Source organism: Arvicanthis niloticus, chromosome 24 (genome assembly GCF_011762505.2).
Source record: "Arvicanthis niloticus isolate mArvNil1 chromosome 24, mArvNil1.pat.X, whole genome shotgun sequence".
Lineage (NCBI taxonomy): Eukaryota > Metazoa > Chordata > Mammalia > Rodentia > Muridae > Arvicanthis > Arvicanthis niloticus.
This window is the reverse complement of record NC_133432.1, coordinates 39,547,352-39,835,709: the sequence shown is the minus strand read 5'-3', so window position 1 is coordinate 39,835,709 and position 288,358 is coordinate 39,547,352. Positions and strand designations below refer to the sequence as shown.

The following is a 288,358-nucleotide window of genomic DNA, read 5'->3' as shown; positions in this document are numbered from 1 at the left end:
ACAGTTTCCTTGTAGTAAGTCATCAGAAACGCTGCACGCAAAGTTTTAAGAGGAATTTGGCAAGCTGACAGCAGTCCAAAGTGTGGCCGCAAACCATGGAGACCATGTCAGAGGACCACAGGTCATCCAAACGGGCAGGTTTATGACAAAGACACTAAAAAACGGTTCATGGTAGTTCTCACATACAGAAAGTCTGTGTATGGAAGTGGGGGTGGGGGTGGGTGGATGGGGGTACCGCTCGGGAGTCACAGTTTGCGCTGAGTCAGCCCAAGAGTTCTGGTCTTGCCTGGTGTCCTTCACACACAGAGAGTGTAGAGTCTGGGCAAGCCTCCTGTGAGCTTCTGATGGGCTGCCTGAGTCTCCAGGCCCCTGGGCAGGAGGGCAGGAGTGGACACCATATTGTGTCAGGGAAAGCGAATCAATCTGCTCTCCTGCATTGGCCGGGTAGAAATCAGTTTCAAGTTTTTGAAGGAATTGGGAACACGGGAAACTTGGCAACGCTCAGTCACCCACGGCGTAGACAGTGATGGAGATGGGAGAAGTTACCAGGGGGCAGAGGAACAAAGGTTCAGTCTTCACAGAGACCATTCACTGAGCTTGCCGACCCAGCTGAAAAGGTGAAACCCGTACCCAAGCCCTGACCTCTAAGGCAAACGGTGACAGAGACCCTGTAGAGTGAGGGGTAGTGCAGGAAGCCACTTCACAGATGGGCATTTTAAATTTTGCCGAGTGACACAGATATTGGTCAATACACTCAAGTTTCAGGTTATTTCATAAATATGACTTGTTTTTAATAAAATCTCCCATTCAACTGGAAGTCATTTCTCCTGTGTGTATCTCTCCTGTGTGCTAAGTGACTGTTGAAACCAAGGCTTATTTTCTTCTGGACCTCCCCCCGCTCCCAACTACTGTCCCTTCTAAACTGGGTCTCACCTGTCTTCTGTCACTGAACCTTTTCAGAGATGAGTTTTCTTTCCATGTGTAATCCTTATGGACTCCTGTTCTTTGCCTCTTGGTGGCTTACACTATGGGCAGAATTTTAAGTCTCTAAGGTTTTTCTAGGTGAACTTAAAGACATGCCGGTTGCTGCACACTTTACTTGCTTCTTAGTCCCTTCTAGACAACACACAAAACACAACACTGCTGGCCTTTCTGACTGCCATGGTTCACTCAGAGTGAAACTGCTCAGGCCCACTACCAGGCATCATGGGTTCTCCATTCCTAAGACTCATGTGACCATGGGTTCCCCTGTCCTCCCAGCAAACTAGCAGAGTGTGCATCACCAGTGTGGTGTCGGTCTGCTTTCCCCTTTGGTCTGTTCCTTTAAATTTTTTTTTTTTTTAAACTTCTATCTAAATGTCAAATTAGCACCAGCACCATAGCAACACCTTGAAAATTCAAGCCAGTAGCAACACTAGCAAAGCAGAGGTGATTAAGTGACAGCATTTCGACTGTAAAACTTAAGTGTGAGCAATGAACACCACTGCACCAGCTTCAGAGATGAGGGGCGTGTGCCTCAGAGCTAACCTTCTCCATGGCGGTCAGGAGCCACACATTAGGGCAACTGAATGAGTAAAAAACAGAAGAACGGGGAGAAAAATAGACAATCACTTCCCTGTGGTTTCCCCTCCTCCACTGCCCCTCTCCCAATTCACTAAAATTACAAGAGAAACTCTGGTTCTAATCTGTATTTCATAGCTTACTCTTCCATGATTATTTAGCCATCAAGAACTACGGCGTGATGGGTATCTATCAGCTGGGAAGGCCCAACGTTACATAGGTCTCCCTGGTACCTCTCTGACTTTACATTTTCAGACGTGTTGGTAGACAGATCCCTATTCATGACCCAGCTTGGGCCATTACCCCTGGTAGTTCTGTGCATTGAACAGCCTCTCAGTAAGCTCTCCCTAGAACTGAATTGTTTGGGTCAGGAGCTGAAAAGATCCACACATCCTCTCTGGTCACCATGTCCCTTAAATTTCATTTCCTCTGCCTTTTTCTTCTTTTAGTCTGCACCTGGACTTTTTTTTTTTTCTGCCCACACCTTCTAATTAGAAAATGTTCAAAATTATATACAAATGGGGGAAACACAGAACAATGAACACTGCTTACCCTCTGTCTACAGTCACCAGATTGTCATATTTGGTCTCAATTATTCTGTTTCCTCTATTCAAGGTTCTTTACTCCTGGGTTCCTTCTCTGCCAACATTCTTCTAGGTAAGCACAATGCCTGAATATGAATTCATAAAGATTTCAAAATTTGGGCTGGAGAGATGGCTCAGCGGTTAAGAGCACTGACTGCTCTTCCAGAGGTCCTGAGTTCAAATCGCAGCAACCACATGGTGGCTCACAACTATCTGTAATGAGATCCGATGCCCTCTTATGGGGTGTCTTAAGACTGTACTTACATACAATAAGTAAATAAATAAATAAATAAATAAACCTTTGGGCCAGAACGAGCAGGAGAAGGGAGGGGGAAAAAAGATTTCAAAATTTCCTCTCACAGTCTCATAATTGAAAATTACTTTAATTCATTTTATATTTAAATATTTAAAATTTTCTCTTACGATTCCCCAAACGATCTTCATTCATTCCAAGTGCTATCTTTGGTAATTATGTGTCTTTCATCTAAAACTGTCCCCATGTCTTTCTCTCTTTCCGGAAGAGTCCAGATGAGTCTCTGGTTGTTTGCTCGGGATTGGGTCTGGACTAAACCTTTTTGGAAGGGTGGTAAGGAGGAGAGTTGTTTTTCCTGATCTCATGTGACACCCACCTACTCGGCTAAACATCCAGGTCAGTGAGTCTTCTTCTGTCCAATAAGCTCATTGGCTGGCTTAGTGACAATACTAATGTGAGAAGCCGGGACCACGTGACTGTCCTGGCTTCCAGCAGCCTTCCCGGTGCAGCCGACAGACATCTCGAGATCCCGCAAGTCTTAACGTTTCTCATTTGAAATTCTTGTCATGTCTTCTAGGTAGAATTGTCTTATAAAGAGCTGCCTCTCTTCTCTTTTCATAGTCTTTATCTTATTTGTTTACTTATTCATTGCTATGAAGCTCAAACTACTTTTGCCTCGGCTTCTCAAGCGCTGAGATGGAAGGCATGTACCACCATGCTCAGCCCATCCTATACTTGCTTGCTACAGTAGCTCTGACAGGCTTAAAGTTCACTGTGCAGCCCAGGATGGCCTCGTAGTCATGGTCAATCCGCCTGCCTCTGTCTCCCAAATGCTGGGATTCCAGGCATGTGCCGTCCTCTCATTTACACTGCTCCAGCCGTCCCAAGTTTAGCTGCTGATACACTTCAAGCTGGCTCCTCTTAGAAAAAGAGGCTCCTGCTTGTAAAAAGTATTCTTTTATATCCTAATTAGCAAAGACACACATTGAAACAGTAAAGTGGGGGCTGGAGGAATGGCTCAGCGGTTAAGAGCACGGACTGCTCTTCCCAAGGTCCTGAGTTCAATTCCTAGCAACCACATGGTGGCTCACAACCATCTGTAATGGGATCTGATGCCCTCTTCTGGTGTGTCTGAAGAGAATGACTGTCACATACCATGAAATAAATAAATCTTAAAAAAAAAAAAAAAGAAGAAGAAAGAAAGAAAAGAAACAGTAAAGTGCTGAAAAGTAAGGGTAGGCTCCTGTATTCCTCCATGTAAAAATAATTTCTAACAGTTGATCTTATATAGAAAAAAACTTTAAATACTCTATTAATTGTGTTTATGTACATGTGTGAGGTCGGAGGGCAAGTGCCAGGGGTCATTTTTCTCCCTGCACCATTCTGGTTCCAGAGTTAAACTAGGGCAGTAAGGCTTGGTGGTTAGTGCCATTACCGAACCCAAATTTTGTTTGTTTGTTTGTTTGCTTGCTTGCTTGCTTGCCTGCTGGCTTGTTTCATTTCTGAAACCGAGTCTCACTAGGTCACCTTCACAGGCCAGGAACTCAGATCAGCCTGCCTCTGTCTCCCAAGTGCCAGCATTAAAGGCGTGCGCCACCACACCCAGACTACATCTTTAAGAAGTTCACCTTTTGTATGAAAACAGGAATGTGATATAAATCATACCAAGTTTTCACCAGCAGTTTATATATAACAAATTGTTTCTCACCCTATGAATTTTTTTTTTCTGTGGCATTTGAACGCATGGCAGCTTACGCTTACTCACGGGGAGGTGCCACAGTTTACCTAAGAATCATCTCTCGATTACCCCGTGTGCTTCTCCTGCCGCCTCCTGTCTGTTGGTCAGGGGTTCCTCGTCAGGAGGAGAATCTTACCGAATTTCACTTTCCTATCGGCTAGAACAATTGCTTTTTAACGTTATTTAGGAATCTCTAGATTATAAAGGCTAAGTCTTTACAAACGTACCCCCTGCTACATAAAACTTCTCTTATCTTCCAATTGTGCCTTTGATGGACAACAGAAGAGCCTTTGCACCCCAAGATTATGTCAGTGTGTCTGTGTTCTAGTTCCTCACTCCACCTGAAACTTTACTTAAATGCACAGTACTGGGTAGGGATCTAACTTGATTGTTTTTCTACCTAGGACCCTGGTTGTCCCCAAACTGTTGCCTTTTCCCATCACTTTGAAATCCTTTCTACACTGTACCACATGACTGCAGTTAGAACTGCCATTGGGCTTTATCACTTTGTTCCTGTTTGGATCAATCTACTTGCCTTCTTTACTGATATTTTTATTATATTCGGTGGTGAGGATATTTTCTTTATAAAATTTATACTTTTACTTTTTAATTGTTGTTGTTGCAGAAGTGTCTCTGAACAATGTCACCGAAAAACATCTCCTTCTTGCGCCATGATGGTTTCAGTAACTTCCCCAGCGTGGTCAGCTGGAAACAAAGATTTTGGTGTGTCCGAGCTCTCCCTGACCTTTGTAACACTTTTATGAAGTAAATAATAGGGCCTCCAGTTTTCAGATAATGAAACTTGGAGAGATTAAATAGCTGGCCAGGGTTCAGAGTTTCCAAGTGGCACTGCCAGGGTGTTCCTTCAGGTCTAGAGAGAACCATGCTGTGTGGTGTCACACTCTGGGTGTTCTCCTAGCTCTGGAAGAATGCGTCATACTGTCTCACCTATCGGCGACATATAGCCACAGTCTGCACGTGTGTGCCTTCACCTGCAGTTACAGTCTGCCTTTTATTACGACACTTCCTTAATTAAAAAGAAAAACCGACACGTGTATGTGAGTGCCTGGGTGTGTGTCTGCCCGATGCCTGTGGAGACCAGAAAAGAGCATCAGATCCCCTGGCACTGGAATTAGAGATGGTTGTGAGCCACCATGTGGTTGTTGCGAATGAACCCGGTCCTCTGGGAGAGCAGCCAGTGCTCTTAACCTCTGAGCCATCTCCAGCGCCGATGATGACATGCTTACACTGAGTTACATCATTGAACTTTGGTCACATTTCTCCCCTGTCGTCCTCACCAGCCCTGTGTGGCCACCATTCCCACGACCCAGCCGCCGGGCAACTCTAGGCTCCACATGTTTGTTCTGCACCACAAGAGGAGACAACAACCCCTGAAACTGCAGCTTTAAAGCACACCCTGCCACACACTCCTGGAAATGACTGCACAGTGACAGCCTTCTCGGAAGATGTCTTGGGACCCATTGCTGCCATCACTGCTGCGTCTTCAGCTCAAAGATGTCATATGTCACAGGCAATGCACGGCCATATTCACACTTGCTGTGTTACTGTGTGGTTTTCTGCGTTGTGCCTCTGCTAACCTGTGCCTCCAAAGACCTTTACAGCTCCAAAGGTTACCTCAGAGTAATCACACACACACACACACACACACCACATGCTTGGCAATATCCTTTTCCCTTGTAACCTTCTGCTTTTCCGTCAACACCCTTCTTCAGAGCCCTCACTCCTCTCTGCATCACAGAGAATCTTGCAACATAAACAAGAGTTAAACCCCAAGGCAGCGAGGACAAGGCTGTGACCCTGCGGACCCTTTACCCAGGGCTGTTCGTCAGCACCTTCTCCTCCTGGTTTTGGGGCTCAGTTCAGCCAGCTGCCCGCTTTAACCCTGTGCTCCTGGACCCCACTCCACTCTCCATAGCGCCCTCCTGGAATCACAATGTGCCCTCACATTGCACACTTACTTCCCCGCCGCAAGCATATTAGGTCTGCCTGGGCAAGATTTTTTTTTTTTTTTTTTTTTTCACTAGTGCTTCCCAAGTAACTAGAGCACTGCCTGAACTATGAGTGGAAAGATGGAGCATTGCATATTTTCGATCTCTTCATATTGATACACAGGCTGGGTTCGTCCCCCTTTAACTCCCACAGAGCACTCCATTATCCACGAGTTCAAACAAACAAACAAAAAAACTAACATTAGGTGCCGTGTGCCAACTGCTGCTCTATGGCTTTTCATTTCCTGTATAATGAATGCTCAAGTAGAGGACCTGGAGAAACAGCTCAGTGATTAAGAGCACCAACTGCTCTCCCAGAGGTCCTGAGTTCAATTCCCAGTAACCACATGGTGGCTCACAACCATCTGTAATGAGATCTGGTGCCCTCTTCTGGTGTGTCTGAAGACAGCTACAGTGTACTCATATGCATTAAATATAATAAACAAACAAATAAATAAACCCCCAAAACCAAAACAACAACAACAAAAACCCAGGCTCTGACCCCGGAGCCCCATACTAACCCCCTAGTTCAGAATGTTAAAGATAAAACGCAGCCTGCCAATTTCTAGCTGTCTCTACAGACACTTGGGGTGCTCACAATGACGCCTGCCATGAAGAAACTCCAATGGCTTATCTCTTGTGCATATTTCGGGTCGACCTGGGGCGCACACTTTAAGTGCATTAGCTCGGGAGGGCTTTGGGAGTTTTACTGTGTTTGTGTGGGGTGTTTAGCATGGTACAGATGTCATCAACCATCTCCAGGATGGAGGACATGCTCCCTGAAGGCAGGGTTTCTGTGTCGTGTCTGGCACGCTTATCTCAGTATCTAGAATGAATGCCAGGCACACAGGAGGTAACAAATACTTGGAGAATGAGGAATGGTTTTTTTTTCTTAATATACAGTTTATTTTTATGTTATGTTCATTGGTGTTTTGCCTGCATGTGTGTCTGTGTAAGGGTGTCAGAAACCCTGGAACTCCAGTTACTACAAATGGTTGTGAGCTTCCATATAGATGCTGAGACTCGAGCCCGGATCCTCTGGGAACACAGCCAGTGCTCTTAACCATGGAGCCATCTCTCCAGGCCTGAGGGACGGCTCTCGAATGCCATGTTCTTTAGCCATAACTTCGCAAGCTCTTCTCATAGGATCCCAAACTGTGTGGTACTGTTCTCAAGGGCAGCCTCCAAAAAGACCTGGGAGGGAGGAGTATTCTACCCAGTACCCAGCAGCTTGAGAGCAGGGGGGAACCCTGGGCAGCTTCCTGAGGACTGTTGTTGCTAACCCCGACATTAGGGCTGAGCCCTGACCTTGGGAGATGGGCCTCGGTCTCCAATGTGTCTGCTTCTCAGACCTAATTAGATACGCAGCCTTCCACTTCCCGAGAAACCTCTACTGTGGCAATGGGCCGCAAAGGCTAGTAACAGTTCCTGGGCTGGCCTATGGTTCACTGTCTCTCACTTCCATGTTTCTGGGATCCAACAGCAGAGCCCCACACACCGTCATCTGGCAGTATGGGTCCACCTACCTCTAGATAAGTTCTTGTATCTGACACCTGGACATGTGTCATGTCACGTGTCATGTCTTGCAATGGGATCTGCTCCCTGTGACTGTTCTCAGTCCATCAGTCATGGCCGCTTGTTCTCAGAACTGGGGGAAGGAATCAGGAACCAAAAACCCAGGCTTTTAGTTGGTCCAGAGGGCAGCGATCCAGGCCCTCACTTTACTGTGAATCACAGGTAGCGGCAACCACACATTTGATCTTAATTTTTAAATCTATTTTTAATTTAAAGATCAAATAAAAGGGCTGTTTATCAAATGTTTTCATACATTGAAAAAAAGTAGAGTTCTCTGCACCAAGTGGTAACTGGGATGCGTGGTATAGCCTGCCCTCCTCCCCGTGTAGTCTCTACACCTTCCTCTCACATCTGCTCACGTGAGCAGCCTCTTCTTGCTTTTCTTCTTTCCTCAGAAACCACACTAGCATCTGAGCATCCATCTCTGAGGAAGTCTTCAGAGTTGCCTTTCGTTAACGATCCACCCAACAACTCTTTCGTGAATTCCTACAAGATGCAGGACTTCTTTTAGAGGCAGGACAGAAAATAAAGATGGTGTTTGTTGGGCTGGAGAGATGGCTCAGCAGTTAAGAGCACTGACTGCTCTTCCAGAGGTCCTGAGTTCAATTCCCAGCAACCACATGGTGGCTCACAACCATATGTAATGGGGTTTAATGCCCTCTTCTGGTGTGTCTGAAGAGAGTGACAGTGTACTCATATGCATAAAATAAATAAATAAATCTTTTTTTTTAAAAAAGACAGTATTTGGGGGCTGGAGAGCTGGCTCAGGGGTTAAGAGCACTGACTGCTCTTCCAGAGGTCACGAGTTCAATTCCCAGCAACCACATGGTGGCTCACAGCCATCTGTAATGGGATCCAATGCCCTCTTCACATAAAATAAATAAATAAATAAATAAATAAATAAATAAATTTTTTTTTTTAAAGACAGTATTTGTTGAAACAGGATCTCACTAATATAGTCCAGGCTGGCCTCAAATTTGCAGCAATCCTCCTGCCTCCGACTCAGTAAGCGCCGGGACTACAGGTATGTAACTCAGATATAGTTTTATATAGAGATAGATAAAGATGTAGCTTAGATATAGATTCTGACTCAAAGAACTTACATCACATCTCCTGAAACTCACATTCTAACAAAGAGGTATGTTTTGGGGGTAGGGCATCTGTTTACCAAAAAAGTGTCACAGAATAAGCTAAATAATGCTTTGAGTCTCCCTAGATAGCAGAGAAAGCCCCTCCTCCTCATATGCTAGTCTCAACTCTGAAAGTCCTCAGCTCTAAGATCATCCTTCAACAGGGTACTCCATGACTCTGGGGACAATGCATGAACATCTGCCTCTGAAGAGCCCCTGTGAGTTCACCATTGCATAAGTGTGCCATGCCCTGATCCCAGCGTTTCCATGTATGAAATAAATAAAAAGCACAAGGTTGGGGCTGGAGAGATGGCTCAGCCATTAAGCACACTGGTTACTCTTGCAGAGGACCAGGGTTCAGTTCCCAGCACCCACATGGTAGCTCACGTAGCATCTGCAATTCCAGTTTCAGGGGATCCAGACCCCTTTTCTGGCCTCTGAGGGCACTGTATGCATAGGGTGCATGTACATATATACAGGCAAAACAACACGCACATAAAATAAAGATAAATAGTTCTTATGAGCTCCTAGTCTCCATGACTCCCTCCCTCTTCCTGGATCCTTACCTTGATATAACTGAGAGCTTTTTCCAAGCCGTGCACAAGATGCAACAGAGTGTTTCCCAAGTTCATTTGCTTCTCACAAGCCTTCCCCAGTTACACGGGGCTAGGCAGATTTTAGATGACTTGTAGGAACCAAAAAATAACATCTTATTGTATTAGAGTCCAGATGGCCCTGGAGAGCATCCTTCCACAGCTATTTCACTGGAGCACCAACAAGGAAGTCAATTAAGTTGGAAGCACACTACCATGTGAGCCTATCTAGAGACCCAGACTTGGAAGTTGACACTCCTCTCCAGTACATTGGGATCAGTTGAAAAGCCCACACTTAAGAGTCTGAATCTCAGCTCCCAGTGAAATCCACTAGCAAAAGACCCTGGCGATGTTTCTAATTAGGAGAAACATCTCTTTTTAATACCGACAATGATAAAAGGTAGTAGCTTCCTTACCCTGAGATTTGAAGTCCAGGTTAAATCAGGCCCCTAACAGGGGCCTGAAGGGTTTTCTACCACGCTTGATGTTTCTTGACTAGTCTCTTTTATGTTCTGGTTCAGACCTGGCGATGGAGGTCTGTGATAGTGTGCTTGCTTGCCTGCCATGTGTGGGGCTCTAGATCTAAGCCCAAATATTAAAAAACCATGGTGGGAGTGGGCTCCCACCTTGATGAAGATCATAGAAGAGCCTTGGTATCAGATGAACACTGCGGGAGCTTCTTAGCAGGCTCCTTAACCACACCCCTTAGCCACACCCCTCAGATTAGCCACACCCCTTAGTTGTTCCTGTGAAGGTGCCCTTCTTGACTTCTGCACCCACTTCTACGTCCTTTCAAATCGTAGTCCACACCTGCGGTAATACAAGACCCCTATCAGCTGCACCTCCCCCATGGCCCCAGCAGGGCCAGGACACATGATGATGAGGTTTCAATACTGTGGAGGGGTCACTTCCCTTAACATGGCCTTTGGTGAGTGATTATAAACCCATATGACACTGTAAACTCCTATTTCTTGTAAAACTCATATGGCATTTAGTCTCCATTTGTCTAAACCCCCCAGAGGGAAGTAATGCAAGGATCCTAGTTAGTGAAATACAGGAAAACCATGGAAAACTGGAAATGCTAGTAACCGTTTCCCACAGTGGTTTCGCCCAGAGGTCTGAGCTGTCACTTGTCTGCTACCGTATTGTGATGTAGAAAAGTGGAATGCTGTCGACTCTCTGCGTTGGTCTTCCCTCTGTGAAGGACAGTCATTGCCTCGTCCATGAACTGGTCCCTGTTCTCAGTGATTCTGTACCCACGCCTTTCTCCTCACCTGTTTGTCCCCGCATCTTATTAGACAAGCATTCTTCCAGTCCTGAGAGATGTGACGGAGGAGAAAGGACAGCCACTAGGCAGCGTCCTTTGAGCCTAACTGAATACATTAGGAGTTGTGTGTGATGGTGCCAGAGGGTGAAGATCTCAGAGGGACCAGCTCTTTCCCATCCCCCACTCTGCCCCCTCTTCAAGGCCTAGACAAGAACCACCTCCATGTGGAGGAGCTTCTGTTCTTAACAGGCTTTCACCCTCTGCTCAGGCTCCCTTACCCTCCAAGGCTACTGGCACAAAGGCACTGTTCCCTTTGCACCCCACTTGCCTTCAGACAGAACTGATTGTCCCCTGTGATTGCTTCTGCTTGTTACTCTGAAACACCTTCTAGGCCCTTCTACAGTAAGCAAGGGAACGTGGTCACTATTGATTAGTGACCCTCACATCCCACAGCGCCTGTGTTGGCTATGCTCTCTGTGATCTTCACAGTGAATGTATTTGTGGGGTTGGCTCCTGTCACCAGAGAACCTCAGGTGTCAAGGAAGCAAGAAAAAATGCCATAGTTGTTAAAAAGTCCATCTCCTCAGGGGGTTCCTAGTGTATGTCCAACTGGAGACCAACCTTGAGAGGAGGACACAGTTAGTATCCAAGTCATTAAACAGAGAACTTTGGACTTGACTGCACCTTGACGTTTCCCCTTTAGAAGTTACCAAGCGGCTGGAGAGAGGGTGCGGCAGTTAGGAGCACCTGTTGCTCTTCAGGGAGGCCAGGTTGGAGTCCCAGCACCCACACGATGGTTCATGACCATCTGAAAGTCTAGTTCCAAAGGAGGCAGTGCCTTCTCCTTACCTCTCTAGGCATCAAGTACACATGTGGTAAACACACACAAATAGCTTTCAAAAGGTTTTTGTTGTTGTTGTTTGGGTTTTTTTTTTTTTTTTTTTTTTTTTGGTTACCAAGCAACACACAACTGTTGCTGAAAATCATAAAGCAAATGAAGGGAAAGTCTATGGTCCTACTACTAAGTCAGCACCCGTAGGTGCCTACTTTTCTTCTTCTCAGTTTGTTTTTCTAAGCATCTATAATAGACCTCTTTCTCTGAGCATAAAATGAGGTTTGCGTGTCTCTGTGTAGCTTTCTTCTTAGTTTGTTTTTCACTTTGGGGACAGGAGCTCACGTACGTATCCCAGATTGGTACTGAACTCACCATGCAGCCAAAGATGACCCTGAACTTATGATACTCCTGCCTCTACTTCCCAAGTGCTGGGATCACTGGTGTGCACTGCCACAGCTGCTCTGTGGTGCCAGGGATCGAATCTAAGGCTTTGTTCGTGCCAGGCAAACATTCTATCCACTGAGCTACAGGCTGGGACCTGTGTATATCTCTTAAGACAGGCTTTTAGTTTCAAAAAAGAATATATTTACAGGTCGTGTGTGTGTGTGTGTGTGTGTGTGTGTGTGTATGCTTCCATCAGTGACTGCATGACTCATCAGCTAATCTATTTTTATATTTACTATTTAATATATTACATTTATTTGTCTTTTTTTTTCCTGTCACATAAGTAATCTCTGTGATGAACATTCCTCTGTCTCCACACGCTTGTCCAAGCATTTCCTCCGGATGAGTTCCCAGGACAGGAATCATGGTCCGTAGTAACCACCTATCCCCAAACGGATGCTTAACTGAAAGCAGATTCTAATGAGGAGTTAGAGCACACACTAGCTTGAGTACTGTGATGTGGTTAAACCAGATAAAACCCAATTTAAAAAGAAAATCTAAAGAATTCAGAAAGATGTTCTCCATCTTCCAGTGGACATGAAGATTCTAGAAAATAATGTTGACTTGAAAGACAAGACATATCCTATTTTTAAAAGAGATTTTTATTAGTTATTTAGTCAAATGAGATATAAAAGTTAAGCAGAAAAAGATGAGCCCTTATTTGCAAAAACTAACTTTCTCCAACATTAAAGGGAAAAAAAAGTTTTATTGATCTGATTTAAGAAATACATGTTCATTATAGAAAATGTGGGAAGCATATAGAGAAAATGGCTCTCCGGATCTAGCAAGTACACAACACCTGTATCGTGTCTATGTTCTACACAAGGTATTTAAAGCAATCTTCTAGTCTCCTCTCTTCTGTTCCCTCCCTGGGAAAGACCCTTGGGAAAAGGCCTTGCTATGACTTCCAGACCAGTTCTTACTTGCTCTGGGCTGCAATCCACCCTGCTACACTTTATATATAAACCCACAACCCACCCGGAAGCATACCAAGCTTTTGAGTCCCAAGGCTTACACTGCTCAGCACCAGGGGAGGGGGTGGGGGACAGTCCATGGTACGCCTTCTCCAGATCACAGCCGAGGATGCCTCTCTTACTCAGAAGGCTCATCACAGCCTATCAGTCACCTAACTAGTGGCGACGTCTACAGTGAGTGGCAAAGCTTGGCTAGGAAGCCATACTTGACCTGAGGCCAGCACTCTTTAGGTCTGGCAACAAAGAGAAAAACTCCGATTAAACCCTCTAATGTAATCACCTCTTAGTAGTCACAGAGAGGCGGAAGGATGGCTGAAGACAGCAGCTAGCTAGTGATGAGGTAGATCTACAGCGGGCTTCTGCTTGCAGGTCAGGGCTCACCCAATCTGTCCCTACAGGTGTTTAATGAGATGTTCTCTTGTCCGATGTCTTCTGCTTAGTCAAATGTCAAGCAGAAATTAAAATCCTAGAAGTGTAGAAAAGGAGAGACAGGACCCTTAAAAGCCTCCCCGGGGGCCAAGTCCTGGCTTTCCCTTGCTCGCTGCGGCTCTGCTCTCTTCCCTGTTCTCTGATCGTCACACTACTTCCTCTCAGCACTATTAGAGATGTCATGGCTACAAGTTACTTCCTTCTCTGACTTTCAGCGTATGATGGATTACAGACTGGCAAAGTGAAAGTGAGATCGAACAAGATTCAGCATCCTGAAAACACCTGGTAACAGATGCACCCACTGTGAATTGCTGTATCACAAAATAACCAAGTTGTCCGGGGTTCCACACCACCCAACCTGCCACTGCCAGGAGCCTCCGGAAAGAACCTACAGAAGGGTGTCTTAGAAAAGGGGTACCTATCCCTTTAAGATGTAAAGGTACCAATTTTCGTTAGCCGGATGCTTCTCCTCCACAAATCAGCTAGAACCCCAATACAAATGTTAGTCCCTTTATCAGGATATCTCAGTTTCCCCATCATCCACATCCAAAAGGCTCCGGCCCTCCCCCTGTGATCACTACTACCTGGTGCCATGGAAATCAGCATGTGACCGCAGGCCACCTTGATTCTTCAGCGGTTCCGGGGTCCTAGGGCTAGCCTTATCTGATGAAATGGAAAGCACACAGGTGGCAAGTGTCTGCTTCTATGGACTAGTGTGTGCCACATAATGTTCATGGAGGGTAAGACAGGGCCCCTATCTTCAAGTATCTCACAGAAGGAAGAAAGCAATCGTGTGCAAACCTAAGCGCAGTCACAGAGATGTAAACAGGAGCCGTGGCGCGGAGAAGAAGGGCGGCTTCTACGGCAGGGTGAGGCAGCTGCGAGGGGAGGTAATTAGAACCGGTTTTAAAAGGCTAGTGAGATCAGTCGGGCAAAGGGTGGCGGTGGGAAAGCCAGGCAGGAGGGCCAGCATCATCAACCACAGCAAGGAGAGAGAACCAGTCCAACGCTGCTGGAACACCAAGTGCAGGGCAGGGAGTGGAGGGCGTTCAGGCTGGAGCGGTGGGCCTAGCAAGGTGCAGCAGGCAGCAAGCCCGCGCAGTTCTCTCGGCCCGGGGACCCGGAGGAGCCGCTTACGCAATTCGCAAGTGAACGAATTTGGGCGCCCGCGGAGAGGTTGTCGGTGACGGTCGGTGGTGGCGCCGCCAGACCCCCCCCCCGCCCCCAACCCAGAGCACCTGTGCGCCTTCGCAGCCGCCAAAGCAGACGCGGGCTGCGCCGATCCACCAGATCTCAAAGCGGCCCCCCTGGTCCCCGGCCAGCGCCGCGCGGAAGACCCCCCGACCGACCCGGAACCCCCCGAAATCGCTCCGGTGACAAGCGCCTGTGGACGCCGTGGCGGCTGCCTGCGCGCCAGCGGGCCGGGAGCGCGTTTCTCTGCAGTCGCCACAAGGTTCCCCCCCCCCCCGAAGTGCAGTCCCCGCGGGCCTCCCCGACCCTGGGGGTGCAGGGGACGAAGGTTGCCCGGGGGGCACCAGGCAGGCCGGCCGCGGCGCGGAAGGGCCGGCGGCGTCTGGGGCTTGCGCAAGGCGCAGTGCCGAGGTCCGTCCTCCCGGGCCGGCGCGCGGCAAAGCTCTCGGGCGCGCGGGGCAAGGGCAGGGGCGGCGCGCGGAGCCGCTCGGGGCAGGGGCGCGCGTGGGCGCCAGGCCGCTCTCATTACCTGGCCAGCGTGGTTTTCCCCGAGCCCGGGAGGCCGCGCAGGAGGTAGAGGTGTTTTCTAAAGCTGTGGCGGCGCGGAGGTGGCCCCCGCGCGGGCGGCGGCCGAGGAGGCGGCTGCTGCTGCCGCTGTTGGAGGCTCAGCCTCCCGAACGATTCCAGAAAACTGTCCTCCATGGGGAGGGGGGCTGGCAGCGAGGGCCCTGGGCTCCCTTCCTGAAGTCACGGTCTTGGCCAAAGCTGTTGTTTTTGTGACTCTCCGGCCATGTGATAGATGGAGGGGCGGGCGCTCGGAGCCCAGCCCCTCCTCCCCAGCCCCGCGAACCGCGGGAGGGGGCGTCTCTACCTGCGAGGCCCCGGGCGCTGCGACTCTTGACAGCCGCGGGAAAGCGTGGGTGACGCAGCCCCCAGCGCTCCCCACTGCCAGCTCCCCGCCGCCTTCCGCTGCCCTTCCCGAGGGAAGGGGCCTGGCCCCGGGGACACAGTGGGAGGTTTCCCTGCAGTCACAGTGGAAGCCCAGCCCTCTTCTTACAGCTCTGCCTCGTCTCACTTCAGACAGGCCTAGACCTTGAAAGTAAATACTTTCCGTTGGAGATTAGAGAGTGTGACAAGCCCATCAGAACAGTCACAGTAAAGGCCATTGTCTCCCCTACTGCGTGTGCATCAGCACCTGGCTAGGGTCCCAAGGGCTGAGGTACACTCCTTCAGGGTCCTGTACAGTTCCTTAGTACCGGTACCGGCCTGCCAAAACTATCCTTAAAAAGCTGTATGCAACTTTTAAGTCTCTTCTTACTCCTTGGGTCTCCGGTGGACTCAGGAGGTTGCATGAATAGCTTCTGCTGCCACACAGCACGGGGAGATTAACCTGGGACCATTTATAGAAAACCAAGTTCAAGTTTCAGGAGTTGGCGGCACCCATTGGTAGGTACTGGCTGTGACTCTCCAGTATTTCCCTATAAAAGCAATAGGACGCTCCTGGTTTTCAGAATGAAACTGTTCAAAATTTACATCCTAGAACCTCCGAGATGCTGGTGGCTTTGGCTACAATTGTAAAAATAAAAACATTTTGAGTCTGGCACCTAAGGTATGGGCATTACGAGAAGGAACTGTGGAGAAAGAAGTAGTGTCTTTCTAAGACTCGGAATCTATGTCAAAACCAGAGATTTCCTGATCAGCGCCTTAGGAAGGGGCTGCCTGCGCGCAGCTCGCTGGCTTTGGACTTCCCCTGGGTTGCGGTGTGGGAGTGAGGCAGGCTGCTCCCCCCCCCCGAATTCCCCTCCCGGCATGAAGCTACTTCTTTAGTCCTTTTTAGTACTGCAAAAGATCCGTGTGCATGTTGAGGGGAAGTATGAGGAACGGAGAAGACACATTTGTAGAGAAATACGTCCCAGTTTGCATGTGATGAGGAAGTGAGTCACCAGCACCCTGAGCACAGCCTTAGCACACGTTGACAAACGTGGTTTCCCTCAGCCTCAAATGCTTTCTTTTCATTCCAATCCTCTGCTGTCCAGTAAAGAGCTACATAAGGCCATGGGGCATTTGGGGTGTGGATGGTACAAAATGGGGTTAAGGAGCTCGATTTGGCAGCACCTTAAATCGGAATGATGCAGAGCAGATTAGCATGGCCCCATGCAAATTTATGAAGTGTTCCATCTTTTTTGGGTGGGGGGGTCCTGCCTTTCTTGTTGAGTAGAGATCTTAACCCTGGTCACCTACTGATCCCTGTTTTTCTAGAATAAAACACAACAAACAAACCCAAAAATGTGGTTAACACACACACCGAGGGCTGAGGAGATGGCTCAGTAGGCTAGAGTCTTAGTGTGCAAGCATGAAGACATGAGTTCAAATCCACAACCCCCATGTAACAAGGCGGGAGGAGTGGCTTGGCAGAGCCCATTGATCAGCACAGCTGCAGCTTCAGTGAGAGACCCGATCTTAAAGAAATAAGACAGCGAGCATAAGGGAGACACCTGATGATGTCCTCTGGCCTCTACATGCATGAGCACAAGTATGCTGTACACCCTCATCTGAGCACGAGTGTACACACACTTGCCCACTCAAACACGACGGAGAGATGGCTCAGGGATTAGGATTGGTGTTTCATTCCCAGCGGCTACATGAGGTGGCTCGCAAGCACCTTTAACTCTAGTTCCAGGAGATCTGTGGTACAGGGCTATCCTCTGAGCCAAACAACCCCATTCTTGAAGTATTCAGCTGGTCTGGCTTGCACAAATCCAAGCTGGGCTGGTTGCCGGTTTACATCCCCTATTAGAGGACTGGAGAGAGTCATCAGACCCTCAGCTCCTTTCTGCCTGTTGAACGCAACTCTGTTCTAACAACACGCAGCCTGGGAAGAGGAGGCTTCATCTATGTGGCAACATGGGAAAGCCCTTGTCCATGCCTGGTGGGTGAAGACTTTATGGTGTGGCCTTTCAGGTGAGGACCACTCATGCCCTAAAAGGCAACCACTCATCTATGCTGTGTAAGGAAGCCCAATAAACGCACTGCTTCTCCAGAGTGAACTTTGGTGGAATCATGCCCCAGTTTGTTGTCCGGACAAGAAGAGAAGGAATAAAGATGTTGCATATGTCTCCCCAAGGGAATTTTAGCAACAGGATCCAAGGCCCTTCTGGCCTCCTATTATGTGTGCATACGAGTGCTTGAAGCCATCCTGGTCTACATAGTGAGCTCTAGGACAGCCAAGGCTATGCAGAGAGACCACGTCTCAAACAAACAAAAGAAAAACAAAATAAGAATGCACACTGTATAGTTCAGCGTGAGAAACAGTGAGTGCCTCACTGTGCTGTCGTGGAAATGATGATCACTTTGGTGGAGAGAAAGAAACGAAGCCAGGTGCGGTATGCTAACAGCTAACACTAGGGAGCTACGGGGGGGGGGGGGGGCGCGGCAAAGCAAAAGCATCTCTTAAGCACAGAAACCCAGGGCAGCCTGCGTAGCATGGACAACACAGGTTCAACCGAACAGAAAAGGAAGAGAGAAAAATCATCTGATAAACCATTTGGGGAAGTGATGTTTTTCTAAATATTACATTTTAATAAGTTGTGGAGAAAAAAGAAGCACACTGCAAAAGAGAAGCTGGGCAGACAAATCCTTTGCACAAGCCTGATAAGAACGTCCTACCCAGCCTCACCCCTCACTCCAATATGCCCCACCCCTACTCCAGCAAGCCCCACCCCCACTCATTCACGTGCATATGAGGTTCAAGGGACCAAACTTAGCTCTACAGCCTGCATCCCACCATTAAGCACATCCCTGGCACTGTATGTCACTCTCTTGTTGTCAGACCCCTCCCCAGAGATAAGGACTGCACCTGATGTTTGCCCCAGGTGCAAGGACCCTTGGTGTGACTGCACACGTTTTATGAAGTTACCATGGAGACGAACAGTCCTAACCCATTTCCCCAAAGTGTCTTTTTGGAAATTAGAAGGTGATAAATGTAGAGAAAGGTGTAGAAAATTGCAGCATTCTAGAACCCAGCCTAAGCCATGTGGCCAGTGAGTCAGTAAGCATTATTAAATCATAAGGATGATCCAATTGGTGACTGCCCTCAGGATGACCACTGTTAAATATTTCCAATACTATATCCTTAGACACAGCTATGATGGAGTGGCTTCTAACGTAAAAACCACACATTTTTCTGTTTAAGGCACCAAAGAAAGAATTTTCCAGATGCCAGTCTCCTCCCTGTCTGTCTGTCTGTCTGTCTACCCCTCCTCCTAACTCTGCCTCACTCCTGGCTCTTCCTCATCCCTCTTCTAGATGCCCAAGGGAAGATGTGGGAGGCAGGTAAGGTTAGGGAACTGCTGGGCTACTTTACATTAAATTAAACTACATTTAGTCTTAGCTACTTGGGAGGCCCAGGCAGGAGCACTGAAAGTTCAAAGACTGCCTGGGGAACTTAAAGGTAATTCTTATCTCAAAACAAGACTGGGGGAAGGGAACAAGTCAGGAAAGAAGAACATGTCAGCCCCCTAGCATGAGGGCAGATCTGTGCTGCCAGAATCATGTGTCCTGGCCAGTGAACAACCTTTGGTTTTCTTGGCCTTTCGGAACTTCAGAGTATAAGAAGACAAGTGCGGGCCACAAACCGTGGCTGAAGACCTCCAGTGCAGCAACAACACAAACTCAACCTGCACAGGGTAAACATGGAGAAGGCACTGGGCGACTCTGAAGGCAAGCTTGTAACGTCTGCTCTTCCTTGAAACCTCACTCAAGTGCAAAGGAAGCTACTTTGGGGTTTCTCCGGAAGCCCCCGGCTGTTTTGTCCGTATCCCTTTGAGCATTAGCTGCGGAGGGGTCATAGCAACAGGATTCTAGACACTGGACAGCAGAGGGTCAAATGCTGGTTGATTAGATCAAAAGTGCCCTAAGTTACAGGGAGCCAGAAAGCTCAATTCATCCAACACACCCAGGAAATTCAGGCACTGGAAGGCGTGGAGCTGTGGGTGGAGCTTAGACTGAGGGGAGTTCAGAGTCCAATTAGGAAACAGAGGTGAGGATTGGAGGTGTGGCTGCACAGGAAGTCCCCCCCACTCCTCCCCCTGCTCCCCCAAGGAATGGAGGTTTGGCTATGCAGGGAAAGTGAGTCCCCCAGCAATAGAAATAGAAACACACACACACACACACACACACACACACACACACACACACACCCCTGCATCATGAAGGTTATTCCGTGGAGAAGGTAGGCCAAGGGGTTGCAAAGGAAGGACCTTTTCTGAAGGCAGGATATTAGGAGTTAAGCAAATGCCTGCACTAAACTGTGAGGAAGTGAATAATCACTTGTTTGTTCAAACTTTTTTATTTTAAGTACAACTTAATCAAAATAGGATAAAATACTAATAGTAACCGCTAATTATATTACAGGTTCCATGATCTTTGACCAGATTCCTGGAGGTCAGACAGTCTGAGAACTCTGATAATGCTTGTTTGTTGCTATAACATAGTACAAGGAGAAATATTGCTTTGCATTCTGAGTGGAGTCATGAAAACACACTGTCTCTGCAGTGAGATATATGAATGCAGACAGACTACATGCCAAGTGAGTAAAGAAGAAATAAAAGCCAGGTCCTGTCTGTTTAGGTCAGTCTTGCTGACAAATTAATTTTAATGTCATGCTGAAATCAAAACCCAAAGTGGATGCTGGGGTGAAGGCCAGGTTAGGGAGCTGGGTTAGTTGGGTTAGGTTGGGTTGGGTTAGGTTAGGTTAGGTAGGTTGGGGGCAGTGGGCTCACAAACTGAGAGCAGCCCTGAGGCCAGGTTGTCATGACCGTGGGTGTATTATGAATGAACTAAAATACACTCAAGAGAAGCTGAAGGTAGGGCTGGAGAGAAGGCTCTGAGGTTAGGAACACTCACCGCTCTGCAGAGGAAGGACCTGGGTTTGGTTCCCTGTATCTGCACTACGGCTCACAACTGCCCAGAACTCCAATTCTGGGGCACCTGGTGCTTTTGCTGGCCCCCACAAGCTCCTTTATGCACTAACACACTCGTGCACACACATACACTCATACACATACACACACACATACAATAAAATAAATGAATATATTTCAGATAGCTAAGGTAATATATTTATTGTATATTTTACCACCATTTTTAAAAAACTGAATAAACAGAATTTTATGATTTTAGATCCTAGAGCTGTGGCCACAGATCAATACTTGCATAAGGGCTACTAACCCAATCTCAGAGCGATTACGGGGCTATCTGTGCCTCTCTTTCCTCTGTAAGTAGAAGCTGCAACAGCTCTTGGCATCAGGCAGCGGCTGTGTTCACACTGTTGCTGCTTGCCGAGTTTTCTTTTTCTTTCTTTCTTTTTTTTTTTTTATTATTAATACAACTTATCAGAAGCAACACCTGGAGGGATTAGCCAAGCCAGTGCTGATGTGCAGTGGGAGCGTGCTGGGAGGGCCTCTGAGGGTCAGCCCTGGGCTCCCTGTCTTATTCCAGTGATTTCTCAGCAGCAGGACAAGAAACAGAGATCTGACTGCAGGCAAGCACACACCCAGACACAGTGGGTCCCCTTTGCTGCCCTGGTCATGCCATGCCCGGCATCTCATGTCTGCGCTGTCCCTTCAGTCCATTCTGTCTGGTTCTGCTCATTTCACCTCCGTGTGTCCTCAGCCCCTGAGGTACAGCTCTTTGCAGTACAGACGTTAATAAGACCACTACAGGAATTGATACAAATTTGCAAGCAGGTTTCCTAGCTCAGTCTTTCACTTTTCAAGATGCCGTGTGCTGTGCTGCTGGAGGCCTTTGCCCGGAGGTGTAGGAGGATGAAATGAACCCGTGTCACAGCCTTGACTGCTCACACACTAGCCTAAGTGCTCTGTACATGTTATTCAAGTGATACTATCTACTTTTTGTGAGGAGATTAATTTTTTCAGGTCACACAGCAGGTAGCGGCTCCAGGACAGGCATGTAGGAGCAGATCCTTGGCCTACCTCAGCCTCTACAGAGGACCGTGGCTGTCAACACATGGCAGGCAGGGCAGAGTACTGTGAAATAGGCCGAAACCACCACAGAACTTCTACAGCCCAGCAGGTCTCCTTATAATTGCCTCTTCCCATATTTCTGTTTGCCCTTCAACCTACTTGTCAGTATGCCATGACAAGCCAAACGGGAAGGCTCCTTCTCAGAATAACTGCAGTGAAGACGCATTTGCTACAGACCTCGTGAGCTGCTCAGATGAGGAATTAGACCGAGGCTGTGGGTGAAGCCAGTGCCATGGAGAAGAGCTAGAGCAGAAGGGAGGAGCGACTTCAAAGCCACAAGTACATACAGAGCCTGCATGTGACACAAATCCGCACCGTCAGCACAGGGAGAGACTCTGGGATTGGCCACAGCTAAGCAACTCCCTGCATGTCATTGGGCTGGGCAGCTCAGTGTCCCTGTAGGGCCACCTCACAGGGGAGAAGGGCAACAGCCCCTAACCGAGACTGCCATATATAGCAGAGGAGGGCAGGAAAGGGCTCCCTGCTTCCCCTCGGCATACAGAGCAAGGTCTAAAATGAGGCCACTCGTGCACTGGGAACAAAATGAAAGTTTTCATCCCTTTCTCCAGAGCTCTCACAGTCTCTTAGCACATGCATCTCATCCTAGCCATCTCTCCAAACCTCTAGACTCCTCCCCAGAATGCACTGCTCTGGCTCCCAGCAGGAGCAGGTGCAAGAGGAAAACATTTAGAAAACATGCCAAACACATGTGTGTCCATTCTTATCAAGTGCAGACACGGAATGCACTGACATCACATGTGTTTACTTTAATGCCACCCTCTGTGTCAAGTATATGACATGGTGTCTGTACATGCTGCCTCTTTTCTTAGAGCATCTGTTAATATACAATATTTACATGTAAACTAAACTATAGCCCTAATTCCTAGCTCTGGTCACACACCAGTGTGTGTGTGTGTGTGTGTGTGTGTGTGTGAGCTCTCCTGCACTGTGTCATCAGAATGCTCTGAAATGCATTCTGACTAGTGAAATGGGGGATAAATCTCGGGAGCAACAATCCAAGCTTTGTTGCAGTTCACAGAAAGATGTGAGGCTGAAGAAAAGAATTGAACACGCAATCGCACAGACAGGGTTGCTATGGTAACAACTCTTCAACTGCAATACATCTGCGCTATTACAACCAGGCAACGGCAACACTCATTTCCTCCTGACCGTACGGATCGAGGTCTCTGCGACGAGAGGTACTTACAGGTCAAGGGATTTTCATTTTTACCAAGATTCTTCTGCCTTTTCTAGAAATAATAATTGAGATACATAAAATAATGATTAATTTTCCTGCGCAGGCATTCCTCAAATATCAAAAGAAGCATTACACCCACAGATGTCAGTCTGAACATTGTAAGCACTGCTCTCTCTGTGTGCATGAACGACTACATGGACCCCCCCCACCCCCAGGACTAAGGAGACAAGTAAGTCCATACCAACGAGCAGGGCATAGCCATACAAGAGCATCAGCCCAGCACATGAGAGACTAAGACAGGAATATGTCACACAGGGCTACATAGCATGACCTCATCTCCAAAACAAAAGGGCAGCTGATAGAAAGCGTACATACGACTTTACAGACAAACACATGTCCACAGAAGAAAAACCTGCCACCTTTAAGCAACAGCTCTGCACTTTGTCTTTAAACTTAAATTTTACTACTAATTCCAAAATGTGCCCCAAGGTACCTCCAGCTTCATTGATTTCACTACTGTCTACTGTTTAATGGGGCAAGCCAGTCCTCTGCCAGCTACCTGGATAAAGCAAGCAGCCCTCAAGTACAGGGATGTTTACCACTGTGGACCAAAAGATCATACCAATGATGAGATGTTTCCAAGTCAAACAAATATTAATCTAAGCTAGTTTAGGGCTGGACAGGAGAAGTTATGCAATGAGTGGCCGACTCTTCTAAATGGTAGACTCTTCAGAGTGCATAGCCTTTAATAAACATAGAGAATTAAATGCAAGGTTCTCTTAGGCCTAATTAAAATAACCTCTATGCATATTCTTTTTCTAATTTTCATAAAAACAATCCCCCCAATTTTCTTTTCATAGACATACAATGTAGAGCTGGCTCAGCAGTTATGAATACATACTGCTCTTGCAGAGCCCTGACTGGTTCTCAGCACCTGCAAGGAACCATGGAGTTGGCTTGGCCTAGCTCCTGTGAGAGGCCTGTGTTTTAAGTTTTTCAGTTAGAGTCCATGGCTTCTGGGGCACAATGTGTCTTCCAGTTCCTGAGAAAGCGATGCACTCCCTCAGGCAGCAAAGCAATTAGGCCACTTTGTGTTTTTCTGTATGCTCTCAGAAGTCAAGGAAACATGGAAGCCTGACAGGCCAATCAGGCTTAGACATTAATCTTGTGTACCCTGTATACCTTGCAAACATCATTGTGTCCTGGTAATTGTAACTGCATTGATCCTAACAATTGCTATTATCTTCTGTTTCTGATAAAGGGATAAAAAGTCTGATTGGTCTCAAAAAAAATGTCACAGCCTCAGACTTACTGTGGCCCCTCCAACCAAAGCATGGTTTCCTTCCTTCTGGCCCTATCTTCCTTCTGGCCTTGGCCTGGTAAATAAGTGTGGGTGCTTACAAGGCATCAGGCAGCTCACTTCTGCCTACAACTTCAACTCCAGGGAGATCGGATAGCTCCAGCCTCTGTGGGCACCCACATACATATGCACATACACACATGAGCACACACACATACACACACACACACACACACACACACACACACAGACACAATAATTAAATATAACAAAAATAACTATTTTGAAAAGAAACCTCTGAAATCTTAAAAAAAAAAAAAAAAATACCTTTATTGACATTTTCCATTGCAAAGGCATTATCTTGAGTGACTTCCAGTCAGAGGGAATCCTGTGGTTGGTCATCCTGTGACGAGGATTCTGTGGACATAAGAGGAGATAGTAGACAAAATTCATTCCAAAGTCACACATACTTTTACTCTGAATGTAAAATTATGTAAACATGCTGTCTAAACTCCTATGTTTAAAGTCTGATTTTGAAGATTTCTAGGAATGGCTAAGGAGGACTTTCAGATCTCAATTAGTGAACAGTATACAGACTCATTGAAAATTCTCATTATGGACTGGAGAGATGGCTCATTGGTTAAGAGCACTGAGTTCAACTCCCAGCAACCACATGGTAGCTCACAGCCATCTCTAATGAGATCTAATGCCCTCTTCTGGTGCAGTGTACTCATATAAACAAAATTAAGTAAGTAATATTTTAAAAAAGAAAGAAAATCCTCATTGTATGTAAAATGCCATCAGACCAGATTTTCTCACAAGCATAAACATATGCACAAGCATCAACACACACATATATTATTGATATACAATACCAATATTGATATATAGGCATAAAACAAATTTAATTGAAGGTAGTTTAGACAGGAATTTTGGTCTAAAGTCTATTCTGAAATCATAAACAGAAAATGTTTGTGTCATCCTGTGTCCCCTTTCTGAGAGAAAGTACATAGATTTTATTGGCATATCAGAGGGGTCCCTAACTTAAAACTATTAGCATCTGTCACCTCAGGTCAGCATGAGAAAGAACAGGGGCACCAGAGTAAGGGATTCTAAATTTCTTCCTCTCTTAAGTACACAATATCATCACTATCAACTCTTAAGTATGCCTCATCATCAATAATAAAGTATTCATTAATTAAATTCCAGAATGAGTTTTAAAAGAAACAACCCATTCACCAATAGCTTGTCTCATTTGTAAATGAGGACTAACACAAGGTAAAACCACTGCAGACAGAAATGATAAGTGACCAGCTTATGACTATTCCATGAGTAAAGTTTATCACTGCCATTACTGAATAGAGGGTGGGATTCTGGCTCTCTTCAGGTTCCTTCAGTATGGAAGTGAATTACAACCATATGCTTGGGAGGCAGATGCAGGTGGATCTCTGTGAGTTCCAGGCCAGTCTGGTCTACCTAGAGAGTTCCAGGCCAGCCAGAGTTACATAGAGACCCTGTGACCCTGTCTCTAAAAGAGGAAAAGAAAGAGAAAAGAAAGAAGGAGGAGAATGTGGATGAAAGAAAAAGGGACAGCAAAGAATTTTCCATTTAGAATGGCATATGGTCAAAAAGGAAAAGTAGATACCACAGAGAGAGTCTGCGGGGCAACTTGTTTGGCTAGATTATCAAAAGTTAAAACAACAATAGAAGACAACTGCACTTTTGTTACAGTTTGGGCAGGTGTCTTGTTGGCCATCTAGGAGCACAGGCAAGTGCAGCAAGTAGTTAGATGTGGTTATTTGGAGATCACAGAGATCACAAACGTGGTCAGGAGGGCAAGCATTGAGACTGCTTTGCTGTGAGATTTAGCCTATCATGGGTCTGAGCTTCTGAGATGAAGTCTGTCTGAAGCCTTGGAACCTTAGAGCAAAGTGGGCATGGAGGGGAGTTAAGGATTAAGACAGTGCAGGACCAAGGAACACCACCAAATTCATCATATTAGGAAGCCCCAAGAGACCTGCGGGGATTAGAACACTGGCTTCCTGGCTCCTCAGGGTTCCTGGACTCAAGGGGAACATGGAACAGTCTATGGTAAGCCTCTCTTCAGATTGCTCCAGAGTCTTCTCAGACAGTTTCGGATAGTCTTTGGATCACTCAGTCTTTACTTCTCCCTCTTTCACAGTGCCACATCTGAGACCCGTGACTGAGAGAAGGTCACTTTGCCAAAGAAGGGAAATGTACAATGTAAAAAGATACATATACATTATATATAATGTGAATGAGGGGGCCAGAGAGATGGTGGCTTGGTGGTTAAGAGCAATGGCTGCTCTTCCAGAAGACCTGGTTTAGTGGTAGCTTATAACTGTCTGTAACTCCAGTCCCAGAAATCTGACTCCTGTCTTCTGGTCTCTATGGATACCAGGTATACATATGATGCACAGACATATATGCAATCAACACACACACACACAAATACAAACTAAATAAACAACAAAAACACGTTTACGTGTACCATACCTATGCCCGGCATCCAGGGAGGCCACAGGTGGCAGATCCCTTGGAACTGGATTACAGATGGCTGTGAGGCACCATGTGGGTGCTGGGAACCAAACCTGGGTCGGTGGCAAGAGCACAAGTGCTTTTAACTGCTGTGCTGTCTCTCCAGATAGACACTCAGACATGTATAAAGAATTAACAAGCCAAGCACTACTCACTATGGGTCCTCACTTTCTCTGCTTCTGTGAACCATAAGATCAACTATATGATGTCACTAATACAGGAGAGAACCCAGGACATAAAGTATTTGCTTATAGTAAAATGGACTCTTTTTTTGTTTTGTTTTTTATTTTTGGTTTTTTGGTTTTTTTCAAAATGGGATTTCTATGTGTAATAGTCCTGGCTTCCTAAGAAATCGCCTTGTAGACCAGGCTGGTCCCAAACTCACAGAGCTCCATCTGCCTCTGCCTCCCAGGCACTGGGGTTAAAGGTGTGCACCATGCTCAGCTTGAACTTTTATTTTTCATAAATAAAAACAATTTACCCATTGAAACTGCAGGAGATGCCAAAAGTTTGGCTGGGTGAAAGGCAAATTCTTGTGTCAGTGGCCCGAAGGACTGACAACTCCTGCTAAAGTCCTGGCTGTCGTCAGCGGGTCCACACTGCAGCAGCTCCCAGGCTTCCCACATCTTCAGTTTTCCATCAAATCTCTCCTTTGAAAACTGATGATCAGAAGAAATCCTCAGAGAGAAAACAGTATCGGGCTGGTTACTTCCAACTTCTGAGGGAACAAACCCTCCATCGGTTAGTGTCCTGTCCACTCTTTTCTGGGATTTGAAGGTCAAAAGTGTTCTTTTGTTGTTAAAAGACATCATGCAAAAGGCAGACAGATAATGTAGCATGAGAGAAGGGACAGGGTTTTTGTAAAAATACACAGCACACCCCAGTCTGTTAAAGGACAGGCGATAAGAGCAAGACTTCCCAACCACACTTAGAGGAGAATCTTGGAGGAGGGTATCAAGGTAAAACCATGGTAGATGACGGTCAAAGATCACCACTTCTTGCTTTCTCTCATCTTTATTGATTACATCAGAGATATCTTTCCCCCAAGAAAATGTGTCCATCCCATGACTCTCTGTTAAGAGGTCATGTTTCTCCTTTTCTTCGGGGTTGATATGAATCTGTCCCAGTAACTTAGAGTCTGGTGGCAAATTGCAAATCTTCCTCTGCACCCCTTGTGTACCCTTTGCTGATTCTAAGGGGTGCTCTGGGGAGTTTAGATGGGGGACACAACTGCTGGAGTTATCTGTTCCTGGGTTTCTGGGTAAACCTACAGCTTCAGCTCTAGGAGACGAGTCTATCAGCAGCTTCTCCGTTGGTATTTCTGGGCTGCTTCCTGAGCCTGTTGCTCCTTCAGAAGTGGAAATCAACTTAACCAAGTGTTCCTCGCTATCAGGGCACGTCAGCCTGCGAGACCTAGCTTTCTTGGGTCTCTGTTCACACACAAACTTATGAGGTCCCTCTGGCCAACTGCCCAAATATGGCTGACTCTCAGACCTGAGTTGTGACTCTTCATTACACAAACTAGCTGTAAAAAAAGCCCAGCAATCGCTTTTGACTCCTTGTTCCTTTCGCAAAATTTCCTCCGATGTTCTGGTTCCACCCTGATGATTCACGGCAAACTCATCCGGGCAACTTTTACCCATCATCTCTACCTTATGCATGACTGAACCCGGGGTTTTAGCAGATACGTCCTGGGTGTCTAAGACTGAGTTATGTCTATTCCTCACACGCTGTTCCACCCTCTTGCCCAAGCAGCCATCCCTCACTGCACAAGACAGATGTTGAGTGCTTGTATGATGAGAGGCAGGTGGTACGGATGGTAAAGTTAGAAATGAGCCCCTCTCCTCTTTTTCCTTGTCCTCCTCCTTCCCCTCCTTAGGGAAGCAGTTCTTAGGTGTGTGGCCCAACTCAACTGTAGACACCGTCTTTTGGAAGTTGTTGGAGATCTTTCTGCCTTGCCAACTTTGCTCTTTGTGGCCATTTCCACAGTCTGTTCCTTCATTCCGTAGGCCACCAATTAAGGGATGCCCTGGTTCTCTCTTGGCCTCCTCAAAGCCTTCCCCTTCACTCTGAGATGGACCCTGACTTCCAGGTGCAAGGTCACCTGACGTTTTGAGTGAGTTCTCACTAAAACCGTTGCTCCTTTTCTTCCCTGTCCTGTTTCTCTTCTGTTTGGTTTTGTCAAGCCTGTATCCACTTTTCTTCAAAATTCTTCCTCTGAAATATAAAGAACAAACAAAATGCATAACAGTTTTTATAATATTAGCAAATGCTGAAATATTACTTACTATAGAAAATTCATTAGAACAAGAGTGCCTGTGTACTTTGTACCACATTTACAATCACTTTTAATAAGATTTTAAAGTCTGCTACACTAATATTAGGACACACTGGAAATTTATAGTTCATGTGCACACATCCTTTCATAAGGCGTTTTCACCTAGTATTTATAAAGAAAATATTCTGTGTGTACAGAATAGGTATCTTATATTTTGTGATATTTTAAAGGAATTGATGAATTAATTATAATCCTGTTTAAAACCTCGGCAGCAATTTTCTTAGAATGTTACAGACTTTATGATACTATAGATTTGAAAGATAAGTGGCTGCAAGACCCTCAGGATGGCAGGCTTTTATGTGGTTTTCATGACGGGGCTATTCAGACAGAAAGCCTGACAATCAAGGTGCTCCCTCACATTATACATGGTACTCACCAGTGAGCACCCGAGCCCAGTGTTTGGCGATGTATTTGAAATGGGTTTGTCTGGCTAGCAGTGACCTTAAGCTAGAGCCATGCCACTTCTTTGTGAGGTGTTTGGTGGTCACAGTGACTGGCACTGTGTTACATATGGCACTGAAGCTGGTATGCTAACCGCCCTACAAAGCACAGTGACAAGCTATGCTACCTGGAGACAAACAGAATTCTCATCAATCACACTAGAAGTGTGTAGCTCTTCATAAGTGAACACAATACTTGATGCTGCTGGGTGTGTCCAACCTGTGGCCCAGGCGCTGCATGCATCCCAGAATAGTTATGAATGTAGCCAACACAAAACTGTGAGCTTACTCAGACCACTGTAAGATTTTTGTGTGCTTTTCTTTCCTCTTCTCTCTCTCTCTTTTCTTTCTCCTTTCTTTCTCTTCTTTCTTTCTTTCTTTCTTTCTTTCTTTCTTTCTTTCTTTCTTTCTTTCTTTCTTTCTTTCTCTTTTCTTCCTGTAACTCAACTGCATAGTTCTCAATCATGAGCTTTAGAGATGATAACATGTCTCAATGTCCAAAGGGTGACACTCTTGAAATATGATGCTAAAGGACACTGTGTGGTCCTCTTGGACGGTTTAGTGAACACCCTAATTTCGCACATAAAGACTAGTTTTCCTCCCTTCCACAGTGAATGATCGCCGGGCGGTGGTGGCGCACGCCTTTAATCCCAGCACTTGGGAGGCAGAGGCAGGCGGATTTCTGAGTTCGAGGCCAGCCTGGTCTACAGAGTGAGATCCAGGACAGCCAGGGCTACACAGAGAAACCCTGTCTCGAAAAACAAAAAAAACAAAAACACAGTGAATGATCACAGTCAGAGACAAGGCATAGACAACTGACTAGAAGGAGAACAACAGAAACAGGAAATGGGGCTGAAGAGACTGCTCAGTGGTTAGGAGCACTGCTCTCACAGAGGATCCAGGTTTAGTTTCCAGCACCCACATGGTGGCTCACAACCAACTGTAACTCCAATTCCAGGGGATCAAATGCCTCTTCTGGCCTCTGAAGGCACTAAGCATGGCACCTGACATATACACTTGCATGTAGGCAAAATACACATGTAAAATAAATAATTTAAAAAGAAATGGGACAGAAACAGTAAGGACAGTACAATAGAAAGACATGGAAGTCAGCAAAGAGACAAATATGGAAGGACAAGAAGGCAAGGCAAGAGTCTCTCTCTCTCTCTCTCTCTCTCTCTCTCTCGTTCATGTGGTATGCATGTGTATGTACAGGTCTCCTCTATCACTTACTGCCTACATTTTTAAGGTCACTCACTGGACCCAAAGCTCACTGATTTGGCTAGACTGGCTGGCCAGCAAGTCCCCAGGACTCACCTGTCTCTGCCTCACCAGCGCTGGAGTGACATGCATGCCAGTGTCTGGCTTTCTGCTTCCACATGGAGGTGCTAGGCATCCACTCAGGTTCTTAAGAATATGCATCAGGCACATTGCCCACTAATGCCATCTCACCAGTCTCACCCATATGCTTTGTAAACCTACTCTGGGCTCTAACCAGTAATCTACACTGCTAACTTTCCAGAGACAGGACATATGAACTCTGTGTCACTTAATTGTTGCTGCCCTTGCTCATACACTTCCAACTGTTGGCTTAGAAAGAACAGGAACGAAGCCTAATGTACCTGGAAGCCTCCATCTAAGAAGAGATTGCATAAAGGATGCCACGTCACCTTTGGTACAGACTTCATTTATGGTCAGTTCTGTGAACTGGAGCAATCCAACGAACATTCTAGTTAAGTCCAAAGTGCAACACTAGTTATAAAATCCATACCTGAGCTGTCCTAGAACTAAGGATCCTTGTCTTGCTCTATGCTCCTCTTTCCCTCCTCCTTAAAAGTGTTGGGGATTATGGATATGTGCCATCAGGACCAGCTGCTGCTACTGCTGCTACTGCTGCTGCCACCACTGCTGCTTTTGCTTTTCTGAGTCTCACTATGTGGCCTTGGGTGGCCTAGAGCTCACTGTGTGGTCCAGGTTACCCTTGAACTCTTGGAGATCTACTTGCCTTTGCCTCCTGGATGCTGGGATTAAAGGCATGGACCATCACACTCAGTTATTATTATTATTAGTAGTAGTGTCAAGTTTTACGTCAACATGACATAAGCTAAAGTCATCGGAGAGGAGGGAATCTCAATTAAGAAAAAGCCTCTATAATATCTGGCTGAATGTGAGCTTGTAGGGCATTTTCTTAACTAGTAATTGATGGCGAAGGGTCGAGCCTATTGTGTGGGTGGTACCAAGCTGGCTGAGGTGGTGGCCCTGGGTTCTATAAGAAGGCAGGCTGAACAAGCCATGGGAAGTAAAGCAGTAAGCAGCACCCTCCATGGCCTCTCCTCTGTAACAGTTTCTGCCTCTGTTTCTGCTTCATCCGAGCTCCTGCCCTGACTCCCCTTGAGGATGAACAACACTGAGCGCTGTGGATGCAGACGCCAAATGAACCCTTTCCCTCCCAAGCTGCTCTGCTCACGGCGCATTATCACAGCAACAGTAACTCTAACTAGGACAATTCTTCTTCTTCTTCTTCTTTTTCTAGACAGGGTCTCTCTGTATAGCCCTGGCCGTTTTGGAACTCACGCTGTAGCCCAGGATAGCCTAAAACTCTCAGCAATCCTCCCTGCCTCAGCATTTCAGGTGTTGGCTTTAGATGTGTGAGCTAGCACACTTCAAGCCCACCGATGATGATCTTTGGAGTTACTGTCCTTTTCCTAGAAACAGTGAGCTAGACAGGCGTTTTGGAAAACAATCAGAAACCTTGTTAAGCTGCTTTGAGATAAGAGACGTGGTGGTGGGAACTTCCGTTGGAACGTGTTTGCCTCTGAGGTGACTGATCAGTAGATGCATTTTCATCAGGAACATGGATCTATACAGTGTAAGAGGCTCATCAGAGTTGTGTCAAGGATTGTCAAACCTGATCTCACTTGTACTGAGTCACTTAAGGATGAATGGCCCTGCTAGGAGAGAAAAGCATCGCTAAGTAAGAGTGAGTCATAAGCAGGAAGTTGGGAGGGCTAAAGGCGCAGACTGCAGCCTTGACAGGAAGGAAGAAACGAGAACTAAGCAAGGTAAACACATCTGTTATGAGTAAGACTAGGTGATGGCTCAGGGCAGGGTGGGCAGGAGCACAGTGTACTTCCTGGGAATGAGAAGGGGGCTCTCAGAGGCAAGCTAACCTGACCAAAGGTAAGAGAGCATCCAGACGGAGCTCAAACTGACTGAGGAGAAAAGCAGGGAAAGGGGGAATGAAAAAGAAAGGGCATGGTAAGTAATGAGTTCATGAAGAAAAGTCTCTAGGGGAGGAGGCAGGTGCACCATCACCCACTGCAGAACCCCACACACCATCCCCAGTGTATGTGCTCCTTCTAATCAAAGGTCAAAGCACAGCAGATTAGAAAAACTCTTAGAGCTTTGTGGAAGGACTACATTTGGGATAACCAAGATCAGGCCCCAACACTTGCTCAGTAATCTGCTAGCAGGTAGGGTCACAGGGAGATGTGTCTCCTTTATAAAATGAGGGTTATGTTTCCTTCTTGTGGAATGGCTATACAGATTATTAATACAGGTGCTCTTAAATGACATCCATTTAGCTGATAGGACAGATGACCAAATCTTTCCTCTATATGACAATGACACACGCTGATCGTACACCGAATATTCCCAACTAGATGGCTGCTTTCTGTCATAACTTGGTCTTTTAGCTCCTTGTGTTTAGAACTGTGTCTTTCAAGGAGTCAATGGGTTTATCCCCAAATCTGTCTATAGCAGTCATAACTGGTAGGATAAGGATGTGCTTTACCTTAGTAAAGGTGAGATGCTAAAGCAATTGTTAAAATTAGTTGTGGACAGGATCACTAGAACATTTGTCTCAGAAGCCATGAGACCCTGTCACCATGCCTGCACACTGCTTTGAAAATGTCTGTGTGGTGGTACACGCCTTTAATCCCAGCACTTGGGAGGCAGAGGCAGGTGGATTTCTGAGTTCGAGGCCAGCCTGGTGTACAGACTGAGTTCCAGGACAGCCAGGGATACACAGGATACCCTGTCTCGATTAAAAAAAAAAAAAAGAAAAAAAAAAAAAAAAAAAAAGAAAAGAAAAAGAAAAAAAAAAAAAATAAGAAAATGTCTGTGGGTTCATCTTCCATTTTTGGTTTTATCAATATAAACTAGAAGGTCTTGCCAATCCATTGCAGGCATGGCTTATGTGTGAAAGGGAAAACAAGAGAATCACACATGACATTGGGGAAATGCATGGAGAAAAATGGAGCTAGTATTTCTCTCCTATCACTTTTAACTGGGCCTAGTCAGGCTTTTCATGGGGAAAATTCAGCTGAGTTTCTGATCAATAAAATGAGGCTGTTTTGCTTTAAGGTGGAGAAAAAAAGTTTAGTGAAAACAGAAGCAGGGGCGTGGCATTTGCCTCGCATCCATATAAAGTGTCTACAGTAACGGTGACATCATTTCATAAGAATTCCTCACCATGCTGCTTTTCCTACTGTGGCTGGGACCTAACCCAGAAACCTAATACATTTTAATCAAGCACTTTATCAATATCACCGTCCCTGAATCCTTAATCAACTTGTTCAGTCAACTAAATGGAAAGGAAAGAGAAAAATGTTATCCTGGGAGATAATTATCTGAGTATCCACCTTTAAGAATCTGTAGGTGAACTAACAGCATTAATAAGTCAGTCTGGCAAAGGTTATTGGGCATAAAACTAACATTCGGTGAAACCACATGGCAGAGTAACAAACTACAAACTCCTTCCCACCACAACAGCAATTGGTAAGGACTCTCAGAATCAACTTCATCAGGATTCTGAAAGCAAGTTGGCACGCTGCGAGAATTGCTATTAGTTAAGAAAATCCCAGGAGTCTCGGTAAGAAGGCTTATGTTGGTTCTTACTGTGTGCTATAACTTACAGGAACCCAAATGCTGCCAATACTCGTGTTGGCCCTAAAAACAGCAAAGTGCATCTCAGCGCAAGCTTCTTATAGCAGAGGCAGCAGAAAGGCCCTATTTTCAATAATTATGGTTGTTTTTACTTCTCTGGTTCCATTCATAACTTGCTTTTGTTGTTATTTTTTGAGATATGGTCTTATAATATTGCCTTGGCTGGCCTAGAACTCACCATGCAGACCAGACTGCCTTGAAATTCTTAGAAATCGGCTTCGCCTCTGCCTCGCCTCTGCCTCCCAAGTCTAGGGTGAAAGAATGTGCCACCACACGGCTGGCTTGCTTTCATTATGACTAACTTGAAACTCTCTTGAGAATAGTAGGGAGAGAGACATTTGCTGAACACATTAAAGGGAAATGCATTAGATAACATATATGAGACTAGGCATAACAGTGGGACAGAGCGTTGACAGGTGATAACATTTATAAGGAAAGGCAGGGATGAGGGCTGGGAATTAGAAGGTCAAACCCATGGTACTGTGGATGTCTGTGAAGAGGTAACTGAGAAGTCCCAGCTCCCACTTCTGGCTCAGAGACTCTAGTCCAGCAGGAAGCAAACACCAGGGCAGAGTTGCAAAGAGCCTTTGTGTGGCAGTGGGAAGCATAGAGCAGGGTCTACTAGCACAGGGGGTGTTTGGCCGCCATAGCTGTTGTTTTAACAAGTTTAGCAACTAGCTGGGGATATAGCTCAGTGTCAAATGTCTACCAGCATGCTTGAGAACCCAGATTCAATCTGCAGGCCAATCCTGTAACCTTAGGACTGTGACGTAGAGGCGGGACTAGGGTTTCAGGGTCATCCTTGGCTGCAAGAAGTTCATGGCCAGCTGGAGACCGCCTGCCTCTGCCTCCCAAGTGTTGGGATTAAAGGCGTGCGCCACTACCGCCTGGCAAAATATGCTATTTCTTATACACACCATTGGTGCAATCAGAAGGCAATGGTAAAAAGAAAATATATCTTATTTATTTACTTACAACTCCAAACATATACAACTCTTTTGACCATATTCACCTCTATTCGTCTTCTCTTCCTCCTTACCTCTCTCCCTCCTTTCTTTCCTTTTGTGATCCACTGTGTTTTATTAGTTTGTCCATGAGAATGGGGGATTATTTACTTGAATAAGGTCAACTTACCAGTGGTTATGGCCTTTGTAGTCCTTATTTTAACATTAAAAAGTTAACATAAATGTAGCCATCTGGTAGATAATAATTCTATTCACTGGGAAGTTGCTGATACTTCTAGGTACTTTTGATGTGTGTGAGTCTGTCTATCTTCCATGTACTGTCACTTTAAATGTGTCATCACTACTGTACTATGAAGAGATCTAACTTATATTGCTTTTGGGCCACAAGAGCTAAGTTATGGTTGTTTCCAGTAGCTCTGTGTGGGGTTTTTGGTTTTTTGTTTGTTTTTTTGTTTGTTTGTTTTTTGTCTATCTGCATTCAGAATTTTTATATCAACTATTTTCAAACTGTCTGGTCTAATTTTTTATTATGCTAAGTAGCTAGCCCAGCTTTGACTTCTGCAACACACTGTAACAAAGAGTACCCAGGACAGGAAGGCTACTAAACTAACCTCACTGAATCTTTGCACACAGATGCAAAACTGCTTCCAATAGGATTTGAAAGGTATTCCATGGGAACTTGGTGTGCAGAGCATGTGGCATCTATGTTAGTAATTGAGAGGCTTCTTAGGGACATGAGTCACATATCACAGCTAATAAAAAGGAGAAGATCCAGAAGTAAATCTACACACCTATAGACACCTGATTTTTTTTTTTTTTTATAAAGAAGCCAGAAATACATACTGTTTAAAAGAAAAAAGATAGCATCTTCAACTAATGGTGCTTGTCAAACTGGATGTCTACAAGAAGAATGATACAAATAGATCCATACTTACCACCCTGCACAAAACTCAACTCCAAATGGATCATAAAACCAGACACATTAAACCTGATAGAAGAGAAAGTGTGGACTAGCCCTGAACTCATTAGCACAGGAAAAGACTTTCTGAAGAGAACATCATTAGCACAGGTACTAAGATCAACAATAAATAAGTATAATCCCATGAAACTGAAAAGCTTCTGTGTATTAAAGGACACCTTGTTAAGACAAAGTGCCAGGCTACAGAATGGGAAGATATTTTTACCAATTACACATCTGATAGAGGGCTAATATCCAATATATATTAAGGACTAAAAATAATATAGAGAACAAATAATCCAATAATCAAGCTACAACCCACAGATCCATAGAGGCTAGGTAAAGAGTAAGGAACTTGGAGAGGAGGAGATAGATCTTAGGAAAGAGAAAGAGAATAGTTATGAATGGATAAGGTGGCTGCGATGAGAGGATCAAGTTGGAGGGAGATGGAAGAGAGATATGAGGGAGCTAAAATTAAGGGCCATTATACTACATCTAATATAGTAGAAACTTATGAAGGTGATCTAAATGAAGTCACCAAATAACAGGGGAGACAGAGCCCTGACTGGACACCTCTTGTCACCAAATGAAGCTTGCAACCCAGGAATGGATTACATGTAATTGAATTATTGGCCAAAGGGGTCCACATGGGAACCCCCACACAACCTAGGCGGTTGCTCTCCACGAACAGGTTCACTGAACATGGAGAAATCCAGCTGGTGCTGACACAGAGTCTTCAGCCCTTGTTCTAGCATCTTTGATACAGGAAGGTGCTCTGCACAGTACCAAAAGAGAACCGTAAACACCAGTTAAGCACAACCTCTTGGATAAATGATGGTGTCCTGCCTGCAAGATAGGCTAGAGCAATCAATGGTGGCACAAAGCTTGTGAGAGCAGCCAACCAACAACTGATTTTACTTAAGGCCCCCTCCATGAGATGGAACCTATATCCATCAGTGCTTGGGTGACCAAGAACCCGAGACTAGATAGCTCTGGGGTCTGGGGTAAAACCAAATATTACTGTTTCAGAAAAAAGAAACATAACAGTAACATTAGCCATAGTGACACTATGCTGTAGTCAGATCAGTGCCTTGCTCAGCCATCATCAGAGATGCTTCCTCCTGCAGCAGATGGGAACAAGTACAGAGACCCACAGCCAGCCATGCAGAGTAAGACCTTGGAACGCTCACTACTAAACAGAATGTCTCCATCAAATCCCTTCCCTCAGGACTCAGGGAACCCCTCGAAGAGGAGGCAGAGAGAGTGTAAGAGGCAGAGGGAATGGAGGTCACTAAGGAAACAAGGCCCTCTAAATCAACATGATCAAAGCTCTTACGGGCTCAGAGACAACATGCACTGGGCTTGCATGAGTCAGCCCCAGGTCCTCTGTGCATGTTACAGTTCCCAGTTTAGTATGTTTATGGGATTCCTGAATGTGGGCATGAGTGTGTCTTTGATTCTTTTGCCTTCTCTTGGGCTCTTTTCCTTCTGTTTGTTTGTTTTGTCCAATGCTAATGTGTTAGTTTTTGTTTTTTTCTTATATTTTATTATTTAAACAAAAAGTGAGTACTGAGTGAACTGCTGTATTTGTGCTGTTGGTGAAAGACCATCTAATACCAGAGCTGAAATATAGCAGTTCCTATATCAGTGCAGGTTCTTATTCATGTGTGTGCAGCCCTTGTATGCATTCGAGCCCGGTCTACAGAACGGAACGTGAGGAAGATGAAGAATAAAAAGGCTCTTGCTTTTGCCCCATTCTCCCTTATTATTTAGACTGTTGGTGTATAACTTACATACAGGTTGGTATGCTGGAAGATACAGCGGGCCCAACAGCTCTTCCACAGTTGCTCCCAGGGTACTGCACCAGGCCGAGTTCTTCCAGCCACAGGCACAGATGGAGCATCTCCATTTGCAGAAGCTGCTCACTGCACTGTCTTCACAGCACAGGTGGAGCAACGCGGCTTTAAGCCATGCTTCAGAATACATCTGATTTTTCTTTTCTTTTCCTGTTTGCAGTTTTCTCTGTTTGATTCATACTATTTTCTAGGAAGACCCTAGCACATACATTGCCAGGGAAGCAATCTGGAAACTGACTTTTGTGATGGGTCAGCTGACTTCTTGGATATTTGTGTATCCTCTAAGTCTTAAGGACTTAAATGTTTAAAAGGCTGGAGTCATTGGCCACAGAAATCACTGTCATTTTCTGTAGGCTTTGCCTTTTTTTTTTTTTTTTTTCAAAGAGGTGATTCATATTTGTTTCCCTTATTGTCCTGCCCTCCAGCCTTTGTTTCCCCTTGTCTACATGTGCTTCATTAAGTTACACGTGCACATGTGGAGCTCTGGGGTGTTGCTCTTTTGGTACTGGAGATCACACCTATAACTGCTGACTACCAATTAAAAGCATCTGTGTGTGAATGGTAAGTTCCTGGCTTCAGTCTTCCTTGGGCTTTATCAGTAATCAGTACCACCGTATTTGTTCAACAAAATCATATAAAATATTACAAAATTAATAGTTTCTGGGTGTTGCCGAGTACAGTGAGTTCACTGGCCCTTCAATAGCTAAAGAAGTTTCACGTCAAAGTTTTTTTTTTTATTTAAAGTCAGAATGTGGGTACAAAACCAAGTGGCTAAAAGTGAGCCTATTTTCAATCGTGTTCCATGTTTTTAACATATGAAGAAAATCAACCTTCACATAACTGCCTTAGAACTCCTATGGATTTCTCTTCACAGACAGATTGACACTGATAAGCATTAAACCTACCACCTATTACTTCACATGCCACTCAGTGGCAAGATTCAGATATGGGAAAGAATGACTGAAAGACTGGAGTCCTGGAGGCATGAAGTCCTCAGCCTTCCCCCGACTCCAGGAGTAAGTGGCTTCACCTCTGAGGACTTCCTTTCCTAACTATGAGGGTGAAGGAGATGCCCTACACATGTACCACCAGCAGCCCAGGTCTATAGCCTGGCACATACTACCAAACAGAAATCAATCATGATGTTTACTTTCAGTATCTATTAAGTGGGGGGGCAGGATATATTCTCTTCATACTGTAGGAAGTGGCACTATTCACCCATATCAACACCCTCGTCTCTGCTCCATCCAAGATTGAGGAGAGAAAAAAAAAAAAAAAAAAAAGCAGCAGATATTCAAAAATATATACATCCCAGACATCGAGGGGCTAACCTGTGATCCTAGCTTGTAAGACAACTGAAATACTTATCATTAGGCCTTCCTAATTAATAGTTTGATCCTTCAGGATTTCTACAGACCCATCAACTAACAGGGTAATGACTGGGGACTGCAAAGAGCCCCCGGATTCCTTCTCTAGCACAGCAATCAAGCTGCATCTTTGACTGGTTAATATCCAGGTCATTAACTTTCCCTTAAATTCCCTTCCACCACCACCCCACACTGAACTGTGCGTCTTGAACCTTGAGTTTCCCATAGGCTAGCCTGTACTCTTCCTCCCCGCCCAGATTTTCCGAGATTAGTGGGTCTTGACAGAAACAGAGCTGCCCTCTAGCTCAGATGTGAAACCAATAGCATGGTCATCTCTCAAAAGGAATGTTTGGCTATGCTGAGGTGAAACTCAGGCTGTCACCACTGGCCACTGACTCCCCAGTGTCTTCATGTAGCATCCGCAGCATCCCTAGCTAGAGTTTTGAATGAAGCAGTCAGTAAGAGAACAGATATGATGGCCCACAGGACCACTGTACTGTTACATAATCCCGGTATTATCTTTATATGAAGGCATCTGCTACTATCTCTTTTGACCTCCCTTCTGACATATTTATAGTCTGCTCTGGTGAAGAAAGACACTTGTTCACTGTACTAAAGGACTGAGTCAATAAGCAGAAATATTACCAAATTCCTAAGAGCCATCTTGTCCTGCCCCTCACTCAGAGTTCAAGATAACCCTTGAATCTGTCACTCCTGTGGTCTTCTGGCCCAAGACAGGGCAAGTCAGCCTAGCGTTAGGATAGGAGGGTGGGAAGGACTGTATAGAAACCAAACTAACTGAGTGGACTCCTGCTTCTCAGAGACAAACAAGGAAAGGGAACATGAGTGGGAACCCGATATCCTGTCAAATAGGTGAACCCATTTCCAAAGTAAAGTTCATGTCTTCTACAACAGGGAGAGGAACAGAAATCCAGGAGAACCATATCTTTTGTGCTGGTGCTTTCTAACAGAAGAAAATAGGAACCACTCCTAGGGAATGGTGCCTCTCTCAGGACCAGGACTGTGTACTAACTGGAAAGACTAATGACTCAACTAATTGTCACACAAATTCCCATGCTATGAAATGTTTAGGTTTCTTTTGTTTGTTTCCTTTTTCTAATAGTGAGCAATCAATTCAGGGCCTAGCACAATCTAGGCAAACCCTCCCCTCTGTTACTAAGAGAGTGCCTTTCCTCGTTTGCTTTGCTTTTTGAGACAGTCTCACTAAGGCACCAGGCTGGCCTTGAACTCACTGCATAACCCAGGCAGGCTCGGAACTTGTCATCTCCTTGCTTCTGCTTTCCATGTGCTAGCTGATAGGAGTGCACCATGCCCTGCCGTGCTTAGTTTCTCCTAACCTAGATGTTGGATAGTTGAAGACTAGGATGTGATTCTGTCACAGGATCTGGAACACCAGGTGACAGAAGCCACCTTGACAGATGTGTCACCCTAGTAAAGATCACCCAGTAATCTTTATGATCACCAAAATTAAGACAAATAATTAACTTGATTAAGTATGCAGTAGCTGAAGTAAGCTACACCTAGCCAAGATCAAAAGAGCACCATTCCCTGGGGGTGATTCCTATTTTCTTCTGTTAGAAAGCACCAGCATGAAAGATGTATTTCCTCACTTTTTGTTCCCATCTCTATTGTAGAAGTCATGAACTTTACTTTGGAAATGGGTTTGCCCATTTGAAAGGACATCAGGCTCCTTTTCCTTGTTTGTCTCTGAGAAGTAGGAGTCCCCAAAATGGAATACTAGCAGAGAAATAGAGGAAACTGCACCACCCAAATGGCCAGAAATGTTACTCATTAGGGTAAGCTTCCTCCCTGCATTAATTTTATGCAGTTACCAAACCAATGCTAGCTGTTTAACAATATGTGTTTAATCTCCCAGTTGGTAAGATATCCAGAGGTGCCTGTTTCTACTGTTACTAGCAAGGCAACATAAAACCTTACAGATGTTAACATAGGAAGAGTTTTGCTACTTGTTTACAAGATAAAGAAGTTGTGGTTGCATTGCTTAAAAAAAAATCTTCAAGTTAAAATTACTTTTGTTTCTTCTACAGTATTTAAAGTATGTTGCATTGATTGTATACTTTCTAATTGTGTTAGTGTGTGTTAGTGTGTTGAAATCCAGCATGTCGGTTATGGAGGTCTATTTTGTTTTATTGCCCTGAGTATCACAGAACCTTGGTCTTCTGAAAAAAGCTTGCAAGTAATGGAAGAAGTAAGTCAGGCTTTAAGCAGAAGCAAGAGGGTACTGGGCTTAATTATTGCTGGTGTAACAGCTTTAATTTCATTAATTGCTAGCACCACTGCTTCTGTAATTGCTTTGACACAAGAAGTTAAGACAGCTACTTTTGTTAATCATTTAGCAAAAAATGTTACTAATGTGTTGAATATACAAGAGAATCTAGATAGGCATTTGGAAGAATGGATTGATGTTCTTGATCCTATTCAAATTATTGGAAGGACATTCAGAATTTAAGAGTAAGGAGCCATCTCGAGTGTCATGCCAAATACCATTAGATTCATGTTAGTTCTAAAATTTACAGTGGTAGTCATTATAATTAGGAAAAAGTTTAAAGACACTTGTAGTGTATTTGGCATAATTCTAACACCTATCTGGATGTTTTAACTTTGCAGAGTGAGCTTATGAATTTAAAGAATGCTGCTCTGCTGAGCGTTGATGCAGCAGATACTGCTGATAAAATTACCCATGGCCTGAGGTCAGTATTTCTATTTTGGTCAAGCTTTAAGAATGGCATATATAGCTTGATCATGGTAGCCTTTTTGTCCTGGGAATACTTTTATTCCTGCCCATCATGTTAAAGTTTGTCTTTAACAACATCAACATGTTGGCAGCTTGAACCTGAAAATGGACCCCAAGACAGAGTTATTAAATTAACAGGTTGGCAAGTCAAGGACAGGTAAGTCTGCACAGAGCCTTACCAATCTAAGACATAAGTGCACTACTTTTGATAATGCATATTCCACAACGGATAAGGAAGGCATTCTTGGCAGAATGACTTAAGACATGCTCAGTCTTGTTTATGAAATAAAAAAGGGGGAGAGGCAGAGAGCTTTTGGGGCTGTTTGGCAAGAATTTGACATGGGCCAAGGACAAGGAAATGGGCTGCTTGGCAGGAATATGACATTGACCAAGGACAAGGAAGTGGGCTTCAGGCAGGAAGCTGACATTAGGCTAGAACAAAGAAGTAATTTCAGGCAGGAATCTAAATTTTAGGTTGGAACAAGGAAGTAGGCTTCAGATATGAAAATGACTTTGGGCTAGGATAGGGAAGTTGGCTCAAGTATATTGGTCATCCTGATAAGCCCTTAGAAACAGTGATCCTGGGAGTGTTCATGGAATTTTGTTTATTGCCTTGCTCATTCTTTGACTATTTGTGTTTATTGTCTTGCTTGTTCCTTGACTATTTGCATCTATTATATTGCTAGTTCCTCAACCTAGAACTGACCTTAATACTTGCATGTAATTAAAATGGTATAAAAGCAAAAAGGAGGAGGGGGGATGGGATGGGGTTTCTGAGGAGGGGAAATGGGGAGAAGGGATGGCATCTGAAATGTAAATAAATAAAATATCCAATAAAAAAAATCTTAATAGATTTTGACAGTAATTGTATGTGTATTGGATAAAGAATTATTGTACAGTTTGGTATATTGACCTGTATTTTAATATTTTTTTTCTAGGAGCTCACTTTTAGAATACAGGTGGATTCTTTCTTTCTTTCTTTCTTTCTTTCTTTCTTTCTTTCTTTCTTTCTTTCTTCCTTCCTTCCTTCCTTCCTTCCTTCCTTTCTTTTTTTTTAAGACAAGGTTTCAGGTAATTCAGACTGGCCTCACATTTGCTACTTGGTCAAGGATGACTGTGATTCTGATCCTCCAGCCTTCATATTCCGAGTGCTGGGATTACAGTCATGTACTACACTCAGTTCTGTGTAGAGCTGGTACTGAACTTGGATGTTGCACATAATAGGCAAGCCCTCCACTGACTGAGCTCCACCTCTAGTCTCATGGGAAATTTTCAAAATCTACTCTTGACTAGACTGAGCAGTATATATTTACAACAGGTGAGCATGACTCACTTCTGCTAAAACGTTTCATGGACTTTTTCAGTGATTCTTGTTGTTGGATACCTTATTTGGTCTCTGACCACTTCTCTAGAGCAGGACTTTTAAACAGCATGACTGGCAGTTTTTCAAATGGGCGACAAATGGAACCTGTAAGGGGAGCTCCCAAGCTTTGGGAAGAGAGGCCTCTTTGGTCAGTTCTAGCAGAGTCTTTAAAGGAAGCAGAAGAGGCTGAGATTCACTGAAGCCTCCTACCTTATATGCCAAATATGCTCCTCTCTTTCCCGTGCTTATTGACACTTGTATTTCCAGCTCAGACTTCTCTGAATTATGAACACATTCAGCACCTGTGCCTGGATGTTTAGAATGTACCTCAAGCTTACCATGTCCCAAACGATGTTTTCCTTGTCAGATGTGCCCTCCTGATGAACACCTATCCTACAATAACTCCCCATTCACCTTCTCAACCTATTGTCTAATTCAATCATCTGAACCCTCTAATCACTTGTCACATGTCCACTCTTAATTTCATCATAATTGTTTTAAAATGTTTTTGTGTACCTGTATGTGCCGTGCAGGAGTCCAGAGTCCAGTGGAGGACGCTGGTGTCCTGCTTTCTCTCTACCTTGAGACAGGGTCTCTCACTGAACCTGCAGCAGGCAGAAAGCCCAAGTGATTCTTTGATTACCAACCCCTACAGCCAGCACAGTTACTGGTGCACATGACCATACCTGGCTTTTTACATGGGTTCTAGGGATTTAAACTCAGTACCTCACATTTGTACATCAAGTGTTCTTACTTGCTGAACCATTTCCCTAGCCCTCTTAAGTCACAGTTATGTCACATGGTTTACTGAAAGTTTTACAATCCTGCCACTATTCTTGCTTCACTAAAGTCATTCCTAAAATGGCAGCTGGGCTGGATTATGTCTTAAAGCATAGGTTACTGACACTATATCTCTTTGCTCAGAACTCAGTGGCATCTCTTCTCAAGTATGGTTTAAAGGTCCATAGTCCTTCAGTTTTTGAGACCTCAGATTATCTCATTTCTTGTTTTTTTGACCTGCTTCTTTACTGTGTCCTAGCCTGACTTGACTCCAAGTTAACTGGTTTCTTTGCTTTTCCTTGACTACAGTCTCATCTCATCAAGACCCCCACTTCAAGGATTCTGCCTGAAATGCTCCTTCGCTGCTCTGCAATTTGCTCTCAAGTTTCTGTTTAGATGTTGTCAGTCACTCCAAATGGTAGCCATTTCTGTAAGCCTTGCCTTTGTGGTTACATTCACACTGCTTTATCACTCTTCATGGTGGACCATGTGACCTGTCTATAGCAGGGGCTGCTTCTCCACACTGATGGGGCTAAGGCTAAGGCCATTTATTTTGCCACTGCTACATCTCTACCACACAGAACACTTCAATATTGAAGGTACTCAAGAACTACTGTAGCATAAGCAGATTCTGATCTCTTGCCACTAAGTTTGATCATTCAGTTGCCAGTGCCCATACCTTTTGTATAGTCTTGTCCACTTGCTAAATCCCACTTTTAGATGATTTAGTCATTAATTCCTGTGGAAATTTCTCCCCTGAACCTGACACTGCACTTTCCCGTCTGTTAATTATCCTCCATTAAACAGTGAAAGCAATTTCCAGGTTACACATTTGTGGGCACACAACAAATGTTTACTGTCTCTTTTCATTCCAGCCTCACATTCTTCCAACTAGGAAGAAGAATTTTTTTCCCTGCCCAAGAATTTCAGCTTCCACCCATTACTTTTACACAGCAAGTACTCTTAGGAAAAAGCATTTTGAGCTCATGCATATAACCTCAGCACGCAGGAGGCTGAGGCAGGAGGATCAGAGTTGCAAGGCTACCGTGGGCTATACAGTGTGTTCCAGGGAGTCTGGGTTACAAAACAGAAACAGAAGCAAAACACAAAGGCTTTTTTCTTTTCTATACTTTTTTTTCTTGTGCCCCGAGTCATCTCCCCACAGCCTGAGCTCAGTTCATACTTACCATGCTCTTCCCTGTTTTTGGCCTATGGGTTCAATCTTTATGCCTCTGCTAAACTTTCACAACTAGAGTAAGAATAAATGAAGGAAACTTCCCTCTGCTCACTTCCTACCAAGCTCTATGTCTTTCAAGGGCAATCAAGACAGTGAAAGAAGGTTCTAGTTCAACCTAAAAAATTATCCCTCCCAGGCTGGGTGTCATGATGCATACCTCTAAGGAGGGGGAGGCAGGAAGGCAGGAGGTCAAGGTTATTCTCAGCTATACAGTGACTGTATATAAGGAGACAGCCTGGACTATATGAGAAAGTGTCGAAAAAAGGAGGAGGAAGATAAGGAGGAAGAAGAGGAGAAAGAAGAGGAAGAAGAAGAGGAAGAAGAAGAGGAGGGAGGAAGAAACAAGGGAAAGGGAAAGGAGAAGGGAGGAAGGAAGGAAGGAAGGAAGGAAGGGAGGGAGGGAGGGAGGGAGGGAGGGAGGGAGGGAGGGAGGCAGGCAGGCAGGCAGGCAGGCAGGCAGGCAGGCAGGCAGGCAGGCAGGCAGGCAGGCAGAGGGAAAAAAAGAAAGGATCTAGAGAGAGCTCAGTAAAAAGCTTTGCTCTACTAGAGGATCCAAGTTCAATTCCTAGCACTGATATTGGTGAGGTCACAACCATCTTCAACTCCAGCACCAGAAAGATCCAACATCTTCAAACTCAGCAGGCACTTGCATGCATGTGTGAATATCCTCAAAGATACCCATATAATTAAATATATTTTTTAAATGCAGTAATTAACCCCTTATCATAAAACTACAGCATACAGTCAAATGAAGCAAGCCTGAAAGAGTCCCAGAGCACTCACAGACTGTCATTCTTTTCTCCATCTAACCTTATTCAGTTCCATTTTGGTTGGTTCCTAACCCCAGACCAGACTGTCTCTCATGCCTTCCAGTATTTTCTCAGCCTAGCATTTCCTAGCACGGCATTTGGTGTTAACCTCTTTCTGCTCTGTTTGCCTTAGCCGGATCCCACCAGAGCTTCCAAAATGGATGCATTTATAACCCTGAATGCACATTTGGTGTGCTGGGTATGTAGCTCATGTTATTACACGTTTGATCCCTGGATTTAATTCACAAAACTATGTATCTCTGTGTACACACATGGACACACACTCTCCTACAGAGTTCTGTATCAATTCTGTACTATAAGAACTGATCCACATCCTGCTTGTACAGTCTTACTGATTAATAAAATTGGTAAGCTATCCTTTCTATCCTGCTGAATGCTCTGTATCTTGCCTACTAATATGATTTTTATTGAGACAAGGTCTCCCTATGCATCTTAAGTTGGTCTCCAACTTACGGTTTATTAATTCCATCTCCCTATACAAGAGTTACAAATGTATATTCCCCACCTGAACAAATAAAACCATGATTCTATACACATATTTTTTTTTTTTTTTGAGTATTAGAACCTAAGAAGTGAGACGAGAGAACTGGCACATTATGAAAGGTCAGAGCAGAGCTAGTTTAAAAGTCAACAGGCTGACAGGGAGCCTACACAGGCTAGAGCTGCACAGGTCTCTCCTGCCCCTCCTCTACACGCTTGCTCACCTGTCTACTGTCTTCTGACAACTCTGTCACTTCCGGAGCTGTTTATAGAAACAGAGCTTGCGTCTGTTCAATCTGATGTTCCTATCTTGAATGACTCATTCACAAGAGCCCAGGCTGCAATTAACTAGCAATTTCACATGGGTACACGAACATCACACAGAACATTATGTACTCTAAAGGAGGCGGGGGTGGGGGTCCTCCATGAAAAACAAGAGACAGGAAAAGAGGGCTTATTATTTTCATTAAGCCTTACATTCCTTTTTTTAATAGTTTTTTTTTTTTTTTTTAAGAGAATGCCATACAAAGCTTGACTTTAAAACAAAACAAGGTTTTGTTTTTTTAAAAAATAATCTGTATGGGTTGTTTTATGACTATTCCATGAAACAAATGCTACCACTTTGTCAGAAATAGGCTTATTATCCATTACCCAACTACTCATTGGTAAATCAAACCCACAATACACAGAAGCAACAACAAAATACTAAATAATTTTCGTTCTCATAATCATATTAAGTTATAAACAACTAGGCATATGAACTTCCCAACCTCAAACAGGATAGCAGTTTCATTGAATTTTACTAAAAATGCATGTACAACACAGGTGAAAAAGCTCTTGTCAGTATCCATAAGAAGGCCCATGTAGGGGCTGGAACAATGGCTCAACAGCTAAGGGACTTATTCTCCAGTTCAGTTTTGGTTCAGTTCCCAGAACCTACACTGTGTTACACAACGGCCTGTAATTTCAGTTCCAGGGGATCTGATGCTCTTTTATGGCCTACAAAGACATTACATGCATATTACACACATACATACAGGCAGGCAGGCAAAACACTCACATACATAAAATAAAAGCAAATACATGCTGGGTAGTGGTGGCACATGCCTTTAATCCCAGCACGTGGGAGGCAGAGGCAGGTAGATTTCTGAGTTCGAGGCCAGCCTGGTCTACAGAGTGAGTTCCAGGACAGCCAGGACTACACAGAGAAACCCTGTCTCGAAAAACAAAACAACAAAAAAAAGCAAATATATATTTAAAAGGTACATGTATTGGTAATTGAATCATTCTATAGGCTAATTCCTGTCTGTAAGTAATTTTGATAAATCTCATGAGAAACTCAAACTTTCCTCTTCCGGGCCTTTCATAACATCTCTAAGTGGCTTATTCTCTCCTTTGTCTATACTTAGTGCATTTTAAACATCAAAGTGATCATATACAAACAAAATCACAGAACTTCATGACAAAACTGTTAAATATTTAGGCTGAAGCACTAACACACTCATGTTGCCTAGTCCACCTGACCACCTTGTTATGAAGGTACTACTATCATTTGTGAGGAAACCTCAGGAAATTACATCACTTGCTCAAAACTAATTTCACATCATGCTACTTGAAATTCTAAGTCATACTGGAAGTTTCTAGCTCCCACTGCCCTTTGGAATCATCCCTAAGGTAACTTCAAAACAGTCTAAAGCCACAGAGTCACTGCACCCAGGTGCTCTATGAACACTTCCAGTGACATCCCTCAGAGCTCTTGAGGCTTGGCTCCGTACCTTTCCAAGAGCACAAATCACACAAACATTTTGATTTTGCCATACACACAGAAGACACATTCATACTACATGATAGTTTATTGTATTTACAGCATACTAGCTCATTTTTGTGACAGGGTTCTACTATATGTGATCTAATTTTCAAGGATGTAATTTAAAAAAAAAAGATTTATTTATATAAAATTTATTTATACTGTGGCTATCTTCAGACACACCAGAAGAGGGCATCAGATCCCATTACAGATGGTTGTGAGCCACCATGTGGTTGCTGAGAATTGAACTCAGGACCTCTGGAAGAGCAGTCTTAATCACTGAGACACCTCTCCAGCCCAACGTAATATTTTTTAAATGTACATAAATTGGAAGTACTTTGTGGCTTAAAAAAAAAAAAACCACTAATTTCCACATAGACTTGGAACAACTCACAATTTTGCTCTTGACGGTACTGCCTTGATCTTAAAAGCTACTGACTGATCGGGATGGTGGCTGCTGCTGGTTGTATCTGGGGCAACAGCTTAAAATGATAGTGTCTGTCTGTGTTGATTGAGACTTCTGTACTAAGAGATACTGTTTGACAGCATTCTGTTCACATATTTCAAATTGGTACAATTTCTAAAATGGTACAATATTCTAAACTGTTTGCTGTCATTTTACCATTGTTCACACCTTCTGGAGGAACAGACCCCAAGGAACTTTTCTTTGATCATGTATAGGAAACAATCCCCCGCCAAACTATGACATTTTACAGTGAGATTGTATATCTTAACCTCGCTTGTAACTCTGGTTCTCTTGCTATGTCTATCATATCTCTGAAGTCTAACCACTCAAGAGTGGTTTCTGGAAGACATAAATCTACTTCTGAGTATTGTTCTCTTGTAAATCACAAATGTTTTCGGTTACATCGGTTACATCTTATAATGGTGAGTCCTTTCCAGCATTTTGGTTTTACTTTGATAGAGCCTTATTTATGAAAGGTTTTCCTATAAAAGTTAGACTTAACAAAGATGGGAGTTACTCCTTGATTATGTGCTATAGAATGGAGTTTGTGATCAGGCATGAAACTAATCCCATTGTACGCTTCCATCAGCACTCTGGATGACCAGGTATACACCCACAGATGCTTTTTCTCATCAGGTCTCAATACTGGACAATACCCAGATGTGACTGCACTTTTCTTAGAGATAGTGTCTTTCGTTAGCCCTTAGTTTCAAACTTTCTGTCTTCAGCTTTAGTAGTTAGAGCCGTTGCTAATGGAATGTTGAGGCTGGTTTGATCTATTCACAGCAAATTTTTATCATTGGAAAGTCTAGCTCTTAAAATTCATGTGTGCACTGGAGTACCACTTTGTAATTTTCTTCACCAACTTTTATTTTTAGGGGCTGGAGAGATGGCTCAGAGGTTAAGAGCACTGGCTGGCCTAGAGAGCAGCTACAGTCAACTTCGACTGTGGTGGCTACACAGTTCTTAACTCCACTTCTAGGGGATTCACACCCTCTTCTGGCCTCCACAGGCATCTGGATATACATGGTGCACCAACATACATGCAGGCAAAACAAACACACATACATATAAAATACCTTAAAATTCTTTTTTAAATTGAAAAAAATCTTTTATTCTTCATTCAAATCATGGCTGATTGCTTGGCATAAGAGGACTAGCTTTTGGCTCATCTCAGCTTTCAGCATAAACTTCTCAATGATCTCTTACAAAAAAACCAAATTTAACAATTATGTGTGCATGCATGTGCATGTCGGTCATGCCGCTGTGCAACTGTGGAGGTCAGAGGACAACTTGGTTTCACTGTGTGGATTCTAGAGGATCATTCTCGGGTTTTCAGATTGGCAGCAAGTACCGTCATCCACTAGGCCATCTTGCTGGCCATTACTTTTGATATTTAATGGAAGTGAAACTTTCCTTTCTCTAGAACACTCAAGACCGCCGGGCGGTGGTGGCGCACGCCTTTGATCCCAGCACTTGGGAGGCAGAGGCAGGCAGATTTCTGAGTTCGAGGCCAGCCTGGTCTACAGAGTGAGTTCCAGGACAGCCAAGGCTATACAGAGAAACCCTGTCTCGAAAAACCAAAAAAAAAAAAAAAAAAAAAAAAAAGAACACTCAAGACCACTGTTGGGTTAAATCAGCCTACTTTCAAAGATGGTGGCAGATGGAATAACCTAGCCTTACTTTCCTGGTCCCAGCACGCACACATACATTGTGCTCATTAGTCATTGTGTTCAATAGTTTCATACAAGTCTAAAAAAGTTAGGGCTAGCAAGATGACTCAGATGCTTCACAAACACAAAGGCACTTGAGTTCAATATCCAGAACCCATAGAAAACAAAAGTGGTGGTATACACTTGCAATTGCAGTGCTGCAGAGAGGGATACAGGTTCCTAGGGCCTACTAGTCAGCTAGTCTAGCCTAATTGGTGAGTTCCAGGCCAGTGAGAACCTATGATTTATTACCTCTTAAAAGGCCTCCACCTGCAGTCATATTCTAAGTACAGAGATTACGACCTCCACATACAAATGTGAGTTGGTCATATTCTAGTGTGCAATGCTGACATGGGACTCTATCCGCAGTAGCCCCCAAATTTTAACCCACTTTATCAACTCTTACATGCCAAATCTCATCTAAGTGCCATTAATATAAGGTATGGCTGGACTTGTGATTTATTCTAATGCAAAATTCTCCTCAGCTATAAGCCCCTGAAATTAGAAAAGTTATCTCTTCCAAAATTCTAATGGTGAGATAAAAACAGGAGACATCCCCCTTCCAAAGGCAGGAAATCAGAATATGGTAGGCCACACATAAGTCACTAAGTCCTACAATCTGGCAAGGCAAATGCCATTATTGTTTTTATTGGTAGCAATGGTTTTCAGACAGGGCCTTTGTAGTCTAGGCTGTGTAGCTAAGGGCGACCTTGAATTTTTGGTCCTCCTACCTCCACCTCTTGAATAGTGTAGTTACCTCTACTACCTCCCCAACTGGGAATTAAATTAGAGCCTTGTGTTATATTAGGCATTATCAAATTAAGTCCACACCCAGCCCTTAGATCTTTAAGTCTTACAAATAATTCTCTTTGAGCAAGATATAATGAAGAAGAGCTGTAATCCTATGATCTGAGACTGAAGCTGTAAGTTTGAAGCTAGTCTAGGCTACTTTAGTAATTGCTTAAAAGGAAGGAAAACCTTTCTAGCTTCCATACTGTATTATTTGGCTTAATATGAGTGGCAATTCTGCCTTTTAGGCTCCGGGTAATAACACGGCCTAACTTATAATAAGGACTTGACTCTTCTTGTGGAAACAGTGGCCCTACTGAGATCTCCTGGATTATGGTTCTAAACCTTCTTTATGCTGTGACTCTTTAATATATTTCTTCGTATTTTGATAACCCTCAAACATAAAATTTTCATTGCTACTTCATAGCTGTAATTTTGCTACTCTCATGAATAATAATGTAAATTGTAATATAAACATGTAAAAATGCTCTTAGGTGACCCCTGTGAAAGAGTTGCTTGACCGCCACAAAGGGTTGAAAACCGCTGTTCTGGATCTTTCTTTTGGTGAAGATAATAAATGCTCACAGGCAGCTCTCTAGACCCACGAATTGGAATCCCTGGACTCTTAGAGACTTCTTTCATTTTGTCCCACCACTGAGCGTCAAGTGTCAGCTGGCAGCAATCCTACTAACATAAAGCCCTTCTCTAGTCTGGCTTTCAGTAGTTTCTGCTAACACAGATCAACACCGTTTCCAGATCATTATTTGTAATTTCTCAAATTTGGTCTGAGCATTTTTCTAAATCTTCAAGTTTTAGTTCTTCTGGGCTTAATAAGTCATCCTCAACTTACTTCTATCACATTTTACTATAAGCAACAAGAGACACCAGGTCACACCATTAATATTTTCTCTAGAATTGTCAGCTTTAGGAGCTGGCAAAAAAAAAAAAAAAAAAAAAAAAAAAAAAAAAAAAAAAAAAAAGTGCTTGCTATGGATCTGACAACCTGACTTTGATCCCCTGATCTCATAAGGTTCAGGTATCAGGTCCAAAGGAAATTCCAATTCCCCAAATTTCAAAAGGCTGTCCAATACCCAGAGATGATTTCAACTCGGACTATTTCTGCAGTTAAACTCAGCATTCCTCAGGAACTTGTGAAACTGGCCCCCATCTACCAAAAGGAGTCATTTCCAATATCTTTGGGGGGTGGGGGTGGGGGTGGGGAGATAGCTACTTGTGGTGCGTATTTGCACATCAAAGCTTATGCTGAACCAAGCCTAATGGTGCATGCCCTTTAATCCCAGCACTCAGAAGCTAGATCTCTCAGTTCAAGGCCAGCCAAAAATACAGAAAATACCTATCTTAAAAACCAAATCCAGAGGCAGGCAGATATCTGAGTTCGAGGTCTACAGAGTGAGTTCTAGGACAGCCAGGGCTACACAGAGAAATCCTGTCTCAAAAAACCAAAAAAAAAAAAAAAAAAAAAAAAAAAACCCCAACAAACCCTAAAAAACAAAACAAAACAAAAAAACCCCAAACCAAACCATACCAAACCAAACCAACAAAACCTCATGCTGACCTGCAGGCTTCCTCAGTACCACAAGTACCTGTCCTTTCTAGCATCCTAGCCAGTCTCCCTTCCTCCTCTATCCTCAGCTCCCTCCAGGTCACAGGCGTCCCTCTCCCCAAGCTACTCATTCTTATAGCCATGCTATTGTCACTATGTCTTCTCTATTCCCTGATACTCTTCTCTCTCTTGCAGATAGCCCTGGTCATGTCCAGTCTGCTGGTCATGCATGGTCAGGCTTCATCTTTCTCTGCTCTCGACTCTTCCAGATGCTTCTGGCTGTTCTCTTTCGTGTCTACAACTAAAAACTTCCCCTTAACTGTATCACAGAGTCATTGCATTGTCAGCTCACACAACAAGGAGAGAACTGACCCTCCTAAGTTGTCTCTGACCACCACACATACACCATGGCATGCATGCCTTTCTTCCTGCCTGCCGTGCACAACTATGTACACACATACACATATATTATAATGTAATAAAGCTAAAAAGTTCTAGCTAAATATCCAAATTCATCACTTATGAGTGCATCTACTTTCTACAAAACATAATAATTTGGGGGCTGGTGATACAGATCAAAGGTTAAGAGCACATACTGTTCTTGCTTGTAAATGATCTAACATCCTCTGGTGTCTTCATATGTTCAGTCCTTTGAATGAGCCTGTGAATCAACTGCCACTTGTCTTTGAAGGATGTGGTCTCAGTTATTTAAATTGTACTAGTTACAAATGTAGGCACATTCTGAGTACTAGAGGCTAGAATGTCAATGTATACATTAGAAACTCACAGTTCAGCCCCAAACAAGTTGGAATAAGTTAGAACACGACTATGTTCATTTATCTGCAAATTGAATAACACTTTTTCCAGTCAACATGCTAGTTGATCATGCAATGGAAGGGCAGAACAGATACAGTCTTTAACTCACAGAGGTGGCGGTTCAGTGGTATAAGTCGCAGGCAAATGAAGAAGGAAGGAGTATATGAGAATGTACTGAAGATGTACATTCATCAGCTCTGGAATGTGCACACAGGAAGAATATGGAAGCGAAATATGTGCAGAAACTTCCAGCAAGAGGAGGCAAGCCAGCGCATTCAAGGACAGTAAAGGAAAGACACAAGGTTTGCAGCTGTGTGAGAAAGAGGGATGATGTAATCCAGCATCTTAATTACACATCATAATTACCAGACTTTGTCCTAAGAACAAGGGGAAACAACTGAGGCTTTAAAAATAATTACGTTTTTTTTTTTTTTTGAGATAGGGTTTCTCTGTGTAGCCCTGGCTGTTCTGGAACTCACTCTGTAGACCAATCTGGCCTCAAACTGAAGAGATTCACCTGCCTCTAGCCCCTGAGCATTGGGATTAAAGTGTGTACTACCACTCCCTGGCTACAATATGTTTTTATTCTTAAAAGATTACTAGCATGGAAGAGACACAGGGATTGCAATGCTTCTACACCTGAATACAGGAAGAGCATTCCTTTTATGTAAACCTGTGAAATGTTGGCGGCTAAAACCCACATTCATGAAATATTTTAGGTGGCAAAATTCTCACAAATTCCTTTTGATGGATTGAAAATAAACTGGATGGTGGTGGGCATGCCTTTAATCCCAGCATTCCAGCAGTGAGGCAGAGGCAGAGAGGTGTTGGGAGCCAACTTTTAGCAGAAAGCGGCTATCAGCTTTGCAGCCATCTTGAGCCATATACCCTGACAGGAGACTTGGATTACAATAGCCTACAACAGCTGAGCACAGTCTGATAATCTTGGTTTAGATACCTTGGGTGTGTGAGATTAAAGGTGTGTGACTTAAAGGTGTGACTTAGAGATCAGATTTAGAGACAAGACCTAAGGGCATGATTAAAGGCGTGACCTAAAGGCATAGTTTAGAAGTGAGACAGAAGGTGAGAGGCAGACAGGAGAGTTGAGAACAATTTGGAGTAACAGAGAATCAGACACTTCAGGGAGTACAACTAGGAACTAGGAACTCAAGACTTGGGACTTGGACTAGGAAGAGAGACTGAAGAATAAACGGGATTGAAACACACTCTGTCTGGTCTCCATTCTTCGAGTCCATCCTCACTCTCTCTCTTGCTGAACCCCGACCTGCAGACCGGAGAGGCAGCTTGGGCTGGAATACAGTGGCCGCCAAGCGCAGAGTGGAGAGGGCCTCAACATTTTAGGCCGCCCAAAGTGGGGCAGCCTAGGCCCCAACATTTTTGGCCGTCCGAACGTGGGACTAGTGTGGTTCTCAACAGAGAGGCGCATAGGTCTTTGTGAGTTCAAGTTCAGCCTGGACTACAACATGAGTGCCAGGACTGCCAGGGATGTCACACAGAAAAACCTTTGTCTCAGAAAAGCCACCAAAAAAGAAAGGAAGAAAAAAAAGTCACCTGCTGGGGTTAGTCAGACCTCTTGAGTTTGAGGCCATCCTGTTCCTGGGCAGCCTATATAGAAAAACCCTGGCTTGAAACCAAAAAACCAAACCCAAACAAAAAACCAAAAACCAAAACCAAACCAAACCCAAACAAAAAGCAACAAAGAAACAACCCCCCACCTCAAACAACAAAAATAGAAAATAAAAAGTATCAGACTTCAAGTTTTCCATTTGCAAAACCCAGTGGGAAGGTACATCTATACATTCCAAAAAATTCTGGAGACCCAGATTTTGAGAGACCACAGGTTTATAGGAGCCTTTCAGGATTGAAAGCGGAAGTCTGATAATTCAGTACAAACTAGAGGTCAAAAGAGAAACAAACACAGGTATAAGAGAAAATATTTGGGGTCAACACTATTCACTTCTATAGTATGATAAACACTGGTTTAGATTTTTGTGGATGCACCTATGAACCAAACAAATTCTAGCAGGGCATGATGGATGGGACATGTCTTGAACTCCAGCACTTCAGGGGCAGAAACAGGCAGGTCTCTGAGTTTCAGGCCAGCCTTGGATGCATACTGACAAATTAAACAATACCTATCTACTAGTACTATGACAACAGGACAGTGCTAAGAGGAAAAAGGTAGGGCATTTTATTCTGGATTGAGTCAGCAAAGGTAAGAACAGTAAAGACGGAGAGCAATATTGTAAATAGGGGACTGGTATAAAATGAGGTCCAGAAGAAAAATGCAAAGAACCATATTATGTAGAATTAAAGGAGAATTTTAATTACCCTTTATAAATATACATATTACTACTAAGTCACAGCTCCAAGGTCTTATTTTAGACTAAACTAGTTGCTGTGTAGATAAAAATTATGAGGTAGCAAAAGTGGGGAAGAGGGGACGAAGACATGACATCCAAATGAGAAATAATGAGGTCACTGGAAAGGACAATAGAAAACTGTCTAGAACTGAAATGTAAGGAATGTGAAAATTAAAGAGTAAGAGGAATAGAAGGCAGAAAAGATTTATAAGAAACACAGCCAGAGATATGGACAGAAACCACAATATCAAAGAAGCATATTATATATGCAGAACATATTGCTTAGTTTTTATTTATTCCTGGCTGTGTGTGTGTACTCATGAAGACCAGAAGAGGAATTGCGGTTCCCTGGAGCTGGATAAAGAGGTGGTTATGAGGCACCTGATGTAGGTGCTGGGACTTTTAAGTGCTGCTTATTTATTGTAATGGAGGAAGGGTGGGTATGCCACAGCACATATATGGAGACAAGAGAACAACTAGAAGAGATGGTTTTCTTTCTGTCTTTAGATAGGTCCTGGAAATTGAACCAAAGTCCTCAGGCTTGCTAAAGCTAAATATATTGTTTTCTGTTTCTTTGTTTTGTTGGGTTTCTCTGTGTAGCCCTAGCTGCCGTGGAACTTGATCTGTAGATCATGCTGGCCTCGAACTAAGAGAGATCTGCCTGCCTCTGCCTCCTGAGTGCTGGGATTAAAGGTGTGTGCCACTACTGTTGGACAATGCTAGATATCTTAATAAAAAGGTTCAAAACTCAAATGCTACAAAATAGCCAAAGATAGGCAATGAATAATACATATCAATGTAAGTGAACATTCTTAAGATTTCTATGTCAATTAAGTAAAATGAGAGTGGAAATGGGTTGAATATATATAATCAATAACAAATGAGGAAATAAGACATTAAGTACATTGTTTATGATGTTCACAACTCAGTGAACTCTGCCTAAAAAAATGATTTAACAGAGACTTGGATGTGTTTAAATGCCGAAGCAAAAATCTCAGGAACAAGGATGAGTCAGAAAAAAAAGTTAAGACCTGGTGATAAATTGCGATTCCAGATAAGTGAGAGATAGATCCCACGGTACTGAAGCCTTAGTAATGAAAGAGCTAGCCTCTATCTTAGGGTTTTACCGCTGTGAACAGACACCATGACCAGGCAACTCTTATAAGGACAACATTTAACTGGGGCTGGCTTAACAGGTTCAGAGGGTCAGTCTAGTATCATCAGGGTGGGAGCATGGCAGCATCCAGACAGACACGGGGCTGGAGGAGCTGAGGTCTATTTGCAGACCTCTAAGAGAAGACTGGCTTTCAGGCAGTTAGGACAAGCGTCTTAAAGCCCATGCCCACAGTGACACACCTACTCCGACAAGGCCACATCTCCTTGGCCCAAGCATACACAAACCATCACAGCCTCTAATAAAAAGGAGTGTAGACATGGGGTCTGGAGAGATGGCTCACCAGTTATGAGCACTAACTGCTCTTCCAGAGGTTCTGAGTTCAATTCTCAGCAACCACATGGTGGCTCACAACCATCTGTAATAGGGTCTGATACCCTCTTCTGGTGTGTCTGAAGACAGCAACAGTGTACTTATATACATAGTTTGTTTTTTTTAATGAGTGTAGAGAGGATAAATGTGGACTCAGACTACATGACTCTTATTATCCTTTTCTTACTAAAAATCGCAACCATGAACATTTTGAATAGTTTCCTAAGACAATAATGATGAAAAAAAATGTTAAGCTGGGACTCACTAGCTTGAATCAGTTAAATATCAGTTAAATAATACACTGATTATATGTGTTTTGGAGATAATTATGTGGACACATACACTACAAACAATGATTTTCGCTGTTATACAAATTTATGTTCAAACTTCATGTTCTTGGAAAGTTAGGAGGGGGAGGGGGAGGGTGGAGTGTCAGGAGCCATCTAGGAGAGGCTAGCAGTCATCTTCCAGAGATGTTTCACCAGGGAACTACAATGAATGAACCCCTGGAGGCAAGGCCCAAGGGACAAATCTCAGGATTTGACTCCTGCAGCTGATATACCTTTCCTATCCTTATAAAATTAATATAATAACCCCTGGGCATTAGCCCACCCTACTGGGCAGATTTTTTGCACATCAACAAAGATGTACTGTCTTATAGTGATGATATACAGATATATAATATATATAATTAAATTATTTCTTAATTCCTAATTCTATAAGAATTCTTAAAGTTATACAAGTAACTATTAAACACTTTATAACTTTTATAGTTACCGTTGCAACTAGAGCTCTGATACGAAAAACTAAAAGCAAAAAAACCAAAACCTCTGCCAGTCTTCAAATACCAGGAATTAACTGCTTCTGAGAAAGAAAGCAGGTACTTACAACTTAGAGCACATTCTTTAGAGCTGTAAAACAATTAACAAAAGGTCATAAAAGAGAAGGAATGATGTAGGTTCAAGGACAGAAAATAAAATATTGACTGGGTTTATCTATACAAAACCTCAATGTTAACTTAAGATATGAGAATTATAGTTTGCCAGGCAGTGCAATGCCTTTAATCCCAGGACTTGGGAGGCAGAGGCTGGCCTACCGAGTGAGTTCCAGGACAGCCAAGGCTATACAAAGAAACCCTGTCTTGAAAAAACAAAAAACAAAAACAAACAAACAAACAAAAACGAGAATTATAGTTTTTAACTTTCAATGAACTTATGGACCTAGTGACAGGAAATGAGTATCTAGTTAAATAACTAGACTTAATGAAAACACATGTAGTCATGTCTGTTGTAAACTCCTTTCAACTTATAATTTGAATTTATGTTTAAATTTGCAGTGAGCTTTGAGATAGATCCAATGTTATCTACTCTCCTAAAATAGGTATAAAAAATTGGAAACAATGGCATTAGGAGGCAGAAGGAGAGAGCAGAATTAGGAGGAAGAGAGGAGTATACAGAATGCAGAAAGAGAGACAAAGAATGCAGAGAGAGCAGAAAGATCAGGCAGGCTTCTTTTTACCATGGGATGAGCAGTTTTCTTAACACCAAGGCAAACAAACTTAATCTTACTAAAGAGGAAAAAGCTGTTTTTCTTATAGATTTGGGTTTAATTCACTTAGCAAGAAAAGGGCAAAGGCTTTTTTCCCTCTATGCAATAAGGGTCAAAAGCTTATTTCTCATCCAGAATGAGTGAGTTCTTTCTGCACTGGTGCTTTTGCTCCATATGCATATGTAAGTGTGGATATGTGTGAGTATGTAAATATAAGATAAGTAGCCCAGTCCTAAAGGAGTGTATGAAGGTATATGAGTGTGTATGTGCCTGAAATGTGTACGTGAATGTATGTGTTCTTATGTACATTTGCTTGTGTGAAAATTTTTCTTCTGTGAGCTGTCATCTCCTGGCTCAATACAAGTTTATTGCTCCAAACCTCCCTCCTACCAGGCAAGCAAGAGGTGAGGCTTCTGGGGAAGAGAGAAAGAGGCCCTAGCAATTAATCCTTTACCTAACAACCCCCCAAACCCCTTCCACTGTTAATCAACAAGTGTTAATTCACCCAAAGGTCTGCAGCTTCTGGCTTCAGAGTAACTTAAAGACAGGTAAACATTATTATACAAAGCAACCTTAATGTCTCACAAGACCAAGTCTTGCCCCCACCAAGACTTCCCCCGTGGCTGCTTCAGAGAGGACAGGACCTAGCTAGGGGCTAAGCTCTCAGCAGTGGAGAAAGTTTCTGGTTTGAAATTTATACTAAGGATTACACTACCCAGTCCTTTTGAGAACTTCTGAAAATGCTCATGAACATTTTGGTGAATCACTTAAGATTAGGATAACAACTATCTGGATTTTTTTCCAGATTTGTCTAGGAAAGTGTTGATAACTATAAATGACCTAAAAGACATAATCAAATCATTAGCAGACTTGATCATAGCTCATGATCATCTCTAAAGCCTCCTGGTAACATCAATCTGGAGAAAGAGGCTCTGGTATGACATCAGACACATCATCAAATATGACTGACTACAGAACAAACCCTGTAAAGATGCTCTGTTTTGATCAGTGTTTTCTTACTGATTGTTTCAGGGAGAAGCCTGGGGCCCAGTTGTCATACTTAACCATGTTCACTGACTTCTGTTAAAAAAAAAATACCACAAACATTAAAGAAACAAGATCTAAGCTTCCATAGCATTGACATTCTGAAGACATTATGACAATCTTTCTTATTTCATTCTGGCCTCCACTGGTTTTTAAACAGCAAATGAGCAAATGGTAAGGAGGAAGAGGATACCATTTTCAACAACTATTTTTCCTTAGAATTTTAAGGATATAATTTCTCACTATTTTTAATTATTTAAAACTGTTAGCTCATTTTCTATGCTTGTATTTGACAGAAATACAAATGAAACACTACAAACTGGATTGTAGCTAGTGTTATAATTCATTATTTTCCGAGAATAGTACATCTACTGCTTTCTAGTTCCTGAGTTCAAAGTTACCATAATCCAGTCATAAAACCAATGCCGTCTCTCTCTTCTTTCATTAGCCTTTCCTACTTGAAGCAAAATCTAAATTGTCGTCAATAAATGACACAAAACTACCACAAACTATTCTTAAGCAATTAAGAAACAAAAGTCAAGCCCAGTTCATTAATTTATTTTAGTAAAAACAAAGTCAAATACTCAACTCTCCAGTGTAAACATTTCCTTATAAAACTTATTTAATTCAACATTATTTATAAAAGCAAACTTAAGAAACTGCTTCCTCTATTTTTTAATTTTTGAAAATTAATTTAAAGCATCAAAAAAAGGAAAACAGATGCAATTTCCACAACACTTACAGCTAATACAGCTAAGATAATAAGTAGGCAAGACAGAAAAAGAAATAAGACCATGCATAAATGTTTACCTATTTTAGGGAATGCTGTCTGAAAATTAAGCATGACTAAAAAACCCAACTTGTACAATTTAGAATAATCCATTTATTGAATAATACACATTTCAAATGTGAATTAAAATGAGAAATTTTTGAAATAAATGTTAAGCATTAAAAACACAACAGCAAATATTAACATTTTTATATCAATATATAATTTGTGTAAAACATTTAAACATTAAACGGCTATCAATTTCTTTACTTTCTGTATTGACTTTTCAAAAACTGAGTAAGTACTACAGCTTTAATCTAAATTAAAAAAGAGGGCTGTGTGGTTACAGATAAAGATACAGTCCTCCCTAGATTTAAATTTTTCCATCCCTTACTAGAGGAATATATATACAGGACAAATTCTTCAACTTAAATGACATTCCTTTTTGTAAAAGTTTGTATTAGGACTATGTTCCAACAATGGCAGGCATGAACCTGTCATTTACACAAGTGTCAGTAAGCTAAGGTGTGCTGCAACAGCACTGGAGGAGGCTTAACTCTCTAACAGTGAACTGTGTGACATAGTCTTCAGCTATAACCTATCAACTGAATTCTCCTATCATCATAATTTGGTTGCTGACCCACTTCCTCCTAAATCTATACATCAGATTATTACACCATGTTTAGGATAATCTCTCAACCAATGAGTAGTATCACAATGATAGATTTTTAAAATAAACTTCTCAAATAAGCCTTTTCAATCAAAATTGTACTAACCCACAGGGTCAAGAGAGGAAGTGCTGACCTGCAGCCACAGGTGAAGTTCACGCAGACACTGGGTTCAGTGGATCACAGGAAGGAAAAAGCAGTTACATAGTTTTTCTAGGCACTTACCCACCATCCTCACTAAGAATGTCACGTGGCTACAGGAAGACTGCTAAGCAGAAAACAGAAGGAAAGCACATACAGAAAAAGACTGTGAAAGAAAAGAAACATGACTTCTAAAACTATTAAGAAAAAAGAAGAATCTACAAGCCCTTCCTAAACAAATGTTCTTTCATTTTGATATATATACAAACAAACCAAACTCAAGTTTAAAACTCCAACCGGAGATGAACTAAGACTATAACACAAGAAGCACTTGCCCAAACCCTAATCTTTTAATGAACTCTACTAAATGTGAACACAAGTTTAACCACAAACACAATTGAAAGGCAAGCAACCCAGGAGCTTCTTTCTCAGTCCTCCCATTAGTTTACAAAAGGTGTTAAAACTTTGTTTAAAAAAAAAAAGTGAACAAGAGAAAAAATTACTAAGAGCTAGACTTTAATCCCAGCAATTGGGAAGCAGAAGCAGATGGAGTTCTGTGAGTTTGAGGCCAGCCTGGTCTACAAAGTTCCAGGACAGCCAGGACCACACAGAGAAACCCTGTCTTGAAAAACAAAAAAAAGAAAAAGAGCTAGACTATCACCCTCAACACACAGTCCACAAAGTCTTTAGTTCCCACCAAACAGGTGTAGTGCTGGTTTTTGTCTAGTTCTGTATGTCCCAGCTACAAAAAAATACTTTGTTCTTAATACAGCTTACTGAAGCTAATCAAACCTGTGCTGAGAGGTGCATAATGTTGCAATATAGCACCTGAAATGCGACAAGGTTGCTAATAGGAAATCTTTGAAGAAAAATAGATTATTCTTAATACTGATGACTAAAACTACTATTAAATATCTAAAAAGAGCAATTAAATTTTCCCAATTCAAGGAAGAATGGTGATGCTTGCCTGTGATCTCAGCACCTGGGAGACGGCAGCAGGGAGGATCAGAAATTTAAGATCATCCTCAGCTATGCAATGAGTTTGAAACCAATTGTGGATTATATGAAACTATGCTTTTCTTTTTTTGTAAGATAAGAATCATTCTCTTTACTGTTGTCGATCTTTTCCCCAAGAATTAACTTGTGGGAGAAAGAATGGCTCAGTGGGTAAAAACACTTGCCACCAACTACCTGAGTTTGATCCCAGACCCTCACTCACATGATGGGAGAACCAATTCTTCCAAGCTGTTCTCTGACCTCCACATGAATGAATGCAGTGACTGCACAGGCACATACATGCATGCATGCAAACACATGCTGGCACAATTAAAAATGTAAAAAAACACTAAGAGTTATTTTGTGCCACAACATCCTCTTTTTCCTGTATGAAATCTGAAAGTGACAATGTGTTAAGAATCTACATAAAAAGGTTGTTCTAAATAATTAAAAGGTTGTTCTAAATCATTATACACATTCTATTCATTATAATCCAGACACTGACAACTATAATCATTCTTCCACAAGTTTTTAAAGTTTAACTGCACTAAATCAATACTAATAAACCATTCAATGTTTCCTCTGAAATTTACAAAGCACAAAACAGTGAGAATTCTTTAGGCTTAAACAGTTGACAATTTGGAAGGCAGAGAAATAACTCAGTGATGAAGAAGACCAGGTTCAGTTCCCAGCACCCACCTGGAAGCTTACAACCATCTGTGGCTCTGGTTCCAGGGGAATCCATTGCCTTCTTCTGACATCCTAGGATATTGCATGCATGGTGGACATGCATACATACATTACATACATATATTACACACATACACATACATACATACACACATACATACATACACACACACACAGGAACAGCATATGCATAGAACAAAAACATAGCAATTTCAATCAACTAAATTGAAATCAACCTAAGTATTGCATTATAAAAAAAAAAAATTGAAACAGATAATCACTAATGGCTCTTCCACAATCTATTTCAACAAACATAACTCCTTGCTACCCTGAGGACGGTCTAAAGTAAAAATCTGGCACATATACAAATAAATTATTGTTTTAATTTAAATTATTGTTACCTTAATTTAAAAACAACAAAAAATTTTTATGCTAATAATTTTTTTTGAGACATGGTTTCATTGGAATTTGCTATGTCTAGTCTTGAACTCAGCGTTATCTGCCTGCCTCTCCCTGTTGATGCTGGGATTAAAGGCACATATACATATCATTGTGCTCAGGATATCAATATTATTCTGTTAACGACAGCCATCTCCAACAGAATATTTGTCAACCCCCAATACAATTTTTCTTTCCCAGAAAACTTACAAAAATAAAGCTGATAAATGGGAAAATATTCATAAATTGTTCAATCCATAAAACAACTTTAAAATCATTAATTTAAGCCGGGCAGTGGTGGTGCACACCTTTAATCCCAGCACGTGGGAGGCAGAGGCAGGTGGATTTCTGAGTTCAGAAAGCCTGGTCTACAGAGTGAGTTCCAGGACAGCCAGGGCTACACAGAGAAACCCTGGAGGGGGGTGGGGTGGGGTGGGAGACAAAATTACTAATTTAATCTACTAATTTAAGATTACTAATTTAATCTACTCTTTATACTATCACCAAATTCTCTCTTCTGGGTAACCATACTATCAAAATGAAACTTTCCACAACTCTAATTTAACACAACACTGTGCATGAAGTATAGATTAGAAAATTAAAACGTAGCCCTTCTCAGTTAAAGGATTCATATCAGCATATATTTGCATGCCAGTGGACTAAGAAATAAAAACACATTTGTTCAAGACACTACTAATGACAGTAACAATGAAATGTATTTCTCCAACATTTCAAACGTCTTATACTTGATTTAACATACTACTTATTTCATTTATCATTACTCAGAAAATTGGTTTCTGACAATTTTGTAATAAAAATTTAAATAAAATATGAACATTTCAAGAAAATTTAGACAGCATAAATTTCATTTGAAATTATAAATCTTTTTGAAATTTATCAACATATAAAACTAGAAAGTTCAATAATCTATTAGGTAAGAAATAAGCAAGCTTCAAGTACCTAAATTAACTGTCAATTCAATAACAAACCCAATTATTTTATTTCATAATTTTACTTTAAACAGATAAAATACATAAAGCAATGTTTTCTTTAATGGGGATTAATGGAAATAAAACTACCTACTTGAAAAGCAATACTAAAGTTCACCTTACTTATATTGAGTGCTTTAGTAATAAGACTATAACAGAGATAACTATAAATGTGTTTATCACATAGGTAGTTAATTTTACTCAAAGGCTAAAACTAAAGAAAACCCCCAACTAATTCTAATCTGATCTTACTGAATTAGAATAGAAGCTGTGTGACATATCTTAAATACAGCAACTAATGGCTACTCAATTCTCTGCAATGGACACCACACTACAGTAAGGTGTGGCGCTAGTAGCATTCAGATTACATTCAAACAAAAGAAAAAGATGCTGAAAACAGAAAATTTTGCATTGGCTTTTTAGCATCCAATGTCTTATGATTAGTTGATTTTAGTAATGTTCACTGCATAGTCATTCATTATTGTTATTTGTTTTTTTAAAAAATTAGTCACAGTGCTTAACCAGTTTTCTACCTTCAAAGGGTCTTAAAGAATGCTGACTTCTTTGCTTTAAATAGAATTCATAATTTTAAAAATTTCACAGAAATGATTAATGATCTCTGAATGATTTTGTTTTCTGTTTTGGGGGTGACAAGGTCTCAATATATATATCTCTAGTTATCCTGAACTTGCTCTGAAGACCAGGCTGGCCTCAAACTCAGAGATCTGTCTGCTTGCTTCCCTGCCTCCTGAATTGAATGATATTAATCATAAATACAAGGAAATAAATCTATCAAAAAAAATCTAGAAATTTACTTATTCATAATCTGTATCTTTCAAAGGCAAGCTTCTATTCTGTCAAAAAAAAGTTGGCTAACTAAGAGCTTATTATTCAAAACAACACTAGATTAAGCTGGGCATGGTGGATGCATACCTTTAATCCTAGAACTTGGAAGATAGAGACATGTATATCTCTGAGTTTGAGAGTAGCCTGGTCTACAAAGTGAGTTCAGGAGGGTGACACAGAAAAAAACCTGTCTCAAGAAATCAAACCATACCAAAACAAAACAAAAAACCCCACTACACTATGACTCTGAAATGAAGCTCCTTAATCACGTACGTACGTGTGTGTGTGTGTGTGTGTGTGTGTGTGTGTGTGTGTGCGCGCGCGCGCGCGCAAGGCTATGTGCATGAGTACAGGTGTGTAAGAGGCTAGAGGTATTAGATTCCATGGAACTGGATTTACAAGTGGTTATGAGCCACCTCATATGGGTGCTGGGAATCAAACTTTAGTCCTTTGGAAGAGCACTTTCTCTAAACCACTGAGCCATGTCTCCAGTCCTGAATAAAGTTTCTTAAAGACACAGCATAGCTAACAGTTGTTTTACCTATCCTTAAGCTTAATTTTTTTGTATGATTTTCAAACTGTGCAATTCTAAGTAACATACTAGAAAATACAAATCTAAATTAAAAAGCAATCTTATGTTAAAAAGGTATATATAATGTATGTATACATATATACCTACAGCTACACACAAACATGTGTTTGCATATTTTTACTATGTGTTTAGCTAAGATGAACTAATACATACAAATACACATGTGCTAAACAAGGTAAGATGATACAAGTTGGGATCTCCTAACATACGAGCAGCACAAAGCATTCAGGTAAATAGCAGTCAGCATCTTACTAACAACAGTGTAATGAAAAGACCAAGCCTGCAACACTGTATCTAGTTTTCAGTCTCACAACTTGAAAAAAAAAAATCAGCAAAATGTTTTAAAATAACACACAAAGATTACATGATTTAAGATAGGCTATTTAGGAAAAAGTTTGAAAGTCATAAAATATTAATATGCAAAGCATACACAGGATCATGATAGATTAACTGTTGAAATTACACTGCAATTAACTAAATCTTTTGTTAAGAAAATAAACCAGAGATTAAAGATTTTCTATACAACACTGAAAACAAAGGTATTTTAGTAAGAAGTGGTGGAGTTTTTTCCTGCACTACTCTTTAGGAACAGATGAGGCAAAACTGTGTTTGAAGATGGACATTAATTACAGAGACCTAAAGTGAAAAGGTACAGGTAAATTTTTAAATTCTAAGTAAAAGAATATAATCTGAGGAAGGAAGCCACTCAGTAAAAGAAACAGCTGGCTTTACAGTAAGAACTAGAACCAGGAAAAAACATACTTCGCAGGACAAATGTTCTTTACCAGCACTAAGTAACTGTCCAAAATATTTTTATATCAAAATTATATTACATCAAATTAAACAACACCAAAAAAAACTGAACCATTATCAGAACCACCTGCCAGGTTTTTTAAAATATACGACTTGCCTTACCTCTATTGCCCTTCTACAAATCCAATTAGAAAGGAGTAGGGTTGTGTGAGAATGATATATATTGTCACTGGATTATGTGAACCTAGAGAATAAAGAGCCTCCCCAGCTGTTCCCCCTGGAGAGGAAGGGGTCTTCATATGCTTTTCTGTGTTAGTCCCACTGAATTTATCACAATGGAGATGGGCATCATATGTAAATAAATGATCCGGGAGATGATTAGTATACCCACTGTCCAACATTTGCTGGGAAACTGTGTTTGAACTAAGTTGAAATGCTAATTATGAAGTTGAATTTATGAAGTTAATTTTGTCACATTATGAATTAGCTAAAACATAATTTACTGGTATGCCAAATTAAAGGAATCAACTATAAAATATTCTATAAAAAGCTGGTATTTCTGTATATTTAGGGTAATGAATCAAAAAAATGTAGGTTTTATAAAATTTAAAGTATGAACTACTAAAAATGCAGTTCAACTGTATTGAAAAATAGTTTAAAATAGTTTTAGAAAAAAAAAATCCTAATTCTTTTTTCATTCTACCAGTCACAATAACCAGAAGTATTATCACAAAACATTATAAAAACATTTAAAATACAATTTTATGCAATTTTTATTTGTATATTAGGATCTAAACAACTTGCAGGGAACACTCTTTGTGAGGCAACAGAGTGGTTTTATTCAAAGCTACTCAAAAGTCAAGACAGGCTCACTACTTTGTCCTCCAAAGTAATCAATGTCAGGCAAACCAGCCGACTTCTTACGAGTCATCTGTGACAGATACTGGACTATGTGAGCCTAGAGAGCCTCCCCACCTCTGTTCCCCCTGGAGAGGAAGGGGTCTTTGTATGCTTTTCTGGGTTGGTTCCACTGAATTCATCACAATGGAGATGGACATTTGAAATTCATAACGATCCAACATCTGCGCAATCTTCTTTCGTGACACACCATGTTTATTCCTCCTACCAGAAAAAAAAAAAAGGAAAAAAATTTTAAATCTTTTTTTTCTAATTTTTTTACAAAGTACAGGTTTAGAGATTCAGCTATTTTACAGTTATAGAATAAAGTCTAAATGATATTTTATAAACACAAGAAGACATACTTTGCTTTATACAAGAAAATTCATATTTGTTATTTCAGAGGACATTAATTCTTACAGAATAGCTCACTGAAAATCTTAGGTATACAGCAAAATAAAAGATTTTTTTCTAGAATTTGTTTTGTTAAAGAGAAAGAACATAAAGTTGGAGTGTGAGATCTGGGAGGAGTCAGGGGAAGAATATGATCAAAATATATTATATGCAATTTCTTTAAGCATTTTTAAAGGTGAAAAATAAAAAATTTTAAAAGAAAAAGATTATGAGATAGTGTTTTGAGAATTACAGGAAAAAAAAAACAAATGGATTTCCTAGCACTTATCAAAAAATAAAAAATATCAGTTATTTTATGATACTTTTGTATCTTGGTTTTTGTTTTTTTGGGTTTTTTTTTTTTGTTGTTGTTGTTGTTGTTTGATTTTTGGAGACAGGGTTTCTCTGTATAGCCTTGGCTGTCCTGGAACTCATTCTGTAGACCAGGCTGGCCTCGAACTCAGAAATCCGCCTGCCTCTGTCTCCCAAGTGCTAGGATTAAAGGCGTGCGCCACCACCGCCCGGCTCTTTTGTATCTTGTTAATTAATTATTATTGGTTTTTTGAGGCAGGTATATTATTTATTTATTATTATTGGTTTTTTTTTTTTGAGACAGGGTCTCGGCATATAGCTCTGGTTGTCCTGGAACTCACTATGTAGTCCAGGCGAACTCAGATCTGCATCCATCTGTCTCTGCCAAGCACTGGGATTAAAGGTGTGTGCCACCATACCAAGCTTTTCCTACTTCATTTAAAAATTTTAGATTACTAGTACCTTATTATTAGGAATACAGTATGATTTTACTTACACATGTTCATGTAAGTTGGAAAAAGGCAAAATTAAACCATATTAAGACTAATTTTACAAGGTAAAATTTCCAAAAAAATGTAAGCAGTAAGAGATTATCAGGTCTTCCCCCAAAACACCACCACCACTACAACCACACTGGAATGTGACAAGTCTCTAAAAGTTGTGTTCTCATACTGAGATGACAGCTGAGTATGTGTCACATTCCGCTTTTCAGTCTCTCTAGTGCTAGGATTACAGGCATGGGGCACCAAGCCTAGCTCTTCTGTAACTTTATGTGAGTTATGGACAAGAAAAGTCATTTAAATATTCAGGCCTTTGGATAGTTTATTTATTCGTATAGTCTCTTACTATATGGCTCTGACTTTAAGACAACACACAGGAACAGACTTTCTCTATTTGTAGTATTATTCTTGCTTTACTAATTTTTCCTAGAAATAGGTCAAAAACACATTGACTTTTCTAATCTAATGGGGTGTTTTCTGTTATTATTTTAAACAGGGTTTCTCTGTGTAGCCATGGCTGTCCTGGAACTCACTTTGTACACCAGGCTGTCCTCAAACACAGAGACCCACACACACACCTTGCCTCCTGAGTGCTGGGATTAAGGAAAGGCATGTGCCACTACACCTGGTCCTAATCTGATGTTTTACAATTAAAAGTTTAAGAGCAACAACAGAGACAGAAGGGAAAAATAAAGAGATACAAGGTTAAAAATTGACAAAAAATAGACTAGGGAAATTTATCAATGGTAGACCACCAGCTTGGCATGTTTGAAACCCAAACACAACAACTGAAATAAAACTTTAAAAAGTTGGTAAAATATGACTAAATCTAAAAGAGCCAAATCAGCTATTTGATTCTATCCAATTCTTCCAAAATTCAGATTATGCTATATATCAGTTAAAATAAAGTGGCTGCTAATTTATATTAGGAAACTATTTTGCTAGGCATAGTGGCTCCCATCTTTAATCTTAGTACTTGAAAAGCTGGGGGAGGCAGATCTCTGTGAGTTTGAGACCATCTACACAGTGAGATCCAAGACAGCTAGAGCTAAAGAGTGAAAACCTGTTTCAAAAAAAAAAAAAAAAAAAAAAAAAAAAAAAAAAAAAAAAAAAACAAGCCTGGCAGTGGTGGTGCATGCCTTTCATCCCAGCACTTGGGAGGCAGAGAAAGGCTGATTTCTGAGTTTGAGGCCAGCCTAGTCTACAGAATGAGTTCCAGGACAGCCAGGGCTCTATACAGAGAAACCCTGTCTCAGAAAAAGAAGAGAAGAGAAGAGAAGAGAAGAGAAGAGAAGAGAAGAGAAGAGAAGAGAAGAGAAGAGAAGAGAAGAGAAGACCCAATCAAAAACCCTAATTACAACAGTCTCTCAAACACAAATGAAGCCATAACTATAGGACAGTTTAATAATTCAGACATTTGTATGCCACGATTCAACTATCTTTAGTTTTAAATTTCCATCTCTTCTACCTCTAGTGTAACATATATAGTTTGGCCTGCAAACAATGCCAGCCAGATATTATCATCAGTATGTAACACACGAGTCACAAAGAGAGTAGTCAAAGGAATGAAAGATGGAGAAATAGTTGGGCCTCATACACAGAACAATAGCCTAAAGGCTAAGATTCAGTTTACAGCAGAATGTGTGTTTTATGTGTACACACTTGTGCTCTATAAATACCAGCAGAAAATAAAAAATACCGTTTTGAAGCAGGATAGGGCCAAACTTTGATGGAAGATAGAGTGAAAAGGGCAGTTTAAAAAGAGGACTGACATCTCTACAGTTCTATGAATACACTAAAAATCACTGAATTGTATACTTTAAATGGGTAAGTTGTATTATACCTCAATAAAATTGGTACCAGAGAGGAAGAGAATCAAAGCAGGGAGAAGAAGAGTGAGGAGCCATGCAGTGGCACAAAGGGAAGGGCACCGGCAAACAGAACAAGAGTGAGGCTCCAAGTCCACAGTCTCTTACAAAATATGATATAAACCCAAACCTCTAAACAGCCCAGAAACGAACTCACAAACCCTTAGTTTTCTTAGGAGAAAACTTCCTATTTACAGAAACTAGAGCATGCAGACTCTTATTGAACATGACTGGTCATAATTTGAAGCAGAAATGTTAAAATGTCTGAAACAACATATTGCCCTCAACTCTGATAGGTTAAAAAAAAAAAAAAACAAACAAAAACAAACTAAATACACCATATTACCATTCTAGAAAAAAACCCAAAAACCAAACAAACTGTAATTCCCAAACACTGTGATGCCAAGGCTCTTGGGATAGAATTATACAAAGATGAAAAAATGAGAGCAAGATGAAAACACATCTTGGTACAAAGGTGATGGTGGGACCCACAAGAGGACATGATGATGGAGGGATGATGGCGAAGCCCTAATGTCACATATCAGTCAATAAACTTATACAAAAGAATTCATAATAAGAAAAAGACCCAAACACATTTAACAATAGATAATTGATAAATTTTGAATGGCAAAGCTCTTCAAAAACTTGTTCCTCTTAAAAAATAAACAGACCCTGATCCTAACTAACAAAGATGACAAGAAAAGTCAGAGAGAAACTAACCATGCAAAGATAATCAAGAAACAAGAAAAGGATTCAATAAAAATAAGGCTCTTACTTTTCTAATTCTTCAGGATCAAACTTCCACCAAGTTTCCGGTTCATGAAACTCTACTCTGTATCCTTTTCCTATGGCCTACACAGGGGAGGGAGAAGACAAAACCCGGAGAACAATCTTAGGGAAAAGAAGGTACACAGAAACAAGTTTTATCTGACAACAGGAAGGCTGCTCAACCAAGAAAAATGCTTCTTGGTAAATGTGGCTTAGAAAAATGTTAAGGCTATGTAACTGGACGAATTCCAATTCTATCTGCAAGTCCAGGAGTATCTAAAAAGATGAACACATGCAATCATCATAAACATCAGTCTCTTTTTAAGAGATTAAAAAACCCAACAAACCTATTTAGAAAGCAAGGGAAAATAAAATATCGTAGTAATAAAAGTAAAATAACCTAATTTTTAGAATCTGAAAGTCTGTTAAGAATTAACAAAAACTTTCAAGTCTATTACTTACCATTTCTACATATGGTTTCATTTCCCAGGCTTCGGTATTAGTGTTGTCTATTATAACTGGAGATCTCCCCTGATCGATAGCTTGTTTTGCTGAAATAAAAACATATAAATAAAATTTAAATATCTGATAGAAAGAAACAATACATCTTTGCATTTAAAACAAAAACTGTAGCATCTCTTCAATTAGTGCCATGAAATATAAGACATGCCAGATGTATTCTTTGGATGTTGGTTTTAACAAACAACTCAACAAGCCACAAAAACCATCTTGGACCATTTTGTTCATTTAACAGCTAATGAACATTTCAGTCTAGACCTAATCTCATTAACAGGAAATTAACAGGAAATAAAGACACAAGAATCAAAAATTTACTTACATAGAAATAAATTCTCAAATGAAAAGTATAAAAAAAAAAACCACTGAAAAGCAATAAAGTATGATCTTTTATAGGTCAGAGTGGTAGTCATTTCTGTAAAATAAAAATAATATGAGAGAGATGGCTTAGACAGAAAAGCACTTGCCATGCAAGCCTAAAAACCAAAGCCCATTCCTGGAATCTACATAAAAAGCAGGGCAATGTGCACATCTGTAGTCTCAGAACTCTTACAACAAGATGAAGGTAGAGACAGGAAAACAGACTTAAACCTTACAGTCCCACTAGCCTGACTACGGAGAGCACCAACAGAAACAGGAGGAACCCTACCTCAAAACAAGATGGAAAGAGAGAATCACTTCTGAAAAAAGTGTTCTTTGATCTTCAGACAGACTGGGCACATTTGTACCTGCCCTCACACATACATACACAAATACACACATAATAAATAAATAAAAATGAAAAAGAATTTAAGTAATGCATTTGAAATGTTAGTGTAAAAGAAAGACATTATCCACAAGTAAAATTTCATTAATCAAGCAGCTCAATACCACAGTTGGACTGAGTTTTATCAATTAGAGTAATGATTTTTATCATTTACAATCATGATTCTCAAATGTGTGACTGAGGAGATTGCAGCTTTTATTCTAAACTATCACCTGTACCAATGCCATCTCTTGAGTATGAGGGAGAAGCACTGTCACAGTGATTTGTTAATGACAGCAATGTATGCAAACCTCAGGAATATCAGATAAAAAAAAACTTCAGAAAATTTGTAAAAGTTGAATGCAAAGATGGAAATTTTCTTGATATACAGGACCCAGACCACTAAATTCAACATAATGTAATGAGGCATGTCCATGGACCACACACATGTGGCTGTATTTCATGGACCACATGTGGCTCAGTATCGTCATGATTTGTGGCCCAATACAAAATTATAAACTCATTTGAAAAATATATATATGTATGTATGTATACACACACACACACACACACACACACACATATATATATATATATTTTATTTTATTTTAAATAGACAGCCCAGTTCTCAAGAGTGAACAATGTAGGGGACAGGGTTGTACTGCAATGTCAAAGGATTGGCTACACCTGTTTATAGTGGCAGGAGGAAATGCCCCAGTACGAACAAGTAATTCCCTGATGTTTTTAAAGGCCAAAGTGCCTTTAAGAGGTAGGGCCCGGGATAGAGGAAATGGGTCATCAGAGGTGAGCTTCTGAGATTTAATAGTCCAACTCCTACACTTAGTCCTGTACTTCCTGACTGTAGATACCATGTGATCAGATGCATAATGTTCCTGTTATGCCTTCCCTGCCATGTATTCCTTCTTAAACTGTGGGCCAAAATAAATCCTTCTTCCTTAAGTTGCTTCTTGTGTAAGACTCTAGCAAGCAGAGCCTTAGTTTACCAGAGACCCCTGAGTAAACCACGCAGAGACGAGAGATCGCTGCAAAATGCAAGAGGAATTTTTAATGTTTCAGCATGCTGGGGCCACCCTGCACCCCAAAAGGAGAGAGGCGATCCCGTGCTACTCAGTCAGTGAAATTTTATATAGTCCTTAGGGCAGAAGCCATCAGGCACGATGTGATTGGCAGAACAGTGTGACTCTTTAAGCTGACTAGTCTCTAGGGAGTGAGGCAGCAAGGACCTTCCTTGTCTATAGGTGGCAAGTGTTGGTCTGTCCTGGGAAAGTGTCTTCATGCTCTGGGCCTTCCCCACCCAAAGGTGGGTTCCCTTCCAGATAGTCAGAGGAATGTTAATCAGCCTCTCCCTTCTTCCTCAGACTGTTAATCCTGCAAGTGTCCCCAGACCAGGGAATGTTAATTAGCCTCTCCCATTGGGGGGTGGAGGGACACAAGTGTTTCAAAGTTCCTCTTCACTTGCTGTATATTAGGTCAGCAAAAAGGAAGTACCTAATACAAATGTTTAGGGCAGGCATATTCTAAGACTAGTTTAAAGCCTTACTTGCTGAGCCATCTTGTCAACTTAAATGTAGGTTTTTTAATGTAAATTATAGTATGTATGTTTTTAGATAGTTCTAGATCTAATACACAATATAATCATTTAGAAAATTAAAAACAAACAACAACTTAGAGCAAGGTAGATGGCTCAGACGTTAAGAGCACTGGCTGCCCCTCCAGAGGATGCAGGTTCAATTCCCTTCACCCACAACTCTCTATTGTGGTGTACCTCTGTTGATTCAAAAACTGTAACTCCAGTACCAGGAATCTACATCCAGATAAAATACCTATATACATAAATTTTTTAAAATGAAAACATTTTTAAAGGTCTACAGCTGCTGGGCAGTAGTGCTGCACACCTTTGATCCCAGCGCTCAGTAGGCAGAGGCAGGTGAATTTCTAAGTTCTAGGACAGCCAGAGCTACACAGAAACAAAAACAAAACAAAACATTTTAATTAAAAAAATTTAAAGATCCACAGCTTTTAGGTCTCATTCTAAATCAAACTAAAGCAGAATCTCTAGGTCTGAGCTCCAAGGAATCTGTAATTTCTTTAAAGGGAAGAGGAATCCCTCATCTGATACAAATGGGACTGTCAAGATTGAGACCATACTCATGGTGTAAAGAAACTGACCCATGTTTTCTAAAATGAAGTATTAGATAGGGTTCTTTTAATATCAACCTGTATAGTAAAACTAAAATAGGTACTTTTATTAAGATTTAAGACATTAGTATTATTCAGGGTAGAAATAACTTTCATACTACAAAAACAAAGGTGTGAAGAGTTCTTTGAATTATTCCTAAGGTGTAAAAGAAGAAAGCCTACTGAAATGTTCCCACCTCTGTTTTATCAGTTTATATTGGTAAACTATTTATAGCTCATCCCATTTTATCTAAATTCACTGATTCTTACAATCTTGACCAGAGAGGGCAAATAATTATTATCATGTCTTACATAAGAAGAAATTAGGACTCCAATCTACTAACAGTTTGTCAAAGTCATTCAGTTGCTAAAAGTCAAAAATAAATAAATAAATATTTTTAAAAAGTCAAAAATAAATCCTAGGTATGACTCATAGTTAAATACTCCATCCCAGGAGCCTTGGCCCAAAACAAACCTCTGTTCTGGTTCCAGTCATGGGCATCACCAAGTTGATTAACATTGTACCTGTACCCATCTTGATGATGAAAATAGTCATCAGTGCTGAAGACGATGCCATCACGACTCTGACCAAGCAGAATTCTGTTAACAAAAGAAATCATAAGCTCTATAACCAGACAAAGGAGCCACTGGACAGACACATCAGCAGTGGAATCTTGGCACTGACTCCGTAAGGCACTGCAGCAGAACAGCAGAGGAACTGATCGCTTCAGACAGTTCAGATTTTACAGATCACTTCATACTTCACTCTATCAACTACAGATATGAAAACTGCAAACCAGCACTTGTACTGCGACTTTAGAACACCATGTATTGTTTTCCAAATAACACCAACTGACAACTATGCCTGCTTTAGCTCTCTATGAATTGGTATTAAGAACCTAAACATGTTTTGCTCTGGGTACATGTAACCTAAAAACCAAGTAAGATTAAGGAAGCCATCCATCTAGGAAAAATGTATTTGACCCAAGACAGCTTTCAAACGCAGCACAAACAAACATGCCTCGCATGTGCGAGTAATAAAGAGCCCAAGACATAAGATTGAAAACAACATATGGTTTCTAAAGTATAACAGACTAAACTTTAGAGACTGTTACATAAAATTAATCACTGAATACTAAACAAACTTTTCTCAGATCATATCAGTAACAAGTAAGCTCTGCTTTGAAAATAAAAACAAAAAATGATAGCATCTTACAGGAATAATTAGTGTAGGGAAATGTGGAAAGACATATAATAAAATTTGAAAAGAATCCAGAATCCCAAACCATCAGTTCCAATCTGAAGTTCCTAGTTAGTCAATCACAGCATTATTCCACAAACAGCAAGAGAAAGTCAACTCCACTATACTTACCTTTGCCTGTACAAGTAATTTACATTATGTAAACTCAAAGGAAACAATGTTACTCTTGAAATTATAATTGTTCCCTGGTATCAGAGAGGGAGACCCTTCAGATACCAAAATCTGCTGATGCTTAAGCCTTGTGTATACAATTGTGTGATATTTACATATCAACTGTACACATTTTCCACACACTTTAAAGAAATTTTGGATTACTTAAAGTATCTAAAACAATGTAAATAGCTATATACACTGTATTACTTAAGGAACAATGATAAGAAAGAAACATAAAGCAACAACAAGAGGATCTCCATAATCAGTGAGATTGGGAGTGTCCTGAGAAAGGGAAAACACAGAAAGACAAAAATTTGGATCCAACAAAAAGTTTAATTTCCCAGTTTCACAATTCCCTCTCAACTATTAGGCAAATACCCAGGAAATGTGAGCATGTGAAGGAGTTGGAAGGGGTAGACAGTGGAAGAAGTGGCTTAAGAGTAAAACAAGCCAGTCCTGGGATGAGTCAAGAGGACTTCCTACTATAAGGTAATAGGGAGAACATCAACTATTAACATGACAAATGCCACTGCTCCTCTCCACAGCTCATAAAGACAAATGTCTCAAAATAGGCAAACTTATATTTCTAGTTACAGGGTTAGAGTATATTATTACATCATTTTACTGCAAATTACATTAACCAAACTAAATGGAAACGAAGGTCTGGGTTGTCTGTGTACTTTGGAAGAAATGGAGTTGAATTTTTTTTTTTTTAACAGAGAAGACTATCTAAGGAAGGAAAGAAACAAGTTGGGGTGGGGACAGGAAGTGAACAATTACATATAAAATGCTACAATGGCATTGGTTAATTTGTTTAATAGCCTAGTTTCAAAAAAAACTATAGAAGCTTTTTAAGTATTTTGTGAATGGAAAAAAAAAAAGGTTGAGGCTAGAGAGATAGATGGCTTAGTGGCTAAGAGCACTGACTCCTCTTTAAGAAGTTTCTGGTTTGATTCCTAGCCCTCATTTGTCAGCTGACAACTATGTGTAACTTCAGTTTCAGGGGATCTGACCTCTAAGAGCACCAGGCACATGCAGGCAAAACACTTAACATATAAAAATTTTAAAAATCTAAAAAAAAAAAAATTTTTTTAAATTAAAATGTCATAGCATTTTAAACCAGAGCTCAATCACTTGAAAATGTATTTTGATTATAAATAATATCATAACTAATTATATTCAACAGTACCAGACTCTAGACTGTCATTTCCAGATTCATGCTTTTATTTGGTTCTATAACTTATTACACATGATTTTTTTTGTTGTTTTTTTTGGTTTTTGGTTTTGTTTTTTGTTTTTTGTTTTTCGAGACAGGGTTTCTCTGTGTAGCCCTGGCTGTCCTGGAACTTGCTCTGTAGACCAGGCTGGCCTCTGTACATGATTTTTAAGATGCTTAAGAAATGGTTTAAGAGCCGGGCGGTGGTGGCGCACGCCTTTAATCCCAGCACTTGGGAGGCAGAGGCAGGTGGATTTCTGAGTTTGAGGCCAGCCTGGTCTACAGAGTGAGTTCCAGGACAGCCAGGGCTATACAGAGAAACCCTGTCCTGAAAAACCGAAAAAAAAAAAAAAAAGAAAGAAAGAAAGAAAGAAAGAAAGAAAGAAAGAAAGAAAGAAAGAAAGAAAGAAAGAAATGGTTTAAATCTGCGAGCAAAAAACCCTCCACCATGAGTCTCCTCAATTAACCCAAGAGTGAGATGACCCCAGAGGAGCTACAGAAGCAGGAGGAAGAAGCTCCCGGGCAAGGTGAAGGCCTTTTAACAGGCACTGCAACATGGTGCTGGAAAGTGTGAAGGAGATGTCAACTGAGATCCTCAAGGGCGTCAAGGGAAAGGAGGAGTCCGAGCCTGTCAAGAAGGACCGCTACACCTCCAAGATGTTCCTACACAGAGACTCAGTCATCATGGTGTCGTGCTGGCATACAATGGAGGCCTTGACCCTCTGAGAGCCTGCTCCCTGTCCTGCCGAACCCTGCCCAATGGGACAGAAATAAAACCCTCTGGTTTTGTTTTTTTTGTTTTAATGTTTTTTAAAAAAAAAAAAAGAAAAGAAATGGTTTAAGTTCTCCAAGTTAAAAAATAGGAAAACAATAGTCCATTTTCATCATCTAATTAGTGTAATAAAAACATGAACAAATCTCCAAGAAGACCTTCTTAAATATATAAATAATAAGCAAAAGTTGAGCCTGATGAGACATTTTCTTCCCAGACAGCATGAAGTCTACATGGATCCTTTTCAAACTCAACAACCATCTTAGGTTATAAAGATTCAACTCAGGAAATTCAATTAGTACTCATGAATCTAGGGAGACGGGATACCATACTAAGCATGTGAACCAAAAATAATATCAGTATTTTTAAAATTCTTTTACTCAGAATTATCTCTAGTCAGGTATTCTAAATGGATTCCCAGAATGTTAATATTCTGGACTAATTAAACACTATCCTGCCAGAGGTCCTGAGTTCAATTCCCAGCAACCACATGGTGGCTCCCAACCATCTGCAATGGGATCTGATGCCCTCTTCAGGTGTGTCTGAAGACAGTGACAATGTGTGTACTCACATACATAAACTACATACGTAAATCTAAATAAAAAAAAAAAAAAACAAAAAAAACAACAAACATGGGCTGGAGAGATGGCTCAGTGGTTAAGAGCACTGACTGCTCTTCCAGAGATCCTGAGTTCAATTCCCAGCAACCACATGGTGGCTCCCAACCATCTGCAATGGGATCTGATGCCCTCTTCAGGTGTGTCTGAAGACAGTGACAATGTGTGTACTCACATACATAAACTACATACGTAAATCTAAATAAAAAAAAAAACAAAAAAAACAACAAACATGGGCTGGAGAGATGGCTCAGTGGTTAAGAGCACTGACTGCTCTTCCAGAGATCCTGAGTTCAATTCCCAGCAACCACATGGTGGCTCACAACCATCTCTAATATAGTCTGGTGTCCTCTTCTGGTGTGTCTGAAGACAGCTACAGTGTACTCATAAATAATAATAAATAAATAATATTTTTTAAAAAACCACTATCAGTGGCCATTTGAATCACACTTTGTCAAGCGTTATCTTTATATGTCTCACATATATCTAGTCAATATCATTCAATTTTCAAAACACTGATAGTCTTGCATTAAGTCCAGCATAGAAACTAATTATAGAAGTTCAACCATCAGAGTTTAATATGTAGCAGCAGTTAAAGTTTTCTGACTCCCAAACCAATGGCCTGCAATGATCCTTGTACAATTTCCTCCCCTGAAGGTTGCTAAATGGATCTGGAAACAAAGTTTCTAAGGTGGATCACTAACTTCTAGACCAGCCAAGAGGCCTACAAAGTAAGTCCTAGAGTTGTAGGCCAGCAAGGCTACTATCCCAAACAACCAAAGCAATCAAGCCAGTGGTTCTTAACCTTAGAACCCCCAACCATAAAATTACTGTTACTACTTCTGTTACTACTTCATAACTGTAATTTTGCTACTTTTATAAATCATAATATCTGATATGTGACCCAGTGGGGGTTGCACCCCACAGGCTGAGAACCACTGATACTGAACCCAGCACAGCCAAGACCCTGGTACAGGAGTACTTTACCCAGGTGCTTAAGGGTATCTACTTAATGCTTCTCAGATAAGAATAAAGAACTATAAGACCAGAGACAAGTATTTCCTATTGAGTTCAATAAAGGTCATTCTTTCTCAAAGGAAGTGGGTGGGGAAGAATAGAAATATTTAACCTCAAGTTCCTTTTACCTTGGAAAGTAACATGAACAGCATTTATCACAGTAAAAGGTTTAAATGTCAACATTAAAAGTTGTTTTCTGGGGCTGGAGGGATGGCTCAGTGGTTAAGAGCACTGACTGCTCTTCCAGAGGTCCTGAGTTCAATTCCCGGCAACCACATGGTGACTCACAACCATCTGTAATGGGATCTGATACCCTCTTCTGGTGTGTCTGAAGACATCGACAGTGTACTCACATATATAAAATAAATCTTTTTTTTAAAAAGTTGTTTTTTAAAGTTCTTTCATCTTTTTATATCCTGGATTGTAAATTATCAAGTATTTTTTTAGCAAACTCTTTACTCTTTAGCAACATTTATTTTGTGTTTTTTGGGGGCAGGGGTGGGGGTGGCACATACCATGTGAATTCCAGGGATCAAATCCTGGTCATCAGGTTGACAGCAGATACCTTTACCCCACTGAGCCATCTTGCTAGCCCAGATTACTATTATTTCTTTGATCCTTAATTTTCTTCTCGATTTTACTTATGTTGGTCCTTTATCTATCTAGAAGTTTGGATGTTATAAGACAGAAGGTATAATTTTAAATATTTTTTATGAATCTGTTAAATATATCATACTACCATTATTGAACATTTTTCCAACTGCCCTAAAATACCAGTAACTAACAGCATTTACATTGTACTGGGCCTTTTAAGGAATCCACAGATTATTTAAGAATACATGTAGGAATATATATAAATATGTGTGTGTGTGTGTGTGTGTAAATGTGATGCTCTTTTAAGGGACTTAAGTATCAAAAGAGTTTGATACCTGTACAGGAACCTGCAACCAAATACCAAGGGACAACTGTATAGTCTCTTGCCTCAGAATCCTCAACAATAGCTAGATATGGCAGTACTAGCAGGAAATTCACAAGTTTTAGTACACCTTGTACTATACACTGAGATCTTGAATGAATGAATGAATGAATGAATGAGTGAATAAATGAATGAAGTCATCAGCAAAAATGTCTTGGGCACTTACCATGTTGGGGACAGTATGGTTTTAGTCAAGTTCTGGAGTTACCTCTAGAAGTGCAAATTTCTAGTTCTAGTATTTACAAGGGATATGCTATGAGATAAATTTACTAAACCATTGTGGATCCTAATTTCTGTAATTATCATTTACCTCCTCTGAGGGTCTAAACATATTATAGCTGTTGCTGCCAAGCTTGGTTTTCTGCTTACAATACCGAACATATTTAAAATATAAAATATATTACATTGTACACAACATAAATGTTATAGTTTACCTTAAAATACTTTAGCACAGGTGAGACCATTTGGATAATTAAGCTAGGCAGTTGCACAATCAGAAAAATCATATCCCTTTCTAGCTAAGCCTGGACTATTCTCCAAAATGTACAAAATGTACAAGCTGTTAGAAGTGTATCAACAATCTGTTATCTTTGATAAATACCATATATTTTGCTGATAAAATTGACAGCTTGTTTCTGAAAATACACTCACAAGTGAAAATCAGACTAAAAGAAGTTAGATGAAGTATTTTAAACAATCCCTTTCCCTTGCATGATTTAACAACAACAACTTTGGATCTATGTTCTACCTTCCTAGAAATAACACCCAAGGCTTGGTCCTTAAATGGTTCTATGTCCAAATACTGGGTCAGAGCACTCTGTTTACCTAAGGATAACTATAATAGTAACAAAGTTCTATTCAAATATCCTTGAATCCCGTGCCTAAAATGAACCTGTCAAAGTGTTGTTAGGTAGCCTGGAAGAGCAACCTCCACTTTACGATATCTACAAAGGTTATAAGAAATGTGTTTCTCTCTTGCTTAGTCCTAAGTATTGAAAGTCAGCATCTGTTTTAGAAGTCAGCCTAATACTTTCATTAAAAGCTAGTAGCAAGCCAAGTGTAGTGATTTATACCTGTAATCCCAGTCAGTACTAAAGAGGTTCCTAAGTTTGAGGCCAACCTCTACCACAAATTTCTACATGGCAAATTTCAAGCTAGCCTGAGATTTCTTGGAAGACCCTATCTCAAAAAACCAAGGGCTAGGGATAAAGCTCAGTGGTAGCATGCTTGCACGGTGTACACAAGGCTCAGGTTCTATCCCTAAGTACTCCCCCCCTCAAGATCAAGTGAATAGTAGTAATCAGTAATGATAACAATAATTTATCCCCAAGCACCCCCCAAAATCAAGCAATAATAGTTTTAACAAGCAGGTAGCAGAGTTCCAGAAACAAGTAACCCTTGCCTTCTTATAACCAAAATGGCTTAGATTAACCATCAATGAATGAAAAGATAATACTATCTTGTGTAGCTGATATTGAACACAAAGTAGAAAAGTTTAGTAAAAGCTATATAAAGTTAGAAATTACTAAGGACACAAGATAAATAAAACCCTCAAAAAGTTAGTGTTATATCTGCAATGCCAATAGTTGGGAAGTTAGAACACTATAAGGCATGAGTTTCAGGACAGCCTGAGCTACTTATTCAGTGTATTCCAGGACACACTGGACTACATTACATATTAAGTTCCAGACTACCTCAGGCTACCATACTAAGACACTGTCTCAAAACGAAGAAACAAACAGGAGGCATTTAAAACGACCTTTAAATAAGCCACTGTATCACCAGCAGGAGCAAACAGTGCTAAAGGTATGAAGATGGTGAAATAAGGACTAAACTAGGAATGGGACTCACTACCACACTGACTCACTGATTTTCCCAAATCAGCGGGGCTCTGAATCTAACAATTCTTTATTCTTCTCTTCAGACTTTGTTTTAAAAGCTAATGCCTCTATGAAAGTATTTCTTATCAGAAGAGGTTTTACATTCAGTGCCAAACAATCCAAGGGTTAGTAATTTAAACATGAAGGGGTCAAGCCAGATGTGGTGGCACACACCTTTAATCTCAGCACTTGGGATGCAGAAACAGGCAGATCTCTGTGACTTTGAACCAGTTTAGACTACATAGTGAGTTTGAGGACAGCCAGGGCTACATAGAAAGACCATATCTCAAAAAAATAAACCCAAACAAACAAATAACCCCCCTCAAAAAAATCAACAACGAATCTATTTTAAGACAAACCCTGTCTCGAAAAACCAAAGACAGTGTCTTAGTATGGTCGCCTCAGGTAGTCTGGAACAAACGTAGGAACCCACTCTTGAATAAGTAGCTCTGGCTGTCCAAACAATATCAATCTAAAGAGGTAGTGTGTGTGTGTGTGTGTGTGTGTGTGTGTGTGTGTGTGTGTGTGTGTGTGTGTGTGTGTGCGCGCGCGCGCGCGCGCGCACGCAAACTCGAGCACGATTGTGTGTTTGTGAGAATGAGAGGGGGAGGGGGAGAGGGAGGGGGAGGGGGGTGGGTTTTTTTTTTTTTTAAAATCTCTTTAACCAAGCTCCTTAAAATGAGAATCACATATAGAAGTAGAGACATAGTAGATACTAAAAATGAAGGCAGGGCCACTGAGACATACACAAATATAGTAGAAGATGGATAAATAAAAATTTAAAGCCTTTAAAAAATAAAATGGGGGAAATTCATTGGTTTTTTTTGGGGGGGGGAGTGTTGGTTTTTAATTGTAAGTAGCTTCTGATAACCTTAACTATTTCCTCTAGCCTTTGCTCCTATAAAATGAAAATATAACTCATCTCACCATGTCAAAGTACTAAGTTGAAAATCGTGATACAAATAACACTTGTTACTATGCATCCATCTTTCCACTCTTAAATGTTCACCTTTTCTCTAAGCAAATATACACATAATCACCTCTACCTAATCTCTCACTACATTTAAGTGTTCTTGAAATTCTACTGAGCTTAATTTCAGCATTCTCCAATCTGTTGTCCTAACTTCCTTATATTTTTCTATATTCAATTCTAACTAGTAGACTTACTTCATCCAATTTCCAAACCTCAACTATTTTCTGACATTCTAAATCTAGAACATTGTCTCTTTGTACAACTTCACTCTTCTGAGTCTTAATTTCATATTTTCTACAAAATCTTCACATAAATAACACAAATCAAAACACAAAGAAAAATTAAATAGCTTATAATCTAGCTTGAAAATCTGTATTATAAACTGAATGTTTTTTGTCTAAAGCAGTGGATCTCAACCTGTGGGTCCCAACCCCTTTAGGGGTTGAATGACCCTTTCACAGGGGTCATCTGAGACCACTGGAAAATCCAGATATTTATATTACATTTCTTAACAGTGGCAAAATTAGTTATTCAGTAATAACAAAGACAATGTTATGGCTGGGAGTCATTACAAGGAACTGCATTAAAGGGTCACAGCATTAGAAAGGTACAGAACCCCCACCCCCCAAAATTTTATTTTCTTTAGACCATATTAAAGTTTTTAGAGCATACAAATGAATTTTATTTCTTTAGACCATATTACAAGTAAATATAAGTTCTTCAGACACTTTTTACCCAATGATACCATTTTTAGACCTTTCTTAGCATATATCTTATAAATGCAAAAAATTTAGTTATTTTCCAGTTACAAATATGCTGTACTATCTTTAAATTGTAAACCAGAAATATGAAATTTTTAAAACTATAGTAATTCAATCTCAAAGGGCTGGAGAGATGGCCCAGTGGTTAAGAACCAGGGTTCAATTCCCAGAACCCATGTGGTGGCTAACAACTGTTTGTAACTCCAGTTCCAGGAGATTTGATGCTTTTTTTTTTTTTTTTTTTTTTTTTTTGCACACTGAAACAAAACACCCATACGCACAGAATGAAGATATATATGTATATATACACATATACATACACACACACATATATATATCTCCTAATCAGGTATGAACATGACATAATGCTTAATACACTCAATATTCATTTCCTTTAGGTTATCTTTATTCAAATTTTAAGAAAATAAATATTTCTTATTCCCCTATTAAAGACAGCAAAACACAAACTTGCTCAACAGCATAAAGTGAAAAAGTACCACAGCCCAGAGTGTCTAGTACAGAGTCCAGCTTTTTTTGAAGTTATAAAGGCTAGCTAAGTAGCATTGCTTTTGTTGCTGTTTTAACTGTAGCTTATTTTTAAAGCCCTTAAGACAAACTAAATATCTACAAATTCTCCCTTCCCCATTATTATACATCTCTTAAAGTATTTCTAGAAGGATGTCACTCCCAAATATAGCATATAAAAGATTTACTAGAAATCCAAAAGCATTTATTACTGATAACTCATTTATTTTTAAGCATTAATCAATATTTACTCAGGATATTTTACTTACCGAGACAATGTTGTTTTTCCAGAACCAGGGAGGCCTCGCAAAAGAATAAGTAATTTCTGCAATTTATTTAACTTCTCCTCTTGAAACCACTGGTTCACAAACTTGTCTGTTTCATTATGCTTGTCAATGGAAGGATCTTGCCAGCACTCTCTGATTTCACAGAAACCATTATTCACACTTTCACCTTGTACACTGTAGCCATTTCTAAAGGGATGAACATTATTGCTAGTCACATCATAGTTAGCATACTCATCATTCTGATCAAAAGTCAAACAGCTCCAGCTATCCTGATAACTATCTACATAACACCCATTCTGCATCTGAGAGTCATCTTGCGTATGGAAAACATCTGGTGGTGGATGTAGTGGGGCACCAAATCTTTGAATATTAAAATAATTAAAACTGGGAAGAGGATCATGGGGTATGACAAAAGGATGTACTGACTGCCATTCAGGTCTGAAGGAAGGAAATGAAGTTTCACAAAATGTAGGTATCAACTGTTCATCACAGGGGTAGTCTGGTTCATCCTCCAAGTACTCTTGATAACCACAATGTGACTGAAAAACATTACTCAGATCCTTATTTTCTTCCTCAGATTTTAAGGCATTACAGGCCGGGTCATAAGGAATAATTTGTTCCTGGGGAGGTTCTGGTTCCTTACAACTGCCTTGGGAAGCTTCATTTTCATTTTCCAGTTCTTCAATTTCTTTGTAAAACTGGGATAATTCCGTGTCTATCTCCAATTTTTTGGAGTTAAATTTCTGTTTTTCCTCTTGTCTTCTTCTGCTATCTATACTATTGAAAGTATCCATCTCACTCTTCCTTTCACGGCATTTCTTTTTTTCTGGGGGTTTGTAAATGGGGCCTATGAATGCTTTACTTGTGCTATAGATTTCATCATCCCTGGCCAGTGGTGAAGGCTTTCCATCATGCAAAGCTTGTGAACCACTGGATTCAGTACCACCTAGTTTATTCCCGGGCATCTCCTTGTGCAAAGGCTTTAACACATCTGTACTGGCTTTGTCTTCTTGAGGACAAACACGTCTTCTGAAGTTAATGGTGGCCACAGGGACCCTATTATTTCTGTTTTTTTCTTGGATTCTGTGACCATCAGGAACACCTCGATGGGGGAAAACACCATCACCTGCAGCTGATTTCAATTTTTTAGAGCATGGTTCCCTTGTTAGTTCTTTTCCAGGTCCCAAAAACTTAGCTTCAACTTCACTGTCAGACATCTGAGGAGTAAAGCATACAATTATTAGGACACATTTTTTAAAAATATAAACAAACGTGCTTTCATGAGAGGAATTTCAGAAAAGAACTTTTGATACAAGCATTTGATAGTAAGACCTTCCCAACTACAGTCAAACTGTAAATTTTATAATCACTTATTCTAAGTATTGTCATAATAATTTATGGGAGGAGTCTGAAGTTAGTATCATCTAAAAATGTAAGTCTCTTGTTTTTTTTGGAGGTACAGAGGATGAACTTACGATCTCACGCAAGCTAAATAAGCACTCCACAAGGAGTTATAACCTATGTCTTTTTTTCATGTTGTGAGAATGTCTCACTAAGTTGACAAGGGTGGCCTTGAATTCACTCTGTAGAATTCAGTGATGCCCTGAACTTTCCATCCTTTTAAGTTGCTGAGATTACAAGCCTGTGCTACCAGTCCTATCTTTAAACAATCCATTCTAGAGTTTAAGAACCTAAATTTGGAACCCTTAATCCACATTGTGTATATTTATATATGTATGTATAGATACAGAACTGATATTTGTTTCTAAATTGGCTATGGCTGTTTAAAATCATCATGTCTTTTGGAGTATACGTTTCAATTTCCAAACTTCAATCATCTTTAGCATCCAGATACCAGATTAACTAACATGCAGTCTTTGTGGGCCTTTTCCTTCCAAGTAGTGTAAAAAGTGTAAAAGCAGTTCCCAATTGAGTGAAATAATTTCGAAAAAAAAAAAAAGTTTTGAGTTTCAGTGATGATACAAATTATGCTTAGGAAAAAATAATCAGAAAACTTTAAAAATCAAATCATCTTTTCTAGTAGTTTCTCTAACTTAAAAAAAAAAAAAAAACCACACTCTTCAGGCAGGGTGGTTTATGACTATAACACTAGCGTTTGGCAGATAGAGGAAGGAAGATGAGGAGTTCAAGACCAGCCTGGACTACAAAGTTCAAGGTCGGTCAGCATTACCGAAGGCCCTTATCAATAAATTAATTAAAATTACACTTCTCTTGACGGGCCCTGGTAGCTCAAACCCGTAATCCTATCATTAGATTTCCAGTCCAGTGTGGGCGGGCTACACAAATGGGTTCCAGAGCAGCCTGGTTTAGAGAGACTATGTCTTTAAAAAAAAATCACAACTTCGCTTCTCTTGTCACATTTTTTTTTTTTTGGAACTGATAAGAAACCAAAAGCCCTCTTTTGGTCAGAACTTCATTCGGCCGACTCTTGGAATCAAACCCTACGAACTAGAGAAGGGCGCTCCAACTGCGGGGAAAGCCATTTTCCCGGAAGCAGCCCCCACCTCAGCAGCCACATCCTCCCAGAATCTGGGGAGGCCGCGAAGGCTGAAAGGTTTCTCTTGGGGCTTCCACGCTCACGATTAGGCGAGAGAGTCGTGTCAAGTCACCAGTGAAAACTCCAGCCGTTCACCTCAGACCAAGCCGGAAATACCTCCCTTACCTACCCCGGGACACTCGCTCACCTCAAGCCACAGCTCTGTGTGTCCTTCCCCCACCTTCCTCCCCAAGTCCTCCCACAACACCCCCAAAAAAAAAAGAACTTCCGCGAATACACGAACCTCGGGGAAGGCGAAAGACCGTTCAAAACGTAGCTACTAAACGGAGCTGGAAAGAGAGGCGACGCTGGAGCAGTTCCATACGCAAGATGGCCGCCACCTCTTGGATTACCCATGCAGCACCGCGGGCTCACGCCAGGCATTATGGGGATTAAAGTCCGGCGTTTTCTGCAATCCCAGTTTACCTCACGGCACCGAGACTCAGTCTTCCAGAGTCCTTTGCATGACGTCTGCGCTATTTTGACCACAAACGTAGACTCAGTCTTGGTCCCGCCCTGGAGTGGGGGGAAGTTACTTAAAGAAACACCAACTTCATTTATAAAGGCAGCGACAGCCTGGGGCTTTCACGACTAAAAAAAAAAAAAAAAAAAAAAAAAAAAAAGGAGTGTTTGGCGCCCCCAGGTGGATGCGCAAGTCTCTGTGGTGAGTGAACAGTTTTCAGGCTTTTTAGGAGACAAAAGAATCAGCCTAGGCTTCAAAGGAGAAAACATTTTGTATAACGGAATTTGGTTGCTATGGTTTCTAAGAAACACTATGAAGTACAATTTTAAGCTTCTGAACTTATGTGGAGGAATAGAGTGCCTGTACCTCAGAACCCCATAAAGAAAAAAAAATTATAAAGTATCTTACGTCCAGATAGGAAAACAATGTATTAAATTAAAAATAAATACCAATCAAATAATGACTAGCTTGAGTTAAGGATCTTTTTTTCTCTTTTCCATTACTATTGGCCTGTCGTCCTCTCCACCCCTTGTTCATTTGGCCCCCACAAGAAAATCGGCTATCTCATCATATTTGAATAACTCTTGGCTCCAACACAATAGTATTTTAATTTGTAAGTATAATAGCTAAAAGTCACAGTGTAGGATATTTACATTAAAATATTTAATAACATTATTATGACTTAGAAGGCTCACAACCTGTCCCTCTTGCAGGATCTTCTTGAAATACAATTTTCACTGCAAGACTTTTTCCCTTGTGTTTAGCTTCAAGTTATGCATCAATTTTATAAAAATAAACACTTAAAACCACTATTTTATTTTATGTGTGTGAGTGTGTTACCTGAGTGAGTGTATGTGTGTACAGGGAAGCCAGGAGAGAGTCAGATCTCATGGAGCCCAGGCTGACCCTAAAAGCCAAGGAGATTTCACCTAGAATTTCTGATTCTCCTGCTTGGATTACAGGCCTGCACCTCCATGCCCACCCTAAGGGGAAAAAAACTTTTTTTTTTTTTTTACATTCATGGTGCTATCATATCATTGTAATATCTTACATTTTAATAATATGTTTTGTTTGGACTTAGAGATAGAATGAAAGGTTAAGTAGTAGAAATACTTTTACTCTCACATTTTTCCTTGCCATGCTGGGCTGGCAGTTTTCTACTGCCATAACTCCTAGCCAGTATTCAGTCACATATTTGGGTCCTGGGGATTGAATTCAGGTTGTCCAGGCTTAGCAGCAAGTGCCTTTATCTACTGAGCCAGCCCTCTTGTCAGCCCGAATAAAATGTCAAAGATAAAGATTGCATGTATTTCTTGTGTTGATCCATTTAAACTGTTTAAACTGTTAAAAATGCCTTTCTTTCATTTTTAAGTATTAAAATTTTATTCCCATAGTTTTGGGGGTTGGAAAGTCCAAGATGAGTCCATGGATTTGTGAGGGCATCACTTTGGTTATATATACTGAATCTTCTAGCCATTTCTCTTCACATGGACAGACAGGGCAAACAGCACCTTCTAAATTGTGTGTGTGTGTGTGTGTGCGCGCACATGCACACACGTGTGTATGTATTCATATTCCATGGCACTTGTATAAAGGTCAAAGGACAACTTTTCAGGAGTTGGTTCTCTCTGTCACCTTGCTTTGAGGCAGGATCTCTCTTGCTATATTGTTGTACTATGTATTTTAGGCTGGCTGGCCTGTACACTTCTGGCTGAGTCTCCTGTCTGTGTGGTCCACCTTGCAGTAGGATGGCCAGGATTACAGATGTGTGCCACCTCACCCAGGTTCCTGTCATGGTTTCTGGGGACTGAACTCGGGTCACCAGTCGGGCCCTATGCATCCATGTGGGCTCTACAACCATGAGTTTATCACCCTTAATATTATCAGCTGGTGGCCACATTTCAAATACGAATCGGAGGGACACATATCTAGACCACAACATATCTCCCCAGAGATGAGAGGATCCAAAGAACCCCTCAAGCAGAGTTCTAAAAAGTCAAGTGTTATTTAAAAAATGCAAAGAGGTACTTGAGTGAGGAGACGGTGACAGTGGCCGCTTGTGGAGAGTTGTGAGCGCTAAAGAAAGGTCAGAGTAAAGAGGTGAGGGTGAAGAAGAAAAAGGCTGTTCTTAAGAGCATTGTGCAAAAGACAGAAAACCCATTTACATTATGAAGTAAAGACAACCTGTGCCCTTGCCCTGGTTCTTTCCAATCCTGATTTCTACCCTGCTATTGTGAAGAATCTGGTGGAATATTCTAGGATGCAACACCAAATCTATTGTCTATTCAGCACATTACCCCTAGCACCCTCCCACATCCCATCATCCCACAGCAGTGGAGACATGCTTCTTTAACATTCACTGGATTTCCGCCCACCTTCAGTCCTGAGAATTGAACCTAGGACCTCAAGTATGGCAATTAAGCCTTCTACCATTGAGCCAAGTCTTCAAGACCCAATGACATCTTGAAACATACTTGATTTTCATATAAAAGTCTATGTACTGCCTCCTTCAGTTTATGGTTACTATAGAGCACCAGAACCTGAGAATATAAAATCCCGCTTAAACAAGAGTCTGGTGTAATTGTCAGAGATCACATATATGATGGCTCTTCTTGGTTGTCAGCTTGACCATCTGGAATGAGCTACAATCCTGAAATGGAGGGCAAACCTGTGAAAGATTTCCTTCTTGGTTTGAAGTGGGAGAATCCACTCCTAGTGCTGACCTTTGAGATAAAAAGACACACGCCTTTGATCCAGATCTCGAGGTGGGAAGACTTGCCTTTAATATGTTATGGGTCATACTTTCTGCTGGAAGTCTGTATAAGAGCATGGAAGCAGGAAGCTTTGTTCTTTGCCTGCTTGTCCTTGCCTTGCTAGCACGTCCATTCCTTCACTGGCATTGGAGCCTTCTTCTTTGGGATTCCAGCATTTCCTGAAGACCCGCAGAGATACCCAGCCTTGTGGGACAAGCAACTACTTACTGGGTTCTTGGACTTTCCATTCACAGCTAGCCATTGTTGGAGTAACTGGACTGTAGCCTGTAAGTCACTCCAGTAAATTCCATATATGTGTATAGATATGTGTATATGTATATGTGTATACATATACATATGTACATATGTATACATATATACATATACAGAGATTCATTCTATAAGTTCTGTGATTCTAGTGAACCCTGACTAATACAACATATTACTTACCATTCACAATATATGGCAGTTTGATGTGTCATTTTGTATACCTACTATTGAGACTTTCAGAACTACTGCTGCATATTCCACAAGACTCAGTTGCTGTAATTTATATTCATGAATGATGGGTTTTCAATCCATAGTGTTTAAATATAGTGTGTCCAAAGCTATTCTAAACGTATCATATATTTGATTCATTTGATACTATTCTCATCTTCATTTTATAAACCAAGAACATTGTTCAAGATCCAATTCTAGTAAGCAGAAGGGACAGAAGAATTTGAATTCAAGCAGTCTACCTCTGGTAATGATCACCTTATGAGCTGTCCTGATTTATTTATTTATGGTTTTTTTTTTTTTTTTTTTTTTTTTGGTTTTTTGGTTTGTCGAGACAGGGTTTCTCTATGTATCTCTGGCTGTCCTGGAATTCACTCTGTAGACCAGGCTGGCCTCGAACTCAGAAATCCGCCTGCCTCTGCCTCCCAAGTGCTGGAATTAAAGGTGTGCACCACTACCACCCTGCTAGCCAGCTGGCTGTCTTGTACCCCATCTGCCTCTACACACATTTGTATTGTGAACTGAAGTTCCCAGTTTGAAAAAAAAAAAAAAAAAAAACTGCCAGGCGGTGGTGGCGCACGCCTTTGATCCCAGCACTTGGGAGGCAGAGGCAGGCAGATTTCTGAGTTCGAGGCCAATTTCTGAGTTAGAGGCCAGCCTGGTTTACAGAGTGAGTTCCAGGACAGCCAGGGCTATACAGAGAAACCCTGTCTTGAAAAACAAAACAAAACAAAACAAAAAAAAAAAAAACAAAAAAAAAAAAGAAAGAAAGAAAGAAAGAAAAAAGAAAGAAAGAAAGAAAAAAAGAAAAAAAGAAAAAAAACTATGGCTATATTAAAGATTCTAAAAGGGGCTGGGTGTAGTGACACCCCTCCCTTAATCCCAGCACTCAAGAGGCAGAGGCAGGCAGATCCCTATGAGTTCAAATCCAGGCTGGTCTACAGAGCAAGTTTTAAGCCAGGTAGGACTACCACGTGAAACCCTGTTCTAAAAGAGAGAGATTCTAAAAAGGGTGAATGGCTGATTACTACTTTGTGATATTATAAACTTGGAATGCTGCAAATATAGACCAACATTGTCTTGGGCTATCTCTAGTCCCCCTGGTAGCCGTTCATGCTCATCTCTATGTCTGACCTAATGTCCTTTCAATGATCAACTAAGACCTTGGGAATACAGCTACTTAGCAAACCATCAGCTTTCCCCAAACAAAGAGCTAAGAGTTTCATCACACAACATCTGAGACATGAGATTTCTCACTCGACAGTGACCTGCCTTCCTGCTATTTCCCACCAATTTATTTAGGAGATGCTATTATGTATGTATGGTTTGGTTTGGTTCTGTAACTATGAAACTCTGGGCTGGAGAGATGGCTGAGTGAGTAAAGTGACCTGAATTCCATCTCTTGCATCTGGATGTAGCAGTATGTTTCAGCACTAGGAGGTCACGATAGGCAGATTCTGTGGGTTTACTGGCCAGTCAGTCTGACCAAAATAGTGAGCGCTAAGTTCCTTGAGAGACCTTGTCTTAGAAAAATGTGTGGGGAGTAATAATGGAAGACATCTGACACCCACCCCCACCTGCATATTTCACACACACACACACACACACACACACACACACTGCTTGTAACCACTTCTGTTCTCAAGAGGTAGAGGAGGAAAGCAGATCTCAGTGAGCCCCCAGCCTGGTCTATATAGTGAGTTCCAAGCCAGCTAAGGCTACATAGTGAGACCCTGTCTCAAAACCCAACCCAACCCAACCCCCCTGCCCACCAAAATCAACAACACCCCCACCCCAACTTAAAAAAAAAAACAAAATCCAAAACCAAAGGAGATATTAAGGCAACTTGAGTCTATGTTCTTGGGCCATGGTTACTCATGGATCAGAAGAAACACTTTTCTTATTTCCTTTTAGGTGAAGTAATTGGTGTTAAACTTTTATTTGGAGCTGGAGGGATGGTGCAGTGGTTAAGGGTACTGGCTGCTTTGGCAAAGTATCCAGGATTGTTTCCCAGCACCCATGTGGAACCATAACCATCTGTAACTGCACTTCCAGGGGCTCCAAATGCCCTCTTCTGGCCTCTAAAGGCACCAGGTATACATGTGGTGTGTGGACATATGGGCAAGTGAACACTTATACACATAAAAATAAACAACTCTTTAAAATAAAATTTATTTGACAATTTCATACATTATCTTCTTTCATCTCTTTCCAGCTACTGAGCTTCTTTTTATAGACAATTCTGCATCTCACTTGCTTGTCTTTGAGATGTGTGTGCTTTCCATGAGAGGGATCACCTGAAGTTATGATTATAGTATCAAACCAGTAAATGAAAATGGGGAAGTAACAACGTTAGTTCAGATATTCCAAAACCATTGAAGAAAATCAGTAAAGTATAAATGGCTATAGAGACAGGAGAACCTATTGGTTTTAAGTGTTATGTTATTTATTTTTATTCTACGAAGGAGTCTGCAGTGGCCTGAAGTGGGCATCAGATTCCCAGGAACTGGAATCAGAGGCAGTTGTGAGCTACCATGTGGTGTTGTGAACTGAACCCAGGACCTCTGCTAGAGCAGCCAGTGCTCTCACCCATCTGTCCAGCCCAATTAAAAGCTGACTGTGTGCTTTGCCTGTGTGTATATCTGTGCACCACATGCATGCAGTGTTTAAGGAGGCTACAAGAGGGCATCAGATCCCCTGGGACTGGAGTTACTGATAGTTGTGAGCCACCATGTGGGTCCTGGGAATGCAACCCAGTGAGAGCGCCAAGTGCTAGTAACACTGAGCCAACTCCCCAGCCCTGGCTTTTGTTTTTCTTTAGATCAGCCTCTACTCTTGAGTACTTTAACTTTAGATATATTTTTATACTTTTTTCTTGTCCCTTTTTCTTTTCTTTCCTTTCTTTTGTTTTCTTTGTTTGTTTGTTTGTTTGTTTTTCAAGACAGAGTTTGTCTGTGTAACAGCTTTGGATGTCCCCTGGAACTCATCTGTCGAGCAGGCTGGTCTTGAACTCACAGAGCTCTGCCTGCCTCGACCGACCAAGTGCTGGGGTTAAAGGCATGCGTCACCCCTGCTTTGCTATAATTTTTCTATTATGGGCTGAAAAAGTACACACAATCTGTAGATGTTTCCAGATTAGTTTTGGCATTCTCCCACTCCCTGAAATTCAGACCCACTTCTCCTGGATGAAAGATAAAAAAATGTGGCATCCTTGCGTAGTCTTCTGGGAAGCTTAATCCTGTTGCCGACTGTCAGGGGTCATTTGTGTGGCTTTTGGGACTTGCCTTTACAGTTAGGTTACTATTTCCTCATTTCCGAATAAGCTGCCAAGCCTGCTCTGTGATGTTTAGTAAATGTTTTGCTGCTGCTGTTGGGAAACCGTTTGTAGCATGTATGGGCTGCATTCAAAGTGCTGTACGTCAATTTAGGATTCTTCAGATTAGCTATTTGTAATTCTGATAGATTCCAACTTCCTAATCTCCTTAACCTTAATTTTGGACCCTATGAGAAATAGCTCCATAACCAAGATAGGAGTGATGTGGCTGGCAGAACAATGTCTCCCAAGGATATTCATGTAGAACCTTTTAATAGGTAAGGGGACATTAAGGTTTAAGATTGAATAAAGTTCGCTAATCAGCTGATTTTAAATGAGGCAAATTATTCTGGATTACCGACCTGAGCGCTGAGTGATCATAGTGACTGAAATGTGGATGAGAAGGGTGGAGGGAGGGAGCCTATAGAGATGCTGTGGTATTGACTGAAGACGGAGGAGGAGAGGCAAGAACCAAGAAACAAAATCAACCTCCACAGGGCAGGAAAGGCATCTATCTAGCATCTCCTCCTTCACAACCTTCCAGAAAGAACCACAGCCTGGCTGACACTGTAGTATTAGCTCAGGGAGACACCTGTCAGTCCCCGAGCTGTAGCTGAATACGATAATTGGTGTCGTTGTATGCACAAAAACTAATTTACCGTGGCAGTAAACGAAGGACAGATGGGGACTGGATGTGTGCTTTTCCTGACCAAAGAAAGTTGTAACTATGTCTATATAAGACCAGCATTTTTTTTTTAACATCACTCCTTCTTCCAGGATTAGAAAATACAACTGAGCCGGGCGGTGGTGGCGCACGCCTTTAATCCCAGCACTTGGGAGGCAGAGGCAGGCAGATTTCTGAGTTCGAGGACAGCCTGGTCTACAGAGTGAGTTCCAGGACAGCCAGGGCTATACAGAGAAACCCTGTCTTGAAAAACCAAAAAAAAAAAAAAAAAAAAAAGAAAAAAAAAAAAAAAGAAAATACAACTGAGTTTTGGAATGGTTCTAATTCCCAATTATTTGAGATTATATCCCATCCAATTATTTTATCCTGAGGAATTCATGTTGGTAATTTTGAAATCCTCAAATATAAAGACTACTTTTGTTGGGCTGGAGAGGCAGCTGAGAGGTTAACAGCATTTATTGCTCTTGTAGAGGACCCAGGCTTGGTTCCCAGCTCACAGCTGCCTGGAGTTCCAATTCCAGGGGATCTGATACTGTCCTTCTGACTTCCAGCCTGGACTCATAAAATGGCATTATTGGGAACTGGTGGAGACTAGGAGGAGAACTGTCCTAAGAGGAATTAGGCCACAGGGCCCAGGTCCTGGAAGTGTAAGTGTTCAAGAGATATTCTCTTAGGCTGCTTTCTGGTTGCCAGGAGGTGATGAACTTTACCATGATGGTCTGCCTCACCCAGGCTTGGAAAGAAAACAGCCAGCTAACCATAGATGGAAACCTCTGAACCCATGAACCAAAACAGTCTGCTCTTTCTTCTTAAGTATTTTGGCACAGTGATGAAAATTGATTAATGCATGCATGGTAAAACTGGCAATATCCCAACAAATGACTGATGACTCTAAAATGTCAAGGCTGCACCCCCAATAGAACTATGTATTGAGCACTCATTCTGTGCTAAGCGCCTATGGTATTACATTAAACAGTTGGGGACGCGGCAGTGAGTAGCTCCTGTATTCTTGCCGTCATTCTGCTGCTCCTAAGAAACTTACTTGTATTTTTAGGGGTTTCAGAATTGAGAGGGAAAGAAAATAACAACAAAGAGCTGGAAGCTTGTTTTCTCTCTCTCTCTCTCTCTCTCTCTCTCTCTCTCTCTCTCTCTCTTTCTTTCTTTCTCTCTTTCTTTCTTTCTTTCCTTCTCTCTATTTTGTTTTGTTTTTGAGACAGGGTTACACTGTGTAGCCTTGGGTGTCCTGGAACTCACTCTGTAGACCAGGCTGACCTCAAACTTAACAGAGATCTGCTTGTCTCTGCCTCCCAAGTGCTGAGATTAAAAGTGTGTGGCACCACGCCTGGCTAAGAAGCCAGAGGCAGAGAGTGAGAGTTTTGTTTTTGTTTTGTTTTGTTTGTTTTTTTTCTCCTATGTAGATCTCCTATTCTGTCCTTGCTGGGAACATTGACATTGACGTTGTATAGGAAAGTTCCTAAGGCTATGCAGTGGATGCATAAAATGGGTAGAGGCCTGTAGTACTGGCTATCAAATAAGTGGCTGGTGAAGTTGTCTCAGGAACCTGGCTGAGAGAGGAAATGAATAGGTAGGTGCGAGTGTCTGAAGGTGCTTGGTCTGCTAGGATTTATGGCTCTTCTTCCCTAGCACAAAAACTGTGGCTTATAACCCTGCATTGCCTATCTCTTGTTTCAAATATCCTATCATTAGCTCCTGATTCACCTCGTTTGTTCATTGTTGAAACAAACACTCTGAAACCATCCTAGTGCCAGAGGCATCATAGCAGGGAGCTCCTGCTCACTGCAAGGATGGACAGCATCAAAGAGCAAAAGGTGACCAAGACTTGTCAGCTTTGGCAGGGACCTGGGGGTGAAGAGAAACCTCCATCCTAGCCCACCCAGCCCACGGCTGCAGCAGTGAGGGCAGAAGTGGCAAGGGAGGACAAACCTCATTTTCTAGATGACATCCTTGTGGTCTTCCAATTACTTCTTGCCCCATTAAGGGGAGTTGTTGAGCAGTGAGACGAACACTGGATCCCTAGGCCTACCAACTAGTAAGTAAGAGGCCAAGTAGACATTCATACTCTTAAATTTCCACAGCACATAATCTATGCTGCACCATAGTGTTTAAAACATCACATAAGTGAGTACACCTTTAATTCCAGCACTTGGGGGGGGGGGGGTTGAGGCAGAGAGGCAGAGGCAGGTAGATCTCTGAATTCCAGAGAGAGCCTATTCTCAAATAAAATAATACACATTTTTTTTTCAGAAATTAAAAAAAAAAAAAAAAAAAAAAACACCTGGGCGTAGGGCACATGCTAGTACTGAGGCAGAGGCAGGCAGATCTCTGAACTGGAGGGCAGCCTGGTCTACGTAGTGAGATCAAGGGGAGCCTGGTGTACACCGTGAGCTCCAGGCCAGCTAGGGCGGCAAAGTGAGACCTTGTCCAAAAAAGGAAAGGGAAAAAAAAAAAAAAACAAAAACCAAAAACCCAAGCCAGCGGCTTCCAGCAATCTACAGATTTCCCGCCAAAGCCTGGGAGGCTGAGTCAATGCTGAGAACCGCACTGACAGCTGCCCGTCACTCTGCTGCCAAGGAGACAGAGGCGGGCGCGCGAGCAGGGCGGAGCCTGCGCGTGCGCGCCGCCGGGTGGGGAGGGGCGGGGCCCGGAGCGCGGGCTAAGGAGCGCGTGCGCGCGTGAGTGAGGCGCCGTCTGGCCGGCAGGGGGCGCTGAGAACCCACGCGGCGCTCTGCCTGCCCCCCGGGCGCCGTCCGCCGCGGTTCGATTGGAGCAGCCGCGGAGCTGCTCTTGGCGCCATTTTGAAGCGGAGAGGAGGAGGAACGGCCTGGACTGGCTGCGGAAGGGGAGGGGGGGGGAGGAGGCGATTGGATGCGGCGGCGGCGGCGGCGGCGGCGAGGGCGGCGGATCCCCGAGATCGGCGGAGCGCGAGGAGTGTAGGAGCCGGGCGGCCGGAGGTAGGAGCTACTCGGGTAACGGAAAGGGAGCGCCTCTTCCTCGCCTCAGCGCCCCACGCTCCATTTTCCAGCGGGGCGTGCGCGCGTGGAGCCGTCGCTCGCCGAGCCTCTCGTGTCCCGGTGTCCTCGCGGGGCTGCGGTGGGGCCGGGGGCGGGGAGGCCGCGGGCCGCCGCTCGCGCCGGCCGGGAGTGACCTTTGCGGGGGCCGCGGCCGCGCCCCTCCCCCTCCCCCGCCTCCTAAAGAGAAGCCCCCCGCGCGGCTTCCCCCTTCCGGCTACCCGAGGGCCCGGCGCGAGGGGAGGCGCGCTCGCCGCACTGCTCCGGAGTCGGGGAAGAGCCGCGAGCCGGCGGAGAGAGTCCTCGGGCGACCGCGGGTGCAGCCCCACGGCGGGGCGGACGGCGTGCGGTGCGGGCTCGCCCGCCTCTGCACCGTTATTCCACTGACACTCTAAAAGTTTGCGGTCCGGGAGAAGCCCTGGCGGCGGCGGCGGCGGCGGCGGCGGCGGTGGCGGCGGTGGCTGTGGGTCTGCTTTTTGTTTTGTTTCGGTTTTTGCTCTCTGTACGTTAAAGGCTGATGTTTGCACGTAGGAGCAGGCATGTAGCATGCAGCCGACAGGTGTTCGCAGGGTTGACTGAACCCCGAAATTCAGCACCTGCTCTTCAGCGCTGCATGCTATTCCAGTCCTAGGCTCCGGAAGGGTTTGAAAGAAGAGCGATTCACTCGCTCCATCCTCAGGAACCCTACCAAGAATGAAAAGTCTCCCTCTTTTCGATTTCAAAGAACGCTGCTCTGATACTTGTGTAAGGAACTGATGGGTGGTAGTAATCGCTCCAAGGAGCCGTCTCTCTGTTGAAGACTTGTTGAAGCCTTTGGATGTATTGTTTCATTTTGAAGGTTGGTCTGAGGTCCTGAGAGGGTTGGGGAAGCCTGTGTACTTCACGAATAACCTTTAAAAAGCCAGGTGTATGTAGTGTAGGAGGCGGGCTGTAGCTAAGTCATCATGACTGAAATGGTGAATGGCAACCTCAGCATTGTTCTCAGCACATGTAGTTAAGAGTCCCAAGAGTGGGTATTTTCTGTGTTAACTTTTGTAAAAGTCAACTAAATTGGCACAAGCGCGGGTTTCAGGGGCCATCTCTTGGCCTGTGTGCTAGGCACGTCAGATGCTAGTGTTTGGGGGACAGTAAAATGAACACTTGGGAGGTATGGCAGGCCACTGTGGTGACAGCATAAAACCTAACTGATTTTCCAGCGGCGAATTTGGAGGTAAAAAGTTACATGGCACATAACATGAATAAATTTGTTCCCAAAACTTAAATATTAAACACTTTTGGGGTGGTGGGGTGGGGGGAGTAGCTCCCTATGGTAGCCCAGGTTAGCCTAGAACTGGCAGTCTTCCTGGCCTGATGTGTTGGGATTACATCGCCACACCCAGCTCATAAAAAACCATCCCGAATCAAAACGTTATTTCTTTGAACTCATATTTGCCTATGATGTAAGTTTACAAATACATATATAGAAAAGATGTGCTTTAAAGTTTACTACTAAAGTAGTAACTTTTCCTTATAGCACAGATGTTTTCCTCTTAGTTGGGTCTTGTTTGACGTGTCGCTGATGAGACAGTAATGCTAGTCTTTTTGCCTTTTTTTTTTTTCCTTTTTAAAAGAACTTAGTCTCTTGGTTGACGTTTTAATGAAGACTCGTCATTAGCTTTGCTCTTCCTGCAGCTTTTGTTAATGCTTCCAGTTGCCTTTAGCCTCCTGGCGTTGGTCCCCTCTCCCTTTCTCCTCAGAAGAGATCACGTGATGATGGTGACTCTTGTCATATGATGATTTGTACTCGGTTTGTTTCTACCAGGGTTCTAGACAGCTGTTTGACGATCACTATTTAAGTTTTAGGTTTATCCTGAGGTGGTTCTATAGGTTTGTTTAACAAAGAACAGCATTCTAAGGACCAGGCTTTAACAGTAATTTGCTAAGCCTAAGCAAAATGACACCTTAGTTTAGACACGTCTTGCTCAGGTGGACTGAGAAGTGGCAGGAGAGCTGAACTTTGGGAGGAAGGGAATAATTTGGGGGCTGCTTTTTTTTTTTTTTTTTTTTTTTTTTCCTCAGCATGTTTGGAGATTGTCTTTTGGTTCCCAGCATGTTATTTCTTGGATCACATGTGTTTAGCATTAATAGGGGAGCTAGTTCATTCTGGTTTATGGATTCTTAGGTGACATATAATGCTGTAAAAGTGGACATTTTTATTTCCTTTGCAGGTGCCAGAAAATTACAGAGGAACTTGAGGGTTGTTGCCAGCCCTCTTACAGATGAGAAGTTAGGTTTAGATGAAATGGCCCTGAATGGTTACAGTCTTATCCAAGTGGGCGCATGAGAAGCTGAGAAGTTTCCTTGGTGGTCTGTTGCTTTGCTTAGGACTGAGCTGTAATTGAAGTCATTGGGATACAACAGATTAGCCTCTGTCCTGTTTTCACTTTCTTCTCATTTCTGCTTCAAAGTCAACTGACTGCTTCAGACTGGCTTTAACCACTGTTGTCCAGGATTCTGTTCACCTATCTTCTCTCAGAAGCTAACCAACCTCTTGGAGCCTCTGTTTCTAAGAGCTGTTTGCTCTTTTATTGACACTGTTAGACATTCACCCATCCATCCATCCATCCATCCATGTGACCAACAAGAGTTTTTAAACTTCTAAGTCAAAGTGATTTGGAAAAGTTAGTATTGAGCTTTTTTTGTTACTGTATATATGAGAACATTATTTACTTTGAAACTTAGTTCACTCCACAAGTCATTTGTCACTGCCATTTACAACTCACCTTTTATTTGTTCTGTGTATTCCTGCTTGGTATATAAAGATGCAGAAATAATTTAGTTTAAAAATAAAACGAGCAATTTCCCCAAGAATATTATTAGCCTTTGTGTTTTTGAGACACTGTCTCACTCTGTTAGCCCAGGCTGACCTCAAACTCAGCAGTCCTCCTGCCTCAGCCTCCTGAGTGCTGGGGTAACAGGTGTGAGACAGCATACTCAGCTCTTTTCTAAGTTTACTTAAAAGCTGCAGAGTGATTTGCAGTTCTGACACCTTGGAGAGTTAGTCCTATCTTTTTCTCATTATTCTTTCATGAACCACCCGATTTTCAACATTCTCCTCAGTACTTGAAAAATACTTTATAATCCTTTCTCACTAATTAGTTCAAAATTAATAAGCTTGCAGCATCAAGAGTTACTGTTTTTACTGGCAGATTGTTATGTGCCATGAGAAAATGAAGGTGATAAAACTCAGTGCATAAAAAGTTAGTGCTTTAAAGCCATCAATCTGAGATATTTAAAAAGATCTCTAATAGTTATTGCACTTTAATGATTACACATGAATACAAAGCAGCTGTCTTGGTTGAGTTTCATAAAACTGAAAAAGTCAAGAGTGTGGAGGACACACTGAGCAAAGTAGGAAGGTATTTTGGGACATCTTTTAGGTCTAAAAGTACTCTTCTGCTCTGCTGCACCCCGTTTTGAAGAGAATGCTGTGAACTGATTCATTGAAAATGTATAAATGCCAACTCTGTGCACATTGCATTCTAAGGATGGTGCAGCAGACCGAAGGAGAGCTGACCTGTAGCTGTAGGGAGTAGGTTGGAGACCTATACTGACGTGATGGAGGCTGGCAGAGAGCATCCCGATGCCCCTCACGGAGAAGGCAAGGTTCCTGAAGGAGAGAGAACTAGGCCAAGAGTAGGTACCTAACAGGTAACGACCACCAGGTTACAGACAGCTGGCAAATATAGACAGTGCTTAGGGTCCTGAAAGAAAAGGAGAGTTGTAGGTGTCTGGTTTCTTCCCCCTCTTATTTTGTTGCAGAGGTAATTTTAGGAAAAGTAAAGAGATTTTAAGGGCAAAGTCCATATTCATATTCAGTAACAATGTCTGTTACTGAGATTCTTTCAGACAGTTTTAGTTAGCCTTCAGTCATGAGACTGAGGATGGAGGTTGGAGTTGGTGAGTTGGCTCAGTGGGTAATGACACTTGTAGTTAAGCTTGACAGCCTGAGATCTATGTCTGGAACAAATGCAGGAAGAACCAACTCTGGTAAGCTGTCGTCTGATCACCACACACAAAATGAATGAATGAATGAATGAATGAATATGATAAAAAAGAATTGTATATTTTAAGCTAAAAGGTTGTATATATAAAGAAAAACCAAATTCTTAAATAGTGGTACAGAAAACTAAAACTAAAAAATAAAATTCCAGTTCTTTTGAGAAAGTAACCTACTGTTAACAAATGCTAGAATATTTACTTAAAAATATTTTTAGGAGCAGTATTATGCTATTGTGTTTTGTTTTTAAGAAAGAAACTTGCTGCCGGGCGGTGGTGGCGCACACCTTTAGTCCCAGCACTTGAGAGGCAGAGGCAGGAGGATTTCTGAGTTTGAGGCCAGCCTGGTCTACAGAGTGAGTTCCAGGACAGCCAGGGCTACACAGAGAAACCCTGTCTTGAGAAACCACCACCATCATTATTATCAACAACAACAACGAAATAAAACAAAACAAAAAAAAGAAAGAAAAAAAAGAATAAAAAAAGGAAAAGAAACACTTTCCCTCTTAAAGTTAAAGCGTTCTTTTCCTACTGCCACATAGATATCAACAGAATTCAAAGAGTGTTTTATTAAAGGTACCCACCATGTAGTTAAGCAGTGTTAGTCTGCAGGGGACTAGACATCACTGGCCTTTGCTGCACTTTGTGTTGTTTTCAGTTTTCAGTGCCATGCCTGTCTTACTTTACATTTGCTGTTCTGAGGTTCAGACCTTTGTCCACGTTTGCGTTACTGGGAAGTCACTGCAGTCCAGTTGCAGTACTTTATTCTTTCTGAATCAACCCCTCCCCTTGCCTAGTAGTTCAGGTATTGAAGAAGGAAAGGGAGACTGAACTTTTGAAGAGGAGTATGATTTGGAGCGATAGCACCTTGAGGGGATTGGATCTGAAAGGAAAGGCCATGTGCTAGGCTGAGAGTCGAGTTGAGGGTATTGCAAGCTCAGAGAGGCAGAACCAGTAGGGAAAGTTGGAGAACTGGGAGCCAGGATAGATGAATTTTGTGAGGCATCAACTCTGCTTTGTACTTTCCCATGGCTCACCCTTCCAACCTTCAAGTGTCACATTTTTATTCATATTGTCATTTGATTGATTACTCTGCCCTGGCATTCGTGACAATATAGACCTTGTTTTTCCAGATTTGAGGGTTTAGCTCTCCTGAAAAAGGAACTCGCATTTCCTTCAAATCAGTCAAGGTAACAGTTTTTTCCTTGGCATCCTTTAGTTCTATTTCCTGGTCCTTTCTGGGACCTTTCCGTAAATACTGTCAGTGGCCTCATGTGCTGGAGTGTATAGAAAACTTGGAATGTAGGTGTGTCTGTAAGAGTGTTTAGTTTCTGTCTCTGTCTTCCCATTCCTCCAGACCTCCCTCTGTGGGTGCAGGTATATGCAGCCTCATGTGTGCCACAGTGCATGTGGTATACGTCAGAGGACAGACAGGGTTTCAGGAGTGGGTTTTTACTTTCCATCTTGGTTTTTCTAGACGGTTTCTTTTTATAGCCCTGGCTGTCCTGGAATTCACTCTGTAGAGCAGACTGGTCTTGAACACCCAAGAGATCTGCCTGCCTCTACCTTCAGAGTGCTGGGATTAAAAGCATGTGCCACTATGTCCCAGCAGGATCTTTCTGTGTTTCTGTGTTATTGTATCCTGTGAGCTTCCACCTCCCAGCTTGTTAGAGGAGTGCTGGGGTTATAGACAATAAGCTGGTTCCAGGGATTGAACTGAGGTCCTTAGATAAACATGTTCACCTATCAAGCTATCTTGATAGCTCTAGCTTCACTTTTTGTCCTTTGTTTTTTGGCTTAGGAGATGATTGGTTTAAAAACACCCTTCTTTCTACTTTTCTCAAGTATGTGTGTGTATGTGTGTGCTCACAGACACACACACACACACACACACACACACACACACACACGCACATACACACAAACACACACACATTACCATCAAATTCTGGTCCTTTTGTCATGTTTACCCCTAGTCTATCTGTTGGGTTTCAAAGGGATGATTTTGTACTCTTAGTTCCTTCTATCGTCAAGATATTTTTTAGTGTCTGAATTTACCTACTACAAATAGGGTACAGGATGGATTTGACACTAGTGGGTAGAGGTCAGACATGGAGTCGGCTAAGCATTCAGTGCTTATATAGAGAGCATCCTTTTACCATAAAAAGTTACCTAGCCTAAAAATGTTAATTGTGCCAAAGTTGAGACAATCCTGTCTGTGCAGAATTGGCCTAGTGGCTTGTATTCACCACTGGGTTAGCTGAAATAGGCAGGCCTCACCACTTAGATTATAGCAACCAAACAGTAGTAGTGCTTCGTAATCTTACTCTGTAGCTTTGGCTGCTTTCTCTCTCTTTACTTTCAGTACCTTTCTTTTGACTTTCTTTCCCCAGCTTGATGATGTTTCATAATTCAATCAGGTATTCTAGCATTTAGGACTGAAGATCCAGCTAGGTGTGGTGGTGCACACCTTTAGTCCCAGCACTCAGGAGGCAGAGGCAAGTGGAGCTCTGAGCTCAAGGCCAGTGTGGGCTATAGTTTGAGTTCCACAACACCTAGGGCTGCACAGAAAAGCCCTGTCTTGGAACTGAACATCTATAAAACATTTAAGCATTTGACAAGTTGCTTAATGACTGGAGTTTTGTCTAAGGACAACACCAAGAGCTCGAGTTGAGAGTTATTCGTTTAACTTAAAATTAGGACAGTTAGACTTTTTGTCCTGTTACTAACTAGTCACGTAGTTTTGAAGAAAAAACCCTCAGTTTTTAAAAATCTGTAATTAAATATAGTAATAACAGATAACTCATTAAAAAATAGTTTTACTGAGGTATAATTCACATAACCATACGATTTTGCCTTTTGAAAGTATACAGTTAATTGTTTTCCCATATATTTACAGATCCATACAATGATCACCACAGCCTGGTTTTGGAACATCTTGTCCCCTGTTACAAAGATGTTCCAAAGCTATCAGGCATTTCTTTTTTTTAAAGATTTATTTATTTTATTTATATGAGTACACTGTCACTGTCTTCATACACACCAGAAGAGGGCATTGAATCCCATTATAGATGGCTGTGAGCCACCATGTGGTTGCTGGGAATTGAACTCAGGACCTCTGGAAGAGCAGCCAGTGCTCTAAACCTCTGAACCATCTCTCCAGCTCCACGTTCTATCACTTTTGTTTAGATAGTTTATATTGGGGACAAATATGTAAAGCATGTTTATAACTTTTTGTGGGGTGGCAAGCGTATCTGTAAATCTATCACTTGGCAGTTATGCTGTGCTGAGGCAGGAAGATTGGGAGTTTGAATCTACTATGAGATATGGATGATTTTTTTCAAACAAAAAAATAAGCAAACTTGTTTGCAGGGACACTTAGTGATAAGAAGTCTACCTACATCACTTTACAGGAGACAGAGTGCATTGTATGCATGTTTATAGTTTTATTTGAGAAAATTGCTCTCAGTTCTGGCTGGAGATAGAAAGATGAAAGATAGTCCTGTAATAAATATATTTAAATAGGACAAAAGAGGTTGTTAAGATCATCATAAAACAGGGCAGAATATGGAAGTCATATTCAGCTCCAGGAAGGCCATAACCAACTAGGAATCTGACCAAAGATAAACTTGTTATTCTGTGTAGGAGTCATGAAATATACTATTGTCAGAGAGGAACATTTGGCCTGGTGTCAGTCAGGTGCTGCAGAGCTGGGCCTTTTGTCCCCAGTGATGGCCATTTGAAGTCAGTGGTCTCATTTCCCCCTTAGGTTGCTGTTAAATGGTTGCCTCTGGTAACCTCACCCTTGGATATTTCTAGTCTACTGTAAACCTGGGAAAGTGAAGTGTTTTAAATAACCTTTAGTAAGTGGTTGATGTCTTTAAGAAGAGGATATTAACTTGTAGTCTTGTGACTGAGGAACTTGCCTTTTTAGTTTATTTTCTTGAGGTTTGGTTTCACCCCAGGTTAATTAACTTTATAGGATAAGTAGTTTCTAAGTAAATTGGTTCTTATACATGTTTTTCTTTGTCTGTCTCTCCCCCCATTAATTGCATCCATTTTAAACTCATTTTAAAAAATAGTTTTACTGAGGTATAATTTACATAGCATATGATTTTGCCTATTGGAAGTATACAGTTTCCTTTTTCTAGTGTACTTTTTCTAGCTGTGTAGAAGAGTTGCCTCTAGTGTAACATGTCTAGAAAACTTTGTTTTCTTCTTCTCCTCTAACAATTTCACCATGTTTGTTTCAAGTTAGTAAGAGAGTCTCCAGTATGGGTGATTGCTTTTACAAAGCTCATGTCAGTATCTGGAGTGTCATCCTAATCCTGCCATTTCTTCCATCTCTCCAATCAGCGGTTAATGATCTAGCCTCTGTTAATGATCTCTTAGTAATACAACTGCATACAGACATAACCCACCTCAGTCTTCCCTCATTTTTTACACTAATACTAGAAACTTAACTTCTCTGCCTTTTATTTTTTACATTGGGAAATATGCCCTGGAGATCTTCTCTTACTTGTATATAAAGTACCTCTTTCCCCTCTGTGGACAACTGCACTGTTTATTGTTATACCACAGTTTCACTAGCTTATAGATTGTTTCCAGCTTTTACTGTTGTAAGACATTTTTATACCATAGTTGCACTAGCTTATTGATTGTGCCCAGTTTTTACTGTTATACAATTGCTGTTATTTTGCACATGTGAAGATTTGTTTGTGGTGCAAGTTCCTAGCTGTGGAATTTGTTGTGCCAGAATACAGCAGATAGAATTTACATGGTGTCACTTTGAACATCATAGACTTCATAGCACTGTTGTATATGTGAAAATACTTGCTTCTCTGTAACATTGCTATACATGTCAGATTGACAGAGTTTTTAACCTGTTTATTATATACTTATAGCTGTTGTCGCTGGTCCTCTGGAGCGAGTACTGGATGGCAATGGTGGCTGTGCTGTGACAGGACAGTGAGGGATGGGGAGGAGCCTTTTGGGGAAGCCCGCTCCTGAGGGACTACCCCAGTAACATGAAGACCTCGCACTAGGCAGCACCTTTTAAAGCTTCCACTACCACTTGGGGATCACATAGGACTTTAGGCAACATTTAAGATCCCAAATATAGTAGTAGTTTTTACAGAGATTTGATCCATTTCAAAATAAATGAATGTGTCTGGCACCATTACTAGCTTTCCTGAACTGAGTCCAGTTGCCTTTGTATCCTTCCCCTAAATCATTTGAACATTATATTTGCATCTTTGTGGCCTCTGTATTTATTTACTCATCTATTTGTTCTATGAAGGGATCTGACTATCTTGATTACTGTGGCATTATATAGGGAGGTTTATTTTATTTTTTCTTGTAGCCCTGGCAAGCTTGGAATTTGCTATGTGGACTAGGCTAGCCTCAAACTCAGAGATACTCCTGTTTTACTTCCCAGTTAATAGGACTGAAGGCCACCATGTCTGATTAGAGTGAGCATTAAAAGCTTTAAAATTGGCTGAGGGTGGAGAAGTGACCCAGAGTTAAAGTTGCTTAGTGCTGTTTCTGAGGGTTGGTGCTTGGTTCCCAGCACTCCTATCAGATGGCTCACACCTTCCTGAGACTCCAGAGGCACAGGGTCCAGTGATGACCCTTCTTCAGTGTCCTTGCTCCCTAGGTACCTGCATACCCGTGAGCTGGCTTCCTCCCTCCCTCTCTCCCTTCCTCCTGCTTTCCTTTCTCTCTCCTCTCCTCTCTGTCTCTCTGTCTCTGTCTCACACACCAGATAAACAAATAATATAATAACAAAATCATATAACATGAATCCTCTTTAGCATTTTTCTTGCCATTCTAGTTTTCCATATACTTTTTAAAGTCAGTTTTGTTAGTAGTAAGTTTTTAGGTGTTCTGATTGTGGTTATCTTGATAAATCTATACAGGTATAACGGACCCTTTAGTTAACAACACTGAATTTGGTAGCCATTCTCTTACATGGTCCTAGTAATCCCTGCCTCTTGGGAATCTGTGCTCTTTTGTAGTCACTGTACCAGCGTTGGTTTGTGTAGCAAGAATGCTGTGTTATTTTTGATGACAGTTTGTAAAAGACAACATGTCTTGTGTATTGGTTATCAGTCGTCATTCTAAGGAAGCAGTACTACTAATTAGAAATGTCTGAGATTCCTTTGCTTGTTTGCTAGCGGGTTGCACTGTTGCAGTTTCATATATGTTTAGAGAAGAAAGGAGACTCCTGGGTTAAGAGTTGAAAGGTCTAACATTCTTCCATTGACTGCAGACCTCAGTAACTTAGTTTGACTGTATCCTCCTGGTTCTGAGTCCTTGGGGAGCTAACTTTGGCCTGCCCTTGCTCATGCTGGGCAAAGCACTCTACCACTGAGCTCTATGCTGAGCCTTTTTCATGGAGACTTTTTTAGTTTTTCCCTGTGTAGCCCTGGCTGTCCTGGAACTCACTCTGTAGATCAGGCTGGCCTTGAATTCAGAGATCCACCTGTCTTTGCCTCCTGAATGGGTCACCACCACCCAGCTTACCTTCCCCTTTTAAATGTTTATTTTTAATCACATGTGATGAGCATATGGCATCTTGCAAGGCAAAAGAGCTGGAGTTGTAGGTGGGTGGGAGTCATTGAGATGGTATTGGCTGCTGAAGAGCAGTACATGATCTGAATCTCAAAATCTCACAGTCCCCTCTGTCTTCCTCTTCTGAATAGAATTATGAGTACAGTTAGTGGCTGGCTGATCGTCCACTTTGTGAACATAGCACTTTGTGGCCCTGTACTGTGTCTAAGTGTAGGCAGCCTGGATGTCCATTCATCCTTGGTCACCTGATCACACTCATGGCTTTCCTGCAGTGGAGCTCAGCTTAGGTTCTTCCAGCTTTAATTGCCTTCCTCTGGGCTCCCTGAGATCTGACTGTATGAAATTCAGGGGTCAGGGAAGAACTTGGAGGGGTTTTTAATTTTTATGCTGCCCTTTAGCTCTGAACCTTTTTTTTTTTTTTTTTTTTTTTTTTTTTTTTTAAATTCTACCTTTGAATTTGCAACTACCATGTGAACTCCAGAACGAGGAGTTCATGCTTGAATCCTTGCTGTCCTGTACTGCTGACACTCTGGGAATACTCCTGAATGATATTGCCGTCGTCGTCCGTCCCTGCTATGCATACCACACCTTTGCTATGCATTGTACAACTTTTGTTGTTCAGATAGCAGACAAACTTCAAAGAGGATGTAGTCATTTTCTCCATTAGTTTTTCTTTACATAAGTCACAATTAATACTCACTGTTTTGTAACTTAAATATTGTAGCATGAGATACCATTAATAGGTGGATGTGGAAGGGAGATAAAACTGTAATTTGGTTACTATATAATACTTTTGTATTAAAATAAAGCAGAAATACTCAGTTATTTCTGCAGCTAGTTATGTGGTTATGGTCATCTATAATTACCGTCTTCCATTGTCACTTCATAACCCCTGTCTTTGGCAGGTATTCTAGCTGTTTGTGGTTTCTTGTCTGATGAGGTGACCCAAACTCATTCTTCAAGGGTCTGGGCAATTAGAAGTTCGTCTGGACTGTTTCACAGACTTTAATTGTATTACATGGGAATTGTAAAAGCATCCTAGAGGAGCTTCTGCATCCCAGACAGTCCTTCTCTTTGCCTTCTTGTGCAGTAGCAAGCCAGTCACTCTAATCAGTGGGTTGATTCATGACAAGACAAGGTGGTGGAGTGGCAGTCTCAGTTTACTTACAACTTAGTGACACTATTGTAGCATCCCTTCCTTAGGAGCCAAGAGAATGCCCTCCTGACCCCTCTCTCCCATCCCACCTTGTGTTTCAGGGATGCTAGGCAAGAGTTACCACTGAGCCATAGCCCCAGCTATGACTAGGATCTGGGTTAGCAGGAGTCTTAAGTTGTGAGAGTAGGAAGAAAAAAAGATGAAAGAAATAATAACATCTATATACAGATAGAAATAAGTCAGTAAAGGAAAATAAATGATGAAGAGAGAAGTGTATGGTTTACTGGAGTAATGTCCTTGAGGAAGAAATGGTTAATTGAAGGGTTGGTTTTATTAGGAAGTGCTTGCCCTTTCTTGTGTGAGGAGGTATATGTGAGCATATGTGCATACAGATTGACAGATGATGTGAATTGTGTATCAGTGACTTAGGAAGCAAAGCTGGCAGTTAGATTGAGAATGAGAACCTGGAATGATGGAAGGTACATGCCTGGAATAAATAAACAGAACATGAGTGGTCTAGCTAATATGAACGAACATTCTTATATGTCACTGTTCTCAAGTTAACTGTGTTTACCTAACAGTGTTTACTTCCATTGATTGCTACTACCCTTGTGAAGTACAGGATAAATTTAGTACACAGGTATAGCTGTTAGCAGTTGAGTCCTTATTCTAGATAAATCTGGTGGACATTATGATTTTTGTTTGTATTTTTGGGAGTGGGGGAGATTTGTTTGCCTAAGACAGACAATTATTTTAGAGTTTTAATAAATTAATTTAAAATTATGTTAAATGTTGAGGATAAGATATTTGCTCTTTCAGAAAGAAAACCATTACTGTAGCATCTATGCCAGTGTCTTGTGCTTTGTCTCAGGAAGTTACATGAAGTAGCGATTGGGAGGGTATGTTTGGGGCTAGGCTGTATAGCTGCACACCCCACCTCTCCCAATAAATGTCGTTTTCAAATAGTAGCTGTTCTTGAAACAGCGAGTGTGGAGTTTCTGAAAATACTTGGCATTAATACAGTAAAATACTATTTACTAAACAGCAGTAATGAATGCATTACTCATGGTGAATCTGTAGATCAGATAGGTGGTTTTACGTATGTGAGCTAGATTTGTCTAATTTCATCTGATGAACTCTTCATGTACCTTGGTTACCTGGTAGGTTGGCTGGGGAACCTGCCTGGTCTAGGAGAGTCTTTCACATTTATGGTGGGGCTGGCTGGTTCTCAGCTGCAAGATAGAGGGAAAGTGGGGACAAGATTCCAAGAGTGAAGGAAACATGAAAGATCATGTTGAGTCTGCACTTGGAGCTGCTTGGTGTCACCTGTTGCTGGCCAAAGCAAGTCTTGAGCCCAGACAAAATTCAAGATGTAGGAAAACCAGCTTTCATGTCTTAAAGGGAGACAACTGCATTATTGTATTGAGAGGTCATGGAGGAGTGGGCAGTTCCATTTTTACAGTCCTTTAGCCACATAGTTGTGACCTCACACAAATCTATGTCTTAACAATCTGTTTCCTAACCTGTAGAAATGATTATAGAGGAATACGACTTTCTGAATAACCTATGTAAAGTGCTTGTGGTGTAGTTTTCCCTTAGGTGAGGCTTTGCTTTCTGTTACTTGTAGTCAGCCATAGTCAGCCCCAAATGCTGAATGAGAACTTCTGAAGTACTTCATAAATTCTAGATGTGTGCTGCTCTCAGTAGCATGCTGAAATCTTGCATTTGTGGGACAGCCTCTGTCCAGCATATCTTTGCTTGTGTCTGAGGCCTGTCTATTAGCACTCTGTAAGCATCTCAGTTACTAGATTGGCTTTCTTGGCATGACAGGCCTGTGGTCAGATAACACCTCTTTCATTTGGTGATGGCCCAAAGTGCAAGAGCAGCAATGCAGACCATTTTGCTATGCTTCCTTTAGGTGATGTGCTTGTTTTTATTTGGCTTAGTAAGAAAAGAGAAAACACCAATGCTAAATTGCTAAGGATAATTTATTATGTCTGGTTTATAAGTCATATATATATATAATATATATACACACAGGAAAATACAATGTGTGTATATATGTATGTGTATATATGTATATGGTCTGATATTGTGGTTTCAGACATCTTCTAGGGACCATTCAACTTAGCATTTTCTTATTGGAGAAGGGGCTGTTGCAGTGTCTGGATGTATGCCAATAATGCTTAATACATAGGAAGCACCATTGTTCCTCATTAATTAGTAAGAATTACTCTTGGACTTCTATAAATGATTTTTAAATTTTTATGTATATTGGTGTTTTGCCTGTATGTGTGTTGGATCCCCTGGAACTGGAATTACAGACAGTTGTGAGCTGCCATCTTGTTGCTGGGAATTGAACATTACTCCCCTGGAAGAGCAGGCAGTGCTCTTAACCACTGAGCCATCTCTCCAGTCTCCATACTCTTGGACTTTTATTTATGACTAAATTCTTACAATAATCCTGTGATACTTTATTATCTCCTTACACTTGAGGAGGCAGGATGCCTAAATGACTAAAGCAGTGATTCTCAACTTTCCTGATGTTACTACCCGTTAATACAGTTCCTCATACTATGTTGACCCCGTAACCACAAAATTATTTTTGTTGCTATTTTATAACTGTAGTTTTGCTACTGTTATAAATTGTAATATAAATATCTATATTTTCTGGTCTTAAGTGACCCCAGTGGAAGGGTCATTTCACCCCCAAAGGTGTTGTTACCTACCAGTTGAGAACTGCTGTACTAAATTATTAGTTAATGTAAACTCTGTATTTGAACTAAGTTGACATACATTGCATGCACAAACACACACATACACCCTTTTAAATATAATATTCCTTTTTCTTTTTCACCCTGTTACAGGGTCTACATGGCTGGCCTCCAACTCACAGAGATCTGCCTGCTTCTGCCTCCCGAGTGCTGGGATTTAAAGGCATGTGCCGCATGCCTGGCCCAAAGTTCTTTCCCTTGAGGAGCAGTACAATTGTTAGGTACATGGGTTCTGGAACTGTATTAAATCTTAGTCCTACCTTTAGTAGCTGTTTAGTTTAGGACAATAAGCTAGTCTGTATTTTAAAATACTCTTTAGTTTCTGGTGTAAGTCTCTACTTCTGTTAATTTCTTCTTTCCCTATTAATCATCCACTTCAGAGACTTGTCCATTCTTCTGACTGTTTTTACACAGCTTCTTATTTAATTTCAACTCTTACTTTTTTTTTTTTTTTTTAAATACTTGTTTCAGTTCTTTTTACCACGAATGTTTTAAGTCCCAAGACTATATGGCTGTCTTTAGTTCTTATGTTTTATATGTATTCGGCTAATTTAAATAAGAATTTGTTTGGTTTCTTGTGTATGGTGTTTTGATTCAGTGTATGTCTGCATCACATGTGTACCTGGTACCTACAGAGACCATAAGAAGGTCTCCCTGAAACTGGAGTTACAAATGGTCTTGAGCTGCCATGTTGGTGTGGGGAACGGAACCTGAATGCCAGTGCTGTTAACTGATGTTCCATTTCTCCTGCCCAATGTTTTGTTTGTTTGTTTTGTGATAGAGTTTGAATTATTTTAGGTTTGTGTGCTCTTTAAATCTCCTAACATAGGGTATGTCTTCTTGATTTATTAATTTAATTGCAGTTTCATTAAGCTTTTTTCTGCTCATAACCCCATCTTGCCTGAGAAATGCTTATTTAACCTGGAATATAGATGTAAGTGCAGTTGAATATTTATTAATTATTGCTTAAGATTTATTTATGTATAATGTACACTGTTGCTGTCTTCAGGCACATTAGGAGAGGGTATTGGATCCCATTAACAGGATGGTTGTGAGCCACCATGTGGTTGCTGGGAATTGAACTAAAGACCTCTGGAAGAGCAGGCAGTGCTCTTAACCACTGCGCCATCTTGCCAAACCCCTGAATATTTATTAATTATGAAAAATTTTATTTGAAAACAATTTTTGGTATTTGTGTCATTTTAATAAAATAAATTTGCATGCTAGCAAAATAGATTTGCTATTTTTTACATAAAAATTATATCTTGACTAAGTAGTTGATACTGCAGAATTGAACATTTCAACATTTTCCAGTGATAAATATTTTAACTTTACAATCATCAATGTTGAGAATAGCCTTCACAGAAATGCACAGTACAGTATGACGGATTCATGCTTAACAGTTGTTTGAAATTCTGTCTTAATCACAAGTCAAGATATGATTTTTTTTTTTTTTTTGGTGTATGTTGTAGTATGTGTATGTCTCCGTGTTTGTGTGTGTGCGTGTGTGCGTGCGTGTGTGTGTGTGTGTAGGTAGGTAGGTCGTGTGTATGTGTGTGTGTGTGTGTGTGTAGGTAAGTAGGTCAGAGGTTAGTGTTGGGTGTCCTCCTTGGTTATGCTATCCTTTTTTGAGATAGGTATTTCCTCGAGCCTGGAGCTCATTGTTTTTGTTACAGTGGCTAGTTGCAGGGATCTGTCTCTGCCTTTCCAGTGCTGGGTTACAGATGGCCATTCCCACTTTCAGCTTTGACATGAGCACTGGGGATCAAGATTCAGGTCCTCATGCTTGTGTAGCTAAGCCATTTCTCTAGCTCCATATTTAACAAATTTTTAATGAAACTCAAGTTAGCAACTCAGAACAGCAGCTTTAAAAAAATCTCACATGCGCCTGGGCGGTGGTGGCGCACGCCTTTAATCCCAGCACTTGGGAGGCAGAGGCAGGCGGATTTCTGAGTTCGAGGCCAGCCTGGTCTACAGAGTGAGTGAGTTCCAGGACAGCCAGAACTATACAGAGAAACCCTGTCTTGAAAAACCAAAAAAAAAAAAAAAAAACAAAAACAAAAACCTCACATGCGAGCACAATACAGTACAGAGATGATCTGGTATTTATATGTGGAAGAATGCCAGTAGGAAATAGTAACTGTACCACCACGATCCTCTAAGAACAGGAAACTGTAAGAACAGTGGAAACAACACTGTCCACAGCACACCTCTTAGGGCTCAGCTGAGGTACTGTGAGGTGGAGTTGGTGGATGTTGTATCATGTCTCACACAGTGATGTGTGTTTAGAACCAAGGCCGCATTGAAGTTGTGTGGTGTACAGTGAGTGAAGTCTTACTTGTGATTTATATTCATTATGCATCTGATTTTGGTCATTCTGTGCTCAGAAACATTTAATCCTGCTAGCTAGCGTTTACAGAGCTCACGTTAAATTACATGATTCCAAATGGGGCTTAGGAGCCACAATTTAAGAAGCTGGGCTCTAACAAGAAACCATTTTTGTTAATTGTGATTTCTAGTTTTTCTAGTGTATAATCTATCAGTAGTGGGAAAGATATTTTAAAATTTGTCTTGTGAGACAAAGAAAAACAAAAACAGCCCCAGAATTTGTATGATGTTTGTAACTGACATAATCTGGGTCTATTAATTTTCATATTTAATAATTTACATAAGTTTGAATGACTTTGTTGGTTTTTGAATCATAATTGTTTTAGGTTGCTGCCATCTTACGCTAAGCTACCTGCTGGCCAGAGTCCTTAGAGATCCTCTTCTCTCCACTTCCCCAGTGCTAGGATTACCACTGGGAGCTTTCTGTATATATGTTCTGGAGCTCAGACTCCTGTCCCTAATGCTTTTGAGTCTGTCTCTTCAGGCTCTTCTCACTTGGGCTGTTAAGTATGCAGACATGAGTCCAGCAGTGGTATACATTCCCAGCACACGGGAGGCAGAGGCAGGTGGACCTCTAAGTTTGAGGCCAGCCTGGTCTACAAATTTCCAGGACAGCCAGGGCTACACAGAAAAACCCTGTCTCTAAAAACCAACAAAACAAACAAACAATTGACACAAACACAAGGGCTTTTTTTCTCTCTTTCTTTCTTTCTTTCTTTCTTTCTTTCTTTCTTTCTTTCTTTCTTTCTTTCTTTCTTTCTTTCTTTCTTTCTTTTTTTTTTTTTTTTTTTTCCGAGACAGGGTTTTGTAGTCGGGCTGTCCTGGAACTCACTCTGTAGACCAGGCTTGTTGGGAGCCGACTTTTAGCAGAAAGCGGCTATCAGCTTTGCAGCCATCTTGAGCCATATACCCTGACATGAGACTTGGATTACAATAGCCTACAACAGCTGAGCACACTCTGATAATCTTGGTTTAGATACCTTGGGTGTGTGAGATTAAAGGTGTGTAACTTAAGAGTGTGACTCGCTCTGTAGACCAGGCTGGCCTCGAACTCAGAAATCCACCTGCCTCTGCCTCCCAAGTGCTGGGATTAAAGGTGTGCACCACCTCTGCCCGGCAGCAAGGGCTTTTTTTAATCAGTATCCTTTTTCAATGTTCATATTAGTGTTGTTTAGTATTTTATTTTACATGTTTTTGTTTTTCAAATTATATTTGCTGTTATTTACAGTGATTGTGTGTGTCTTTTACTTTTTATTTTATTTTTTTATTTGAAGAGGTGGTCTCACTATGAAACCTACAACTCTTTTATAGACTTTGAATTCACAGAGCTAAGCCTGCCTCTGCCCTGAGTGTTGGGATTAATGTGCCACTATACCTAATAAGATTAAAAAATGTGTGTATTTGTATAGTGAGACACTATGTGCTCGTGGAAGTCAGAGGACCAACTGTGGGTGTCCGTTCTCTCCTTTTACCACGTGTGTTCTGGGGATCAAACTCATATTGTCAAGCTTAATTGCAGGTGCCTTTACCTGCTGAGCCATCATCTTAACTGGCTCTTGACATGTCTGTTTTGTTAATACCAACATAACTTGTTCTTTTAAAAAAGTTTCATCTTACATTTATTTTTTCTGCTTGTGTATATGTATTATGCACATGGACATACATGAGGAAGTCAGAGGACAACTTGGTGGAAGTGGGCTTTGCTAACATGTAATCATCCTTGTTACCAAGAGCCTTTCTAAGTCATTTCAATGACCGGAAGTACAATTGTGTAATGGTTTTATACTATATTACACAGTAATAATATTCTATAGTTCATGAAGCTAAAGTCGTCTTGTTGATGCCAGATTTTTCTCATTTTTACCATAAAAATATTTTTATTAGTGTGAGAGACCTGGAAGAGAATAATTGCTGGGTTTTGGGAAATGTGTTAAAGTTTAATAACTATTATGCACTATCTCCTTTCCCCTTAAGAAAAGTTGGGATTCTATTTGAATAGCTGGTTGATTACTGGTTTTCAGATTGTCCCCAGGACCTCCTTGATGTATAAGGAGGATGTTCCCTGAATTGCTGCTCTTTACTCAGACAAGCCCTGGGTGGTGTTATCAGATTTTGGTTAAAAGAATGAATTTCATGAGCACAGTAAGTTTGAAGAAGCATTCTGCAGAGTTAGATATTCTAGATTAACCATACTTTGTGATCACTGGCCTTTGGGTGTCTTGTGTTGCTACACAGTGCTAAATCACTTGTGGAGTAAATCACTTGTGGAGTAGTATGGATTGTACTTTGGCTTGCATTGAGATATAAAAGTGAGTGAATAAAATGAACTTCTATCCTTACTTCTAGGTCTAGGTAGGCTTTTGTTTTCCATCAGTCACCAGCCCATTGGAATTCACTAAAGACTCAGTTGTTCAGAAAAAGCCTTTTTTTTAACTCACAGATGATGTTGACCTTATAGTTGATATTTCTGTCTGTCTTATTATAAGATAAGCAGCAGAGAAGGTGGGGTTCTCATTCTGCCTGCCATTCAAGAGCTTTTGGATACTAGATAAGTCAATGACATTCTTTAGGCTGTATAATTTATTCACAAAGATGATAATAATAAAAAGGTGCTTTTCCCAAAAGAACTTTCAGCAAATTCAAGGACTTATATGTAATATTCTTTGTGAAAACCCTTCTCCCCCACCCCCTAAATACAGAGTAAGGCAACAATCAAAATATAATAATTCTGAGTGAGTATTTGGAAGGCAGGTAGCTTAGGGAGTTTACAGGTGTTGCTCTTCATAATTTTAAATAGTAACATACAGAAGAACACGTTTATGGGCTAGGGAAATGGCTCCACAGTTAAAAGTCCTACCATACAACCCCCTAGACCCCATGGTGGATGGAGAAAACAGACTCCTGAAGAATTGTTCTCTGACTTATGTGTGTGTGTGTGTGTGTGTACACCTCACATACAATAATGACATGTAAATAAAGTTAAAAACAAATGAATATGTTCCTTAAGTTTTATTTGGGGGAATCATGAGCGTTCTAGAGGATACATATGTAAACTATGAATAATCTCTCTGAAAAAATACATGTTTTTGCTGGGCAGTGGTGGTGCACGCCTTTAATCCCAGCACTTGGGAGGCAGAGGCAGGTGGATTTCTGAGTTCGAAGCCAGCCTGGTCTACAGAGTGAGTTCCAGGACAGCCAAGGCTACACAGAGAAACTCTGTCTCGAAAAACCAAAAAAACCCTAAAAAACGAAAAATAACATGTTTTTCCATGCACATAAACTTTAAGATAGACATGCTATATAGACCTTTGGTGGGTTTTCTACATGAACCTTTGTTTTTTTGGTGGCTGTTCAGCATCCCATTTAGGGCTGAGTGCTCAAGTCTCTCATTCTTTGCACACTGTCCAGTTGTAAGTCTCTCTGTGTTAGTTGCCATCTACTGCAAGATAAAGCTTCTCCAATACGGATCAAATGAGGCACTGGTCTGTGTGTATAGCATTCTGTCATTAGGAGTCATTTCATTGCATCTCTTTAAGAGCGGACCTAGAGCATTAATTCCCAATCTGGGGTGATTTTTCTAGGAGAGGACACTTAAGGCTATGACACTTGGGAGCGGTAGTGATGTGACAGTGCTACTGGCATATTTAGTGGTCAAGGCCACTGCTAACCCCTGTAGCACACTGAATACTTGATCCCTGTGCAAAACAAGAAATTCTGGACAAAGACTCTGAAAAAGATGAATTAGGTTTAAGGCAATGGCTACATTTATGGCTGTTACTGAAATATCTTTTTTTCTTCATCTTAGGGGCTTGTTGGATTACTAAGTTAATGGTGTTAATTCTTTTGCTATTTCTCATTCTTGAGGTTACCGTCCTGAGCTTTCATGACTATTTTATGACTATTTTATCTGAGTGTGGTATTCCTTAGAATATCATCTGTTATGCTGCCTTAATGGACCTGAATTTTTAAAATTTTATCCTTTCATGAAAGGTCTTTATTTTTCCTTTTTTTTTTTTTTTTTGGATAGTTTTGTTAGGTGAAGTAATCTTGGTTGATAGTTATTTTGTAACTTGATGTGAAATTCACCAAATTGTGCTTTCTTGGACTTGGAGTTTCTCCTGACAGGTCTGCTGATACTCTGTTAAGTTTGCATTGTGAGTAACTAGGTATGCTTCCTGTGTAGCTTTCTGGACTCTTGGCTCTTCAAGTATAATATGACATGGAAAGGTATATTTCTGGTCTTGTCTGTTTGAGGTTCTACATGGACATGGATTACCATTTCTTTTTTGCCCCCTCGCCCCCATAACAATTAGCATATACATAATGGGATAGAGAACAGACAGAAAAGGTGGTTTAGGTTATTTTAATTATAGTTTAACAAAAGTTTTAAAATACGTATCTTAGAAAACTGCCACCTGTGAGTGCATATTGATGCTTGCTTGCATTAGCTTCAATTGTACTATTTCCTTCCCAAATATAAACTGAAATACAGCAAGCCAAATACACGGTTGTATTAAACAGGTTGACATTTTTGAACAGCCTCCGTCACCCCGGCTGTTTGCGTTTGTCCTAGCTTCCTTGGCTAGTTGTGGTTACTTGATCACAGACAGTATCTTACCTGATCTTCATTGCACTTCTCAGTTATTGTTCATCTATCCTGCCTACATCCGTGAGTTATGGCAAGTTTTCCTTCTCCACAATCATTCTTTTGAATGGATTTTCAGTCTGATTAATCACTTTCAACTTGGTCCTCAAGTGCAAGGTCTCTCTTTACAATGTAGCATCTGCAAGGCTTTGCATTTTCTTGTACCATAACCTCATATTCAGCAACACAAAAGTAGAGCTGTGAGAAAAATAAAACCAGAAAATTTTTAAAAGTAAGAAAAAAGACAATACTAAAAAGTAATAGAAAAAAAGAAAAAAAAAGGAAGAAAAAAAAGAAAAAGAATTAGGGGAGTTTTTTCTTAGAGCCATACATGATACTGGAACCTGCCATTGAGGTCTGTTGGAGTTCCTTTGTGTTCTCTGTACATGTTGGTGCCCCTTTTTGTGTGTACTAGTCACTGTTACTGGCTGCAGTGAACTTTACAGTCTGTGATCTGGGCACTACTAGTTCAAGAGATAAACTGAGAGGTATCTCTTCATTGGGGAAGCAAACAAAGCTAGCACTGAGTTCTTGACTAGGGTGGTGTGAGGTCTGTGTGAATCTGAAGGAAGCAAGCTTTCTGCCTGCTGCTGATCTCTTTAGTACTTTCAAACCTTCCCTAATTAGAGCTGCCTAATTGGAGCAAGCTGTACCCAGGAGTACCTGTGGTGGTTTGAATAGGTATGGACCGTCCCACAAGCTCATGTGTTTGAATGTTGATCCATGGGAGTGGCACTATTAGGAGGTGTGGCCTTGTTGGAAGAAGTGTGTCCCTGTAGGGGTGGGCTTTGAGGTCTCCTGTGTTCAAGCTATGTCTAGTATGGTACACAGTCTCTCTGCATACTGCAGATCAAAATGTAGAACTCTCAACTCCTTCTCCAGCACCTTGTCTGCCTGCATGTTGCCATGCATCCCATTCTGACAATAGTGGACTAAAACTCTGAAACTGCAAGCCAGCCCCAATAGTGTCTCTTCACAGCAATGAAACCCTAAGACACCACCAAGGCAGTTGAGCTTGTTCTTTGTCATAGAGTGCACAGTCATCAACCTCTATGCTTCTACAGTTAAATAGATCTACCTGCTGCTTATTCTCAGTGGATCTGTGTATGCCACCCCCACCTCCTGCATCCCAAGCCCATGGCAAGTTTTTGCTTTTGTTTTCTTTTTTTTTTTTTTTTTTTTTTTTTTTTCTTTTTCAGACAGAGTCTCTGATAGCCCTGGTTGGCTTTGAATTCTTTATAGAACGAGTAGGGGCTGGCCTTGGCCAGCTCATCTTCCTGCTTCCCTCAAATACTTGGATTACAGGCGTGTACCAGCACACACAATTTTGAGGACTGTTTCTTGATGTTTTTCCTACCAGAAAATATTTTCTGGTAGGAAAAGAAACAAAAAGAAACAGTCTGAGTTCGAAGCCAGCCTGGTCTACAGAGTGAGTTCCAGGCTCAAGCCAGTTTCAGGCTCTTGGCTTGTGAAACAGAGATTAGAAAATTAGTACATTTTTGGTAATTCTTTGAAAGACTCAGGTTTAGGGCAGGTTCCTTCATTGGCCTTTGAGACTTGAAAAGTCAGTGCTAGCCAGGCATGAGGACTAATGAGAAGTTTTCCTGTGTGTAGTTAAAGCCATCATCATGCTTTTCCACCCACACTCAGGTTCATGAGTTATGCCTCTGAGACTTAGTACTTCATGAATAAATGTCTAGGCCAAAAGCTTTGCCTATTCCCCAACTAGCTCACAGCTTAATTACCTGTGTATTCTAAGTCACGCCATGTGGCTGGTTTCCTGGACCTCAGTTTCATGGGACTGTTTTCTGTGTCTGGGTAAATCTCCCACCCTGACTCAATCCCAGAATTCCTTTCTCTCTGTCAGATGTCCTGCCTTCTAATCCTGTCTCAGCTCATTGGCTAATCAGCATTTTATTGGCAGATGAATGTTTTTACACAGTATGCAAGACATTATCTCTACACCCATGAAGAAGGGTAGCATATCCCCAGACAGAAAGAAAAGTCTTGGCTTGACAGCTTCTTGAGGTAGACTTGCGACTGGACTGTAATGAGAAAACATTCAGATCGGTATATTTGGAGTGTTCTGATAACATAAACTGTTTAAAACTTTCAACAAGACAGTGATAGGAAGCTGTTGGCGTATCAGTGAATTGGAGGTAGCTCAGACTGGTCTGTGATAAAGTGACGGATAAATAAGGGTGAGTGGGGTTAATTTGCTTTGCAGGCAGCAGTTACCCAACTTGATCATTAACTTTCAGTATCAAAAAGGAATTGCCAAGGATCATTTCTTGTTTTCTGGGAGATAGAAGTAGGTGTACAAAGGTATCACTGAAACAGAAGGTGAAAGAATTAGAATTTTGTGGAGTGGGAGGAAGTTTGGAGACTATTGATTATTAATTCAAGCCCCTTAATTTCTCCCTGTCATTGATAGTATCCCTATGTCAATATTAAGGAGGCCATTGTGTGCATGGACAGTATATTCAGAGAAGTAACTTGGTCTCTTGTCTTGTTTTGAAGGGTTAGTAACAAAGCTTGGCACCTTGGGAGAGAAATTTCTATAGTCAGAAAGAGTAAAGTAGATGGGATGAAGCACTGGTAGACTGTTAATATTAGAGGTATGACGTGGCAGACATTTCCTGGGGACATGCAACATGTACATCTACCTACATCACCCCAGATAGGGAGCCCACTACAGAACAGTATGGAGACCACCGAAGCCCACCTTGGTGAACCACTGAGTTTTATCAGGGCTACTTAGAGAACTGAGTTCGAAGGGTTACTTAGAAGAGCAGAAGTGACTCAAGGACAGCTGTACTATCAAAAACCACCCAACTTGGGTGACAGCTCGTAAAAGCTGGGAACCTGGAGCATACTGCACAGCCTGCAGGCTCGCTCGCTCAGCTTGTCATCTCTGAGAGTGACTCTCAGTGGTCTTTATTGCTTACTCTGGGAGGGAGGGAACTAGTATATTGGAGTGTTTTTTCCAGGTTGCTCAGTTGGTGTTAGCCTCATTCATGCAGCTTGCTTGTTTTCTGCTTCTTCCAGGAAGCTGGTCTGGTTTCAGTGCCCCTCCCCCCATTCCTTCACCCCCTCTCTTAGCTTGTCATCTCTGAGAGTGACTCTCAGTGTTCTTTATTACTCTGGAAGGGAGGGGGACTAGTGAAACTGGTCAGTTTCAGGGACTTCCTGAAGCTAATTTGAGTTGTTTACCTTTTACATTAAGGAGATTCCCTGGGTGATGGAATGTTTTAATCTTAGAATGTTCTAATCTCAGAGGAAGCTGCTATACAAAGTGAGATTGGGAAGAAGGGAAGGATAGAAAGGGGAAAGATGTGACAAGTAGAGTAGGAGAAAAAAAATCAGTAAAATGTAAAAGTGTATTAGATTTAAGGAGAGTAGTGTTTTAAGAAGTACACTCTGGTCAACTCTATGTCATAATGCTAAAATGGAGTCATAAGGGTCAGAAAAGTGTTTCATTTGATTTTAGTACCATAGGAACCTGTGATATTTATTCAGCTTTTGTTGTATAGCAAATCACCTATGATTTAATTCCCAGTTCTAGTTCTATGAATAGACAATTTGAATTTGGGTGATATGGGTGGTTCTACTGATCTGGGTGAGGCTTCTACAGGTATGTATATGTGGTTTGGTTAGGGCTGGCTTCTTAATGACCATGTCTGGATTAACTGGTTCGTTTCTTCATCTGGTTTTTAATTTTGTTATTTTGAAGTGGGGTCTCATATAGCCAACAAGCCTCGAACTTGGTATGTAACTGAGGATGACCTTGAAGTCCCTAATCTGTCTACTTTATTTGGATACAGATCTGTGTTACCATGCCTGGCTCTCTATTCTCATTTAACAAATGGATAACTATAAAGGTTAGTGTTGGCTTGCTCACATGTCTAGAACCCCAGGTTAGCAAACTCATACAAAAGGACCTTATTGAGTTTGCCATTATCTCATTGGCCAAAGCCTGGTCATATGGAGATTCAAGATCTAGAAACCCTTCTTAACTTGGTGGGGGTATGGATCAAATCCAGAGGCCTTGTTTATGGTAGGCAGTGCTCCACTGAGCTGTGTCTCTAGCCCATCCCTACTTCTTGATGAGAAAAGCCAGTTACATTGTACGTTTGTAGATAGGTACAAGGAAATTGTTTGCAACATTGATCATGGCAAAAGCATTATGGCTGAATTTAGTGGAACTGAGAAGCTGTATTGGATTAGTATGAGAAATATAGTAGTCTAGACACATGTGTGATTTATTTTACCTTCCATGAATACTTGCCTGCCTTCATCCAACAACAGCATTTGAATACTGAAAAGATCTAGTAGACATGGTATGATGGGTGGTAGGAAGATAGAGAATTAATGAAGTGAAGCTCCCTGAAAGCCACAGATACTGAGATCTTGTGTACCACAGTGGGTTAGTGTTTTATGTGAAGAACAGAAGATGGATATATCTAGATATTTAATTTGATGATGGGAGGCTGAGAAAGTTTCTGTTTGAGCTTCCATATTTCAATGAAACCAAGAGAAGAGGTGCCTGAGATTTTAGAGTAGAGAAGTTCAGTCATTTTATTGTAATTAGACATTGAGTTGAATACTGATTAGAGAAACAAAAGGATTTCAATAAGTGAGACATGTTACCACTGTTTGTATAAAACATACTACTTGTAAAGAAATTTTACTGGAATACTTTTTGCATTGCGGAGTAGAAACTGATTTTAGTTGAGATGTTCCATGCTAGGACTTTATGTTTGAGCTAGTTAAACTTTACTGTTTGTTTGTGTGTTTAAATATCATTAACAAAACACGAACTCAAAAATTGCTGGTTGGTTGGTTTTTTTTGGGTTTTTTTTTTTTTTTTTTTTTTTTGTTTTTTGAGACGGGTTTCTCTGTGTAGTCCTGGCTGTCCTGGAACTCACTCTGTAGACCAGGCTGGCCTCAAACTCAGGAATCCGCCTGCCTCTGCCTCTCAAGTGCTGGGATTAAAGGCGTGCGCCACCACTGCCCAGCAAATTGCGGTTTTCTAAAAGAACTTTCTAAAAAGAACTATTGAAACCGCAGTCATTTTTCAGTGTCTTTAGATTCCTTTCAGAATCCTCTTGGATTCCAGAATCTGCAGATGTTCAAGTCTCAGACATAAAACGAGTAAATATGTGTACATAGACTACCTACATTTTCTTTTATACTTGGTATCATCTCTAGATGACTTGTGCTTCCTAATACAATGTATGCATTAGGTAAAGAGTTGTTAAGCTGTATCGCTTTGAGAATAATGGTTAAGTCTGCACACTGAGCACAAAAGTAAAAGGGAACATTCTTGCTCTCTATTTAATTGAGCCACAAATGTACACAATACAGAGGGAACAACTGTACTTTATTAGTACACACAAGAATCATTGAATGAACATATATTTGCAATTAATAGGATTAATTAATTAAAACTAAATGGCCAGGTAGTGGTGATTTTCTCTCTTCACCAGACATGGCATTGCACATACTACTAACCTGAGAAAACACTGTCACTAGTAGTCTTAAGGACTTTGACAATGCCTGTGCTGTTTGAATCTGATGCTGAGTTATTGTACACTGTTGAAACAGCCTTTGGTTTTAACAGTTGGACTATAAATAAATGTTGCTGTAAGGTTATGTATTTAACTCAGAATAGTTTTTTTTTTTTTCAGTTGGAAGTTTTCTAGATTTTTTTTCATTGTCCTTGACAAGAATAAGCCTAATTTCTCAATTTGTTTAATTGCTGTATGGATTGTCTTTAATGAGTGTGCCACCTGCTGGTTCTCAGAAGACTGCAGTTTGGAGTCTTTCCAACTCTGTAGTTGTCCTGTTTGTGCCTTAAACCTGGAGGTGAAATCCCAGGAGAGAAAACAGCTCTTTATAAATATGACCATGTAGGCATTCTAGTAGTAGCCTTGTTTTGATTCTGTGACAGTAAACTTGATGAAACATTGTGAATTATTAAGAGAAATCATGAGAATGTCAAGATTCATTTCTAACTAGATCATCTGAAAAAAAAATGCACTATAGTCTTGCTCTTGATTTCCCTCAGTGCTATTTTTCTGTTTCATCCAACGAGAAGATCTTTTGAGTCAAGAATTAATGGCTGAATTGATTTTTTTCTCTTCTTAGGACTATTAGTGTAACTTAGTATGCATGTTTCTTTTACATAGTAGAGTGCTTAGCCCTAAGTGGAATGTACCCATCACACTTCTACCCTTAAAGCTCAGGCAGGGATCTTTGAGGAAGAGGGGACAGAAAGATTTTAAGAGCCACCGGTAATGGATAACTTTAAGAAAACTGTTGTTTAGAACACAGAGGAAACAGTTGCAGAACTCACAGCGATTGAGATGGGCATGGAGTTCCACCCCTAGCTGACGGGCCAGTGGAGTTTGATGGCTACTGGAGAGAAGAGAGTCAGCTTGCTTAATGGTGTTCTCCTACCTAGTAGGTCACAGTCAAGAGTTGTTGGCCGACACATATTGGACACCATGAGTTAATAGGAAGGAAGGAAGGAAGGAAGGAAGGAAGGGAGGGAGGGAGGGAGGGAGGGAGGGAGGGAGGGAGGGGAAAAGAAATGAAACAAACTCAAAGATGGATAGATTGGGAGGTGAAAGGGAAGGAGGTGGACATGACCAAAAATACATTGTATGATATTCAAGAAGTATTAATAAAAATACTTTAAAAAGATAAATATACATTTCTTTCATTTCTATTTTTGTTATGGGGTGTTGAGGCAGGATTTTATAATATAGCCCTGGCTGTCTTGGAGCTTATAGACTAGGCTGGCCTAGGACTTAGAGATCCTCCTGTCTCTGCTTCTCAAGTGGTAGGATTAAAGGTGTTTGCTACCTCAGCTGGCTTTAAAAAATAAAGTCACGTTTCTTTTAAACAACTGTTTGAGTTTTACAAAGATGATAGTATTTAGATTATGACCTTATATCTTGTTGTTGTTTTTTTTTTTTTTTTTTTTTTTTTTTTTTTAAATTGCACTCTTAACTCAGTGGTTAAGAGTATTGGCTGCTCTTGCAGGAGACCTGTGTTCTATCAGAACATTTCTCATACTAGAAACAAAATGTGAATGCAACAACAGACATAAACTTTTTTTTTTTTTTTTTTTTTTTTTTGGTTTTTCGAGACAGGGTTTCTCTGTGTAGTCCTGGCTGTCCTGGAACTCACTCTGTAGACCAGGCTGGCCTCAAACTCAGAAATCCTCCTGCCTCTGCCTCCCAAGTGCTGGGATTAAAGGCGTGTGCCGCCACTCCCCCCCCCCCCCCCCCCCCCCCGCTAGACATGAACATTTTAAGTTTTAGTGCTTTCTGAAAGTTTCAATCACCCACTGAAAATAGGGGATCTTAGGTTGTCATCATCACTCCATAAATAGATGATAAATCAGTTAACAGTTTTAGACTTACTTATTTTTATTTTATGTGTATGGGTGTTTTACCTGTATACATGTATATGCATCACACGGGCAGTGCCCACAGATATCAGAAGAGGGCATCAGATCACCTGGAACTGGAGTTATAGGTACTTGTGAGCCACCACGTGGTGTTAGGAGTGGAACCCAGGTCCTCTGCAAGAGCAAGCAATGTTTTTAACCACTGAGCTATCTTTCTAGCACAGTTAAAAAGCATTGTGTATGAATGTTTTACCTGCACATATGTATGTGCACCACATGCATGCAGTGCTTAAGGAAGGAGGCTTGAAGAGAGTGTTGCATCCCCTGGGACTGGAGTTACTGATGGTTGTGAGTCACCGTGTGCGTGAAGGGAATGCAACCCAGTAAGAGCACCAAGTGCTAGTAACTACTGAGCCAACTCTCTAGCCCACAAAAAAGTTTGTATTTTTTTAAGTTTAGTTTTTACTATTTTATTGTTCAACTTTTGGAATCTCAGTATCTCCCTACACTGTTCCTGAGCCCTGATCCTCCTTTCTCTACTTGCCAAGTACTGGGATCATAGGCATGGACCATCACGCACAGTTAAAATCTTTATTTTGAAATGGAGAAGGAAGTTAATAAATTAGTACATTGTTCCCTAGTATGTATTATATATAAAATAGATTCTAATAAGGTTCATTTTTATATAAATTATTTTTAAAGCAGTTTTCTTTCTTTATGTATATGAGGTGAATAGTTGAGATTCTGTTTGAATCATTCAGGATGAGACCTGGCAAATCCCCTTGGATCTGTCAGTCTGGAAGGTGCATTTCTGTCTCAGTTTTTTTTTTTTCCTTCATTTCCTACACTCACTCTCCTGCCTTGCTGCTTTCTTTCTGCTTCCTTCCCACTTTTTATTTACCTTGTGATTAGATTTTGTCTTCCAAAAGCATTTTTAAAAATATCCGGTGCTCATGTTGACAGTATATATACTATAATCTGAATGATACAGAAAAGATTAGCATGGCCCTGTGCAGGGATGACAAGCAAATTTGTGAAGCATTCCATATTTGTAAATAAATAAATCTAAAAAGAAATATCATCCAACCAAGTTCAAGGAAGTACTTGCTGAGGTCATTTGTGTGTTTTCACTAAAGTAATTGCCACTGTATATCAGTCTCTCCTTACACCCCCTCTGCTTCTTTTGAGACAGTCTTAACTCCTGGCCGACCTGGAGTGTGCTGCGTAGACAAGGCTGTTGACCCTGACCTGTGACAGTCCTCCTCTGTCTGTAACCTGAGTGCTGATATTATAGGTGTGTGCCACTGTGCTAGAGTTCACGTGGCCTGTCCTCCCTCCGTCCCTTCTTCCTTGTCTACGTCTCTCCCTTACCTGTCTTTCTCCTTTCTCTTCCTTCTTGAGTGCGGGTGTGTATGTGTGTCTGCAGGTGTGTTGACTGTTAGTGTGTGTTCAGGAACATGCGGAGGTCAGCCGTAGCTATTGGTTTCAGGAGCCCATCTTTCTTGCTTGTTAGCCAGTGACTCTCAGGGATCTTTCCATTCCCTGGTTCTATAGGATTGATTGCAAGTGTGTGCCACCACATTTGACTTTTTATTTTTTAATCACTTAATTAAACCCCTTTTATTGGTTCTTTGTGAATTTCACTTCATGTAGACCAGTCCCACTCATATCCCCCTCCTCTTATACTCACCCTTTACCTTTACAACCTGCCCCCCAACGGAGAAAAACAATTTGTTGTGGAAATGGTAGTGTGTCAGTGTGTCCCTATTTCTTTGCTCACAAGTGTTCATTGCAGTGATTCATTGGTCTGGTACAAGGCCTCTGGCTTCTGCTAATTTATCAATACTGGAACTTCATTGGGACTCCTCTCATATCCTTTTGTCGTCCTCGGTCATGGAGATCCTGTAGTTTTGCATCTGTAGGACCAGCTCTTTCAAGATAGAGTAGATGTTGGGGTATGCCAATTTAAAGGCCTGAATCTGGACCTGAGAGGTATCTGAACTGATCAGAAGTCAGCTCTTCCCCTCTCACTACCTGGTTATCCACAAACCCTACAACCAGGGCCAGCTCTATCCTGGTGTGGGGCAGGCTGTCCTGAGTGTTGCAGCTAGTGAGGGACATGGCCAGTTCTTCCACTCTAATGGCAGCTCTCCTGCCTGCCTACCACCCAGCAGGTGAGAGGCAGGACCCTCAGGCTGGCTCACCTGCAACTACATCCAGGACCAGCTCTACTGTACTGCTCAGGTGAGGTGCAGGGCCAGCTCTCCTGCTCTTATTATGCTCTCCCACCTGCCTTAGGGGGTAAAGGGTGAGGGTGGGGGGGCATCTCTTATTACCCATACTGCCACATGGCAGACAAGTTAGGGGCAGCTCTCCCATACTCACATGCTTGGGGTTGGCTCACCCTGCCATCAGGGTCAGCTCTACTGTGCTTCTCAGGAGAGGTGTAGGGCTGCTCTCCTGAGTGCTGTAGCAGGTGAAGGTCAGGGCCGCTCTCCTGTTCTCATGACCCTGCCTGGCTCAGCTCTTCTATCTGTTGTTTGTTGGAAGAGGGCAAAAGGGAAGGGAGGGGATCTCTCCCTTGATGATGCAACCACACAGCAGACAATCCTGTTTTCCCACACTCATGCCCTCAGGGCCAGCTTTCCAGGGTCAGCTCTACTTTGGCTCTGGTGAGGTGCAGGGCCAGCTCTCCTGCTTTGATGACCTTGGGGCCAGCTTCCCTGCCTGCTGTAAGTGGCAAGGGGTAAAGAGTTGCATCTCTCCCTCACCCATGTCACCACACAGTAGTAGAGGGTTAGCTCTCCTGCTCTCATGCCTCCGGGGCCAGCTCCCCCTCAATGCCCAGGTGAGCAGTGACACCAATTCTGCATAGCCTTCTCAGACATGTCATATTTTCAGACATGTCCTCAAGTGGCAGCCCAGACCAAGGGTATACGCCTGGCCTCCTACTGCTGCAAGGCTACAGACCCCTGGTGGCAGAACAGGCCAGGAACCACCATGGTCCCAGGTAACATCACTGTCTCACTACCCTAGAGTCTCCAGTCCTACCTCTCTTCATTGTGCCCACATTCTTCTGTTCTCTTCCATTTCTCTACCACCACTTAGTTGCTCCTCTTAGTGGCATCCAGGGTCTCTGAGTGCTATGCCCCACCCAAGTGGCCTATTGCAAGGGTTGTCTGTCTCAGGCTTACTCTTGCCCAGTCCTGTAGTCCCAGGCAGCGCTTTTTTAGTATCTGGCTTGCTCTTTGTCTTGGGAACTCACCAAGGCCCCCGGCACCAGGTTAGTGGTCATCTCAAGCTCACTTTTTTCAGGGAATGTTAAGCTACTAATCATTCAGATGTTCATAGGTCAGAACACTGAGTGTAGACACAACACAGCAGCCCCTCTTCTCTCTGCCACCTACTGACCCACATGTGACACAGCAGCCTCACCAGGGAAGGTCATGTCTGATGTGTGTGTGTGTGTGTGTGTGTGTGTGTGTGTGTGTGTGTATGTGTATGCTGGGGATCAAACTCAGGTCTTCATGCTTATGTCACAAGCACTTTAACTGCTTGACATGTTTCCTCAACTTTACATTCATTTCTTTTTTCCTTTATTTTATGTGTATGGGTGTTTTGCCTCAGTGTTTGTTGTGTACTACATAGGTGCAATGACTGCTGAGGCCAAAAAAAGAAAAAAAAAAAAAAAAAAAAAAGGCAGTGGATCCTTTGGAACTTGAGTTAGAGTTGAGCCTTCATGTGAGTGTTGGGGATTAAACCCAGATTCTCTGGAAGACCAGTCAGCACTTTTTAGTGCTGAGCCATTTCTCTGTCTCTTGCATCCTTTTTTTTTTTTTTTTTTTTTTGGTTTTTCGAGACAGGGTTTCTCTGTATAGCCTTGGCTGTCCTGGAACTCACTAGGTAGACCAGGCTGGCCTCGAACTCAGAAATCCGCCTGCCTATGCCTCCCAAGTGCTGGGATTAAAGGCGTGCGCCACCACTGCCCGGCTTGCATCACATTTTTAAAAAATAAAGTGTTTAAATTTGCATAGCATAAGCAATAGATATTATCAAAATATTGTATAGTCTTTTTTTTTTTTTTTAAATAAAACTTTAGAATGAAGTTTAGACCTATAAAATAGAGTTGTCCTTTCCTTTAGGACTTACAACTTAATTTTCCTTAAGATATGTTCTTTTTCCTATCATCTCTATTGTAACCAGGACATACATTTTATAAATTTACTCATTATTTTGGTGTATGTGTGTTCACCTGTGTCCTCTTGTTGAAGTCAGAAGCTTATGCTGGATCTTTACCTCAGTCGTTTCCTGTGTTGTTTTTCATCAGGTTCTTGTTGAACCTGAAGCTCACTCAGTATTTAGGCTAGATTATTTGGCCATCCAGCCCCTGGATGTGTGTGTTCTTCTTCCCAGTGCTAGGCTACAAGGTTGTGCCAGCATACCCAGCCTTTTATGAAGGGGCTGGGGACAACTTGCATCCTTATGCTTATGCAGCAAGCATCTTAATATATGAAACCATTGCTTTAGCTGTTTTTTTATTGTATATATTGTATATACAATGGTGTAATATAGTATATTTCACCAAATGAATTCTCAGTTAACATTTAAATAGGTGACTTTTCAGGAACAAATACTTTGAATTTTATAGTCATTTCCTCTTTTTTTCTATTAAAATACTTTTTAACTCTTTGGGTCAGTATCGTAAACCATTGCCTGAATTCCTTTCCTTATCACTGTTTGCTAAATTGGCTCTCTATTTCAGTGCTTCTCAACCTGTGAGTTGCAACCCTTTCACAGGTCCTAAGACCATCAAAAACACAGAGATTTACATTACGATTCACAACAGTAGCAAGATTAGTTATGAAATAGCACAAAAATAGTTTTATGGTTGTGGGCGAGTTCACCACAGCATGAGGAACTGTATTAAAGGGTTGCAGCATTAGGAAGGTTGAGAACCCCTGGTTTCTTCCCCTGTCTAATCTGCACTGCACTGTGGCTATATTTTTTGTGGATCACTAACTCCTGCCTTTAATGGCAAATTCTGAGCCTGAATTGCAGACTAGATGTTTCTCAAAAGAGTTGTCATTCATTCAGCAAGTACTCTCTGAGTATCTGCTACTAATAATGCTTGTCATATATAGTAACACAGTAGCACAAAGCTATGCCTGTCCTTGTCTTAAGGAGTTTATGATCTAGTGGAGACAGGAGGATAGTGAGTATAAGTTGATAAATGCCATTGAGGTAGGCTCAGAATGTAACTAGGTATTGGGGGAGGACTCCTCTGCTAGGTGGAAGTCAGGGAGAGTGAACACGCACACTTAATGACTTTCAGGTTCATGGTAAGTGCATCCCACTCTGAGGAATAACCTGTGTGGATTCACCATATTTTAAACTGCCAACTCAAAAATCTGCTCCATTGTTGACTCTTCCCCATTTCTTTTTAGCTCCCTTCTCTTTCAGCTACATTTTGTGTGCATCACCCCTGCCTTCAGTGACAAAGTCTGAACCTGGCAGTCTTTTCTCTTGTTTATATCACTACTCTTCATCTTCATACCTTTATGGGAATGTTGTCTTTTTAAATCTCCTCCAGGCTTCCTGTTTGCTGTTTCTATTACTATGGTTTCAGAATCTACTGTGGCTTAGTTGTTATATGTTTCTCTTGAGATCCATTTTATTCATCTGCCCTGTAGTTACTGCTGGGATATGTGCAAGAAATAGGTACATGGTGACGTGAATACACACATTCTGGGCTGTCTTCATGTGAACAGCTCATCCATGCTGACTCTTACGTTGCAGACTGTGTGCAGTTGTGAGGTCTGCTTCATTGGGAATGCTCCCTGAGAGTGACTTGTCTTAGGCTTTGATGAATATGCCATTTGTTTAAAGGAGCACACCCATGAGCTTGGATCTCGGCAGACAGTGCTTACTCTCTCACCACACTCTTTTACATTTGGCTTTGATATCTGGATTACTAATCTACCCAGCATTCATTTACTGCTTGTGTCAGGTATGGCAACAGCAGTACTTCTTGCTCTGTCCTTACTGACTGATGCTGTCTTATTCTGTCACTGTTTTCATGTCAGTTCCATGCTTATGAGTCTGTTCTTAGACCATCTTATGCTCCACTGGATTGTTTTCCCCTCACCAGTACCATGTTGTCTAAATTCCTTTAGCTTTGTATTGGGTTTTAGTATTTGCTAGAACCAAGTCCATTCACTGTTTTTAATTCTTTTAATGTCCTTCCCTCCCTCCCTCCCTCCCTCCCTCCCTCCCTCCCTCCCTCCCTCCCTCCCTCCCTCCTTTCTTTCCTTCCTTCCATCCTTCCTTCTGTCCTTGCCCCTGCCCTTCTTTTCTCTGTCTCTCTCCCTCTCCTCATCTTCTCCTTCTAGTCTTTCTCCCATTTCCCCATGTTTTCCTTTGACTTGACACTTCTGTCTCCTTTCTGGTTTTGCTCTTTTCATATTTTACTTAATTTTTAAAAATTAAAATATGATTAGAACATTTCTTCCCTTCCTTTCCCTCCCACCTCCTGTGTGACCCCACAGCCTTTACCCCTGCTTCCTCTTGAAATTATGGTCTCATTTTATTGTTATTGCTACACACAGAGACACCTAAATGTATGACTTTCTGTTTTTTGTTTTGTTTTGTTTTTAATACAAAGCCTCATGTAACTCAGGCTAGCCAGGAAATTGCTACTTAGACCAACCTTGAACTCCAGGTCTCTGTTTGTAGGATTATAGGTGGGGAGCACCATGGCCAGATGTCATGTTTCCACCACCAGCCCCAGGTTTCCTTGATTGAACCCAGGATCCATTCACTGAGCTGCATCCTCACTTTAGAACCAAAGCTGGATTTGATGATTGCATTGAGTCTCTGAGTCTATTTCTGCATTTCAAACTGCAGTATCTTTTCAAATATGTAGAGTTTTCATAATTTTTCTCAGGCTTCATCAAAAGTGCATCTTTCCATTGTGTTTTTCCTGTGAAAATTGTGCTTTAAAACGTCTTTGTTGTTTCTGTGACTAAAGCTTACTTTTTTTAACACTTAAAAAACTTTTATTTTGGAATAATTATAAACAATGTTGCAGAAATAGTATTTGGAACCTGTCACCCATCATGCATCTGCTTCTCTGCACACTCATATACTTACAGCAAACCTAAGAAGTTGAAATGGGTACAGTACTAGGTGGTAGATTTTACATAACATACTCTTGAATTTTTTTGTTTTGGTTTATTTGTATGTCCCTAGCTGTCCTGGAACTCGTTCTGATGACCAGGCTGGCCTTGAACTACAGAGTTCCACCTGCCTCTGCCTCTTAAATGCTGGGACTAAAGGTGTGCATCACCACCCAGTGCATTTTATGTTTTTAACTTATGTGCACCACTACCACCCAGTGAATTTTTAGTTTTAAATTTATGTGTTTTTGCCTGCATGCATGTATGTGCATACCTTATGTGCCTAGTGCCTGCAGAGACCAGAAAAGGACATCAGATCCCTTGGAATTGGAGTTAAAAAAATTGTGAAGTGCTATGTGAATGCTAGGAATTGAATCTGAGTTCTCTGGAAGAACAGCCAGTGCTCTTAACTTCTGAGCTCTCTTTTCAGTTTTCTTACTCTTGAGTTTTTGCTTGACATTGTATGCAGTTCTGTGGCTGGACCCTGAAGAACAGAGATTTTCAACCTTCCTAATGCTGCAACCGTTTAATACAGTTCTTGTTGTACTGACCCCCAGCCATAAAGTTATTTGTGTACTACTTCACAACTAATTTTACTGCTGTTATGAATCATACTGTTAATATCTGTTTCCTCATGGTCTTAGGCGACCCTTGTGAAAGGGTGTTCAACCCTCCAAAGGGTCGCAGCTCACATGTTGATAACCACTGCTGTAGTTCCAAGTGTACGCAATTGCCTTCTGCTTCCTTACTCCTCCACCCACCTTTGTTTCCTACAGCTCCTCACCTGCTTTCCAGTTCTAGGCGTCTATCATTTTGAGACTGTTCAATAAGGAAATAACATGTGTAAAACCCTTCGAGCCTTACTCTTTCCTTTGTGCATAGTGACTGTTACACTATTGCATGCTTTAACTTATTAAAGAACATTTGGAATGCTTTCAATTTGGGGATATTTTCTATAAATGTAAGTTTTCATTTTTCTTAGAAAACGTCCAATAGTGTGATTTCTGGCTCTGTGGGTTAAATACTTCATTTTAATAAGAGGGGGCCAGAATTATTTTTACTGCTTCTATGCTGCCAGTCATTTCTGACGATTAGCTTTTTCACACTCTGGCCTACATTAGTGTCATTTTATTCCAGGCATTTGTATGGTACATAATGACACCTTGAAGTTTAGTTTGTCTCTCACAGACATTACTGCTGAATCTTCTCATGCACTTACCTGTTGCTTGTGTATTCTCCAAACATCGGTTCATTTTCTTTGTCACTTTATGATTGTATTTTATGTATCTGAGTTCTACAAGTCACCTATCAGGTGTTTTACAGGTATTTTCTGACTTGACTACTGTTTTAACATTGTCGAGGTTTCTCTGTATGGTTTAGAATTTTTATATAAGCATGTACTCTGAGATTTTGTGTTTGGTATACTTCAGTTAACTCCAGTGCTAATTTACATATTGTTTGCAGCAATGTTTGATTGACTCCATAGTTGTATTAATATACATACCAGTTTACTTATCTGTGGCTGATAGACACTTGTGTTTGTTGCGAATACTTGAGTATATGCCTTACACTAGACATGTCATTGTTTCTCTTGAACACATACAAAGAAGTGGACCCTGGAGCCCTATACACACACACACACACACACACACACACACACACACACACACACACACGGGTGCGCACGCATGCACACATTAAATATATAATATATATTAAGTGATATTTAGATTATATGCTTTCTTTTGCCTGGTTTTCCAAGAAATATTTTTCTAATATTTTAGGTATAAAACCCTCTGTCTACATTTTAAAACCCCACACAAATGAGTTTGGCTATTTAGCACTGGCTAGCCTAAAATTCACAAGAGATCTGCCTACCTCTGCTTCCTTTGTATTATATTCTTCACTTGATCACATATATTATATATGCACAAAGCATTTAACGTGTGCTAAACAATGCTCTGAGAGCTTTACACATGTCTCATACACACAGCTATCAGAGTTTGTTTGGCCAATTTGTCCTTATCTCACCTGTTCTTGAAAAAATCCCATTCCTTAGATTTAAACCGTAGGTTTGCATATTGAAGATGAAATTTTATTGTCTCCTGGCTTATGTTGTTGCTACTTAGAAATCAAGTATTTGTTTTCAAATGCTGTTCTCTTCAGGGGAGTGGATTGACTTTGAGATTTTGTTTTTGTTTTAAAAATGTTTTTAATTGAATTATCTCTGTTATTTTGAATTTATTGTCTTTGGTTTCTTGAATCTGTGGATTGCTATCTTATGATACTTTGTGCTTCTGTGCAGCCTGCTCACTTTTCTGTTGGTCATAAGATAGACTTCCCCCTTGTGTATTTGGTCCTGTGTTTCTCTGTTTGTTCCTTGGATGGTTTCTTTTGTCTTAATTTTAATATTTTTACTATATGCAAATGAACTTGTCTCTTGAACTTTTATTTGCAGCTGTTTGCATGTCCAACTGTTTGGTTTTTATAATTATTCTTTACAGATTTTCAGAGTTGTCTTTGATTTAAGTTTTTGATGGGTACAGTTATTCTGTCCCTTTTGTCACGTGAGCACTGAAACTGAACACTGTTTTTGTCAGTGTTGGCAGATCACATCAGAGATAAGAAAGATAGATGCTGTAGCGTTTCATTTCATTCTCTGGAGTCTTGGGGTTTTATTCCCTAGATTTTTTTATCTGAATCATTTATGGCACTTTTTTATTAAATAAGTATTTTTGTGTTAATTCTTTGAGAATTTCAAACTTCTTTTGATTGTATTTACACCCATTCCTGCCTCTACTTTGAACATTTTGTTTGTTTGTTTGTTTGTTTATTGTGAGTGTTTTATTGGGGAGAGTTATTGCAAATTACACAGTTTGCTACTTATAGAAATAAAAAGTAAATTTGCTTCCCTCAGTAATTTTGGGAAATGTTCAGTAGAATACTTTTCAGTAGATGTCCAAATTACTGTAAATTATGAGGCAGTCACAAATTGTTTGGTAACATCTTATCTATTACATTTATTATAGAACATGCTTGCTTTTTGTTTGTACCTAATATTTTTCTTGCTTTAGGGGTACAGACATTTCCATCATGGCTCATTCAAAGACAAGGACCAACGATGGGAAAATTACTTACCCTCCTGGTGTCAAGGAAATCTCAGATAAAATCTCTAAAGAGGAGATGGTGAGGCGGTTAAAGGTGAGTCAACAGTGTATGCTTCAGCCAGCTGGGCAGTGGGGGGCCTTTCTTGTGGGACTCTTCACGTGGGCCATGCAACTTGGTTTGTTAGAGGTTGGGTTTTTTTGTTTTGTTTGTTTGTTTTTGTTTTGTTTTGGTTTTTTTTTGTAGCAAATGGCAGAGAAAGTGTAAGAACAGGGCAGGTAATAACAGTGGGACTTTACTGCTCTTGGGAGAGCAGTTAGCACATGTCCCATGATATTTTTATACTGTCGACTACCAAGTTATTTGCTCTTTCTTCCTGTTTGATGACCACTACCCCTCCTCCACCAATTCTTCAGGTCTGGGAAAGGAAGTTTGAAGTATTTATAGTACTCCTAGGCTATAGGTTACCTTCTGCTAAGTTATTTTTAGGGTAGAGAGTTTACTGTTAGTGTCGGTCTCTACTTCTGGCACACTGTAACAAACCAAGATGGACAATAACCCTTACAGCATTCTCCATGGTAAGGGTCTCTTTAGATTGTGGGGTAAATGTTTCACCTTTTTCTTCAGGGTATTAATGGTCCCTGTGACTGTTAAAATGTTTAAAGTAGCATTAACTACGTATGAGACTGGTTGAGCAGTTGCTCAAGATCACCCTTCTATTTGAGCAAATTTTTCCTTCTGTGTGTGTTAACTAGATATTTGTTATATTATAACAATATTTCTTACAACTGATGCAAAACATTTTCCATATTAAAAATTATACTTACTAGTGTAATACTGACATGTATTATTTCAGCATGTACATTTTGTAATGTTTACTGATCTGTTATTTATGGGATTGTTGGTGTTGGGAAAACTTGTCTTCATCACTAAGGTTCAAGAGCCTTACAGAACAGTAACATGTAAAGTTGTGGTGTCGCGTACGCATGTGAAAGTGATGATGATGCTGCCATAAACCTCACTTGAGGTCTGGATATTGTTTACTTTTACATAAGCTTTTAGACTTCAGCTTAGGAACTTGTATTTTATCTCATTCAGGAGAGCCAAGCTCAACTTTTTATGTATGTATGATGTATTTACTTTTCTATGTATTTACATTTTCTTGATCTGTTGAATTTTTATGAAACTGATACATTGATTTTTCTCAGTTTATCCCAGAAATGGTAGGTTATAATATCTATCATGTTTATGGAAAAAGTGCTATGAAGATAGAGCATACACATACAAGTTGATTAACATTTAGTAACTTTTATGCATACTATTTTCTTAGCTATATTTAAAATTAGAGGCCTCATGTGATTTATAATTGAGGGCCCTCTATAACCTGACTTAAGGCGAGTCTTACTGTACAGCTCAGGCTGCTCTGGAACTCCATATATAGCCCACTCTGGCCTTGAATTTATAATCCTGCCTAAGCCTTTCTGAATACTGGAATTAGTGATAATTTTAAGTGAGATTTACAATACTATTTGAATACACAGTACTGAAAAACTGCTGTTATCTGGGTTTGGAGCAGATTCGATTGTTTCATTGTCTTTACATTCAGTGTTGTGTAGTGCGCTTCTATTACTGTCAGATGCTTGTATCTAGCAGCAAGCTGCCTAGTATACACTTTTATCATTTTCCTTATTCCCTCCTAGTACGATTTTTAGCATACGCCTCAGAAAAAGAGAAAACAGATTTAGTTTGTGATACTTTTTGCTATTTACAAATACCCCTATAAGTTTTATGAATTATGATAATTTGTTAACATATATAGGTTATTATTTTTATGTAATTTCTTGGTTTTCCTATAACATTTTATTCAAAATATACTTCATTTCCCACTTCTGTATAAAGAGCTTATAAGGAAGAATAATTAGTTCTGTGACCCTATTTCTTTATTCGTCCTTGTGTCTTTTCATAAGCATAAAGGTGTTGAGAGTATTGAGTATTGAGAGTATTGCAGTTGAAGTGTTAGGACAGCGGATCTAGATTTGGATCTTTTATCAGTTTGTGTTGGTTCTGTTGGATTTGGCACCAGGTATGGCAGAGCAGAAGAGTTACTCTCTGACCAGCATTGTCTCCCATGGCTGCTCCGTGTGTTCAGAGTGAATAAAGCATTTCTTACTCAGAGCTCCAGGCCTCTAGTAAGTCAAAACCACAGGCTGTGCTCCCAGTAGCCCTGTTCAGCGTTTAGTATGTGCAGCACCACCTAGTGGATACTGTATGGTTACTTTTTGTTAGAGTTGAGATGGAAATGTCATGTTCTTTCAGGTTCAGCAGTTTTCTTGATTCTCATTTGAATAAAGAATAATATGGATCATTTTGTTGAATTTTATTTGAAGTAATGATAGGATAGCTGGAGATAATAACTTCTACTAACACTAAACTTAGGGAAAACTTTATAGAATTTAAACTATAATTTTGTTTTGCATCCTCCTTTTATAAAAAATAATTATGAGGACAGATCTGTTTCTTGCATCCTGATGCTGCTTAACACACACCTGGATTATCTCATTGAGCCAATGAGATATCCATAACATATTTTCTTTTACTGTGGCCTGGAATTTATTTAGTGTATTACCATGACACTTACTTATGTCATGGTAGCTGAAGGTTGCATTTTTCTTTAGGAATACATCTTTGACATCTTTTTAAAAAATAGATTATTTTTATTTCTTAATTATGTCTCTTTGCTGGGTATGAGCACATTAAACGCAGTGTCCACAGAGAACAGAGGAGAGCATTGGATCCTCAGGCTCTGGAGTTACAGGTGATTGTGAGCTACCTGGTATGGGTGCTGGCTGAACTTGGGATGGCTGGAAGAAAAGCACATGCTCTGAATGCTGAGCCATCTCACAGTCCCAACATTTTTTCTTGAATCTGCTTATATAGTATTTTAGGGAGGCTGAAATAGAAAAATCACATCTGGATTGGTGTGATGGCTAAGGTGATATATTGTTGCTATGGCAAAATACTTAACAAAAACAGTTTAAGAAAGGAGAATTTATTTTGGACTCACAGTTGAGGGTATAGTTCATCATGGCAAGGCAAGGTCTGGTAATAGGTGTGAGGCAGTTGGTCACATTACATCCACAGACAGGAAGCAGCTCTAGAGATGAATACAGCTCCATACCACTGTTTCTTTCCTTCAGTCAGGAACCCAAGCCACCCACATTCAGTAGTGAGTCTTATGTCTTCAGGCAAGCTTTCTGGAAACATAGACACTTCTAGGATATGTTTCTATGAGATTCTAAATCCATTCAGGTTGATAGTGAAGATTGACAACAACAGATAGAAACTTAAAATTTCATACTAGAGCTTTCCTTAGGACTAGATCTATTTTTTTTTTTTTAAAAAGGGAAGATGTGTTTTTTAAGTTCTATAGTATTTTTATAGTGAGACAAAAAGTTTCCACAGTGAGTAATGACCACTGTATAGGGTGAATTCTGAACTAAGTCTGGTTAGAAGCTATGTAGATAAATGACAGATATTTCTTTTACTTTAAACTAGTGATTCTCAATCTCTGGGTTGTGACCCCTTTTGGGGAGGGGGTGTCAAACAGCCCTTTCAAAGGGGTCACTTAAGACCATTGGAAAACATGGATATTTGCATTACAGTTCATAACAGTAGCAAAATGACAGTTATAAAGTAGCAACAAAAATAATTTTTTTGTTGAGGAGCAACACAACACGAGGAACTGTATTAAAGGGTCTCAGTTTAAAAGATTGAGAACTACTGCTTTAAACATTAGGCATTAATGAGGTTTTCTTGAGGTGGAGTTTTGCTTAGTAGCCCAAACTAGACTTGAAATCATGATCCTACTGCCTTATCCTTTTGGTCTTGGTATTACAGGCATCTGCCTCTGTGCCTGGATAAAGATATTTTAGTTATATTTTAAAAATTGTTTACTCTCCATTTGTAAAGGGATCTCATTCTATATTTTTCTGATGAAAGTTTATTTTAAGGGATCTTTTGTAAGTACTGTAGCTTTTTATCTGACATGACTGTTTACAGGAAACATCTGACTATTTAATGATCTTTGTTTGTGTATAGATGGTTGTAAAAACTTTCATGGACATGGACCAGGACTCTGAAGAGGAAAAGGAACTTTATCTAAACCTAGCTTTACATCTTGCTTCTGACTTCTTCCTCAAGCATCCTGATAAAGATGTCCGTTTACTGGTAGCTTGCTGCCTTGCTGATATTTTCAGGATTTATGCTCCTGAGGCTCCTTACACATCTCCTGATAAACTAAAGGCAAGTATTGATAGGAAGCACTGCCACGTTTGACTAAATTGAATGAAAGATTTAAGAATTTCTTTGAATTCTGTTATATTGCCTGGACCAATCTTTTATTAAATGTCTGATTCCTGTGAAAGTTACTTTTGAAATACAATTTCTGACCCCCAGAGTGAGCAGATTAAGGGGGTCACACAATTTATTCTAGAGCCAAATATGAATGACCATGATCCAAAATCACAAATTTAGATTACATTATCCAAAGTACTATGTTCTTTATGTAGTAACAGATTCATGAGTGTTTTATAGTAACAACAGTAGAAAGACATTAAAATCAAGACCTCTTAAATTTTTACATCTGTGAAAACACCAAGTAGATGGATTACAGTGGTGTGGAGAAGTCTCTGTTATAGGCCTTTGTCTCAGTGAAAGCTCATATTCTATTCATATATTCCAGAAGGCACAAGGATATTAGGTCACAGAGGTCTGGGCATGAATGGTTATGAAGGGGATTAAAGGGAGCCCAGGATGCTTTGTTTGTAGACTTGCAACATGCAGCCTGCCACAACTACAGACGTTCTGTTAAGTCAATCACCTTGTAGAGTCTCCAGAATCAATCTTCAAGGCTCTTTTTCTGGCAGCATGGGCTCACACAGTGAATGCTGCACTTTTCATGTTATGTCACCATGATGCCATATGTTTTCCATGATGATTTTGGGGTATTCTTTTTCCTTCTGAAAATTATTAATGAAGACCATAGTCATTGTTTAAAAGATAGCACTTACTAGGAACCTGAATAAAAACTGTACAAGAGATAACAAATGACTGTGTGACAAGTCAGATAGTAAATGATTTTGGAAACTAATGCTCAAAAAATGACTTTCTTCAGGAAGATTTTTCATCCACAGTAAGAAAAAGTAGCAGATGCTTTGCTTCAGTCAAGAGATGTTAATGTTAGTTTTTTGTAGTGAAAGCAACAACCCCCAAATCAGACATGGGCCTTACTCTGTAATTCTTTTCTTGATAATTGGAATGAGGAAGTTGCTGCCTTGACCTCCTCTTTCAACTCAGTAAAATTTGAGTCAAGTGTCAGACTTAAAGTAGGAGCTGGTAGTCTGGCTCCTTTTCACCTGGGCCAAGATTCTCCCTTACCACATGTTCCGTTGACATTCTCTCAACAAGAAGAAATATAAAGACTACTACTGTGCAACTTACTTGACTCTTTTGTGGACTTCTCAGTTTGTATGAGCAGTGACTTAGCTCAAGGCTTAGAAATAATGAAAAAGCATTCTGAAAGACGGATACAGATCTCTTTTCTATGTCAGGACAGTTATGAGAAGAATATTCAATCAATGAGATTAAATAAAGGTCTGTGTGAATTAGTTGAAACATTAAAAAAGTCTCTCAGTTTGTTTCTCTGTCTCTAGAATCAATCTTTGAGTCTCATTATATACTCTCCCCTTTTTGTGTTGGAGATAGAACTTAAGAATCACTGTGTTTTAAAGGGTGCTTTCTGAGTATTTATGAGATAGTTTTTCTTCTGATTAGCTTCAAGTTCCATTTTTTTCTTTTTGTTTCCAATAGTGCCACATCTGTTAGTATTATATGTTAAAAAATTGTCAGTCTCTGTTCTTCCCTTTTGGTCTCAGGTTTTTACTGGCATGAGCAAACTTATTGGACATTTGGCTTATTAGGAGATTCTGAGTAAATTGACAATTATTCCCAAGTTCGGATAGAGCTAGTGTTCCAAGTAATTTCTTTTAGATAGTAGAGGAAGGGCTTATTCATGGAGACTATGTTTTGTGCATTACTACTGTCAAAGCAGCCATTTTTAAAGGATATACATTTTTTAATGGTTTATTTGTTTTTTATTTTATGTGCATTAAAATTTTGCCTGCATGAGTGGTTGAGTAAGATTGTTGAATCCCCTAGAACTGGAATCACAGACAGTTGAGAGCTGCCCTGTGGGTGCTGGGAATTGAACCTTGGTCCTCTGGAAGAGCACTGAGCCATCTCCAGCCCCAAGGATGTACTTTTTATAGTACTTGAAATATTACTGATTAAAACCAGTCATTTGCATATAATATTTTTGCCTTTTACATTATTTTACTTATCGAAGAACATTTTTCTTATTGGCAATAAAATTTCTTTGGAGAATTAGTTTTTACAATTTTAAGTCTTTTTACAGTTTTCAAAAACATCTGAAACCCAGATAAATTTGACTGCCATGACTTTTTTGTCTGAAAGGGAAACATTAAAAAACAAAACTAAACAAAAAACTAAAATGACAGCTAGAGAAAGATTGAGAAATGATCCAGGGAAGCAAGTTTCTGCAGTGTACTGATGGCTAAGAAGCTAGACAGACTGACTTCCATTTCTTTTTCTCAAATGGCCACACTTCTAATGTGTTCTGTTACTTGGTAATTTTGTTTGGGAATTTTATGTTTCTCAAAAAAGTTTTTTTTTTTTTTGGCTGCACAGTTGTTGTATTGTTTCATGTTGTGCTTTTTCAAGGGAGTCCTCAGCTCTCAGTTACTGTAATGCCTGTATTCAAATAATGGCATGGATTTTATTTGACTCACTTTTTAAGCTTGTTCATTTAATTTATTGTATGAGGAACATTTTTTTCTGTACATTGACACTATCCCCTTCCTTTCCCTCTTATGTATGTATGTATGTATGTATGTATGTATGTGGAATGTTTTCCTTTAAAGAATTATAATGTGTATCATGTTTTTTATGCATTGTATTCATTTGTTGAATCTTTTTGTTGTTGTGTTTTGAGACAAAGTTTCTCTGTGTAGCCCTGGGTGTTCTGGAACTCACTCTGTAGCCTCAACGCAACAGAGATCTACCTGCCTCTGCCTCTGAGTACTAGGATTAAAGATGTGTGCCTGCCTATCAGGATCTTTATGTAAAGTTGTAAAATTTTATTTTACATAAAATTCTGCCCTTCTTTTCGTTCTTTACAAATTAGTCTTCCATGTTTCCAAAGGTGGTGAATAAGCTGTAGCTAGTCCTACTAATACAATGTATATTTCCTTTTAGCATTCACAATTTAAGCAAAACTTTGTTTTTTTTTTTAAAGGATATATTTATGTTTATAACAAGGCAATTAAAGGGACTAGAAGATACAAAGAGCCCTCAATTCAATAGGTATTTTTATTTACTTGAGGTAAGCAATACATTATTACTTGAGATGATTTTTTGTTGTTGTTGTTGTTGTTGTTTTTTTAAGCAACTAATATATTTGACTTTTCCCTACTTCTTTCTTTTAGAACATTGCATGGGTTAAATCATATAACATATGCTTTGAGTTAGAAGATAGCAATGAAATCTTTACTCAACTATACAGAACATTATTCTCAGTTATAAAGTAAGTTGATTTTAAATAAGTAACACTTCTTTTTAATTAAAAAGCTTTTTTGTTTACTGTGAATCCACATAAACTGTTGCTATAAATATTGCCTTAAGATTATAAATTAACTTACAATTATTCTTTATATAGTTCTAAATGAATAGAATTTATTATTCTGTATTTATTTGTTAGAAGAGCAAATTAGACTAAGTTTTTGGGTTATCTTATTTCTGATTACATACTGTGTTAACTTTTTGTTGTCATTGAGACAGGGTCTCACTATGAGCTCTGACTGTGCTAGAACTCTTATGCAAACCAGGCTGGCCTTAGACTCCTGCACATCAGCCTACTTCTGCTTCCCAGTTGCTGGGATCAATGGCACGCACCATCACATCTGGCTTATAGTGACTTTTTAATATAACTGGTTGTTTGACATTTTTGTTTATCTATAAAATTTGATAGAATTTTAAAATACTTTGTCCAATTGAAGGTGAAACTAAGATTGCATTTCATTTAACTACTTTGGTTGTAAGAATGGCTAAACTTAGGAGAAAGTAATTTAGTAATATTGTTTAAAAATACATTTTTATTATTGTAAGACCAGAGAGAAAGAAGCTTGACAGTAATACAGATTTATCTCATCACTTTTATAAAGTACAATGTTTACTACTATCTGTCTCAGTTGAAATAAAATACCTGTTTTGGGTTGCAGCAATGGCCACAATCAGAAAGTTCATATGCACATGGTGGACCTCATGAGCTCAATCATCTGTGAGGGTGACACAGTGTCTCAGGAGCTCTTAGATACAGTTTTAGTAAACCTGGTACCTGCCCATAAGGTATGTGAAATGTGTCGAAACCCTAGTTAATTAAGAATTTATTTTTATGTTATAAATAGAATTTATACTGCTTTAATTTTAGTTTTGCAGACTTTACTGATTGAATAATATTAAGATACTTGTTTAAGATATAATAAAACTACATTTCTTAGTTGACAGTTGAATGAAGAAGTAATGAATTTGTCTAATTCATGTGATAAAATATTTGTGGTCAGTGAGTTTTGTGTAGGGTGCATTTCTCACAGTTCTCAGGTCCAAAAGAAGTTTGGGACCTAAGACTATCTGTGGTGCTTATTAGCACACCAAAGCAGATGCTGGCCTCTGGGCTCTCTCAGCATCGCAGATCCTGGTACCTGGTACCCTCGCTCTTCTCGCCCTGCCCTGCCCTTCTCCCTCCTGTCATGGCCAGATCCATTCTGCTGATTGTGTTCAGCATACTACTTTGTCCCTGCTCTAGACTCTTCCACATGCCTCTAGCTATGTCTCCCAAGTATCTACAATAAAAACTTTTCCTGCTACCGTAATTTGGAGAAGTCATATCCTCATTTTTCTGGTGCTGAAACCCCCACTTTATACAGGAGTGGGTGAATAGTTGCTTAGATACTGCTGTATAACTCTATGTGTTGGCACATGGAACCAGTTGGAACCTTAGCCGAAAAGTTGGGATAATATAGAGACAGAGGTTAGTGATCAGAGATTTGACCTGAATTGTGTGCATTTTCCCTGTATATGTATGTGCAAATCTGGTAAGCAGTTGGAATGACAGTTGAATGATTGAGAAGGGGTTGAGTTTCAAGAGAGGAACATAGAAATTACCAGTATAAATAAATATTTGTTTAAATTTTTTTCTCTGTTGAAATTTAAGGCTCTGTACAGCATGGTATTATTTTAGTCTTAAATTATATTGGTACAAATAATCCTTCATTAGAAATAAACTTTTAATTTATAATTTAAAACATATAGGAAATCTGTTAATGCTGAGAGTAAGCAAGATCAACAGTAAGTTAAGATTAGATCTCAAAAATTCAGATGATATATTTATTAGATGAATAATCAGAGGTGGTGATATGGGCTCTGATTGCCTCTGTCTAGTCTATTGCTATTCAGGTGTCTGATTTGCCTCTTCCTAATTATGCCCAGCTCAGCAATATACCTGTCACTGAACAACTGTGAGAAGGAAGGCAGGAGATAGAGTAGAGATTAGACCCCATGGGAACATACCTTATACCCCACACACATTGTACCCCTTCCTGAGGCACATAGTCCATCCTTCTGAGGTGCAGAGCACCTCCTTTGTCTTAGGGCTCACATTGTCAGGATTCTGTTATATTATCATTTGAAACAACTGTAAGTTCTGATAAGGGGCACACTCTTTGAGGCAACCCACCAGGGAGATTGGCCTGTTGTCTCAAGCCTTTAGCTCTCTGTGGTTTGGTAGGAGGGCCAGTATCATGAACTCCACCACTGGGCATCTTAGGGAGATGAAATGAAAGTTAATGAAGCAGGCCCACTAAAACCTACGTCCAGGCCAATACCTAGGAGAAAAGGCTCTCTCAGACACAGATTAAGTAGCCAGCTTGATTTTTGTACTCAGCAGCTGATCAGCAGGGAAGTTCTAGGCCCTTGTCTTTTCAGACTGTTGTCATGAAAAAGTCCATTTGTAAGGAAAAATAAATAAGCACTTTTTGGGCTATAGGGTGTAGTTCAGTGGTAGCTCGATTTGTCTAGCATGTGAGAGTCTAATTCCTAGCACCAGTTAAGTAACAGTGTACACAAATGGTACTTCCTGAGGCCTGTTTGCCTTGGCCCACTGCACAGAGACACTTGTAAGAACAAGAACACTGAGATCTGACTAGTCTGAGATGAGCTGGAGTCTTCTCATTAGCTCCTTACAGTTTAACCTTTGGCTTAGTCTGCTTAGCTTAAAGGGAACAGTTTTGGGTGGGAATTTCTTCTTTTCAGTCATTTGTAAAATTGTAGTTCTTTATACCTTAGTGAACACTTCTGAACTGAATAACATATTCAAAGTTGAAAACAAAGGTTAAGTGGATTAGAGATACAATATATTTTAAATTAATTAAGGGCATCAAAGTAAGAATTAAGATCACTGAAGAAGTTCAATATAAAAGCTTTGTGACCTGGAGTATGATTCCTGGGTCCACAGGAGAAAACCATTACTAGAAAAAACATTACCGGAAATTATCCTTTGATCATCACATGTTTGCAGTGGCATGTGTATGTTCATACACACGACACACTCTCCAGAGAAACAAAATAGAGTAAAAATAAGAGTTAAAACTCACAATAATGACATACAAAATTACAGTTAGGAAAAAAGCCTATTAGGAGTGAAATGTGGTCTTTAGGTTAGTTGAATGTGGACTGAAGTGTATTAGAATTTTAAGGATTTTAAGAGAAGGAAGATTGGTGGTAATGTAAACGACTTGAGTTGACCATATCACACAGGTTGTCATATTGGGTTGGAGATTAATCCAGTTTGTTGATGATGATAAGAGAAACAGCTAGACTACAACCATGGAAAGGCTGATTTGTAAAAGGCTGAGAAAGACTTGACAGGTAACTACAAACTAAAAAAACAAGAAAGTTAAATTATATCAGTATTATTGATAGGGCCATAGCTTAGTTGGTAAACTGGTCTTGAATCCGAGTTTGATCTCCCAAGCTCACTAAAAAAGCCACCTGTAGTATTGTGTACCTGTAGTCTTGGGGCTGGGGTGTTGGTGACAGATGGATCAGCTAGCCTAGCCTGCTGAAGAAAAAAACAGAGAAGGAAGAGAAGAAAAAAAGGTGTTTGGCGTTTAAGGAGTGATACCCTTAGCTTGTCCTCTTGCCTTGTGCATGCATGTACATATGTGTATATTACTCCTTCCTGTCTCGAACATGTGTGTCCATACATGCACACAAAATACTATACATAGTAGGTTTTGGAGACAGGACCTCATATATTCCAGACTGGCTTCAGACTCAATTTGTAACTGAAGATAACCTTGAGTTTTGATTATTCTGTCTTCTTCTCTTGAGTGCTCCTAGGATTGCAGATATGTGTTACCATACCCAGTCATATAGTGCTGGGATCTAACCTGGACATTCCCACATGTTAGGCAAACACACACTACCAAGTGATCTTTATCTTTAGCCTTCATGTAGTCTTTCTTGGGTAAAGACATGGTTTTTCCTATATAGTACCTAAAGCAGAAATTGATGGCTTAGGAAGAGAATGAAACATTCTCTATTTATTGGGTCAATTTAAGGTTCAGAGCAAGGTTTATAGAAATACTGAATATTTGAAACATGATACTATAAGCTTAATGTCAAGCATCATTAATTTGATAAATTGTAATGACCACCTTCTGGTGCAAGAAGTCATAAAACATCAGAATAAAATATACAAGCAAAATAAAATCAGTCAAATAGAAATGAATGCAATAAGAAAACAGTGATATTACTTGAAAACTTCAATTTGTAATTTGAAAAATATATATGCAAAATTGTAGCAAATTAAATCAAAAAAGGGTGATAATATCAATATATAGTTAAAATGAACAAGGAATATGAGGACCATTAAAGGACAGTTTCATGAATAATAATCTCTGAATACATTTGAAATTAGACGAGACTAATTCTCAGAAAACTATCACTTGCCCAATGTCTTAAGCAATAAAAAATGAGTTGATGTTGAAACCGCTTGGAGTATGTAGGTGGTGGCAGTGGCAGCAGTAGTAACAACAACAACAACAACAACAACAACAAAGTGTTTAAACAATAAAAGAACCCAAGCTGATTGTGGGAAGACTTCCATTGACTATTTATGAGACAGTCTAATGAATAATCACCAGAATTCCAGAGTAAAGGAAAGGGAGAGATAGTGTCAATTCAGTACCATATGTGAAGAGAGAGGGAGTCACAGACATAAGCACTGTCTTCCTGAGGAAACTTGCAAGAGCTAAGGCACAAGAACAGATACAGGGGTTTCCTTTGTAAAACTGACTTGCAACTTCAGTAAAAAAAAGTTACAGTAGTCACTTCCAGAGTGGCATAAAGTAACACTGTTAACAACCAAATTGGTTTTGGTTTTAGGTTCACAAAGATTGACTAATATCCATAAAGATTAGAAAGATAAAAAGCCTTGAAATTATTTTCAAATGATATTGTTCAGAGAAGTACAACAGTACCAGAAAGATCAGAGACGATTCTAAATGTGATGGATTTAAGATTAATATAAATATGTTCTAACAAATTTTTATTTGTAACTTTTAACAGGTAAGATATACTTAGCAGATTAACGTGTGACTTCACAGTTTATACATTACCTTTGTGTCAAGCCATTGTAGCTTGCTCACAAAGCACAGACAGCAGCTTAAGAAGTTAGAGATTTGCTGGTTTTAGAATATGAGACAATGTCAGGATGACTTCAGTGTTCTGCATAAGGATCTATAATCTAATCAAATAGAGCAGATAATTTGACAAATGGAATCTAAAATTTACACAAAGGAGCAAATAACCTCATAATAGCCAAATAATTTTGAAGAAGAATAAAGAAGTGGAGACTTGTTGTTAAGATTTTTCTTTCATGTCTTTCATTTATAATTAGGTAATATGGACAAAAGAGTACCTGAAAGTAATGGATAGTTTATATATGGATGTATAGTTATTTTAGAAGCTTAGAATGTGCTATAAATCATTAGGAGATAGTCGACTCTCAGCTGTGTTACCCATATGAAAAATAAATTCAGATTATTCATACTATACAGAAACATAACAAAGATTGAATTCTGAAGTGAACCCCACACATATCAAGTCATACAAAAGGTGTGTGTGTGTGTGTGTGTGTGTGTGTGTGTGTGTGTGTGTGTGTGTAGGCTAGAAGAGGGCACAAGTTTTCTCTGGTGCTTAAGTTAAGGGTTGTGAGCTGACTGATGTGGGTGTTTGGAATTTGAGTTTTCTGAAAGATCAGTGTTTTTATCCCTCCAAGTTTCAATCAGCCCTCTTTAGATGCTTTGGTTTTTCTGGACCTGTCATGTAACAGACTATATTTGTATTCATCTGAACAAATTTGAATTAGGGATGATATTTTGGATGACTAAATATTATTTCTTTTATCTAATAAACATTTATTGACCATTTCTATATGGCTTATCTGTTATGAAGGAGATCTGAGAAGAATGTAAGTATTTTTACTGAGAAGAGATCTTATGTTCTAATAGGCCAGCCAGATTTTTCTAAGAAAAGTCACTTTACCTTCTTTCTTTTATGGATACGTCTCTCATTCCATTTACTCAAGAGTAGCTTTTAAAATACAAATAATATTTTGCTTTTCATAGTTGAAGTACAGGGCTGGGGTTTTAATTCTGTGGTAGAGCTCAGTAAGCCCACAATAGGAAATTCTGGATGTGATCCTCACTTCTGCAGATAAATGACCATGGCTACTTATGTAAATAGATATAATACAGATACTATTTGTGTTTTCCAGAACTTAAACAAGCAAGCATATGATTTGGCAAAGGCTTTGCTGAAGAGGACTGCTCAAGCTATTGAACCATACATTACCAACGTAAGTGTCTCAGTTCACTTTAGAAGGATTATGTTGAGAATGTAAAGACCATTGGAAGCAAATCTCCGCTCATACTGAGAGGAGTATGTGGCTCGTACTGCTTAAGTTTCTGTTGCTGTGTCTCCAGTGAGAGCTCCATTTCCATTCTCCTCTCTTAAAGTTTCTTTTGTTTAATATTTTTGAGAAGGCTAACCCTTGTCTGTGCCTTCATTTGTTTCTTTCAGGTTCCTAGATACAACAGCTCCCCCCTTTTTGATTAGTAAAATAGACAGTTTCTAATGTTAGCACTAGAGTTAAAAGGTAATTAGATAAAACATATGTTACTTTCTACTGTTCAGAGAAGTTGCTTACATCTTTTTGGAAATTAAATTGATTTGTACAGTAAGATGATATGAACCAGTATTAGAACCTAGAAATTGAAGGCAAGTATGACCACAGTAGCAGTTTGGTAGAAGTTGTTTGTATATTGTTATCCCTGAGAGAGAGTTCTATAAATAGGCCTTTTCTGAGGAAGAGGAAGATGGGCAGTGACATGAACCCTTTTAAATATTACCCTACTTATGAGTGACTGTCTTGTATTTATTTTAGCAGAAACAGTTTCTTAGCTGTGTCACTTATATTAAGCTTTATTTTCTCTCCACAGTTCTTTGAGCTGTGTCACTGCAGGTGGCACCATCCATATCATGCTGTATGTGAATGGTGACTGCCTCTTGGAGCACAAGTCTAGAGTTCAGTGTTAATGATAGCCCTGGACTTGTTGAACAGTTCTTTCTACTTGCCTTCTGTTCTCACCTACCTCCAAGCAGCTAGAAGGATGTAAATCTGTCTGCTTGAGAAAAGTGAGACAGTCTTTTATTTATATGTATTTTACTAATCCAAAGTTTATTGAAAGACAATTTTTTGTATTACATAAAAGTTTAAAGTCAGGTTATAAAAGACATGCCATGAAAAGTAACATGCACTAGAAGACAGCCTTGGTAATCATGCTTTTGGTTCTGATCTTAAAGAGTACTAGTATGTAATGCTTCAGAAAAATAAAATTTATTTTGATGGTCAACTTTCAAAATCAGAGGATTAATGCTATGATTTATCTTAATAGCCCAGGGCTGTCCATGTGTTCCAAAATTGTTCACAGCTTTTTACTCATGGCTATTGCTTGACATTAATTGGTTGAATTGCGTTTGTCATTATTGACTTGATTGGTTTTACTGGCACTCCAGGGATGTAGACCCAGATTCAGGCTTTCTAGTTACACCTCACCTTTGCTTGTTTCAAGTGCTTCTGAATGAAGATTTTTATTCCCGGTCTAGTACACTGGGTGAGCCCTACCTGGGTCTTTTATTTAAGCCAATACCTCCAAGTGAGATGTGTTTTTGTGTCTTTTCCTAAGATTTAGGAAAATAAATATTTGACTGAGTAATTAAAGAAAAGTAAAATGATGTTTACTGGGATTGTATGATTTAAGTTGATTATGCTAGTCTTTGAATTTGCAGGTGTGTTTCAAAAGGCACTGAACAATAAGGAAAAAAGGCCCAAGGAATGTTTTCAGCAATCTCAGATAAATAAGTGTAAAAATACTCCCCTGTTACATTAATTTCATGCTGCTCTTGCCTATAGAACTAGATGATCTAGTTTTGTTGTCCTTTTTAGAGTTTGGGGTGGGCAAAGGGCAACAGACTCAGGCGTCATCCCTAGTCTATGTTCAGTCCCATACTTATTTCTAGTACCTTTTCCATTTATCCTTAAAGGTCTTTCCATTTAGTATGAGAGAGTGTGTGTTTCTGTGTGTCTGTGTGTGTATGTGCGCACCCGCACAAATGTACACGTCTGTTGTATTCATGTGTATATGCCCACCCACATGGCTGTGGTGCATGGTGTGTGCCCATGCAGAAGCAGAGTGTCTTGATGTTGGGTGTCATCTTCAATAGCTCTCTCCCTTTTAAACATTATTTATTTTTAAGGCATGGTTTCTCATAGGACCTAGAGAGTGACAGTTGGGTGAGACTGCTGTCCGGTTAGCCGTCAAGATTCCTCCATGGCTACCTCCCCATCACTATTTTTATAGGTGTGGGTGCTGGATATTCACTTCTACCTCCTCATGCTCGCACAGCACACACTTTGCTCACTGAGCCATCTCTTCAGCCCTGCAGGCCATGACTGTGTGTTCCTTTGCTTTTACTCCTTGCTTTATTTGAGAGTTAGTATTGAGGTCATTGGGAATTGCTTTTGCCCCTCCCTCTAAGACAGTTCCTTATAAGCCTTATTTTCTACTTGAGTTTTGTGTACTTATGTGTGAAATTACTTTGTAGTGAGTTGAAGGGTGTTGTAGTATAAGATTAGTGCAGTAGTAGGATCAGTCTTCTTTGTACATGCTAGGTGAGGTGAGGGTTAGTACTTCCATTCCCCTTGGAGCGTCACCAGGAGTAGGCACTGAGGCGGTGATCCTGATCACCTCCTTTCACAGTGTGCATACTAACATGCTGAGGTCTCTTCTTTATGTGCTGATTTCTCTGTCTGTGAATACTGAAGAAATGTGTGTGCTATAGTCTTGTTTGGTTTTTATCTTGTAATGGGGTCTTTACTATATTGATTATACTGACCACAAACCCATAGGCTCAAGTTTTACTCCTGCCTCTTAAGTAGCTAAGAGAACAGGTATTTCCCATAATGCCCTAGAGACTATTTCTTTCTAAAAAATAGAATTAGTATTAGAACTGGAGAGGTGGCTTAGCAGCTGAGAACACTGATGTTCTTCCAGAGGACCCAGGTTCAGTTCCTAGTACCTACATGGTGGCTCACAGCTGTCTGTAACTCCAGTTCCATGGGATCCTATGCTCTCCTTTGGTCTCCAAGGATCAGACACATGTGGTCCCCAGATAAATATGTAAGCAAGACGTTCATAAATAAAATTATAATAATGGTAATTTTTAAAACTATAATTAGTTTGTATTGTAACATGTATAATTAGTTTGTATTGTTTGTATACGATCAAAGCCAAACAGAGACTCAAAAGAAAACATACATAGTGACAATTCAGAAATTTCTTAAATTCATTTCTTTTTGGTAATATTTTTATCAGGTTTTTTTTAGTAGCACATATTAGAATATAGTTCATAATTACTGTGGCGAACTAAAAAATCCTTGTTAAAAAAATAAAATTTTTTTATGTTGCTTAATCTTAGTCTTTGTTTTTGCATATATAAATTGGGGTCAGTCCTTGGGATGGTGAAAGAAAGGAAATGTTACTTAAATGAAATAATTTTTGTAATTATGTTTAACTAGGTTTTAATTTAGGCTTACAGATAAATTTTTACTGCTCACAGCTTTCATGCTGATTTTTAACTTACCCATTTTCAAACATTTTTTGGTAATTTTTGGAAGGGAATATTTTAGTCAAACTTACATGTTGCTTCTATTAAATTCTAAAATATTATGGAAGTCTTAGTTGTTTTATATTTGTATAAGATTAACATTTTCAAGTTTCATTTTCAAAGATTTTATATTAAAGACCCATTCTGTGCTGGCAATGTGTCAGATTCATTTGGTCACCATTTTTCCAGAGATGGATGTTCAGTGAACTTATAATCTTTTCTTTTACAGTTTCTCTTGCTTTTTAAAAAATACATTTTTAGCTATTGTGATAAATAATGGGTTTCATTATAACATTTCTATACATTCTTGTGCCTTCTTCATAGTAGTACCCCTCACTAGACTTCCTTATCTATCCTTCACACCCTTTGTCTCCTCCTCCTAGAAATTCCCTCCAAGTAGTCCTCCTGTTATCATGGTGTGCTAGTGTAGTTCAACCTAGATTCTCTCATTTCCCTCTTGTTTTCTCATTTCGCCTCTCATATCCTCCCCCCCCCCCCCCCCCCCCACACACACACACTGGGAAGCATGGCAGCGTGCAGGCAGACATGACGCTAGAGGAGGGCAGAGTTGTACATCTTGATTTGACAGCCAGGAGAAGACTCTCTTCTTCTGCAGTCAGCCAGAAGTAGGGTCTCTCTTCCACACTGAATAAAGCTTGAGCATAAGACCTCAAAATCCACCCCCACAGTGACTACCTCCAACAAGGTTGTACCTTCTAATAGTGCCTCTTCCTATGGGCCAAGCATACTCTTAATCACTGGACCATCTCTCCAGTTTCCTTACTATTTTTTTATAAAAAGGAAAAAATTTATAAGTACAAAATTTAAAGACACATTTCAACCTGAACTAGAATTTAACATCTTGATATCATGACATTTCTTTTCTACAAAATTGATGATTAGAAAAAAATCTTCTTGTTTTAGAAAACCAATAAATAAAGCAGGGAAATTTGTTCTTTTCTTTTTTAAAAAAATGTTTTTATTCTCTGGATTGTCTAAGTCACTATTATATTTCTTTGAAGAGATGTTAGCCAAGGCAACCTATATTTAAAAGAACAAAACCCCAAAACATTGAATTGGGGGCTTGCTTACAGTTTCAGTGGTTTAGCTCATTCTTCCCATGGTGGGAACATGGTATAGGCATGATGCTGGAGAAGTAGCTGAGAGCAACATGGTGATCCCCAGGCAGCAAGCAGAGGGATAGATACACTGGGCTTGCTTGGGCTTTTGAAACCTCAGAGCCTACCCCTAGGGACACACTTCCTCCAGCAAGGCCACACTTCCTGATCTCTGTAATTCTTTCAAGAAGGTTTCCTTCCTTGGTAGCTTAGTATTCACACATGTGAGCCTATGGGACCATTCTTATTCAAGTCAGCACAGGGAATTTCATACAGGGATGTGATCATCATCTCCTTTCTTCCTCGATGGTCCTCAGTTTTTGGCTAGGTAGTTTACAATGTTCATAGTCTTTATTTATAAAGCCCAGGAGCTAGAAGTCAGCCAAAGGAGGAGTGAGGTCTCAGTCTTTGCACCTTTAGAATACAGTAGAAGCAAATTACATGTGTTAACCTTCAGAGGCAGTCAGAGCACCTGGTATGAATCCTTTAATCTATATCTGAGGAGACATAGGAAACTGCTAAGAATGTGTGGTATATACTTTGGGCTAATTTTATGCATTTAAAGAAAATTTTCAAACTTTATTTTAAAGTTTTTGAGACAGAGCTTTACTCTGTGTATTTCTTGGTGGACCAGGCTGGCCTTGAACTCATGGAGATCTACCTTCCTCTGCTACCATCTCTGAAGTATTAGGGCTAAAGACATGCACCACCATACCTGGATTCATTTTTGAAAGATTTTAAATAGAGAAGAACTTGGTCATTTTCCTGGTATCTTTATTTATTTGGGTTGTAACATGATGAATGGTCTGGTTTGGAAATTAAAAGCCACTGCCAACTTTTGGTTGGATTTTAATTAATGTTGCAAACTTTGTAAATGTACACATTGTTTATCATAGTACAAAGGAAGATGAAAAGCATTAGAAAGACATTTTATATTAAAAATATAAAGTTGTGCAATTCAAAAGTAGAGTTAAGCAATACCCCGAAGGTATAAGAAAGCTACTTTAAATGCTGTAATTTCTTTTATGTTAATGTAAATAAGATGTGATCTCTTGTTACTAAGAAATTTATCTAATGAGGTGATTAAATCATTATCTTAAGGTTCTTAAGAACTGTTAACATATAAGTATGTATGTGTGTATATATGTATGCATTCATTTTTATGAGGAAATTTACATGAATTGGCTCGTGCAGTTACAGAGGCCGACATAGTCCCATGATAGACTTCAAGCTGGAGAATCAGGGAAGCTGATTGATTAACTCTCAGTCCAAAGTCAAAGGCCCGCCCGAGAACATGAATGGTGGTTGCTTATGCAGATCTTTGTACCCAGACCCTGGAGAACCTGGAGTTCTGATGTCCAATGTCAGGAGAGGAAGGGCACCCTATTTCCAGACAGCAAGGAGGAGCTTACCTCTTGTTTGCGTTTGCATGGTGCTTTCCCCCATAGACACTAATATCTTCACTACCACTGTGGATTCAAAGTGTTTTCTGAAAACTTCTTTGACCCCAGAAGTAATATTTTGGAATTTGAGTCGACACCAGAATATCAGTCAGAATATAGTTGTGTATTTCAGTAGAGGAATAAAACATTTGGACGGTAAGGGTATTTACTTATGTTAATCAGTGATGAATCAATATGGATTATCTGTGTCATTGTCTGCAAAGTGAATTCCATGTTTTAGGTGATGGGTTTCCCAAATGGAATATGTTTCTGTGTTGCTTGTTTGACTTAATTTATAATAAGAACATTTTTAATTAAATAATAATCAAAAGTTGAGACAGTTTATCTGTGGCATTTCTTTTAATGACAGATTATCTTCTTAACAGTTTTTTAACCAGGTTCTGATGCTTGGGAAAACATCAATCAGTGATTTGTCTGAGCATGTCTTTGATTTGATCTTGGAACTCTACAACATTGACAGCCATTTGCTGCTTTCTGTTCTGCCCCAGCTTGAGTTTAAATTAAAGGTAACTGTTGTAAAAATATTATGACTGTGTCAACAAATTCAACAAAGAGCATTGCTTGTTGATTTTTAATTCTTAAAATTGGTTAACTGAATCCAACATGAGAAAGAATGTTGTCATTGTTGCCTGTCTTTGGATCTCTATTGCTTGGTGTGATACCTACCAAGGTAAAGGTAGACATCTTGTCAGTAAATTCCACTTAAAAATGATCAGCAGAACCGTGTCATCCTCTACATGTTTTCCAGGACAGTACTTGGGGTGAGGTTAACTTTAGAGATAAGCATTTAGCTTCTGTTTTCAAAGCACAGTTTCTAGCAGTCTCTGTGACTTCTTACTTGGGCATTAAAAATAGCTTAGAACTCTAATTTATACTATGGCATGATTTTCTTTTTTCTAAGTTTCCTTTCAGTAGTGACAAATCTGTTAATTTTTTTTAGTATGTCTCTATTCCTCTGACATTAAATGATCCTATAAATTGAGTTTCATTTAAAGAATTGGGAAGTATAGTTTCTTTCCCAAATCATTATAAGATTAAAGTCAGCTAGTTATAATTACTAGTTTTTGATGAATTCCAGTAAATAATCCAGAAAAGTTACTAGATGATTTTCTTGTATCATTTTCTTATTTCTAAAAAAGCTTTTCTATCACTTTACAAAAACAAAATAAAACAAGTAGTTTATATTGCTAGCATACTAAATAGTGGGTAACTTGTTCTTATTTTAGTAGAGTACTTTTTTTTTTTTTTTTTTATGTATTTCTTCAGTGAGCCCTTTGATTAATTGGCCTTCCTATCTTCTTTCACTTATGGTTAGTAATTTTGGTGAGGCAAGACATTTCTCCTCCTTCCCTCCCCTTCCTCCCTCTCTTCCTCCCTCCCTCTGTCCCTTTTGTTTTTCAAGACAAGATTTCTCTTTGTAGCCCTGGCTGTCCTAGAACTCACTCTGTAGACCAGGCTGGCCTCAAACTCATGGAGATCTGCCGGCCTCTGCTTCCAGAGTGCTAAGACTAGAGGACCGCACGTGCGCGCTCCTACTGCTCTGCTGACAAATCAACATTTCTAATTACTTGTTAATTTGTTTTTCTCTAGTAAATCCTAATTGCATTTTCTTAAACACTATGAGGAATATAAAAATAAGTAAACTATTATCTCTGCTTTCAGCCAACTTAATGTGTAGTATGGGAGGAAGAGGGAAAAACTAAGCTCTCTTAAGAGACTAGTGTTGCTGGATTTTACAATTCTCATAAGCCCTTACAAAAGACAATCCAGAAACTTTAATTGTAAGCCATATGCCTAGATTGGGCAGATCTAGGACTATATGACAGCTCCTCAGCTATAAGGTCCCTTGTTACTTGCTGTTTCTCCTGGCCACAAGGTTCTGGTCCAAGGCAGCTTCTTCCACCTCCCTCTTCTTCCTCTCTTCCCTCTCTACCTGCCATCCCCTATGGAGCTTCCAGTCCCACCCCCTTCCCTGCTCAGTCACAGACTCTAGTCTTTTATTGACCAGTTAACATGGGGAAAGGTTCACTTGGGCTCACATTAACATTAGAATACAAGCAGCATCAGTCCAGCCCACTACAGATTAGATGCAGTAAGAATCAGATGGGATGCAGACAGTATTCAAAGGAAGCCGTAGGAAGAAGCACATAGATCTAAGGAGGAGCTAGGTAGCCTCATGAAGCACACATAGCACATTTAGGAGGTACAAAGAATAAGTCATTAGGCTCTCATCATAATTTTCATTTGTGGCGCAAAGAAACAAGTTGCTTTCTAAGGAGAGTTAGGTTATATTTTGGAGACTCCTGAGGCACAACTTTAAGATTTAAGAAGTATCTGTATAGTGACATTCGTAGCACCTTGAACTTGGTTCTGTTTGATAGGCCTGATTGCTGCACTCTGTGTGGAAGTCTAGCATTTGAATTGGTTGTTCATTTAACTACTGTGTCATTTGGTGGTAAGAAAGTCAATACTAAAAGTGCGCTTTCATCTTCTGGGTGCCTGTCAACAGTGAAGAAAGCAGAAATGTGCTTGCTGCATGCTCACTCAGTGCTTCATCACATCGTTGAGCTTTAGGAATTTGATGTTTTTATATAAACTCCCTCCTTCTGGGGACCAGCTTTTATTTATTTCTACAAGGAACTAAAGTGTGAATACAGAATTCTCTATTTACTGTAGGTCTCACTTCTTTCAGTGTCTGAACTTAAAAAAACCATATCTTTTCAAGAATCTTTAGTAGGTTTTTAAATACACTCTGAGAAGAAATTAACCAGAATTTTAGGAGGGCCTTTTAATATTTGCTGGGAACCTCAAGACATTTTCACATCACAGTACTACATAACTTGAGATGTTTCAAGTATTTATTGTAACATTCCATCTTGTGAAAAGTTTTGTTACACTTTACCATTCTGGATTCAGAAAGGTCCAGGAAATCCTAGAAATAGATCATGTTCTGAGTGTTTACTTTGAAGTTTAAAGAAAATGTGTGTGGTTTCGTTTTTTTGTCTTTTTTTTTTTTTTTTTTTCTAGAGCAATGATAATGAAGAACGCCTCCAGGTTGTTAAACTACTGGCAAAAATGTTTGGGGCAAAGGATTCAGAATTGGCTTCTCAAAACAAACCACTCTGGCAGTGCTACTTGGGCAGGTACATTTTGGTTTTTCTGTTTGTAAGAAATGTGTGTTTATATCTGTTTCTAGTTTTTAAAATGTGGTCCTATTTTTTTAAAAATGTGTTACACATTTAAGCTATGTTATCAAAAATCCTAAGAATGAAGGGTTTTTAGGCTGGGGATATAACTGCCTTGGTAGAGTGCTTACTTAGTGTGCCGAGGGTCCCAGAGCCACAGAAACCAAGTGTACTGAGGCAGGAGGATCAGAAGTTTAAGGTTTTGGCAACAGTTTAGACTACATGAAACCCTGATTTAAAAATAAATAAATAAATTTAAAAGATTTTTTGTTTTGTAGTTTTAAATGTTGATAATGAATAGCTATATTTAAATTTTTTGCTTATCTTTTCATTTCATTTTGTCTTTGGTGAATTTTGAAAAGTGATGCATTTTAAAGGCTTGTCACATCTATAAGATAATAATCAAAGCAAAAATTATAACTGAAAGTACAACTTGAATCGATACATAGTTTCTCCTCCTAAAGCTATTATCTAATTGGATTATTTGGAGGCATTGGATGGGGAAGGATACTAATGAAATTAACAACAGATGACAGCTGAACGTGGGGTGCTCATCTTTAATTCAAGCACTCCTGAGCAGAGGCAGGCAAATCTCTTTCTACAGGAGTCTGGTGGACCATGCCATAGCTGTCCCCTCCCTTCCCTCCTCTCCAGAGACTTTGCTGATTCTCCTGCCTGGGTTATAAGTATGTAGCATCAAATACAGCCTTTGTATTTCTTAGAGGAGGATAGTTTTAGTTCTTTGTGTGCTTATAGTGGCCCATGAAGCTCCTGAAATACTTATATTTTTTGCTTGTCCATGGGAAAGGTTCATTACTTTTACTAAAAAGCTCTTTGACCTTATCCTAAATACTAAAGCACTGTAGATATCCCAGCTGAAACTACTTTGACCCTGATGAGGGACTATTTTTTTTCCTTTTTTTTTTTAAATTTTTTTTCTTTATTGGATATTTTATTTAATTTCAGATGCCATCCCGTTTCCCCATTTCCCCTCCCTAGAAAACCCCTATCCCATTCCTGCTTCTCCTTTTTGCTTTTATACTATTTTTTTAATGTTAATCAAAGGCTTTGTAAGTTTGGTAATGCTCAATAACAAGATGCCCATACAATTAGAAATGTAACCCAATACCCAACCTAGATATATCAACTATGACTGGCGGAGACACCTGAACATCCACCTCCATGTTCCCCCTCCCTCTTGTCACCTAGCTCCTCCTCTCCTCCTCCTCTTCCTCTCCTTACTACTCCCACCTTAGCTCCCCCTACATATCACCCTTCCTGTTAAAATAAAACTTTTCTCTTAAAATACAATTAGAGCATAACTATACCAATTTGTGTCAGTAAGGTGCAAGATAGACCTAATACCCAGTCCATCATTTTGTTGACTAAGCAGAACCTCTGTCATCTCTCCTAACTAAAAGACTTAGTTCTGAACTGGCTTTTTTTTCTTGGCTTTAGAATGAATGTCAACTGAAAACCATCCTCTCAAATCTTTTCTCTCAAAGTAAATAGCCAGGATTGGCTATGAGACTATAAGTTTTCAACCCCGTCAGAAATCCAGAATGACTGAGTTAACTGAAATTATGGGAAGCGCAAAGCATAGCTTCTAAAACTTAAGTCAAATTATAGAGACCGCTGAACACCTGGACAGTCCCTACAAAACGTTGGAGTATCCGATCTTCAGCCTTCTGGCCCAGGATCATCTGACAGACCTAGTGATGCAGAATTATTAAAGGCTAATTACTGTCTTGGCAGATATAATCAGTCGACTATTCTTTCTTTGTTTTGTGCACTTGGTGTTTTGATTATTATGTGACTGGAGGTATTTCTTTTCTGGTCTAGTCTATTTGGTGTTCTATAGGCTTCTTGTATGTTTATGGGCATCTCGTTCTTTAGATTAGGGAAGTTTTCTTCTATAATTTTGTTGAAGATATTTATTGGCCCTTTAAGTTGGGAATCTTTACTCTCATATATACCTATTATCCTTAGGTTTGGTCTCCTCATTGTGTCCTGGATTTCCTGGATGTTTTGGGTTAAGAACTTTTTGCATTTTGTGTTTTCTTTGACAGTTGTGTCAATATTTTCTATGGTATCTTCTGCACATGAGATTCTCTCTTCTATCTCTTGTATTCTGCTGGTGATGCTTGTGTCTATGACTCCTGATTTCTATCCTAGGTTTTCTATCTCCAGGGTAGTCTCCCTTTGTGATTTCTTTATTGTTTCTACTTCCATTTTTATGTCCTGGATGGTTTTGTTCAATTCCTTCACCTGTTTGGTTGTGTTCTCTTGTAATTCTTTAAGAGATTTTTGTGTTTCCACTTTAAGGGATTCTACCTGTTTACCTGTGTTCTCCTCAAATTCTTTGAGAGTGTTATTTATGTCCTTCTTAAAGTCCTCTATCATCATCATTAAAAGTGATTTTAAATCTGAATCTTGCTTTCCTAGTAATATGGGGAATTCAGGACTTTCTTGTGTGGGAGAACTAGGTTGTAATGATGCCAAGTACCCTGGGTTGCTGACGCTTATGTTCTTGTGCTTGCCTTTTGCCATCTGTATCTCCTTAGTGCTACCTGCCTTGTCTCTGACTGGAGCCTGTCTTTCCTATTATCTTGGTTGTATCAGAACTGTGTGGGGTGGGTGTTAGTACTGGGGTAAGAGCTAGGGCCCAAAATCTGCTCAGTGCTCCGGGCCAGGAGTGACTTCCTGGGTCTTTGTGGGTCCCAGTATGAGGGATTATTTTATTCCTTCAAATTATGCTCAGAACAAAAAGCAGTCAAGTCGTTAACAAAGAAATAAGATTTAAGACTTGGGTTTCATTTTGTGTTTCAATATTTGCATTGCTATTATTCCTCTCACCCCTTTTGATGAAATTGTGTAATTTTTTTTTTCTTTTCTTTTGGAGAACAGGGTCTCACTATGTAGACCAGGCTAGTCTCAAAATTAGAGATCAGTTTGCCTCTACCTGGGGAGTGCTGACTTTAGAGATGAATAATACCATGCCCAGATAGTCTAATTTTTCTAATTTTGTGTGTGTGTATGGGGGGGGGTGGTATATGCCTTTTTATTTATTTGTTGAGTTTTAAATTTCCAATCAGAATTTGTAGCTTTGATTTTAGTCAGTGCAAACATTTTGTTTTTGGTTTCTAGATTTTTTTTTTTAAGACAATAAGATAAAATATTTAAGCAGTTTAAGCTAATATAATTCAGTTTCAAGTTCATTTTACTTCGTTAAAGAATTGTATGTGGGAGTGCATCTTGAAGATGGCATTGAATTACTAGCAGGTAGAATCAGAAATGGATGCTCTGTGTGTGTGTATGTTGTGTGTTGTGTATGTGTTGTGTGTGTTGTGTGTCTGTGTACACTGAAATAGTTGTGTAGGTACTTGCTATACTTTCAAATTAGGAATTAGATTAGCCAAGCAATCCAATTAAAATACTTGCTCAGAAAATCTATTGTAAGCATATGTCACCTTTCTATTCCACTATAGCTCCTACTTTTAATTTAATAACATAAAACCTCTCACAGTATTAAAAATCACTTAATTTACGCTGGGAATGGAGGTCCATGGTAGAACTGTAACCTAGCATGTATAAGGACCAGGTCTTGATTCTCACCACTACAATAGGAAAAACCAGAGTCCTCTAAATTTGTTGTGGTGATGCACATCTTTAATCCCTGTGGTAGGGAGCCTGGCAGATCTCTTTGATAGCAGCCTGGTCTACATAGTGAGTTCCAGCTCAGCCAAGTCTACATAGTGAGAGACCCTGTCTCAGACAACTGAAATCACAAAAGCAAAATCCCTCACCAAACATGGGGAGCTAAAAATATTTTAACAGATGCATTTTTAAAATAATGATCATAAGTTATATGCTTATTTGAGAAATGATGAATGTTGCAATCTTAGAGACCTGGATTCCAAACAATCCTTACAGGGGCCTTAAGAGAGTGTTGTACTTCATGGAGCAAATATTTTTTTCATAATAAGAGCATCTTTTTTTTTTTTGGCTTTTCGAGACAGGGTTTCTCTGTATAGCCCTGGCTGTCCTGGAACTCACTCTGTAGACCAGGCTGGCCTCGAACTCAGAAATCCACCTGCCTCTGCCTCCCAAGTGCTGGGATTAAAGGCGTGCGCCACCACCGCCCGGCGATAAGAGCATCTTAAGTAATGTGCTACTGCTAATTTTGAAGACATGTGTTTCTTTAAAAACACTTTGAGGGGTGCTGTGGTTAATGAGGATCGAACCAGGGTGTTGTGCATGCGTGGCAGTTGTGTTGCTTCTGAGCTTCATCTTTATGCTTTCCTGGATTCCAGGGATTGAATTTAGGCCATCAGATTTTCAGGTGTTTTTACCTGCTGATCTATCTAGCCAGACTAGCTGTTGTTTCTTTTGGTGTTAAGTAATATAAATACTTGAATCTTTTGATTTTACAGAAGACCCAGACTTAATGACTGGAAACCCTTTACGTTAATGTTACTGACACCTAAGCAAAATCTAAAAGTCACTAATATGCATTCTTTGAGCTGCTGTGTATAGATTTTGAACGTTAATAATTAAGGGACAGTTAGATGTTATGTGCATGCTAATGAAGGAATACAGTGTTATCAGATAATCTTGCTAAGAATTTGAATCCCAGTGCCCAAAGCTGTCATGTATCAAACTCTGACTACCAATTTCTCAAGTGTAGGAGTAAAAGGTACCTGCTAATTGACATCAAAATAAAAAGATGAGAAATACCTAAGATGCAGGAAAGCACTGTGTGACTGTATACTCATATGTAGGCTTAGCTTTTATATAGATAAATAAATTGAGGATAGAGTATAAAGATGGCCTTGTTTTTAGTTGGAAATGAGATAATTATGATGGTTAAGTGGATAAGGACAATTTTTGGATACAATTTAGAATCATAGGATATAAACTAATGTAGTAAAAGGTTTGCCATATGTTTATGTTCTAGAATTAACAAAAAACATTTCAAGGAAATTTCTTTTCAGAGATGATGTGAAATTTAAATGTTTCTCTAAAATATAAACATGTGCATATATATGTGTGTGTGTGTATATATATTTGTAAAATATATAACACAGACATGCTTACATACTTACTGAACAAACATATTTGAAATACAGTATTTATGAGAAAACATTTGTGTTGCATGCAGCTTTTGCTACCCTGTCTAAACTGCAGGAATGGGTCGCACGCACTACCACCCACCACCTAGCTTCCCTTGAATCCGTGGATAAAAGACACACACTAGGTTGCTCATTTTCAACTTGCCTTCTGACACAATTGCTGGGTGCTGCTGTCTCCCACCTGGAAAAGCATGCCCTTATCAGTATTCTCATTACCACACCTTTCCACTTGCCCTAAACTTTAGCTGCTCAGTTATATCTAGTCCCTGCTAAACATTTCTAACTTCCCACTGCCAAGGCCGCTGCTTCTCCTAAGATCTCACGTGGCTGCTTAGTTTGTCTCTCTCTGAAGCCTGGTTAACTATGTCTCTCCTCTCCTTGCTGCGCTCAGCCTACCACCCAGGACCTGGAAGTCCTGCCTAGTCCTTCTGCCCAGCAATTGGCCCATAGCTTCTTTACTAATAGATGAAGAACCAATTGGAAACAAGATCTTAGCATCAGAACTGACCCTACACATTTGTCATTATTAGTCCAATGGAAAACACAGACTCCTCAGAATTTCACAGTCCAAAGAGAACCTAAATAAAGGTGATCCTAGTTTCTGTGGTAATATGTCCCACAATTATTAAAATGGTCTTGTCCCACTATGAATTTTCTTTCATGCATCTGTGTATCTGCGTGCATGTGAGTATACCCGTGGGTTTGTTCTTGTGCTCACGGAGGCCAGATGTTTACTAGGGTGTCATCTTACAGAGGCTAACATCTCTCCTCAGCAGTACTGAGCTTGGGGGTTGGACTGGGCTGGCTGGACAGGTGCTTCCATTTGACACGGGTCATTAGTATGTGCCACCGCACTCAGTCCTTTGCCAGGCCTTTACTAATCCCATCATCTTCCCAGGCCCCACTTGGATTTTTTCATATATGTATGTTTCTCAGACATTTCTTATACATATTTATTAATAAGAGAAGTAAGTACAAATGGAGTATAGATTAAATTAATCTATTTTGGTTGTTTTAAAGAGGACTCTTTTTTTATATTTTTATTAGGTTTAATGATATCCATGTACCAATACGCCTGGAATGTGTGAAATTTGCCAGCCACTGCCTCATGAACCATCCTGATTTAGCAAAGGATTTAACAGGTAATAGCACATATTTCTGTATGCTCTTGAGTGGGGGAAACACTTTCTTTTGGGCATTTCTGATAGCTGTCCTTACTCATTATTATGGAACTTACTTTTGAAACTAGGATTTTTAATGTGTAGTTCCTGTGCATACTGGAAACAGTGTTTTACAAGTAATGTCACGAACTAAGGTAGTTCTTTTAGGCACTACTGTGCACATTTTCACATATTTGAGTTGGAATGGGTCTTGATTTTGAAGATTAGCACTAATGCTCTGACACTTTATGAACTTAATGAAAGTCATTTAACTGTAAACAAAGTTAACCATAATTAATGGAGAACTTAAAATCTGTCATAAGCTTTTCACTTCCAATTTTTGAAGTAATGAGAATATCATATACCTGTTTATTTTTTAAATTATGAAATAGTTCATAAAATGAAGGTTAATATAACAGCCATGTATATTTTCTGCACAAATGTTAGCATTTGCTGTCTTATGAAATTAAAAAGCAAAGAAAAGGTAATTACAGTCAGACCCCTCACAGGCTGTTTTCTTTAGTGGTTCCACAGAACACAGTTATCAGTGGTCTGCATAGTTTTCATGATTTTTATAGCCATTTCATATTTGTCTTCCTGTGTAGCCGATTGTCATTTTGTCCAGTGTAAAGCATATCATTGGAATTGTGTGGACTTTGATTGGTTTGAACTTCAGTCTTTATTATGCGTTTTTTCTTTGCAGTGCCCATTTCTTTCCCTTGTGTCCTGTAGATTTTCTTTGTTCTCATTTTTTTTCTTGCCAGCCTATTTTTTTGCATTTGAAGTTATTTATCTAGCTTCCCTTTCTGTGTCTGTCTGTCTCTCTCTTTCATATGTCTGTGTTTGTTGTGTTGTGTCTGTGTCTATTTTTTTCTCACTTCTTGCTCTCCCATCCTCCTCCCTCCTTCTGGATATTCTTCTATTATTAGTAGTATATTCATAATACAGTATTTTATGTTATATTCATAATATAATTTATACTATTTATTATACATTATACAATGTAATCTATATGAATATAATATTTGTAGTATAATATGTTATTATAATATTATCAATGCAGTATTTTCTCAATCTAGTTTTACCTCTTTAAAAACATTAGCAATAACTTTTTTCATCTTTTATTTGAAACTTTTATATTTTTTGTTATTAGATTGTTTCTTCAGAAATTTTAGTTATTCAAAGCCACGTGCTCATAATGTGTGGGTGCATGTGTACGCATGTGCAGTAAACAAAAAGCCATTTGAAAAATGCTAACTGTAAAGAATTGGTTTATAGCTTCTGTGATTCGCTTCACTGTGATGAGTTGTTTTCTAGATGGTTCTTTTGTTTTAAATTCTCTTTACATCCTGCTCACTCCCCCTCCCCCTCCCAATCCTTCCCCTCACACCTCATCCCCTCTCCTGAGAGGGTGTCTCCAAGGGGCTAGGCTCTTCCTCTCTTATTGAGGCCAGACAAGGCAATCCAGGTAGAACATATCCCATGGACAGGCAATAGCTTTGGGGATAGTGCCCCACCCCCAACCTCCAGTTGTTCCGGACCCACATGAAGACCAAGCTGCACATCTGCTGCATATGAACAGGGAGGCCTAGGTCCGGCCCATTATGTTCTTTGGTTGATGGTTGATTCCCTTGGTCTCCCTGAGGAATTCCCATCCCCTAGGAGGCTCTTACTTAAGATTCCTCTGCTTCAGCTAGTTGGGTCACAGAAAACAGGGTCTCTTCAGTCAGGGTCTTAGTTTTACTCCTTCAGCAACCATATTCAGGGCTTCTATAAATATATGATAGAAATGGTAATACTTCATTATTTCCCAGTAATACCAGATGAGTTGGTTATTTTAGTCTTTTGTAAGGAAAATGATCCTGACATGCTTAACAATGACACACCTTTTCATGGGTATGATTAGCCTAATGTGTTAGAAACAACTTCTCTCCCTGGGCGTGCAGACTTCACTTTTCAGTTGCACATGACATTTAGATTGTGAAGGAAGGGCCAGCCCCACTCCTGGCTTCTTTCCTTCCCTTGCTCTTAATTTTCTTGAAATATTAAACATTCTACTTAGGGTTAGCTTTTGCTCTGTTGATTTGCAAAGGTCTTTCCAATTTTTTAAAGCAATATGATGATTCTTATTAAAGTTTCCATTTTAATCAGAAGATCTTACCTTTCAGAGTATCTTAAAGTAAGGTCACACGACCCCGAGGAAGCTATTAGACATGATGTTATTGTGTCTATAGTAACAGCTGCTAAAAAGGATATTCTTCTTGTCAACGATCACTTACTCAATTTTGTGAGAGAGCGAACATTGGACAAACGGGTGAGTAGGAGTTGATAATTCCCAGCAGGTTTTGTCTTTGTGTGTTTTATTATTTTTGAGACAGAGTCTCTCTGTGTAGCCAGCCCCTGGATCTCTTGGAATTCTCTCTCTAGTCTAGGAGAAGCAGGTGGATCTCTGTAGTGATAATTTTGGACTTTTGGTTTCTTTAAAAACAGAAAAATGGACGGGCAGTGGTGGCACATGCCTTTAATCCCAGCACTTGAGAGGCAGAGGCAGGTGGATTTTTGAGGCCAGCCTGGTCTACAGAGTGAGTTCCAGGACAGCCAGGGCTACACAGAGAAACCCTGTCTCGAAAAAAAAAAAAAAACAACAAAAAAAACTTTTCTTTCCTAAACAATGAAATTAAAAGTTGCAAACCTCTGCTCTTCGGTGCAGGCAGATAAAGCCTGATAAAGCAGGTTGTGTGACTGAGGGGCTGGACGATGGTGCTCAGCACCTTCGTCCTCAGTGAGGACCCTGGGCTGTGGCTGGTTCTGCCCACAGTTAGAATAGCTCAGCCTCCCTCAGTTAAACCTGCCTGCAAACATTCTTCACAGATACACCAGTCCTTGGCGGTTCTAAATCTAGTCTGATTGACCTTAAAGATTAACCATCCCACTACTATATTGATTTACATAATGGGAACTTTTGTTTGTGTTTGTTTTTGTCTTTTCCAGGCAGGTTTTCTCTGTGTAGCCCTAGCTGTTCTACAACTCATTATGTAGGCCAGTCTGGCCTCAAACTCAAGCGATCTATCTGCCTGTGCCCCCCAAGTGCTGGGAGTGAAGGTGTGTCCCACCACCACTGGTAGTAGCATTTTTTAAAATTAACTTTTATATGTTTCTGTTTTAAGTGGAGAGTACGTAAAGAAGCCATGATGGGACTTGCCCAGATTTATAAGAAATACTCTTTACAGTCAGCAGCTGGTAAAGATGCTGCCAAACAGATATCCTGGGTCAAGGACAAGCTGCTGCATATATATTATCAGAACAGCATCGACGACCGGTAAGTCAGGACCACATGCTCCCATGCTCTCCCAGCGATTTGGTGAGGTTTGGGTGTTATATACGTTCTTTGTATTGACTTTATGGCTTTAAGTACCCTCTTGTTTTTAGTCTAGGGTAAATGGGATACATAGCTTTCTTGCCAATAAAGCTACAGATAAAACATACATAGCTAACTTTTGGATAAATAGAGTTTTCTCATTTGTTTTCACGTGCTTAACTTTTTACAGGGTAATAGCTAAAGGTAGGAATGTAGCTGTTGTAATTTCAAATTTTGTTTTATAGAAAAACACATGAAAAGGATGTTCATATTGAAAATGAATCTTTTGGAAATTTTAGGTTAAAAAATTCTTTCTTACTCAAGACTAAAACATTTATAAATTTCTAAGAAACATGTTATCTCCCTAAAAGTAGATGACTCATATGGATAAAAGCCAGTTGGCCCCCAGTAGACCCCTAAGTTCCATTTGGAATCTGAGTTGACAAATTGTTAGTGTATCCCAAAGTGTATGCCTATAGCAAGCCACTGGGAAAAGAAGCCATAGACCAGTAGTTCTCAACTTTCTTTCTTTGTTTTTTTTTTTTTTTTTGTTTTTTGAGACAGGGTTTCTCTGTATAGCCTTGGCTGTCCTGGAACTCACTCTGTAGACCAGGCTGGCCTTGAACTCAGAAATCCGCCTGCCTCTGCCTCCCAAGTGCTGGGATTAAAGGAGTGCACCACCACCGCCCGGCTAGTTCTCAACTTTCTTAATGCAGTTCCTTATGTTGTGGTGACCCCAACCATAGAACACCCATTATTTTGTTGTTACTTCATAACTGTAATTTTGCTACTATTATGCAAGAATATGCAAGATATCCAATATGGTTGTTTGACCCTCAAAGGGATCTTGACCCAAAGGTTGAGAATCACTTCCATAGACTGTTAAAATGTTATGATATATCTTAGGAACTGTGGTTTTGTTATTTATTTAATCACAGTTGTTAGATTTGAGTGTGTGGCACCAGTGCACGGATTTCTGTTCTGATTTGATAAGACACTTTTGTGTCCTGTTCCTGGATGTCTGGATGTGCAGGGAATGAGAACTGTTCTGGGTATTGTACAGGAGCCTGGAGCCAGCTGAAGTAGCTCCTGGCCTTTTTCCTCTGTGCTTTTAGTTTAGTCATGTCTTGTTTCACAATGGTCTGGTTTCATAGTGATGAGAAGTCAAAGGGATCCTAAAAAGTCCTTGGTAGCTTTAACTTGATAATATTTGTATCTTTAGAAAGGGACCTGCTGTAGTGCTTTCAGCTTTATTGTACAGATATGGAAATTTAGTATATGATGCACAATTCCCAAGGTCATTTTACTGTTAGCTGTGTGTAGGATTGTTGCAGACATATAGATCTAAGGCCTTCCTTAGGATCCTCTTAGATAGAAGAAGTCTCTTCTCCACTCTGGGAAGAAGGGGCTTACTTCATTTGTAATTTTTATCATTTTAAATACAAAGTTGGTGTACTTAAAGAGTCTTTTCTTTTATAGGTTACTTGTTGAGCGGATCTTTGCTCAGTACATGGTTCCTCACAATCTGGAAACTACGGAGCGGATGAAGTGCTTGTATTACTTGTACGCCACACTGGATTTGAACGCTGTGAAGTACGTCTGCATGCTGTGCTGCTCTTTCTCTTGCAGTGGATGGGAGGGGGGCTCAGTGGTCATGGAGACTACGTTAATGTAAGCATTGTTCAAAGGTCCAAGACCCAAGAAACTACTGGGCTGTTTCTTCTTTTTAGAAAGTTTGTCGCCAACCTGTGATGTAAGCAGATATAACAGCAGTTAAAGCTGGCTAGAGCTGTTTGGCATGAAATCATTAAGGACTTGATTTCTCTCTCTCTTTAGATTTTCATGTTGATGGCATTTCAAGAAAGGTGATATACCTACTTTCCCCACCCCCAGGTGTTAAAAAGGTCCACATTATGAAAATACTATCTTCCTACTCTTAACACGGTACTAATCTAAATTATTCTGTAGTGCAGTAGAGTAAAAATTTCTTTGCTGTTTGTTCTCAATTTAGTGTTGTAGGTTAGCGTTAGGGTTTGTCTCGCACATATATTTTTATTCCCATGTTTCATTGAAAACGTACGTTTAGTTGTCTGGGGAGGGAATTGGCATTTTTATATAGTAGATATATGCTAATCTGACTGAATCAGTTTAAGGTGTGAAGATTTCTTAAAGGTTTAGAAATTTAGACTCATGGCATTCCAGCAAACATAATTAGATCTGTTGAGGAGTAAGTCTCTGAAATTGGAAGTCTAAGGACACTTGAACATTTGAGTGGCCTTTCATCCTTATTTCCATAGTTCTATGTACTACAGTTACTTTATCTGGAGATGTAGTTGTTGATACATGCTCTGGAATCTGGACCTCTGTCTCTGCTTTTACTATGCAACTGAAAAGTAGCAGCAAACGTTATATTTATGCAAGATAAGCAGACTGATACAGAGCTTAATTTGATAGTCAAATAGTAAGAGAGCCAGGATTTGAGTCAGTGCTACTTGGTTACAGCATTTAATCTTTTAACTACACGTAGCAATACCTACTACTACTGTTTACTATGTTGGGAGTCTTTTCAGAAATTGGATGCATTCTCAAATTTCTTGTTTAGTTGAGGTTAGTTGTTCACCCTTGTTCCAGTGGTACAATTGGTGGCCCATTAAACTGGATAAAGTATGATTGATATGCGTCACGTTATTTGGAAATCTCAGTAAAATCTGGCTTTGACCGAATACCACTTAAGAGTAAGTTAATAAACATATTTTTAAATATGAATCCAGAAATCCCTTGTGGAAGAATTTAGGAATATGAGTCTGTATACTTGCTTTTATTTTATGAGAAAGGCAGGTATAGAAGGAAGGAATCATGTTCAAGAAACAACAAAAGGTTCAAAGATTTCTGTAAGTCTAACTAGCTGAGGCTTTGGGACTATGGCTTTAGAAGGAAGTAGGAAGCATGTAGGCTGGTACTTAAGCAGCACACTCACCGTGTCATGTGTTGTCTTGCAAGTGCCCTGGAACCCTCCCTTGCACAGCAGGATGGTCTTCAGAAACTTTCTTCACTGCCCACTGTTGTTGGGATTGGTTGATGCCGTGCCTTTGTGGGAAGGAAATTAGTGTTACTATATAACATATAAGAGAATAGGTAATAAACATTAAAGTATATAAATGTCTCTTAATCATATGTGCACCAGGGAAAAATGTTGACTGATACATTTGTCAGGTATAAATATAAAAAGAAGTTTAAATTCATCCCTACAAAAGAAAGTCAGAAGATATAGCTTCTAAATTCAAGGAGTGAAAGACAATTGGTGGGATGTTTAATGCCAGAAATAGAAAGGAAAAGAAGATAACTCTATATTAAAAGAAGAAATTACAAATAGCAGCCATAATGCTAAACAGAAACTACTTTTCCCTTAAAATTCAGTTTACTTGATAGAATTTAAAAGTAAGCACTTGCCAGGTTGTGGTTGCACTCACCTTTAATCCCAGACGTTCGGAGGTACAGGCAGGCAGGATCTCTTGAGTTTGAGGTCAGCCTGGTCTATAAAGGGAGTCCATGACAGTTACACAGACTAACCTTGTCTCAAAACAAAACAAAACAAGATTAGAAAAAAGGAAGGACTCATTTTTAAGAGATGTGCTATGAAATAATACCATTGAAAATAAACTCCAATTTGGATTAGTAAATAGGGTTTTGGTTTTATGAAAAGTGGTTCATGGATGATATTTAACTGTTTCAAAGTAACATATTTAAGGTAGGTGTCATTTTAAAGTGATTATTGCCACTGACTGTGAAATTAGCTGATTGTCTGTATTAGCTAGTTTTTGGAACTTAATTTATACATATCTGTTTTCCCCAAAGTCTTTACATTTTCTTGTGTGTGATAATAACAAAACCTACATACATGTGAGTGATAAAACCTGGTGATAGTTAACATCCTATGAGTGTATTGCCCAGCTCCTTTACCCTTCTGTTTTCCTTGCAAAGATACACTGCAGTCTGTTTTTCTTATCTATTACAAACAGCTTTAAAGTATCATATATATATTTATATGTGTATGTTTCCTGTAATTTATTTTTGCACATTACACAAATAGGATTATCTTGTGTGTGTGTGTGTGTGTGTGTGTGTGTGGAGAGAGAGAGAGAGAGAGAGAGAGAGAGAGAGAGAGAGAGAGAGAGAGAGAGAGAGAGTGTCTTCACTGACAGTTTTATTCTTGTTTTGAGGCAGGGTCTTCCGTTGTATCTTTGGCAGGCCTGGAATTCCTAGAGCTCTTCCTGCCTGGTTCTTCTGAGTGCCTGCATTCATTTTCACCCTTAGTGCCTTCTGTTGTCCCCCTTCCACTCATTGAACTTCCCATCAAGACAATAAATATGGGCAAATTCATTTGCTATTTAATATTTCGATTAAAATTCTTAAGAGAATTTTCTTAAATACATTGTAATAGAAATTCTTGGTCAATGAGGGCCATTTTTTTTTTTTAATTTCAGCTATGGTCATAGTTTATAATGGTTTTAGATTTTGGGGGGATTTTATATTTGGGGGATTTTATATTTAAGTGATAAATATACTAGATTACACAATTTTGTTTTAACTCAAGACAATTTTTAACACATGAATCTTTCAGAAGTTATAATTTTTCTAGGAGACAGAGTCTGTTTGACTTTGAAGTTCAGAAATAATTTTACAGAGTGTTTTCCTGAAAGTTTTTGTTTTATTTATGCAACATATACTTTGTTTTAGATTTTCATAGTTCTCTGGCAAGTGACCATTTTGTTTTTAGTTAGTCTGTGAATTTACATTCATTACTAATGCTCTGAGACTCTGAAACTTTTACACTTGAAAATAGTAGAATTTCACTCTTTAAAAATGCCCAATGCTGGAAAATGTCCTAATACTCTTACTGTTAGCAAGTTCCCAAGTTTAAACCTAGATTGTTTCAGTTTTTTAAATAATTCTAGTGGCATTTCGAAACCTAGATAAAGAGGAGAATTAAATTATTGAACAGTTGTCTTTCTGTCCACGGAAAAGCTTGTTTTATACATGTCTGCATTTTGTCACTGTTTCTTGTCAGTATCTCACATGTATGTGGTGTCGGAGGTTGAACTGAAAATAAACTGTGGGCTTTAGAGGTGGCTCAGTCAGTAAAGTGCATACAGTTATGCCTGCACACTTTGCAGTTCTGAGGTTCTGAGTTTAGGTTTCCAGAGCCCATGTACAAAGCCTAGTGCACAGCAAAGGTGTGGGTGAGAGGTGTGAACATCCCTGGAGCTTGCTGGTGAGCTACCCGAGTTTACTTTAGGCCAGTGAGAGACCCAGTCTCAAACAAAAGAAGGAAGGTGTCTGAGGAGTGACCCTTGATGTTTTCTTCTGACCTCCATGTACATGGATACCCTACACATATGAATGCATACACATATTCCTGTACATACATGTACACAAAGTGAATGGATGAAAAATACTTTGAATAAAATTTCCATAGAAATATGTGGTGCTGAAGTTCTGTAACAATGTAGTTACTAGGAAGACATGTTCCCAACAGTAGATAATTTCAATTTAAAGTTGACACATAGTGGGATAAATATTTTACAGTCATACTCATTTTCTTACGCTTCTCTTAGATTTCATCTTTCACATTTCATCCTTTATTTCCCAGGTTCATAGTCTGTCGTCAGTCCTCCTGTTTAACTTACAAATATGCTTCATTTTCTCTTTTTATCCAAAACCAAATGCAGCATCATTAGGCAAATCCCTGACTAAAGGCTTTGCTCCTGCTGTTGGTCCATTTGAGTCTTTGCTTCTGGGATGCCCTTTATTTAATCTGTGGATTTTACTTCATTTCTCCTGTTTTGTCTTTCACCTCCCACCCCGTTTTATTACAATTAGATACTTGGAATATCCTGAAAGGACTTTTAGCCTGTTTTGTATGTTTTTGTGTTTTTCAGAGCATTGAATGAAATGTGGAAATGTCAAAATCTACTCCGACATCAAGTAAAGGATTTGCTTGATTTAATTAAACAGCCAAAGGTAAGTTAAAATTTAAAGATTTTAGATAGCTTGTATTATAATTATTACCAGTTATAGCTTAATATCCTATAACTTTACTTAGAATTAATATTGTAGTAATTTTATGGTATTATGTGGTGGTATTCTGTGTGTCTATAACCTTGAAAACAATGTCAGGTGTTTTTCTCAGTACTGTCTAGGTTTTTGGTTGTTTTGTTTTGTTTTGAGACAGTATCTCTGAACTGGAAATTGCCAGCACTAGACCTAACATTGCATGTCACCACGTCTACATTGTTATGTGAGTTCTAGGAATTAAATTCAGGTTCTGGTACTTGCACAACAAGCAATTTGCTAACTGAATTATCTTATCTGAAATTGTGGTATTCATCCAGTAAATACTTATTTGGGGGCATTTAGAATGATTTCAAGTACCTTCCCTTTCTGAAAATGATGCTTTGAAATATATTTATCTAAAAAAAATGTAGCTGGTTATTTTAAATTACATTCAGAGAAAACAAGTTAGTTATTTTATTTTTTATTGTATTACTGGCTCAGAGTCCTTGCCTTTGCCACCCTTCCAGCACACTCCTCTCCTGTTTGCAGGATGAAGGCAGATAGCACAGCGTTGGTTCATCCAGGAGGAAAAATGTCTGAGTTGCCTGCAGACTATCTGTTATTTAGCAGAGATTGTCTTAGTGATTTATTGTGACTCTTACCTTTTTTTTTTTTAATCTTTGTGATGTGAAGATTTTAAAACCTAAGCCATTTTGTGCCACTTGTTTGTATAGTTCAAGTTTATATTTGAAAATTTTTTTGTTTTGTTTTAAATAGGCTAATTGTAATCTTTTTTGTCTTGTTTTATTGGGTTTTGTTTATTTGTTTTTCAAGACAAGGTTTTTTTGTGTAACTAGGACGGTCCTAGAACTCACTTTGTCTACCAGGCTGGCCTTGAACTTGGCATTCTACCTGCCTCTGTCTCCTGAGTCCTGGGATCAAGGGTGTGTGCCACCCCTCCCCACCCCCACTCCCACCCTACCTCCTTGGCCCTTTTTATATTTATAACAGGATCTTTCTACTTAGCCCTTGCTGGCCTGAAACTCAACAAGTAGATTGGGCTAGCTTAGAATTTACAGATATCTTCCTGGTTCAGCTTCCTGAGTGCTGGGATTAAAGGCATACATAACCATGCCTAGTGCCTTTTAACTATGGTCAGTGAGTATCTCAAACCTGTTGGGATCTGTTTTCCTCAATAATAGACACCTAAACATTACTTTAGTGGCTTTTGTTGTCAGTAGGCATGGGTTCAATGTTACCATGCCGGAAGTTGGCATGCTTCTGTTAGAAGCATCTGAAAATGCTTCTCTTTGTTACCAGTTTTTTATTAATTTACCTTAGAGAGGGAGGTGCAAAGTGCAAAAGTGCTACTGAAATATAGCACGTTCTTGTATTCACACGGATAACACTAGTCTTGATTTTCAGAATGATTGAAGTTGTAATAGGATCCAGGCAGTATGTTAGGAGCTTAAATCAAGTGTTGAGTGACTCGTGTGAGATCACAAACTATGGAGCTGTTCTTTCTTGCCTATTGATAGGAACTTAGCATTGTCACATGGCTTCTGTACTTTTAACTCCACCTATTTATCTAGGACTTAAAATAACTAAAGAAAGATAGAACCATGGTCTGGAGAGTTGTTGAAGATGCCTGTGTATTCTTCTTAGTGAATTTTAATTGTGCATTTTTGTATGTGATTTACAGACAGATGCCAGTGTCAAGGCCATATTTTCTAAAGTGATGGTTATTACAAGTAAGTGTTTTAAATCTTTTATAAAATTTAAGTTAATTAGAGGTTTTAAATAATTTAAATTATTTTAATTTTACATTATAATAATCAAGGAAATTATTAGTGTTTTTGCTTGCTATACAATAGACAACTCACTTTCTTTTTTCCCTGATTTTCAGCTATTCTTTGTACTATCCAGATTTTTAAATTTTCTTTACTACATAAGGAAAGCTTGAGAAAGAATTTTTTTTTGTTGTTGTTGTTGTTTTTTCTTTTTGAGACAGGGTTTCTCTGTGCCTATCTCTGCCTCCCAAGTGCTGGGACTAAAGGCGTGCGCCACCACTGCCTGGCGTTTTGTTTTGTTTTGTTTTGTTTTGTTTTTCAAGACAGGATTTCTCTGTGTAGCCCTGGCTGTCCTGGAACTCACTCTGTAGACCAGGCTGGCCTCGAACTCAGAAATCCACCTGCCTCTGTCTCCCGAGAAAGAATTTAAGTATGTGTGTTATTTTTGAGAATGAAGTTGTTACACAAGCTTAGCTGTGAACATTGAGTGTCCATTGTTGTTCCCTTCACTGATGTTAGCCTCTGGCCTTAGTTGCTTTCCCCCTCACCTGGTCACTGTACGCAGCTTGTTGACAGGAGAACTGGGCGCACCTGGTGGAGTAGGTGTATCTCACTTCACTTGGCGATAAAGAAGAGTTGTAGGCCAAGCTAAACATTGTAGCTGCTTCAGAGCAAACACCAAGATACTGAAGAGAACAGTAACTTAGTGATTGTCACTTGGCACTCTTGTGAATTCTACTTTGAAGAGACCATTCAGAACTAAGCTGCCACTGAGACTCAGATAGTAGAGCCGTCTCAGCCAACCCTTCCTGGAAGGTCTCTAGCTGCTAGTCTGGTTCTCTGCAGTTGGCTGTGGATCCTATTCTCTTAAGGACCCCATTCTCGGTGGTTATTTTTTTTTTTTCTTCAATATTCACTTTTCTTCTAGAAAATACAATCTTTTCTAGATTCCAGAGATGCTAGTATCTTGCAGGGGTTACTAGTGTAGAGAAAAGAATTCCTATGCATTTATAAAATGCTGAATTAATTTTTTTGGTGGTGTTCTCTCTTTTCCTTCTTCCATATCACCATCCTTTATATCATTTTCCTAAACAACAGGCCTTAATATGATGTGTATTCCAGTAAAGGGGTTCTTAAATTATTTATAAACACTCTTAAGTCCTCAATACTGTTAAATTCCAGTGAATTATTTGGAATCTTTGGAACATAATTTATAAAGTTCTACACTAGAACTTTTAACAGCTTGTTCCCAATACTTTTCTGCTTAAATTTTACTTTTAAAGAATTATTATGTAGATATTCATTTTTTATAAGTCCTCATGTTTCTTTATTTTTGAGACAGACTCTCACTGTATAGCCCTGGTCATACTGCAGACCAGGGTGGCCTTGAACTCAGAGATCCACCTGCCATTGGCTTCCAAGTGTAGGCCACCAAACGAGGCCTCTCTTTTTTTTAATGCTAGTTTTTTTTCCTGTATATAGAGACTTGAAAGGGCCATACAGCAAGTATTTTGTATGATTAGTATAGGACAGTATTCTTACTACAGGCAGTGATCATTTTTGCTGAGACTTAAGGACTGCTCAGAGACTTGTAAATTTTCTATGTTACATTTAAGATAGTTATAATTTCTTTTATTAGTTATTAACTAATAAAAGAGACTTGTAAATTTTCTATGTTACATTTAAGATAGTTATAATTTCTTTTATTAGTCCAGTTTTTTTTCTGAGCAATTAAATTGCTAGGAAAACCAGAACCAGTTAAGATCACCATTTTCTTAGCTCCTTTAAGAGCTGTGATGCACAAAGTAGAGGAATGCTGTGGTGAATTCTGCAGAGTGATCCTTTCTTGCCAATAATGACTTACGTAGTAGGCACTACTACTGGGATGATGTGCTCAGTGCCTTTCAGTACCACATGCTGCATGTCCATGTGGGTAATCTGGGATGATTGTAACAGTGCACAAGGAGGCATAGGGGAATGTAATAAACTGACTCTCCTAGGGACTTCTCCAGGAAAGTGTGAGCAGCGTCTAAGGAACAGGATGTTGCTTAGGCTGCCACTTGGTGTCTTCAGATGATGTCAGGAACTCTTTAGAAAGGCTCGACCTGTATTTCCTGTGGACATCTCTTAACCCTGATGCTTTTTCCTATTTTCTCCGAAGCGGATTTCTCTTACAGAAAGTATTGATGGTGCTTCCCAATTTGTTAAACTAATTTGTAGATAAGGATTATTAATTAGAAATACAAAATGGGATGTATTTTTTTTATCAGTTTGAGAAATTATGAAACTTTATTTTATTTTAAGGAAATTTGCCAGATCCTGGTAAGGCCCAGGACTTCATGAAGAAATTCACACAAGTGTTGGAAGATGATGAGAAAATACGGAAACAGCTGGAAGCCCTTGTTAGTCCCACATGCTCCTGCAAGCAGGCTGAAGGCTGTGTGGTAAGGGGACAGCAGGGAGAGCGCGTGTGTGGACATGCATAGAACTCTTTCAGTACATCTACCTTGTTTTTTACATTATTTCAACTTACGAAATGTTAAGTAACAATTCAGATAAATTATAATACTTTTGCAGAGAGAGTTGCATTCAATTTCCTTTCAAAATGAAATTATCCTATATGAAGAACTTTACACATTTCCTTTCCATTAGTTTTTTATAGTGTTAAATTCCATAGCATGCCATTCATTCATACTCTATAGCTTGGTGAGTACTAACATTCACGGGTCATTCTCACAACTCCTCCCTGTCTTCTTTCTTTTGAAGTGGGGTCTTGCTGCCTACACTGGGCTTGAGCTAAACTCCTGATGTACTTTCCTATGGAGCTGACATTATAGTTTCATACCCATGCTTCTGGCTTTTCTGTGCAACACTTTCATAACTGACTGTTTTTACAAGCTTTTGATTTCTACAGATTATTAGATTAATTACTTGGGTTAATGGTGCAGTTTTAATGCCTTTAACATGTATTTCTCAGTCATAATCCTGTCCACTGATTGTTAGAGACAAAACCCAAGTAAAAACAAACAAAGCATAGTTCGATATGAATTATTTGTTTACTTGCTTACTTTCTGACCACTTTTTTCCTTAAGTTTTTTAACCCTTTATACTTCTTTTGTGAATTGAATGTTTAAAATCTGCCTATTTTTATAGAATATTTTTTTATCTTGCAATTAGTTGGTTTGTAACATGTCATTGTTAAGTTGCCAATAATTTTCTGTTAGCTTTTGTTTGTGATGTTCTTTTTTATATCATGATTTCAACTTTTACCTCGCTATAGATAAAATATTTGCCTCTTGAGTATTGCTTTGGGGGCCTTGATCATAAAATTCCAATCCATTGCCAGTTGCAAAGGTTAGTGTTAATTTTCAGCTTGGTCTATAAGATAGTCTCTGAACATATCTGTGAGGAGTTATCTGATTGTATTAATTGAGGTAGGAAGACCTACCCACCTGTGGGCAGCACCATTCCCTAGGCAGGGCATCCTGAACTGTAATGTACATGGAGAAAGAGCCAAGCTACTATGCATGTGTTCATTGTTCTCAGTTCCTGATTATGGTGTGATATGACTAGCTCCCTCAAGCTCAGCTGTGTCCTCTCTGATGTGACTGATTTGGGAACTGTTAGCCCAAATAAATCTCCCTCCCTTAGTTGCTTTCATCAGGGTATTTTATAATAACAACAGGAAAGACACTAAGATATATTAGAAATGTTTATGTTAGTGTTTTTTTTTTTTTTTTTTTTTTTTTTTTTAAACCCATCTATCTCTTGAGATACATTTTAGAAAAAAGATGAGTCTTGGGTCTTTCCCAGGTGCGCTGAATGGGAATCTTCAGAATGAGGTCTAGGAATTTGGTTTCTTAACAGTTTCTTTGGTAACATTGCTTGCTGAAGTTTGTCTTTCTGATTCTGGTTTTACTCTTATATTTGTATTCTTTTGAATTATTTTTTGATGTATGACATGAGATCAGAGTCTAACCTTGTTTTTACTCAAAATAGTTGTTGAGATTTTTTTCTATATTGCATAATACGCATCTTGTTTTCTTGGAATGTTAATGATGTACATCATATTTACTTGGAATGTAGTCAGTTCTTAATCTAGTTTTTGTTTTTTTAAAGCTTAGCTATAGAGTTGTATTTTTTAGTATTAGAATTACAGAATGTTATAGGTTCTTAATATTTTAAGATAATGATATGTTTAAATATATTTTTATAATAATTTACTTATCTGCATTTCAGCGTGAAATAACTAAGAAGTTGGGCAACCCTAAACAGCCTACAAATCCTTTCTTGGAAATGATCAAGTTTCTCTTGGAGAGGATAGCTCCTGTACACATAGATACTGAATCCATCAGGTATTTGTACTTAAGAATCTCAAACTTCCTCAGTGTTTCCAATCATGCACAATCACAGTCATGTCAATCCCAAGTCACCAAGTCAGCTGCTTCTCTGTATTTATATGTGCAGTCATCTATACTCTATATTTGTGTGTGTAACTTGTATTCATTCATATTCAGTTGGCTAGCTTTTCCTCTTTCTCACTTTGCTTTCACTTTATTACTTCAGAAAGCTCAAAAGGCTATCTCTGGGTGGTACTGTTTTATCTAAGAAGAAAGCATAGCTAAGGTTTTGCTTTTATAGAAATGTGAGATAGAGTATTGTAGGCATAGAAGTTACATGCCAGAGTCACTGGATAGGGATACAGGGGATGTTTTGAAGGTGACTTGTATCTGTTACAGTACAGTATAAAGAGGTGCGAGTGCTGTGTGCCTGGGATTTGATGTGGACTGCTATTAACACTGAGCTTTGGGCTCTGGTTTGCTCTTTATCTTTTGGGAACCACGGATTGAGGTACTGAGTGGAGGAGAGAGGAGAGAGGAGAGAGATTACTTAAGGCTTTGTTGTGGTGGCCTATGAATAGATGCTAGTAGGATGGGAACAACATACGAAGACCATACTTGAGGAAAGTGTAAAAAGAGTACCCCTAGAAGGAATTGGAATACAGGTTTCAAGTCCACATAATGAATCCTGATATCTTGAAGAGAATAAAAGGGTCTTCTCTGCCCCGCCCCCTTTTTTGAAGTAGATAACATACAATTATTCTTTGGACATGGCAAGAAATTTTTTTACTTTTTTTTCCTTCCTTTCCTTCCTTCCCTTCCTTTCTTTCCTTTACTTTCTCTCCTTTCTGTATGTCTTGTATTTGTTTGGATAAGTTCTTGGTGGCCCAGGTTGTCCTTGAACTCACAAAATTATGAGAATTGACTGCTATGCTGAAATTGAATAGAGAACAAAAATTAATATGAGCAGATATGAAAACCTTTTTACAATATGGAAATTAGAGAGAAGTAAGAAGAGCAGGTTGTTTCAGATTTCTACAACTTAAAAATTGTGAACGTTTTCACAAGTAAAAGGTATATGCTGTGAGCTGGCAGACTGAGGACCAAGAACAGCCCTTTGGTTTCAGGAACTTATAGTCATCCAGAAGGTATATGATGAGAACATAAAGACGGCCAAAAGTAGCAGTTTCTACTTATAATAATGCTTGGAGGATTTTGATATTTCTCTTGGTGACTTTATGGAATGGGAACCCCCTTACAGGTTTAGAACAGTGGCAGGTGTTAAATTAGACTCAGGAAGTGGCTGCAGAGTCTTCAGAGAGATGCTATATTAGTCCCCTTAGGCAGGCTGTCTGGACAGCGCCTTTCCGTCTCTGCATTTTATAGATGGGTGGATGGTGATACCTTTAAGGTTTTTTGGTTTTTTGTTTTTATTACAACTGATAAACATTTAAATACAGAGAAAAACTTCACCAAACAGTTCTTGGTTAATTATATTTCTTTGGGGGAATTCTTTTATTTTTCTATGGCTACCTCAGAGGAATATTTTTTGTTTTTTGTTAATTGATTACAAGAATGATGAGGCTCTAATCCTAATGTTTTAGTCTAGGTCTATTAATAAATAGTAAATTACATAATTGTTTTTGGGGTTTGATTTCTTTTGGACTTTAGTATATTGAGTAATTCTGTTTTCTACATTTCCATCTGTAATTGGTCTGGAGTTTAATGGAGGTGTAGGATTCTTCTGTTTTTATTGTATATGATAGTTGGTTTAATTAATCATTTATTGAAGAAGTTGATCCATTTTTTTGAAGTGTTTCCACATTGTTGGACAAATTCTTGTATGTTTTGCATGGACCCATGTAGATTTTCCTGAGGTTTTCCTGCCAGATTTGCCTTACAGAGGAAGCCTTTGCTCCTCCTCGAATTGGTCTTCCAGATGGGCAGAGTGTACATGGGTTCAGACTTTCTGTTCCCCAAGGACATGAGGATTCTGTCAGCAACTTGTATTCTTAGATATCTTATGTACTGTGGCTTCTCAATGTAAATACCCTCTGTGCTTTTTAGCTGACTTTTGCTGATAGAGAAAATCACTTGTTCTGAGAGCTTTGCTTTGACACATCACCTCACTGATTATTTTTATTATTATTTTTGGGTTAATTTCTTTGGGTAACATACAAAGTGCGTTTTATTACATATGATATATTTGTCATTTGTTCCTCACTGAATACTGAAGCAGATTTAAAAGTAGTGTGCCAATGTTTTGTTTTTCTGGCTGATGCCTCCCTTGAGGCTGTGTGTCTGATTAGCTCATGTTCCTCAGCTACATTCTGTGTCTGTCATTCTGTCTCTGACTTTCTCTGTAGTTGTTTTTAGATGATACTGTTTTTTTTTTTTTTATTTACATTTAAGATGCCATTCCCTTTCCACATTTCCCCTCCCTAGAACACCCCTGTCCCATGCCCCCCTTTCCTTTTTGCTTTTATACGATTTTTTTAAAATGTTAATCAAAGGATTTATAAGTTTGGTAATGCTCAATCAGAAGCGTAACCCAATACCCAACCTAGATATAAAAACTATCTTTGACTGGTGGAGACATGTGAACATCTGCCTCCATGCCCCCTCTCTCTTTCTCTCTCTCATCACCTAGCTTCTCCTCTTCATCTTCTCTCCTTGTTCCATCTCTTCCTCTCAGTACTCCTTCCCACTTAGCTCCTCCTACATATCACTCTTCCTGTTAAAGTAGAACTTTTCTCTCAAAATACAATTAGAGCATACTTATTCCTAATTGTACCAGTGAGGTACAAGATAGTCCTAATACCCAGTCCATCATTCTGTTGACTAACCAGAACCTCTGTCATCTCTTCTAACTAAAACACTTACTTTTGATCCTGGCTTTTTGGCTTTAGAATGAATGTCAGCTGAAAACCATCTACTCAGATCTTTTCTCTCAAAGTAAATAGCCAGGATTGGTTATGAGACTATAGGTCTTCAACCCCATCAGAAATCCAGAATGACTGAGTTAACTGAAGTTATGGGAAGCACTAAGCATAGCTTCTAAAACTTAGCCAATTTATAGAGACCACTGAACACCTGAAAAGCCCCTATACTACCGAACGTTGGAACATCAAATCTTCAGCCTTCTGGCCCAGAATCATCTGACAGACCTTAGTGATGCAGAATTATTAAGGGCTGATTACTCTGTCTAGGCAGATATAATCAGTTGACTATTCTGCATGTGTGTCCTTTTCTGGACAGTAATTTGTCTGTAGATGGAGAGAGGCAATTCTTGCCTAGTGGCTGTCACCGCACAACTGGAGTATCTCCAAAGATGCTCAATTTCTTCTTAGAATCCATGACAGGAAGCTGTCAGGAGCAGACAGATCTCTAATCAAAATGAACATTAATATATAAATATTTGTAGCATCAGTTCTATGGACTTCTGATGTTTTGAAAACCAACTATCCATGTAAGGTAACCTGGACTGTTGTCTGTTCACTCCTCTCAGCTATTTCTAAATAAAATATGGAAAACAGCCTAACAATAAACTCAAAACCATGAATTTGCTATAGTCCCTTAACTCATAGGTTAACCGTCCCAAATCAGTTAAAAAAGTTAAAAAAGGGCTGGGTCTAGGCCTTGTATTCCTAAATGTGTTATACAGGCACAATGCCCATGTGAGTATCAATATTCATCTCATTTTTATATTAATAAGAGGCTCATACCAATGAAAACCTTACATTTGAAATCAAAGTAAATTTTGTACCATTTAAGAAATTATAACTTCATCTTGATAATAATTATACTGATTTCTACCAATAGGTTATGGCTATGCAATAAGTCCTAGCTAATCCCCCCTGTTCCAACAAAACCACTACTTGTCCCTAGAAAGACAGACCATTATTAACCACATTAGTCCCCAAGCTCAGGGAATAGGGGCGCTGACTCTTCTTTAACTTCTTCAAGCTGATTAAGGGCGTTGAGATTTTAGAAGAGGGGTGGGGGGAAGAGTAAGTTGATAAGCCTCTGATGCTGTGTCTTCACTGAATCCAGATGGAATTCCAGGATATCGGAGGTTTGGGCAGGTCTGCTCAGTATGCTTGATGAGTAGATACACCAAGGCTGTGTATTCTGCAATATACAATTCTCAGAACAAGTTTTAATATCAATAAAAAAAAAAAAAATTCCCACCCCCAGGGGCCTGACATTTTTTTTAAAGATGCTGGTTCTGACGACTTTTTTTTTTTGCTTGTTAAAATTGGTTGTAGTATTTACGTTTCAGATTTTATCCCCTTACCCTACTTCCTCCCACCACCCAGAAACCTCCTATCCCATCCCCCTCCTCATGCTTCTATGAGGCAGTGACCGCACCTACCCCCCCAAACTATCCTCTCCCCGCCTTCACATCCCCCCCCCACTGTGTGTTCTTTTTTTTTTTTTTTTTTTTAATGGGACCAAGAAACTCCTCTCCCACCTATGTCCCACAAGGCCATCCTCTCCTACATATACCTCTGGAGTCTTGGGTCCCTCCCTATGTGTTCCCAGGCTGGTGGTTTAGACCCTGGGGGGCTCTGGTTGTTTGGTATTGTTGCTTTCCACCTGGGGTCACTAACCCTTTCTGCTCCTTCAGTCCTCTCACTAAGTTCTCCATTGGGAAACCCCTGATCATATCAGTGGTTAACTGTGAGCATCGTCCTCTGAGTGTGTTAGTCTTTGGCAGACCTCTAAGGAGACAGCTATATCATGTGCCTCACATTATGCACTTCCAGCCATCCACAACAGTGTTTAGCTTAGGTGGCTGTACATGGGGTGAATACCCAGGTGGAAAGGTCTCCTGATGGCCCCTCCTTCAGTTTCTGTTCCATGTTTTGTTTCCCTATTTGCTCCCTTGAGCATTTTTGTTTCTCGTTCTAAGTAGAACTGAGGCATCCCCTCTTGGTCTTCCTTCTTCATGAGCTTCATGTGGTCTGTGGGTTGAGTCTTCCCTAATCCAAGCTTTTGGGCTAACATTCGTGGAGATATGTTTGTGTAACTCTCTTCTTTTGGGGTTTTTGGAAGATTACTTTCTTGCTTTTTCTAGGTTGTAGTTTCCCTCCTTGTGTTGGAGTTTTCCACCAATTATTCTTTGAAGTGCTGGATTTGTGTTGAGATACTGTGTAAATTTGGATTTGTCATGGAATATTATATGTTACTTTGCCTTTTTCCCTTACTGCTTTTAGTATTTTTTCTTTGTTTTGTACATTTGGTGTTTTGACTATTATATGGGGGGAAGTATCTCTTTTCTGGTCTAAACTATTTGGAGTTCTGTAGGCTTCTTGTATATTTATGGACATCTCTTTCTTTAGGTTAGGGAAGTTTTCCTCTATAATTTTGTTGAGGATATTTACTGGTCCTTTTAGTTGGGAGTCTTCCCCCTCATCTATACCTATTATCCTTAGGTTTGGCCTTCTCATTGTGTCTTGGATTTCTTGTATATTTTGGGTTAGTAGCTTTTTGTATTTTGCATTTTCTTTGACAGTTGTGTCAATGTTTTCCATGGTATCTTCTGCACATGAGATTCTCTCTTCCATCTCTTGTATTCTGTTGGTGATACTTGTGTCTATGACTCCTGATCTTTTTTTTAGGTTTTCTATCTCCAGGGTATTGTCCCTTTGTGATTTCTTTATTGTTTCTACTTCCATTTTTAGATCCTGCATGGTTCTGTTTAATTCCTTTTCCCGTTTGGTTGCATTTTCTTGCAATTCCTTAAGGGATTTTTGTGTTTCCTCTTTAAGGGTTTCTATCTGTCTACCAGTGCTCTCCTTAAGTTCTTTGAGAGTGTTATTTATGTCTTTCTTAAAGCCCTCTATCATCATCATGAGAAGTGATTTTAATTCTGAATCCTGCTTTTCTGGTGTTCAGAGCTTGCTCTGATGGGGGAGCTGGGTTCTGATGGTGCCATGTAACTTTGGTTTCTGTTGCTTACATTCTTGCTCTTGCCTTTTGCCATCTGGTTAACTCTAGTGCTGCCTGTACTTTCTGTCTCTGACTGAAGCCTGCCTTTCCAGTTATCTAGCTTGTGTCTGATCTCCTAGGGGTCCAGATGTCTCTGTGATCTTTTCCAGCTGCACTGATTACAGTGGTACCTCTAGGATGCCTCAGGATATGGTGCCTCCAACGTAGTAGTCCAGCTATGTGTCTGCTGTTCTGGGTGCAGTGTCTCCTCTAGAATATCTCAGGATATGTTGTCTGACGCTCTGAGTTTAGTTGTTCCTCTGTAGCTCTGGGTTGAGTGGTCTCAGGTGGAATCCGGGGTCCACACAACAGCAGACCTGGCAGAGGTCTGATCCAGGCCTCAGATCTGAGAACTAGTTTCTAAGACACTGTCCAAGTTAGAGCGCCTGGGATCCCCGCTTCCTCTGGGTTCTTGGAGGTTGGGGACAGAGCTGCCACCCAAGATCTGCTCAGTGCTCTGGCCCAGACAGGAAGGAACCAGTGTTCCGGGACGGGAGTGACTTCCTGGGTCCTTTTGGTTCCCAGTTACTCCCTGTTTAGGGCGGGCCCTGCTGTCTGCTTACCTAAGATACTGCCTGAGTTAGAGCGCCTGGGATCCCCGCTTCCTCTGGGTTCTTGGAGGTTGGGGGCAGAGCTGCCACCCAAGCTCTGCTCAGTGCTCTGGCCCAGACCAGAAGGGGTAGATGATTCTGTTAATATGTGTGTGTTTACTTACTTGTGGCTGTCCTACTATTATTATAAAAGAAAACAAAAGTTAAAATTTTTAATCTTGCTACTTTATAGAAGAATTGTGAAATTGTTGGCAATATGATTCAGGTTGGAGATTTTTATTTGGGTAATTAGAAGTATGAAACTAGGGAAAAGTCATTTTTATGGAAACCTAAAAGAGAAAACTTACTTAGGAAAACAATATGTAAATGAAAATATTTTAGAGAAATAAACTTTTTTTAGTGTGGACATGATTGTATAAGTGTATGTATTTAGAGTGGTGCATCTATAGGGTGGAGGTCAGTGTTGCGGGATATATTTAAAATAGTGGCACCCGATCTGTCTTGTGAATGGGGTGCCATGTTCCCTGCTAGTCAAGGCCTGTGGCCACGAGCTGCCTGCCGGCTTAAGCTGCCAGAGACACTGGCCCTGTGAGATGCCAGCGTGGGAGATGACTGCCAATCTTCTAAGCTGTCTCCACAATGTTTGGCTGAGCCTAGACTATCCTGCCATCCACACGGGCTCCGTAGGAAATGGGACTCTAATGCTTAAATATTAATCAAAGGCTTTATATGTTTGGGAATGCTCAATAACAATATGCCCATACAATTAGAGGTGTTTCCCAATTAGCTATCCTAAATATAAGTTGTTACCCAGGACTGCTCTCCACACCTGCATGGCTCTTCATCCTCTTACATCTCTGCTGTCCTAGCTCCTCCTCTTCCTTCTCTTCCTTCTCCTCTTCCTCTTCTTACTCCTCCCACCTTAGCTCCTCCTACAGGTCAGGACCACATACAGGATTGGGTCTTTCCTACCTTGTGTGTCCTGTGAATCATGATCAAGTAACCAGGCTGGGTGGCAAGGGCTAGTCAACCTGAACTATCTTGCCAGCTAAAAATAGACTTTATATGTAAGAAAATTTTAAATTCTTGTTGAAGAGACAGATATATTTTATTCCATTGTTGATACTAAATTTGAGTATAAAGTATTTTTGAAGAAACAACTCTACTAAATATTTTAAGGAACATTGCACAAACTTTTATTTTGGTGTGCTTTATATCCATACTGTTACGTTGTTACTTGATGCTTGTAAAAAGAACAAGTGTGCATTGGTGTAAATGATTGCTTTAAGTTGGTATCAGTGCAGTACTAATGTTTGTTTATAGCAAGATCAGCATTTTTCTAAAACTGAAAACCATTGCTAGTTTTCTTATGGTCTCTTTTACAAGGTTTTGTTGTGTGTGTTACAATTTTAGCAGCAGGTCGGTGATTTCTGCCTTGGATTTTTATCTGACACAGAGTATTGTGTAGTAAATAGTTTTAGAATGCTAGGCCTTCCACTGAAAAGACACTATTAAAGGAACAGATGGCAGTCAGAAAGAGCAAATCAGGTAGCACTTGGGTTTCATTTGAATGGGTAAAGGAAGAGAACATACTTTGAAAAGATATTTTGCTGTTACTTGTTTTATAATAATGTTTGGAAAACAACCATACAGAAATATTGTACACTGTGTAACTACTTAATATTTAGGTACTTTCCTCAGATACTGCTAATGTATTATACTTGGAAGAAATAACACTTTTGTTTTCTCATCATCCTTTAGTGCTCTTATCAAGCAAGTGAATAAGTCAATAGATGGAACAGCAGATGATGAAGATGAGGGCGTTCCAACTGATCAAGCTATCAGGGCAGGCCTTGAGCTGCTCAAGGTAAATACTTGTCTAAACTTAAGTGTCTGAGTAGACAACCAGATTCTTATGTTTGTTTTTAAAGGCCTCACTGTAGCTCTGACTGGTCTGAAACTTGATATCAAGGTACAGATCTGCTAGGCTTGCTTTCTAGATTCTGACATTGGGGGCTTGTACCACTTATTTCTAAGATTTGCTTCTCAAAGTTGTATAACCTAATGAGAAGGTATCTTTGTTTAAAAAAATAATCAAATGGAAATTTCTTCATGTTTCAGTTTTAAGTTCTGTTATCAAACTTAATGTTAGAGGGCTATACCGAGGACTCATTAGTGACGACAGAGGGTGCCTTTCAAAGTGAGCCTTTTGATGACTGCATGTATGTCACCACATTGTTGACAGTGTAGCAGTTATAACAGTATTTAGAAGACTTTCATTCATAAACACAGTTTTTAAATTTCATTTTAATGAGTTTTATTTAGTTAAAATGCCATTTTATCTAGCTTACAAACACACTGATTGTTCTATTTTGCTTTGGTTTTGGTTGTTAAAGATAAGCATTTCTTAGTGATAACATTTTGAAGAGCTGTTATTGTTACGGTCTGAGAGATTGGGATATTAGTTGCCTCTGAGCACTTCTTCCCATGTAGTAGAAGTGTTAACTTGTGATCAACCTTCTGTACATTAATAATTTCGGATTTCATTAATTGTTTATTGTTTGTATACCTTCTTATAACTCAATCTTTTCTTTAAAATTTTGATTTGAATGAACTTTTAATTTTCTTTGCTTTTTAATATTTGAGGAATAAAATTATTATACTTAGGTTATAAACTGTGGTATCATAGTTAATACTATAGACAAATAAGTAGAATGTTATTTGGTCAGGTTTTGTCACTTTGTCAAGGTACCTAAGAAAGTAAATTGAGGGAAGAAGGACTTATCCTGGCTCATGATTCTCAGACCTTTGTCCAGAGTCACTTGGTTCCATTTGTCTCTGGGCCTGAGGTGAGGTATGTTTACTTTATAGCAGTTGAGAAACACAGAGGGAAAAATAGGTCTAGGGTTTCTTCCCCATGTATACTCTTCCAAAAATATATACCCTTCCAAGGCACCCCTTAGCTGTGAATTCATAAGTGGATTAGTCCTTTGGGGAAGTTAGAATCCTCATACTCTAATTAGTCTTTATATGCCAATCATCTTATGACCAGACAGGAGCCTCTGGGGGACATACTTTTAGATTGAACTATACTATTTCACCTTGGCGCCTAAAGCTCGTTCATCTCATATTGCAGAACATGTTTTCCATTTCATTGGACCTTCAAGGTTTTGGCAGTTCCATTGTTTTCAAACAATTAAACTTCAAAATCTTTGAGAATCAAGGAACATCTTTTCTGAGAGTACTTGTGGAAAGTCAAAAACAAATTGCATGCATTTGATGTGGACAAGGTATACTTGTCTGTTCCAAAAGGGAGGAATGGGTGTATAGAAAAGAGGGGTGGGTCTGAAGCAAGGTCAGATTCTAACAAGGGAAGCATTGGATCCTGTAACTCAGTCCAGCATCTGCAGCACACAGTGTGAGTGAGCTTCAAAGGGCACAGGCAGCCCTGCCCCTATACCCTTCCTTCCTAAAGGACTTAGAATCATTCTTAGAGGCTAGTTCTCTGCACTGCCTAGAATTTTCCTTAGCAGACATTTTGTGGACTGGCATGTCCACCTCTCTAGGGTCTTCACTACAGCCCTGAGTTCACTCTTAGAGCTGCATATCACTCTGCCAAGGATGTCAACAGGGAGTATGATCCTAGTTTGAAGTCTGCATGGAAGTTTCCATGACTCACAATAGTTGCATTTTGCATGCCTGAAAAGCTAGCATTAGATGGAAGATGCTAAAGTTTCTCACCAAATCAATTAGGCGCTGGACACAGTTGACTGTGTCTGCAGCAGTCATGCTGGGAAGTGATTTCTGGGCAAATGACTACTTGTCCAAGCAGGGCATGTTAGAATCCTCCTGCTAACAACTGCCTTTCAGGTGGTTTTATGTTGCGGTAACTCTCTCGCCCATTGGTAGTCCATAGAAGAAAAGACACAAGTCAATAAGTATCAAATGAATGCTGCATGCCTAGATTGGGCAGATTTACCATTAAACTACACTATTCCCCGGCTATAAGAGCTCTTAACAACTTGCAGTTTCCTAGGTCAAGGCCTTCTTCGTCTTCTCTTTCTCCACCAACTGCCCTCTGCTTTGACCAACTGCCAACTCCGCCGCTTCTCCATCTGATGGCTCCCTGGTCTTCCTCTTTTCCTGCCTCTGGCTCCTCCCACTCCTCTTCTACTGCCCAATCACTGGCTGTAGCCTTTATTTAACAAATTTGATTGGACAGAAGGTTTACAAGATTCACTCCTTCTTCTCAGCCCCTCCCAGGAGTAGAGTTACCATGACAACAAGAGGCTAGGGCTATCCACCACATTTCCCCCTTTTTGTCCAATAATAAAAAAATTTTTTTTTTCTTTTCACATATTAATTGAACACTAACTATATTACCATGTTGTGATTGTTAAAGTACAAGATAAACCTAACACCCAGTCCATCATTTTTGTTAACTAAATAGAACCTTTGCCATCTCTCTCAATTAAAAAACTTAGTTCTGAACCTGGCTTATGTCCTGTCTTCAAAATGAATAGCATCTGAAAACCATCCTCTCAAAGTAAATAGCCTGGGTTGGCTGTGAGATTATAAATCTTCAACCCCATCAGAAATCCAGAATGACTCAGTTAAATAAAGATATGGGAAGCACAAAGCGTGGCTTCTAAACTCAATGAATTTAAATAGACCACTGAACATCTAGACAGTTCCTTATTTCAAAACGTTGGAGCATCTGGTCTTCAGTCTTCTGGCCCAGGAATCATCTGACAGACCTAGTAATGCAGAATTACTAAGGGCTGATTACTCTGTCTTGGCAGATATAATCAGTCGACTATTCTGCAAGTGTGTTTCTTTTTTGCACACTATTTCGTCTGTAGATGAAAAGAGGCAATTCTTGCCTAGTGGCTGTCGTACCACAACTGGTGTAACTCCAAAGATGCTCAATTTCTTCTTAGAATCCAAGACTGGGAAGCTGTCAGGATCAGATAGGTCTCCAATAAAATAAATGTTTATATAAGAATGTTTGTAATGTCAATTCTATGGATTTCTGACGTTTTTGAAAATCAACTATGTAAGTCAATCTGAACAGTTGTCTGTTAATTCCTTTCCACTAATTTTTTTTTTTTTTTTGATTAAAAAGGACTGGGTCTAAGCCTTGTATTTCTAAATAAGATATATAGGTACAATGCCTACATGAGAGTAATATATTAATCCCACTTTTGTATTAATAAGAAACTTATGCCAGTGAAAACCCTAAATTTGTATAAAATAAATTCCATATCAATGTAAGAGATTATAATTTCAACCTTGTAACTATCATAAAGATTTCTTACCAATGTAAGATATACCTTTTTTTTTTTTTTAAACTGGGTCTAAGCTTTGTATTTCTGTATGAGTTATACAGGCACAATGCCTATATAAGAGTAAAATATTAATCCCACTTAATTCCTGAGATTTAGCTCTCTAATTCCCTTCCTGTCTGAAGCTACATTTGTAAAGTATTCCTTAAATTACAACACATGTATAATTTACAAAGTAACCAGAACCGTCCACCCCAACATAAGGAACTGGGGCGATGATCTCCTTTTGTCTGCTTCCAGTTGAATTGGGGTGAAGAATTCCCATCTGGGGGCCCAAAGGGAAACAGGAAAATTGGCTTAGTCAAAGTAGAGTTAGCTGGCATCATTTGCCTTGAAGTCACTGTGTACTGAGAAAGTTCATAGCAAAGCTGACACCATAACTATTACAGTCAGAAAGACAGGACAGGCAAGCTAGCTGTTCTGGAAAAGTTCTGGAAGCAAGTCCTTAAAAGAAGGAAATGGTCGAAAAGAATGGTCGAAGCAGAGGGCAGTGGGTGGAGAGAGAGAAGACGAAGAAGGCCTTGACCTAGGAAACTGCAAGTTGTTAAGAACTCTTATAGCCGGGGAATAGTGTAGTTTAATGGTAAATCTGCCCAATCTAGGCATGCAGCATTCATTTGATACTTATTGACTTGTGTCTTTTCTTCTATGGACTACCAATGAGCGAGAGATTTACCGCAACAGTTTTATACTCTCATATTCTTGAATCTGTGCCCTCATGACATCTTTCCTACTGTCCTGAAGCAGAGTATTTGGCTTCTTTTTGCTGATCTCTTCAGTAACCACTTACTCTTTAACCCAGCTTTCTTTATAGACAAACTGCAAATTTTACATTCTTTATTCTGTCTCTTTGTTCCTTACTCTTCCTATAATGCTGACTAAAAGCAGCCAGTAATCTTCATGCTATATTCCAAATGTCAAAGTATCTTGATATTTTCCATACCAGTTCATCACTTTTAAATATAGCCTCACACACATTCCCAGGGCACCAACAAAACAGAGGCAAGTTGCTAGACTTGACACAGCTGCCTTTCTCTAGGGAAGTTCCCAGTAGAACCCTGGTCAAACCTATAGTCCTTTCTATTGCTATCAGCCTTCTGGGTTTTTTCCCCCAAGCCCCACTGGAACCTTTTTCTACCTGTCTTTCCCAGTTTCTCTATAAACCAGCTTCAAAGGTTTCATTTTCTTTTTTAGCCAGCCTGTCGTCATCGTGATAAAATACCTGAGAAAAAACAGAGACTTAGTTGGCTCATAGGTGTAGAGATTTTTACCCTACTTGTCAGTTGTCTTTATCGTCTGCCCACGATGTGGCAGAAATCCTAGACGGTGCACACTGTAGGCTGTAACTGCTTATCTTACGGTGGCCAGGGGTCAGAGACAGAGTAAAAGAGTTATGTCCTTCATAGGCATGCCTCTGGTTACCTACATTCTATATTCAAACCATTTGAAACTATAAACCATATTTACTCAGATATTGAGTATTCAAAAATGCTTTATTAGTTTCCTGAGTGATTTTTATCTTTGCCATCATATATCATATATTTCCCAGAAATTTTTATTTATTTTAACGGAACCTTTAGCTTTCTTATTTGCATTTTTGTTAATAAAGTTATTTATTCTGATTATTTACAAATCTTTGAAATAAGAATATATATATATACATATATATACACATATATAATTTTTATGCTGTTTGGTATTTTTTACATTTTGTATTCAAAATTTCACTATCCTACACTATTAATCCTGTAGTGGGTCTTAGAAGATGGCTCAGTGGGTGAAGTGCTTGCTTTATAAGCATGAGGACCTGAGTTTGGATCCCCAGTGTAAGAGGGACAGAGGCAGACAGGTCCTGGGGACTTGTTTGCCAGCTCCACTAGCTGAAACTGTGAGCTTCAGACTAGGTGGGAGACCACATTTGGAAAGAGAAAAGGTGAAGAGTTAGAGAGAAAGATACCCAGAGTGACCTCCGACCACCACATACTCACAGACAGACAAGCACACTCACATATTTCATACACACTCATACAACCAAAGGTTTTTTTTAAATTTAAATATGACCTATTATTGTGAACGAATATACCAAGAATTGTTTGATGTGATTTTCTCCTACTAGGTATGTGTTTTTCTTGGGATTAATAATTTTCTATTACCTGTTTTTTATTTGTTTGTCTTTTGAGACCAAGTCTTACTGTGTAGACCAGGTTTGCCGCAGACTCATAGTGATCTACCTGTTTCCTGAGTGTTGCGATCAGAGTTGTGCACCACTAGACCTAGCTCTATGCAGCTTTTTTGTTTACTTTGTTTTTGAGGCGGTCTCATGTAGCCTAGGGTGGCCTCACTTTGTAGGTAGTTGAGGAAAACCCTGACTTCCTAATCCATGTATGTCTACTCCTTGATGATGGGATTAAAAGCATGTACCACCAATTTCAGATCTTTGCAGTGTGGGGATCAAATACAGGGCCGTGCGTGTGCTCAGAATGCACTCTCCTAAGCTGAGCTGTATGCTGTTGCCTACTGAAAGTCTATTAGGATCTGTGTCAAGGTTCTTAAAAATGCTGGCCTTCTCTTGCTTTGCTTGGTGATTTCTTCTACTGCTTTTACCATGTTGATTTGGTTATTGTACTTTTAGTACCTTTATGACCTGGTAGTACACATTTCCTAATTTTTTTTAAAAGCTAACCTGGTCTCTTTTAATGTTATTGGGGGGGGGGGGTAAACTTCCTGTATATTCCCCTTTCTCCTACCCTTATGCCCTACCCCTTAAAAAAATAATCATCAAAGTTCAAATTATTTTGACTAGAAATATATTAGCCTTCCATACAGGAACATAAGCATAGTTAACCCTAAATTGATTTTTGACTAGTACTATTTCTAGTATGTTCTTTACATGTATATTACAAACAAGAAAAGAAAGATTTTACAGGCAATGTTTCTGAACCCTCTGTAGGTGCTGTCTTTTACACACCCTATCTCATTTCACTCTGCCGAGACATTTGAATCCCTTCTGGCTTGTCTGAAGATGGATGATGAAAAGGTGGCAGAAGCTGCCCTACAAATTTTCAAAAACACAGGAAGCAAAATTGAAGAGGATTTCCCTCACATCAGATCGTGAGTTTGGCTTTTTCTGATAATTATTTTGGATATACTGTTTCTAGAGAATTTTAGTTAATTCTTTATAATTGAGTAGACTTTTCTTTGTTTTGAGAAAACATTGGTTGTTATTTTAGGTGTCTAAGATAGAAGACAACTATGGTACATCTTTCTGATGCTTCAGTATTGCTTAAAAACTTAAAAGCCATTTCATTATAAAGTAGTTCTGGTGTACAGTAGCACAGGATGGACACTTTACATGGATCTAAGGCATATTGAGAAATGTCAGAGGTATTAATTGCATGTGTGTGTGTGTGTGTGTGTGTGTGTGTGTGTGTGTGTGTACACGTGTGTTCTTTCGAGCACATCTATGCAACTTCACCTGGGCAGGTCACAGGACAGCTCTCAGTAGAGTTGCTGTCTTTCCTAGTGGCTTCCGTGAGAATTGAACTCAGATCATTTCATGTCCACATTAAGTGCTTTTATCTACTAGGTAAAATAAATAAATCTAAAAAGCAGACACCTACCAGAATTTTATAACATTAGTCTGTTTTGTAAGAATACGAAACACTATTGTTTAGAACTTTTTGTTAACTTTTTTAAGTGAGTATTTTTTGTTTGTTTGTTTGTTTGTTTGGTTTGGTTTGGTTTTTTGAGATAGGGTTTCTCTGTGTAGCCCTGGCTGTCCTGGAACTCACTCTGTAGACCAGGCTGGCCTCAAACTCAGAAATCCGCCTGCCTCTGCCTCCCAAGTGCTGGGATTAAAGGCGTGCGCCACCACCGCCCGGCAGTATGTATATTTTTTAATGGGATGATTCTCTTGCTACTCAAATCAGATCAGAGAGCAGAATGGCTGGACACACGGACACTATATACTATATTGTATGTTCACCTGATAGGCTATCTCAGTCAAACTGTCTGCATTACCCAACAGAATGTTATTTAATCTAAGTGAGAAATCTCACATTCAGACAAGCAAATGGTTCTAGGTCGTAACTAGCAAGAGGTGAATCTGTGATTTGAATTTAGACTTAATTACAATATCAAATATTTATGGAACTATATCCCTTTAGGCAAAGTTTCTATTTTTTTCCTTATTTCTTTTGCTTATTTAGTTTTGTAGTTAGCATGCAAGATAATGGGCCTCCTTATACACTTACACACACACACACACACACACACACACGTATGATATGTATTTGTCTCCTTTTACTTTACTTATATTTGCCCCTTTCATAAAATATAATCAGATTTTTGTGTGTGTACGTGGAACTCTGGTTGGACATCTTGGCTACTGTGCTGCAGTACCATGGATTTGCAGATACTTTGAGATCCTTAGTGTCCTTGCTGGTGTATATCCAGGAGTGGTACAACAGGATCACTTCGTTTTTTAAAACTTCATTCTGTTTTTTGTTGAAACTGCTTACTGATTCCTGTAGCAGCCCTTCCATCCACATGGCCATCAGCCATGCATAAGGTTCTATTTCTCAGCTGTCCCTGACAGCACTAATTTCTTGCATTTACTTTGCATTTTTCTGATGGCTAAGGGAGTTGAGCACTTTCCCAAGTGTGTTTGTCTTATTTTGGTAAATATCTATTTCATTAATTTGTCTATTATTGGTGGACTTGGGACATGTGTATCTCGGTTTGTTTGGTGTTGGGATACTTTATAATTTCAAGATACTAATTTCCTGTCAGATAGAGAGCTGTTAAAAGTTTCTATTCTGAATACTATCACTGTTATTATTTTTGTTGTTGTTGTGCATTAGGTTCTGAATTTTGTGCAGTCCCATTTGTTGATTCTTGGGATTATTTCCTGAGCTATTGATGTTATTTTCAGAAAATCCTGGCTCAAGCCTCTATCCTGAAGCTTCCTGCTAGAATTTTCAGAGTCTTCCATTAAGGTCTTTGATCCACATTTGTTCAGAGTGAGACTATTTCCTACCTGCTGAGGAGATCCAGGTTTTCCCGTGCCATTTGCTGCAGAGGCTGACCTTTCTCAGTGTATGCTTTTGTCACCATCAAGATGAAGGGGCTTGTCTTTTTAAACACTCTGGCTAAGTTTGGCTTCACATTTGCTTTATTAATTATCTGAATAGCGGCAGTGCCAGCCTGATTGTAGCTGCTTCTGCTTGGTAAGTGACTCGGGTCTGTGAGCGAGTGTCACTGAAGCATGTTTCCGAGATCTGGAGCTAGCTGGCTCTTGTTTATTCATCGTCCAGTCAGCTAGTCTGTCTTCTCATTGGAGAGTTAACAGAATTTGCATTTAGTAAGTGGACGAGGTTTGCTAATTCCTAAAAACTATTGAATATTTTTTCTAGTTGGTTGGATTATTGTATATTGTTTTATCTCTTCCCTGCTAGTATCTGGTTGTTTTGAGGGCTTACATTTTGAGTGTGATAGATTCCTTCCCAGGTCTTCTCTCTTCACTCTCTCCATCTTTTTCTCACATGAAACTGGTTTCCTCTGCTCTCTTGGATTCATTCTCTCTCTCTCTCTCTCTCTCTCTCTCTCTCTCTCTCTCTCTCTCTTCCTCCCTCCCTCCCTCCCTCCCTCCCTCCCTCCCTCCCTCCCTCCCTCCCTGCAGTGTTATTGAGATTTTTCCTTGGAACATGAACATTTGTCTACCTCAGATAGGGCATCAATGATGGGGGGGTGGTGGGGGTGGTGGGGAGGATTTCACCCAAGTTTAACCTGGTAAGCCATTGAGTTTATTGGGGTTATCTATAACCCTGTGGGTGAGAGGTTATTTACAGAAGCTCCAGTGATTCAAAGGCCATTGCTTCACCAAAGCCAGCATGGGAGACAGCTGATAAACATTACATGCCTGGAGCTTCCTGCCCCACTGGGGATCCCCCCCCCACCCCCCATGTTCTTTGCTTTTACAGTCCTGTGGAGGCTCTCAGGAGTGCAAATCTTCAGACTTTATGGAGCCTGGGAAACTTGATTAGCATCTTGATCCTTATAAATTTCCTAAGTCATAGGAGCCCCTAATCTCCTTTCCTCTCCAGGAAAAGGATTCAGTTCTGGGAAAATTGCAACACTACAGCTGGGGTGGGGGGTGGGGGGGAGACAGGGTGTTGCTTTACTTCATGCTGGTTTTGGAATGTCATTATGTCCTGGTCAATTCTGAAAGATAAATTTGCTGGATCTAGGACTCTGGTTAGCAATAAAATATATGCTTTCCTGACTGTTAGGGATTTCGTGGGGCAGTCTGGTTTGCTCTTGTGGGTTGGTGTTTGTCTCCTATAACAGTAAATAAGAATCTTTGTTTTACACTTCTGTGTCTTGACTATGATGTGTCCTCAAGAGTTTCTCTGCTCATGTCGATTTGCCATTGTAAATACCTCTTTGTGCTGAGATGCCATTTTGTTAGGTTTGGAAAGTTTTCTACAATTTTATTGAATAGATTCTTTAGGCCTTTACTTTTTTATTGACCTCTCCTGCATGGGTTCTTAAGTTTGGCCATATCTCCATGTTCTTGGAAGTTGTTATTAGATTTCACAGTGGGACAAGTGAGGTGTCCATTAACATATCAAAGTGGACCTGACCCCCAGGTTCTCCTTGCATCCCTCATTCCCTGCCTGTTACAGAGTCCTCCTGGCTGCTGTAGCCCTCCTTCTACCTTGAACTCTCCAGCCTAGGGAGCTGGGCTGCTGCTCTTCCGCTGTATAAACCACCCTTTTTGGTTACTGGCCCTCTTTGTACCTTTGGCCTCCTGGCTGCTGCACCTTGTTTTGCTCTTGGCCCTCTCTTTTCCCTTCCCTCTTCTCTTCACATGGCCCAGCTCAGTCTGGTCATGTTCTTTTCCTTTTTATCTCTTTTTTCCATTCAGTTGTCAGGATCATTTCTTTACTTTTTCTCCTTTTAATGTTTAGATGTAGTATTTTCCTCGTGAAATTCTTTGATCTCTGTGGTCTAGTCTAGTGTGAATTCTTCTGTTTTGTTTTTTTTTATTTGATTCCTGAGCTTTTTGTTTCCTATATTTCTAAACCTTTCCCTCCTGCCCAGAATTCCAATTTTCTTTCTGTCTTTCTCTTCACTTTTCACCTCTGCTGCTGGCTCTCTTTTCCAGGCCCTGCACTGATTGATTAACTGCATTCACCAGTGTCTATCCTCTTTAAAGTTATTGATAACCTCTACAGATAAACTTAGAAATTCTTCTATCTTAATATCCTTGAATTAAGTGGAGGGATTATAATCTTTTTGCAGATGCTTGGCTTTTTTTTTGTGCTGTGCTGTGTGTGTGTGTGTGTGTGTGTGTGTGTGTGTGTATTCTGAGTTATGAGTGACACGTCTATTGTTTTGGCTCTCTTGTAATCTGTGGATCCACTTGGTGAGCAGCTTTTTCTTGAAAGCTCACTCCCTAAAGAGGACACAGCAGACTGCTGTCACAGCAACTACACCAAGCTAAACAAGATACAGAAAGATTTGAAATGATATGCCATCCGTGACATAAAATTGAAAATGACACAATTGATATAAAATGTGCAATGGGTTAAAATCATTTAAGCAAACATAGATTAGCAAATGATTGGTTTTAAGGAAGCAGCCGGGAAAGGGAGAGATTAGAAGAGAAGTAGAGGTAACTGAAAGAAAAAACGCCAAATATGGTGGTACATGCCTTTCATCATAGCACTTGGGAGGCAGAAGCCAGTGGTTTCTGAATTTGAAGTTAATCTGATCTACCCTAGCAAGTTCTAGGACATCCAGGGCTAGGTAGGAAGACCCTTCCTGCACAGGTTCAAGCTAGATTCCACCCCTAACCAAGAAGCTATCTGTAATTGATACCTGTTGCAAAGAAAGGAAATAAGTTTAAAAAAAACTAAAATTTTATTTTTAAGAATAATAAGCTAAAGCCAAATAGTACTAAGAGTACAGGGCGGGGGAGTAGAAATACACATGGAAAAGGAAGAAGACATTACTGACAGTGGAAAACTGGGAACAAGTGTGGGTAAATGTCAGAAAGGGAAAAATAGAAAGTCAAAAAGCCCTTTAAAATATGGAATAAAATACCATTAACAGTATAGTAAAATAAGAAACATAGAGGGGAAAATTCCCTCAAGTCTGCTGGAATGTCTTCTACTACACAGTTAGGGGATGTCTGCCAGAGCCATCCTAACTGTAGTCATTTTCCTTTGTATAGTAGGGTCGCCTGCTGGCCACACTTAGTTTATAGTCTGTGCACTGAGTGCATTATCCCAGTTCACTGAGACTGGAGTCTTTAATTTTAAGCTTGTTGGTCCCTCTTTCTTGAGATGAATGTAGGCTGGATTGTTTACTTGAGTAAAGACAATTTATCAGTGACTACACCACTGAAGAAAATGATACTTCTTCCCTGGCAACCATTTACTAACTGCCTGTAGCTACTTGGATGGGTAGGGCCTTCTGAGAACCCCCCCTTTACCCCATGATGGAATGTCATCTTGTGTAGGTGGCCGTACCTGCTGTGGCTTTGTGGGTGCCGTAGACATGTCATGTGGAGAAGACGGTATTTGACAGACTCCTCCATCCTCTCCAGCTCATGGTCCATTGTCTCTTCTGCAGTGCTCACTGAGCCTCAGAGAAGGTGATCAAGGTGGCCTATTTAAGACTGAGCATTCAGCACTCACTCGTGTGACAAGTTATGAATTTCTGTAGTAACTGTTCTCCTCTACAAACAGAAGTTTCTCTGACCCTGGTTGAAACAGTACTAATTTTGGGACATAAACATAAATTATTCTTTTTTTATTTTTTGCTTTTCTTTGATTTTTTTTAGAGCCTTGCTTCCTGTACTACATCACAAATCCAAAAAAGGACCACCTCGCCAGGCCAAATATGCCATCCATTGTATTCATGCCATATTTTCTAGTAAAGAGACCCAATTTGCACAGATATTTGAGGTAATGAAAAATATCTTGATTTCTTAAAATATAAATACTGACTTTGCAGAATATTGTCATTCGGAGATGTATTATATTGTGTACTGTCAGGATGTGATTTGGTAAAATCAGCATCAGTGGTAGTTAAAATAGGAAACCTGGCTTTTCATAAGTTTAAGACTCCTTCAGGTTCAGAACTCAAACACTGCATGATGCTCTTTGACATTGCTGTCTGTATTATTCGGTTTTGGAGATTTTTCACTGAGTGCTTATTGTATATAATCATAGTTAATGATACTATTACTCTGTCAGTTTACAAGTTTAACAGTTTGAAATTTGAGTGTAATTTAGTCCAATTGGTAATGTAAATAAGTTTAGATTTGATGGCTAAGCTAACTGCTAATATAAAGTATGTATTTTTAATATTTCATACTATTTTCTCTACATGTTAAATAACTTTCACTTTGAATAGTGTTTTATTGTAGCCAACTATGAGAATAGTCTCTGCATTATTAAAATAAACTAATAGAAAAGTCTGTAAAAATGATTATAATATTTATGTCTTCAAAGGGAAGTCCAAGCAGTTTGGAGAGCACACTAAAGCTGACATTTTATTACTGAGATACAGACTTTTATGGTTATTTCATCATTTTCATGTATCATGTTAAAATATCTAGTAAGTTACACTCTGCATCTTTCAAATAGCACTTTCTGTGTCAAGTGTTTTATTTGGATTTCTAAGCACTTGGTGATGTCTATTTTTATTTTTAAAGATGACTATTAATTTGTAGGATATTTTTGTTTTTATTAATTTTTTTAAATGCTAGTCACTTTGAGAATAATACTGATATAACTTGGATTTGTAAAGATTTTTTGCTGTGTTACTCATACTATAATGTGGCAGACTTGCTGGCTTTCTGGGAAAATACCTCCTAGTGCTTGTTATCCTTTTTGCAGTTGCTAGTATTCTGTTTTTTTTTTTTTTTCCTTTTATCAAAAATAATTTTATTCATATATTCTGTGAAATTATCAAGTAGTAATAATAAAATAAGTACAAATATTTTATGCAACTTCATTTTTGTTTATAGTGTGACCAGCAGAGTAACACTTAGGTATGAACACAGTGGAAGTATTGAGGGAAATGACCAGGAATAGCAAAAGGTCAACTCACCTTGGTTTCAGTGAAAGTTCATATGCTCTAGTATGTCAGGAAAGCATAGTTTATGTTGTTGTCAAGTTTGTAATTGATGTTCAGTGTTGGAACATAGATTCCACATTTGCTTTTTGTGCATGTGTTGCTGTGTGTTTCCACTTTGTGCATATCTTTGTGTGTGAGTTTGCATACGTCCTGCTTGTAGAGACAAGAGGTCAACACTGCGTGTCATTCTCAACTGCTTTGCAACATTACTCTTGAAACAGGATCCCTTGCTGACTCTGGAGCTCATTCATTCAGCTAGACTAGCTAGCTAGATAACCCCAGGGCTCCTTCTGTCTCTGCTTCCCCAGCACTGGGATGGGTCACAGATGTATGTACTCAGCCCTTTTATTGATGTAGTGTTGAGGGTCCATACTCAGTTTTTATACTTGTGCATTAAGCACTAGGGCACTGAGTTGGTTTCCAAAGCCATCACATATTTTCATTAAAATGAAGCATTAGTGTTTTAACTAGGTGCCCTCCTCCCTTTCTAGGCACTGTGTGTTGTCAGTTAGTAATATTTTTTCAGAAATACTTTTCCAGAAATACTTTATTTCATACACAAATATGGATATAAAAACATTTTGTGTCTCCTTCTCTTAATGCTAATGATGGCATATTTTAGTCATTCTCCTGATTTTCCTATTTTTAAACTTTAACAACACTCTTCAATTATTATTCTAAGTGAGTATGACATTCTTTAGTTGTAACAAAATACTTATTAATGGCTTGGTTTTTAAATCATTTGAAAAATAGTCTTGTTATGGAATTTAGCACTTGATGCTATAATTTTTCAAGACACCCAAAATTTAGTTAACTACACATAGGAAAAATTTGTTTTGCTACAGAAAATTCAGTTTTGGTGTTTCGGTGTTCAAAAGGCTTAGGGACACATACTCTTTCTGATTAGTGGTTCTTTGTGTTCCTGCTGGAGCCCTGCCCTCTGAACCTAAGTCAGGTAAGTAGAGAGAACTATGGAGAAGGCATGGTGCTTCCTCTGCCTCTGTGGGCAAGTGTGGCCTACCTCATTTCCATTCCCTCATCCACGACCACATTTCACACATCCTCCGTCAACTGCAGAGGAAGCTGCAAGGCAGGATCTTGATGCTTAGGAAGCAGGAGCAGAGTGGAGATGGATGAGCCCTAGTGGTCTTTGATGTTCATACCCAGTCATAAGATACATACTACATCATAAGATTTATGCAGAAATGGTTCCTTACCTATTTCTAAAATGTGAGTTGGGCAAAACTGAAAATGCTTAAACTTAGTGTCTTCCAAATGTTGGTAAACTGTAGAATCTACACTTAAGCTTGAGTTGCTACTTACATACTTAAACTTCTGTAATGTTTAGAATTTGAAGGTGGAATACATGTTATTTGTGTGTATAGAGAGTTAAATATATTTCCTTTGCCTCATTTCCAGCCTTTGCATAAAAGCCTAGATCCAAGCAACCTAGAACACCTTATAACGCCACTGGTCACTATTGGTCATATTGCTCTTCTCGCACCTGATCAATTCGCTGCTCCTCTAAAGTCTTTGGTAGCAACTTTCATTGTGAAGGACCTTCTCATGAATGATCGGGTAAGTTGTGCTTTTAGACTTGTTAGCTTCATGGTGTTTGTTCTAGAGTTTAAGGAGAGGTGAAATGCCTAATGACACTTCCACTCGGTTGCTTTCATTTAAGGGCATTTGATCTGAAGTAGACCCTTTGAGAGTTAGAAAATAACACCCAATTGAGGCTATTTCAGTTTTCATGAAATTAAATTATATAAGGACATGGAGCTTTGATTAAGTGGGAGACTTTTGGGGAGGAGACATACTATAGCCTGGGTAGGTCTTGTAATCCTCTTGTCTCAGTCTTCTAAGTAGCTGAATTATAGACTTAAGCCACAAAACCTGAGTAAGATTTTTTTTTAAATATCTTTTCTCTTGTTTAAAACTGCGTTTCTTGGGGCTGATGAGGTAGCTTAGTGAGTACTTGCTGCACAGCATGAAGAGCAGAGATTGATACAAACACATATAACAATCAGGTGTGCTGGCTTGTGCTCGCAGTCCCGGAGCTGCCTACATGGACAGCGGTAGACCCTGGAGCTTGCGGCAGCCAGCCTAGCTAACTCAGTGGACCTCACATCTGTGGAGGGATGTGACTTGACACACAAATACACACACAACTGCACTCTCATTTCTTAGTGCTAGGGTCTTTATCCTTGTCTTTGCTTAGTAGTCTAAATAATTGAATCATCAACCTTTTAAAGGAGTCTACAAAACAGATTATGTATTAAACACTCAATCTTAGCCCACACCTGTTAAGGATATCCAAATGTTCCATCCAGGTACCAATGAGACTGTTCCTTTCAGAGATATTTAGTAACTGGGGTTACATGAATCATAAATATTGTCTGTTGTTATTAAGAAGGGACAGATTTTGTTTAGTCAGTAAATATTAGTTGACCATGAGAATTCATGCTTATTATTTTAATGTTTTTACCTTTTGCCTAGCTTCCAGGAAAAAAGACAACTAAGCTTTGGGTTCCAGATGAAGAAGTCTCACCTGAGACAATGGTCAAAGTGAGTAATATGCAGTAGTCTGTTTTTCTTAGTATACTTACTATATCAAGTAATAGATGTGGGTGACTATTAAAGTTGACTATTTACCTTTATTGTGATACAGTATTTCGTCTACTTTGAGAGAGAGTATAGGGCAGTGATGTGCACCCTGGGGCCTTGTGAGCAGCAGCATGTAACCTAGTTTGCAGGGGAGTGACTTGAAAGCTGCTTCTATATTTTTACTTCTTAGAAATCAGCCTTTTAATGTCAAGTAAATGCTGGTCTTCTCCTGGATGTACTCTTGTTTAGTAATAATGATAATCCAGGCTTTAACATGATCTTTTCCTTGATATTTTATTAAAAGTTTTTAGTTTCTGAATTTGGGCTTCTGTGTAAAGAATTACTTGTCACTGAAATACAGAGTATTGATTTCTTACAGTCATGTGATATATATCAACTTAATTTTAGTGTATTTTTCAATATTTGAAGATTAGGAGCAAGTATATAGAATGTTGACATTGTTTTCTTAGGCTTTCTTACTGCCTTCTGGGCTCACTCCCTCATTGTCTGCCCTGCTTTCTTTCTCGTTAAATGTATTTCATTATGCTCCATATCTTGAGTTATGTTTGCTTATTGTTACAGCCTCAGGTTCTAATGTGTCTATACACCTGGAGAGCACCCCTTCCTTACTTCCTTACAGTAGTTAACATCACTGAATGATAGTGGTTGCATTTGGGTCTCAGCATTAGTCTTACGCAGCAGTCTTATGTCACAGAGGCAGCACTAGATGATAGGACAGGCCGTTTAGACTGAGTGTGCACTCACCTGGTACTCAGGAAAGGTGTCTTTGACATTACTGTGTGCCAGCACTCTTCAAGCTCAGTTATTATTGCCTCTTTTTAAAAAGCCGAGATGAATTAAAAAACAAAACCACAAAGAGTTATATCAAAGCCTGTAATGAGTACAGAAATACATGCTTTATCTTCATAAAATCTACAAAAATGATGGCTGTTCTTAGGTAGAAAAGGTTGACTATCATTTGCAGTTAGGAATTTTTTCTGGTTATGGAAGTTAACATGATTCTAATTCTAGATCCTAAAGGATGGGGTGTGTGCTTGGGAAACATTAAAGTTAAGCAACAAAATAACTCATCTTTAGTAAACCTCATTCCTGGAGGTTGAAATAACTCTAACTTAAAACACTATGTTATCTTCTTGTATATAAAAAGGAATAATAGTGTATTTTGTTGTTTCTTAAGATACATCCACATTTTTCTAGTTTTTAAGGTTGGTGTGAAAAATTTGTTGGTGTGAAAACATAACAATGTTGTTTTCATCAACTGTCTTTAAATAGATTCAGGCTATTAAAATGATGGTTCGGTGGCTACTTGGAATGAAGAACAATCACAGTAAATCAGGAACTTCTACCCTCAGATTACTAACAACGATACTGCATAGTGATGGGGATTTGACAGAACAAGGGAAAATTAGGTATGTAGTTACTGTTTCCAGTCATTTGGATTATAGTATTCAGCTCCTGGCTTAACTGTTATTTGTTAGAATTTCTTTTTAAAAGACAGTTAGCATCAGTTTGTAGGTATTTACGTATGTTTATTTTAATATAGTTTTACATGTGGTTATGACAAAGTGACAGTCATGTGTCTAACAGCTCTGCCATCTAGATACTGCAAGTCTTTTAAATGATAGATCCTAGTTCTTTGTCACAGTTTGTGTAGAATGGTTAGGTTAGTGCAGAGATCTGTAACTACTTTTGAAGGCTTGCTAGTATCTCCAGGCAAAGAACAAGTTATTGAATCTGTTTTTAGAATATAGTAAACAAAAAATGTATAAGTGTACTCAATGCATGTGATTTAAAACACAGAGCTTTTATTTATATGATGAGACATAGTTTAGTGCTTCCAGTTTATTCCATCAGTCCATATCTATGGATTCAACTATGCACAGATCTAAAATAAGCCAGAAAACAATGACTTTTTCTGTACTGAGATGCATAAGTCTTTCCCTTACCTTTTCCTGCACCTTGTAGCATAGCCACTGGAAGTATGAGTGAAGGTATGTGGGGAGATTGTTCATAATCCATGCAAAAATGATGTCATTTTTCTGTGAGAGACTGAAGCGTTGATTTTGTTACAGGCTAACTGACTGTACTGTGATTGAAACTTAGATTTAGCTCCTGAAACTAAATGCTCCAGGCAGAGTCAAGCCTTGGCTCCTATCGTTTTCTGGTTAGGTGATATTTACCAAGTTCCTTCTGCTTCTCAGTGTCCCACACTCCTCTGTGTCTTAGTGTACCACAGTGGTATAGCTAAAATGTTAGGATATTTGAGGTATTCACGGCATTACATAGCACATAGAAACGTGGATGCTAGTTAGTAGGGATTATTTTTATCAGCATTAGCTGAAATGTACATCTGTTCTCAAATGCTTTTTAGAGGCACAGTCTAAAATTGGAGAATAACTACTCTTTAAGGCATCTAAGTCCTTTAATGAGAAAACCAGACAGTGAGTATCAGCAGTCTCCACCTTTGCATCTTCGTTCTCTTCCTCCAGCTCCCTCTCCCCATCATCCTCTCCATTCTGATAACACTGGCCACTAGGCGTTCACATGCAAGGTGAATGCTGTTAGCACTGAGCCCCCACCCCACCCCCAGTCTGTTCTCCTTGAATGTTTTAGTCATAGTGTCCCCTGTGCCTACAATTTAACATCACATATTTAAGTGAAATAATAAAAATAAAACTTAGTAACCTATGCATTCTATAGACACAGTTCATATGCTTACCATTTTTAGTCTAATTTGATGTTTTCCCTCAATAATTTCGACATGTTCAGTTCAGGAGATACATATAATAATGAAACTTTGATTTAAACTCATATTGTATTTGAGATAAATTTGTACTGGTCATCTCAGCCTGGCAGAGAAAAATCTTTGGCATTGATACATTTTGCCTCAATTTACTAATTACTTTAGTTTTGTATGAATTAATTTATATTAATTATTTCTGACTATACTTTGGAAGTTGAGGACATTGGCAGACTGAAGGAAGACTACAAACATTCAAATGTACATGTACTGTTTATCAGCTGCTTTTATACTTGTATATGCTTATGATAGTAATTTAGCTACTACACCTGCTTTCATTATTCTTTTTTTATGTTTACTACAGTAGTTGTGATAGATAAATTAGCAAGTAAAGACATTCATTGTTGATCTGTGAGTAAGCATCACATACTCAAAATTCTGTACTTGAAAATAGGCAAATCAACATACAAATAGATGTCTTCTATTCCCCACAAGTTAGGGTGTGTAGGGTGAGAAAATTGATTGAATGGCTTTAGTGGTAGCCAATACCAACATATTTAAGAGAAAATGGCATTGGTTGGGTTTTGTGAGAGCTCTGTGCTGTGTGTAGACTGATTGTCTTACTGCTGTGTCCTCATATGGCAGAAAGTGCAAACAAGCTCTGCCCGACTCGGCCTCTTTACAAATCCACTCATCCCATTCCTGAGGGCTCTGCCTGCTTGACCTCATCAGAAAACTGTCCCTTCTAATAACCTCTTGGCTTAGGATTTCAGAGTGTGCACTCTGAGGAGATGAAGAATATTCACCATAGGGCTTTCTGCTTTCTTCTTTGAGAGGATTATTTTAAGCATTAGATGTAGAAAGTTAAGAATAATTGTTTTTTTTCTCCAGCCAGGTTGAAGCCTTGCTTACATTGTTTCTGCTTCTCTCTTAGTAAACCAGACATGTCCCGCCTGAGACTTGCTGCTGGGAGTGCTATTGTGAAGCTGGCACAGGAGCCCTGTTACCACGAGATCATTACACTGGAGCAGTACCAGCTGTGTGCACTAGCCATCAATGTAAGGACAGTAGCCAGCAGGGTGACTGTTATGTGCTCTTGGGCCTTTAGGAAGAAAATTGCTACAACAGCATCAAAGCCTTGATTGTGTGTTTTCTTTCATAAGAAACACTTCAGAGTTCTAAAATTGACATACTAACACAGTGTATGTGACTAAGTTGTTGTGCTAGTCTGTAAACTTCCTAAAAGCACTTAATGAGCCTTGGGCTGGCTGAACTATTGCTCTGCAAGGAGATACAGGACACTTATTCAAGACTCCAGTCACAAACTTGCTATCAACTGGTCAGTGCACAGCCTTGTTTTCTGTGTGTCTGCTTAAGAATACCTTATTTACATGCATGGCTTTTTGATGAACACTGACTCATAGGCCATGGCAGCAGTACTCATTCTTTAGCACATACATTTTCTCTGTAAGGCTTGTGGTATGGCCTTATCACTTGTTGGGAGCCGTTTAAATGTCAGTCACCAACAAGAACAACACTGTAGACCAAGAAGATGAAGGCCAGGCTTCTCTGTGAGGATGAGCACAGCAGGCTGCTGTGCTGCATGCCCATGAATCTATTTGCTAATGGCCATATCATTGCTGCAGGTGTTGATTTTGGAATTACAAATAAATGAGCAGGCAAATTTCTAAATATGGAATCTGAATGAGAAGAACAACTTTACAAAATTTTATAAAGCTGTGTTCCTGGGTTTTTATTTTTTAAGACATAGGGTAGACAGTTTCAAAGTAGAAGTATTCAAAATAAACATTTTAAAATCTTTTAAAAGTGAAAATGCATAAACACTTAATCAGTAAATCTAAAGGCATGACTTAAGCTTTCCTCCTTATATATTTTTCTGCTTGTTGCATATTTTTCTGGGTCTTAGAGCTACCCTGTGGTGTGTAGCCACTGTCCCCCTGCCCGCCCTCTTCTGGTACTCTCACTGAGACTCTTGGGAGACTTTGTCTGATGTTGAATACATTTCCTTAACCACAGTTCTCATCATGTTTGTCTCCTGGTCAAACACATTTAAGACCTTAAGAACTCATATATGTGTTTGAAAGAGAAATAACCTATTTTATAACCTGTTAGTTTGATAACCTGATAGTCTGTTGTTTGGATTTAAACACACACTTTAACATCTGTTTAGTAAAGTACCTTTTACAGCAGTTCTCAATCTGTGGGTCACGACCCCCTTGGGGGGGGTTGTCAAACAACCCTTTCACAGGGGTCACGTAAGACCATTAGAAAACACAGATATTTACATTACAATTCATGACAATAGAAAATTACAGTTACAAAGTAGAAATGCAAGTAATTTTATGGTTGATACCACAATATTAGGAACTGTATTAAAGATCAAAGCATTAGGAAATGTTGAGAACCACTACATTACAGTCACCTATTTCAATTCAGTGAAACTAAACACTTTTATTTACTCATCCTGTGTTTTGTTGCTTCTGGTTTTTGTCTCCTCCTCCTGTCTGAACAGATCTGCATTTAACCCTGTTTGACAATGAGGGTTCAGATTCGACCTTTCCCACAAGGTGTACTCTGGTTTTCTTAGCTGGATACGGTCTCTTTATTGTTTTAACTCCCTCCAGATTCTGTGTTTCCACCTCTGCTACATACAGTGCTCAGCCTTGTGCTTTTAGTACTTCTGTACATGAGGCTTGTTTTTGTTCCCGAGTTGAGGCTCTTTAAAAGTAGTATTGTTGTATGTCTGAAGATGTTAAGTGTGAAGGAGTACAGATTGAATAATATGACAGCACATTTAATACTTGCTTAGAATACTTGTACTTAGAATTTGAAATTCTGTTCATGAAAAAATGTACTTTGTGTTATTATGAGCTATATACTGCCCTAGTGTCGAGAACTACACTGCCCCATGCTTGGGGCCCAGAATGTCGCGGACCGTTCTATCAATGTTGGAACCTGCACTGCCAAAAGCCTTGGTGGCTAAATTGTTAGAGCCCGAACTGCCCCAAGCAGCTCTGGTCCAGGGGTCAGGGTTCAGCAAGAGAGAGAGTGAGGACGGACTCGAGGAATGGGAACCAGACAGAATGTGATTCAATCCTGTTTATTCTTCGGTCTCTCTTCTCTCCAAGTCCCTAGTTCCTCGTACCAAGTTTCAGGTCCTAATCCCAGTCCTAAATTGCTAGTCTCTTTCCCAGTTCCAAGTTACTTCTTCCGAGTGTAAGTGTCTAATTTCTAATTCTCTTTCCAAGTCTGAGTGTCTAATACTTTCTTCTGTTTGCCTCTCGCCTTTTTAATGTCATACTTCTAAGCCACGCCTTTTAAGTCACACCTTTAAGTCAGGCCCTTAGGTCTTATCTCTAAATCACACCTTTAAGTCTCACACACCCAAGGGAAAATCCTGGGTATCTAAATCAAGATGTTATCAGAGTGTGCTCAGCTGTTGTAGGCTATTGTAAACAAGTCTCTTGTCAGGGTATATGGCTCAAGATGGCTGCAAGGATGAGAGCCGCCTTCTGTCAGCTCCCCACAGTCTAGAACCTAGAAATACAAAGCATAATAAATCATGGCTGCATTCCCTGAAAGCTAAAAGCATCTTAGAATAGAAAATACATCTAAGTATTGATAATTCATTGAGGTACACAGACTAACTCAACTACTTCTGAGATGCTACATGAATTTTTAAGGATAGTTTGTGCTCAGACGGTCTCAGTCTAGTGAAGACAAAAATCAAGTTCATAGCAGTGAACTCAGCTCTGACTGAGTGGGTCTAAAAACTTTATAGTTTTTTTCTTATACTTAGCTAATTATTTTTATAACCATAGCCATGAACATATCAAGTGTTTGCCTTCATGAAAGCTTCTTTTTGGTAAAACTATATTGCTTATTCCTTATTTAACATTTTTATGTTAGGGTACCCATCTTCTTAAAGCTTGTGAAAACCCCTAATTGAAACTCTTGAAATACTCCTTACATTCACAGTGGGGCTTTTCTGTAGTTAATTGTTAACTCGTTGTCTGAGGTGATGGCTTTCCATCACTGTTAATTGAAGGCTCTTCGTTTTGAAATGATTCAACAGGTTGGCTTTATAACAAGTTTGCATTGGGCTTTTAAATGCTGAACTATTAACAGGACAAAACTGTTGTTAAGGGTTGTGTCTTAGGAGGGATGTAGGAAGGTGGGAGGATGGGATCTATTTACTGATTGTTAAAGTTAATATCAAATCCGGCAGCACCCTATCTAGTTTATTGTTACAGGGCTGCCATCTTCCTGACTAGGCAAGGCATATGGCCATGAGTGGCGGCTTGCTCCCACCACTGCTCAACTCTGACCGAGGTTCATGCTGGCCAAAGCACCAGCGCTTGCACCCACCAGACGCCAGTGTGGGAAATGGCTCTTCCAGTCTTCCGAGCTGTCTCCACAATGCTTGGCTGAGCCCAGATTATCCCGCCATCCACATGGTGCCCGGTAGAAATGAGACTCTAATGCTTAAAGATTATCCAAAGGCTTTATATGTTTGGTAATACTCAATTAACAAGATGCCCACACAATTAAGAGGTGTTACCCAATTAACTAATCTAGATATAAGTTGTTACCCAGGACTGTTCTCAATACATGGGAGGTCCTCCATGGCTCCTACATCTCTGCTTCTCCTCTCTCAGCTCCACCTCTTCCTTCTCCTCTTCTCTCTTTACTCCTCACATATTAGCTTCTCCCGAATTATCAAGTTTATTGTAAAATGTAGGGGGGGGTATCCCACTACAACTGATGAATATGTTTATAAGTTGACTTTGGTATGAGGTTTTAAATTGGTCTTTTTATAGTAAATTGGTTATTTTAATGACAGATATATATATTTGATTCTCATTAATACTGAGAAAGGGTAACTTTATTGAGTGTCAATAGAAGGACTGATTTTCTCTGGACACTTGAATAATTTTTTAGAAGTAGTAGGATATTGAAGTTGAAATTGAGTGACAGGGAATACATATAATAAGAGCTTAAAGACAGGCATATAACACATCTCCACCCCTGACCACATAAACCAGGCAAAGTAGTTCATGATCATAGTCTCAGCATTGAGGAGGCTAAGGTGACAGAATAATGTGACCTTGGGTCAAGAAAACAAAAAACAAAAACCAAGTCCTGGGGCTGGCAGGATGGCTCACCCATCAAGAGTACTGGCTGCTCTTCTAAGACCTATGTTTAGTTCCCAGCACCCGCACGGTGGTTCACAACTGTCTGTACCTCCAGTTCCCACGGATCTTACTTCCTCGTCTGGCCTCCAGAGGCACAATTACCCACATGGTACACGTTAGATACCTTCATGTAAAACATACATGCATATAAAAATAAAACTTTGAAAGAACAAAACCCAGAAAGCACCCAGGTGCTAGGGGTAGAGTGCAGTTCTGTAGAGCTCTTCCTTAACGGCGTCTAGGTTGCTAGGTCCACCCCTGCATTACAGAGACAGTAGAGATAAGTGCAAGACAAGTCTATGACTTAGACTCTGAAGAATAACCCAGCAGCCTTTACTGACAGAAGAAACAGTGTACTTTAAAAGTTGCAGTAATAAGAGAACACACAGTTGAGAGGGTGTAATAAGGTGTCTGTATGTCAGGGAGAAGGATTGGAACATTTCCTTTAGCTTAGAAAAAATTCTGGTCCACTGTCTACCCGTTACTGTGCTAGTCTTAGATACGAAGGTGCATAAAGACATCATTCTTGTCTTTGAGGAACCAGCAAATGAATCAGGCAGACATGTAAACCACTTTCCATCTGTGTTAAAGGCATGCAGCGTGCTCAGAGCTCAGTGCTAGTGCAGGACGCAGGTTACATGCTCTTTGGAGCACGTAGATGACTTGCCCTAAAGAACATGGAGGGGCTTGCTAGAGAAGTGGTTTGGGTGAAGCAAGTCATAAGGTAATCAGGCACAGGGTAACAAGTCACTTGCTTTTCTTCCACAATTGAAACAATAATTTGAGTTTTCTGGAAATGATTAGAAACTTTGACCTCAACCGTTAGGCATTCTAACCGGAATAGTTCTTTAAAAGTGATAAACTAGAGTGCATTCGTTGGATAGGTTTTGTTGTTTTTATTTATTTACATCCCCTCACAGAGTTCCTTCCCTCATCTCCCTTCCCTTCCCTGAGAGGGTGCCCCACTATGTACCTCTCCCCACCCCCAACCCTGGTGCATTCTTTTGCACTGAGGTAGGACAAAGTAGCCCTCTGCTACATGTATGCCTGAAGCTTCAGTCCAGCCTCTGGATTGGACAGGTTTTAAAGAAAATCTTTCTACTAAATGAAAAACTGCCAATGAGATCGTGTTTCCACTATATTCCATTTGTGTTTGGAAGTTCTGGGGATCACCCCAACACTTTGGCTGAGAGGCCAGTTCTGTGCTGAGCATATGCCCAGCCCCTTACTTTATTAGTATTATTTTAATCGTACTCAGGTTGGAAGCAGTATACAGTTTCGTCTGTTTTAAGAGTAGGGAGCGGTATACAGTTTCATCTGTTTTAATATATAGTATCTTTAATGTTGCCTAACACACATAACTGGTAGTTACTGGGTCCAGTTCAATACTCCTACCTTGAGGTGGAGTTGCAGCCTCTGTTCTGAAAACTGCCTGGGGTTATAGATCAACGTGGTCATAGCTGAAGGTATACCTTCTTACTGCCTTGTGGGTAATACCTGGAATAATTTTATCTTTACAGGATGAGTGCTATCAAGTCAGGCAGGTGTTTGCTCAGAAACTTCACAAAGGCCTTTCCCGCTTACGGCTTCCACTTGAGTACATGGCCATCTGTGCCCTTTGTGCCAAAGACCCTGTGAAAGAGAGAAGAGCCCATGCTAGACAGTGCCTGGTGAAGAACATCACTGTGAGGAGGGAGTACCTGAAACAACATGCAGCTGTTAGTGGTGAGTGCGTGGTTGGTGACAAATGCATCATATCTCCTGTCAGTTGCAGGCTTCTAGAGTAAAACTGCTGTCATTTATTACTGTGTACACTTCTTTCAAAAGTCGGCATCTTTCAATAGCTGCTTTCACATCCTGTATTTAAACGGTATATATAAATGCATGAGTATTCTAGTTTCATTATCTTTTGTGAATGGCTAAATGAACAGAGAAACTCTGACGTTAGAGGTGTCTGGAAAACAGATTTGCTCATGTATTTGTATTCTGTCGCACTGTCACGGGTCTTTGTTCTCAAGTGTAGCTGACATTCATGTTGGGTGTAGATGCTGTTCTCCTTTGCTCTCTCTCTCTCTGCCTCCCAAGGTGTGCTGCTTCTCTCCTGTGCCTGTCACCTGCCCTGTCATCCAAGTTAGAGCAGAAGCATTCTTTGTGCATGTTTTCCTCTCTTCAGCACCAAATCCCATTAAGACCTTCTTCCAGATGTCATGGATATCCTAGCTGTTCTTGAGTTGGGGTATCACAGATACCCTCTAGTTCTCACTGTGTTGTAATGCCCTGTTCTGTCCCTCCCTTCCCATCCCCACTGTACCACACCACTGTATGCTACCCTTCTGGAACAGACCAGGCTGTTCGTTCCTTCCATCTTGGTTGAAATACATGTAGGTTCTCAAGTGCTCACAAGTGACATTGAAACACCCAATGGCTATTTGTATTTTATGCTCAGCTCATATTTAAATTCTCCACTGAGTACGTCCCTGTGGTTTGTGTGCAGGGTTACTTGAAGTTTTGCACAGCTTGCCTTTTCCCACTTTGTTCTCAGCTCTGCAAATTACTTTCTCTTCTAGACTGAGCTGGGAACTATAGTGCACTACATTGAGTCATTTAAGATACATGTTTATCATCACTTGGCCACTGTGATCCTCTGTCCTTTTTCCTTACCTTGGAAAAAGTGAAGACTGTAGTCACATCCTACCTCTGTAGTTTACTGGCTATGTTTGGCCACATTGCTTAATCCCCACCTTAGCTTCCTGGTTTGTAAAATTTCTATTATGATACTCACTTCTTGTGGTTGCTCCATCAGTTGGAAAATGATGTGTATAAAGCACCTGATATAATGAATGACCCAGAGAAGTCATCAGTAATACTAGCTATTCTTACTTTAGGTACTTTCTCCATGGCGTCCATCTCTTTATACTTTAGTGGGTGCCTTTCATGGTCACATATATTTTTGTATTACATAGATACAGCACTCTATAAATATTTGACGCAATTTAACTTAAATATCACTGTAATTTGAAATTGCTGGGTTTTTTTCCCTCTCTCATGCTTGCTCCTTCATAACCACTTACACAGAAACTTTTCAAAGACAGGCTGGTGCCTATTGGCGTACATTATGCTCCTGGTTGAACATCTGACTAAAATGGAAGTAGGAGACCAAATCCAAGTCGTTTTGGATACTGTTTCCCAAATATAGTTTGCATGCCCTTCTGACCTCTGCTATATAATTTGCTATTCTGGTCAACAGATTAAAAATACTTGGATTTAAACTGAAAAGTTATTTGTTATTTACACTGTTAGAGGAGCTCTGTTCTTTTGGATAGTCCTGTTATTACATTCTGACCATTACTTCTGTTCTTACGCCCACTCTGAGAGCTTATCAAAGAACATCAACACAGTTCTTCCAGCATAAGAAAGGATAGCTCTTACATCTTGAATAGTGTGTGTGGATCACTCTTTCCATGGGCATTTGCAAACTACATATTTGCCCTTGCTGATCAGCACCTCATGTGCTAAGTAGGCACTTTAACCTGCTTGCCATGTCTCTGAGCACAGGATGCAAAGTGTTCTTCAGTCATGTGGGAAATCACTGGGATGTAGGAAGTGTACAAGAGAGCATGTGATTCGATCTTTCTAACCTGGATGTTTTGTTTGCTTTTTGTCTTTTTTTGTTTTGTTTTTTGTTTTTCAGAAAAATTATTGTCTCTTCTACCAGAGTATGTTGTTCCATATACAATTCACCTTTTGGCACATGACCCAGACTATGTCAAAGTACAGGATATTGAACAACTTAAAGATGTGAAAGAGTAAGACTGTTTTCATCCCATTTTCCTATTTTCTGAAAATTGTTTTTACTTCCTTACTGCTGATAATGAGATGTTAATTTTAGCTTTAATTATAGTTGTTGTGTGTTTCATTTTGCTAAGGTTCTTTTTTAGTCTCTCGTCCATCTTTGTTTTTCATCTCTGTACATTGCATTTATTACCCAATTTCCAGAATGTGATCGAAACTACTAAACTTTAGTTCTGTGTCTCTGCAGCTGTGGTATGACTTTCCTACTGAAGTAATCCACTCAAACTTTCTATGCACTTCTCATCTTTTATTTCCCACTAAAATTGTAGGTTTTCATGTGAGATGACTTGGTAATGTCCTCACTCAGGTAGTAAGTGCATGTTTCTTTGCAATGATTGTCTTTGTAAAAAGAAAGAAGAATTTCATCGTAATGGGCCACATTCACAACCAGGGAAGTATTCTTAGTTATAACTTCATTGCTATTCTCTAATTAAAGGTTATTGTCTGTGTAGAGACAAAATAGGGAATATCATGATGTTGAGAGATATTTTGAGACCAACATAATTCGTAGAATAAACTTGAAGGCTCAGGTCCTATTTTTGTTATAAAAGATAACTTATGATTTCAAGTCAGTTAATTTAGTATACTATTGATATACTAGTAAAATATTTTGATGGTTGGTTTCTCGACTCATGGAAATATAGTTATTTGAAGTCTTGCAGGAAAATAAATTTTTAACTTACCATTAGCTTACTATGGCAAGAGGAAAATCCAGTATCTATCACTTTTATTTGCCATAATACCTATTATTAAAATAGTATCTCTAAAAATAAATTCTGTGTTAAAGTGGTTATCAGTAATGAAAAACTCTGGCTGCCTTTTTTTTTTTTTTTTTTTAATCTGAGGGCATGTTCTTGAGAGTTTTGCCTTTCTTGATTGCCCTGATTTTTTTCATACTATGGAACACAACCTGAGCCATTGCAATTTCCTTTAGAATAGTATCTTGCTTCATATTTCTTTTTCCTGTTATTTTCCCTCTCTGTATCAACTATAATTTCTTTCATTTCTTACAGGAGAGATGATATTTAAGGTTTCTCTTCAGTAAGCGAAGACAGTATGGGTGTCAGCCATGCTTTTCTTTCTCATTTGTTAACTGTTCCTGACCTCTGGGTCAGGTGCTGTGTTCTTTAGAAGATGTCCTCTCAGGACTTGAGTTACCCCCTTGTATTACAGCCAGTCTTTCTTTACTGTCATAGAATAGAGTTAAAATCGTTCTGTTCTTTCCATCTTGTGTTTCTTTTAACCTTTCTCATGCAGAAATCTGCTGAGAATCTGAGCTTATCTCTGCATTGTTGACCTATTATAGTGTATATGTGTGACATGGGCTTTTCCCTGCTGTTTCATTTTGATTTGTAGCTGCTTCTATTTTTTTTTTCTTCTTCTTCTGGAATTATAATCTCGGTTCATTATATTAGTATTGAGAATCATTGTGTCAGTATTTAACAAAAGATTTTTCTTGGTATCTTCTTTGTTTTTGTGTTCTTAGATGCCTTTGGTTTGTTCTGGAGATATTGATGGCTAAAAATGAAAACAACAGCCATGCATTTATCAGAAAGATGGTAGAAAATATTAAACAGACAAAAGATGCTCAAGGACCAGATGATACAAAAATGAATGAAGTATGTAATTTATGATGAGTAATTTTGATTTTAAGTATAGACTATACAACTTCTTTCATGTTTATAAACAATATTTTTTCTGTTAGAGATAATTGGTATTTCTAGTACAGAATTATTATACCAAAACTAGTGTTAATTTAGTAGTAATTCTAATACTGAATCATACTGATCTTGTTGTACTAATACAAGCCACCATGTTTATCTAGAAGTTTTCTTTCACTAGTTTACTGTTGTTCCAGAATTACACCTGAGTCTAAGATGCCAGTCTTAATAACTAACTAAAACCTACCATTGCAGAAATTGTACACTGTATGTGATGTCGCCATGAACATTATCATGTCCAAGAGCACCACATACAGTCTGGAGTCTCCCAAGGACCCGGTGCTGCCAGCTCGGTTCTTCACCCAGCCTGACAAGGTAAGTACTTCAGAGTTTGTTTGTGGGCGTTGACATGGAGTGTGTGCTCAGCACTGGGCTGTGGGAAGACAAGACAAGATCAACAGTAAGAGTTTCTGAAATAGCAGGGAAAGGTACCAGGCTCGGGAATGTGACTGTGGACCAGAGTGGACCAGAGTGGAGGTTCAGAGTGATTAGATACTAAGTAGGAAGATCCAGAGTTTGTGTCAAAGACTATATGCTAAGAGCACAGGCAGAAGTTTACCAAAACATTTTGACTTAATAGTCCTTGATTCAAAATGGGAATTGGAATGCTGATATATATATAGTGTCTGAAGCTGTAAGCCCTTGTTCAGGTGGTGTGACAAAACACATAGAGCATAGACACTGGGATAGGCCCAAGGCTCTGGGAGGATACAAGGATACTCATAAACCACAACCCAATACGATGTTACATCAGCCCTCACAGAGACTCTTCTCTAAGCTTATTTAATGACAGAACTTGGAAAACACCATCGGCATCTTTGTATTGAAAGCAGTATACCAATTAAGATCTTGGTAGCATATCTAGATTTAAAATGACCTTGTGTGTTTACCTAAAGTTATTAAAGGGCTTGTCTTTTTTACACAACTCACTTTGATATGAGCAGCATAGCAGGGGTCTGTGTGCCTTCATGTGCAGGAATGTGTATTATCTGGCACATTGATACTGGAATTGCTGTGAGGTTAATCTGTTAGAACCACTGCCTGAAGTTTCATGTTTGAACTAATTAGTTTAAATAAATATGAACTTAAAAGTAAAAGCTCTCCTGTACTCTCGGTTGGCTTTTGTTTGTGGAGCTATTCTAGAGCTCACTGACGACCTTTTCTCTTTGCTTACAGAATTTTAGTAACACCAAAAATTACCTGCCTCCAGAAATGAAATCGTTTTTTCACTCCTGGAAAAGTATGTTTTGAGAATTGTTTTAGTATTTATGTGGTAGTTAATTTAGTGTGATTATTGACCTAATTATGTTATTTTACTTTTTAAAAAATTTTTATGTCTCAAGGTAGGAAATATATAATTATTTATTTTCCATTTGTAGGTTTAAAAATTAATTGTGCTTACTATGTAGATACCAGCTAAGATGTGCTTTTTAAAAAGGCTTATAGCAAAACTATGAAACCTTTATCCTTTAGACTTTTTATATCAATCTAGATAAAAATCATTAAAAAGATGTCTTACATCCTTTCATAGCAAGGCTCTGTTTTTATGAATGGTCTGTATTTCATTTATTGTCTTAATCTGTGAAAATCTTTTCCTCCAAATAATAAAACTCAATTGCTCTGTTGTCTTTGGGGGTTTGCTGTTTGTCTGTTCTGAAACTACCGTGCTAGGTAGCCCAGGCTTGCTTTAGTACTCTTACCTCAGTTTCCTATGTGCTGGAATTATAGGCATGAACTGTTATAAGTTTTTAATTTATGCAGTGATACTCAGTTTATTGTCTATATTTTGCTTAGGGCTATAAACTTTTGAGATTTGTTTGTAAATGGACTGAAGTTGTTGCTAATTTGTTTCTTTTAATGTTAACTGAATAGGAAGAGTTATGTATTTCTCGTTTCAGCCTAAAACAGCCAATGTTCTAGGAGCAGTTAATAAGCCACTTTCATCAGCAGGCAAACAGTCTCAGACCAAATCATCAAGAATGGAAACTGTGAGCAACGCAAGCAGCAGCTCAAACCCAAGCTCTCCTGGAAGAATAAAGGGGAGGCAAGTTCACACACAAGAGACGTCATGTTTTATACTGACTCCAACAAGGCTGTGAGATCTAAAATAATACAAATATAAATATTTCATGACACTGGATAGAGATGAATTGGTAGTTACTGACAAATAACACTTGGCTTTCCATATATAAGCTTATTGGAGTAATTTCTGCTAGTACACACAGTAACTATTTGGCCTCATGGTTTACCAGTTACAGTTAGTTGTTCACTTATGGCTCATTCATACATTATTAAAAATAATGAGGTCAGGGACTGGAGAGATGCCTCAGTAGTTAAGAGCACTGGCCAGTCTTCCAAAGGACCCAGGTTTGGTTCTCAGGAGCTCAGAGCCATTTATAACATCAGTTTCAGGGTTTCTGACACCCTTTTCTGGCCTCTGCAGGCATTGCATGCATGTGGTGCATAGACATACATGCAGAGAAAACAGTCATACATAGAACATTCAGGGGCCAGAGAGCTAGCTCACTATATAAAGATACCTGCTGCCAAAGCTGATGGCCTGATTTTGATCCCTGGGATTAACATGGTAAAGGGGAAAAAACTTTTCCTGGATGTCCTCTGGCCTCTGCATGTGTTTCAGTGCTTGAATGAATACGTTCAGTAAGTGAAGTGTGGGGGTTTTGTCTTTGTGTCATTTTTTTAAACAATGAGGTCTGTGCTCTACCGCAACACTCCCATGGGAGTAAATGAGTGAGACCAGTTGTGTAGAGTGCAGTGTTGCAGGGCCTTTACTTGGGAATAGCTTTATCATCATAGTGGGTTGCACCCAGTAGGAACTTTTTGGGGAAACATACAGCATCTTAACAGTGTTAATAATAACTTAATATGGGTGTGTATACTGTTTGACATTGGTTGAATTTCTTTTTCTTATATGTATGTATAAACTTGGTTTTAAAAGTAGTTTTAACAAGGATTTTTTTTTAACTTGTAAAATGCGTCCTCTTGTTGGCTAGAGCTTGAGATTTATGAGATTGTAATACTCAATAGTATGTGAACAGATTTGTTTGTTTTGAGACAGGGTCTCTCTAGATAGCCCTGGCTATTCTTGAGCTTGGTATATAGACCAGGCTGATGTTGAACTCATAGAAATCCCCCTGCCTCTGCCTCCTGAGTTCTGAGATTGAAGACATGAGTCATCATATCCAGTAAAAAGCTTGAAAAATCAGTAGGCAAGGATGACGCAGAAGACTAGAGCTTTCTAAGAGCGTGAGAGCATATGCTGCTACCTCATTCAGCAAGCCTGCTATGAGCCTCTTCTCAGCCCTGCACAGGTTTACATACTAAGTAAAATTGCCAAAAATCAGTGTTTGTGTTGTAAAAGGAGGAAGGAGTCAAATAAGAAACGTAGTGACTGCGTGTTATTGCTGCACAAGGAGTAAAGATGACATGGGGACAAGGACAAACAGGGCAGGGCACGGTGCATGGAGGCCAGCCGGATACACTAGCAACAGGTTTTCATTTCCATGCTGTGCTCCAAAATAAAATTGAGTTTTCCAAGCATCATAGGTAAAATGAACTTATTATTTATTTCCTTAATTTATTAAATGAGCTACATTGTTTACTGATTTGGTACAAGATCTGATAGAACAAAATATCTTTAAAATGAATGGAGTCTTTGCTTTTAAAGTTATAAAGCTATACAGTTGAAACAATCAAAAATACCTTTAATGTTATCTGATTGTAGAAATAACTACATATGTCTCTGTTCAAAGGCTTGATAGCTCTGAAATGGATCACAGTGAAAATGAAGATTATACAATGTCTTCACCTTTGCCAGGAAAAAAAAGTGACAAGAGAGAAGACTCTGATCTTGTAAGGGTGAGATGCTTGGTTGACTGATGCTCCTAATTGTAATAGCTTTAGTCATTTTTGCTCTTTAGCCAGGTAATTATAGTTGCTATTAAATTTTTATGTTATTCATATTCTGTGGCTTTAGTTTCAAACTCAGTGTTACAGTTTATTTTGAGTTTATGTGATTCTTGGTCTTCAGGTAAATAATCTTAATTCTTTGTCTTTAGAGTCAAACATGTCAGTTCCATACTCAGAATTGTTAGCTTTCTGTTTTCTTTTTTAACACAGTATTTTAGACATGGCCTTAGGAAGAGAGAATGGAATGCAGGTCCCAAAGTCTACCTCCTCCTGTTGGAAAGTCCTCCTCCTGTTTGGAAAGTTTTTAATATTAACAGAAATAGCTTCTATGATAGCTATTATTTGTAAATGTTACTTGAAGACAAATTTGGTGAAGATTCACTGAGATACAGAGTTCATATTCCAGTACAGCCTAGTGGATTTGGTAACTGGGCGTGTTTGGACTTTCCAGTTGAGCTCTGAACATTTCTTGAGTGACTGACAGGGCTTTCTGAATTCATTTTCTTGTCTGTAAACTGGATAGTTTGTGCTTGCCAGTCCAGTAACAATGACTACTTACTCATTAACTGAAGAAATGAGTTAGCCTAAATACATTGCTGATGCTGTCTCGTTGTTACAGCGATTCATGCCTTTGAGCAGTAGCTACCATGAAGTAGATATGGTTGACTCAGAAACAGAGAGGAGAATTTTCAATAAAATAATTACCATTGATTTCTTTGGAATCTTATTTGCCCTTTTTTTCTCCTACCAGCATATTTCAGTTATTTTCAAGTTTCTTCAATTTATCTAGCTAGCCTAGTTCTTCTTTCCATTTTATAATTAACATTTTTACTAAATCCTCATTAGTCAAGTATCTGGTCAAAAGTTTTCCCCAGTGGGCTGGAGAGATGGCTCAGCAGTTACAGCACGTGGTTGGTTTTCAGAGGACACAGGTTTGATTCTCAGCACTGCCTTTACCTCCAGTGCCAGCACATCCAACGTTCTCTTCTGACCTCCATGGGTACCAGATGTGTGGTGCAGAGATAACGCATGCAGACAAAACACTCACACACACTTGAAAAGGTTTTATACAAGAAGCATTAAAAATTGAAAACTTAGAAAAAATGTAGGATCAGTAACAGAAAGGAGTTCTATTGCTGGGTCTTTAGAAGAGAATCTTTTAAAGGCGGTGGTAGCGCACGCCTTTAATCCCAGCACTTGGGAGGCAGAGGCAGGCGGATTTCTGAGTTCAAGGACAGCCAGGGCTACACAGAGAAACTCCGTCTCGAAAAACTAGAGAGGGGGGGGAGAGGGAGGGGGAGGGAGAGAAACTCTTTAAGTTAGTAAAAAAAAATCTATATTTTTTTTAGTTCTACTTAATCAAGAAAATTCTTTATTGTTGGAATCATACTCAAACATAGATTAATTGACAAGCTCGTGGTTTTCTTTTTATAGCAAAAGCGGGAGTGTTGTAAGTTTGAGGCCAGTCCTGGCTTTATAGTAAGGTCAAGGCTAGCCTGAATGTTATACATACAGAGGCTGTTGCCAACAACAACAACAACAAAACAGCAGCAACAACAAAAAAGGCTAGGGGTGTAGTTTGTTTATCCAAGTTTGATCTTCAGGATCAAAGAAGGAAAACCATGTATGTGGTGTCTGTGCATGGTATGTGTTCATGCGTATAACTTGTGTCTCTGGTGATTTTGCTACATCTGATGGACTCTGTTCATCGCAGTAACCTCTGTGATACTGAGAGACAAGCTGAGTACACAGTCTCAAACAGAACCGTCAACAGAGTCTAAGGAAGTAGCAGAGAGCACTTGTGTGGGAAGTCCTACAACCGAGAGACTGGGGACACTGTTCTACCTTCTGTGAGAAGGAAAAGGTTGGACTGGTAACAGTGTCCTTCATAGTGAATATATACTCAGATTTTATTGATTTTTTTTTTCCATGTGGAAAGATAAGTAGACATTAAAACAGGACCTATAACTAGCATCAGTTCACCAGACAAGGGTGTGTTTAGCTTTGGACAGTGAGGTAGTATATGGTTGCTGCAGTCCCCAGAGACTCTTTGGGTGGGAAAAGAGTCTATAATCTCAGCAAATTAAGTTCCTAGAAGAAGAAAAAGATGAAGGAGACAGGACATCTAACCTGAGGACCCCCCTCCATGACTCACCTCCCCCAGATTATCACCCAAAGGCCTTAGCTCCAAATAGCGCCACATTGGGATGTGAGGTCTTCAACACCTGAAGGGGTACAAATTTAGACCATACCAAAAATGAAAATAAAGGTTGAATATATTCAAAAGAGTAGATTTCCCAGAAAATGACCTAGACAAAAGAAATAATACCAAGAACACAATTGGGCAGTTCACAGATAGAAAGTGCCATAACTTTTCTTTCTTTTTCTTTGCTTCCCTCCCTCCCTCCCTCCCTCCCTCCCTCCCTCCCTCCCTCCCTCCCTCCCTCCCTCCCTCTCCCACCCCTTCTCGCTTTTTTATTTTATTTTAATTTTGAAACAGTCTCCAGTCTCACTGTGGCTTTGTACTCACTCTGTAATAGGATAACCTTGGCCTCCGATGCCTCCCCTTGTGCATACTGGCATTATTGCTGAACCCACCACACTTGATTTTATGCAGTGTGCATTGTAGGCAAACACTTTACTAACTCAGTTATTCACCAGCCCCTAAGTTACAGGTTTTTTTTGTTGTTGTTGTTGATCTTTTTTTTTAAAATGTATCTAGCTAGATTGATAGATAGCTGGATATCTTTCGCACATGGGTGTTTTGCCTGAATGTATGAATATCCATCATGTGTATCTAGTGCCCACAGAGACTGGAAGAGGACATTGGAGCCCCCTGGAACTGCAGTCACAGAGGCTTGTGAGCCACCATGTGGGTGCTGGGAATTGAACCCTGATTCTCTGGGAAAATAGCCAGTTCTCTTAACTACAAGTTGTCTTTCTAGCCCTGTTTTCTGTTGAAATCTTTAAATCTGTACAGACCTTTTGGGAATTAAGTTTACTTCTTAAATATTCATATACACTCTCATTCTTGGGTGTCTGGACAATCTCCATTGTTCATTTATACACAAATTCTCTGAATATAAAGTAAGATTTTATTTTAAATTTGAAAACACTGGTTTTTTTTTTTTGTGTGTGTGTGTGTGTGCTTGTCTTTTATACTGTTTTGTTTTGAATTAGTTAAATCAGAGATGTTTCTGGATTTTTAGTGTTGGATGGATGTGTTGAAAGTTTTGTATCTCATAACCTCCATTTAGAAAATAAAACTAGTTCTTTATGATGATATCACAAACATGTATAGCACATTGTTACTCTGTGGTCTAATTAGATCCAGGTGAATAGACAATGGGAACCGGTGCTTGAGTGTCACCTGTACCTGGCACTGAGTGTGTGGTGCTCACCTTCACTGAGAGACAGCATACAATATTGTACCAATTTGAGAGGGTTCCCTTCAAAGCCCTGTATCCTAAATTTAAGAATGAAGATTCATCAGTTGTTCACCAGTGTATGTCCCCATACCTGAGAGTATATGGGTAGTGCAAATTAGAGTTCGGATTATTTAATTTTAAGGGTGTGTGTACAAGAAGTTGAATGGATAGGACAATAGAGGTGGATCTTAAATGAGTTGGGGGGTGAGTGTGATCACAGTACATTGTATCAGGTTTTCAAAGAACTAATAAAAATAGGGGTTTTTGTTTTAGAAATGAAATTCTACTCAAAAGAAATTTTCAAATTCTAGAAAATAGCTAAGTTAAGTGGCCTATGTTTGTCATCCCAGCTAATTTGAACTCTTAACATGGGAGAAAAGTTCAGTGCCAGCCTGGGCAGCATCATGAGGCCTTCTTCATTCTACAAATCAAATCAAAGTCATAAAGAGCTGTGTTTGCACTATATTTAAGAACTGTATATTTAGATACATATTTGTGACAAAAGTATGTCACACGATTTTAGGAGTTGACAATATTCAGAATGCTAATAGTTTTATTTATTTGTTTGTTTGCCATGCTGGCACTTGAACCCAGGGCCTTGCACATGCTAGGCAAGGGCTTTGCCACTAAACCACACCCTGAGCCCTAACAATTTCATTTTTCAAAATTTAATTTTAAAAATTGTGATCCTTTTCCCTCCAGTCTGAGTTGGAAAAGCCTAGAAGTCGGAAAAAAGCACCTGTCACAGACCCAGAAGAGAAATTAGGTATGGATGACCTGACTAAGTTGGTACAGGAACAGAAACCTAAAGGCAGCCAGCGAAGCCGGAAAAGAGGCCATGCAGCTTCAGACTCAGACGAGCAGCAGTGGCCTGAGGAGAAGAGGCACAAGGAGGAGCTCCTGGAAAATGAGGATGAGCAGAACAGCCCGCCAAAAAAGGGCAAAAGGGGCAGGCCACCAAAACCTCCTGGTGGGGGCACATCGAAGGAAGAACCAGCAATGAAAACATCCAAGAAAGGAAACAAGAAGAAACTTGCACCTCCTGTAGTAGACGACGATGAAGAAGAAGAAAGACAAATTGGAAACACGGAACAGAAGTCAAAAAGCAAGCAGCACCGCACATCAAAGAGAGCACAGCAGAGGTGAGTGTGTGCAGTCCTAAACTGGACATTGATGCAGTGAATGTGCTTACCATAATGTAAATCATAATCTGATGCTGTCCACATTTGGGTCTTCCCCAAAGCAGAGCAGAATCTCCTGAAACTAGTGCAGTTGAATCCACACAGTCTACACCACAGAAAGGACGAGGAAGACCATCAAAAGCACCATCACCATCACAACCCAAAAAAAATATGTAAGTTGTAGATAGTATTAAATTTCAAATCAATTTCAAATTATTTTACAAACTTTATAAGTGTATAAGCATATTTATTTAAATTCCAAATATTTTGTCCAAATATTTTTCAAATATACTAGGTAAGACATTTTTATAAACTTATCTAGGGAATTAATAGCCCAATTAATATTTGTATACTTTTTAAAGGTCTAGAGAAGTCTTTATAAATGAATTCCAAATAGTTATATAGTCTTAAGGTATACAAACATGCTATTTTCAGTAGTCACTATGCATCAGCCAGGTTTCCTCATTGCTGCAGGCTACAATTCCTCTTAATCATTCCCTACTCTACTTTTTGACGCTTGCATCTTTGTGTACTTTTGGATGCTCACACAAATGCATTAATAAGAGAGCATTGAGTTTGTCCAGAGTCATCACCATAGCATGAATACCAGCACTGTCAGCCGCACACCAGGCAGGGCGATCTCCTGTTATAAAAGTAGAGCCAGAATAGCATGTCCTATTAGTCAGAAATGTCATATCTTCCTAGGCATGCTCACTGTGTAGCTGTACCCAGTACTTGACTTTTTAAACGTTATTGAAGAGTTGGCACCAGAATTGGAGATCATTGTTGAGTACCTTTAAAAATCAAACATAATTACATCGTCTTGTAAACGGCTCTACCAAGACATGGTATTACACTTATCTCTTTTAGTTTCCAGCACATCTCAGCTAAATACTTGGGTACCATAGAGTTTTTCCTGTTCCTGTGTGTTCCATAGGAAAAAGAAAAGTTGCCCAAGTGTCACAGTGCTTCATGCCTTCCTCCACATAATTTTTCTATAATGTTAGAAGTACAGCTAAGTACAATATTATGACAGCTTCCTAACTATGTTTGGATCCAACAAGCAAAATCATTGTTTCTTAAGCAATAGTCAGTAGCTTGACATTAATTTTATAGCAGTTAAATAATAGAATTTTAAGTATCTCACCTTTATAACTTTTTCTTAATATCTGGGCATCGTAAACTTGAGAGCTTAAATAGGTTATGATTTCCCCTTAAGTTTCACAAATCTTTCCATAAACCTTCAGAACCTAAGTATATATTTTTTTAGTATAGAAGGATACTTTTTATTTTATCTTGTTAGACTATCTTTCACTTTCTAGACAGTTTTTTTCCAGAGCTGGAATAATAACATGTTATAATTTGTCTGCTTTTTGTGTTCTAACTATAATATAATTGAAAAACATCATCATCCATGTAATTTTGTATGGTGGCACATAACACACCTTATTCTCACGAGGCTTGCTTTCCAGTGGGCAAACAGTCACTAAGTAGTAACGTACAAATATGAAACTATAACTCTGGTATGTGTCCTGAAAATATGTAAGGCATTTTAAGAGAATATAGTGGAAGGAAGTTGGAGAATTTTTCTTTTTCTAATGTGACAGTGAATTAATTACTTAAAACTAATAGAAGAAATGAGGTGAGAGGGCTCACTGGGTAGAGACGCTCACTGCCAAGCCTGACTGCCTGAGGTCAGTCTCTAGTTCTCACATGGTAGGGGGAAAGAACCAGTTCCCTTGAGTTCCTTTGACTTCCACAGGTTGTCTGTGGCACATCTGTGTTCACACGCAGTATATAAATACAAAACAAATAGAGAGTTAGGGAAAGAATACTACAGATGAAGTTTCTGAAGTGGGAAAATTTTGGTAAATCCAAGGAACTGGAAAAGGCAAAAAAGTTTACTGGATTTTAACTGTCAGGAATAGACAGGTAGGCCAGGACCATCTGAAGGGATTTACAAGTTTATTCTTGGTTCAGTGCAGGGTTTTTTATGGGAGTGACAGCATCTGTTCTGTTTTTAAAGGATCACTCTGTAAAGAAAAAGGCAAGCTGTAGGAATGAATGGTGGTAGCAGTGTCAGGGACGATGGTGCATTCATATTCCGGGCTCAGATTTCTCTTTGCACAGTCTGAGATAGTGTGACAGAAAGTGCTCTGCTCTCTACTCAGAGGGTGCTCGCCTTGAGCCACGTAGTGAAGACTGATGCAGAGGAAAGCTGAGATAGGTACTGGCTTCCGCTTGTTGACAGATCCTTTATGGTGATAGTCTTGGTGACACCTTTCTTTTTTTCTGTAAACTTTGTAAGATTCTTATGTGTCAAGATGAAAATTTATTTCTTATATCATGAAATGATTGAGAATAAAAATGACAAAAAATTTATTAAACTACTTAAGACATTTTTTCCAGTGAATTAATACACAACTTAATATTGGGATTCTCATTTTATTTTATGTGTTTTGCTTTAGCCGTGTAGGACGCTCCAAACAGGTAGCTACTAAAGAAAACGATTCAAGTGAAGAAATGGATGTACTTCAGGCCAGCTCTCCTGTTAGTGACGACACTCCACAGGAAGGAGCAGAAGAGGAGGACATTTCTGTGGGAAATGTATGTCCTTATTGAAGTGTCATGTATATGGTATTACAAAATGTAAAAATTGAGCCAGTAGATACTTAGTCAGCTCCATTTAATGCTTGCTGTTGTCTGTAACTCTAGATACGTATGTCTTGGTTGATGAGTTTGCCATGTTCTTTTACTTACCAGCTAGGGTAATGGAGAAACAGCTTTGAGGGGAGCTTGAACTTACTTGAGGGTGATGGGTATTATAATAATGCCTAGAGAACCTGTCAGCTGAGTGGGAGGAGTCTAAGCAGGTTCCTGTTGCCAGTCTAGACACTGGTCTCCTTGAAGTGTGAACTCCTGTTTCACAGATGTTTGTGACGTTTCTGTTTTGAGTCTCATGGTAGAAACCAGAAGAAAGCCACACTGAGTAAAAGTGAATCTTGAACTCAGATCAGCCTTTGGGATTGAGGTGTAAACTGGCTTTGTATGGTTATCACTGGAGCTGCTTTTACAGAAGTAGGAGCTGGTGCTTTCCAGAGATTTCCTTCTTTTAAATAGCAAATGCTATTGCTGGTTATCACATACTACTTTTACTTACTTACTTACTTACTTACTTACTTACTTACTTACTTACTTACATCCCGAATGTTGCCCCCCTCCTGGTCCCCTACCTCATACTTCTCATTTGGGAAAAATGAACACAAATAGGAACTGTGTTCCTGGTGCATTAATGCTAAAGTTTTAGATCTGCTCTCAATCCTTTTCATTTTGGAAACTTGAGTTCTTTGGTTCCCAGAATTGGACTCTGTGGGCCAATTCTGTTTTGTATGTTCAGTGATTCTATCCAGGGTTTGTTTAGATGAGTCTCATCTAAATCATCTCAAAGCTGCTCTGCTTTGTTTCTTGAGGACTTTGAGGAAGAGAATTGGAACTAAAACTGAGTCGTCACAGTAATGGAGAGCAGCTGTATATTAGGTTCACTCACTTAAAATCCTGTTCCTTTCCTTCTGCTGATTTATACTGACCTTGTTTCCAAATCAGAGTTTTAAGCTTCCTATAGGCCTTGCTAGTAAATGGTAGTAGTATGTTTGAACTCAAGGTTGTGTAGATGTGTCTCCAAGTATTGGGAGCCAAACTCACTAACTTCTGTCCTAAAATGACCTAGAGTCAAGTGTTTTCTCTGCCACAGAAAGGAACTAGGAAGATGATGGATCTGAGAGTAGTTGTTACTCACCTAGGGACACTGCTCTGTGACTTTCTAAGCATTAATACAGAAGGAAAAGAATCTGTTGCCTGGGAAAGGCTGCTTGTGGGCTTGTCCATATGTAGACATCATAGAGGCCTTAATATCTGAAGATAAGAAGAAAGAGGAGGACAGTTTTAGGAAAAGAAATGCAAAGAAATTCAGAAATGTGTGAGAATAAAGAATGTTTTTAAATGATGGTTGGTACTTTAAATGTGAATGTGCTTACGTTGGTCATCTGTTGACTTTTCTCTTCAGGTACGGCGGCGAAGCTCTAAACGAGAGAGACGATGAACACGTCATTAACTTCCATTGTGAAAGCTTGGGGGATAAAAACATTTTTTGTCAAGTATGAGGCTGAATAAAGCCTGTGATGCACAAAATGGGACTGCCAAAGTGTGGACAGTTGGACTTTTGATGACCATGAATTTGTGGTCACATGCATCAGCCACTCACACAGTGATGACATTGACTCCAGAGTCTTGTGAAAGTGTCATGTGTGACGGCTGTGTAGACATAGACTAAAGAAGAAACGTGTAAATAATCCCACTCCCCCATTTCTGACTTCTAAAGTGCTTGTATAGCTTTTATCTGCGGCTTTAAACTGACAGTACCCAGCTGCTTACCAGATCTATTAATTTGAAAAGCATTTGCTAGGGTGGATCTTAAGCAGTAGTCTGTCAGTGTTTGTATTTGAATTTTCTGCAATTTTACTGTGAAAATTTGTTTTCAACAATTGGTGTCATTTTCTCGATGTCACTATTTGTTGGAGTTAAGTGGTCTCTTCCTGCCCCTCTTTGTAGCTCATCTGTGTTTACTCCAGGGCACCCATCATCTCCCGAGATGCTGAAGCATCTGCCAGCATACCTGGACATGCCTCTGTCTGGGGCATCGCACGGCGTGTGAGATAGTCCTGAACTTACCTGATGACTTTACACCTCAGTATTGGTCCCAGAATTTTCTGGCCTTTCATGGCAATGAAAATTTTAAGAAAGAGATTTAAAGTATTTTAATTTTAAAGAGTGTGTTATAAAATAATGTACTAAATTCTTTATTCCATTCTATCATCTTTTTTCAGTTTATATTAATCTACTGTATCAATAAAATTCTGTAATTTGAATGGGCTTTTAATAGTCTAGAATGTTATTGTGTATAGATATTACTTCTTGAACATTATGTTCAGAAATGCAAAATACTACCCTATAATATAAAATCTGATATATACACATTAGGAAAGTTCTCATTCTCCTTAACCATGTAAAGTTAATCAGAAACAAAAAATTTTATTGATGCAGTGTATCTTTATAAATCTGTTCTTGAAAGCCAAGTGTTTTGTATTTTATAGTGAGCTGCATGTTTATGAAAAATTGCTGATCATGAGATGTGCTTTTCTGTAAATTCATACTTAGAGCCATAGTATATGATAGATGACCCCTTAACATAGTTTTTCATCAAGAGTTTATAATTGTACTTTATTTTGGAGCCAAAAAAATTTGTTTTGGGGGGAGAGGCTGGGTGACAGTGATTTATCTGTTTGGGCTGAGACTTGAGGCATCACACTCACAAACACTGAGAGAGTCCCACTGCATCCAGAACAGGAAAGATGGAAATTTGCCTGGGTATAATTTAGAGGTCTGCAAAGTCTAAAAATAGAAATGGATTATCAAGGTAGTGCCCTTTACATAGAGTATGATCCAAAGTGTATTGGTCACTACCTTATGCTCACCTGAAGTAACTTTAGATTTATGGGTGCAGGGTTGTTTTTGCACAATTGTTAACAATAGAAAAGAAAATGACATTCTGAGTTACCAAGTTTATTATATCAGATAACAGAGCAATTTCTTATAGTACACCTTTATGTTTAAGGTATGTTTCCGAAATTGGATATAATAAATTGGGATGCTATAAAGAAGTGACTATTTTAGAAATGACATCGTGCTATTTTCTAGTATGTATCGCAAATGATGTGATTATTTTTCTTTTTAATATTTCCTCATGTTTATGAAACACTTTATTTTTAAAAAGATGTTTGAATTGTGTCTTGATCCTTCAGTGTTGAACTTTGTTCATGTGCAACAGTGTTGGCACCAGTGGTGATGGGAGGCCTGTCTGTCAGGACAGCTACTGCTGGATTATGATACTTTGAATTTTAGATGTTTCATTAGCTCAGCTCTCCAATGATGTTTCAATTTCAACAGTACAGAAGCATGTTTTTATGACATAAATAATAAAGGATAGCATTGTATTTTTGTCATCAACTAAACATCATTGGGAATATTTATGGAAATATATGTTCAAAACCATTTTATAAAACATACAAAATGATTCTGGAAGATTTTTATTTGCATGTTCATAGTTCACCAAACTTCCTTGCACATTAATGCTGTGCATCAGCTCATGTCAAACATGGTCATTGTAGATTCTGTTTGTGTTCAATGCCAAGGAGTCTGTAACCCGCCTGTTCACTCTTTGGGAGGATTATAATGTAAAATTTCCATTTTTGTGTAGAGAAATAGGTGCAATAATGATCAAAGTTTTTATGTCCTGAGTCTCCATCTTGGGGGCGTGTTATTATGTTTAAACTTAACACTTCATGTACTACCATTTGGAGAGCCACATACTTTAAAATAAAACTAAGTCTGTATACAACATGAATGCTGACAGTTGTTAGCACACTGGTAGTGGTCACACTCGTTTTGAGAATGTGTACTATCTGGCATTAAGTACTGTGTAGCTCATTGTAACAAGCCTACTGTGGAATCTGGTGACTCCCAGGTGAACCTTGCTTGCTGCAGTGCCACACTGAGCTTTTTCAGTGGTCTCCACTGTGTGTGTAAATTAGAAATGTGCTGTAAAACTTGTTCTAGACATTAAAGTTCAAATGACTTTCTATATCTTCTTACAGCTTGCAAGTCTGACTTTTAAAGGTTCCTTTTGCCTACTGGAAGAATATCGGGGATTTAATGATTTATCTTAGGTATAACTCTACCGAATAGTATTACGTTATCAATGAACAGTTGGTTCTAGATGACCTGTGTTCAGACACAGTTTTGGGTTTTTGGTGAACTTAAATAAACATAGAAGCTCATGTAATTATATTTTTATGTGACTCAATATATATTTACTAGAGAAAGTCATGTTTTGTGATTTTTAATTTTAGAGTCATTGTCTCTCAGTGACATTTTTCTAAACTTCCACGTTTAAACTTTTCATGCAAAATCTTGCCTTGCAAAAACTTAACCAACAACTACTCAAGTTAAAGAATTACATAGCTGAAAAAAAAATAACGTAAAATTTGAAACTAAGGACTATGCAGATACGTTACTAGGAAGTTGTATTTGCTCTGTAAACATTATGAACTCACTGCAAGCCAGTCACTCAATTTTTATTCAGAATGAAGTTTGATCAAGACAGACTAATCCCCCTGCCTTTGATATTTACGTTGCTTTGGAAGTGAGTTAAAAAAGAAAAGTTGTGAGAAATGCTATAAATAGCCTGGAATGGTGACTTGGGAAGAACTGCTACATAGATAGAAAGTAGTTAGCTATTCAGAAGTGAGATCTGGAGCCGCTGCTGCGTGTTTGTGACTGTGGTATCTGTAACTGCAGGGTGTCTTGGTCATATGAGAGTGTTCTGTGTTGCCTGGTTCTGAGGTAGCTGCTCAGTGCTACTTTAACTGCTGTTTGTAGTTGTTTCTTGGGTTTGCATCCTTATGTTTAGTGTGTGTAGTGATGTAGTGACCTGTCCTTTATCTGACTGATCCTCTAAAGAGGATAAATCCTTTTGATGAGTTTAAAACTATAAATTAACTCTTGTTTCTCCTATTGCTTTTTTTTTTTTCTTCCTTGTCTGGCCTTTATTTTCTTATACTTTTTAGTTCTGTTTACTTGTTTTATTTGCTCTCTTCTAGTAGTCTTTTTAGTTTATACTTGGTTGTGTTCTTTAATAGTTTCCAAGCAGGTTACAGTAGACATTTGACTTCCTGTAGGCTGGTATTCTGGTGCATTTACCATCTTTACCACAAATGGGACGGACGTTCCTAACAGCTCAACCGTGTGCTACTATTTTGTGCAATAGCCAGTATATATGTATTTGATGGTTATTATTCAGTAGCATTGTTGCTTACTGTTCTTTCGTGTTTATCTGTGCACTTTCTCTTTACCGTTCTGTATATCACCTCAGTTTATTTTCCTTCAGTATCAAGAGCATTTGAGATTGACTTACTGTGTCAGTCATTGAGAAAATGGCTAAAACACTGGCTTGTTTTGTTAGATAGGCTATATCAGTTTGCCTACATGGTTTCCCACGATGCTACAATTGTTAACTATGGGAAACATTTTTCAAGCAAAGTAACCAGTACTTGAGTTGATGAGCCCGGTGTTGGATTGTATCTCACAGAAGAGATACAATCTGAGGTCATAATCTTGAGCAGTACTTCAAACTTGGATTAAATTGGTAAAACTTACTTTAACCAGGCTGCTTTGATCAAATGCCAGACTTCCTAGGAGGTGGAAGAGCAGAGTTAACACTTTAGCTGAATTCATTCTATTTTCAGCTCACCCTTCCCCCTGGATGCTTGCTTATATACAAACCATAGGAAAGATGGGAATACCATGAGCACTGCATGCATGGTGTATTGGTTACTTTTTTGTTACTTTAACAATAACAAAAGTAATTTAAGACAGGAAGAGTTTTAGATGAAAATATCTACCTAGATTGGAGGAAAAAAGTCAGGGAAGCAGGCATCTTCATGGTGAAGGAAGTGTTGAGACACCTTCCCTCTCCATAAATACCATGGTGGGACAGGGAGCAGGCTGGGCAGTTGATTTTCAAGGCCCTTCAGCCCCAAGAAAGCCAGTCCCTCTAGATAGGCCTCACTTCCTGAAGGTCACTACTTCCCAAAACCACACAAACAGCTGGGGGCCAGATATTCAAACATGAGTCTCTAGCCCACTGTACGCAAACCACAATATACTACTTCTGCCTGTTTAGGTGTATGGTCCTCTCATAATACAAAAAGTGTGCAATCTAACTTCCGAAGTCCCCATAGTCTTAGTTGCAATGTTGATCAAAAGTTCAGTCTCTTCTGAGAATCAGGGCGGTTTGTAACTGAGTCCTTAAGAAATGAAAATCCAAGAGAGCAACATATAAGGGGACAGAGAAAGACAGCGTTCCAAAAAGGAAAACGTGACGGCAAGAAAAGCAAGACCAAGGCAGCAGGTCAAATACCAGACTCTACAGTTCCTTGCTCCCACATCAGGTGGGATCATATGCTCTTGAAGGCTGTGGTAGATCCCAGCTCTCACCGGTAGCACATTTGACCTCTCTTGGGTCCTCTCCACTTGGGGCCTGTTGTTTCCTCAGTGAATGTTCTTGTTGGGGTCTCCACTGTAACTCAGACTTCTCTAGACCTCTTGGCTTCCTTGCCAAGAATCAGATCCTCCCACGTGATGCCTGCCCTCAGTGGCTTTCTAAGACCTTGGCCTAAGCTTCCACAACCTCTTCACTCGTTCTTAACCTACATACCACCACCATGTAGATACAACACCAAGTTCTGCTCCTTAAAATGTAGCATAGTTCCTCTCTGTGCAGCCAGTAAGCACCTGCCTAGCTCATCATAGGCAGTTTTCCATTAGGGAAGACTGGAGCCTTTGATGCATGGGGCCTTTACCAAGTGCACTTTAATGGCATTAGTTACTGCTCCATTGTTAAGTGTCTGTCTTGTCCTCAACCTTAAATTAACAGTGGCCATAAATCTTTCCCTAGCAGATTGCAGTTTTTATATCTTTGTGTTCTCAATGTAGTTCCTAAGAATAATGATGAGGAACCACACTGTAGGCTGGCTCTTACTCTTTGAATTTCTTCCAAGCAACTCAGTCTATGACTTTTTAACTCCGCCTCAGTCAGAATTACAGGGCATGAGTGGACTGCAGCCAGGTACTTTGCTATAATAAGATTTATTTATTTTATGTATGTGAGTACATTGTCACTGTCTTCACACACACCAGAAGAGGGCTTTAGATCCCATTACAGATGGTTGGAAGCTACCATGTGGTTGCTGGGAATTGAACTCGGGACCTCTGGAAGAGTAGTCAGTGCTCTTAACTGCTGAGCCATCTCCTCAGCCCCTACTTTGCTATAATAAATAGGAATGTTCCCTAGCTCGGTTCCTGTAGAGCACTGGTTCTCAGCCTTCCTAATGCTGGGACCCTTTAATACCCTCATGTGTGGTGATCCCAATCATAAAATTATTTTTGTTGCTACTTCATAACTAACTTTGTTACTGTTAGGAATCATAAACATCTGACATGCAGGATATCTGATATGTGACTCCCATTTCAACCCTGCAAAGGGGTCTTGACCCAAAACTTGAGAACCACTGCTGTAGGGCCTCGGTTTTTCTCTGAACCCTCATAAGGTGGACACTGCTGATGTTTACGTGGCATGCTAAGCCTTTAAAGCCTCACCAGAATGACCTATTTGCATGTTTGGGTTTCTCTAGCCTACAGCTCCAACCTCTTGAGCATTCCTCCCGAGGACCATTTCTCAGAGGCTATGGACCACACGGTCAGGTTGACGAAACAATGGCCCCTTTTCTTGATACCGATCGTCTGTATCGGTGGCAAGGATCTCATTTCTGTGGCAGGATACCTGATAAAAGCAGTGTAAGGGAGGAGGAAGGGGTTGGCTTTGTTCAGTTTGGTGTTCTGGCTCGCAGTTCAAGAGGATCCAAGTCCATCACGGCAGGGGATGTGGCTCCCTGACAGTAGAGCAGTCAGCTAGGGCTCCATGTTTAGGCAGAAGAGAAAGCAAAGCCTCTCTGTGAACCTCCTTTCCACTTTCACCCTGAGGCGTCTGTTCTAGGTAGGCCCCTTCTCCCAAAGATTCCAAAACAGTGTCACCATGTGCATGTGGAGGACATTTGACCTCTTACACATGACATCTGAACTTTAAGGGCTTTGTTCTTTGGGGAATGGAGGCCAGTTTGGATAAAGCAAGTGTATGCGCTAGAGTAATTAATTATTACTTGGAAAAGTGGTTTAGGAGAACATTTGGGGGTTGGGGGGGTTGAAACCAAAGCTGGCAGAAGAAACAGTGGCAGCTTCTTAAAGCTTCACACAAGAGTGTGAAGCCAAGGAACATTCTAGAGAGGTTTGTCACGACAGGGGACAAAACTAGGTAGTGCAGTTCTACAAAGCACCTTATGCTTCAGCACTTGTCCTCAGAAGCTTTTTGCAAATAGAAATTGCTAGAACCAAGTATTCTAATACTGTTATTCAAATGCCAGATGCTGTGCATATTGGGGAGCCAGTTAAATTTTAAACAAATAACTTAGAGGCAACACAGAGGGAAGTAGGGAAACAACGCCTGAGTTGAACATCTTGATGTTTTTATTGATATCTATATCTATTTTATTGATATCTATTTATTTGATATCTTAAAGCTAAGCCATACTCAGTACTTGACTCTTTTTTCTCTCTCTTTCTTTTTTCGTTTCTTTTCTTTTCTTGTTTGTTTGTTTGTTTGTTTGTTTGTTTTTCAAGACAGGGTTTCTCTGCGCAACTGAGAGATCTGCCTGCATCTGCCTCCTGAGTGCTGGGATTGAACAGCGTGTGCCACACCCACTGCTGGGCACTGTCTGTCCTACTTTTTCTTCATACTCTGTAAAAGTGGTTTCTGTCAGCACACTAGTGTACTATGTCCTTTGTAGATACTACGTGGCACTGCTTGGGAAGGCTATTATTGTCACTGTTCTGAGGCGTTAACTGTTGCAGCTGTGTGTCGGCTCTGTGTGTAATAGTGCTCACTCGTGACTCTTGTGCCGGTCCTGTGCAGGGACATGAAGAGACCCTTGAAGTAATTATATGTGTCCATATTGCTTCAGAAAAAGTCTAGCACTGTTTGTGTTTGGCTAATTCTGTGGTGCAGATACTAGTTTGTTCATTCATTCGTCACTAAAAGGGAACAACATTGTTCAAGGTTTGTCACTTCTTCAAAAATTAATTTTCTGTGATACATGTATTTCCTGTTTGTGACCTTTCCCAAAGTCTTTATTTTTTTTTAATCTTTTTTTTTTTTTTTTTTTTTTTTTTTTGAGGATGGGTTTTCAATTTTAGTCAGTCATACCTTGTGTCTAACTTTTCTGTGAGGAGACACCATGACTAAGACATCTTAGGGAAGAACGTTACAGACGGTGAATCCATGGTCACTGTGTCAGGAAGCATGGCAGCAGACAGGCAGGGATGGCGCTGGGAGCAGAAGCTGAGAGCTTAAATCTAATCCACAAGTAGAGACCTGAGAGTGGTGGAACCTCAAGGCCTGACAAGGCCATCCCTCCCTCTCCTAGTCCTTCTCAAGCAGTTGCACCAACTGGGGACAAAATATTCAAACCTATGAGCCTATAGGGCTCTTCTAATTCAGACCACCATACCTTGTGGTACTACAATTCCTATCTTAAAAGACAGTATGGTTTGAGTGTGTATATATGCCGTGTGAGTGTATCATCTTCCTGGGATCTTTGCATACTAAGTTTTCTTCTAGCTTTGTGGCTCAAGTGTTTACACTATAGCTAAACCAGGCTACGACCTTTTGAAGCCCTTTTCAGAGTTGAAAGTTGATTGTTCTTCACAGCAGCATCTTTTCCAGGCATGATCTCCCAACTCACACTGGGGCACTCTCCACCCATGACTTGTGTTGCCAGTGACCTCATGTTCCTGGTCTCTTCCTGCCCAAATCGCTTCCATCTGCCATCACCATAACCATACTTCTGCTCATCCAGCCTCCTGGGAGAGAGGCCTGCAGAGAAGACTAATTATTTAACACCTTCAAGCTGGAAGATGCCTTACTTTCCATAGCACTGCAAAAGAACTGAAAGCAAAAGAGCTAAAAGAAGCAGAAAACTGTATAGTCTATAAAACAAACACAAACAAAAAACCAAGCAAACAAACAGAACCAGTCCTGAATTTGTACCACAAATGAGGAAGAATATTTGCCAAGTAACTGGGGCCTAAACCAAGTGAACCCCCAAAGCAATTGCGATAGGTGGCTTAAGCTTGGAAAGGAAATCTGAAAATGTCGCCACCATGAAAACTCTTTGTGAGGAGACGGTTCACATCCCCTGTGACAAGTGACACGGGATTAAGGGGAATCTTGGTGACTCGCGTATCTTTTCTCCAGAGGAGAGTTGATCTTGGAGTGAGAACCTGCTGAGGGAAGAGGGGAGTCGCAGCTGCATTCCTCACTTGCAGCTGTCTACCCAATTCAGCTGAGAGAGAAGCGGGTCTCAGGACTCCATAAGCAGGGCTGGCCTCCTGCTCTGTGGGAGTGATGCAAAAACTGAGCACTGATGTGCCCCACCTCCTTCTGAAACTCAAATTGAAACTGCCAGCAGCTTCATGCTACCAGTTGGGAAACTCCCACAGTGCTCTGGATGTTATAAATAGCAGGCCTGGGTAGAATTTTCATTCTCAGAAGGTGAGTTAAGGTAGAAATGAGCCATTAGGTTGACTGTGATTAGTCACCCTAATCCGACATCTGTGTCCCTTCTACCCACACTCCCCCCTCACCTCCAAAAGATGCAGAATAAGAAAAAGTCAAGAGACAAAAATGAATAAAGGACAGTGTCGTCGAAGAGCTTATTCTAGATGTTTATCCTCAGAGAATTAGAGGACTCGAATTCTGGAAAAGAACTTGCAGAAATGATGGTGAGATAAAGACTGAGGCTGTTCAGTCTCAAATAGAGCTCAGCATAGCAAGGATCAAAATAAGACCTGCTATGTTAAGTCCTGTGCCTACAAAACTCTACTCTCCATGGAAACCCTCTGTGGGCACCCACACGTATGTGGTGTCTATACCCACACATAAGAAATACCGCACCCCCCCCCACACACACACCCCAGGGTTTTCTGGTGTAACCCTGGCTGTCCTGGAACTAACTCTGTAGACCAGGCTGACCTAAAATCCAGAGATCCTTTTACCTCTGCCTCCCCAAGTGCTGGAACTCTAAAAAACCCAATTGCTTGGGAAATTTTTCTGATGTACCCAGTTTGTGTGTGTGTGTGTGTAGAGGTCAGGGGGCCTTTGATGAATACTTAAAATGTGCTATAGTGAAATCACCAACTCTCAAAAGCAGGACTTAAGGCTTAAGGCTGGGCTCCACAATCAGACTCTCCTCATAGTCTCAGCTTTGTGACTTCTTGGATATGCAAATAACCTTGACCAAGTTATTTTATATAACTTCTCGGATTCAGCCAGGTATGCTGGCACACACCTATCCAGCACTTGGGGGGCAGAGGCAGGTCGGATCTCTGATTTCAAGGCCAGCCTGCTCTATGTAGGAGTTCCAGAGCAGCCAGAGCCACATAATGAAATCCTGCCTCAAAACAAAAACAAACACAACACAGAAAACAACAACAAACAAACTTCTCAGGGTTGCAGCGCCAACAGATTACTTACATGGGAGAACATACTCGGCCCTTAAATGCTAAAAGAAAGCATTGCTGGTGAGGAAGAGCTATGTGTGTTCCCTGAACCCAGACTGCAGCACTGACAGGACCCTTGGCGATCAGAAGGATGAGGTCTTACTCTTGAATGAAGTAAGAAACATAGTCATATGCAGAGGACCCTCTGGCTACTTTGCTCAGGATGTGGGCGGGCTGCTGTGCTAATATGGGTGACAAGTGACTAGAGTGACCTCAGTGGACTGCGGAGATGATGGGTGCAGCAAAGGGGGTTGCATTAGGATATGCATTAAAGGCAGAGCCAGCAGGGTTCTCTGTTGCATTGTTGGGTATGAGCTGTAAGAGAAGGCACCTGACCCAAGCAAGATGGAGTTATCATTAGCTGCGAGATGCTAAAACCATTGCGAGAGGAAGTCCCATGACCCCAGTTAGAATGAGCCTCTAGCCAGATTGTACAGGAGGAGCTTAAGCTGACACGTGTGGATTCCTAGTTTCACATAACTATAATGTTCCTTCAAGAAGCTACAATGATTGGATGTGGAGAAGCACCTTGGCCCGTGCGTTGAGTGGGCTCTGTTGAGCCCAACACGAACTACTGTGGAAGCATCTTACCTTCTGATCTTGTCTGTGCTGTGAGGTATCCTAGGACATGGGTCTAAGCCAATGAAGGTCAGTGTTAGCCAACCTGGCAACTATATTGGGTTTGGGATCCTCCTGTAAACCTGAGCCTTTCTCAGGGTGAGCTGTTAAGTATGTGCTTGCGCGCGTGCACGCACACACACACACACACACACACACACACACACACACTGCCCTGGGTTGACATACTTCAGTTAATAAGAACAGTTAGCCAGAGCCGAACTGTAGAAGCCCCAAAGCCAGGTTAGTGCATTTAGAGACTTTCCCAGAACGACAGGCTTAGATGGATCAGGCCTTTGTTTTGGTTTTGGCAGGTGTCTATGTACTGAGTTTTACAGCCTGAATGGTACTACCACCATGGAGTCAGTTGTGCTAAGGTAGAAGTCGGAGCTGCCGTGGTTTAAAATCTCCCAGTACATCACCTACAGTGTACCTAAGCGGTGGCTACAGAGAACAATGATTTCACTCTGATAGCTCTGATTTCGTCCTTTCCTGTTCTCTTCCTGGGGCCCCGCCTCCTCACAGACTTGTTCAACAACCTTTAAAACACCAGGAGATGTCCACGTCACAGTATCTAATATTCCAGCAGCTCTTTCCCTGGCTTCCTTCCTTAAGACCACGTTCTTGTGCTCTCCTGTTTTTTTGTTTTTTTTGGGTTTTTTTTTGACTCCATAGTCACACCCCCCTCAAAGTAGATCTCATAATTTTTACATTTTATTGCCTGTCATCTTCTGGTTGACAATGAGAGTCCTGGCAGGCAGCTTGCACATATGCACATGTGCAGTGTGAACAAAGGAATTTCACTTCACAAGTGCTGAACCGAGCAGAGAAGCCAGGACATTTTCAGCAGCAACCAACTAGTTGGTAGCAGCGTTAGGAGATGAACCAAGGCAGCCCTGGTTCAAAGCCCTTTGTAACTATAACCAGAACATAAATGTTTTCTCTGTTATACCGACATCAATATAAATGCTAATGAACACTTACAATACGCACTTGAGTTTTCACTTTGAAGCCTGCCTTCTGCGAGGTAAGAGGTTATTTCTGCCCTAATAGCCAGATCTACTCATTGCAGCACGCAATTAATCTTGTGTGTGTGTGTGTGTAGCAAATGCCATGAGCAAGACCCCAACACACAGTGTTCCTCCACGGCCTGCCGCCAGAGCTGCCTCAGTATCCTTATTAGACAACATAGCTGCCTCGAGATCGTTATTAAAACAGCAGTGATTTTTGTAAGACATTTAAAACTTCTACTAAAAGTATAGATCTGATTGTAAAAACTAATGGCTAGCAAAAACAAAACAAAACTACCCCCGCTACCCCCTCCAATCAAATATGTGGTAGACTTTCAAAGATAGGAAGGTCTATAAACCCCTTCCTGCTCCCCACCACGATGTCCTCCAGATCTGCCTCAGATTTCTTTCTGTTCAGATGTCCCTTTTCTTTCCTGTCCTGGACTTAGATGGTACCAGAGGTCCTGATTGAGGTCACACTCAATTAGAAGGTGGCCAAAGGGCAAAGAAGAGGCCACCCAGTGTCCAGCTATCATCATGCCTTCTTGGGGAATTCTCTAAGAACTCTATCAGGGCTTCCAGTTCCTTCCTGAGGCTTTACTAAGAGTCTCAGTGACAGCAGGAGATGGTCATTACTGTCTCTGCCTGAGGGCAGCTCATTGCTCTCTTTACCAAAGAAGTCTCCAAGGGGACAAACAGCTTTCCCCAAACTTGCCACCAGGCAAAAGACATCACCATCTCCACCACCAAAACGTGGAGTCTCCCATTCTCTAAACCCCAAACAAATCTCCCCAGCCACCAAGAGGCATTGCCTTCACACAGCAGAAGCTGGGGAAAGGGTCATCCCCATCTTTCTTCCAACCACATCCAAAACAATTTTACATCTGCTTTTATCGTGGCCTCAAATGTCTTAGGCCTGTTCAAGTCCTCTGCCTACTGGAAAAGGAGCGTCACTCTATTGCAGGGAACCCATCTTCCTAGAGGGAGTTTCTAGGCCTATATATCCATCACTGGCTGGCTCATTAAACTCTGGTATGTAATGAAGGCTCTTGCCTGCCTCAAAAGTGATGATTGGCAGTTCAGGGCAAAAGACCCAGGCCTATTAACTAACTGGCAAGGGATTTGGGCTCCAAGAAGGCAGAAAGGGGAAGGCAGAAAAGGACAAGGAACAGTTCAGAAGCACAATTGTAGGAGGAGCTAAGGTGGGAGGAGTAAAGAGAGGAAGAGGAGGAGCTAGGAGAGAAATGAGCTGAGAAAAAGAGAGGTGGGGGGACACGTAGGCTGATGTTTGCTTGTCTGTAACAGTCAAAGGTAGTTAGTATATCTAGGTTGGGTATTGGATTACACCTCTGATTGTAAGGGCATCGATTGATCATTACTAAATATATAAGACTTTGGATAATTTAAGCATTAGAGTCTCATTTTCTTACTGGGCCCACGGGGTTGGCGGGATGGTCTGGGCAATGCCCAGCCTTGCAGAGACAGCATGGAAGATTGGCAAAGCCGTCTCCCAAGCTGGCGTCTCGTGGGTGGCAGGGCTGGTATTTCCGGCTGGCCATTTCTAGCTGCATCGCTCCCGTGGCCTCTGGCCACGGAACATGGGGTCTGATCTAGGCCTATACCTTCGACTTGACCAGCAGCCATTTTTAAATAATCACTACAACACACAATAAACACGGAAGAAAAAAAAAAAAAAACCTAGATGCAGCATGGCTTGCCCATTGCAGACAGAAGGAGGGGCCACAGCCTGAGGTGGGAACTCCGTGGGCCGGATGAGATGCTGAAGGGTCTGAGAACCTTGGAGAGGCTTAAGGGCTCCCCGGTCCATGTTCTTAGATGGTAATGTTTGAGATGTAAGTTTTATTTGGTTTGGATACATTGATTTCAACGTTGCTGAAATGTTTCTATGTATAGACTCTAACCATTTGTTATAATGGTTGCCTGCGTTGAAGTTCGCTTGGTAGAAATGGAAAGGCCCTGGTTTGCAATGCCCAACGTGTTCACAGTGCATTGACAATTCTTGCTTGTTAACACCCAGGGGGAAGTACTTTATGCCAAGAAAAATTCCCTTTTCAAAGCAAAGCAGGCTGGGCATAGTGTGTTTACAAGGCAGAGGCAGGACTGGGAAATTCTGTGAGTTACAGGCCAGCCTGGTCTACAGAGTGAGTTTTCTAAGTCAGCCAGGGCTGTATTTTAAGACCAAGTCTCAAAAACAAAAAGAAAGCAAACACAAGAGTGGGCCTCAAATATTGAAAGTGTTTTTATCGTTCCTTTAAATATCCGTGGTGGCTGCCTCTGTTTTCTTTCTCTTAGTGTTTTTCCCTTGCTAATTTGAGGCTTAGTACGCATTACGTTATAATTCTCCTGACCTTGTTTACTTTGTCAGTATGCCCAGAAACAGTCTTCTTACCTCCCACAAAAAGCGGAGCTTCGTATTTAAATGCTGCAATTGTTCTTGGAGTCTGTGGAATCTGTTGTAATGAATCACATTTGTGCTCCGGGAGACAGAAAAACACAGTATGTTGTTTTCCAGGAAACTGAGGTTTTTTTTTTTTTTTTTTTTTTTTGTTGTTGTTGTTGTTGTTGTTGTTGTTTTGTTTTTATCAGAACAGGTTGATTTAGAATCATGGAATTTCATTCCATTTTATGTTTTTGTTTTTCTTTTGTAAATGCATTTGCTTGTCTCAGAAATGTCATGCAGTCGGTCAAGATTTCATTGGATGAAACGCTCTGAGTCTGCTGGCAACATTGTCTTCTTCTTTGGTTGCTATGTGCGAATTTTAAAGCTCTTGGATTTGGAGGATAGAAAAGTGCAGACTTTGAACTAGGGACATATTGTAGTGTTTTACTTTTTTAAACTAAAGTTATATAAAGCTTTTTTTTTTTTTTTTTTTTTTTTTTTTTTAAACAGGGTTTTTCTGTATAGCTCTGGCTGTCCTGGAACTTACTCTGTAGACCAGGCTGGCCTCAAACTCATAAATCTGCTGTCTCTGCCTCTATATAAAGCTTTTGTATAAACAAAACACTGTCCAGGGTTACTGTGTTCCAGGAAAGATTGAAAAATCAAAGGAAGAAAATATACCCAACAAATAACAAGAAGAAAACAGAATTACAAGTGCAAAGCAGGTGTTCTTGAGTCAAAATCATCAACATCTATTTATATTTGTGAATATGTAATTAAATTTATAATATTTGCATTTATGAGAAAAGCACCATTTATGACAACAAAAGGTTCATTTTCCTGGGATAGGTATCATTCTGTCTGTGCATGACTAAAGTAGCTTCACCATGAGAAGGGGTGGGTCACAAAGAGAATTAGGAAGCCTGTCGTCAAAATGTATGAGGTTAATTGCTCCACCAGAAAACTTCATACTGCAAAACCCTGCAACTGGCCAGAGCACCCAGAGTAAGGGCTGAAATGGCCTAGATGGGACTCAGGGAACGTCGTAAAGAGGGAGAGAGCCAGAGGTTGGTGAAGCAGATGTGCAGTAAAAAGATGTCTTCTGGCCAGGCTGTGCCAGCACGTGCCTTTAATCCCAGCACTTAGGAGGCAGAGATGGGCAGATCCCTGAGTTTGAGGCCAGCCTGGTCTACAGAGTTTGTTCCAGGACAGCCAAGGCTACACAGAGAAACCCTGCCTCAACTGTGCCCCCCCCAAAAAAAAAAAAAAAAAAAACCCCAAAAGATGTCTTCTGGACATGACATAGCTATTGCACTGATGAACTAACTCACTGAAGCTGAGATTGTCTGTACAAGATCTGTACAAGATTGGGCCTGTTGGCATTTACTCAAATTGCATGAGGAGCCCCTGAGTCCCATGAGAGACTAGTGGCAGTTAATTGTTGCTAGATATTCTAGTTGGGTTTCTATTGCTGTGATAGAACACTGATCAAAAGCAACATGGAGAGGATTTATCTATCTTACACGTTCCAGTCACAGTCTAACATTGAAGGAGACCAGGTGTGGTGGCTTTAATAGGTTTGGCCCCATAGGTTCATGTGTTCATGCTGACCATGGGGAGTAGCACTATTAGGAGATGTGGCCTTGTTGGAGGAAGTGTGTGACTGTGGAGGCGGACTTTGAGGTTCCTTATGCTCAAGCTCTGCCCAGTGTGGAACCAGAGCCTCCTCCTGGCTGCCTGTGGATCAAGATGTAGAACTCTCAGCTCCTTCTCCAGCACCATGTCTGCCTGGATGCTGCCATGCTTCTTGCCATAATGGACGGAACCTCTGAAACCGTAAGCCAGCCCCAATTAAATGCTTTCTTTTATAAGTTTCTTTGATTATCGTGTTTCTTCATGACAACAACACCCTAACTAAGACACTAAGGTAGGAACCTGGAAGCTAGCACAGAGAAGAGACTATAGAGGAGTGCTGCTCAGTGGATTGCTCCCTGTGGCTTGCTCAGCCTGCTTTTTTAACAACCCAGGACCACCTGCCCGAGTGGCGCCACAGGCAAAGGCTTGGACAGCTCCCTATCAATTATCAGTCAAGAAAATGGCTCACGAACAAGCCTACAGGAGGAGGGATTTTCCCAACTGAGGTTCTTCTTCCTACTTTGTAGCTGTATCCAAGTCAACAGAAGACCAGACAGAACACTGGAAGAGAAAAATGTCATTTTTATCCATGGGGTTGCCACTGATAAGTTACCCATATTCCAGTAAATAACTCCCCACTCGAGGTCATGCAAACAACCGTAATTAAACTCAGGGGGTCTCGCACAGGAGAAGACATGGAAGTGGGAGGAGAAGTTGCAAAAAGGAGACTCAGTGTGAGAGGAAAGGGATGAGAGAAGGAAATGAGGACTAAGAATTTAACATAGGGAAAATGTGATCTGGGTCCCTTTCTATTATAAGGTTAAACACAGTAGTAAAGATTAAGAATACAGACATGTAACCGTAAATGTGACAGGAAACAAACTTAGATCATGCACATTTTTCTTAGCATCCAGTGTGTAGGGGTGGGGGGAGGCATATTAGGTTACCATCTTACAAGACTCGTGGATTCAGATCAAGCTTGGAGGCAAGTCCCTTCACCAATTCACTAGCCCTGATAATGCACGTTTTTCTCAAGCACAAAAAAATTGATGTATAATCAGCTCATAAAACAATCCTCAACAAAGTTAGGAGAACTTCCATAGGAAATGTGTTTTCTGACAGTATTGCCACAGAGATAGGTAAACATCCCCACAAGCATGGGGAGACTGTATCACAGTGGAAAATGTCAATAATAAACTAAGGGTGACAGTAATGGGACATTTGTTATGATTGGGACAAGAGCTAGCCTTGGGAAAGAATTCACATCACTAAACCCATTACATAGTGTTGGGAATTGGTTCTAATGCTTTCTCTTAATTTGGCTCCCAAAGCCATGCTTTCTGACCTGAGGGTCCCTGCCCCCAGCTGGCAATGATTGATAATAAAGAATTGCTGTACAGCCAATAGCTAGGCAGGGAATGGGTGGAACTTCTAAATTGCATCAGCAAGGGACCAAGAGAGAGAGGGGAAGAAGACGGAATCGCCATGACAGGGAATCAGAAAGATGAAACTAAAGGCCCATTGGCATGTAAGTATCTGGGCAAATAGCCCTAGGGGCCACTTCCCCAATTGGGTCTTGGGTAGCAGAGATGAGATACAGATTTTAATAGATCAACTCGGGGATACCAGAGGGGACTGTGTGCTAGCTGTGGGGAAGTTTAGAAGTACCCAACCATTGACCTAATCAAGGCATATCAGAATTAGCTGGTGTGTGTATGTGTGTATGTGTGTATGCGCGCATGCGCGCGCTCCTGCGCAATGGGTTGGCATAATGCTGCTTATATTCTAATGCTACGTGCTGGCCTCCAGGGTTTCCAGTCTGCAGTAGCCTGCGGAACCTGACCCCTGTTAATTCTGATTGGTATATAAAGATGTCGACAGCCAATAGCTGGGGAGAAGAGACATGGGTGGGGTTGAGGTTTCAGAGAAATTGAGAAGCTGCCATGGAAGAGTGAACGTGCAGGAGAGAAGCAAGGAGGGCCGCCATGGGCTAGAGGCCCAGAGAACATGGCCCAGAGCGCTGCCTAACTGAAGCTAAGAGCAGCCCAGATGAAACAGGAGTAACAGGTTATAAATAGGAGATCCATTCTAACAGCATGGAGTGTAGGCCTCTATAGGTCCGCAGCTATTGTGCTGCTTGAGGTATATTAAAATATAAAGGCTGTGTGCGTGTCTTTCATCTGGGAACATAAAGGGTCTAATGTGGGAAGGGACCCCGTGACGGGACTTTTAAAAAAACATTATTTACTGCAGTGTGTGCATTCACGGCTCCTTAGTCAGAGTTTGAGGGAGAACAATGAAGCTGGAGCAGACACATGAACTCATTTCTATGTGTATTATCCATCGAAATAATGTGCTATTAAAACAGAAACATGTCAATTGAACAGACTAGAGCCCGGAACTAAACCCATAGGCCTGCTGCCACGAGTCGCTGGGAACACAACAGGAGAAGGACACCTTCCTGTGAAAACGCTGTTTGGAAACCTAGATGTCCTCACGAAGAAAACCAAAATGGGATCTAGCACAGACACACACACACACACACACAGAGAGACACACACAACACACAGACACATACACACACACACATACAACACACAGACACACACACATACACACACACAGAGACACACACACCACACAGACACACACAACACACAGACACACACACATACACACACACAGAGACACACACAACACACAGACACATACACACACACACACATACAACACACAGACACACACACATACACACACACAGAGACACACACACCACACAGACACACACAACACACAGACACACACACACAGACATACACACACAACACACAGACACACACACAGAGACACACACACCACACAGACACACACAACACACAGACACACACACACAGACATACACACATAACACACAGACACAGACACACACACAGACACAGACACACACACACCACACACACAGACACATAGAACACACAGACACACACACAGACACACACAGAGAGAGACACACACAACACACAGACACACACAACACACAGACACACACACAGACATACACACACAACACACAGACACATACACAGACATACACACACAACACACAGACACACACACAGACACATACACACAGACACATACACACACAGACACACACACACACAAATTCAAAGTGGATTACACGCTCTCCAGTGTAAGATCTGAAACCATACAGCTCCCAGGACAAGATGGGAAAATCTTTCCAGGGGTCTCATTCATGATTTAATGCACTTCCTCACAGTACAAGAAACAAAGGCAAAAAAAAAAAAAAAAAAAAAAAAAAAAAAAAAAAAGGTTGAGTAGGGCTTTGCCAATCTACAAAGATTGAGTTACAGCCATGGAGATGACAGAAGAGCCCACTGAACACAAGAAAATATTTTCAAGCTGATAAGGACTTAATATTAGAAAAATATAACCAGCAAACTCAGTAGCCAAGAAACAAGCCAACTAAAAAACGGGCAAAAAATTTCAGGGGACATTTCTTTTTTATTTTGTTTTGTTTTGTTTTGTTTGTTTTTCAAGACAGGGTTTCTCTGTGTAGCCCTGGCTATCCTGGAACTCACTCTGTAGACCAGGCTGGCCTCGAACACAGAAATCCACCTGCCTCTGCCTCCCAAGTTCTGGGATTAAAGGCGTGCGCCACCACTGCCCAGCCAGGAGACATTTCTTAAAAGGTGACATAATGGGCAATGAGGGGCTGGAGAGATGGCTCAGTGGTTAGAGCACTGCTGCTCTGGTGAGGGATCAGGTTCAGTTCCAAGCACCCGCACTGTGGTTCACAAACACCTGTAATTCCAGTTCCAAGGGCCCCTCCTGGACTCTGAGGGCACTGCACACATGTGGTGCACATACATAAATGCATGCAAAACACTATGCTTATAAAATAAAACAGAAGTTCTAAAAATTAAAAAAAAAAAATAAATAGGCCGGGCGGTGGTGGCGCATGCCTTTAATCCCAGCACTTGGGAGGCAGAGGAAGGCGGATTTCTGAGTTCGAGGCCAGCCTGGTCTACAGAGTGAGTTCCAGGACAGCCAGGGCTACACAGAGAAACCCTGTCTCGGAAAAAAATAAAAAAAAATAAAAAAAAATAAAAAATAAAATAAAATAAAATAAATGAAGGGAAAAAAATGAGCGACGAGCACAGAAAAAGAGGCTTGGTCTAGCTGCAAGGGAAACGCAAATCAAGTAGCACCCATCCCATAGTTCCTTCAATCGCTGTTACTTGAGAGTCGCAGACGAGTTTGTGATCTTGCGCAGAGATGGGATTGTAAGGCCCCGTAGCCACGATGAGAAACAGTGTAGAGATCCCTCAAAAATAAAGGAATAAAAATAAAACTGCCCTGTGATTCGGAAATACCACTTCTAGGTAGCCACACCGAGCCAATGACATGCTCTGTCGTACTCAGAGTGACAGTATTGACAGCAACCAAGGTCTGGAAAGCACCCGCATGCCCAGTAACAGGTGGACAGATAAAGAAAACGCAGCGTGCACATGATGGGCTGCTATTGGTCCTCAGCCGTGGGGAACCCCGTCAGTGTCGACAGCAGTGATTGACCTGGGGACACGTTATCAGAAGTGCAATAAGCCAGACTCAGAGCTAAATGCGACAGTCATTTCTATGTGCAACGTAAGAGAGCCGAGCGTGGGCAAACAGACAGAAGAATGGCTGTTTCCACGTGCCAGGAGGCAAGGAAGGGGTAGCTATGGAGCCTGGGGGGTTGGGGGGCGGGGCAAAGGTCAGTTATGGTGGATGAATGTGCCCCGGAGCTCTAACATACAGCATGGACATTGCCAAGAGTTGATCTCTCAACTGTTTTACCCACACCCACACAGACAGATGGACACACACACACACACACACACACACACACACACACACGGGAACTAGCCACTGGCTATGTTAATTACTTGGTGGTTTACTTGGTGGTCTGTAGCTCACTTTACCGTATACATGTATATGAAAACATATCTAACAAGTTCAGCATTTTATCTGTCCTGTGTACCTTCAATCTGTTAGAATAAGCTGGAGGAAATGGAATCTGAAATTCTTCTGTCTGGTCTCTATCACGACACAGGTGCTATTTCTATCAATGAGAAGGATCTATTCGGGCTGTGGCTTCACGTGTTGGCTCACCGTTTCTCCTCGGCGCCCCACTCCTGGTGGGCTCCTTTACTGTCCGGGGCCCTCCATCTTTGCAGTGGGACACTGTACTTTCCTATGGTGCTTTCTCTGGCTGTTTGCTCCCTCACCTGGTCCGAGGAGAACGGACAGCTTTTGCCAATCCTCCTGATGTTTTGTTTTTCATTCCCAGTGCTGTGATTTGAATAAGACATCAGTGCTTCCATTTTGCCTTTTCCCGGCTATTGTGTTTCTTAACTTGACACTCGCTGAACAAATCTCTTAAGAATCTTCACACAATTATCAGTGTCTTATGTGCAAATGCCAAGGTTGACAAACCATTCTGAGAAATTTAATTAAAACCTGAATATACTTAGTTGAAAAAATTGAGAAGTGGCATTTCATTTGCTCCTAAATATTTTTACATATAAAGAGGATGCCATCTGATGCTGGAACTCAAGAGATACTGAGCTCTTAGGAATGGATTCAAATTATGCAGGTTCAATGGAATTCAACAATGTGGATCTCTGCACTCCTGGGGTTGCTGGGGGGGGGGGGGGGACACAGGAGCAGCTTGTGCGAGCTCGAGGCTGCATGGGAAGCGGTGAGACCCATGCAGTGGGTTATTCGTCCATGTATGATCACGTGATTGGCTCCAGCTGTCGCCATGGCGATGTTTACTTAGATGAGATTGGTAAGAAATCACCAGTCAATACATTGACACCAATACATTGAATACCAGTCAATACATTGAAGCCAACAGCCTCGCTGTCCAAGCAGCTATAGCTACAAGCATAAAGCTGCCATTCTGTAAGGTCACGTAGACGCCCCCGGCTTCTAGAAAAGCAGCTTCATTATCCCACGGGTCTGTTGTACTGTTTATTAGAACACGATTAGATTGGTTGCCAACATCATGCGAGCACTGATTGCCATCTTATCTCTGTGGAGCTGGAGAACAAGAGTTCTGGTCACAAATAATCCATGTGTGGTAAGAACAGCTCCGATGTCAATAGGGGTAACTGCTGTTCCTGCTTTTTTAATATCGATGCTGTTTTCTGAAGTGTCTCGATCTCTGAGACCCTGACACGAAACCAGAGCGAAGAAAACACCCCTTTCCTTACAGCCAAGCTCCAGTTAGGCCTAGGTCTTTCGCGGTTATTTTTTAGGGCTCTGTTCTTTGTTTCACACATTAGGAACAGACAGAATGCATACATATTGAGAGGGGCGTTTGTTCAATTGCTTTAATGGTACAGTCTGGTTAGTCAAGGCTGTCGACACACTGGGAATGCTAGTAGTTAGTCCATAAGGCTGAATGCTTCAGTCCCAATCCGCTGCTAAAGGCCTGGAGGGTTCATGGGAGTCACTGCTGTTGGGTCTGTGTTGGAAGTCTGAAGAAGCCGGGTTCCATGTCAGGGAAGAAAGCAACAGCAGTATTATTAGTGAAGGCAGAATAGATGTGGTCCCAGCAAGGCACAAACAGGAAGGCAAGCAGATAACAGAGGTTTTCCCCTCAGAAGCCCCTGCCCACGTTTAGGGTGGGTCCCACCTTCAACTAACCTTATCAGGATAATCTCCCACGGGAGTGCCTCGTGGCTCTCGGCTTCTAGTTGATCCCATACCCAGTCACATTCCAGCACAAAACCATGACAGGGTGCAGGCTGCCAACCAAGTCAGTTCCCAGTCTGTCAAAAATCGAATTGTTACCTTTGACATGGTGGCACACACCTTTAACTCCGTACCCAGGACCGAGACAAAGAGGAGGACATGTAGTTGGGGAAGGGAGTTTAGGAAGGTGGAGGTGAGTTTGGGAGGAGTTAGTGGGAGGAGTGGGGGATGAGTATGATCAAAATACATTGTATAAGTTATTGAAGGTGGTCCAAGAAACCCATCATGGCAACCCCTCCTCCCAATGTGGCCCTTCTATACAGTGGGGGAGAAAGTGATCCGAAAGATGCTGGGCCATCGAGAAAAGGTGTATGAGCAACTGTCCATAGACCTTCAACTGAAAAAAAAAAAACCATCATTGGAGACTAATCACTCAGAGTTACATGTGCAGGTGGATTTGGGCTGTACCTTCTTTATTGACAGTGCTCCCAGATACTTTATGAATCTATGTAGCCCTGGGATATAGTTTTTTTTTTTTTTCCTGGAGTTGACACTGGCTGAAGCTCTCAAGTTCATTGACTGAAAGAGTTCTTTCCACACGAAGCTCAGCGACAGTCTCCCCTTCAAGGACTCAAGGCCCATATGCACATGAGGCTAGAGGGACTTTGAGAACCTTCCGGCCTGAGGAGTCCCCAGAGCCAGCTGCCCAGCCACCATCCCTGCCCATCTCCAACAGTAAAGAGCCAGAATGCCTTGGGAGAAAAAGACATTGGATGAAATTATCTAAGAATTAATAAAAATATGTTTTTAAATGTCTCCCAAACACAGTGCCTCGTGTTTCTAAGTGCAAAAGGGTTGGGATGTGCCTAGTGGAGACAAGGTGTGTGTTCTAGAAACTTCATTTAGGAATGAGTTAGTGCTATTGACCTAGACTAACCTTAATGAATCAATAATATATATTAAATAAGGTATTTGAAAATAGGGTATTGCTGAGATTACTTGGAAAATGCGGTTAAACAGGGTGGCTCAAGGGAACAGAGTCTAGCCATGGGGTCGTCCCCCCCTTCCCCCCCCCCAAGTTCATGTGCTGTTCACAGCAAGTTTAAAACCCTGAGAGCCAGGGGATCAGGAAGAGTAGAGTTGCCCAGATTCAGAGCCTTCCAGGCTGAGGGTGTGGCTCACTGGTACAGTGCTTATCTGACATGTACAAGGGTATGTAGCTACCGTCAGAAACCTGCTTTTTTGGGGACTTTGCTCCAGCTCTTGGCTCTTTGCAGGCCACCTGAAAGAAATTGTGTTACTGTCCATTTATAAATATTCCAGATGGCGAGTCTCAACAATGCATTATTTTCAAATATCTGACTAAAATACAAAAGTCACTCTTATGTAAAAATCAAAAGAACTCGAGCCTGCTGCCCTGGCAGAAACTGGCTGCTCTTTCTGTCTTTCCACTCCATCAGAGGTACACAAATCTCATGGGTTCTTTCTAGTGAGCTGAGCTATGGGCTCCTCTACTTCACAGAGCAGCCTTGTTCAGCGTTTGCAATTCAGGTCCATTGTTTACAAAAAAACAAAACCAACCAACCAAACAAACAAAAATGTCATATTTCAGGCCATGCTACTGACACAGCTGCCTGCACGATGCTCAGCCTGCTAGCCAGGCTCTGATCCTCTGCAGGTAAGAATGTGGCTGTTCAAAGGGACCAGGAAACCAAGAGTAACAACCCTTACCAGTGCACAGCACAAATGGCTGAACTCTCACTCGGGGCAGAACACAGAGGTAGGAATCCAGGAGAAGTGTAGTCCTTAAGTTATCCTTCCATCCTGGAAGCTGGAGACATGGCTCAGCAGTTAAGAGCCTTGGAACCTGGGATTGGGTCTCATCACCTACATAGAGGCTCACAACCATCTCTAAAGTCCAGTTCCTGCATCTCTGATGCCCTCTTTTTTCTCTGGCATCTAGGATGATGCATTTCAACAAGCAGCAGTCTATGAGGGCAACAACTGCTGTGTTTTATTGGTGTTTATCTTCCTTACAGTGCAGCACAGGTTAAGAATGTGCCCATTCAACAACAAAGGGCCCTCTTGCTATCTTTGTGATTGACTGAATGGGCAAAGAAAATGCCATAATTGTGTGAAATGGTCTGATTTGAAACTAATTATAAGGAGCGCCAGTACCTACTCATGAAATATGCATGTAAGGACCTACCTTCCTGTTCCTAATATCACTGTAGACAAATGTAGAACAGGAAGTAAGCCCCCATAAAGTAAATAAAACCCACCCATCTCTAGTAATGTCTGTAAATCTCACGATGGCTGACACCTCAGAATCACAAAACAGGATCCATTTTCTCCTGCAACTGTCTCACTGTGGGGTGCAAGTGAATGTGTGCACAACTCTGTGTGTGTGTATGATGTGTGTCTCTCTGTGTGTATAATGTGTGTGTGTATGATGTGTATGTGTCTGTGTGTGTGTATAATGTGTCTGTGTGTGTATGCTAGGGAGTTGCTGAAAAAGTATTTTCTGGCCTCAAATTAAAGTCCAGAGTTCTCCCTTTCTATCTACAAATGGTTCCTGAATCATCTTAGTTTATAGGAAACTCTTAATCTTATGCTATTCTGGGCTTCAAAGCCAGGGCTCAGGTTCTCGGTCCATCTTAAAGATGAAAACGGGGGGCGGAGGGGTATAAGGTTCCCTTGATTCTCATAGCAAATGAATTATTAAAAATGGATGTGGTCCACTTCAGTTTTCCCAAGCTGTGCATGGAGCCAGGAGGGAACTGTGGGCCGTTGCTTTCCTCGTGCGATGCGTGGGTGCTCTCCTCCGAGAGGAGACAGAATACAAACTGAGCATCTGCCCTCTCTGTCCTCCACTGAGGACTTTATGACAAACTGGATACAATAGAGACAGGTCAAGTTTCATAGCCTACAAGGCCAGCAGTGACATTTTGCCATGGGTTTTGAGTGACTCAGAGCAGGGTGGTGGAAGGTGGTGGGGGCTCCAAGGGCCCTTTGTCCCCAAATATTAACCTGACTCATACCCATGGCATCAGAGCTGATTGTCTTATCCCAAAACTTTCTGTACTGAAATGGCCTTTTGTGAGTCTCAGTGAGCTGCCTTAATGGTCTCAGTTGTAGTGTTCTATCAGTTCAAGATACTTATTTTAGTCCATTTTATGCTGTTATGGGCCCAATAACCTCTGTGTGTGTGTGTGTGTGTGTGTGTGTGTGATTTTGTACACTTTTAAAAACTAGTTTAGAGATAAAAGATAAACATGAACATTTGTCCATTTTTATTCCGTGACAACTTTACTGTGGCTCTTTGTCATTATGAGTCACGGATACCATCCAGGGTCTCTGGTTTTACAGCCTGAACCCTTCCACTTTTCCCCCATAGTTGGTAAGGATCCATTTGCCCACTAACTCCATGCCCTGGAGTCTCCATCGATCCCCGCCTCTGTCAGCTTGCTGCCCGTCTTCCCATGGATGTCCTTCTCTCATGGAACCTGGAATGTTAAACCAAATATATGATTTTCTTTTCTTCTTTTCCTTTTTGTTTTCTGAGCCAGAGTCTATGTAGCCCAGACTGGCCTCAAACTCACAAAGATCTGCCTACTATGATGAGATTAAAGGCATATACCGCCATGTGCAACCCATTAAATGTCTACTATTCTTACTATTATTGTTGTTGTTGTTGTTGTTGCTATTGCTGTTGTTATTGTTGTTGTTAATCTCCCAGGGGAAAACCAAACAATATTAGGCATGTTTTCTGCTACCGTACTGCACGCTCAGCTCTAGTTTAGAAGGGTCTTAGTCCTTTGGGCTATCTGGCAAACTGAGTGGCTATAATACAATAGACCTTTATCTCTCTCAGTTTTGGAGGCCCGGAAGTCTGAGCTCCAGGTGACAATGGGTCTGTTGGCTGGTGGGAAGTCACTTTCTGGCGCATATGCCAGCTCTTCAAATGGTGCAGACATAAAGAAGTTCCCTGGGGAACTTGTGTAAGGACATTCTTAATAACTCATTAAAATCACGTCCTAAAGTCTTCACCTCCATGACCATCACTTTGTGGGTTAAGATTTAACATATAAATCTGGGGAATGCACACATCACACCCAGCAGCTGGGACTTCAAACATTTCTTTAGTTGGAGGGAAGAAATCACAGCACACGAGGAGATTCGGATCTCACTCTTCAAAGATATTTTTAGGTACATTTCTAGACATCTGGATGATCCCAGTTATATTAGCTCATCAACTTCATTACTGTCGTACAAGACAGGATGAAGGAAAGTAAAAAGGAGGGCATGGCTGTTCCTAGGTACGGTGGAGGAGAAAGTTTATTGTAGATATGAGGGTGAGCATAGCCAGAGGCAGGGACATCTGGGGGAGTCCAGAGTGAACAGGACCTGAGGAGAGGGTGTACTAGCTAGTTTTGTGTCATCTTGACACAAGCTGGAGTTATCACAGAGGAAGGAGCCTCCCTTGAGGAACTGCCTCCATGAGATCCAGCTGTAAGGCATTTTCTCAATGAGTGATCAAAGGTGGGAGGGCCCACTGTGGGTGGTGCCATCCCTGGGTTGGTGGTCTTGGGTTCTATTAGAGAGCAAGCTGAGGAAGCCAGAGGAAGCAAGCCAGTAACTAACATCCCTCCATGACCTCTGCATCAGCTCCTGCTTCCTGCCCTGCTTGAGTTCCAGTCCTGACTTCCTTTGGTGATGAACATCAATGTGGAAGTGTAAACTGAATAAACCCTTTCCTCCCCAACTTGCTTCTTGGTCATGAAGTTTGTGCAGGAATAGAAACCCTGACTAAGACAGCGGGGAAGGGGAGCACCAGGAGACCAAGAGGCCAGGAAGGTAAATGGTTTGGGGGGAAAAAAGTAAATACATCAGAGTAGCCAAATGGCTGGATTCTATAGGGGAGAGCCAAAGGGGAAAGGCTGCCCAGCCTCTGCTCTGGAGCTGTCAGTCATACCCTGTAACAGGTAGGGACTGAAGGATCCTGGAAGAAGCTGGGGGGCAGAGTCTGTTTTGATACATTAATACGTACCTTAGTTAGCCTTTGTCCTTGGTTTGAGACCTAACCAGGACTATCCCTTTAGCCATACTGCAGACATCTTCATGGGTTCAGCTGGGCCTGCTCACAAAAGTTCATTACAATTGGTCTCTTTGACTGCTGACCTTCTCTCATAAAAGGAAAGAGGGGTGAGGGTCACAGTACCCTGATCTGAGTATCCAGGTACCCTCACAACCAGTCGTATGCAGTTCTGCTCTTATTGCACTTGGCTTTGAAGTCTTGGGGAGGGGCTAGAGTATACACGCTGAGGCCAGAAGGGGCTCCATCTATACATCCATGGGGGTCATCATCCATAGTGGGTGCAGAACTTCCAGTGTGGCTGCTTTCGGGCCACCCACACTTCTATCGGTAATTCCTCAGCCGTTCGACTACAAGGAAGTCCAACAGACCCATTGGTGCTCTAGCCTAAGCTTTGGTGGAATCAACCTTTGGTTTGCTGTTGTGTGTAGATGATTCCTAGTTCCTCTCCAAAGAGGAAAATTTCACAACGGATGAGGAGGGCCACCTGGGTTTCTTGAGGATTGACACAGACAGGTAGCACGAAGCAGGAGGCCCACGGTGCACAGGGCTTACCAACCTCATAAAGGGGGCAAAACCAGACAGAGCTGTGGAGGGTAACCCTCAGCAGATGTAGGAAGTTAGAGCGAACAAAGCAGGTAAAACAGGTTTTGAGGAAGTGAGGACCAACCATGGAAGAGCATTCTTACTGCCACATAACAAAGTACACGTCACTTCACAATACCGGGGACATCATGGATGCCCTCACGTATGATCTGAATCTCTTCTCCCCGTGACATGAGTTCCTCACAGAAGGTACCGAACATGAGGACAATCCACACCAAACACTGTGCAGCGTTTAGTTGTTGACTTAGCCAATGTGAGAGGCAAGGAGGAGGGAAGGGGAGGGGAGGGGAGGGGAGGGGAGGGGAGGGGAGGGGAGGGGAGGGGAGGGGAGGGGAGGGGAGGGGAGGGGAGGGGATAGTCAGAGAGGCTGGAGTGGAGGTGCTGGAGCAGGCAGGACAGACTTCGGTAGCCAAGGAAGTGAATCAGAAGAGAAATCAATACAGTCCTGTTCAGCCTGGTTGACGTGTTCAGCAGCCCTGATCCCCAGAGCAGAGCAAGGGGCCTCATTGCTGGTGGGGGTTTCCCTCCAAGTGAGGGCAGTCCTGTGTCTGGGGAGAGAGAAGGCGCTTTCTCCCCTAGGGATTGTGTTTCCAGGTGGGTTTTCAAGAAATTAGACACCAAAAAACCAAATAACCCAATTTAAAAAAAAAAAGGGGGGGGTTTCAGAACTAGACAGAGAATTCTCAACAGAGGAATCTCTAATGGCCGGAGAAGCACTTAAAGAAAAGTTCAGTGTCCTTAGTCATCAGGGAAATGCAAATCAAAAGGACTCTGAGATTCTATCTTACACCAATCAGAATGGCTAAGACAAAAATTCAACTGACAGCACATACTGATGAAGATGTGGAGCCAGGGGAACACCGGTCCATTGCTGCTGGGAGGGCAAGTTTGTACATCCACTTTGGAAATCAATGTAACAGTTTCTCAGAAAATTGGAAATAGTTTTTTCTCAAGACCCAGCTATACCACTCCAGGGCATATGCCTAAAAGATGCCCCACCCTCCCACAAGGACACATGCTCAACTATGTTCATAGCAGCTTTATTCATAATAGTCAGAAATTGGAGACAACTTAGATATCCCTTAATCAAAGAATGGATAAAGAAAATGTCACATATCTTCACAATGGAATACTACTCAGCTATTTAAAAAAAAAAAAAGACATCATGCAATTTGCAGGCAAATGGATGGAACTAGAAAATATCATCCTTAGTGAGGTAACCCAGACCCCGAAAAACATGTGTGTTATGTACTCCCTTATAAGTGGATATTAGCCATAAAGGAAGACCATGCTACAATCCACAGACCCAAAGAAACTAGGTAACAAGGAGGGCACAAGGGAGGATGTTGGAATCTTACGCAGAAAGGGAAATAAAATAGACACTGGGGGGTAGATGAATGGAGGAACTGATTGGGAGAGGAGGTGGGAATCAGGGATTGAGAGGGCTGGGAGAGAGAAGGAAAATCTGTGTGTGTGTGTGTGGGGGGGGTGGCATGGGGAGGCATCTCTGGGAGGAGCAGCAGGAGACCTGGGATAGGGAAGCTCCTGGGAGTCTATGGGGGTGACCTTAGCCGAGACTCCTAACATCAGGGTATATAGAGGCTGGTGTGGCTTCCTCTGTAGCCAGGCAGAACTTCCAGTGCAGGGAGGGGGACACCAACCCACCCATAAAACCATCCACCCAAAATTTGTCCTGCCTACAACATGGGCAGGAGTACAGATGGAGCAGAGATTGAGGGAATGGCCGACCAATGACTGGTCCAACTTGAGACCCATGCCTTGAGAGAGAGCCAGCCCCTGACTCTATTAATGATACTCTGCTATGCTTGCAGACAGGGCCTAGCATAACCATCCTGTGAGAGGCTCCACCCAGCAGCTGACAGAAACAGATGCAGAGACCCACGGCCAACATTAGGCAGAGCTCAGGGAGTCTTGTGGGAGAGTGAGAGGAAGGATTGAGGAGAAGGGGAAGGGAGAATATGGGAGAGATGTATGTGAGGGTGGGGGTGGGAAGAGAGGAGGGGAGGCTGCGATCGATCGGGATGTAGAGTGAATAAGTAAATAAATTAAGGGGGAAGAAGATAGTCACCTGCCCCTTTATAAAGACAAGACGCCTGGGTGACTTGGCCTTTTGGATATGCATATATATATATACACATATATACGTATATATATGCATGCTAATATATATATCATTTAAGCATATATAATTTATATTTATATATGTATGTGTGTGTATATAGTATGTATGTATGTATGTATGTATGTATGTATGTATGTATGTATTATGTATGTACAACTGTTGAGAACAGCCATAAACCTCAGACCTGGGCTCTGGAAGGCTCCCTCTGTTGAGTTCAATAACTTTTTCTTGTGACTGTGAATCTGGCTTCCGTTAGGAAGAAAGATGGACGTGTCGAAGTAACTTCCAATAATGCTCAAGAGATAAGTAAGACCTAGGGTCACATGCAGAGATGTTTAGAGTCTGCCTGGTGGGAGGGGAGGGGACTGGAGTAGTGAGTGTCATTGTGCAATTCTGACAGCACAGCCCAGAAGCCCCACAGTGTACTCCACCGCACACTAGCAGACGAGCAAAGGGCAGTGTCCCCAGCCTAACAGCCTGTACCAACTGTTTGCTTGGAGACAATCACAGCAATTGAGCCACCTGGAAGGGCTGGAAATGGAGCTGGAAAAGAAAGTAAGTTCTTTTTCAAAAAAGTATTTAAAGGGAAGTGGCTAAATAATGTTCCAGGCCCGGAATGAACTGTATTCCTCGAGACTTTGTCTGTTTTCCTAGTGTTGGTTATTCAGTGTCACATAGTAGGCACTCTTGTCACACAGTAGGCACTTAGGAAACATTGTTTGATATATTTGGTTTCTGTCTTTGCCTTTGTAAGTGATGATTCAGGAATCATAGGCACTATCAAGCTATGGTTTTATTTTCCCTCTTCCTAATAAAAATTTAAAAGACTCTTTTAGAAACAACATATAGCTTAAAAATGTTCCCCCCCCCCCCCAAATATAGATCTCACTGTGTAGCTCTGTGGTTTTCTCTCCACTCCTTCTCTCTCCTATCTGCAACAGGTTCTCTCTCTGTAGCCTATGCTGGCCTTGGACTAACAACAATCCTGCTTCAGCCTGCTGAGTATTGGGAACTCAGACCATGCCAAGATCTGTGGATAAATTCCTAAGGACAAATTATAGCCATGCTCTTTAAGGGGCTTATGGCTCATCTGGAGGGCCTTTTCCAAGGCAGGATTTAATTCTCTGGGCCTGTGGTGGGGCTTAAAAGTCTGCACTTTAGGTATATTTCCAGATCATTCTATGCAAACTTCTGAGTCCTGTCTACCCTGTGAGGCACAAGCCCAGGTTTTTCAGGACACACACCATAGGAACGTGGGGGCAGAGCCATAAGAATGGATCCCTTCCTAGAGACAGATTTGAGTGCACCAGGGTCCTGGGTATTAAGAGAAAAGGAGAGACTGAGGTCCAGTCCCCAGTCCCAGCTCCCAGCTTTTCCAGTTTGGATTTTCCTTGTAGTCTATGACTTAGTCCCAACTGATAAAAGTTGCGAGCCACTTGGAATCAAGTAGTTGCCCCATAGTTACTACAAATGAGCTAACAAGCGGGATTCTGGCTCCTTGCCAGTTTTTCTTGCTGTCCCTCCCAGCAGCACATAGAGAAAATGTCCTTAGAGGGCTCCAGGCTGCTAGTGCTGGGGACTGTCCCATGGCAGTCCCTCCAGCGTGCTCCTCCCTCCTTCCTGGTCTGCTTGTTCTCACCCTTCACCCCTGCAGCAGATCACTTTTTTTTTCCTCAGGAGAAGTTTGTCCCTTGGTGGGTGTTTTTTTTGGGGGGGGGGGATGCGGGGGGGGGCAGAAAAAGGCAGGAAGCTTGGGCTCGCAGTTGGTGTCCTGGCAACTTCGCTTCCAGATTTGTGAGCAGAATCTGAGTTCAGGCGTCTGATGTGGTTGACCTCTGGGGTGGGCTTTAAAAGCTGCCATGATTTTGTTGAGTCTTATCTGGTTTGACTTGGAAAGATTTGAGTACCTTCAAAGGCCTCCCTCAAATGAAGGAATCGCTTGGCCTTTGAGAAAATGTGCTACCCCCTCCTGGAAGGCATTTGTTTCTAACAGCTAAAGACCCGGAGAAGACCAAGTGGACTTCAAAGGCAGGGATGACGTTCCGGTGATGCGCTGCCCCTGTGTTTCAGTTGTTTCCACCGCCTGACTGGAAGCTTGCCTTCTCCAGACCCATCCTGCACTGGGCCCCATCGAGGCCCTATAGGAGTACAAGGAGGCTCTCTAGAGCCATGGGGTTTGCTGCATCTGGGTTTGTGGCATGGCTTGGAGACAAACCAGAGCCACATCAAATGCTTGGGGACCCAAGGCTAGAACTACACATTGACAGTAACAAACAGATCGGCCTTCAGAGCTATACCACCCTAGATTCCTAGGGGAAGTTGCCTCTCCAGGCGAGTTCCGGCTTCCATCTCTTCTGTTTTTTGGCTTCAAGAAAGTTATTTATGAGTTTGTCTTCACTCCCTAAGGTACACATTTCTTCGAGACTCTGTTGGCCCTGTTCAACTTGGGAAGCCTTTATGCTGGCATATACATACATATATGTGTGTGTATATATATGTGTGTATATATATATATATATATATATATATATATATATATATATATGTGTGTGTGTATGTATATATATACACACACATATACACACATATGTATATGTATGTATATGCATATACACATACATACATATATGTATATGTGTATATATATGCATGTATATATGTATGTATGTATGTATGTATATGCATAGATATACATATACATACGTGTGTGTGTGTGTGTGTTCAACTTGACATAGACTTAGACATACCTGGCAAAGGGAAATATCAATTGAGGAATGCATCTATCAGATTAGCCCATGGACATGGGAGGCATTTTCTTGTTAATTAATGTGGGAAGGCCCAGCCCACCCTGAGTGGTGCTATCCCTGGGCAAGTGGGTCCTGATTGAGCAAGTTAGGAAGCAGAGGTCCTCTGAGGAAACTTTGAAGTAAGTGTGACAGCACTTGGTGTGGACCATCTCTAGCTGATCTTTCAGATGAGGGCTGACTCCTCAGCCATAGCCTGGTGGAAGACAGAAGCAGGTTTGTACATTGTGGCTAATTCCTGACTTAAAGAAACTGTGAGGAAGTAAATAATTGTTTTAAGTCGCTGGATTTGAGGATGAATTGTTACATAGCCATAGAAGAGTGACACATACCTAGTGATTCTTACTGATGGGATACCCACAGTGAAGCCAGTCTCTCTCTGATTTCCGTGGTCTGCTGCTCTCTCTACTGAATCCTCGACGGCTTCCTGTCTACTTGTTACCAGCACTTAGATACATGCTGTATGGGTTCCCTGTATTTTAAAATAAGTTAGGATATAGAAATTGATAAAGGAAATGGATTTATTTATAGTTTAGTACAGAAGAGCCATGCCTAACTTCCTCCCCACAGTGCCTGAGGCTACCTTATTATTTGTTAGAGCCCAAGACCAGGGCTAGAACACATGCAAATTTATGCAAATTATACTGTGAGATAGGCTTGTCTGTCCTTTTCTGGGGCGATGGGGACCAGGGCCCCAGTTATCTCCATGCAGCTTATTTTATTTACATCTGGAAGAAGAAAATGGAGTCTGAGAGATCCATCTTCATGAAAGCCAAAGACCTGGGCGTATCAAAGGACTCTACATCATACCACAGAGACTCTTGCACATCTGTGCTCTCTGATGCTCTCTCTGAGATAGCCAGGAAGTGGGATCAGTCTAGATGTCAACAGATAAACGGATGATGCAATTAAGGCACAGTGACACATGGAATGTTATTCAGCTGTAAAGACAAGAAACCATGACATTTTCAGGAAAATGGATGATCTGAGAAGTATTGTGTGAAGCGAGGAGATCTGAACTGAGAACAAGACACACACACACACACACACACACACACACACACACACACACACACACACACGACATGATCTCTCTCATGTGTATCCTAACTTTTAACATTTGTATGAGTGAGTCAGTCGGGAGGTGGGAAAAGAGGTGTGGATGGACCTGAAAGGAGAAACCGAGGCTGGGAGGGAGAAAGCAGGGGAGGAGGGAAGGAAGACCAACCCAAACTGAAACCTAATATTTTGTATGATAAAAGAAAACAGGTGGGAGGGTGGGGAGGGGAGTTGTCAGAAGGGTGGAGCTTGTAGATGTTCCATTCATTCTGTGTCAGGTTTGGATCATAGAGTAGAGTTGTAGAGTTGTCACTTGGTGTCTCCCTTTCTATGACTGGAAGATACTTTGTATCTTTCTTTGGAGGTCCCTGTCAAGACCAGGGTTCCTAACCTCATGTTCAACACACTCATTTTTACAAGTGAGGAAAAGGAGATCACATGATGGTGGAAAGGTGGAGCACGGGTGAATATCTGCTGGTGCCTGCCTCCCTGATAGCCTGGTATGCAGCCCAACATCTGGTCTCAGGAGCAGAGGGGGAACTCAGGAGAAGCCCTGGGGAGCCCTGAGGGAGTCCTTGGGGAGCCCCAGAGGAGACTGGGAGGAGCCCCAGAGCCCTTTCTCATTCTCCCTGATCCTTTATGCTAAATCTTCAGTCCTCCTCCCACACAGGGATGTGCCTGCTTCCTTTCCAAGCCTGTCTGCCACAGACATCTCCACCAGATGTGCGACTTCCTCCCCTTTCCCAGGCCAGGCCCCAATTCTCCTCTCCTACCCTTTTTCCACGTGCTCAATTGAGATGCCAAATCACTCATTCAGTAACACTCTCTGGAAGAGTCTATCAAGAACCTTCATAGCTATTTTCTTCTCCTCTACCAACTGGCCTGCTTCTGAGGTCTTCCCAGGTCTGACCCTCTCACACGGTTTTCCCTCCACAGGATTATTTGTCTCTGTTCCTTTGCTTTCTTCTGATGTGAACTCTTACATGTTCTCTGTCATGTGATGGACTAAAGCCTCAGAAGCCATGATCCATAAAAAGCCCTTGCATCCTTCCTTGGTTTTCTCGGGCTCTTTGCGACTTGGATGAGAACTCATCCTCCCTCACCCCCACATCCGGTTAAGTTTTTGATGTCATTGGGACCTCATCTTGGGATTGTGCTGTTGTGGACAGTGGTATTGTATTTTGATGTTAATTCCGCTTTCCTGGAAGGGGCTGCAGATGAGGAGTGAATCAGTACACAGGTGACTTCTTGTGAACCTTCTGCCCATCTTAATTTGTAAAATAAAAGCTAGAGCCAGTGATTGGACAGTAGAAGGGGAGGTGGAGTGGAAAAGTTTGAAGGAGAGGGAGAGAGGAAGAAAAGAGAAGGAGAGAGGAGGAGAGGCAAGATGGCAGGAGATGTTACCTTCGTGTCTCTAGCAGTTATTCATATCAAGGTTAGATAATTTGGGTTAACAATTCTAATTGTGTGGGCATCTTGTGTATTGAATATTTGTTGATATATAAATTTATTCGGTTAATCTTTAGCACTAAGAGTCTTATTCTTACCGGGTGTATGGTGGTGGCAGAGTTGGCCCAGGAGCCATGCTTAGAGCCGTGGACTCCACGGAGCTGACCAGTGGAGGCAGCAGCCATGCTAACGTCTCCTGGGTCCCAGGCTGACACCACTGTCCGGCAGGTGCCTCCATTAGTGTGGGAACACGGTGGCTGGGAGCTAGCCGGACCAAGCTGATTTTTCTAATACCTCCCACAACATGGTCCCTCTCCTTGGGTCTGACTCATAAATTCTATACTTCCCTCAGAGTTCATCTCAAGTTTCTGTCAGCATCAACCAATACCAGATCTCATCTGAGCAGCTGCCATAAGGTCAGGTTTTGAACTAAGGGCCTGAAGTTCAGCAAGGAACCAAGCTGACCTGTTCTCACTGTGGGAAGTCCAGCAAAGCGATAGTGAGCAGCCGATATAAAGTAAGTCAGTGCCACAAGGTGAGGCAAACTGTGAGGGAGAAAAAGTGAGTAGAGGCTTGGAGGCCTTCCTTGAGAAGGTGACTTTGTGTTGAGATAGCAGCAGATAGATAGTGAAGTTACAAGACTTGTTATTTTTTTTTTAGGGCATCAGAGTGGATTAAGATTAAACGTCATCAGTTAATGGCTTGGAATCCAAGAGCCCGAGTCCATGGAGTCCCCAGTGTGGACACTAACCCAGGAGGAGGCACAAAACACACAGAGGAGAGTTTCTGCTTCCAAGAGCAGCACTGTTCCACCATTGCAGGAGATCTCCAGTCACCATGGCTCTGGAGACTCCATCAGAGCCTCTCTGCATCGGGGGTTATCCCCTGCTGGCCACAGAGCGGGGGAGGGGGAAGAGGACAAGACAGAAAGATAGAGAGGTACAGAGAGACACACAGAGAGGGATCATAGCTTCCTCCCACTTCTTCCAGGCTACCTTAAAGCTCAGAATGGGCTTTAAGTCATTAAACTCAGTCATTCCTCCACTAAAGTGTTGATTCCCAAGGTCCCTGTCACCTTCTGCAGAGACTGACTCCAATTACTAGTGGCATTAACTCAGTGATAGGAGACATTCAGGTACTGTGACCATACACAGATCTCCATCCCACTTCTCACTGCCCATGCGTGAACTAGAGCCCACAGGGGCTGCCCTGTATCCAAGGTGTGAGCGGAGGCAGAAACTTTCTGTAAGATCAAAACAAATGGAAATGTCAGGGAGAGAGAAAGGTCTCACCAGGATCTCATTCTGACTTCCCCTCAGCTCCTCTAGTCCTTGTGATCACCGTGGGAAAAACAAAACAAAAAACCAGACTCGTCCCCCATAGGTTGTGCGGATGGATAAATAGATGGAGTTTATTACATGGGAAAATGGAATATTCTCCAGGTACGAGAGTGGGCAGGGGTCAGAGGGACCTTGTGGAGGAAAACACTCTCAGGGTAAGTGTGGACTGGCCAGAGGTCCCTCTGGCTGTATTAATATATATTTTTAGGAGGACTTGAGACTATCTCTTAAAGTCTCTAGAACATACAGCTTCTCTGAGAGGCATTTTCTTTCCCAAGTAACTGACATGTTGACTTGGATAAAGTCTTAAGGGAGTCTTTGCCTTTAGCAGAAAGCCTCTGACCAGAGAGTCATCTTATGATCCGATCCTTTGGGCAGCTCAGAATGCCAGGTCTCCACCCCAGTCAGGGATACCACCCAGGCCCCATTTTGATGTTTTGGTTTTGCAGTTTTGGTTTGGGTTTCACAAGCTTCCATTTCTGAGAGAAGATGCCTGATGCCACAGCACTAAGAAGAAACACTCAGGGTGTCAGGATCCCAGCTCACAGGCAGATAAGGTTAGTAATGGCTGTTGCCATAGGGTCAGTAGTATCATCCTCTTTTTTCCCTCAGCCTGTTTTGTACAATTAGGAGTCATTATAACGTGATGGTTAATGTCAGCTATCAACTTTATGTGGTCTAGAGTGACCAGGGAGATGCCTGTGGACATGCCTGGATGGAGTTATCTTGACTAGGTTAGTTGAGGTGGGCGGCACCATTCCCTAGGTTGAGATCCTGAATCATATGAAAAGGAGAAAATGAGCTAAGCATAGGTACTCACTGCTCTCTACTTGTTGTAGAGACTGTAACCTGAAACAATGGGCAAAGCAAACCTTTCCTTCCTTAAGCGGCTTTTGTCAGGGTATTTTATCATAAGCTCGGTGTTTGGCGCTTCACCTTTACTCCACTGACCATGGTGGAAACAGAAGCTACTCTGGGTTGTCAATCTCCTGTTGCTTTGTGGAGTTCATTGGCCTCTTGATAGTGATTATTAGATTTGACAACTGTTTAGTATAGTTTGTACTCTGTATAAAAATATAAAGAAAACAATTTCTAAGGCTATGTGTATTTTCTGAACCTTTTCAGAAAAAGACATGAGGAATGAATGATATAGGCATGCCTCCTCTCTGGCTTCAGGAGGTCGGGATGGCAGAGTGAGGATGGTCCTTTCCATGGGGTGGTTTTTCTCTGTGGAACTTGGTGCAGACCGGCAGCTCTGTGCAGTGGTCCAACCGAGTAGGTTCTCTCCACTGTGCATCTGCATCTGCCAATCTCAATTCTTTTTCAAGCAACATCTGCTCCTATTTCCCACGTGATATTGCAGACTACAAAAATAATTGCATACTTGTATTAAATAACCAGCCCCTCCCAAATCTTTCCAACCTGAGAGCCAGTAAGTGCTATCTCAACAGAAGTTACTCCAGGGTACCACAAATCAGGAAGCTTTCCAAGGCTCTTTGCTTTGGAGGCAGCAGGGGAGAGGCAGGGATGGCTCTGCCTCTCAGAGTCGTGCTAGACCCAGAACATCTGCCTTCTTTTTCTTCTTGGAGCCGAGCTGTGGTTTGGGTGAGAAGATAGCTCACAGGCAGGGAGCCAACTTTAACATAAAGTTTCCAATGGTATAGGCGAAGAAACAAAGGATTATGGTAGCCAATAGTAGCAGAATTAAACACATTCTTGATAATGCCCGAAAGGTATAAATTATGCCAACGGTAAAAATCCAGAGATACACAGTGCATAGTAACACCATCATTCCTGTTTGAGCCCCGGTATGGAACCTGACAGTGAGGGGGTGGGGCAATGTTCCAAGCTCCTTATAATTTCCTCTCCTTCCATAAATGATGGATCACAGGGAACTGGAAGTCTTCCTGTGTCTGGTGAAAAGGTGATTACTAGACTTTTAAAAAGCAACAGTACCAGGCATGGTGGCGCATACCTTTCAGCCCAACACCAAGGAGGCAGAGGAAGACAGATCTCTGTGAGTTCATGACCAGTCTGGTCTACAGAGTTGTAGGTCAGCCAGGGCTGCAGAGTGAGAGTCTATCTTTAAAAAAAAAAAAAAAAGTAACGATGGCAGAACATTTATGTAGTGATTTAATATCTCAAGAACTTGATATGTGCTAGATTGCTAGATATTAAAGAGACCCAGAAAGTAAACAATGGTTCTAGATCTCAGGATCTTATAGGGACACTTACTATAGTAACTAAGTAACATACATGTAAGCTCCAGGATTTGTGGGGTTATAGCGACTCAAAGAAAGGGCTTCTTGGTGCAGACAAAGGTGGGATAAACATATTAACATGCCAAGAACAGAGCAGGTGCACTTCCGGAGATGGATTTAGTGTGTGTGTGTTTTTTTAAGATTTGTGTTTTTTATCTTATGTCTATGAGTGTTTGCCTGCATATATGTACCATGTGCATGCAGTACCCGCAGGGGTCAATAAGAGGGCATTGGGTCCTGTGAAGTTGGAATTACAGATGGCTGTGAGCTACCATGTGGGGTGCAGGGAATTGAACCCAGGTCCTCAGCAAGAGTAGCCAGCGCTCTTAATGGCTGAGCTATCTCTCCAGACTGATTGGAGTTCTTGCTATGGAGTGCTTTAGAGGGAGAAGAGTAAGGCCAGGCTGCCCTACTTGGGAACTGAAGGATACAGACTTGCAGTGTGTGCATTCCTGCTCCAATGAACACGCATGTTCTAAAAATGAGGTAAAACTACAGAATCTCACATCCTCCTGAAAATGCTCAGAAAGTATTGACCCAACCCAGCAAAGATTCTTCTTAAAGAGTAAACTGGCTTTACAAGAAAGTGGGGGGAAGTCCTGGGCATATAGAAACAGAGAGAATGGAAAACCAAAGTGGTAAATTCACGTTTATTCCTTGGGTCAGGGAAAAACATAGCTAAGAGGCTGGATTTTAATCCTCATTTGGCAAGAGGACACAGCTGAGGAAAAAGACCTGTAAAGGCACCAAACTCCTCCCTGAGCCCAGATGTTGCCGTGGCTGTGTCCTCAGTGAGAGTTGACCAGGCACATTTATGCCCTAGCTTAGAAATACAAGAGTGCCTTTGTCTGTGATGTGTTCTTTCTCTCCCCTAATCCCATAACCACGGGCTCATGTCACATCTGAGCTTTAACTAATGACTTCATACTACACTGGGTTCAGCAGTGGCCAATTAAAAAAAAATCATTAAAAAAATCTCCCAGATTGGGGATGTAATTAGAAATAAATGTAACTCAAAAAAAAAAAAAAAAAAAAAAAAAAAAAAAGAAAGAAAGAAAGAAAGAAATGTAAATTTTTATTTTAAAAAATTACATTTATTTATTTATTTAATATTTATTTATTCCTCTCTCTGTGTGTGTATGTGTGTGTGTGTGTGTGTGTTTGTTTGGAAGAGAGTTGCCCTGACAATCTGCCTGAGGATATCATGCATGGGAGAAAAGGTTCATTTTTTAAGCCACTATAGCCTTGGGCCTTCTGTTATAAGGGTCCAATGCCCCTGTCTTAGAGCAATAGGGATAGCCCATGTAACAGTTAACAGTCAGCTCAACTAAGAAACCCAAGTTACACTCAACATTTTTCTTACTTTTTATTTTAAAGCAATTTTAGACTTTCAGAAAAAAAAATGAAAAAAAATATTAGCAGCTATTTTACACACATCCTTTATGGCCACACCCTAATATTAACTATCTAATATATATGTAGAATAGTTATGGAAACTGGGGGATCGAATATTGATATAACAGTATTTATAGTAAAATTTCCTCCAATTAAGGGCCTTTTCCAAGGCCAGAGTCCAACCCCAAGTCCCAGGTCTCATTTAACTGCCGTGTTCTCTGCTTTTCAGTCTTAGCTAATATGTTGGCCTTCTTTTGTGTCCCATGGCTTTGACAGTTTTAAAGAGCTTCATCAATTATTTTGAGGAATATCCCCCAGTTTAGGCTTTTAAATTCTGCTTTGTGGTTAGATCAAAGCTATGAGTTTCTGACAAGACACCACCAAGATGCTGGGACTGTTTTGGTCCATCAATTCAAGAGGCAGGTGCTGTTGACCTGCCCTTTTTTTGTGATTCTTTGAGTTTCATACCATGTACCCCAATTCATCCCATCTCTTCATATCCACCCTCCACTTTTACAACTACCTCCCAAGGAAAATAAAAAATAAACAAACAATACGTAAAAACCATGTCGTTGTGGAAGCTGTAGTATGTCACGGTGTGTCCGGCAGTGCACCCTTTTGCCCATTTATATTTACTTACAAATATTCATCACAATGAGTCATTGGTCTGGTTCGAAGCCTTTGTCTTTGGCCCACATTATTAATCCTGGATCCTCACAGGGACTCCTCTCGGATATCCTGTTGCCTGTGTCACGGAGCTTTGGATCTTCAGGACGGAGCCATTGATGGGCTTCAGCAGTTCACAGATGAGGTAGATAGATGTTGGGATAGACCAACTCAAAGCCTTGAATCTGGGCCTGGGTGGTAGCTGAGTTGGTCAGCATGCCAGCTCTCCCATGCCCACACTACCAGGGCAAGCTCTCCAGTACTGCCCTGGCAAGCTTACCCAATGCTGCAGCCACTGAGGGACAGAGACAGCTCTCCTCCTCTCATGGCCAGGGACAGCTCACCTGTGTCTTTGCCATCAGCTCCAGCTCTACTGAGTTGTCCAGGTTAGGCACAGCACAGGACCAGCTCTCCCACATGCGGTCTGGTCAGTTGTTTAAAACGGTGTCTGTCAAATTTCTCCACTAATTGGCTACTGTTTTCTCTTCTCATTTAATACATTTTGGGGTGTTGGGAGACAGGTTAGTTAATTAGCTGCTTCTTGCATAAGCACAAAGATCTGATTTTGGATTCCAGTTCCCATGTGAAGAAACTCGGTGTGCCAAGGAGCCCCTGTAATCCTAACTCCGAGAGGAGATGCTCTCAGACTTGCTGGCCAGCAATTAGCTGAGTCAGCCAACTTCAATTTCAGTGTGAGACTCTGTCTCATAATATATGGTAAATAGTGATTGAGGAAGGTATCTGATGTTGATCTGTAGCTCTCTCTCTCTCTCTCTCTCTCTCTCTCTCTCTCTCTCTCTCTCAATGTCTAGAAAGGTAATACTTTTAAATAATGCAAACACCCTGCCACTTCTCATATTTTTGCCTCTTAACTTACCAGAGATAAAATTTACTTGCAGTTGCAATGGCTATTTGCCTAGTGATTACCCCTCTATCTTTCCCTCCCCCTCTTACAAATCTAGATGAAAGTGCAATTTGGAGGCTGCACCTTTCAGCAAGTAAATAGATTAACCCATGTAGGAGTGGCTTTGCTATCAAAGCAAGCTCGTGGCACACTTGCTGTGCCTCCATTATGCTGCCAGATAGTGAGAAGGCCTTCATAATGGACATTACAGCCTCCAAATCTGTGAGCCAAATAAAGTGCTCATTTAAAAATTATCGCGTCTCGGGCATTTTGTCATAGCTTGTTCAGTTCTCAGATGCAGGATATCTTAGTCACCATTCTATGGCTGTGAAGAGACACCATGATCGTGGCAACTCTCCTTTTTGTTTTGTTTTGTTTTGTTTTGTTTTGTTTTGTTTTGTTTTTTCGAGACAGGGTTTCTCTGTGTAGCCCTGGCTGTCCTGGAACTCACTCTGTAGACAAGGCTGGCCTCAAACTCAGAAATCCTCCTGCCTCTGCCTCTCAAGTGCTGGGATTAAAGGCGTGCGCCACCACTGCCCGGCCATGGCAACTCTTCTAAAGGAAAACATTTAATTGGGGCTGGCTTCCAGCTGCAGTGGCTTACAGTCCATTATCCTTATAGCAGGAAGCATGGTGGCATGTGGCAGACATGGTGCTGGAGAGGTGACTGAGATTTCTACATCTGGATCAGCAGGCAGCAGGAAGAGAGCATCCGAGAGCCTGGTTTGAGCATTTGAAACCCCAAAGCCACCCCCAGAGATGTCTTTCTCCCAATAAAGCCTCAACTCCTAATAACCAAGCATTCAAACACATGAGTCTAGTGAGGGACATTCCTATTCGAACCACTACAAAGACTCTGTACTCGCTGGTAGAGCAGCCTTCTGGTTAAGGCTATCATCTGCAGAGCCCTCAGAGGCCGGAGAGATGAGGATGCAGGACAAGCTACAGAGGTTCCTTTAACTAGGGAAAAGAGTATCATTTTTGCCACAGGTATCAGGGATAAGGCTTGTCCATCCATCACATCCAGCTGCCAGGAAGACAACTTTTTCATCAAAGCTTAAAAAAAAAAGCATTAGCTTTTCGAAGAGAGTAGGAGGCAGCTGAGTGTTATTTGTGGGTGTCAGTGACCTTGTAATTTCAAGCAAGATCCTCTCTGGTTTTGCTGCCCTGGGGTCAGGTTCTTTCTACAGAAGCATCATTCTCCTCCCACGCCTGCTCTGCAAGGATGCCTGGCTGGCCATGGGCGGGCGGGGGTTGGGGGGGCAGAGTCAAGTGTGTTCTGTCATTTTAATACATCTTTTTCTCCACAGAAGCAATCAAGTCTCCTTGAGGGATGAAGGCAGAGGCCGGTTTCTAGCACTATTCTTTCCGAGCTTATTTTCTCAAACCCCAAGATGACAATTCAGGACAGAGAGTAAAAAAAAAAAAAAAAAAAAAAAAAAAAAAAAAAAAAAAAAAATTACAAGATAAAGAGATATTTATCATCATTAATTAATTAGCCTATTAATAGCTTAAAGATTCATGTGACTCAGTCAGAGAAGGATGTAGCTGGGGTTGGTTTGATCTCTTCAGTGAGCTAAAGACTAGGGCCAGGCCTGGGAAAATGGAGGTGGAGAGTGGTTGGCTGAAGGGCATTTGGTTGGGTGTCTGTATAGAAACAGAGAATGTTAGGAGTTCCCTTGCTCCTTCCAACAGAAGGCCTGTGTCTATGACGCCTGCCTTCTCCCCTCCCTGTTTCTGTGGATGGAAGAGCACTGTGTTTGTAGGAGCTCAGCAAGTTGAGGCCTGGGGTTTCTCATCTTGTCTGTCTGTAGTGCCGTCCATCTGTCGTGCTGCAACACTCTTGGCTGCTCTCCCCCACAGCCCTCTGGACCTTTACAGGGGCGTATGGTGTCTCAGATGCAGGACAACTTGAAAGCCCCGGAGAAGGATGTGAGGAAGAATTGGTAGCCATGGCACTGTGAGACAGAAACACCCACCATACTCTACTCTGGTTTTGGCAAAGCCTGCTCTCGTCTCCATGACAGAGGAGAATCTTGAGACCCAGACCTTGATCCCATCTGTGGGACTTGGGAAAGGCCACTTGATTTGGTGGAAAGATTGTTTGAACAAATTTGGGAGACCTGAAGCCTGGTACTCCCCCATTTTTACAAAACCAACAGTTCCTCCCCCGCCCCCTCACTGTGAGGTACTGGGGGTGGGACATGTAGCTGTCAGTTAGTTCAACCTTTGCCCTGGATTCAAGAATTAAGGCTAACTGGGTGTGGTAACACACACACACAGACACACACACACACACACACACACACACACACACACACATAATCCCAGCAGTTAAGAGGGAGAGACAGGCAGATCTCTGAGTTCAAGGACAGCCTGATCTAAAGAGGGAGTTCTAGGACAGCCAGGGATACACAGAGAAACCTTGCCTCAAAAAAATGAACAACAAAACTAAAACCAATCAACCAAACAAAAGAATGAAGGCTCTTTCCTGCTTGTGAGCCAGGTCGTAATCATAGAAGAATTCCCTTGGTTTCTTCCTCGTACCATCTTCAGACCTGTTCATTCGAAGTTTCACTCTTCCTTCCCGTGTCACAAGTTGAAAGCTGTCCCTTCTCCAAGCTCAGCACACCACCTATGAGCCTCGATAGCTCTGCCCTCTAGTTAGCCTCTGGGAGCATGGCTCGCCCTCCTAGATCTTCAGCTCCTCTCCTCTCCTCAGGATTGCGTCATTTTGACCAGTCTCAGTGCTGGTGATCATGTCAAGGCAAAGGCAGAGTTTATGGCTGCTGTTGTTCATAGGGACTCACGGCACCTTCCTTCCTCATTTTGTGAATTCTACAGTTGTTTTGGAGACCATTCTCATTTCTCCAATGTATGGAAAAACTGCTAATTAAGGTTGATGTCCACCATGACCAGATAGCCTTCAGGGGCTCTGCACAATATGGAGGACTCCCTTCACTTGTCAGGCTTCTCCTTCTTTGACCTTGTCTGGAGAATTTAACACCCTCCTGTCCCTCCACCCCACCCCCTCCAACCCTCCCCACTGCCCTCCCTGGTTCAGCTTCCTTTCTCCTGATAAGAACCTGTTCAGCTAGCACCTGAGATTCCTGAAATGCTTCCCCAGGCTAGTGAGGCATCTCAGTACCCTTAAGCCTTCAGCCAATGACCTTTGTCCATCCTGGATGTTTCTAATACCAGTCCCAAAACTATATAAACCTTGAATCACCCCAGGTAAAGTTGATCTGTCTCCCTGCAGCTAGTCCTGGTGTTGTCATTCACCATAAGTACTCACAGAGCTTCTGTTCCCCACACCGCCCCCTTTGTTGTCTCTGCTCACTTTGCCCTCCTGTCTTTGTGGACTTATATTGGCTGACAATCCCTGAGGACAGGCAGGGTCACACCAATGGACTCCGGAAAGAAAGTTATTTACTTCACTATAGGTTTTAAAACCTGCATTGAAATGTGGGTGTTTTAATTACTGTCTGACTGCTCTGAGGAGACACCATGACCAAGGCATCTTAGAAGAGAAAGCATCAAACTGGGGGCTTGCTTACAGTTTCACAGTCTCATGGTGGGGAGCAAGCAAGACAGCAGGCTAGCAGGCATGGAACCAGTGCAGTAGGCAAGAGCTTACATCTGACCCATAAACAGGAGGCAGAGACAAAGAGAGACTTGGCCCCCTGTGATCTTTAAAACTTCAAAACGTCATCTCCAGTAACACATTTGTCTCCACAAAGCCACTCCTATGCCATCAAAGCTACACTCAATTCTTTCCAAAATAGTCCACTAACTAGAGATCAAGTGATCTGATATGGGCCATTCTCAAGCAGCCAGAGTAGAGATGGCACATACCTGTAGTCTAGTGATCTGGAGGTTGAAGCAGGGTTGTGAGTTTCAGCACAGTCTGGGATACACAGCAAGACCTGTCTCAAAAGCCAAGCAGCAGCAACAACAACAAAAATGAATGAATGAATGAATGAATGAACAAAGATTTCCCAGAGCCCTTGCCCACCCAGGCTCAGCTAATAGAAGGGAGTCCTAGGCAACCTTACTTAGCCTGCTTCACTGCTCTCTGCCTCCTCCTCAGCCGTAAATTACAGCACAGGTTGTGCTGAACAAATTGGCACTAAGAATGATTAAAGGAATGAGTTTACAGTTTAGGGAATGCCAAGCTTTCACAGAAGCAGCCGGCAGGGCCAAGTGAATTAGTCAGGAGAATTCCCAGCATTCACAGAGGCCTACAAAGGCCCATGGAACCTCAGGGCAGCCTTGTCGGTACCCTAAGTTCAGTGGTTGGTGGTGGAGAGTGCACAAGTCTTTCCTAGCTTTAGGCTACCTTCAGTGGTTTCCTGGGTTCCCCCACCCTCCCCAAAGCGATGCTGGTCTTTTCCCTATGGCTTCATTAACATATTTACATGAAGCACAGCAATCAGCAGCTCCTCTTGGTCCCTCTTACTCAGCTCTTGTGTTGCTGCCTGTGTTTGTGTATGGCTTATTTTTCTCTACCACCCTGGGACTTTAAGGGTGCAGGAAAGATGGTCCCTTCCTGATGTAGAGGAAACTGGCTGTGCTAGAGAATCTGACATGGCGTCTGGGACCGACATCTGGAAGAAGATGGTCCCTGTGACTTCTCACTTGTGGATGAAGAGCAGATACACTCGGGAGAACTCACTTCGAAACAAGATGAGGCTGGTTTTGATGTTAGTGACTGTCCTCTGGTGCCTAGGGCTGTGGGAGGTTTGTTTTGGCATTTCTCAGATTGTGGTGGCTGCCGTTTGAAGGACTTCTGAATCACAGTGAGACTTACTTATGTGGTGATTAGGCAGAGAACATTCTGCAGACTGTGTATGCATTAACTCATGTAATCAAGGATTGCAGGTGAGGCTCGATCACTTACATTTTACAGATGTGAAGGTGCAGATGGAGAGACATTAAGTACCGTGCTCAGGAGACATGGCTAGCCAATTATGAAATTACAAATTTAGCCGGGCAGTGGTGGTACATTGCCTTTAATGCCGGCACTTGGGAGGCAGAGGCAGGCATCGAGGCCAGCCTGGTCTACAGAGTGAGTTCCAGGACAGCCAGGGCTACACAGAGAAACCCTGTCTCGAAAAACCAAAAAAAAAAAAAAAAAAAAAAGAAAGAAAAAGAAAGAAAGAAAGAAAGGAAATAAATAAATAAATAACAAATTTAAACTTAGACTACCTGGCTCTGTGGGTTACACTCTTAACCGAAATGCAATAGAGAACTTAAAATAAGTTTAAACGCATGCCCACTTGCCCCTCAGTAGTCTAAACTCCCTATGAAAAAAACAGATTATTTTAAATGGGCATAACTTTAAGAAAGACTTTAAATCGTGTAGTCCAGCTGCTCTTGGCTGTCAGCTTGGGCGGAGAGCATCTACAGAAATAAGAAGCTTGGTAAGGAGTTCACAAAAAACCGAAAGCAGAATGGCTGAGATACTCTGATAGATGCTGCATCTAGACATTCCAGAAGCCATTGCATCTGCCATATTTGGAAGGGGAGTTCTCTCTAGTCATCTGCATCCCATTCCATGTGTTAAATTGTCACTTTATATATGCATTTTTTTGAGACAGGGTTTCTCTATGTAGCCCTGGTTGTTCTGGAACTCACTATGTAGACCAGGCCTAGAGATCTACCTGCGTCGAATGCTGGAATTAAAGATGTACATTGTCATGCCTGACTGTAGTTTTGTATCTTTTTCCTCCCTGAGCTTGCAAAGGCTTTCTGTCCACTAAGGATTAAATAAGCTTATCCATGAATGTCTCTTCAGTCTAATGGAAACATCACTGGCTGCTTAAAGCAGCAAAAGAGACTTGAAGTAGATCTGGGACTCACTCAGCTTCCTCACTTGTAAGGGAACAAAGTGAACGACCCAAGGGCAGTCTGTTGCCCTCAATTCCCAGCAATTCCCAGTTTCATTTCTGGAAGGCTAAGCACACTGACTGCATATTTTTCTTGCTGTGCATGTCAAAAACGCCTCATCTTCGGTACTGGGTTTTTGGCATCACCACGCTTAGACAATCCTTTCTATCTTGGAGAAATAGCGTGCACCAAAAGGGATGATTAAAATTCTCATTTTTAGACCAGTTTAAAAAAAAAAAATGCCTCCCTCGGCTCTTTGGAGTTGCTTGTTCTTTACCCTGCTTTTCTAACTATTGGGTCCGGGGGTGGGGGTTGGAGTGTTCCCATCACCAAGTAACCTTTACCGCTGAGCCTTGACCTACAGCTGCTTTCCGAGCTGCCTGCAGAATCACCTTGTAGATTAGCAGGCCTTTTAATAGGGATAAAACGCTGGTGCGGTGCAGCCGCCTGGTCTCCTGGCTCGCATCCCGGAATTTTGCTAATGTTGTCTTCATATCATATTCTAGATTTGTCTCTTTTGCCTCCTGTTACTTTAACATATCTTTGTTGTTAAAAAAGAAACCCAACACCATTGAAAAGGAAAACAGCGGAGTCCAAGACCAGCAGCAGCCTCATGGCATGAATAATGATATTTAGCATTTGTGTCAGACACAAACAGACCCATTTGATTTATTTTTTAAAATGAGGTGGATATTATCTGTTTGAAGAGAAGTAAGTTGATCCATGTGACACAATTAATTTTAAGGGTAGAGTCCAGGTAGGCTATTGGCTAAAATCTTGCTCAGTAGATGAGGGAGACTATAGTTGATAGTTATATAGTTGATAGGAGATGAGCCAACTACATTCTTGATATTAGCATTTTTTCTTTTTTCATTGGATATTTTATTTATTTACATTTCAGATGCCATCCCCTTTCCCCATTTCCCCTCCTCAGAAACCCCCATCCCATCCCCCCTCCTTCTTTTTGTTTTTATACCATTTTAATTACATACAAGTATTAAAGTCAGTTCTAGGTTGAGGAACTAGCAATACAATAGATGCAAATAGTCAAGGAACAAGCAAGACAATAAACACAAATAGTCAAAGAACAAGCAAGGCAATAACAAAATTCTGTGAACACTCAGGTGATTACTGTTTCTAAGGGCTTATCAGGATGACCAAAATATCTGAGCCAACTTCCCTGTCCTAATCCAAAGTCATTTTCTTTTTTTTTTTTATTGGACATTTTATTTACATTTCAGATGGAGGAGTTAGAGAGAAGACTGAAGGAGCTGAAGGGGTTTGTGGTCCCATAAGGAGAGCAACAATACCAACCAACCAGAGCTCCCAGGGTCTAAACCACCAGCCTGGGAGCACATAGGAGGGACCCATGGCTCCAGCTGTATGTGTAGAGGAGGATGGCCTTGTCGGGCATAGGTGGGAGAAGAGATAGGTCCCATGAAGGCTGGACAATGAGTGTGGGGGAATTAGAGAGTGAGGAGGTGGGAGTGGGAGGGGTAGGTGGGAGCACATCCTCATGGAAGCAGGAGGAGGGGAGATGGGATAGTGGGCTCCTGGATTGGGGGGAGGGGATGAGATAAGAGGATAACATCTGAGATATTAGCATTTATTGGGAAAAAATGAAAACCATATCCGATTTTACAGCAAAGGCATTGATGCAACTTCTGCTATGGATAGCTACCTCCAGACTCTCTGAAGAATGAAGTTGTGTTGGCAAATATTGGACCACTCCCTGGATGGGAGTGGGGGGTGGAGGTGGGGCTCTCCCAGGGAAGGGGAGGCTCTTAGACTCAGGAGGTAAACACAGGTCAGTCATGTGTCTGAGAAAGTTGAAACTTGCATGACACTCTGAGGCGTCTCCCCAGTTTTATGAAAGTGTCTACAGCTTGGGAGGAGCTGCCCGGAGGAGATTCTCTGACCTGTGGAGTTGCCTCAAAGTCACACAGAGAGCTCGAGGAACACAGCTTTTGTGAGTCCTCACTCTTGCTGGGGTGGGCTTTTGGTCGTGTAGCTGCTTAGAGCCATCTTTGCTCCTGTAAGCCATCCATTACCCATGCTGCTGTTAACATCCCAATAAAAAAATATATCAATGATTCACCAACCTGGACTTGTGTGCAATTGTTACTTTGATGCCTTGGCCTTCCTTTTTGGGGTGAGTAGACATGTGTGGTGTGTTGCCCTCCCCACAAAAAAATTTCTTGCATGAGGTTGAAGAAAGACGATGTCTAGATTCCAGCTATTACAAGAGCAAACAACTAGGAACGCCTCTGGCCTTAGATAATTTTATATGACTGCATAGACCATTGACTACATAGACTATGACCATAATAATGCCACATACATTTAGAAGCCCCAGAAAAGTGTTATATTTGTGACAAGAAGGGTGGTCCTGGGACCATCAGGGGAAAGGATGAATTCTTAACAGACAGACAGGTGACATTTGCAGGGACTGGGGACTGGGGGCTGTGCTCCAGCTGATGAGAGAAGAGCAGGAACATTTTTATTATGATGCTTGGCTGTCAGCAAAGCATCTTACAAACACTTGTAAAAGAGCCATCCGGGGATGGCTCCCATAGCCAGAGACACTCTAGGAAGAGTCAAAGATGGGATGCCTCTCAGGCTTGGTAAGCGAAACTTAGGTAGTCAGACCCCAAAAACCTACTGAAAGGAGATTGGTAGGTAAGTTGAGAAAAACTAAGGCAGTGCAGACAGTTAGATTTATTTCCTGTGATTGTAGCTGGCTTCTTGAAGAGAAGTGATGTAAGCTAACATGAATACCAAGTAGCTGAAACCCAGGGCAGTATGATCGAAAGCACACAGTGGCAAAGACATTCTGACTAAAACTCCAGGAAGGCAAAGACAGGAAACGGGGTGGGTGGTTACATTTTCATGAGGCATTGTGTAGTCTGCAAATGTACCACATATAAACACATGCACATCAACTAACCAATCAACCAACCAACCAACCAACCCCCAAACCTTGCCCCTCAATGTTTGTCAGTATGTATTGCTCATCATGGAATGCAGAGCGATAGTAGAAGTCAATAAAGACCTAGAGACACAGAACTCTTGAAGAAGCATCTGTATTGGCTTAAAAAAAAAAAAAAAAAGAGCATTTTTGAGGAGGTTGTGTTTTTCAATGTGTTTAAGGAGATGTGCTAAAATGATGAATTTTGCTCCAGTCACAAGAGGTGCCTTCACACTGTCTCTTGGTTGGCCATGACTTTTCATCTAGATAAGTCTGTCTTCAGATTGTCTATCTCAAACTGTTAGTCACCTATAGAGAGTGAAACAGTGGGGGCGGGGTACATACCTGCTTCTTGTTTCCAGGGTTGTCTGGGTTGATGATGTTCAAGCCATAAAGAGCTAAATGCAGACTTTTTCATGTCAGTGTCATTAGAACTTCAAGAAGTTGGCTCATCTCAAAAACATCTGCCTCACCACCTATTTCATGAAACCAAAGTAAAATTTTTGGATGCTCCCTATTGTAAAGGGAACATCTGTTTAACACCAGAGATAAAAATTTTATTTTTATGGTGAGGATGACAAATATAAATTTTAGTGGGATGGAGGATTGTCTTAGGGTTCTAACGCTGTGAATAGACACCATGTGACCAAGGCAACTCTCATAAAAAAAAAAAAAAACATTAAATTGGGATTGGCTTACAGTTTCAGAGATTTCAATCCATTATCATGTCGGGAAACATGGCATTGTGTAGACAGACATGGTGCTGGAGAAGGAGCTGAGAGTTCTACATTTTCATCTGAAAGCAGCAGAAGGAGACTGTGGGCCACACTGGGCATATCTTGAGCTTATATGAGACCTCAAAGCCCGCCTCCACATTGACGCACTTCCTCCAACAATGCCACTCCCTGTGGGCTAAGTATTCAAATACTTGAGTCTGTGGGTGCCATTCCTAGTCAAATCACCACAAGTATTATGACAAAAGCAATGTTTTTAATTTTTTAAAGATTTTATTTGGTGCTTTTTCTGCATGTGTGTAAGTGCACCAGGTATATGCAAGGTTGGCAGAGACCAGACAAGGGCATTAGATTCCCTGGAACTGGAGTTACAGATGTTCATGAGCCACTATGTGGGTGCTGGGAACTGAACCCAGGTCCTCTGTAACAGCACTCAGTGTTCTTAACTGCTAAGATGTCTCTCCAGTCCCAACAATGATTCTTACTAAAAAATAAACAAAGAAACACATATGGAGCTTGACCAGAATGGGTTGTTAGGCATTCATATTGTATTGCTTCATCCAATTAAGCTGTATTAGTTTGCTAATTGAAAAAGAAGCTGTGGATGTCACAGTGTTAATATTTATGCACTGTCACAATTACAGTAATTGAGCAATAAAACTTTTATGATTATTATTTTTTTTCCATTCACCAAAACTGGATGAAACTAGCCGGTTTAGTGGTGGCGCACACCTTTAATCCCAGCACTTGGGAGGCAGAGGCAGGTGGATTTCTGAGTTCGAGGCCAGCCTGGTCTACAGAGTTCTAGGACAGCCAGGGCTACACAGAGAAACCCTGTCTCGAAAAAACAAACAAACAAACAAACAAACAAAAAGATAAAACTTCCTTTCTGCTTTAAACTTAGGAGCCAGTGTTTGGTTACATCTGGGTCATTGAGGGTTGGATGGCTTTGTGTTACAGTGGCATTGAACTTTCTGAATTTTGTTCACAGTTAGTTGGCAATTTTTGATTCCTTTATTTAAAGGATGACACATGAGCAAATTTATCCTCATGAAGCTTTGGGTGAATTGCAATTTTTGAGAAAAGCAGTTTACAAATAGAAAGATCTTAAATGTCACTTTAAAGGAAAAGTAGAACAAAATAGACAATGGTATCTCACATTTTAAAATTTGATTTTGGATTGCTCTGTTTTCACCTTGGAATGTATTGAATTGCACAAAGAAGTTTTATGGTATTCTTACTTTAATTAAAATTTTATGGTCTGTGTCAAAAGAAAGTCTTTGAATTTGCAGTCTTGACATTTGGTGAAACCTTGAAAACAATCACAGAAAGAGACAATGCAGTTTTTTTTTTTCTCATAGAAATATCTGATTAAAATAGAGGCCAATAATGGTTCCTTTAAAAAAAAATACTTGAAATGCACTTATGCATTTCAAGATGAGAGCAGCAGGGGATGCAGGAAGCCTTTGTGCATCTAAGAAGGGCATGTGTGCAAAAGTGTTGGGAGAAGAGAGGTAATACGTGCTCTTCCCATGATATCAAAGCATGGTGCCTCTCATGGCAGTGACTGGATAATCTGGAGGTCCATGTCATATTGGGGGCTCAGTGCTGACTTCTGTTTCTGGAGACTGGTTAATCACGAACAGCAATAATAAACTAAGATGTTAGGGAGACGGCCACACACGCAGCATGTCAGCTCTGAGGAGCCAGTCCTGAACAGCTGACTGAAAGGCACCAAGTACCTACTTTCCCCTACCTGATTACCAGGAATCTCCTCCATCACTGATGTCAGATGTGTCTGTGGGATGCAGACATGTTCTTGTTCTGTGCTCATTCTGAAAGAAAC

The 288,358-nt window shown here is 40.7% G+C and overlaps 3 protein-coding genes, 2 non-coding genes and 1 pseudogene across 8 annotated transcripts in view; 3 read left to right on the top strand and 3 right to left on the bottom strand.

The window, feature by feature from the left end:
• N4bp2l1 (NEDD4 binding protein 2 like 1) overlaps positions 1 to 15,548 on the bottom strand; it is a 23,034-nt gene extending 7,486 nt beyond the window's left edge. The window contains exon 1 of one of the 2 annotated variants that reach the window (XM_076923838.1): positions 15,112 to 15,548. In XM_076923838.1, the coding sequence (XP_076779953.1) occupies positions 15,112 to 15,284 (173 nt within the window). In that variant the 5' untranslated portion in view covers positions 15,285 to 15,548. The remainder of the gene's footprint in view (positions 1 to 15,111) is intronic. The other variant, XM_076923837.1, reaches the window with a different exon arrangement.
• A 5,130-nt stretch (positions 15,549 to 20,678) lies between these two features.
• On the bottom strand, positions 20,679 to 89,104 carry N4bp2l2 (NEDD4 binding protein 2 like 2). 3 transcript variants are annotated; one of them, XM_076923834.1, is made up of 9 exons: positions 88,955 to 89,104; positions 86,136 to 87,370; positions 76,191 to 76,315; positions 72,718 to 72,806; positions 72,263 to 72,339; positions 68,493 to 68,639; positions 27,164 to 28,899; positions 24,451 to 24,540; positions 20,679 to 22,875 (listed from the first exon to the last, which is right to left on the bottom strand). In XM_076923834.1, exons 2-8 carry the CDS (start codon positions 87,368 to 87,370, stop codon positions 24,500 to 24,502), a joined length of 3,450 nt encoding a protein of 1,149 aa, XP_076779949.1. In that variant the 5' UTR covers positions 88,955 to 89,104; the 3' UTR covers positions 20,679 to 22,875; positions 24,451 to 24,499. The 3 variants fall into 3 exon arrangements, with proteins under 3 accessions (XP_076779949.1, XP_076779950.1, XP_076779951.1); XM_076923835.1 differs by lacking the exons at positions 20,679 to 22,875; positions 24,451 to 24,540; positions 27,164 to 28,899; positions 72,263 to 72,339 and having other exon boundaries at positions 61,173 to 68,639; XM_076923836.1 differs by lacking the exons at positions 20,679 to 22,875; positions 24,451 to 24,540; positions 27,164 to 28,899; positions 88,955 to 89,104 and having other exon boundaries at positions 61,173 to 68,639; positions 76,241 to 76,315; positions 86,136 to 86,280.
• A 10,152-nt stretch (positions 89,105 to 99,256) lies between these two features.
• On the top strand, positions 99,257 to 234,733 carry Pds5b (PDS5 cohesin associated factor B). Its single transcript, XM_076923832.1, is given in 36 exon segments — positions 99,257 to 99,394; positions 138,695 to 138,821; positions 142,824 to 143,027; positions 146,098 to 146,184; positions 146,288 to 146,385; positions 147,080 to 147,206; positions 152,698 to 152,778; positions 159,096 to 159,236; positions 161,758 to 161,873; positions 168,095 to 168,189; positions 170,376 to 170,521; positions 171,375 to 171,526; positions 173,045 to 173,158; positions 177,505 to 177,586; positions 179,322 to 179,370; positions 181,714 to 181,853; positions 183,649 to 183,764; positions 192,056 to 192,161; positions 198,590 to 198,750; positions 204,491 to 204,614; positions 207,211 to 207,369; positions 208,288 to 208,356; positions 209,689 to 209,825; positions 212,091 to 212,214; positions 217,893 to 218,097; positions 220,064 to 220,178; positions 221,711 to 221,843; positions 222,141 to 222,260; positions 223,122 to 223,166; positions 223,168 to 223,185; positions 223,844 to 223,989; positions 225,719 to 225,824; positions 230,006 to 230,445; positions 230,547 to 230,657; positions 232,953 to 233,091; positions 234,548 to 234,733. Coding segments are annotated over 35 exon segments (4,350 nt in total). The 5' UTR covers positions 99,257 to 99,394; positions 138,695 to 138,713; the 3' UTR covers positions 234,584 to 234,733.
• On the top strand, positions 129,393 to 129,498 carry LOC143438274 (U6 spliceosomal RNA). Its single transcript, XR_013107219.1, has one exon. It is a non-coding gene; the product is annotated as a U6 spliceosomal RNA (small nuclear RNA).
• LOC143438300 (small nucleolar RNA SNORA17) lies at positions 131,763 to 131,899 on the bottom strand. The gene has a single exon (XR_013107241.1). It is a non-coding gene; the product is annotated as a small nucleolar RNA SNORA17 (small nucleolar RNA).
• Positions 234,734 to 257,484: 22,751 nt separating the features above from the next.
• LOC143437440 (protein UXT pseudogene) lies at positions 257,485 to 257,976 on the top strand (annotated as a pseudogene).
• Positions 257,977 to 288,358: the final 30,382 nt, after the last annotated feature.

Bases quoted from the DNA above. Each gene is read 5' to 3' on its own strand.
- N4bp2l2 (XM_076923834.1), bottom strand. From the start codon at position 87,370: ATGTCTGACAGTGAAGTTGAAGCTAAGTTTTTGGGACCTGGAAAAGAA. The intron at 72,340-72,717 runs GTAAGTAATAGA...TCCCCTGTGTAG, and splicing joins TGAAACCATATGTAGAAATG to GCCATAGGAAAAGGATACAG. The intron at 28,900-68,492 runs GTGGGGAGGCTC...TTTATATTTCAG, and splicing joins CCTCTCCAGGGGGAACAGAG to AGGAAGAATTTTGAAGAAAA.